Here is a 224,595-nt window from a genome sequence, read left to right as displayed (position 1 = left end):
AAGCTGGTGAATGTGAGTTCTGTCCCGGACGCTGAGTTGATTAAACGTGAGGGCGAGTGCAAGGGATTAGATGTGAGGGATGATGGGAAGCAAAGAATCAAGGTTGCGTCCAAGTTACTGGTTTAGTAAGAGAGTGGATTTGAGGGGCCATTTCCTGAAATGGAGGACACTGGACAAGGACGAGTCTGGAAAACTGGGTTATTAAGAGTTGTTGTTGTTGTTGTTGTTTGCAAGGGCTCACATTTTGGTGTTTTCCCCCTGCTGAGGTTGAGGAGGGAAAGAGAATCATACTCACTCAAACGGGATAATGTATGTGTTCCAGAAGCCAGTCCACCAGGGCAGTCTGAACTGCCTGGGGGGTTTTCAGTCACTAAAACATGGTGTGGACTGAAAATTAGGTTTGCATCTCCGGGTGGGGGGTGCGGAGGCGGGGGGCAGAGAGAGAGACACACACACAGACACACGAAGTCACACACAAGTGAATGTGAGGCTTGCCAAAGATTATTTGTCATGGACTAAGTTATCTCTGATAGAAGAACAAATTCTATTTAAAAGACAGGCAAGTATAAAAAAAAAATGAAATCTTACCATTTGCAAAGAGGTGGCTGGAACTAGAGGGTATTATGCTAAGCAAAATATGTCAATCAGAGAAAGACAATTATCATATGATTTCACTCTTATGTGGAATTTAAGAAACTAAACAGAGGATCATAGGGGAAGGGAAGGAAAAATAAGACGAAATCAGAGAAGGAGACAAACCATAAGAGACTTTTTTTTTTTAAGATTTTATTTGTTTGAGAGAGAGAGAGAGAGCATGAGCAGGGGGGAGCGGCAGGCAGAGGGAGAAGCAGGCTCCCCGCTGAACAGGGAGCCCGATGCTGGACTCCATCCCAGGACCCTGGGACCATGACCCGAGCCCAAGGCAGACGGTTTAACCTACTGAGCCGCCCAGGTGCCCAAACCCTAAGAGACTCTTAACTCCGGGAAACAAACTGAGGGTCCCTGGAAGGGAGGTGGGTGGGGGGATGGGGTAACTGGGTGACGGGCATTAAGGAGGGCACGTGATGTGATGAGCACTGGGTGTTCTATGCAACGAATCACTGAACTTTACCTCTGAAACTAATAATAATAAAAAATAAAGCAAAAACACCCCAGGCAAGTCTAAAACCAGTTGACTTACTGCAGTGTGCACAGTTGCAGTGTGCGTGCCCGATACACAACACACAGGTTTCAAAGTTTGCTTGCAGTTGTGATTTTCAGAAAGCAGCGGCTCTAATCCTGGCTGCACACGAGAATCTTCTGGAGATAAGTTTAAAAAGACCAATGTCCAAGGTTCACTCAAGACCAGTGATTCAGAATCTTTGGGGGTAGGGAACAGTTAGCAGTATACAGTTTAAAACTCTTCTCGGGTTATTCCAAGGTAGAGCTCTGGTGTGAAAACCATTGGTAAAACACAATTTAAACATGGCTCATGACATTTAAAAAATGGCCGTAAGCTGTTAGCCTTCAAGCAATGATTCTAAACTAAGCAATATCTTGCACCCAGATAAGGCACAAATCGTCTTGATTTTTCTGAGTGCTTGTTCATACCACGTGGTATTGTGTCCATCATTCCGCTGCAGCTTTTCAGAAGGAAATCTCCCTAAAGTAAAACAACCAGCCAATTTGTGTCCAGACTACCAGTTGATTTATGACTTTGTGTATTACTTTTCAGCTGATTGATTCCACTAGAGATGGAGCCATCACTAACCATGAAAAATGTACAAACTTTCCTCACGACTTTGTCAAATGGAAGCTTCTGGTCGCCCTGAGTTTGGACCGCTCAGAGGCTTGCAGAGCAAGCTGTTTTCATGGTCGAGTGTTTCACACAGCTTGGTTGAGGTCAGAGCCACATTCCTGGGAACCTTGCCCCTGCTGAACTATGAAATTTCCTGATTAAGGACATGAGAGGAAATAAGGCATTAACTAGCACCTACGCACAGCACACCAGCTCGGGGAGTTCTTTTTTTCTTTCTTCAGGAGAATTAAAAACAGAAGATGCTGCTGTTACAATTCTCTGAAATAAGATTACAAAAGCAAGGATGAACATTTAACAGCTGTTTTGGAACAGATTCTGGGAATAAACAAAAAGCTGCCTATGGTTTCGCCACAGTTAAAAAGCACAGATACGCTGTGATTCATACCGTCTATAGCTCGGAAGCTGAGCCAAGGAAATGATGCCAAGAAAAGACAATGACAAAGGGAGAGGCTTAATCATCATGACAGATGCAATTATAATTAAATGTAAACTTGAGAAGAGGATTGCTTCACTCTGGCAAGAAGGCCAAGGTTTGGGGGAAGTCTACAGCAAGTGGACCAAAGGCTGTTGTTACATTTCTCTCCCTACTCAAAGAACTTCCAACTTTTACTTGTTATTAATATTTATAAAGTACAAGAAAATAAAATAATATTATTTTAATAGCTGGTATGAGGTTTCCTCTTAGAAGGTTCCAGGTCCTCCCTCCCTCCTCCTCCCCACTCTCTTTTATTTTCTGCCTGCTTGCCTTCCTTAAATTTAAAAAAATCAGCCTGTTTAGAGTAGAAGCTGAGATGTCAGGGGGAGGAAGTGTGAGCAAAACTTTCTGGATGAGACAGGAAAGGAGTTTGTGTTTTGAACCAGAGAGGGAAAGGACAGAGCAAAGTAGAACGAGGGGAAAGTAAAATGAGCAAGATGGCCAAAGACTGGGGGTGCACTGTGTAACCCCCAAACCTCGAGCGAAGTTCCCAACACCCAAAGCGCTTGTGTCGGGGAGGTGGTTGGGGATCTCACACAGCTTCTGGCAAAGCATCTGACCTTTGGCAAGGAAAGGAGTCAAGAACTCACACAGGAACAACAAGTCAGAACCGTGAAGGAGGGAGTTGAGGATTTCCAGGACTCAAGGGGAGGGCTGGGGACTCTCATTGTGAAACTTGGGGTTTTGGCCAAGTTTACCTTCATCTCCCAAGGCCAGCCAGGCTTCATCTGGGATATATTTGCAAGAATTGGGAGTTTTTCATTGAAGCCATGTGGCTAGGAAGCCATGTGTGGTTTTTCAGTGAGTTCTCTGCACTGTATTTTAAAGGTCATACCTGGAAAGATTATCGAGTTTCTGTGGGATGCGTGAATCCCTGATGCACATCTCCCAATTCTGACCGCATTAGGTGGCCATCCAACAGGTGAGACAATATCCATCGTCTGACCACCCACCAGGCCACCCACCTGTGAACTCTACAAGCTTTCTGTGTTTAAGGCACAATGCTAGACACTTGGGTGGGTGTAAACAAATATGCACAAGACATAGATCCTGATCTTGAGGAGCTTAGTGTAGTAATGACAACTGTAGTGGGTTGAATTGTGCCCCCTGCCGCATTAGGATGGATCCTAAATCCAGGGACCGTGTCTATAAGGGACAGAAAAGGAGAAGACATAGAGAAAAGACGGCTATGTGAAGATGGAGGTGGAGAGAGACTGAACTCCTGCAGCTCCAAGCCAAGGAGTGCCGAGTGCCAAGTGCGGTCGGCGGCCACCAGAGGCTGAGACAGCAGCAGGGAACAGATTCTCCCTCCGAGACTTTAGGGGGAGCCAGCCCTGCCCACATCTTGATTTGGGACTTCTGGACTCCAGAACTACAAGAGAATACATTGCTGTTGTTTTAAGCCACTCGGGTTGTGGTTATTTGTTACAGCATCCCCAGGAAACGAATACAGCCACGCATACTGAAATAGCTAGGTGCCACGATGGACAGAACAAGGGAAAACAGCAGGTGTTGATGAGGATGCAGAGAAGTTGGAACCGTCCTGCACCGTGGGTGGGCATGCACACTGGTGCGGCCACTGTGGAGAACAGTATGCAGGGTCCTCAAATATTGAAAGTAAATCTACCCTATGATCCAGCAATCCCACTTCCGGGTTCCTCTCCAAAAGAATTCAAAGCAGGATCTCGAAGTGCTGTTTGCACACCCATTGTTCGTCACAACATTATTCACAGTAGCAAAGAGGGGGAAACCATCCACTCAAATGTCCATGGACAGATGAATGGATAAAGAAAATGTGGCCTATACATATAATGGGATATGAAAATTAATTAAAAAGAAGGAAATTCAGTCACATAGTACAACACGGATGAGCCTAGAGGACGTTATACTACGCGAAAGAAGCCAGTTGCAGGGGGACAAATACGGGACGATTCCACTTACATGAAGTATCTGAAGTGGTCAAAATCATAGAAACAGAAAGGAAAAAGGTGGTTACCAGGGGTGGGAAGAATTGGTGGTTAATGTCTATAAAGTTTCAGTATTGCAAGATGAAAAAGTTCTAGAGATCTATTGCACAATGATGTGAATATACTTAACACTACTGAACTACACTCTTAAAATGGTTATGATGGCAGATTTAATGTTAAGCGTTTTTTTTACCACAATAAAAAATATAGCTGACGACCAGGCAGAAAGGGGGAAATGCCACAATTCAAATATAGTAAGGTGCTTTGAAAATTTGGATGGAAAAGTGTTGGCCTAAGGGTATGGGAGTGCAGGAGAGGAAGCAGCTCAGAAAAGGTTTTATGGCAATGGGAACAATTGTGATGGATCTTCAGGGATGAAAATACGATTTTGATATTCAGAGATGGTGGCAGATGCGGACTAGAGAAAAGCGCCTCCATGCACATGGCCCAGCTGAGTACGAGAGACAAGTGACGGTGCCTCTGTGCGGAGTAGAAAAAGATGCTGCTTTCTCCTGAGGGCCTGACGCGGCAAGCACAGTGTGAGCAGGTTTCAGCCAGGTATCCCTTTGCCTTTCACATTCTGCAGAATAGAATTAGCTGTCGTAGGTCCACACACCGAGATAAGAAGCTCAATTTGGGAGAGAAGATGATGAGCTCCGTTTGGGGCACAGTGAGCAGGACATCCAGGTGGAAATAGGAAGCAGGAAGCGGAAAATGTAGAACCGGTGTTTGGAGGGAAGTTTAGGATTAGAAGTGTAGACTGGGGAGTCACTTCCATCGTGTTAAAACTTTACTGTAAGCTTTGCGCAGTGGCAGTATCGTAGCCAATGAGGTTTATCCGAGGCGCGATTATTGCTAATTGAAAACTTTACTGTAAAAAATTGGTCATATGGTACCAGTTAATTCCCCATCTCTTTCCTATAGAACGCTGCTGTGGCCACCAATGAGGCAGACAGCGCCCTCTGGTGGAAATATGAAAACACTCCTGATCGATACCACCCACCGTCACTAAATTATTTTGAGCAAATACAACTCAAGATCATTCTGTTTGAGCAGGTATCGCCTTGCTGCCTGGAGTCCCGCATGGGTCTGTTTGGTGCCAGATACTGGGGCTTCCTTCTCCACCCTGAAACTGTATTCCTGCTGAGTGTCTGGGTCCAGCAAGAAATCAGGCACACTGTTCACACTATTTCACACTAAGGTGCTGAGAGTGGCTGGACCAAGCAGAAATCCCCCAAAGCCCTGTTACTCTGCCCCTCACAGCCTAGAGACCAGCCAAGCTTGGGGAGGCATTGTCCTAGCTTTTTTTTTTTTTTTTTTTTTTTTAAGATTTTATTTATTTATTTGACAGAGAGAGAAAGCACAAGTAGGCAGAGTGGCAGGCGGAGGCAGAGGGAGAAGCAAGCTCCCGGCTGAGCAGGGAGCCCGATGCGGGGGCTCGATCCCAGGACTCTGGGATCACGACCGGAGCCGAAGGCAGCTGCTTAACCGACTGAGCCACCCAGGCGCCCCTGTCCTAGCTTTCTTCCCCTGGGGTCTCATCTGCTCCCTTGAAGGCAGATCCCCTCCCAAGAAGGAGTGAGAAGAGGGGGAGAGAATCCACTTACAGGACAAGGGAGAGAACTTTCACCACTCCACTCCCTGGCTAAATGTTCCCTCACATTCTACTCCCCGGGGAAAGAGGGTGAGTGAGGGAGTTCATTGTATCCCTTTGCCCTGAAGCCCGCCAGAGACCCTCCCTCACACTGAGGGCAGCGGGTAAGGGCAGAGGCCCTAAACACCAACAATTCTGTGTCAAGTATTATTTTTTTCCCACTTTGTAGTTGAGGAGACTGAAGTTCAGAGAGGTTACATAACTTTTCAAAGGTCACACCACTAGTAAGAAATGGACCCAAGCAGAAGTGTGTTTTTAGATTTGAGATATAATTCATATACCATACGATTTGTAAAATGTGGTGGTTTTTAGTATAGTCACAAAGTTGTGCAACCAGCATCACTATCTCATTCCAAAACCTTTTCCTCACCCTAAAAAGGAATTCTCTACCCCTTAACAGTCCCTCCCTGTTCCCCCCTCTGCCCAGCCACCCCCTCCCCCCAACCACCAATCTGCTTTCTGTCTGGATGGATTCAGCTATTCTGGACATTTCATGCCAATGAAATCATGCGATATGTGACTGGCTTCTTTCACTTAGTGTGGTGCCTTCAGGGGCCATCCATGTTGTAGCATGTGTCAATGCTTCCTTCTTTTTTATGGCTGGATATTCCATTGTATGGATAGACCACATTTTGTTTATCTGTTCATTGGTTGATGGACATTTGAATCGTGTTCACTTTTTGGCTATTCGGAATAATGCTGCTATGAACATTCATGTATAAATTTTTGTGTGAACACATGCTTTCAGTTCTCTGGGGTATGTACCTAGGAGTGGGACTGCTGGGTCCTACAGGAACTTTATGTTTAACTTTTTGAGGACCTGCCAGATTGTTTTCCAAAGTGGGTGCACCATTTTACAGTCTCACCGGTGATATGTGAGCGTGCCAGTTTCTTCCCATACTCCCAAGCAAAACTGATTTTCAAACTTATTTTCTTCTTCCTTCTCTTTCTTCCTTAAATATATATTTATTGCTTACTATGTAGCAGGTACCATGCCCAGCTCTGGGAGTTCAAAGGTAAATATGCCACTGCGTCCATACTCTAAAACTCCTCAGGCCAGGGGAGACACGGCATATTTATGCTTGCACAAGGGTCCCTGTCTCATGCACTTTGCATGGTTGTCCCAGCCTCAAGTGTCACTTCTTGCAAAATATAAAGATGAACTGTAAAATTCATGCTAATAATTTAAAATTTTTCTTTATTTAGAATGACATTAAATAGCAAATAACACCATGACATGTTGAGAGAGAAAGAAAGAAAGAAAGAAAGACATACTGTGGAAGAAAGGAAAAGGCTCTATATTTGAGCGGCTGTAATAGCCCTCATTTGCTGCCTTTCGAACACGGGGTCCCGCATTTTTGTTTTGCACCGGTCCCCACAAACCCAGGCTCCGTACCCGGCTGGGCTCTACAGCAGGAGGGCTCTACAGAATTACATGGCAAAGGGTATGGATCTGGGGAGGGGTGAAGAATTGGGCCCTTTGCGGAATTTACCACACCCTGCGTCTGATAGTCTGGGAAATTTTTTATTTTGTGAAGACAGCAGGGAGTGGAGGCTCTCACAATGCTCAGATCTTTAAAGTTTCTTCTTGAGAGTGGTAAAGGATGATATTCGGGTTCAGCAGGAACTGTTGACCAAATGTAGATTCAGTTTTACATTTATAAATGAAATCCAGTTTGGAGCCAATTGCTTATCTCTCAATTTCAAACACAGGAAAGTCTTAGCTGGTCTTGCTCACGGCTGACATCCTTGAGATGTTGTTTTGTTAAAGGAGACCATGAATTACTTTGGTTAGAGACTCGCTTGAGCAGTGGGGCGGACTGGCTAGAGGTGATGGTAGAGAAAATCAGAGAGAATGTCTGACTTCTTCCCCAGCCCATCACATTGATGGTCTCTTCTTTACATAAAACTTCCTTGCTATTGTCTTCTTTTGGGTTCATCATCCAATTTCAATCGTTTTTCTTATAAATGGACTCAGAAATTTGGTGGGAGATGCAGACCCGTGCCCAAGGTCACTTAGCTAGTAACCAGAAGACCCAAGGCTAGAATCCATATCTCCATAGCTTTCCTTTTATTTGGAAAGAGTTGCACTGTATTTTTGTCGACTGTTAATCAGCTTTGCAAATATCATTTTGGGGCAACATGTTGTTATTACTTTGGTCTTTTCCCCACTTCACTGGGCTATAAGCCTCTGTCTGGCCCCAAAAAGTTTAGTTTGCACAAAAACGTTATCATGAATTGTTTAAGACTTTGAAAAAGTTCTTCCTTGGCAATTCTATTAACCATTAGACAAGAAATTAGAGAAACAAATCTGCTGCCTGCTTAATTCAGCCCTTCACAAGCGTTTCACTTAGGAATATGTGTTTCCATCCCAGAAATGATTAGTAGATGGTTAAATTACAAGAGGAGGGAGAATTAACATTTTGAATGAAAGGGTATATAATGAGAGATTTTGAAGTGGAAGAAAATTGCTCGCAAAGAGATAGGATTTTGAATGAGACGAACTGGTCTAGCTCTTTATGTACATTACCAGTTTCAATCATTACATTTTGGGGTCCTTTTCAGTTCTGGCCAGTCTTAACAGGCTGAATGCTTACCCTTCAGTGCAGAGTTTTGCTGGAGTTATACCGCTAAAAATAGAGGCACGGGTATCCCCCGCTTTTCAAAAGTTCATCTTATGACACTTCATTTTTGTGAAAGACCTACATTAGTACCTGTTTTCCCTAACCGAAAGAAGTCTGAAGAGGATTTTTGCTTTTATGGATAAAAGGTGAAAAGTGAAAATAGGGTTCAGCATTTGCGCCGCAGCGAGCCCGAAAGAGGCAGCTCGCACCCCGGGCAGCAGGAGCGGCCCCGCCAAGCTCCTTCCCCGAAACTACACTCAGCAGGTCAGCATCTAGCCGCCAGAGGTTGGAACTGGGTCTGTGAGCTTCCGCACTTTATCTCGATTTATTTTGTGCATCCATCAACAAGATGTGTCTTGAGGTATCAGAAAAGCCTAAGAGGTTATTGTTGGGGTCTGAGACTGTTCAAAAAGATTTCCATATAAATTAATGATAATTGCTTCCTCGATTTATACCATTTCGGCTTACAAAAGGTTTCAGAGGAACGCTGGACTTTCTCGGATGGTGGGGGAAATTTTATGTTGTCCAGATAGTTTCCCAAGAAGGTGTGCAGCCAATGTGATGGTATGGGGCAGGATAGAGCTAATCTATCTTCCTTCTCTCTTTTATTCCTTTTCTCATTACTGGGCCCAGAGTGCATCTGGTCTGTAGGGACGTGCGCTTACTGAGGGCCTTCACCCACAAGTACAAAAGGTTCTGGGGCCTGGCAGAGCCAGGCAGAACTCTGGCTAATTACTCAAAGAAGCTCTAGGAGGCCATGGGCATCCTCTAGGTAAAGCTAGGCAACCTGGTTGGGTGTTAGGTTTCTCAACATATCAATATGAGACAGCCTCTTTGGGACTTGATCCTACTAATGTGGGAACCACAGAAATCTTTGAAAACTCTTAGGGGCAAAATGCTGGAATTTTTTTTTTTTCATTTATCCATTCATCTCCAGCATATCAAGCAAATGTTTCACATCTGCCAGGCAGGGACCCCGATGGGAGCCACCCAGTCACTCTGGAAGGGGGAGGGGCTCATGGGGGACCCTTGGCCATGAGGATGGGCTGGTGGGTCAAGACTCCCCTCTTCTGGATCTCAGGTGGACCATTCCGAGGTGGATCTTCTACAGGCCCTCCCTCAGGTGGGCCCCGATGCGCGGGAGCCACCCTTGCTGAAAGGGATGACTTTCCACAGTGAATTGCCTGTGTACGTGCTGTCACCAAGGGGTCTGCATTTGGAGGGAACTGAAGCTAAGACTCAGCATTTGCATCTGTTCAGAAAAACCGGAGGAGAGCGAGGGCATAACTGAAATGTGTGTGCCATCCAAAGACATTGGCAGCCCCAGAGCAGAAGCAGCCTGTCCCAAACATGTCTGAGTAGATCCCCAGGGTCTCCTGGTACGTCCGTGAATGACCAAAATTATTCCCTTGGTGATTGATCCTGCTGTTCAAGGGCAGAATGTCTGAACTTGTGTGGACCTGGACTCTAGAGATTAACATCCTGGAGGCTGACCTAGTCTGCCCTTGGCCAAAAGGAGGGACTGAGAGAGTGACAAACAGCCCTGATGGCGACTTGGCCATGATAGTCCCAAGTGAAGAAAAATAGCACTCACGGGAAGTAATGTCCAGGGAAGGTCGCTGTGAGCACTTTGGGAACTAGACAGAGACCAGGAAAATGATTAACAATCCCCCACTTCTGACTAATGAGACTCACTGCCGCTCCTTTCCCAGTGACAATTCTAGCCCTTTCTTAATTTTCCCACCTCTCGAATAAAAATGAGGTCGCCCAGTTATTGTATTGCTTCTGCCTCTTGACAACATGGAATTCGGAACATGTCCCCACTTCCTTAAACTCTCCTTAGAATCCCTTAACACTTGCCTAAATCCGGCAACAATCCTTCCTGCAGTGCCCCACGGGTCCTGGACTGGGTTCTTCCGAGGGGCAGCAGGAGACCTGAAGCGACTGGGTCTTGACCACAGGTGCGTTCCTCCTGGTCTTCCGTCAGTAGGCACCTCCTCTGGCCTCTCCGCTCCTTGCCAGCTGATCAGCCTGGGAAGCGATGCTAGGGGAAAGAAAGCAAACGTCACCATTTACAAATGTCTGCTTTTTTTTCTTCTCCCTCCTCTTTATCTGACATAAATCCCGTCTTTGCCTTTGTCAGATGGAATTTATCTGCTTAGTGGCTTCCTTTGTATGCACGCGCCCCGTGGTAGACCGTTACTGAGATGTGCCCGTAACAGCGGGGTCTCCACCATGGCTCCGTATAGTCGATACCTTCGGTTCCCAACATACATCTCCTTCCGATGCCCTTCCCCTGGGTCTGCCGACTTGGGCTCCAGCTTTTGCTGAACTCTCCTCTCCTCTTTGCAGCCCACCAGAAAGCAAACAAACAAAAAGAGTCCCCAAACTTCCAAACTCCAAAACGACATCAAAAAAGCCTCCGACTTGATTTGGCAACGTGGTTTCTGTCTCACTCAAGCCTCTACCTCAACACTTTGCTTCTTTGCAGACCTAAAGGCTCATTAATGAGTGAGCAATGAATACCCAATAATAGAACAGTTAAGTATAGTGCATTGGCCGAGTAGACTATCTTCCAGCTGTTAAAAGAGGCAATTAAGGCAACCTAGAAACAAGGAAAATTATTTATGAAACAATTATTTATGAAATTAAACATAATACAACAAATGGTGAACACTGTGATTACAACGAGGTAGCAATCATTTGTGTGTAGCTCAGGGGCTAAACGGGGTTGCCAGGTGGGATTTATACTAAGTATGACGTGATGGCATGAGCAGTAGGCCTGTCCAGGCTCTATTAAATGAGAGACAGAGGAGCCCAGTGGAGAGGATCAGGGGTTGGGACTATGGTGAGGCAAGCGAGACACTTGCACAAAATTTAACAGAGTGCCAGGCAAACACACTTCAGTAATCAAGACAAAAAAAATTTGTGTACTATTTTAAAAAATCAGAATTAAGGCAAAAAAATCCATGGTGAGCACAGTGTCAAAATTTTACCTGTTCTGGTATGGCCCAGAGAGGGAGTGCCTCACTGCCTTACCCTGGTCTCAGCCTTGCTAAGGACAATGACTAGCCATGTAGGGCCACTGGCCCTCTCCCACCTCTAGCACTGAGCTTCACTGAGAATCGGGGCCACTCCTTACTAACCCCCAAAGGAAGGAGAATCCAAATGCACACTTGGTTAGGGAATGGTTGATTGGAGGAAAAATGTTTCCATGTAGTGCAATGTCAAATCGATCTTTCAGGGGCTTGGGCTGGGACAAGAAGATCCAGCACGTCTAAGTGCCCCACCATGCAAATCTCCATAAAGGACCACTCTGTTAAAGTAACCTAGTTGAGTGACTCTTGGAGATTGTTCGAGTATGAAATGGAGGCATGTCTATGAGTCAGAAGCAGCAAAGGACATCACTATAGCAGCCTGGGTCTCTGGGGTTCCACTGTCCTTGTAGGAGCAGCGGCTGAAGGAGGTGCATTACGTTTGCGGGAAAATGTGTACAGGACAAACCAGAACGTCAGGAGCCGACAGTCAGGCATTTGGAGATGATGTTTCTGTATAGTCCGCAGGTTGGCGGTGGGGGCTGATCTAGAGAGATACAGTTTTATAATTGTTGTAAACCTATTGAACAGTCAGGCTGGGTGGCCTGTGAAAAATCAGATTCTGTAGGCAGATATGTAAGGATAGTGGGTAATGGCTCTAAACAGAACTAGTGTAATGGTTGTATGGAATCGTGTAAGGTTTTCTTAGTGCTTTTATGTGATCTTTTCAGTTAATAAAAGGGAAAATGAAGAAATATCACATCCACAAAGTTACCTATGTAGAACCTGGCACGGTAACCTGGGCTTGAGCAAACTTAAATGACAATATCTCACACGATCATCTGAGCAGGGTATCTGTGAGGTCTTATCAAGATCAAGGTCATCACTTTCCTAATGGTGTTCTTACTAGAAAATGCTAGGTCAGGTTCCTATGAAGATAAAATGCCTGTAGGATGAGGCCTAAAATAAGCATTCTGCATTTAACTTTAAAACAAACTACTAACAACAACAAACTATGGCCAGTGGTTCGAACGTGTAGCCAAGATTGAGAAAACATGTGAGGTCAGTGATGTCCAATAGAAATTTCTGCAAGGATGGAAATGTGACACCTGCACTGCTCAATAGAGTAGAGGGGCTCTTGAACACTGAAATACTGTGGCTCGTGTGACTGACTTTTTCATTCTGTTCAACTGTAAGTAATTACAATGTGACTGTCAAGAGCTGCATGTGGCTCATGGCTCAGGGCTACGGTATTAACAGTGCAGCCCGCTGTGCGCTCCTGTTCCAATTTTGGCTGGTGTTGGAGCCACCTGAGGAACTTGGTAAAAATACAAAGGTCCAGGCGACATCTCACTTCAACAAGCCTGAAACTCTGTGTTCTTTATTAGCTCACCAGGAGATTTTCTGTAGCAGCACTTGGCCAACTTACCGGGGATCTTGGCAAAATGCAGATTCTGATTCAGTAGATCTGGGGCCTGAGAGTCTGTGTTTCTAACCGGCTGTCATTGGGGCCAATGCTGCTGCTTGGGGGACCACACTTCGGGTAGCATGGCTCTAGATTTTGATTCTATTTGTTTCTTTTTAAGGTAAATTCCAGAATGGATGCTGTTACCCATTTTTGAACATTTTTTAAAAGTTGAGATATACTTGATATATAACATGTTAAGTTTAAGGCATACAGCGTGTTGATCTGATACATTTATATACTGCAGTATGATTACCACCGTAGCCTTAGCTAATACCTCTATCATGCCACCTAATCATTATTTTTCTTTTGTAGTGAGAATATTTAAGATCGAATCCCTTAGCAATTTTGAAGCCTATAACTACAGTCAGTATGCTGCGCATTCACTCCCCAGAACTTATTCATCTTCTGGTTGCAAGTTTGTCCGCTTTAATAATATCGCCCCAGTTCCCCTGATAAGGAAAATCTGTGTCCTAAGATGGCCGATGGAGCCAGCAAGAGAGGCCCAGTCCTTGCCCCGGGGCTCTTCCGGGTTCTTCTCCCGGCCCCACTTCGCGCACGCGCCCAAAGCGCCCAGTATGCGGAAGTAGAAGTGTATAAATTGCCCCCTTTGTGCTCAGGGCTCTGGCCTTTGGAGACCACTCTCCTCTGAGCCCGCCGGCATTAAATAAACCTCCTGTCCTCCAAGATCTCCGGGTGCCGCTTGGTTCTTCCATCAGGCGATCCAGTCCAGGTTCCGTAACATTTCGTTCCCTGACCGGGAAACCCAACCGCACTGGCCATTGTTGCCACCGGTTTCGGGGCAATGGCGGGGCGGTGATGGAAGGAGGGATCCTAACAGAGAAGGCGCGCTCTGCCTAATTTTCGGCAGTCTCCTGCCCCGGTCACCTTGGGCCGGCCCCGCTCTGCTGTTCCCGCCGGACTCGAGGAGACTTGGCAGGTGAGGACCCGGTCCCGACGTCGGATTCCGGTAAGGCCATGGGCCCCAGGACCCAGACAGGCCCACCCACTGGGATGGAAGGGGAGCCTGGTCACCTCCCAGAGACCTCTTAGAGGTCTCACAAGTAGGGATTCCCAGGGAGGGAATGTAATAACTTCTGGAGTGTGAATGTGTGAGTGAATGTGCAGTCCGACCCGGCTTGCTCAAGCGGACTGATTCTGTGACTCCATGGACGGGCACCCTTAAGGTCCCCAGAAGCCTATGGAGTCCGAGTGGGCCCGTCTGTGATTCCGTGGTGAACGGCATACGGTCTGTGGTGGCACTGGAATAGTTTCCGATCGTAAGTCACAACGCTGAGACCGCTATGGCTAAGCCTCACCTAAGCTCCTTCGGGACACGGCCAGACGGGCATCTGATTGGTCTCCTCACCTCAGGAGGCACCCCCACCCCCTTTGTCTGTCTCTGCACCACCACACACGGGGACATCACCATGGGGTCAGGGCAGAGTAAACCTATGGTTCTAGAGACCATGATCAAAAATTTCGAGGTCTGGCCAGATTGCCTAAGCCCAGTCGTGTGTGAAATGCTTCAGAACACTTGGTGGAGACAAAGCGGAGCAACCAAAATTGAGATCATGAGACAGGCCTGGGGGTCTGGAATTTGCGGAGGTCGGAGGACCTGGGAGTCAAGTCGGCCTTCTCTAACAAGGCAAGATCTCTAGCTATTTAGGTTCTTTAGCTTCACAGAGCAGCTTTCCCTGTCGTCTCTGGGTGGTGGGAGGTTGGGGCGAGCATCCCCCAGGGATGGGACAGGTCTCAGGTAGGGAGAGGCAGGGGACACTGGCTCTTCTGGAGAGGACTGGGGCAAAAGTCGGGGGGAGGAACCCTAGTAAAATGAAAACAGAGAAGAGGTCAGATCAAAAGCCAGGCTGCTACACTGTTGAAAGGCAGATTCCGGTTGTCTGTCCGGGGTAGGGCTGACACTGGCGATTTAGACAAGATAGCCCAGGCAATACAGATCCTGCTGGTCCACTGGCCACACTCTGAACAGCAAGGCTTAAACATTGTTTCCAAACCTCCTTTATAAGAGTCACCTGGGAGGACCTTGTTAAAAAGGCAACTATTTGGGGGATGGGGGAACCAGGTGATGGGTATTACGGAGGGCATGTGTTGTGATGAACACTGGGTGTAATACTATCAGGCCTATGCAAACCCACTGAATCAAAATGGGTGGGATGGGGGGAATATCCCAGAAACTGTGTGTTTAAAAAGCAACCCCCGGGGGCACCTAAGTGGCTCAGAAAAAAACTGTCAGACTTGGGATACGGAGCCTCATGGAAGAAGGCACAAATCTCCCAACAACAGGTCTGATACCTTGGTTTTCTCCTCACCCAAGGGAAAAGAGAACTAGGGCCAGAGAGGAAAAGGATCATCATTTCCCTGCCACAGCCCTAGACAGAAAGGGGCCTAGGAGAATTCCTGGGGACTGCAGGATTCTGCCACATCTGGATCCCTGGGTTCTCAGCAACAGCAAGACCCCTTTATGATCTCTTAGGGGGACCAGATCAAGAACCCCCTGCCTGGACTGAAAAGGGAAAAATAGCCCTCGGGTACTCACCCAGACTGTTGGACCCTGGCAACGGCCAGTTGCTTACCTGTCAAAGAAGCTGGACCCCGTGGCAGCAGTATGGCCACCATGCCTCAGGGTGCTGGCTGCCACAGTCCTACTCATCAAGGAGGTGGACAAACTTACCCTGGGGCAAGAACTTAACGTCAAGGTCCCTCATGCAGTTGTGTCCCTCATGAACACACAGGGACCCCGCTTCCTTTCCAGCTCTAGGCTAGCACAATACCAAGGGCTCCTCTGTGAAAACCCGCGGGTCACCCTCGGAACAGTAAGGACATTAAATCCAGCAACCTTTCTCCCCGTGGAAGAGGGGGAACCAGACCACGACTTCTCCGAGGTGACTGATGAAGTCTACGCGAGCCATCCAGATCTGCAGGATCAAGCCGTAAAGAATCCAGAGCTCACGCTGTTCAGCGATGGCAGCACTTACCTACAAGAGGGTGCCCGGAAAGCGGGTTGTGCAGTAACCACAACCACTGAAGTCCTAGAAGCTAAGGCATTACCAGCTGGATGGTCAGCTCAACGGGCTGAATTATATGCCTTAGTCCAAGCCCTCACCCTTGGTGAAGGCAAGCGAGTCAACATCCATACTGCCTGTCGGTACGCCTTTGCTACTGTACATATACATGGAGCCATCTACAAGGAAAGGGGCCTCCTAACTGCCGCAGGAAAAGCTATCAAGAACAAGGAGGAGATACTGAGACTCCTCGAAGCCATCTGGCTTCCAAGGGAAGTAGCAATCCTGCACTGTAAGGGACACCAGAAAGGAGACGACCCCATAGCGCGGGGAAATCGTCTGGCAGATTAGGCAGCCAAGACCGCAGCCAGTGAGGACATGTACAGAACCCCTTCCCTCACCATGGCCCTGACACCTACGGAAGAAAAAGGAATGGGCCATGGCTGAGGGGGCCACCCTGACTGAAAAGGGATGGTGGATGATGCCAGATGGGTGCATCTTTGTTCCAACAGCAACTGGAGGGCATCTAGTCAAGGAACACCACTGTCTCACTCCTCTGGGAAAAACTGCATTAGAGACCCTTCTCAAGAAGCACTACTACATCAGTCAGCTGCCAGCACTATGCCAAGCCATGAGTGAAGGATGCATAAAAATAATGCTTGGTCTGCACCACAGTCCCCACCAGGTGTCCAGAGGATGGGAGCAACCCCCTTCGAAGATCTAGAGGTAGACTTCACAGATGTGCAGCCAAGCAGAGGGTTCAAATATCTCCTAGTAAGAGTATGCACATACTCTGGGTGGGTCGAAGCCTTCCCGACCAGGACGGAGCAAAGCCGGGAAGTAGCTAAAGTCCTCTTGCAGGAGATCGTGCCCCAGTTCGGCCTGCCATTAACAATCCATAGTGACAATGGACCCACATTTGTGGCAGACATTGTATAGGTCTTGACCAAATCTCTCAACATCACCTGGAGACTCCACACTGCTTACTGGCCCCAAAGTTCAGGGAAAGGGGTTTTCGGGAGACTATGGAGTAAGGATGAACCCTGGCAAGTTGAGAACCCTATGTGAATTGGACTGGCCCACCTTTGTCAGGTGGCCTTCAGAAGGGACATTGGATGTCCCAACGATTCATCGAGTATGGCGAGTCATAACAGGAGACCGAGGATGCCCTGACCAGTTTCCGTACATTGACTCCCGGCTAGGAATTGCTCAGACCCTCCCCCCCCCCCCCCCCCCGGGGTGCGATTCGCTTGCAATAGGCAGGGACGGCCATGGTCTTAATCGCCTCATCCAGGCGACCCAAAGAAAATCAGCAAAAGCCCCAGTCTCCACAAATCCTAGCCGATGAGAGATGCAGGAACCCTAGAGGCGTGATGAAGATGGGATGGTCCAACCCGGCCATTCCATCATGTATTATCAGCCCTTCTCCACCACTGACCTCCTCAACTGGACACGTAACACCCTATCCTACTCTGAGAAACCACAGGCATGGTAGACCTTATAGAATCCCTCTTCCAGACTCACTGGCCAACCTGGGAAGACTGCCAACAGTTACTCCACACCCTGTTTAACACAGAGGAAAGGAGGAGAATAATGAAAGGTGCACGGCAGTACCTGGAAGAGCACGCACCAGCGGGAGTCATCGACCCCGCTGCCTGGGCTAACAGACACACCCGAAGAGCGCCCTGCATGGGACTTCACCACAACCGAGGGACAGGCCCACATCCACCGGTACCAGGAGGCCCTCCTCCGGGGAATCCGGGCAGGAGCTAAGAAACCCATGAACATGACTAAGGTATCCTCGGTCACTCAACAACCAGGGGAGTCCCCCAGGGACTACTACGAAAGACCATATGAAGCCTACAGGATATACACTCCATTTGACCCCGAGGCACAGGAAAGCCAACAGATGGTAAACACCTCCTTTGTGGCTCAGGCCGCCCCAGACATCAGAAAAAAACGTCAGAAACTAGAGGGTTTTGCCGGGATGAACATCACCCAGCTAACAGAGATTGCCAATAAGGTCTACATAAACAGGGAGGTCGCAGCCGAACAGGAAGCCAACAAAAAGATGAAAAAGAAAGTCAGCCTCCTTGCCGCCGCCCTGAAAGAAAAAGACAACACAAAGACGGGGAGACCCCAACCACCAAAAGGGCGGAAGCCCAGAACCCCCTTGGCAAGGAATCAGTGTGCCTACTGTAAAGAGAAAGGGCATTGGAAAAAACAAATGCCCAGTCACTATATGGAAGACCCCCGAGAGGAGGACCTCATAGGCCTTGCGGGAATGGACTCAGACTGAGGGGGACTGGGCTCTTAACTCCTTTGCCCCCATGAGCCTATGGTCAGAATGAAGGTGGGGGGCCAACCAGTGACTTTTATGGTTGATACTGGGGCCAAGCACTCTGTTGTCACCTCCCCAGTGGCCCCTTTCAGCAAAAGGACTGTGACCATCCTTGGGGCCACCGGGACACGGGCGATACAACAGCCCTTTTGCCAGTCTCTCCGGTGTGAACTCAGGGGCCACAAGGTCTGACATGAATTTCTTTATCTGCCTGATTGCCCCATCCCTCTCCTGGGCCAAGACATACTCTCCAAGCTTAGGGCTCAGATAACCTTTGAGCCTGCTGGACACACTAGCCTCTGATTCAACCCAAGGCAAGAGGAGACGGGGTCTCTGAACCGTAGAGCGAATGAATCGCACCATCAAGGGAACCTTAGCAAAGTTTTGTCAGGAGACTAACTTCCATGGCCGGATCTGCTACCCCTAGCTCTCCTGTGTGCTCACTGCACACCCAGGACATTAGGTTTCTCCCCATTCGAATTAATATATGGACAGCCTCCCCTGTGCTTGGGAAGCCTTCCAGGAAACTGGCATAAGGTTGGAGATAAAGGGATAAAGGAGCAGCTTCAGGCCCTGGAGCCACCCTAAATAAATTACAAAAGTACACCTTTGAGAGGGCCCCAATCTCCTTAGGGTCTCAGGTACACTCCTTCCAGACAGGGGACTCAGTTTGGGTCAAAGATTGGAAAGCTCATCATTCGGCCGAGGAGCCTTGCCAATGGAGAGTCCAGCCAGACTTCATGAACCCACTCCGGCTTCGGTGTGATTTCCCTCATCTTGGGAGTCGGACTCCACACTGTTACCCCTCCTGACTGGACTTTCCCCCAGAGGCTTCTACCTAAGGTCATAGATCCCACTTTTACTGGCCCTCTGCTGTCTACTCCTGAGCGCATTTCACCATGGTTTTCCTGGCCCCAGTCAGTCCTGGTCTTCTGCTACCTGGTGTGCTGTTAAGTTTATGATTAAGTCCGTGTTCGCCCCAAGCCTTGCAGTCAACCCTCAGAGTCAAACAGAATGATGCCCTCTAAACTAGGTGTTTAAAGGGGCATCAAAGGGGGGAATGATAAGGAAAATCTGTGTCCTAAAATGGCCGATGGAGCCAGCGAGAAAGGCCCAGTCCTTGCCCCGGGGCTCTTCCGGGTTCTTCTCCCGGCCCCACTTCGCGCACGCGCCCAAAGCGCCCAGTATGCGGAAGTAGAAGTGTATAAATTGCCCCCTTTGTGCTCAGGGCTCTGGCCTTTGGAGACCACTCTCCTCTGAGCCCGCCGGCATTAAATAAACCTCCTGTCCTCCAAGATCTCCGGGTGCCGCTTGGTTCTTCCATCAGGCGATCCAGTCCAGGTTCCGTAACATTTCGTTCCCTGACCGGGAAACCCAACCGCACTGGCCATTGTTGCCACCGGTTTCGGGGCAATGGCGGGGCGGTGATGGAAGGAGGGATCCTAACAGAGAAGGCGCGCTCTGCCTAATTTTCGGCAGTCTCCTGCCCCGGTCACCTTGGGCCGGCCCCGCTCTGCTGTTCCCGCCGGACTCGAGGAGACTTGGCAGGTGAGGACCCGGTCCCGACGTCGGATTCCGGTAAGGCCATGGGCCCCAGGACCCAGACAGGCCCACCCACTGGGATGGAAGGGGAGCCTGGTCACCTCCCAGAGACCTCTTAGAGGTCTCACAAGTAGGGATTCCCAGGGAGGGAATGTAATAACTTCTGGAGTGTGAATGTGTGAGTGAATGTGCAGTCCGACCCGGCTTGCTCAAGCGGACTGATTCTGTGACTCCATGGACGGGCACCCTTAAGGTCCCCAGAAGCCTATGGAGTCCGAGTGGGCCCGTCTGTGATTCCGTGGTGAACGGCATACGGTCTGTGGTGGCACTGGAATAGTTTCCGATCGTAAGTCACAACGCTGAGACCGCTATGGCTAAGCCTCACCTAAGCTCCTTCGGGACACGGCCAGACGGGCATCTGATTGGTCTCCTCACCTCAGGAGGCACCCCCACCCCCTTTGTCTGTCTCTGCACCACCACACACGGGGACATCACCATGGGGTCAGGGCAGAGTAAACCTATGGTTCTAGAGACCATGATCAAAAATTTCGAGGTCTGGCCAGATTGCCTAAGCCCAGTCGTGTGTGAAATGCTTCAGAACACTTGGTGGAGACAAAGCGGAGCAACCAAAATTGAGATCATGAGACAGGCCTGGGGGTCTGGAATTTGCGGAGGTCGGAGGACCTGGGAGTCAAGTCGGCCTTCTCTAACAAGGCAAGATCTCTAGCTATTTAGGTTCTTTAGCTTCACAGAGCAGCTTTCCCTGTCGTCTCTGGGTGGTGGGAGGTTGGGGCGAGCATCCCCCAGGGATGGGACAGGTCTCAGGTAGGGAGAGGCAGGGGACACTGGCTCTTCTGGAGAGGACTGGGGCAAAAGTCGGGGGGAGGAACCCTAGTAAAATGAAAACAGAGAAGAGGTCAGATCAAAAGCCAGGCTGCTACACTGTTGAAAGGCAGATTCCGGTTGTCTGTCCGGGGTAGGGCTGACACTGGCGATTTAGACAAGATAGCCCAGGCAATACAGATCCTGCTGGTCCACTGGCCACACTCTGAACAGCAAGGCTTAAACATTGTTTCCAAACCTCCTTTATAAGAGTCACCTGGGAGGACCTTGTTAAAAAGGCAACTATTTGGGGGATGGGGGAACCAGGTGATGGGTATTACGGAGGGCATGTGTTGTGATGAACACTGGGTGTAATACTATCAGGCCTATGCAAACCCACTGAATCAAAATGGGTGGGATGGGGGGAATATCCCAGAAACTGTGTGTTTAAAAAGCAACCCCCGGGGGCACCTAAGTGGCTCAGAAAAAAACTGTCAGACTTGGGATACGGAGCCTCATGGAAGAAGGCACAAATCTCCCAACAACAGGTCTGATACCTTGGTTTTCTCCTCACCCAAGGGAAAAGAGAACTAGGGCCAGAGAGGAAAAGGATCATCATTTCCCTGCCACAGCCCTAGACAGAAAGGGGCCTAGGAGAATTCCTGGGGACTGCAGGATTCTGCCACATCTGGATCCCTGGGTTCTCAGCAACAGCAAGACCCCTTTATGATCTCTTAGGGGGACCAGATCAAGAACCCCCTGCCTGGACTGAAAAGGGAAAAATAGCCCTCGGGTACTCACCCAGACTGTTGGACCCTGGCAACGGCCAGTTGCTTACCTGTCAAAGAAGCTGGACCCCGTGGCAGCAGTATGGCCACCATGCCTCAGGGTGCTGGCTGCCACAGTCCTACTCATCAAGGAGGTGGACAAACTTACCCTGGGGCAAGAACTTAACGTCAAGGTCCCTCATGCAGTTGTGTCCCTCATGAACACACAGGGACCCCGCTTCCTTTCCAGCTCTAGGCTAGCACAATACCAAGGGCTCCTCTGTGAAAACCCGCGGGTCACCCTCGGAACAGTAAGGACATTAAATCCAGCAACCTTTCTCCCCGTGGAAGAGGGGGAACCAGACCACGACTTCTCCGAGGTGACTGATGAAGTCTACGCGAGCCATCCAGATCTGCAGGATCAAGCCGTAAAGAATCCAGAGCTCACGCTGTTCAGCGATGGCAGCACTTACCTACAAGAGGGTGCCCGGAAAGCGGGTTGTGCAGTAACCACAACCACTGAAGTCCTAGAAGCTAAGGCATTACCAGCTGGATGGTCAGCTCAACGGGCTGAATTATATGCCTTAGTCCAAGCCCTCACCCTTGGTGAAGGCAAGCGAGTCAACATCCATACTGCCTGTCGGTACGCCTTTGCTACTGTACATATACATGGAGCCATCTACAAGGAAAGGGGCCTCCTAACTGCCGCAGGAAAAGCTATCAAGAACAAGGAGGAGATACTGAGACTCCTCGAAGCCATCTGGCTTCCAAGGGAAGTAGCAATCCTGCACTGTAAGGGACACCAGAAAGGAGACGACCCCATAGCGCGGGGAAATCGTCTGGCAGATTAGGCAGCCAAGACCGCAGCCAGTGAGGACATGTACAGAACCCCTTCCCTCACCATGGCCCTGACACCTACGGAAGAAAAAGGAATGGGCCATGGCTGAGGGGGCCACCCTGACTGAAAAGGGATGGTGGATGATGCCAGATGGGTGCATCTTTGTTCCAACAGCAACTGGAGGGCATCTAGTCAAGGAACACCACTGTCTCACTCCTCTGGGAAAAACTGCATTAGAGACCCTTCTCAAGAAGCACTACTACATCAGTCAGCTGCCAGCACTATGCCAAGCCATGAGTGAAGGATGCATAAAAATAATGCTTGGTCTGCACCACAGTCCCCACCAGGTGTCCAGAGGATGGGAGCAACCCCCTTCGAAGATCTAGAGGTAGACTTCACAGATGTGCAGCCAAGCAGAGGGTTCAAATATCTCCTAGTAAGAGTATGCACATACTCTGGGTGGGTCGAAGCCTTCCCGACCAGGACGGAGCAAAGCCGGGAAGTAGCTAAAGTCCTCTTGCAGGAGATCGTGCCCCAGTTCGGCCTGCCATTAACAATCCATAGTGACAATGGACCCACATTTGTGGCAGACATTGTATAGGTCTTGACCAAATCTCTCAACATCACCTGGAGACTCCACACTGCTTACTGGCCCCAAAGTTCAGGGAAAGGGGTTTTCGGGAGACTATGGAGTAAGGATGAACCCTGGCAAGTTGAGAACCCTATGTGAATTGGACTGGCCCACCTTTGTCAGGTGGCCTTCAGAAGGGACATTGGATGTCCCAACGATTCATCGAGTATGGCGAGTCATAACAGGAGACCGAGGATGCCCTGACCAGTTTCCGTACATTGACTCCCGGCTAGGAATTGCTCAGACCCTCCCCCCCCCCCCCCCCCCGGGGTGCGATTCGCTTGCAATAGGCAGGGACGGCCATGGTCTTAATCGCCTCATCCAGGCGACCCAAAGAAAATCAGCAAAAGCCCCAGTCTCCACAAATCCTAGCCGATGAGAGATGCAGGAACCCTAGAGGCGTGATGAAGATGGGATGGTCCAACCCGGCCATTCCATCATGTATTATCAGCCCTTCTCCACCACTGACCTCCTCAACTGGACACGTAACACCCTATCCTACTCTGAGAAACCACAGGCATGGTAGACCTTATAGAATCCCTCTTCCAGACTCACTGGCCAACCTGGGAAGACTGCCAACAGTTACTCCACACCCTGTTTAACACAGAGGAAAGGAGGAGAATAATGAAAGGTGCACGGCAGTACCTGGAAGAGCACGCACCAGCGGGAGTCATCGACCCCGCTGCCTGGGCTAACAGACACACCCGAAGAGCGCCCTGCATGGGACTTCACCACAACCGAGGGACAGGCCCACATCCACCGGTACCAGGAGGCCCTCCTCCGGGGAATCCGGGCAGGAGCTAAGAAACCCATGAACATGACTAAGGTATCCTCGGTCACTCAACAACCAGGGGAGTCCCCCAGGGACTACTACGAAAGACCATATGAAGCCTACAGGATATACACTCCATTTGACCCCGAGGCACAGGAAAGCCAACAGATGGTAAACACCTCCTTTGTGGCTCAGGCCGCCCCAGACATCAGAAAAAAACGTCAGAAACTAGAGGGTTTTGCCGGGATGAACATCACCCAGCTAACAGAGATTGCCAATAAGGTCTACATAAACAGGGAGGTCGCAGCCGAACAGGAAGCCAACAAAAAGATGAAAAAGAAAGTCAGCCTCCTTGCCGCCGCCCTGAAAGAAAAAGACAACACAAAGACGGGGAGACCCCAACCACCAAAAGGGCGGAAGCCCAGAACCCCCTTGGCAAGGAATCAGTGTGCCTACTGTAAAGAGAAAGGGCATTGGAAAAAACAAATGCCCAGTCACTATATGGAAGACCCCCGAGAGGAGGACCTCATAGGCCTTGCGGGAATGGACTCAGACTGAGGGGGACTGGGCTCTTAACTCCTTTGCCCCCATGAGCCTATGGTCAGAATGAAGGTGGGGGGCCAACCAGTGACTTTTATGGTTGATACTGGGGCCAAGCACTCTGTTGTCACCTCCCCAGTGGCCCCTTTCAGCAAAAGGACTGTGACCATCCTTGGGGCCACCGGGACACGGGCGATACAACAGCCCTTTTGCCAGTCTCTCCGGTGTGAACTCAGGGGCCACAAGGTCTGACATGAATTTCTTTATCTGCCTGATTGCCCCATCCCTCTCCTGGGCCAAGACATACTCTCCAAGCTTAGGGCTCAGATAACCTTTGAGCCTGCTGGACACACTAGCCTCTGATTCAACCCAAGGCAAGAGGAGACGGGGTCTCTGAACCGTAGAGCGAATGAATCGCACCATCAAGGGAACCTTAGCAAAGTTTTGTCAGGAGACTAACTTCCATGGCCGGATCTGCTACCCCTAGCTCTCCTGTGTGCTCACTGCACACCCAGGACATTAGGTTTCTCCCCATTCGAATTAATATATGGACAGCCTCCCCTGTGCTTGGGAAGCCTTCCAGGAAACTGGCATAAGGTTGGAGATAAAGGGATAAAGGAGCAGCTTCAGGCCCTGGAGCCACCCTAAATAAATTACAAAAGTACACCTTTGAGAGGGCCCCAATCTCCTTAGGGTCTCAGGTACACTCCTTCCAGACAGGGGACTCAGTTTGGGTCAAAGATTGGAAAGCTCATCATTCGGCCGAGGAGCCTTGCCAATGGAGAGTCCAGCCAGACTTCATGAACCCACTCCGGCTTCGGTGTGATTTCCCTCATCTTGGGAGTCGGACTCCACACTGTTACCCCTCCTGACTGGACTTTCCCCCAGAGGCTTCTACCTAAGGTCATAGATCCCACTTTTACTGGCCCTCTGCTGTCTACTCCTGAGCGCATTTCACCATGGTTTTCCTGGCCCCAGTCAGTCCTGGTCTTCTGCTACCTGGTGTGCTGTTAAGTTTATGATTAAGTCCGTGTTCGCCCCAAGCCTTGCAGTCAACCCTCAGAGTCAAACAGAATGATGCCCTCTAAACTAGGTGTTTAAAGGGGCATCAAAGGGGGGAATGATAAGGAAAATCTGTGTCCTAAAATGGCCGATGGAGCCAGCGAGAAAGGCCCAGTCCTTGCCCCGGGGCTCTTCCGGGTTCTTCTCCCTGCCCCACTTCGCGCATGCGCCCAAAGTGCCCAGTATGCGGAAGTAGAAGTGTATAAATTGCCCCCTTTATTTGTGCTCGGGGCTCTGGCCTTTGGAGACCACTCTCCTCTGAGCCCGCCGGCATTAAATAAACCTCCTGTCCTCCAAGATCTCCGGGTGCTGCTTGGTTCTTCCGTCGGGCGATCCAGTCCAGGTTCTGTAACACCCCCAGCAGGGGAAGAGGTGTCTGGGATGTCAGCTCCTCTTTGACTTCCCTCCTCCAGTTAGAATCAGGCCAGCTACATTTTACCCCCCCACCACAGGGCCCTACACAGTGAAAATGCCAGCAACACCTTGAAGATTATTAGGAGGAGGTAGGAATCCAAAGTAAGTGGCATCCAGATCATGTCTGTATTTTGTGCAGTGCATTTTTTTTCATAATTTACTGGCTATTCCGAAAAAAAGAAAGCCTCTCTCTCTCTGTTTCTTTGTCTGTCTGTCTCTGTGTGTGTATGTGTGTGTTGAGAGGGGCAGTCACTATGCTTAGTGAGAGTGCTGTTTCAAAAACTTACTTATTGCCACAGATGTCCATGTCTGAAAAGTCAAAGCTCTGCACAGTTTATGGCACAAAAATGAGATTTGACCTGCATTTGCCAATATTAAACAGTTGTATTTCCTATAGATTTTACTAAAAATGCCCTAAAGTTATTTCTAGGACTTGACAATAAGTGTAGATTCCCAATTAGTCAATAGAAGGGAAAGGGGGATTTTTAGTGGGTCAGAAACATGACATTATCTTTAAAAAAAAAAAAAAAAAAAAGATTTGTTTGACAGAGAGCACAAGCTGGGGAAGGGGCAGAGGAAGAGGGAGAAACAGGCTCCCCACCCAGCAGGGAGTCAGATCCTAGAACCATGGGATCATGACCTGAGCCGAACACAGATGCTGAACCGACTGAGCCACCCAGGCGCCCCAAAACATGACATTATCTTAACATGGACTGACTTTTTAAGTCTTGGAAAGTTAAATAGATCTTTTGATGTGCACATACTGGTGTGTTCTGCAGTGTCACTCAAATGCTGGACAGCTTTCTTCACACCACTCCGTTTAGATAAGAGAACCTAATTCTGCACTGCATCTCCATCACACTCTGCTACAAAGTGCGGCCACAGGAGAGCCAGGGTTGTGTGGAAAGGCCGTGGTCTCCCCTAGCCTCCCTGTGGGGAAGGGAGTGTTGGCGCCCAGGTCCTGTCTTCTCTGACCCTGGAGCCAGCCATGGGAGGAGTCTGCCCAACCACTGTTGCTGGGGTCACCTTTACCTGTATATTGGTTGAGACTTCCAGAAATTACCATTGCCCAGTTTCCTGTTCTTCCTCTACTTCCTTGGCCGCTCCTTCTCAGGCTCCCATTCCAACTTCATCTCTTCCCAAGCCAGAAATGTTGGCACCCTTCCAGACTCAATCCTAGGCTCTCTTTACATATTTAGCTGCTATGTTGCTCGAGACATACCAGTTTTTTTACACTTGTTTCTTGAGCTGTGTCCCTCTTCAGCCCCTTGGAAATGCTTTCATCTCCACTCCCTCCTTTCCTGATAATAATATTGCCATTTCTGTTTTTTATGGCGTTGGCTTGCTATCTCTCATTTCTTATAAGTGATCATATAGTTCGGTTTGTTTTTGTTTTAAGCTCATTTGGACATTTCTGGTCATTTGCATTTACCGAAATGACTGATATGTTTGATTTTATTGTTCCATATTGTATTCATGTTATATCATTTTATTTTTGATGGTTCTTTTCCTTTTCTTTTGCTTTTATGATGTTGCTATCCATTCCATTTTTTTGTCCTTGCTAATTTGGACATTCCTTTGTACTTTTCCATTCTTTTAATGGCAATTTATTCTCTGGCATTCTTTTTTTTTTTTTTTAAGCTCTTGTTAGCATTTAATGAACTCCCTCCCAAAACGTGGCTTCAAGCTACTAGAAGGCAGGCGTCCCCAACATCCTTAGTCTTCTCCTCTGCTCTTCTACTGAAGAATTTGGCCTTCATGATGACAGGCTGTTTTGGGAGTTTTCCCTTTCCCAAAACTTTGTAGTAGCCTGATTGCACCACATCAATGATAGGAGCAGCTCCAGTCTTGTTTTTGGCGGCATTTACCCATGTCTGCTCACCGACTAAGGTCCACAGTTTATCAAGGTTGACAGTTGGGCAGAAGCTCTGGTTCCTCTTTAAGTGGTAATGTCTCATACCAACTTTTCCAAAGTAACCTGGGTGATATTTGTCGAAGTTGATCCTGTGGTGATGCATGCCACCAGCATTACCTTGGCCTCCTGAGTGCTGCCGGTGCTTGCCGATGCGGCCGTGGCCGTGGCTTATGTGGCCCCGAAGTTTCCAGGCCTCAGTCTGGATGGCATGTCGGCAGCCCAGACGGAAAAAAGAAGTATTCTCTGGTATTCTTAATTGACTATTTTGTTAACATTATTTGAAAACAAGACCCCTCAACTCTTTTCTCACTAAGACAGTTTATTTTTCCTTGCATCCCCTACTCCAGTAAGATGCGATTGTTAGACTATTTTAACTTCCCTTCCCTCTCTGGCCCCAGTTGAGAAATTTCAAATGTTCTTTCTCCATTCTGCCTCCATGTTCACCACATCGATGCCTAGGTGACTCCAAAATAGTTTAGTTCTAGATTATTATTAAAATTACCATTCCAGCAGCTTCTTTTAAGAATACTTACCTAAAAAAAAAAATCCTTATCTAGTACTCATATTATGTATTCCAAGAGGTTTGTTTATGATTTTTTTTTTAAGATTTTATTTATTTATCTGACAGAGACAGCGAGAGAGGGAACACAAGCAGGGGGAGTGGGAGAGGGAGAAGCAGGCTTCCCGCTGAGCAGGGAGCCCAATGCGGGGCTCGATCCCAGGACCCTGGGATCATGACCTGAGCTGAAGGCAGACGCTTAACGACTGAGCCACCCAGGCACCCCTATGATTGATTTAGATGAAAACATATTATTACTTATTTGCAGACATCCAATCATTATCCATTTAAACTTTAGCACTTGAGGCCTCTGTTTCTGTTTATTCGTCATTTGGTTAGTATGATTTAAGTATTTTCCTCAAATAGGTCATGTGGTTGTTAACATTTTTTAATTCTTAAAAAATGAAAAAAAAATTTTGTTTACTGATGAATGAAATCCTGGCTGGATATGAGGTTCTGGGGTGATAGTCCTGTACTCTCAGAAGTCTCTAGATGTTATTTCAACATCCTCTGTCTTCTAGGACTTCGAATGTTGTATAAGAGAAGTTCAATACTTGTCTTATTTTCTATTTATAGAAAATTTACTCTTTCTGAGTGGAAACTTAAGATTTATCTTTCATTCTAGAGATTTAGAATTCCACCAAGGTATGTCTAAGTCTGTATATCAGCCATTGCCAGAATGATGCTCTGGAACAAACTACCACAAAAGTCTCATCGGCATTAAATTATAATTATTGGTTACTCACACATCTGTAAATCTAGGCTGGGCTTGACTCTAACATTCAGGTTGGTTCCAGGCCACTTGATGTATTTCTCATCCTTTTTAAAAAAAAAAAAAAAAAAGATTTTATTTATTTAATTGACAGAGAGAGAAAGACAGCGAGAGCAGGAACACAAGCAGGGGCAGTGGGAGAGGTAGAAGCAGGCTTCCCGCGGAGCAGGGAGCCCGATGCGGGGCTCGATCCCAGGACCCTGGGATCATGACCTGAGCCGAAGGCAGTAGCTTAACAAACTGAGTCACCCAGGCGCCCCTCTCATCCTCCTTGAGTCAGGAGCGTCCCAGAGCGTGCTCTCATGGCAGAAAGCAGAACAGGAGGATGTGAAAATAAGGGAAGCCTCGTTTAAAATGGCACTGGGAAGCCCTGAAGGGGGAGCTCTTGGTGCACCTGGCTGACATGTGACTCTTGATCTTGGCGTTGTGAGTTCAAGCCCCACGTTGGGTGTAGAGATCCCTTAAATAAATAAACTTAAGAAAAATTCCAACCACCATTAAAAAAAAAAAAAAACTAAGAAAAGCTGACCTTCCCTTCATCTCCTTGGACTTACCTAGGGTTCACCATCACTTGTATGTCCCAAAGTGCAATTGCTCTGTTATTCCTCAATAAACTCATTTGACTAGTAAAATAACTGGCTTTTTTATTTTTGAGGTTGACAACGGTGAGCCCCCTGTGCAGGGAAAATTCAGGCTTCTGCTTGTATTATGTCCATTGGCCCACATGAAGCACATAACCAACCCCAAGTCAGGAGCTTGGGAAGTACAATCTGCTCATCTGTGTTAGATGAAGGGGAGGGAATCGGTACTTGTTGCACCAGAACTTAATCAACTATAATTTGTTTCTAGATCACCTACTAAGATTCTCATGGAACCTACTGGGAACTTGGCATACTTCTTCAGCCTGCAAACTTGGGCCTTTGTTTTGTTCCAGGGAATTTTCATTTATTATTTGCTTCATTATGCTTCTCCTTCACCAGTTCCCTTTCCTTCTTCATGGCCTGCTTTTGCTTGTTATGTCTCCTAGATCTATCCTCCACCAAGACTCTTACCTTTTCCCTGTAAGTTCCACTTTTTTGTCTTTTTGAGATATTATGCTTTGAGGTATTTCTTCCCTTCACCCAGATTACTGACTCTGGCTGCCAGAGTAGCCATCCTCTCCTTTAATTCATCTGATCTATCTTTAAGTTTCAAACCACAGCATCTGGTTTCACAGAGTTTGTACGTGTGGGAAGAGGTGTGCGTGCACAGGATGACCAACTTAGCCTGGTTTGCCCAGCACTGTCCTGGTTTTAGCACTGAAAGTCTCACATCCCTGGAACTCCCTCAATCCCAGGCAAACTGGGACAATTGGTCACCCGAATGCTGTACTTGAATCTCTTTAAATCCTAGTTTTATTTTTTATTTGTTATCCGTCTTCTCTGACAATTCTGTTTTTGCTGGGCGCCTGCCCTGTTTGATCTTTCTCCTTCTGGCTGCTTGTAAATTCTAAGATGTCTGGTTATTTTTTTCTTTATCTACTGTACTGAGACCATTTGGGTCTCGCCTGTCCTATACCAGGGCTTGAAACAAATTCAGTCATTAGCTTTCTTGGGAGAGAGAAAAACTTACAACACCAGGGTAGCAAGAGAAGAGAAGGCATGGGTCCCTTTGCTCCTGTCATGCATTCGAGGAGACTACCTGTGCCCCCATACCTTCCTGGATACACGGTGTGGGGCCACATTCCAGTAGAGGGACCCGAGCCCTTATTGCTCTCCTTTTGAACAAACATGAGAAAACAACCTTGTCAAGGAAGGGACACACAAATTGCTTGGGTGCCACGCAGTCTGGAGCTGGACACGAGATATTTAAAGAAGTTGTCTGGGAATTCCAGCTCTGGCACCTGAGGTCTGTTGGGAGACACTTTTCCATGGGTTTCTCTTGTTTCTGCACATCTTGTGAGCAGAAACACTGATAGCTTTTATTCTGAGCTAACTTTCCAAGAAAGTTTGTAGAGTGAACAGCCTTAGGAGATAGAGAGCACGTCTCCATATGGAGCCAAAGAAAAATGTGTTTGTTGACGGTATAATAATGTCTCCCTTTAGGGCAAAAACTGGGCAGGTTTGCTTGCAGCCCTCTTTAAGAGACTGGTATTTCCTAAGCTTGGTTCCTCCCCTGCGACACACCTCCACTGAACGTGCAGCATCCACTTGGGCCCACCTCTGTGTTGCCCCAGTGGGACGTGGGGGGGTAAGAGAACCGACGCAAACAGGAAGCGTGTGCTGTGTGTTGTGCTACGGAGAATCACATCCTTTGCCTCTGACCCGATGTTATTGGGATTTCTGCCAGCATCCGTGAGCTTGAAGCAGCCTCACTTGTTAGCTTGCAGGCAGGGGAAGTCTCATACCCTTCCCAGTTCTCACCGGAGCCCGTTAGAGGTGTCCTGCTGCCCCGTCAGGAATCCTTCAGTGGAAGCTTCCTCCACTCCACTCCAGCCTCAGCTGATTCGTGGTCCCAGCAAGCCAGAATGAGGTCACTTTGGGATAATTCTGCTCATTTCAATTCAGCAGATAACTGGCAACTCCAGGGTGGTTGATCATCTTTGACCGCTATACGGAGGAAGTCCCACTCTATGAAAGGGTTGTCTTCTAAGTATGATTTGTAAGTTTTTTTTTAAAGATTTTATTTGGGGCGCCTGTGTGGCTCAGTTGGTTAAGCGACTGCCTTTGGTTCGGGTCATGGTCCCAGGGTCCTGGGATGGAGCCCTGTATTGGGCTCCCTGCTCAGCGGGAAGCCTGCTTCTCCCTCTCCCTCTGCCTGCCGCTCCCCCTGCTTGTGCGCGCGCTCTCTCTCTCTCTGTCAAATAAATAAATAAAATCTTAAAAAAAAAAAAGAAAGGTGCTCCTGAGGCCACACCCCATACCTAGAGAATCTTAAAAAAATAAAGATTTTATTTATTTATTTGACAGAGAGAGAGTGCACATGTGTGCGCACAAGCAGGGGGGAGGGGCAGAAGAAGAGGGAGAAGTGGACTCTCCGCTGAGCAGGGAGCCCGATGTGGGACTTGATCCCAGGACCCTGGGACCATGACCTGAGCCAAAGGCAGTCGCTTAACAGACTGAGCCACCCAGGCACCCTATAAGTATTTTTTTTTTTTTTTTTTTAGGATTTTATTTCAGAGACAACACAAGCAGGGGAGCGGGGTGGGCGGGAGGGCAGAGGGAGAGGGAGAAGCAGGCTCCCCGCTGAGCAGACATGGGGCTCGATCCCAGGACCTGGAGATCATGACCTGAGCCGAAGGCAGACACTTAACTGATTGAGCACCCAGGTGCCCCTGATAAGTATTTTTCTACGAAAATAACTTTATAAACAGCAGTTATACCTAGCCCTAGTTATTTTTTTAAAAAGATTTTATTTATTTGACAGAGAGAGAGCACAAGCAGGGGGAGGGGCAGGCAGAGGAAGAGAGAGAAGGAGGCTCCCCACGGAGTCAGGAGCCAGATGTGGGGCTCAATCCCAGGACCTTGGGATCATGACCTGAGCGGAAGGCAGAAGCTTAACTGACTGAGCCACCCACGCGCCCCAACATAGCCCTAGTTATTTCCAGACTGACCCAGTAAATTTATTACGCAGCTCCAGCTCAGTGGTTAAGATTATGGGTTCTGGAGGCAGGCTATCTAGATTCAAATCCTGGCCCCTCCATTAGCTAGATTAGTTACAGTATCCTCTCAGTTGTCTCGCTTGAAAATGGAGTTTACAACACTAACCACCAATAGGGTCATTTTGAGGATTAAATGAATAATGCATGTCTTGTGAGCAACTCCTTGCCAGGCTGCTGTGATAACCATTCAATAATCTGGCTGCTATGTACAGTTTAAGCAAGCTTGATCACCACCTGTCATCTTGCTGTTATTAGAGTAACATTAGCCTTGCTCTGCCCACTCAGTTCTCCCGGGTGAGAAGGCCAGACCTGTGGGGAGGGGTCTGCAGTTCTCTAGCCCTGCCGGGGAGTGGAAGGATGCCCCTACAACCAGGGAGCAGTATTATGAAACTTGCTTGGCCCACATCTGAATTACATCTTCTAACATATGAGCGTCCCATACAAAGAGAATATAATGATGTCCAACTCTTTGACTCTGAATCTCTCAGATGGTTCCAAACTCTGGCAGAGATGCCAGTTATTAGCCCCCCTCAAGCACCAACACATAGTTAAGTGACAGGCTGTAATCTGTCATTTCATCCATACGTCTTGGGGTCTCTCCAACCATATGCTGAGCCCACCGTGGATAGGTCTATGTCTTGCCCTCAGTGAGGCAGTGGAGAGGGCAGTGTGGGAAAGGACATGGTCTCTTACCCCAAGAAGCTTGGGTCCAAATCTGGGCTCTGATACTTTATAGGTAGGTGACCTTTAGCTCCCAAGGCCTTGTTTCCACATCCATAATTGTACCTTCCTTACACGGTCCTTGCAAGGACTGAGTGGGTTACAACATGTACAACAGAACAGTGCCTAGCATGTAGTGAGAAGAGCGCAAAGAAATCCTGTATTTTATAGCCTAGGTGTTTTCCAAGATGCGATGAAAGCAGTTAAGTACATTTTCCCTGTAGATGAAATACTGAAGTTCTGGAGATGAAGGATTATTTTATGAAAAAGATATTTACCTGAAACACTACTGAGACTGTCAAGGATGTCCTCATCCTTACCAGTGAGAAGAAACTCAGCTTCTGCTAATGAGCGGGTGGCCGTGGTGCTATTTCAGGAGGCAGCGCACAACAAAAACCAAAGACAAGATTGGTATCGGTTGGAAGGTGGGAGAAGTGGGAATAGGACCTGAAGACAGCCTATCCAGCAAGGAACCTAACATGTTTAGTTATTTGTAGAAAACAAAAGTTTCTTAGGAGAAGTAGATGTTTTTCCCAAGATTTTCTCAAAATAGAAATTGAAAATGGGATAATAGTTTTTTTTATCATTTATGAGTAAGTACACATTCTCTGTGCAGATACACATCCCTGGACTCTAGGGGCTGGGCAATACTTTTTCATCTGGAATCTTATCTCCATCATCTTCTGGTCTGTGTTCTGCCCTCTGACTTGTGATAGGGTGACAGGCCACCAAAATCTTGAACCTTCTGTTTCCCAATCTCTTTATTACATATTCATCTTTGCAAATGTAACATGCATTATTCTATCGAGACTTTATCATACTGGGAATGTAGCTTAAATTGCTAAAGGATGAAATTACATGAGTTGTGAATAAGATCTAGATTCTGAAGAGGGATTTTTCTTTTCTTTGGTGTCTGTATCTCCCCATCCCAGCTGGGGCCTAACACAGTATGAGGCACATAGGAAGTCCTCCCTAAACAGTTGTGTGAATAAATACACACTCTGAGATTTTACTTCAAGGGTGCTTACCTTTCTGTTCATCAGTGTGGCAGTTGCCTCAAATTACCAACCTTGATGGGGATGATTAGAAGGAAATAATCATAGATCACCAACAGTGATGTGACACAAACCTTAATTTATTGTCTGGGAAGGGAGCGCCGCATTACTCAAGGACAAGTTCACCTATGTCACAAAATAGATTTAAATTTCACAAATCTGTTATATGCATATTTTTTGAGAAATACTGTACAATACTGTACATGAATGGTCTCTTCCCAATAATTTCCATAATAGTTTCCTTTCTCTAGCTTACTTTATCATAAGAATACAGTATATAAACATATAACAGACAACAACATACCTGTTAGCTGACGGTTTAAGCGATCGATAAGACTTCCGGTCAGCAGTAAGCTATTAGGAGCTAAATTTTTGGCTAGGCAACAGACATACACAGATTGCTGACTTCATGGGGAGTCGGCGCCCCTAACCCCACATTGTTCAACGGTCACCAGTACCAAGAGGGCAAAAGGAAAGAAGTACATCAGATCAGGTGGGATTCTGGGTGCAGGTGTCTGGTTGGTTCCCAAGGCCAAGCGGAAACTCTTCTTAGCAGGTGGTCATCACGCTGGTTCACTTCTTAAAAGTGCAGGCACCATACACGGAGATGTCCAGGATGGGTGACCTAAAGCCCTACCGGGCTCCGCGTCACTCACATGGCATGTCTGACCCGTTGGCTGGAGGTTGGCCGAAATCTTCCCTTAGCAGGGCCGGGACAGCACGTTAGTACAGCGGGGTTGATCAAGTAGGAACCACCGGTTACCTGCCTCTTTGCTCATCTCTTAAAGTGGAACTGCCAGACCTCATTTCCCTTTCCTGTCAGGGCCAAAGGCAGGGAAGCATGCATGTGTACATAGAAAAACAAATTTTAGGGAGACAGGTTGCCCTTTAAAAATTGTAATGCAACAAAATATCAGAAGCTCTCAAAGAAATCCTTGCACAGCAACGTTCCTAGCAACAGCATTCACAATGGCCAAAAGGTGGAAGCAAGCTAAATGTCCATCGATGGATGACAGATAGACAAAACGAGGTATATGCACACCAGGGAATATTATTCAGCCGAACAAGAAGAACGAACAAAGCCCGATGCGTGTTACACCACACACGAACCTCGAACACATTATGCCAAGTGAGAGAGGCCAGACATGAAAGGTCACATGCTATCTGATCCCATCATCAGCAGATATCTAGAATAGGGAAGTCCACAGACCCAGAAAGCAAACTGGTGTTTCCGGGGCTGGGGGAGGGGAGGATGGGCAGCCAGTGCTTCCTGGCTACAGAGATCTGTTTGGGGTGAGGAAGCTGTTTTGGAAATAGAGCTGGTGGTGGCACAGCCATGTAAATGTAGTGAAGGCCACTCAGCGGTACCCCTGAAAATGGGTGATTGTCGCTTATGTGAATTACACCTCCATAAAAAGAAAGGGGAAACAGAAAGAACTTCAGGGCTATTTTGAGCGCCACCAATGCAAGAAAGCAGGAACGGACATGGGGGAGCCCGGATGCTGAACAATTGATGGGCACCAGGAGGGGAGAGGCAGAGACGGGGGGGGGGGGGGGGGGGGGGGAGGGGCGGTTTCCACTTCAGAATCTAACCAGAGGTCGCAAACACTTGAAATGCAAACAAATACAACACATTTTCAAATGTGTAGCTCTTTAATTTCTGCAAATAACCTGGCATTCTAAACCAAGTAAATGATTGTACAGGGAGAAAGCAAGACATCCCACAGGTGCCTTTTCAAGGCCAGTGATTGTACCTGGAGGAGAGGGGCTGGGCTCTGGGGTCGGGGGGGGGGGGGGGGGCAGGGTGGGCACTGAGTGCAGCCTGGGGACCGCCACCAAGCAGGGGCGCCCTTGAGCCGCTCTGCCCATTTGCGAAGTCTCCCACATCCTCCATATAAGCCTGGCAAGCACATCATCTTTTGGCAGATTTCACAGATCCTTTCAAAACAAATTTGTAAAAATTGCATTTAATACATGTGCACAAACCTTTTAAGCACATACCAAGTCCACTCTTCTAAAAGGTGTTTCGACAAGATCGGGCGCGTTCAGGGTGGTATGGCCGTGACTAAAAGGTGTTTCGAGTGTTTAATAGGTCACTTCAGTCCAGACTATGTACAGGGAAACCATTTGTAAAAAGCTACGCCCTTGGACAAACACTGCCTCAGGATTCCACTTACACAAAGTATCTGAAGCAGTCCAACTCGGGGAAACAGAAAAGAGAATGCTGGGGGAAACGGGGAGGATAGTGTTTCACTTTTGCAAGAGGAGAACACTTCCAGGGATCCCTTGTGCAACAACGTGAATCTACTGAGCATCACTGAACCGCACACTTTCAAAAATGGTGAAGGCGATCCATTTTAGGTCAGGATTTTTAGCTCATCTACAAATTTTTACAACCATCCTATTAAAGTAATACCCGTGCTAACTGTTTTGCTAGTGTAGTGTTACGGTTTTCGGGAAATTATAGGCTTTAGGGGTTTAGACAGAACCCAGTTTGGAGCTGGATCTACTTTAGAACGTTAACGTAAAGATGGCTCTGGCTACAAGTACAGCAACAAAGCAATGACTTCAAGCAAAAACAATCCCAGTTTCTTACATCGCTGCCTGGTTTCTACAAACCACTCAGGAGGTTGTGCTTCCGTAGAGTTGGGACATCTAACCGCAAAATACTGACACGTTACGGGAAAACAAAACAAAACGACAACAACGAAACCAAAACCAAAATGAAGTCAAAACTCGGGAGCTGGTTTGGGCCCATGCTCTGGTGTTTTTAAAAAGAGAGCAAATAATGCAAGCCTCAGGATTTGGGAGGGGAAGGCGCGCCTCTGTCCATTTTACCTCCGGACTGGCTCGCGGCCTGCTGGCTCTGAGGCGGCCCAGCTGTCTGCGCGGCCACTGTCGTGACAGCCACGGGGCCCTGCAAGGTTCTCAAGGGCTGTGCCTGCGGCGGGGCCGGCGGCTGCGAGGCAGGGGCCGGCAGCAGTGGGTGCGCAGGGCGAGGGCAGATCTGCCGGGCTCTTCCGTGGCTCTCCGCAGAGCCGAGCACAGCCAAGAGCGCCGCCCGGGGCTGCGGCAAACTCCCCTCTCCAGCCCGGCTGAGGACCACAGCCGGCTGAGCAGATGAGGCCGTTTTCGGACCGGCGGCCCCTCGTGCGCTTGAACCCTGTGGCACCGGCTGCGGAGGACCAGAAGTGGAGGCTTGCTGAAGTTGTTCTTGGGGAATCAACTGATAGAGCCGCTGCTCTGGCTGCTGCGGGGTGTTCAAAAGGAGCAAATCTTGGGGAAGCTCCAGTAGAGTTACTGGCGTGAGGCCGGAAGCGTGTTTAAAAAGAAACTGAACGCGGACCGGAGGACCCCGCGCTGCCGCGGGCACCGCACTGGGGGGCCGAGCTCCCGAGGGCAGGCCGCTGGACTCGACCCCCGCAGGAGCCGTGGCGCCAGCCGTGCAGCCCCGCCCGGGGCCGGAGCCCCGCTCCAAAGCCTGCGCTCCACAACCGGGGCCCGCAGAGCTGGCCGTGACCTGGGCGTGGGGGCTGCTTTGTGATGAGCCGGCGGGGGACGGGGTGGTCGCAGGTGGCCTGCTAACTCGAGTGCCCTGCTTCCCAGAGGATTCCGGGGACTTGGCCGTGACCGGGGTGGCCGGGGCTCTTGGTGAGGAGCTGCTGGTGGGCAAAGTGCCTGCAGGAAACACGCCAACTCGAATCACTTCCACAGAGGACTTCTGGGCCTTGGCCGTGACCGGGGTGGCCAGGGCTCCCAGCGGGGAGCTGGCGGTGGACAGGGTGGCTGCGGGAAGCGGGCTAACTCCAGTCACATTCACAGAGGACTGCTGGGAGCTGGCCGAGACCCGGCTCGCCGGGGTCCTCTGTGGTGCGCTGGCGGAGGACGGGGGCGCTGCAGGAAGCGGGCTAACTAGATTCACGTCCACGGAGGACTGCTGGGAAGGACTTGCTGCCTTAGAAGCAGGAGCCGGAGATGGAGATTTAAGAAAGCTGCTGGCCTCCCATGGAGTAAAACTGTTCCCCGACCAACTCTTCCCTGAGCTCCAGGGAAGTCTGAGGCGTAGAGCTGGCGGTCTGACGCCCTGGCCCTGGCCTGGAGACCGAACCGACACCATCTCAGGCTGTTCTGGGTCCTTCCCGGGAGGAAGCCCGCTGAGGCCGGCTGAGCCGCTGGAGCTGTGGGACGCGGGGACTGGACACTTGGCCTTCCGCGGAACCACCGCCTCTGGCCGAACGACTACCCCCACAGCAGCAGTCTTTGACTCGGGCGGGACACCGTCTGAATGGTCGTCTGTGGAGGGGTGCGGAGGAGACATCTGTCCCTCCCACCCGCCTTCCTTCCAGGGCCTTCTCGGTCCAGAGAAAGGTGGATTATTCGGCGGCAGCGGCGGCGGCTGCATGAAGGTCAGCTCCGTTGTCTGAGGCTCGTCGCCAGCCTCACATCCAAACGCACCCCCGTCTCTCACCTCGTGGGCTGGCCAGACTCCTGGAGGTGAGACATCCTGTCTGGCGGACCTCTTCCCTCTGGCATATTTCTGCACATCCACTTCAGAAGGGACGGCCAAGTCACAGGGTCTCTGTTTCCACGTATCTACACAACTGCCCGCTTTAGAAATTTTGAGGTCATACCGCCGCCCGGCTTGGCTCTCTCTGCCTTTTCGGCAAGAGGCCCATACTCCGAGCTCAGGAGGAGGTGGGCAACCGGACAGCTGCCGCTGCCGACTCAGAGAGGGTGCAGAATACCTCTTGAAGCTCCTTTTCATCGGGCGAGTGTTCATCTTTTGCTTGTTATAGAGCAGCCTGTTTGCCGTGCAGGCTACTGATATGGAAGGATCGAGACACAGGGGTTCCGCAGTAGCCAAGATCAGTTGGCTCTCAAGCAGCAGTTTGTCCTCCTGGGTCCATTCCTGGCCGTCGCTGCTTATGGACTGCACGTCGCAGGCTAACGTCTGCATGGTTGGGCGCAGGAGAACATGCCTGCTCTGGTAGCCGGGAGGTCCCCCCCCACTGCACTGCCTATAGTCCCGCACCTGTGCTATGACACACCCACAGTGGAAAATGTCAGCCTGAGATTCTTCCAGGAGGTCCAGCAGAGCAGGGGGTAATTCTTCAGCATCCAGGTATTCCAGCAATTCCCCTCCTTCATAAGGCAGCCGAATGGTCTCCGAACACGCCCCATGTTTCCCCTCGAGCATCAGCGAATATCCCCCCCCTCCCGGGTGTAGGTTGACCACCAAACAGGGCAACGACTCTCTCCTGACGAGCTTCTCTAGCAAGTTCACGTTGCTTCTTAGTTCCTCCGGAGCCTCAGGCTCTTTCCCACATTCTTCCACATACATGTCATAAAGTTTTTCATAGAGAGATGCTTCCCCACTCGACGAGCGTTTCCTTTTAGGAGGCCTCTGCTGGGCACTTGCGATGACATAGTCCGCACGGTCCAAAGCTCGTTCTACAGCCTGTTGCATCGCGGGACAAAGGGGGCCCTAAAGAGAAGACAAAACGCAAGTGCCTTGAGGGGCGGGGTGAAAACCCTGCCTTTCACGTCGAGGTAAGAGTCTCGCCAGCGCCGCAACTCCACCGTGGAGCCAGGAGCCTCACTTGCAAATGGACGGCCAGAAGCCCGCCCCACCGAAAGCACCACACAACATACCTGTGATTTGGGGAAAACACCCGCACATGTCGGAGCCGCCACCGCGCCGGGTCCGGACTCCCTGCGGGCTGGGCCGGAAGTGGATGGGAGCCCCCCGCCCTCCCCGCTCTCCCCCCGCCCCCGGGCTCCCCCCCCCCCCGACCCCGCGGGAGCATCCGCTTGTGCGCACGTGCGCTCTCTGCAGGCCACAGCGGCGGGCCTCAAGCCTCCTCCTGTTGTTGCCTCCGCCTCCGGGCCTTGAGGCCCGCAGCCCGCACTTTCACTGCAGGGCCGGACCTTTGTTTTCCACTCAAGGCCAAGAGCACGCCGCCACCGACGCGTAGGCAACGAGCCGAAGAATACGCACTTTCCGGTCCGGTCCCAGTCCACGCCAGTTTGCGCAGGAATGCGGCTGTCGCGCATTTCTTTTCTTGGCCAGCGCTTCACCCAGAATCATTGACTGTTTCTGAGTCTCCTGTCGTGAACGGCAGGGCTGCGCCTGGTGCCCATCACCGCTTGAACACACCCCACAGAGCCCACGTGTGTAGCAGCTCCCGCCTATGTGGAGGCTCGCTGTATTTGGTGCCGGCGTCGGAGTTGTTGCTTGAGTCTTCCGGTGATCTGCCTGATGGTTGGCGTGTAGATGTGCGCAGGACATGCCCTTCTGATAAACTTGACTTACTTCCCTTGTGCTGCGCTGTGTATCACAGTAAGGGCGCTTTACAAGGGATGCCGTGGGCCAGTCGTCTCGTCTGGGAATTACGGCTCAGGATTAAACTATCGGTTTGAAAAGGTGGCCTGCGTGTGACGGAGCTGAGAGCCCCTGTCCCCGGGCCATGGCAGCACATTCCAGCCGTCACTCGGTCTTGGAGACCACAGCCAGGATCCTAAGCATGGATCTGGAGGGAGGTGACGGGCTCCTAGAGGATTGAGGGGCCCTTGTTTTCCACTCCCTTTGTTGCCTTGAGATGTGCCGGCCCTTCGGGGCAGGTTTTTAAAAGAATCTCGAGGTTTACGCGAGACACGGCCATGATGGGATATTCATAGGAAAGGCTCACAAAGGAAAAGAAGCCAAGACAAATCGGGGGAACGCCCGAATTTCACACAGCTGGAAAACCGGGGTGGGTTTTAACCAATGGCAATGGTGACAGCTGCATGTATCGTAGATAGGACGGTCCACTGAGAGAGGATTCAACACTTTTTGACGGAGGGCTCCTGAGAGCTAGAGGACCCCGGTCCAGGGAGAGACAAGAATGCTTTTCTGCAGGCCCATCAGCTGTCTTTGGGCAAGTGGATTCTTGTGGAGCGCCTCAAGGGGGCTGGAAGTCCAGTTCAGTTTCTTCACTCTTTTACACATCCTCCCCTGTCTCTCTTTTTCCCCACCCCCACTTGCCCGAATTTAGGCTAAGTCTGACACTGGATGGCTAAAGCATATTTTTCTACGCCGTAATTCAGACATCCTCCTGGAAGAGAAAGAAGTGCGAGACTTCGCCGCCCCTGGCTAGGGGAGCAGACTCCTGGCTTCCGAGCAGGGCAGAGGAGGAGGGCCAGCCCGGGTGAGGCAAGCGAGGGGGCCTGGGGCGGCAGGTTGAGGGAGACACCCGCGCTCGGGCGGTGCCCTAGCTGCCTCACCCGCCTCGGCCCGGCCCGGCCCTGCCCTGCGATGGGCCCCTGGCCACGTGGCGCCTGCCTCCTTCCCAGCTCTTCTCTCCTCTCCTTCCCACGGGTCTGTGCTCGGCCCCAAGTCACCGGCCACGGACAGGCCACCCCGCCCAGGGCGCCCCGTCCTGGCAGACGCCTGCCGCTTCTGCTGAGAGGCCTGCCCGTCTCCACCTCCTCCCCCTCAGATATGCCGTCCTGACCTCCAAGAAGCGTGTCTCCCGCTCCCTGCTCTCCTGCCCCTGCACACGGACCGCATGCCTGAGGACAGCCGGCCTTCACCTTGGCAAGGAATGGAGCGTGCGCACCGTTTCTCCTCACCCGGCCTCCGGATGCTCTGAGGGCAGAGACCATGTCTTTGCCATCCCTGTTCGCTCACCGACGGGTGGTCACTCCTTGGCGCCACGTCGGCGCCGTCGAATGGAGGAACGATGGGCGGACGCCACGCTCTAGTTACCTCAACCCCAGGCTCCTCAGAATCTTGTCAAGTAAATATTTTATCCCCCTTTCGGAGACCACGAAGGCACCCGCAGCCAGGTCTTCTGGCTCTGGTGCCCTGGACGGTGCCAGGAGGGCCGAACCGGGGCGCTATTGACATGTGTTGTGCGGGGACGTCCGGCGCATCCCTGGCGCGGTCCTCTGCATGCCCGTGGCCCTCGCCCCCTCAGCTGCGACAACCGAACGTGGCTCCAGGTATTGCCAGCCAGCCCCCGGCTGGCGGGGGCAGGGGGCGGCAAGATCGTCCCCTGGTTGAGAACCCCTCCACTGTAGACCTGCTCTGGAAACCACGAGCGTGATCCAAATGCAGCCCCTGAGCCCCCGTCCCGGGGTACTTGTCACTGGCCAGAGAGAGAGGCGCATCTGCCCCGCTGCCACGGGATGGCCCAGATCTGCGGTGTTGCCCTGGCTGTGTCTTAGGTTGGGTTTCCCCAGAAGTGCACCCTGAGAAGAGGATCTGCGTGCAAGCGGTTGGCCTGGGAGCTCATCCCCAGAAGCACTGCGGGGGGGGGGGGGGAAGGGGATGACCTGGGAAAGAAGACAACAGCGGGCACGTGCATGAGCAGAAGACCGCGGTGGACAGCTGGGCCCTGCTGGGGAGCTCCCGGGGGGAGGGGGCGGCAGGGCGGGGGCGGCGGGGACAGTACCGAACACGCGTCGGGGTCTGCTACCTGAGAGGCAAGGAAGCTGGGGTGTGTATCCCTGCACTCGTCTCTCTCGTTGGCTGAGGACAGGCCCGGCACTGTTCCCTGTCCCTCCAGCTTGCCGCTTAGGGGAGCCACCCATGCTGACGTGGCCGGACGATACCCTCATACGGACAGTCACAAGTGCTCGCCGTCGTGCTCCGTGTGCGGGGACAGTGTTAGCCCCATGGGGGTTCGGGCAGGGCGCTGGCGGCCTCTGCTCCAGCCACGACTGAAGCTCAGGTGGAGAAGTGCAGTCGAGAAACGTGTGCTCTCTGATATATCTGGCTGTGTGGACAAGGGAAATGCTACTCCACGTCCAAGTGAAATGGACGGTGTCGTGTGAGGCGTGCGTGTGTGTGTGCGCGCGCGTGAGAGAGTGTCAGCTCTTAAAGCCACCACGGCGTCCAGTGGAGGTTGCGGCCTACTCCCTGGCCCCCGCCGGGTGAACCCCTAGGCCTTCTGGCCACGGGTGCACTGGACGAGGCTCTCACCCTGGCTGCGCGTGCATCCCAGCGTGCGTCAGTGGGCCTGACAGCGCTTAGCGTGCTTCAGCCGGCCCCTCCACTTGCACTCCCTAATTGCCTGGTCTTCCCACAAGACGAGGGGTTTAAAAAAAATGGCTCCGAGTGCACACCGTCCTTGGAGCCCTGCAAGCACGTTAATGAGCCCACTGGCTGATTATAAGGACTCCGATGGCTGCCCTCCCCTACAGCAGCCTGACCTAGATGCACATGCTGAGAAAACTCACGGCCAGGCTAAGATATGCTAGTGGGAGAAGAGAGTTCAGTTAATTGCAAGATAATTGAGCCAATTTACAATTAGCAAACTGGTTTGTGCCATACCCATTGAGGTCTAGGTCTCGATTTTGCCACCTCTCCCCTGCTGCAGCTAATTAGAGGGACCAGCCAGAGAACATGGACTACGGGGAGCAAGTGAAGGTGAAGATACGTTGCTTGTTGGCCTCATCTCTGGTTAACCCTCCATCACTTGCCCTGAGACTGACGTGTCTTTCCTGTGTTCAGGCCCCAAGACACATTATAGCAAATCCCTGGGTGGGGGGGATGCTATAGCTCTGGGAGATCATGTGACTGAAGGCCCCTCCCACAGTCCATTACGGAGATGGAAAGGCAGACCTTATCCAGAAGCATCATGATAGGGAGAGGGACCACGGCAATGGGATTTTCCAGTGGGGGGGTGGGGGGGGCGGAGAGATTGGGCTCGACTCGGAATGCGGCATGGGCACGTGGGCGTTTATAGCCAAGGAGCAGGATGGGAGTCGGTGGGTGGAAAATTACTAAGAGGAAACATCAGGAGTATGGGGGATTCTGGCTAAACAGAGCCAACAGGATCCTCTGCTGAAGACAGGCCGGGGTGATCAAGGCATCGCCTGGGGGATGGTGGAGGATGAGCAATGTGATTGGGTATGGAGGGTGGGGGGTTCTGGTTAACCTGACGGAGCAGGGTTCTTGCCAAAACTGGCTCCTACAAGGAAGTGCACAGATGGGCCTAGGAGTAGGTTCTGGAGCCTGACTAAAGTTTGGTCAAGAAGAGAATTTCTGTCACCATCAACTTTTAATTATGAAAATGTTCCTTATCACAGTGACAAAGGGTAAGATATACTAGAGGAAGAAGAGAATTGAATTAATTGCAAGATAAATACCCTAATTTGCAATAGTAAACCGGTTTGTTCCAAGCTCATTGAGGTCAAGCATGAATGTTTTTTATTAAGTATAATATACAGAGAGTAAAATTTTCCTTTTTAAGTGTACAGACCTGTGAGTTTGAAAAATGTTTTCAGTTGTGCAATCACCACTGCAATCAAGGTATAGAATTTTTCCATCATGCAAAAAAAAAAAAAATTCCCTCATGCATATTTGACGTGGATTCTTTCAGGATCCAGAGGCCATACCACCTTGTCTTGATTACTCTAGTTTTATAACGAGTTTTGAATCAAGTAGTGATAAAGCTCTCACTTTGTTCTTTTGCAAAGTAATTTTGGCTACCTTAGTCCTTCTGTCTTTTCGTGTACATTTTAGAATCGTTTTGTGAATTTCTACAAGTTGGGGGCCTAACCCCTAGTTCCACTAATTATCTCTGCCCTTGATCAAGTCACTTAACTCTTTTGTGCCCCTGTTTTTTCATTTATAAATTAGAATGATGATGCTAATGATATTTTGAAGTTTAAGTGGGACAGTGCATATAACCGTGGCCATAGGATGCCTAGCACATAGTGAGCACTCATTAAAGATCAGCCACGTTTTCCTTTACCACCAACCTTCTGAGTGCCTTAGCACTCTTTTCTTTTCTTTCCTTTCTTGCGGACAGTGGGGAAGTAATGAACAGTTTGAAGAGAAATAGTAACTTGTTTAGCACATTAAGTGGGGCCATGGATGAGGGCAATGGGCTAGCGTGGGGTGAGGCTGGGGACAGGAAACAGGTGACAGGTGACTACAGTGCCCTTGTGGCAGCTGATGAGGTCAGTGTTAGTCAAGCCGGCAAGGAAGTACTTGAGTTATTTCTCAGATAGGTTGAGTGAGACTTGAGAAGTAATTGGCTATAGGAGTTGAAAACAAGGAAAGAGTTGAATTTGGCTCGGAGTGGCTAGCTTGAAGAGATTGAGTGGCTTCTGGTGGCTTATATGGTCTCATATATAATTCACAATGTTTTTCGTGTGTCAAGATTGTCGGAAGCTGGGGAATAGTGCCATTCTTTAGACTGTAAACTGTCCTAACAGCAGGGACTGCTATTTTTGCCCACTATAGCTTACCCAGGGCATAGCACAATGCCTTACATATAACTAGGTACTTGTAGTAGACAGAATAATGGTCCCCCAAAGATGTCCACATCCTAATCTTTGGAACCAATAAGTATGTTACCTTTCCAGTGCAAAGGGGACTTTGCAGATAGGATTAAGCTATGGAGCTTGAGATGAGATTATCCTTGTTTTTCTGGGTGGGCCCAGTGTAACGACAGGGGTCCTCATAAGGGAAGGAGGAAAGCAGGAAAGTCAGAGAGAGAGAGAGGGAGATACCAGAAGTTGCCTCCCTGATGGCCTTGAAGATGGAGGAAAGGGCCATGAGCCAAGGAACACAGGCAACCTCTAGAAGCCGGAAAAGGCAAGGAAAGAGATTATCCCTAGAGTCTCCAAAAAGGAATGTGCCTTGTCAACACCTTAATTTTTGCATAGTGAAATCAGTTTCTGACGACTTCCAGAACATTAAGATTATAAATCTGTGTTGTTTTAAGCCACTGTTTGTGGTAATATGTTACAGCAATGCTAGAAAATGAGTACCTGTTTTATGTGATGGACGGTGCTGAGAATTTATGAAGACCTGTATTCCATGGCCGCAAGTTTGCTGAATCTAAGTTTGCAGCACTCCATACCTCGCTAACAAAACCTTGTTGTCTGGTAGCTGGGATTGAGGGGGAGGAAAGGTGCAGGCAAAACATGCTTGCAGCCTTTCCCAGAACATCTGATGTCATCCTTCTTTAATTCTATGAAATGTTTCGTTTCCAAAATCTCAAATCTCAGAAACAAATAAGAGATTTAGGGTCTTTGGGGAATGCAAACCAACCTCACAAGAACAATATGATGGTAAGAACTCAGGCTCTGAAACCAGACAGGCCTGTTCCATATTCCTGGGTTTGCTCCAGTTCTGCGCGTTTTGATGAGTTTTAAAACGTTTTAGAGTCTCTGTTTCCTCAACTATAAAATTGAGACTACATTAGACTTTGAGAGACTGAAGCATGCAAACACTCTATATACAGTGAGCACTCAGTAAATGTTAGTCATTGTCATTGTCATTCTCTGAAGCTAACTGGAACCGAAGAGCTGGTAATCTCAGTTTTCATTAAAAAGTTAATTTACACAATCTTGATTTACATTATGGGATTATCCCTGTGTCTAGTTACACCAGGGCAGGGAGCTGGAGTTGTTGAGGGTAAGCTGTGAACTGAGGCCGGGGGGGAATTGGCAGTGTATGTGCCGAGAAAGTGACCAGGCCAAACAGCCTACAGAAATGGAACATTCCGCATCCCCCCAGACCTTGGGGGGAAATGGGAAGCTAGTAGCCTCCACCTCCTCCAACCGGTCATCAGTGGCCTGGAAGAAGCACACCCTGAAAATATCATGAGCAAAATATGCCTTTTGATTTTGAAAGACAAGCCTTATCTTTCTCCTGAAACTAAAATGTGCTGCCTAGAAGCCTTTGGGCTTCCTAACATTTATATGAAAAATGGCAGATATTCAAGCAAGGACTTTTGGAATCACAGATTCAGCTTTTTTTTTTTTCCCTATTTCTTTTTTTTTTTTTTTAAGATTTTATTTATTTATTTGACAGAGAGAGATAGCGAGAGAGGGAACATAAGCAGGGGGAGTGGGAGAGGGAGAAGCAGGCTTCCCGCGGAGCAGGGAGCCCGATGCGGGGCTCAATCCCAGGACCCTGGGATCATGACCTGAGCCGAAGGCAGACGCTCAACAACTGAGCCACCCAGGCACCCCTTTTTTCCCCCTATTTCTAATTCTTCCCAAGGTGAAGCACTTATTCAGGTGTGACTTACAGTTCATTAGAACCTCAATTAGCAGATCCTCAAAACACTGGGAAGAGGAAAATGAGAAGAAAATGAATGGACCCAAAATGTATTCATATCCAGAAAACTTATAATGAAAACAACATTTAGGGTCAGGATCCAGAAGCAAAGCAAGATCAGCGTCATCGTTCAAAGATTCAGTTATGTCTATTGTACCATACCTGCTGAGGTAAAAAAGCAAACTCATGCTACCACTTAGAAAGGTTTCCAAGGATAAGGGCTAAAAACAAAACCTTTTTCATTATCCACAACACTCTAATACCTAAACCAGACCATAGATTGTGTGGGTTTACAAGAATTACCAAATGTAGCTCAGAAAATGAAAAATGTACTTGGTGCCCAGAAAAATAAAATTATATTCATATATATTTATGTGTGTATATATATATGTATATATATTACAATTTTATATATTAAATTCTAAAATTTTATATGTAAATATTATTTTGCTACTATATATAAATATATAAGGTATGTAAGCATACATGGTAAATATAAAGATATAAGGAAAAATAGTAGGCCTCAGTGCATATATAATTTTAATATTTATATCATTTTAATATTTATATAATATATTCCTATATTAAAATTACATGTCTATTCAAACTCACTATTTTACCTTACCTGAAGAAGTTCCTATAGACAAAGTACCTCTCCTTTAGTCATCCTACATTTTGAAAAGAGTAAAAACTTAAAATATTTTTTAAAAGAAAAAAATTGTGTCATCAGATCCATTTTAATAAGGCTGACTAATGTTACTAAGTATATAACACTGTCTAATACCAAATTACAGTCAAAATGCATTACTAAGAAAAGATGATAACCCCAACTATAATTTTAGTTTTGTCAGATATAAAAGCTGGATATGACTCCTGGCCTACATTTTTCTGGAAATATCGTTCATTATCTGTTCATCTGTCTCAGGGAGTCAATGCCTTGTGCCATTGCCATTTTGATAACAATCTGCTCCTTACAAGGCTGAGGTATGAAGGTGTCATCTCTTATAAAAACCTCTCACATCCGGTGTAACCCAAGCACTAGCTTCTCCCTACTCCCCTCAAAAGGGCCTTTTTTCTTTTATTTTTAAAGAAAGGGGGATTTGTCATCTGTCTGCTCCAGAGTCATCCACTTGGCACCTCCTTTTCTGCCTTGTGAGCTCCTGCTCTGGGTCACCACCTGCGACCATGTCTTCCTCCATGTGACAATGCAATCATGGAGCAGGGGAGGGTGATATGGGGTGGGCCACACTCCCTGTAGAGACCTGCCCTTGATTCCCCGACAACAGCAGGTGAGAATGTGTTTTAAGACTTTACTGACCAGCTGGGGATAACTTAATGGCATTACAAAGTAGGAAATACTCTTTAACTGGATGTTAAATACAACTCCTTTCATTGTCCAGAGGGCATTAAACACTTCATTGAGGAGGGTGGGGTCCTTTTGAGGGTACATCCCAGTTCTCAGCCCTACTCTCAAGCCCACTCTCCTCTGTCCCTTCCGGAGAGAACATGAGAGTCCCCTTCTTCAAAGATGGTCAGTTTTCATTCCACAGTAGGAAAACCCCACCACCCACCCTCAAGGTCAGTGCTGTGCTAGGATTTATCACCTTCTGTGGTGGACACTCTTTGAGCCCCACCCAGGTCTCCTGGGATCCTGTCTACAGTTCCTCCACCCTTCTCCCCTGGCTTCTGTGTGCTTTTGCTTCTAATGGCCTCTATCAGAGACTCTTTTTTTGGAAGATTACTCTTAGGTTATTGGAACAGCTTTGCAGAGCCAGAAAGAACCAGGGATAGACAAGGACAGGAGTGTGAAAGCCCAGCTCCCTGGCCTTAAATTGGGACAAACTCTGAGGCATAACTCACACCCCAGAGTTCCCCCCTCAGGTTAAGCTGAGGCTGGGTCGGCCTGAGGTCACGCCCTTGGCTTCTTCTCCTTCCCTGTTCTGCATCTGTCACCCTTTAAAGGTCTCCCTAGAAGCACTTACTTCAAAAAACCACTTGTATATGCATCCTTATTTCAGGGTCTTCTTCCAGGGTCTTCTTCTAGGGAACAGACCTAAAGTACCTCTCCACCCATTTTCAGGTATAGTCCAAGGCTCTAGGATTCTCGAGCAATACATTCCCAAAATCCAGCTGAATGGCCCAGGGGTTCTGGTGTGATATGTCAAATCCTTTTTCAGTTGTCTTTCCATCAGAGCAGGATGAAACTGTGCCCCTTTACTACTCCAGTCCCCAGTGGGTAAATTCTGGGCAAAATAAACATCTGTCCCAAGGACAAAAAAAATTCTTAGCAATAGTAGATTTAAATTGTATTATAGAGGACAAACTTTCCCAAAGCCAAAGCAACCTGCAAAGAGGTGCTCTACTCAAAATTAGATTATTTAATTAGGCCAAGCTGATTCTATTCCCCTCGTCTACCTCCTGCCCAGATACCGGTGGTACATAGGAAATGTATGGAGAAAATAAGCCCATTACATGCCCCATGGCAGAACAAGCCATCAACCCCGAGGACCATTTTTAGTAGTGCAAAGACTCAGGGGGCGCTTTGAAATGAACAATTCTCTTTTGTCTGGTCCAGTGGTTCTCAAAATGTGGTGCCAGGACCAGCAGCATCAGCAGCATCGGGGAACTGGTTAGAAATGCAGATGCTCTGGACCCCACCCCAGACCTAATGGAATCAGAAGCTCTAGGGTTGGAGGTGGGCCCAGCGATTTGTGTTTTACCAAGCTCTCCAGGGATTCTGATGCATGCTTCAAGTTGAGAACCACTGCTTTGGTCAAATCAAGCATTTTCTCTCTTCAATCTTTGTAAACATTTTTTCAAATTCTCAGGAGAGATAGCATGACTGGCTGTTACCAAGGGGTTTCAATCCTTGACACAATCATCTATGTCAAAGAGAAAGGGTGAGTAAAACCAGGGGAACTCTGTGAACTAGGAAGCCTCCACAGCGTGTGACTGTTGAATCTACCATTATTCCCTGGTCTGGGAGTCATGGACACAGTCATCTGTGATGTACTAGAATATGATGAATGAGGTCAGCCAAATATAGTGGTCTCCATGAGTGATTTCGAAAAATGGAAACTAAGCAAGTTGCTCTGCTTTAGATTGTTTGGTACATCCTAATATTGAGATGAGTGCTCATCCAGTGCATTCTTACAACGTGAGTCTGCTGATCCCGTCATTGTACATACTATTATAGTGGCCTATTTACTTTTGCTTTTGTCCCTATACTGGAAGCATCTCAAAGATGGAGACTGTTTCTTGTTCACTTTTGTATCTCTAATGATTGTTCCACAGTTAGATGACCAATGTTTTTGTTTTTCTTTAGAGTCTACATATAAGTGAGATCATATAGTATTTGTCTTTCTCTGTCTGAATTATTACACTTAGCATAATGCCTTCAAGTTCCATCCATGTTGTTGGATTTCCTCATTTTTTATGGCTGAATAATATTCCATTGTAGGTATGGGCTACAACCTTGTTATCCATTCATTCACTGATGCACAAGAAAGGTTTTTAATTGGAATAGTAAATTGATTGTGCCTCACAAAGGAGAAGTGTGTGGTAGCTTTTTCAGGCCTCAGAAAAAACATTTAATAATTAAAATCTATTATTTTACTGAAAGGAATTTATACTATTTCCTGGGCTCTCAAACCCTTTGTGAAGCTTTAGCTGGTGGGAGGACAGGGCAAGTTTTGAGGGGAGGTCTGTGAAGACTGAAGAGTGAGAGTGTAAAGGGGCTAGGAGAACAGAATAAACATGAAAAAGGTGGGCTTGTGCTGGGGGCAGGGCACTCTAGACCTCTGCCAAGCAAATACACTGGGGATGGGGAGACAGAGAATGCTTTATGTTTTTTTTTTAGAAAGGCAGTTTTAAGTTAAGGACCATTTATTTTAAGAGGCAGAAATGTAAAACTATCTAAATCACCTTCCAGGAGTGAAAGCATGCAACTAATTTATAAGCAGAAAAAAGTAAAACACATTGAAGGAAACCATAGTGTGCCACCCCAAAATATGCCACCTTGATATAAGGATTGTTTTGAGTTGAAGGCAGTTAAGAAACTGCAAAAGAATAAACAGTTCTCTGTCCTCCCCACGTCTACCTAAAATTAGGGCATAAATTTCCCTTTGTGAAAGTGTTTCTCTTCCCCTCCCCAATTCTATAGGAGGAAAAAAACCTTTACCACTGGAGACAGAAAGTTAGCCCTGGGATGGATCAGTGTAACAAACCTTACTAAATAACCCATATCTTTCACTTGTTGTCCCCATGTTTACCATCCCCCAATTTACTGCTCCTAGAAGCCCAAACTTCTTTTCTTTTGTCTTGTCCCCTTTCCACAAATACATTGGGTTTTTGTTGTTGTTGTTGTTGCTAAAATGCTGTATAGGGGATGCCTGGGTGGCTCAGTCGGTTAAGCGTCTGCCTTTGGCTCAGGTCATGATCCCAGGACCCTGGGATCGAGCCCCATGTCGGGCTCTCCACTCAGCGAGGAGTGTGCTTCTCCATCTCCCTTTTCCCCCCACCCCGCCCCGCTCATGCTCTCTCTCTCTCAAATAAATAAATATTAAAAAAAAAACTACACAAGAGAGAGCAGCCCACATGGAGACTCTCTCAGAAAAAAAGCAAGGGTGGGACTTATAAAATCAAAGCTGGAAAGTTTCATGAAGACTGACTGAACAAGACATAGCTTGTCAGTTCAAGATTGGTTCATTGTAATGAAGGTGGTCAAGGGTCATTTACTGAAGCCTAAGACTGGTTGTGGTTTTTAGGAACTGTGTTTACCCATCAAGTCTCTAGGGTGACCCCAGATAATGCACTTGAGTCATAGCCTGCAAAGAGTCAGTTTAATGATCAAGACATTTTCCCTGGACCAGTTTTCCATTAAGTAGTTGCTCAGTTCATTTTAGCTGGGCCCCGACCACATGCTCTGTGACAATTATTCATATTCTCCCAGCTCGGGAGTCTACAAACCTAATATATTGAAGGCCAGTTCTGTTACCTTGAACAGGAACATTTCCAAATTACAAGTTGATGGTGACAGAGACATATATATATATATATATATATAAGCTCTATGCCCAGTGAGGGGCTTGAACTCACCCCACCAAGATCAAAAGTCTCATGCTCTATTGACTGAGCCGGCCAGGCACTCCATGTGACAGAGATTCTCTTCTTCTTTTTTTTTTTTTTTTTAATTTTTTTATTGTTATGTTAATCCCCATACATTACATCATTAGTTTTAGATATAGTGTTCCATGATTCATTGTTTGTGCATAACACCCAGTGCTCCATGCAGAACGTGCCCTCCTCAATACCCATCACCAGGCTAACCCATCCTCCCAACCCCCTCCCCTCTAGAACCCTCAGTTTGTTTTTCAGAGTCCATCGTCTCTCATGGTTCTTCTCCCCCTCCGATTTCCCCCCCTTCATTCTTCCCCTCCTGCTACATTCTTCTTCTTCTTTTTTTCTTTCTTAACATATATTGCATTATTTGTTTCAGAGGTACAGATCTGAGATTCAACAGTCTTGCACAATTCACAGCGCTTACCAGAACACATACCCTCCCCAGTGTCCATCACCCAGTCACCCCATCCCTCCCACCCCACCCCCCACTCCAGCAACCCTCAGTTTGTTTCCTGAGATTAAGAATTCCTCATATCAGTGAGGCATATGATACATGTCTTTCTCTGTTTGACTTATTTCGCTCAGCATAATACCCTCCAGTTCCAAGAGATTCTCTTCTTGACCAAACTTTAGTCAGGCTCCAGAACCTACTCCTAGGCCCATCTGTGCACTTCCTTGTAGGAGCCAGTTTTGGCAAGAACCCTGCTCCGTCAGGTTAACCAGAACCCCCCACCCTCCATACCCAATCACATTGCTCATCCTCCACCATCCCCCAGGCGATGCCTTGATCACCCCGGCCTGTCTTCAGCAGAGGATCCTGTTGGCTCTGTTTAGCCAGAATCCCCCATACTCCTGATGTTTCCTCTTAGTAATTTTCCACCCACCGACTCCCATCCTGCTCCTTGGCTATAAACGCCCACGTGCCCATGCCGCATTCCAAGTCGAGCCCAATCTCTCCGCCCCCCCCACCCCCCCACTGGAAAATCCCATTGCCGTGGTCCCTCTCCCTATCATGATGCTTCTGGATAAGGTCTGCCTTTCCATCTCCGTAATGGACTGTGGGAGGGGCCTTCAGTCACATGATCTCCCAGAGCTATAGCATCCCCCCCACCCAGGGATTTGCTATAATGTGTCTTGGGGCCTGAACACAGGAAAGACACGTCAGTCTCAGGGCAAGTGATGGAGGGTTAACCAGAGATGAGGCCAACAAGCAACGTATCTTCACCTTCACTTGCTCCCCGTAGTCCATGTTCTCTGGCTGGTCCCTCTAATTAGCTGCAGCAGGGGAGAGGTGGCAAAATCGAGACCTAGACCTCAATGGGTATGGCACAAACCAGTTTGCTAATTGTAAATTGGCTCAATTATCTTGCAATTAACTGAACTCTCTTCTCCCACTAGCATATCTTAGCCTGGCCGTGAGTTTTCTCAGCATGTGCATCTAGGTCAGGCTGCTGTAGGGGAGGGCAGCCATCGGAGTCCTTATAATCAGCCAGTGGGCTCATTAACGTGCTTGCAGGGCTCCAAGGACGGTGTGCACTCGGAGCCATTTTTTTTAAACCCCTCGTCTTGTGGGAAGACCAGGCAATTAGGGAGTGCAAGTGGAGGGGCCGGCTGAAGCACGCTAAGCGCTGTCAGGCCCACTGACGCACGCTGGGATGCACGCGCAGCCAGGGTGAGAGCCTCGTCCAGTGCACCCGTGGCCAGAAGGCCTAGGGGTTCACCCGGCGGGGGCCAGGGAGTAGGCCGCAACCTCCACTGGACGCCGTGGTGGCTTTAAGAGCTGACACTCTCTCACGCGCGCGCACACACACACGCACGCCTCACACGACACCGTCCATTTCACTTGGACGTGGAGTAGCATTTCCCTTGTCCACACAGCCAGATATATCAGAGAGCACACGTTTCTCGACTGCACTTCTCCACCTGAGCTTCAGTCGTGGCTGGAGCAGAGGCCGCCAGCGCCCTGCCCGAACCCCCATGGGGCTAACACTGTCCCCGCACACGGAGCACGACGGCGAGCACTTGTGACTGTCCGTATGAGGGTATCGTCCGGCCACGTCAGCATGGGTGGCTCCCCTAAGCGGCAAGCTGGAGGGACAGGGAACAGTGCCGGGCCTGTCCTCAGCCAACGAGAGAGACGAGTGCAGGGATACACACCCCAGCTTCCTTGCCTCTCAGGTAGCAGACCCCGACGCGTGTTCGGTACTGTCCCCGCCGCCCCCGCCCTGCCGCCCCCTCCCCCCGGGAGCTCCCCAGCAGGGCCCAGCTGTCCACCGCGGTCTTCTGCTCATGCACGTGCCCGCTGTTGTCTTCTTTCCCAGGTCATCCCCTTCCCCCCCCCCCCCCGCAGTGCTTCTGGGGATGAGCTCCCAGGCCAACCGCTTGCACGCAGATCCTCTTCTCAGGGTGCACTTCTGGGGAAACCCAACCTAAGACACAGCCAGGGCAACACCGCAGATCTGGGCCATCCCGTGGCAGCGGGGCAGATGCGCCTCTCTCTCTGGCCAGTGACAAGTACCCCGGGACGGGGGCTCAGGGGCTGCATTTGGATCACGCTCGTGGTTTCCAGAGCAGGTCTACAGTGGAGGGGTTCTCAACCAGGGGACGATCTTGCCGCCCCCTGCCCCCGCCAGCCGGGGGCTGGCTGGCAATACCTGGAGCCACGTTCGGTTGTCGCAGCTGAGGGGGCGAGGGCCACGGGCATGCAGAGGACCGCGCCAGGGATGCGCCGGACGTCCCCGCACAACACATGTCAATAGCGCCCCGGTTCGGCCCTCCTGGCACCGTCCAGGGCACCAGAGCCAGAAGACCTGGCTGCGGGTGCCTTCGTGGTCTCCGAAAGGGGGATAAAATATTTACTTGACAAGATTCTGAGGAGCCTGGGGTTGAGGTAACTAGAGCGTGGCGTCCGCCCATCGTTCCTCCATTCGACGGCGCCGACGTGGCGCCAAGGAGTGACCACCCGTCGGTGAGCGAACAGGGATGGCAAAGACATGGTCTCTGCCCTCAGAGCATCCGGAGGCCGGGTGAGGAGAAACGGTGCGCACGCTCCATTCCTTGCCAAGGTGAAGGCCGGCTGTCCTCAGGCATGCGGTCCGTGTGCAGGGGCAGGAGAGCAGGGAGCGGGAGACACGCTTCTTGGAGGTCAGGACGGCATATCTGAGGGGGAGGAGGTGGAGACGGGCAGGCCTCTCAGCAGAAGCGGCAGGCGTCTGCCAGGACGGGGCGCCCTGGGCGGGGTGGCCTGTCCGTGGCCGGTGACTTGGGGCCGAGCACAGACCCGTGGGAAGGAGAGGAGAGAAGAGCTGGGAAGGAGGCAGGCGCCACGTGGCCAGGGGCCCATCGCAGGGCAGGGCCGGGCCGGGCCGAGGCGGGTGAGGCAGCTAGGGCACCGCCCGAGCGCGGGTGTCTCCCTCAACCTGCCGCCCCAGGCCCCCTCGCTTGCCTCACCCGGGCTGGCCCTCCTCCTCTGCCCTGCTCGGAAGCCAGGAGTCTGCTCCCCTAGCCAGGGGCGGCGAAGTCTCGCACTTCTTTCTCTTCCAGGAGGATGTCTGAATTACGGCGTAGAAAAATATGCTTTAGCCATCCAGTGTCAGACTTAGCCTAAATTCGGGCAAGTGGGGGTGGGGAAAAAGAGAGACAGGGGAGGATGTGTAAAAGAGTGAAGAAACTGAACTGGACTTCCAGCCCCCTTGAGGCGCTCCACAAGAATCCACTTGCCCAAAGACAGCTGATGGGCCTGCAGAAAAGCATTCTTGTCTCTCCCTGGACCGGGGTCCTCTAGCTCTCAGGAGCCCTCCGTCAAAAAGTGTTGAATCCTCTCTCAGTGGACCGTCCTATCTACGATACATGCAGCTGTCACCATTGCCATTGGTTAAAACCCACCCCGGTTTTCCAGCTGTGTGAAATTCGGGCGTTCCCCCGATTTGTCTTGGCTTCTTTTCCTTTGTGAGCCTTTCCTATGAATATCCCATCATGGCCGTGTCTCGCGTAAACCTCGAGATTCTTTTAAAAACCTGCCCCGAAGGGCCGGCACATCTCAAGGCAACAAAGGGAGTGGAAAACAAGGGCCCCTCAATCCTCTAGGAGCCCGTCACCTCCCTCCAGATCCATGCTTAGGATCCTGGCTGTGGTCTCCAAGACCGAGTGACGGCTGGAATGTGCTGCCATGGCCCGGGGACAGGGGCTCTCAGCTCCGTCACACGCAGGCCACCTTTTCAAACCGATAGTTTAATCCTGAGCCGTAATTCCCAGACGAGACGACTGGCCCACGGCATCCCTTGTAAAGCGCCCTTACTGTGATACACAGCGCAGCACAAGGGAAGTAAGTCAAGTTTATCAGAAGGGCATGTCCTGCGCACATCTACACGCCAACCATCAGGCAGATCACCGGAAGACTCAAGCAACAACTCCGACGCCGGCACCAAATACAGCGAGCCTCCACATAGGCGGGAGCTGCTACACACGTGGGCTCTGTGGGGTGTGTTCAAGCGGTGATGGGCACCAGGCGCAGCCCTGCCGTTCACGACAGGAGACTCAGAAACAGTCAATGATTCTGGGTGAAGCGCTGGCCAAGAAAAGAAATGCGCGACAGCCGCATTCCTGCGCAAACTGGCGTGGACTGGGACCGGACCGGAAAGTGCGTATTCTTCGGCTCGTTGCCTACGCGTCGGTGGCGGCGTGCTCTTGGCCTTGAGTGGAAAACAAAGGTCCGGCCCTGCAGTGAAAGTGCGGGCTGCGGGCCTCAAGGCCCGGAGGCGGAGGCAACAACAGGAGGAGGCTTGAGGCCCGCCGCTGTGGCCTGCAGAGAGCGCACGTGCGCACAAGCGGATGCTCCCGCGGGGTCGGGGGGGGGGGGAGCCCGGGGGCGGGGGGAGAGCGGGGAGGGCGGGGGGCTCCCATCCACTTCCGGCCCAGCCCGCAGGGAGTCCGGACCCGGCGCGGTGGCGGCTCCGACATGTGCGGGTGTTTTCCCCAAATCACAGGTATGTTGTGTGGTGCTTTCGGTGGGGCGGGCTTCTGGCCGTCCATTTGCAAGTGAGGCTCCTGGCTCCACGGTGGAGTTGCGGCGCTGGCGAGACTCTTACCTCGACGTGAAAGGCAGGGTTTTCACCCCGCCCCTCAAGGCACTTGCGTTTTGTCTTCTCTTTAGGGCCCCCTTTGTCCCGCGATGCAACAGGCTGTAGAACGAGCTTTGGACCGTGCGGACTATGTCATCGCAAGTGCCCAGCAGAGGCCTCCTAAAAGGAAACGCTCGTCGAGTGGGGAAGCATCTCTCTATGAAAAACTTTATGACATGTATGTGGAAGAATGTGGGAAAGAGCCTGAGGCTCCGGAGGAACTAAGAAGCAACGTGAACTTGCTAGAGAAGCTCGTCAGGAGAGAGTCGTTGCCCTGTTTGGTGGTCAACCTACACCCGGGAGGGGGGGGATATTCGCTGATGCTCGAGGGGAAACATGGGGCGTGTTCGGAGACCATTCGGCTGCCTTATGAAGGAGGGGAATTGCTGGAATACCTGGATGCTGAAGAATTACCCCCTGCTCTGCTGGACCTCCTGGAAGAATCTCAGGCTGACATTTTCCACTGTGGGTGTGTCATAGCACAGGTGCGGGACTATAGGCAGTGCAGTGGGGGGGGACCTCCCGGCTACCAGAGCAGGCATGTTCTCCTGCGCCCAACCATGCAGACGTTAGCCTGCGACGTGCAGTCCATAAGCAGCGACGGCCAGGAATGGACCCAGGAGGACAAACTGCTGCTTGAGAGCCAACTGATCTTGGCTACTGCGGAACCCCTGTGTCTCGATCCTTCCATATCAGTAGCCTGCACGGCAAACAGGCTGCTCTATAACAAGCAAAAGATGAACACTCGCCCGATGAAAAGGAGCTTCAAGAGGTATTCTGCACCCTCTCTGAGTCGGCAGCGGCAGCTGTCCGGTTGCCCACCTCCTCCTGAGCTCGGAGTATGGGCCTCTTGCCGAAAAGGCAGAGAGAGCCAAGCCGGGCGGCGGTATGACCTCAAAATTTCTAAAGCGGGCAGTTGTGTAGATACGTGGAAACAGAGACCCTGTGACTTGGCCGTCCCTTCTGAAGTGGATGTGCAGAAATATGCCAGAGGGAAGAGGTCCGCCAGACAGGATGTCTCACCTCCAGGAGTCTGGCCAGCCCACGAGGTGAGAGACGGGGGTGCGTTTGGATGTGAGGCTGGCGACGAGCCTCAGACAACGGAGCTGACCTTCATGCAGCCGCCGCCGCTGCCGCCGAATAATCCACCTTTCTCTGGACCGAGAAGGCCCTGGAAGGAAGGCGGGTGGGAGGGACAGATGTCTCCTCCGCACCCCTCCACAGACGACCATTCAGACGGTGTCCCGCCCGAGTCAAAGACTGCTGCTGTGGGGGTAGTCGTTCGGCCAGAGGCGGTGGTTCCGCGGAAGGCCAAGTGTCCAGTCCCCGCGTCCCACAGCTCCAGCGGCTCAGCCGGCCTCAGCGGGCTTCCTCCCGGGAAGGACCCAGAACAGCCTGAGATGGTGTCGGTTCGGTCTCCAGGCCAGGGCCAGGGCGTCAGACCGCCAGCTCTACGCCTCAGACTTCCCTGGAGCTCAGGGAAGAGTTGGTCGGGGAACAGTTTTACTCCATGGGAGGCCAGCAGCTTTCTTAAATCTCCATCTCCGGCTCCTGCTTCTAAGGCAGCAAGTCCTTCCCAGCAGTCCTCCGTGGACGTGAATCTAGTTAGCCCGCTTCCTGCAGCGCCCCCGTCCTCCGCCAGCGCACCACAGAGGACCCCGGCGAGCCGGGTCTCGGCCAGCTCCCAGCAGTCCTCTGTGAATGTGACTGGAGTTAGCCCGCTTCCCGCAGCCACCCTGTCCACCGCCAGCTCCCCGCTGGGAGCCCTGGCCACCCCGGTCACGGCCAAGGCCCAGAAGTCCTCTGTGGAAGTGATTCGAGTTGGCGTGTTTCCTGCAGGCACTTTGCCCACCAGCAGCTCCTCACCAAGAGCCCCGGCCACCCCGGTCACGGCCAAGTCCCCGGAATCCTCTGGGAAGCAGGGCACTCGAGTTAGCAGGCCACCTGCGACCACCCCGTCCCCCGCCGGCTCATCACAAAGCAGCCCCCACGCCCAGGTCACGGCCAGCTCTGCGGGCCCCGGTTGTGGAGCGCAGGCTTTGGAGCGGGGCTCCGGCCCCGGGCGGGGCTGCACGGCTGGCGCCACGGCTCCTGCGGGGGTCGAGTCCAGCGGCCTGCCCTCGGGAGCTCGGCCCCCCAGTGCGGTGCCCGCGGCAGCGCGGGGTCCTCCGGTCCGCGTTCAGTTTCTTTTTAAACACGCTTCCGGCCTCACGCCAGTAACTCTACTGGAGCTTCCCCAAGATTTGCTCCTTTTGAACACCCCGCAGCAGCCAGAGCAGCGGCTCTATCAGTTGATTCCCCAAGAACAACTTCAGCAAGCCTCCACTTCTGGTCCTCCGCAGCCGGTGCCACAGGGTTCAAGCGCACGAGGGGCCGCCGGTCCGAAAACGGCCTCATCTGCTCAGCCGGCTGTGGTCCTCAGCCGGGCTGGAGAGGGGAGTTTGCCGCAGCCCCGGGCGGCGCTCTTGGCTGTGCTCGGCTCTGCGGAGAGCCACGGAAGAGCCCGGCAGATCTGCCCTCGCCCTGCGCACCCACTGCTGCCGGCCCCTGCCTCGCAGCCGCCGGCCCCGCCGCAGGCACAGCCCTTGAGAACCTTGCAGGGCCCCGTGGCTGTCACGACAGTGGCCGCGCAGACAGCTGGGCCGCCTCAGAGCCAGCAGGCCGCGAGCCAGTCCGGAGGTAAAATGGACAGAGGCGCGCCTTCCCCTCCCAAATCCTGAGGCTTGCATTATTTGCTCTCTTTTTAAAAACACCAGAGCATGGGCCCAAACCAGCTCCCGAGTTTTGACTTCATTTTGGTTTTGGTTTCGTTGTTGTCGTTTTGTTTTGTTTTCCCGTAACGTGTCAGTATTTTGCGGTTAGATGTCCCAACTCTACGGAAGCACAACCTCCTGAGTGGTTTGTAGAAACCAGGCAGCGATGTAAGAAACTGGGATTGTTTTTGCTTGAAGTCATTGCTTTGTTGCTGTACTTGTAGCCAGAGCCATCTTTACGTTAACGTTCTAAAGTAGATCCAGCTCCAAACTGGGTTCTGTCTAAACCCCTAAAGCCTATAATTTCCCGAAAACCGTAACACTACACTAGCAAAACAGTTAGCACGGGTATTACTTTAATAGGATGGTTGTAAAAATTTGTAGATGAGCTAAAAATCCTGACCTAAAATGGATCGCCTTCACCATTTTTGAAAGTGTGCGGTTCAGTGATGCTCAGTAGATTCACGTTGTTGCACAAGGGATCCCTGGAAGTGTTCTCCTCTTGCAAAAGTGAAACACTATCCTCCCCGTTTCCCCCAGCATTCTCTTTTCTGTTTCCCCGAGTTGGACTGCTTCAGATACTTTGTGTAAGTGGAATCCTGAGGCAGTGTTTGTCCAAGGGCGTAGCTTTTTACAAATGGTTTCCCTGTACATAGTCTGGACTGAAGTGACCTATTAAACACTCGAAACACCTTTTAGTCACGGCCATACCACCCTGAACGCGCCCGATCTTGTCGAAACACCTTTTAGAAGAGTGGACTTGGTATGTGCTTAAAAGGTTTGTGCACATGTATTAAATGCAATTTTTACAAATTTGTTTTGAAAGGATCTGTGAAATCTGCCAAAAGATGATGTGCTTGCCAGGCTTATATGGAGGATGTGGGAGACTTCGCAAATGGGCAGAGCGGCTCAAGGGCGCCCCTGCTTGGTGGCGGTCCCCAGGCTGCACTCAGTGCCCACCCTGCCCCCCCCCCCCCCCCCGACCCCAGAGCCCAGCCCCTCTCCTCCAGGTACAATCACTGGCCTTGAAAAGGCACCTGTGGGATGTCTTGCTTTCTCCCTGTACAATCATTTACTTGGTTTAGAATGCCAGGTTATTTGCAGAAATTAAAGAGCTACACATTTGAAAATGTGTTGTATTTGTTTGCATTTCAAGTGTTTGCGACCTCTGGTTAGATTCTGAAGTGGAAACCGCCCCTCCCCACCCCCCCCCCCCCGTCTCTGCCTCTCCCCTCCTGGTGCCCATCAATTGTTCAGCATCCGGGCTCCCCCATGTCCGTTCCTGCTTTCTTGCATTGGTGGCGCTCAAAATAGCCCTGAAGTTCTTTCTGTTTCCCCTTTCTTTTTATGGAGGTGTAATTCACATAAGCGACAATCACCCATTTTCAGGGGTACCGCTGAGTGGCCTTCACTACATTTACATGGCTGTGCCACCACCAGCTCTATTTCCAAAACAGCTTCCTCACCCCAAACAGATCTCTGTAGCCAGGAAGCACTGGCTGCCCATCCTCCCCTCCCCCAGCCCCGGAAACACCAGTTTGCTTTCTGGGTCTGTGGACTTCCCTATTCTAGATATCTGCTGATGATGGGATCAGATAGCATGTGACCTTTCATGTCTGGCCTCTCTCACTTGGCATAATGTGTTCGAGGTTCGTGTGTGGTGTAACACGCATCGGGCTTTGTTCGTTCTTCTTGTTCGGCTGAATAATATTCCCTGGTGTGCATATACCTCGTTTTGTCTATCTGTCATCCATCGATGGACATTTAGCTTGCTTCCACCTTTTGGCCATTGTGAATGCTGTTGCTAGGAACGTTGCTGTGCAAGGATTTCTTTGAGAGCTTCTGATATTTTGTTGCATTACAATTTTTAAAGGGCAACCTGTCTCCCTAAAATTTGTTTTTCTATGTACACATGCATGCTTCCCTGCCTTTGGCCCTGACAGGAAAGGGAAATGAGGTCTGGCAGTTCCACTTTAAGAGATGAGCAAAGAGGCAGGTAACCGGTGGTTCCTACTTGATCAACCCCGCTGTACTAACGTGCTGTCCCGGCCCTGCTAAGGGAAGATTTCGGCCAACCTCCAGCCAACGGGTCAGACATGCCATGTGAGTGACGCGGAGCCCGGTAGGGCTTTAGGTCACCCATCCTGGACATCTCCGTGTATGGTGCCTGCACTTTTAAGAAGTGAACCAGCGTGATGACCACCTGCTAAGAAGAGTTTCCGCTTGGCCTTGGGAACCAACCAGACACCTGCACCCAGAATCCCACCTGATCTGATGTACTTCTTTCCTTTTGCCCTCTTGGTACTGGTGACCGTTGAACAATGTGGGGTTAGGGGCGCCGACTCCCCATGAAGTCAGCAATCTGTGTATGTCTGTTGCCTAGCCAAAAATTTAGCTCCTAATAGCTTACTGCTGACCGGAAGTCTTACCGATCGCTTAAACCGTCAGCTAACAGGTATGTTGTTGTCTGTTATATGTTTATATACTGTATTCTTATGATAAAGTAAGCTAGAGAAAGGAAAATATTATGGAAATTATTGGGAAGAGAAAATACATTTATAGTAGCGTGACATATATATCAAGTATAACCTGCATCTAAGTGGGCCCATGCAGCTCAAACTGGTGGGGGTCAAGGTTCAACTGTGCTGCGGGGAGACAGTGACTTAACTTGTGGTGGAGTAATGTGATGCTTCCCTCCTAGGCAAGCAAATTCAGCTTTGTGTCATATCACCATTTGGTGGTCTTTGTATATTTCCTTGTAATATCTGTACCAAAGTGCTTACTTCTTGGAAGGTTACTTTGGAGGATATCAACTGGCTATGTTTCGTGAATAAACTTTACTTTCATTTTAGTATCTTGAGAACCTGGAGGCTCTTCCCCACCGCAGGTCAGATTCATCATCTTAGTCTGAAATTAGATCCATTCAGTCTTTGTGTTCATGACTTAATGGCTGACCAACGTGCCGTGGTTGTGTGAAAGTAGGTGGCTCCAGAATGTTCTAACAGGGAGCAGAGAAGATGGTGCAGGAGATGATCATCTAGGAAAATTAGGTGGGGCCAGTATAGCAGGACTTATCTGGCAACTGGAGCCTCTGTTACAGGCAGGAGTTTGGCAACAGAATTGTATTTTTTTTAAGGGTACTTGGAAGTGCAGAGAGGAGTCTGGTTCTAGGTCACTGCTGTCCAACCGAAATATAATGTGGGCCTCATATATAATTTAAAATTTCTAGTAGTCACATTTTATTAAGTAAATAACAGGAGAAATTACCCTTAATAATTTTACCCAGTATATTCAAAAGATTATCATTTCTACATGTAATCAATATTTTCAAAAAAGATCTTATTTATTTTTTAAAGATTTTATTTGAGAGAGAGAGTGAGTAAGCATGAGTGGGAGAGAGGAAGAGGGAGAAGCCGACTCTCCGCTAACAGGGAGCTGGATGTGGGGCTTGATCCAGGGACTCTGGGATCATGACCTGAGCTGAAGGCAGATGCTTAACGGACTGAGGCACCCAGGCGCCCTAAGGATTTTATTTTTAAGTAATCTCTACACCTAATGTGGGCCTCAAACTCACAACCCCGAGATCAAGAGTCACATGCTCCACTGAGACAGCTAGGCACCCCTTATATCCTTACTGAGATATTTTACATTCTTTTATTTTTACTAAATCTTCAAAGTTCAGACAGTTACAGCCTGATTCAGATGCTAGATTTTCATCAGAAACACTTGATCCGTACTTAGGTTCTTATAAAATCTCTAGTTGAAAATATAGTTTTCCAATAACTGAATCGAGTACCAGTTTTTAAATTTAAGTTAGTTGAAAAAAATTAGTTCCTCAGTCTCACTAGCCATGTTTCAAGTGGTCAGTTGCTACATGTGGCTATGGTGTTGAACAGGGCAGTTCTAGAGGGACAAGCAGCAAAGGAGATCTTAGAGACAGAGCCTGAGGCATGAAGTGGGTAACCGTGCTTGAGAAAAGGCAGGGGCCAATCAGCGGAGCGCACAGTTGGGAGTGGGAGTGATCATGCTGATTCTGTGTGCTAAGCCAGAGCTCCCAGAAATCCTCGCTTCTGGTCACCTGGGCCTGCAGCTGCAGAGTCGAGAGCAAGGGGCCCCAGCCATGGGGTAGGGAGAGTAGTAGAGACTGGAAAACAAGGGTCAGCTCTTTCCCAGGCCCTGCCCTGCCACATTCAAAATGCTAATGAGGAGGGCGGAAACCATCCCAGTAGTTAATTTTCACTCACCTATCCCACCTCTGCCCCCAAGGAGCTTGGAACCTGTGGGAATTCGAGAGACCCACCTCCTGCTCTTTCACTCCTCTTCCCGGTCCATTTTCTTGGTCTCTTGGTCCTCAATCCACATGAAGCCAGAGCAACCCTGAGTTGGTAATTGTGGGAGCTGCGGTGTTGGGTACATGGAGGCTCACCGTATGATTGCATTTTGGCATATGTTTGTAATTGGCTATATATATCCATTTGAACAGTCAAGTTCCTGATGTTCCCACAGCCCTATTATATACCTTGTCCCATCCCAACCATCTTGTGCCAAAGTCCTGCCAGGCTGTCCCTCGGCTTGCCCTTCCTTCTTTCCTGCTGTACTCCCAGGGCTGCAGGCAGCAAAGGGTGTGCGAGTTAATTGTTAAATTCAGTTCAACAAGTTCCTCATTAGGGACAAATTACCTGAGTTTGAAATCTGCTAATTTTCCAATCAGAGTGAGTGTTTGCACTTGTGATTTGGAAATAATTACCATATGGTAAAAGCAAAGCCTATGTGGGGATTAAAGTAAAGGTGAGGGAGGACAGGAGCTTATTTTGGCATCTTCCTGGTAACTGGCGTTAGCATATGCAGATTAGTTGAGGTGCCTCTGGGGTTTGGGTGGGAAAGCTCCCCTGTCGTACTGTTTTGCAAAGGCTGTTTACTTCATGTGCTAATGGCCCTGAAAGGTGACCTTGGCCTTAAAGGGAGAGCTGTGTGGCCTTTATAGGCCTGAATTGCTTCTGGAAAGAGAAGTCTTTTGAATTTAGCTCTTTCATCTAAAAATACCTCTATGCTTTCGCTTTAATTTGTCATCAGCCTGAAGCTTCTGCCTGAGTTACAAATGAAAACATCTCCTTGCGGATGGAAGTGATGAGCCTAAATGTCCTTTGGGTGATCTTACAATGGACGTATTAAGGAAGAGCTCATCTGGAAGCATTTGAAGAAATGAAGGGTAAGATGTGAAGTGTAGAAATCTGAGTAGGTAACTTGCAGTAAATTTGTCCCAGTCCCAGTTACTATATTACTAGTTCGGGACACTTGGAAACCCACCGTAAAGAATAGTCAAAGTTTCGGGAAATTTACAAGCCAATGCAGAAAAACTCCTCCTGAGACTTTGCTTTTGAAATTTGGAGCCCAGAAGAGCTTGTCTTCCCTGAGAAGGCAGTGTCCCTCTTTCTTTCTGGTAACTGGAGTTGTACACGTTGTCAGGTTTCCCTTTACACCTCAGCTGACAGGAAACTCAAAACCAAATTTGAAACTGAAATCACCATATTTACATTTATGGTTAGCACTTCAGCATTCCTTGCTCTTTTTAAATTTTTAATTTCTTTTTAATTTTTTTTATTTTTATTATTTTTTAAAGATTTTATTTATTTTTTGACAGAGAGAGACACAGCGAGAGAGGGAACACAAGCAGGGGGAGTGGGAGAGGGAGAAGCAGGCTTCCCGACCCTGGGATCATGACCTGAGCCGAAGGCAGACGCTTAACGACTGAGCCACCCAGGCGCCCCTAAATTTTTAATTCCTATTTTAGTTCTTTTTACTTGTCTTTTGTCATAGACTACTTCAAATCTTTTGTCAAAAGAAGCTGGCAATGAACGCCTCCATATAATCATAAACAAATACATAAATAAATAGCAGCTTCTACTCGTTTATATACACTGCCTCTAATCTTAATAACCTTGCCCATTAGGTATTATGGTCTTCTTTGGACTGAAGAAACTGACGGTCAGATAGGACTGGCCTGAGGCAATAAAGGTATTAAGTGGCACAGTTGATATTTCTGTCTCCTTCCAAATCCATGACCGTGCCTGGGTACATGTAACTGATGTGTTGACAGGTCTCAACTCAGTGGTGGACTGTGTACATGAAACTTATTTTTTCCAGTCACCGCTTTCAACCACGTGGCACCAAGCCTCTTCCCATTCTTTCACGACACCTTGGGCATATCTCATAACTGTCAGGGTGACCTTGGTTGGTAAAGCTGACCAATCCCAAGTACAATTTCAATATTACATCCTCTGGGAGACAGAGGACTTCTGCGGATATGGTCCTCTTCCGACTCTAATGCTGTGATCTAGTGAGGTGCCCTGCAGGGCGGCGGGGGCGAGGGGGCTGTTCTGTTTTTCATCTGGGCTCCTCCTTCCCTGGGGCCTCCCTCAGCGAAGGGCAGCTATGCTTGCTGACTCCCGTGCCCTTCTCCCGGTTCTGTCTCCTATCTCCTGGACAGGCCCTCTAAGTAAGCCCTGTGCTCCTCCATATGGAGCCTTGGGAACTCCTAAGGTCCTTTTTCCAACTCCCACGGTTGCGATGATGTTGCCATTTTCTTTCCAGGCACATTAACGCCTTAGTACTTTTTGAGCTTCTCACGTTCAGATATCTCCTGGCCACAAGGGGGCACCAGACTCCAGGTTCACGCACAACACACCACTGAGCTATTTGTTAAGCCCGGGCAAGAATTTCCTCACCCACAGCTCCCAGGGCCGCAGGGTGGGCCTGCGGATCTGTGCAGCTCGCCGAGGGTCCAGGCAGGAAACTGGGTGCCAACTTTCCTGGCATGCAGACCTTCCCACTGTCCTCGAGCAGCTCTCTCCCTTCCATGTCTCTCGGTTTGGGGGAGCAGGAGGGCACCGGTGTATCTCCTCTTCCCGTTCCCATTCTGCCCCAGGAGAAAGCAGCCTCTCACCAGGAACACTCAGCTCCGCTCCCTCCCCTCTCCGGTCCTTTCGTGTGGACATAGCATGGTGGGTGGTGGCCCGAAGGGAACAGTCTGAGCTGTAATAGGGCCAGCGGTGCCATTTCTCAGTACTTTTCTCTGAGAGTATGCGTCTGCTGGGTTGGAAGGTTGGAGCCCTTCTTCAGGATGTGGGAGCCCCTGATGCTTTCTGTCTCCAGCTTTGGGCTTCAGCAGCTCTGGGACAACAGGAAGAGTCCTGTTGCACGCACGCGTGCACACGCACACAACCACACAGCTTCCCAGCCTTCTTTCATTGTCTCCATCTAAAATCTCTGGCTTCACCCTCCCAATTTCCAATGGGAAAGGGCAGAGGTCTACAGCTGGTGGGACAGTTTTTCGAAGGACTGTTTGGGGTGAGTTTTCTGAAGAGTTTAAGACTTGAGCAAGAAGTCAGTGGCGAAGGTGGGGGCAGCTCGGGAAGCTTTCGCCCTCCACCCCTATTATCGCTCTGGGGTGCATTCTTTGATAGGGAAAAGTGATGTTCCCTCAGAGTTGTGTTAAGTGGTAGCAAAAATAGCTTCAAAACAAAGCCCCTCATGCCCCTCCCCCACCCAGGAGGCTTACTCTTGGGCTGTAAACAGCTCTTTAGGGAAGTGTTGGAGATTCTGTGCCAGAGGTGGAGGGGGAAGGGGGTGATTTTTAAGAAGTGTTATCTGGGGCTATGCATCTTCCTGATACTCTGAGAAAACAGTTATTTTGAAATTATTATTATTTTTTTTTTTGGTGTTGTTTGGAGAGTGCGGCATTTGAAATTGAGATTCTGGAGGCTTGTGGTTCTCAGGAATGATGACGTCTAGGGTATAAAACCATGGGGGTGGTGAACACAATCACTGGAAGAGGAGGTCAAGGAGCCCAGGGGCCAGACTACTGGAAGGCTCATCTATCTGTAAGGATACTGAAATCACCTAGGATTCTTACGTTATAGTGATGAATCAGGCCCTAGAATCTTCAACGTATGCAGGGGAGTTGACTTCCCACTATGGGGAAGAAGAATGGTTGGTTTTAGGGGTCAGTTAGATCAAGATATCCCTTGATACTGGTCGTGGAAGACTTCTTCAATGTCATCTTTTAAATATTGAGAGCATGCTTACATTGCAAGGCCTTTTGCTTGATACTTGGGAGGAGGAGTGAGGCACACTCTCCGTCTTCAGTAAAATTAAAGCTTATTCAGGGAAAACAGGTGATAGAAGTTAACTAAATTTATTGCAGTAATCATGTCGCAATATATACATATGTCAAATTATTGTGTTGTACACCTAGAATGAATACAATGGTATATGTCGATTATATCTCAATAAAACTGGAAAAAAGTCTACTCAGAGAGAAGGGAAATACACAAATGACTATAAATCAAGGAGACTATGGCAAATATCGTTAAAGATGAAGTCTTTTCAGAAGGAACTGGGGAAGACCTCACAAACGAGATGATCTTTGAGTGGATCTTGGCTTGGATTTTGATAGGTTGAGATGGGTGAGGGAAGACGTGTTCTTAGCAGAGGAATGCTGGAGGATGATGTGTGCAGAGAGGGAGCTGTATATTTATAGCATGGTGTATGGGCAGAGGGGTAGTGAAAGATAAGGCTGGAATGATGGATTGGCTCCATATCCTGGATCTTCTTGGTAATTTAAATGAAACAAAGACTCCACTGTTTGAATAAGGAATCCAACAGAGGGCAGATTTATAACACTTTCTTGCCTGAAGGGAGAGAAAGAAATTCCAAAGCTCTTCTTCCACTTAACAAAAAAATCTGACAGATAAATTTGTCACTTTCTGGGAAACAGAATTGACAACTTAAGTATTATTATTAGCAGAGTGATACATTATTAAGTAAGACGACCATAGTTTCAGACCTTTAGGCGTTACAGGTTCTATTTTACAAGATATAGCAACAAATGTTGATATTCAGGTATCTTAAGAGATACGTCTCCTTACAAATAACACCTTAAAGGATCATTTTATACCAGAAAACAAAACAGGATCATGGCCTTTCACTCAAACCTCCATACCGGCCAGGAGAGTGGGACAGATACTTGAGTAAATGCTCCCAGTTATAATTTCATGACATGATACTGCTTCTCTGCACCTGTTGGAAGGGAACATTTTCTCTTTATCTTTCTGAGATTTTTCACCAGTGGTTGGGCTGGCAGTTTTAAGATTAAGCATTAAAATTCCAAGAAGCTTAAATCTTAAAATAGGAAAAAGAAAAAGGTTATTGAGTAGGTTAACAAAGTAAATATGAAATTGATAACATTAGAGTGAACCATATGAAATTGCTGATATGTGACCATTTTTGCCCAATTAAATTGGCAGTTTCATATGGTTCAATCTAATATCTCCAGTTTCAGTCTGAAATGCCAGGTGAGAAATGCGAAGTTAATTTGGTTAATACTGGGGAGCCACCATTGGAGGAAAAGTGCTGTGACCGGAGCTGTGGTTTAGCACAGTTGGTCTGGCAGGAATGTGAAGGAGGAATTGGAGGGGGAGAAACTGGATTAAACCTTACTTTAATACCCATCATACTTGAAATATACCCCTAGACCTGCATCCATAGTATAAATCGATTGAGAAGCTAAATTAGCAGTAACCTTCTAAGTTAAAGATTGAGAGTTTAAATGTCTCCCCAGTGATGGACTACAATGGGTGGCCTATAAAAATGGGTTTTTATGCTCCAGTAGATCCAAATCTTGGCAAACTGTTCTATCAACTTGATTAAAAAAAACCCCACTCATCTACCTACATCAAGGGGGAAAGGAGGCATCTTCAAATACATGGCTCTCCATGCTTGCCTTCCCATCACACAGATCCCACAAAGCCTGCTGAGACACCCTTCCTCGAATCCTCCCGAGAAACATAGGTTTATATCTACAGATAATACTGTGAATGACAGTTGCAATTTTTACTGCTTTTTTGAGGATAAGGCAGACTGACAAAGGAATAAAATCCCATGAGAATAAAATCAGAGGGCTTTTTGGGCAAGCCTCCAAGTCACAGAATAGGCTCAATAGCCGGGAATACTCTTACTTCATTGTTTCTCAAACTTTGGTGTGCACCCAGAATCACTGGGGGCCTTGTTAAAACACAGATGGCTGAGCCCCACCCTCTGAATTTCTGATTCGGTAGATCTGGGTGGATGGGGCCTGAGAATGGGTATCTCTAACAAGTTCCCAGCTGAGGCTGATGCTTCTTCTGGTCCTGAGACCACAGTTTGAGAACACTGCTGTACTCTGAGGAAAGGCCTGAATATGTCTGTGAGAAGGGAGTGCTCTTTCTGAAGAAAGAGAAGCATGAAAGATTAAAAAAGAAAAAAAGGATAGAGTAAGGATAGAATACTCAAGGTAACTGATGTCATCCAGGTCGGTCTGCATGAGTGAGCCCTGAGAATTAGCATTTCTAAAAAGTTCTCAGATGCGTGGCTGCTTCTGGGCCAGGGACCACCCACACTTTGAAAACCACAGTCTGTGTACTGATTACATGGCAGTCCTCCAGGATGAGTGCCCTATTTCCAAATTTAAATCTGAACTATTTTTGGAGGAGACCCTTCAAAAATGTGGGTTCTCTGGGCAGAATGCCAATTGTCTCCCAGTCTTAATACCTTTATCTTAGTGAAATGGGTAGTAAAGACAGAGAAGGACCCTGTGGGAGGGGGGAGGAAGCAGAGGAGAGCAGTTCATCAACTAATAATCTCTTGCTAGAGACGCACTGGGTCCCAAGTCTCCAGATCTCCAAAGCTAAATATATATCCACATGAGTATTTTAAGCAATAGAGAAAACAGGAAAATACCAAAAGTGATGGTGGAGATACAATGCTATTAAGATTCGTTTTTAAACCTGCTGGCTGTTTGTTACATTAAAACCTTCTGAAAGAGAAAAGCTATGATCATTACTCTTTGACCTGGACATTCTTGGAAACAGGAGGGCCTGGCTTCTACAAGAACCAACCTGCCTTCTGGAACACCATTTACTTCATAAAAATACCATGTGTGTTTTCTTTGCTATTCCTGGGGAGGGAGTGCCAGTTTTAAAATCCCTTCCTCTAGTTAAAAATGGTGTTATCAAATATCTCCTTAATCAGTAACTGTAAAATACTATGTTATTATATCAAGAATGAGCTTGGAGACCTCAAGATGCCAAAGATAGTTATGGCAGAGAGTGAGGGCCAGAGTGAATGGAGATATAAAGGCACCTCTATTTGTTCACATCTTGAAATTATAGGGTTGTGGGGAAAATATTATCCAGTCTTCCTGAGAACTGGCAGTATTCTAGTTGCTATATTTTTTTTGATGTGTTTTTGAAGCAAAGCTTAAGTATAGTCATAAGGACAGACTCTGGATCTTATGTTTTTCAATTCCCATGATGACTTTAATATGGTAGTCATTCATTGAGGCGATTAAGGGATTGAGTAATTAAAAAGGGGTAGGGTTGCCTTAAAATCAGTAGCATGACCCACAGACACCATTTCTCCCTGCTATGGTCCTAGTACCTGGAACCATGCCCCGAGTCCAGAATTGTCCTTGACTAAATTAGGCTCCCTGGACTACTGCTTCCCATTTCCCATCAGAAGCTGTCTATGGAAGATGGATTCAGTTGCAGAGAAATAAGTATGAGTGTATGTATGATAGTACAAGTTTGTCTTTTTAGTCATCAGTTATATTGATTTTCTCAGCCATTATTTCTCTGAAAATTGTCTTCAGAAAAAGAACATCGGCCAGGTGCCTTTTCTGGCCAGTATAAGGTCAAGTCTGTTTCCTCTGGTCATGGGTAGAGAACCTTTTAATCAAACTTTCCATTGGAGAAGTCAAGGTCAGTGCACTGAGAATCTGTAAAGTAGGGTTGCCAGATTTAGCAAATAAAAAGATGGGACACCCAATTAAATTTGAATTTCAGGTAAACAATAAATAATTTTTTAAACTATGTCTCATATGCAGCTATTCAAATTTAAATTAATTAAAATAAAAAGTAAAATGCAATTCCCCAGTTGCACTGGCCATGTTGTCGAATGCCACATGCGGCTAGCGGCTGCTGTATGGGACAGTGCAGGTTAGTGCACATTACAGAACCTCTCTGTCACCAGAGAAAGTTCTGTTGGACAGTGCTGCTCACGGTGAGCCGGGAAGATATTCCTGGAGCTAGGTCCCCAGGCAGTTGGGCTGGGTTAGCAGGCTCTTGACATCCTATCTCTTTCTCCTTTACAGACAAAAATGCAGGTGATCGCCAGAGACCACAGGGAAAGGGATAGTCCAACCCTGGGCCCATTCATGGGGCCGATCACTCAGTGTCTGGGCAGATCCAGTTAAATTGTCTGTCTAGCATTGCTCCCGAGAAAAACAGATCCTTCATATTTGTGTGGGGCTTTGCGGATAACTGAGCGCTTCCAAGTCCACATGGGATTTTATCCCCACAGTAACTCCATGGTAAACAGGCCCATGAAAGAAATGAGAACAGGAGAGTGAATCTGGTGCAAGAATTGCTTCATGCTATAGTGCAGGATTTCACACTTGAGCAGGCATCAGAATCCCCTGGAGGGCTTCTTAAGACGCAAATTGCTGGGCCCTGCACCCAAAGTTCCTGGTTCAGTAGGTCTGGGCTAGGGCCCAAGAGTTTGTATTTCTCACAAGTCCCCAGGTCCAAAATGCCGGTCCAGGGACCACACTTTGAAAACCACTGCTTTTGTGCTATGGTCCTACCCCGGCCGAGTGATACAATGAGTTAGAGCTTTTTGTTTTCTCTGACTTGGCCAACTCCTCAGCCTCTTAGGGCCCCTTTGACCAGCTGTGTCTGTTCACTGATTTCTATCATTATCACTTGTAGCCTTTGGGCAGCTTTTATCCATCTTCTGGTTTGATAGTAAATCAGAGTGGAAGCAACATCAGCGGAGTCCAAGTTGACCTTCTTCCCTGTCTCTGCATCAGACTGTGGTGTGCTCGGATTGTGGTCTGGCCAAGCTCACTGGGTAGATATTTGAAGTTTTCATTTACCTATACACAAACTAAACATCAGAAAGGGAAAAAGGAAATAACTTGCTCAGGGTCACAGAGTTAGTGAGAGGTGGAACCAGGATACGAATCTAAGATTTCCAACCTCAGTTTTGGTACTTAAGAATGCCCAGAGGTTTGTGATTTTTTTTCAAATGATAATGGAGTCTGTTATAATTTCAACTGTAAAGATCTTAGATGAGGATTAGGTGTTCCCCGCAGTTTGTGGAGATCAGCTGGACCTGTTTGGGACATCAACCCCTCGGTTGCTTTATCACCCAGCTGACTACTTCACCTTATGGTGGTGGTTTTCACCATTTTACAGCTCTCAACGATTTTTATTCACTTGTTTAACTTGTCCTCACAATGGATTATTGGTTAAAGAGAGGAGGCATCAAGAATATGAGTTAGAATAGAATGAGCTACTGAACAATACACTTAAAAATAGTTCAGATGGTAAAAAAATAGAATGATCTATTAATGAGGGACATAAAAGTGATAATTCTCAATTTTGAGCTCAGACCTATAAGGTATATTCATATTATCATTTCTTAATACATCAGGGTATCTCTAGTTCTTCTAAACAAAAGTGAAAAGGAGAAATTTTTATCCAATTTGGCTTTTCCTTTATTGGGAATAAAATTATCCAAGCCCACAGTGTGTTATTTCTGGAGAAGTACTTGCAAATAGCAGCCAGAAAGTTCTCGTGTCTCCTCTTTTAGAAACAAACCATGAAAATTATAATAATAAAGTAATTGATTTTTTTAAGTGCAAAATTCAAGAATTCCAAATACCAGGTCATAGAAGCTGTTCGGAGGGCGGTAACACATAGTTAAATTTCAGTCTAGATATTAATACACATTTGGGCCCAAACACAATATTGATGTGTCATTTTGAATTCGTAGCTAAGCCATGCTCTTTCTTGCATACTGAATTTAAAATAACTTAAGCAGCATGTACCATTTGTTAAATGGGGGAAGAGTCAAACTTTGGCCTTATATATTATGAATATTATTAAATAATATATTAAAATAGAAATTATAATACAATCTTTAATAGTGTGCTGATCTAGATTCATTTTTTAAAAGTTGCCTCTTCATATATATCATGCTAAAATAACACAATGATTTAGCATTTTCGTGGAGGCTGATGAGATGACAGATTTCTGTGAATGCATTTATAAGGATCGAGACCTGAAGTGAGGGGTGATTTCTGTGGAGAGAGTAGGGTAGGTTGGTGTGTCTCTGACTGTGTGTTTTCTGTTAGTCAGGGCTTTTATGCTAACATCAATTCTAGTGCAAGTAATAGAAATCTAAATCAAGCCAGTTTAAGCAAAAAGAGGGGTTTATTGGCTCCGCAAACTGATATGTTCTTGAGGGCTCTAAGACATCAACTATATCAGAAGGCTCTCTGCCATTCCCTCTCTCCTCTCAGCTCTGTGTCTCTCTTTGTGTTGGTCTCTTTATCTCCTAGATATTCTTCCATGTAGTTGGGGGAGAGGGCAAAGCTCACATCATCCCAGCTTCGTTGACTTCTACTATCCATAGATGGTAGACAAACAGATGATAGGTAGGAAGCAGACTAACAAAAGAAGGATACAATTCTGGGAAGAATCCCATTTAACTCTACTTGATTCATGTTCTCACCTCCAGTGGCTGGGGAGATGGGCTGTTATAACTGGCCAGGCCTTGATGACATGCCATCCATGTTGTGCGGTGGGGGAGAACCGCACAAAGTGGGAGAAAGGCAGTTCCACAGCGCAAAGGGGCCCGAAGAAGGAAGGCTGAGGTGCTAGACAAAGACAGGCTGCAGACAGTGGCTCTGGTATGTGTGTCACCCGGATGTCTTCAAGGTCTCCAGACACCTTGAATGTCCCTTGGAAAACAGCTTGAGCTCCTGAGCTGGACATTCCCCATTTGTCCCTCCGGATCTCATCTGGAGAATGGCTGCTTCTGGTTGGGTCCACTCAGTGCAGACACCAGCAAGAGATTGGAGGCAGGAAGCGGGAGGCATCGGGGCACCCCCCACCCCCCTGCTTGCTCCCTGCCAGACTGCCTTGGACAGCAGCTGTTTTCCTCTCGTGAAGGCCACCCCAGCAGCAGGCAGCCCTGTCCCAGAACTACAGCTTCTGCCAGTTTCGGTGACTTTCTCCGTCCCTTGCCCCTTTCAGGTCTAGGTGGAGGCGGCTTCCCCTGCAGCTGCCCCACGGTGTCTCACCACCTTGTCGATTGCTTTTAACCCTGCCCTCCTGCTGAACGCGGTCTCCCCATCAGATTCCCCCCAGTTCCACTTTTAAGTGCACCGTCTCTTTCCTGCAGGGCCCTGCCCTTCCTTTGCACCATTGCAATTCTAGTCCTCCTGGAGTCCTTCTTCCAAATATTTCTGAAAGACCCCCGCTGAAAGCTTATGTACTCACCCAGATGCACCCTGCTTGGGATTGGCACCTCAGCCGCCCTTTGGCTGCCAAGGTTCATGGTCTTTGGATTTTTGCTCCCTATGGCCTTGCTCCCAGCAACGGGCACAAGCTCCTGCTTTCCTTCTGCAAAGACAAACTCATAATATTTAACAAGCATTTACTGAGGATGTAGGGATAACCCAAAGAAATAAGGTAGAAGACGAAAAGAAAAGTGTGAAACTTGCCTTAGAGTGTTGTTTGGTGCCCTTAGGAAGCACTCTCTGGGGCTTGGGGCCCTGCATGAATCTCGGGGCCAGTTTGCCCCCTGGCTCTCAACTTCGTACCCCCCACCCCCGCAACCCCGGGAGTTAAGAGCTGACTGTAGTAGGGCCTGATCAGCATTAGCGAGTTCTTTTGAAGGTGCAGTTGGAGATGGTGTATTGACAGGAATGGACTACTCAAGTGTTGAGGACCTTAACTGATTTTAAGAGAAGGGTAGACCACACCGCTGCTGTTGAGTTTGCTGCCTAAAGTTGGAGAGAATCTAGACGCTTAAAGAATGTCAGCTGTGTAAGTCAGAGGAAAATGCATTTAAAATACGAAAAAAAAAAAAGGGGGGGTGCCTGGGTGGTGCAGTCAGTTAAGGTTAAATGTCTGACTCTTGGTTTTAGCTCAGGTCGTGATCTCAGGGTCCTGGGATTGAGCCCCATGTAGGGCTCCATGCTTAGCACAGAGTCTGCTTAAGACTCCCTCTCCCTCTCTTTCCCCACTGCACGATCTCTCTCTCTCTCTCTTTTTCTCTCAAATAAACAAATACATCTTTTAAAAAAATAAAGTAGGAAAAAAATTTTCTGCATCTGTTTGTAGCCCTGGAGCTGCGTGCCCACGAGGCCCGCTTTCTGTAATTAACTAGATATGTCAACAGGGAGAGGGGAAAAGTGTGTTGTATAGTTTTGTGTTAAAACTCTTCACATTCCCATGTCCTTCGAGGGCCAGGGACTCAGGGGCAGGTGGGTGCTGGCAAACAAGATGGGATGTGCTTGATACACGATAACGTTGCCCCACATGAAGAAGCAAGGCTGAAGCCCACAGAAGTCAAGCGCCGCGACATTCCCTGGGAGCCAGAGGGGTCAGGAAGGAGCTTACCCTCACCGCTTCCTCCAGCCCGCATCCCAGGCAGCATATTAGCGTTCCTGCAAATTAGGGTGGGCGTGAATGGGATATGAGTAGCAATGTGTGGGAGTCTATAGAAGCTGTCAAAAGAAATACTTTTATTTAGTATTCAAGACAAAAATCAGCTATGCTAGCCTCTGAAGGAGCGCTCACTCTCCAGTAGGACTTTCTGCAGCGAAGGGAATGTTCTCTATCCGTGCTGTCCCAGTCCGGTAGCCCCTAGCCACAAGTGACTGCTGAGCACTTGCAATGTGGCTAGTGGGACTGGAGAAACGAATTTTTGATTTAATCTAATTTTAATTAATTTAAATTTAAATAGCCACACGTGGCTATAAACTACCAACTTAGACAACACAGGGAAGTATGCAAAATATATCTTGATTTGGGGCAGAGGACTAGGGGACTTACATAGCCTTAGGTTTTGCTCATAGTCATGAGGTTAGGCCAGTCTGCACACAGCTTGGTTGTATAGGACGTAAGTGTTGGACAGCCTACTGGTGGTGGCCAGTGATGGTGATGGACCAGGAGGAAGAAGAGAAAGCCTGGGCCTGTAGCCTTAGCAGGTGGTTAAAGAAAGAGGACTCAAGACTGGGCAGGAGGAAGTTAGTGAATAACATGATCCATGAATATAAAAGTACATATAAGGGTCTACCCCAGCCTAGGGGGGAAGCTGAAAGTACGTGACAAATTGGTCCCACCCTCAAGGGGCTTACCACCTTCGGGGTTGAGACAAGATCTGTCCATATGAAGTGCATGGTGAGCAAGACAGTTCAAAGTTCTGCCAAACAAATACATACGTATATCAATGCAGTGTGATCAGCGAAGGGAGAGATCCAGGTCAGCCACAGATATTAGAACCAGACCGTCTGGAATGATGGCTAGTTCTGCCACTTGCTGGTTGTGTGACCTCGGGCAGGTCACTTACTATCTCTGTGCTCACTTTCCTCATCATGAAATGGAAATGAGAAAGGTGCCAATATCACAGGGTTGCCGTGAGGATGAAACGACGTAACCATCATGCAGTGCTTAGAACAATATTCTGGGATGCAGTAAGTGCTAATTAAGTCTTAGCTCATACCAGAGGGGAGAAGAAGTGGCAGAGGAGGGAGAAGGGCATCAGCTTCCATGACCTGTGTGCATGCAGGCGCCTTCTTTAAATATAACTGAAATGGCTTGTGAACAAGTTGATACTGAGCAGAAATGTTATTTGTGTTGTAATTAGCTATTTTCAAGTTCACTTGCATAGCAAAAGTCAGGGGAAAAAAATAAAATAGATTTGTAAGTAAATGTCCCCAGAAGTAGACCCTGGGAACACGATTCAGGTGTAAGTGGTTTCTTGAGAAGGAGCTCCCAGGGACACTGGGAAGGGGTGGCAGGAGCAGGTCAGGGAAGGACAGGAAGCCAAGCAACAGGTGGTCCTTTTTTAAAAAATTTAATTCCAGTATAGTTAACATACAGTGTTATATTAGTTTCAGGTATACAATATAGTGGTTCAACACTTCTATACATTACTCATTGCTCATCAAGATAAGTGTACTCTTAATCCCCATCACCTGTTTCCCCATCCCCCCCACCTCCCCTCTGACAACCATCAGTTTGTTTTGTATAGTTAAGAGTCTCTTTTTTGTCTCTTTTTTCTTTCTTTCTTTGTTTTGTTTCTTAAATTCCACATATGAATGAAATCATGGTATTTGTCTTTCTCTGACTGACTTGTTTCACTTAGCATTTTACTCTCTAGCTCCATCTATGTTGTTGCAAATGGCAGGATTTTATTCTTTTTTATGGCTGAGTAATATTCCATTGTATATATACACCACATCTTTGTCTGTTCTTCTATTGATGGACACTTGGGCTGTTTCCAGAATTTGTCTATTGTAGTAATGCTGCAATAAACATAGGAGTGCATATTTCTTTTCGAATTAGTAGTTTTATATTCTTTGGGTAAATACCCAGTAGTGGAATTACTGGATCATAGGGTAAGTCCATTTTTATTTTCTGAGGAACTGCCATACTGTTTTCCACAGTGGCTGTACCAGTTTGCATTCCCACCAAGAGTGCAAGAGGGTTCCTTTTTCTCCACATCCTCGCCAACACCTGTTGTTTCTTGTGTTCTTGATTTTAGGTGTGAGGTGATATCTCATTGTGGTTGTGATTTGCATTTCCCTGATGATGAGTGATGTTGAGCATCTTTTCATGTGTCTATTGGCCATTTGTATGTCTTCTTTGGAGAAATGTCTGTTCATGTCTTCTGCCCATTTTTTAATTGGATTATTGTTTTTCTGTTGAGTTATATAAGTTCTTTATATAGTTTGGATATTAACCCTTTATTGGATATGCCATTTGCAAATATCTTCTCCCATTCTGTAGGTTGTTGTTTGTTTAGTTTTGTTGGTTGTTTCCTTTGCTGTGCAGAAGCTTCTTATTTTGATGTAGTTCCGATAGTTTATTTTTGCCTTTATTTTCCTTGCCTCAGGAGACATATCTAGAAAAATGTTGCTGTGGCTGATGTCAGAGAGATTAATGTCTGTGCTCCCTTCTAGGATTTTTATGGTTTCAGATCTCCCATTTAGGTCTTTCATCCATTTTGAATTTATTTTTGTGTTTGGTATGAGAAAGTGTTCCAGTTTCAGTCTTTTGCATGTTGCTGTCCAGTTTTCCCAACACCATTTGTTGAAGAGACTTTTTCCCATTGTGTATTCTTGCCTCCCTTGTCGAAGATGAATTGACCATATAATCATGGTTTTATTTCTGGGCTCCCTGTCCTGTTCCATTGGTCTGTGTGTCTCTTTTTGTGCCAGTACCATACCGTTTTGATTACTATAGCTTTGTAGTTTAGCTTGATATCTGGGATTGTGATACCTCCAGTTTTGTTCTTCTTTTTCAAGATAAGCAAAAGATGATCTTGAGTGAAGTCCCAGCCTCAGGGGAGCTCTTGAGGGTAGGTTACACCCCAGAGTTTGTCCCAGATCCAAGCAACACAGCTGGGCTTTCAGATGCCCACACCTGGCAGTCACTGGCTAAGCTCCACTCCGGGGAACCAAAAATCCCAGGCACATCTGCCCTCTGCACAATGGGCGAAGCAATGTTAGAAGCTGGGAGGGCAGGAAAGGCACACAGAACCATGGGGAGGGCACACGGGGACAGTGAAAGGGGCAGACCATTATAGGAAGCACTTGACGTTATCCACTAAGTGCTATGGGTTTTGCTGAACAAGGGTGAGCTTTTAAGTGCGGGTAAATTGATGATGCTGATTGCTTGCTGCTTGCACATCTGAGCAGTAGATCTCAAACTTCAGACTGTAAAAGATCCTTTGAGAATTGTTTAAAATGTAGATTCTTGGGCCTCATCTGCAGACCTCTGATTGGGCTGGTAGTGCCCAGGGAAGTTCATTGTCAACATGCTCCCCAGGCAGTTCAGATGAGGGGATCCTTGGGAACCACTGCTTAGTGGCTGGCGGAGGCTGGCAAGACAGCAGTGAGGTGGGCCATCAGGCTGGGTTGTAGGCAGGGTCCCCAGGAGCGCTTCATCAGTGCAATCAGGTGTCCACTTGTGAAGAGGTGTGGAAAAGCATGGAAACCACTTCCTGAGACCCCCCTTCCTGAGGAGGCTCAAAGTGAGATGATGAGTCAGGGATTGGAGAGGCTGCAGAACAGTTGTCTCAACTGGTCATTCCTGAGAGAAGGGGTGCTGTGATTTGCACAAGTACAATTAGGAGGTGTTTTAAGTTGAGTCGCCCTGGGAGCCCCGAGTCTAGGATTCAGGTGCAAGCGGTTTACGTGGGAGGTGATGCCAGGAAGCATCAGCAGGGAAGTGGGGAAAAGATGAGAAGGGAAGGCAGTCAATACAGGCTAAGTGATCGGTGTCGGTGAGCAGGTTGCCACTATGGGCCACCGGGTACAGTCCTGCTGGGGACATCTGGGAGACTGTGTTACACGTATCTCTGAATTGTCCCACTTGGCAGTGAGAGGCTGGGGTATTTTGCCATTAAATCCCTTTTATCAATGGTTGAGGGCTGCTCCTTGGAACTTTTGGCCTACGCTGGATTTGTGGGGAGTACCCTCTGTAGCTGGAGAAGCCCCAGGCAGAGTTGCAGACACTGGCAATAAAACGCTGTCAGTTGCAGCACCTGGGTGGCTCAGTCGGTGAAGCATCTGCCTTCAGCTCAGGTCATGATCTCCGGGTCCTGGGATCGAGCCCCGTGTTGGGCTCCATGCTCAGCAGGGAGTCTGTCTCTCCCTCGGCCCTTCCCTTGCTCATGCTTGCTCTCCCTCTCTCTCGCTCTCTCAAATAAATAAATACAATCTTTAAAAAGATAAAAAAAAAAAAAAAAAAGCTGTCTACATGTGTGGGACTGGTGAGGGCTGAGTCAATCGGGCAGGACACCAAATGTGTCTGCCAGGGGGCGCTGGGAATTGTTCATAAGGACAATCTCTCACACTCAATTGCAGAGCTGGTGTGAGATGGGTCCGCTTGTGTGCAGCTGGGGGGCAAGCTTTGTCCGTGGCGGCGCTCAGTTCCTCAGCTGCAGGCCCGGATGCCTTCAGTCGGCCTACTCAACCTGGCGGGATTTCCAGGATAATCTCAGCCAAAGAATTGTAAGAGGTCCCGTCCTCCAGTCTGTGAGATTCCAGAAGACTTGTGCTGCTGGTGCCCAGGAATTAGTGTCCCCAAGGTAAGAAGGAGGCCAGAGCTTCCACCCCCCGCCCTCGCCTTGTACATTTTCTGTTCACTCCGTTGATGGATCTTGGAGCCACGCCCGGTTCTCTGAGGATGCATCCCTGCCCCCATTGCGCCAGGCTGAGCCCAAGAGGAAAGCTGTGCGATGCGGCCAGCATTCGTAGAGTTCCTTCTGGAACCGCCTTTTCTATCCACTTCTTCCTAGTTTCATCTCTGGTCTTGATCATTCATCGCTGTCTCTTTGGTTTACCTTTCATTACCTTGTGGTGCCGACGAAGGCGTGAGAACTGACCCACCAATCCTAGTTGTCGTCAGGGAAGTGACAGTGAGAGTGATGGGAAACAGGAGAAAAGGACAGGGACAATTTGGCCTAGTTAAGAAAATGATCCCCAGGCTTGTCCCCAGAGTTTAGGAAAGAAGATTTGTAAAAACTTAAAAAAGTATGGGCATGAGCTCACGGCCAGAAGGTCCAAAAGGTAGAGCTGAGCAAGAGAAGATGGTTGCTAAAACAACCATTCAGGATGCCGAGCCGCACAGGAAGCTGCAGAAGAGAGAAAACGGGCAGATCTAAGGCAAGCCATCCAGGCTGCAGAGAGGGCTCTCCAGGAGCTTTGATTTTAAAGGGATACATCTAAAAGCCGAAACCTGGCATCCTTGAAGGAGAAACACAAAGCATACCATAAATTTATCAGAAATCAAAAGACCAGACTAAGCTTAGATATGAGAATGATACTAATGTAGCCGTAAAAAAGCTTTTATGCTCTATTTGAGCCAGAAAGAAAATGAGGACAGGATGGGTCTGCTTAGGACGAGTGAAATGATGAAAACAAATGGCAGAGAGGAAAGGACCACACAACTCCTGGTTTGTTCCCCCCCCCTTTTTATTATTGTTTACTAAGGGAGTGCTCTTTAAACTGGAAACGGTAAAAGACTCTTGGTTAAACCAGAGGAAGGGGAAGAAATAGGAGAGTCACTGCCGTGTGTGGAACAATTTCAAGTTCATGGGGGGTGGTACATTCAGTTTTGTAGGTCAAATTTTCAAAGAAGCACTGTCGTGAACCAGGGGAAAGAGTACCCGAGAAATGGAGGATCTGAAAACCATGGCGCATGAATGAAAGCTGTCGGAGCGGGGTGAGTTTAGCCGGGAAACGGGGCGGCTGGGAGGAAGCATATCCATGCTAGCACCACGTGTGTGAATGGACGCCATTTAGAAAAAGACTAGACTGTGCTCTGGTAGGGTAGAGAGTGGAACTGAGCCCATTGGGTTGACATTCTAGGGAAGCACAGTCCAGTTCCATATTAAAACTTCCAAATGTTTAGAAGCAATTACCATTGAACATCTGCCTCAAAGCTACGATGTCTGCACAACAGTAAAGTCCAAAGGGAGAGTAACTGAATTTGTCAAGGCTGTTGTAGACAGAATTTTCGTACACGGTGTGAGGATTAGGTTACAGTCTCAAGCATTAATTCTTAGCCTTTTATAAACCGTGGAACCCCTTGAGAATCTCATAAAAAATAGGGATCCACTTTATATGAACATGCTCATATGTGCCAACACACCACTTCTTATGTTCAGTTTCAAGGAGTTCCCTGTCCCTAAAGCAGGATCATTGTCCCCAGGTTAAGAAGCCCACAGCTCAAGGGATTCTTCTGTTTCTAAAATGCAGTGATTCTAAGTCCTTTCCCTAGAAGTTACATTTTTCACAGCTCTCTCGCCAGTAGACTTTTGTAAACATTTTCATGGCTTCATACCAAAAAAAAAAAAAAAGGTGCTGTTTTCATGAAACCAGCTGAGACTTCAGGACAATCCAAGATTTTTTTGTTTCCTAATGTATGATTTCCACCTTGTGGCAGCACTGTTTCTCAACACCTGTGTGTTCAACACTTAATATATACGAGCCGGTGCCAAGTGCCAAAGGTTCAACTCTTTAAATAGGAAAGGACTGGTTCCAAGTTGTGTGCTTCTTGCTTCCAGCAGTGTGTACATCAGGTCAAAGCAGTGCTGTAATACATAAACCACCACCAGATGGCACCCATGGGAAAGTCTTGCCTTGCAGTTGGTTTCTTAGCTCTGACGTCTTTTCTAAACATAGCCTGGTAAAATGCTTGGGGAAGAGGGGAGAGAATCTGTTAGGGAGGAGGAAAAACACCAATGACAGGACAGCCCTTGCACTTTCCTGGGTTTTGATACACAGAGACAAGCCTTGATTACCGTCTTTTTTTTAAGTAGAGATTTTATTTATTTATTTTGACAGAGAGACAGAGAGAGAGGGAACACAAGCACCGAAGGAGTGGGAGAGGGAGAAGCGGGCTTCCTGCCGAGCAGGGAGCCCGATGCGGGGCTCGATCCCAGGACCCTGGGGTCATGACCTGAGATGAAAGCAGATGCTTAACGACTGAGCCACCCAGGTGCCCCCGATTACTTTTTTCTACTTCTTAATGATGAGCTTTTGGAGGCTGATGCATAGATTTATGTACTATATAAGCATTTCTTTCATACACATACATACATTTTCTGCCTCTGCTGATGCCCCATGTGATTTAAAAGCTGCTCATAATTTGGAGGAAGAGCCTGTTCTCCTTTTGGATTATAAACTTGCACATTCATTCTTTTATTGCGTCTGTCCCCTACTTCAATTCCAGTAAGAATATTGAGTTTGCACGGAAACATCACAGAAGGCCTTTCTGGGAAGGGAAAAGCTCGGTTAGATCAGCTGTCTGCTGTGAACACTAGACCAACTGGAAAGAAGATCAAAGGGAAAGGAGAGGGCAGAAGTGGGTTTGGGTGGAAAGCAAGATTATCTCTGAAATTGACATATCTGTTCAATCTTCTCTCTTGCTCCTTCCAAATTCTTCTTAAAAGAGTTTTTAAAAACCCCACATTCCTGCTACATGAAGCCTCATGTTTCCATTTTTACTTTACTGCTTGGCGTGGTGCTTGCTGCCAGTTGGTAAACTTACTTAAGAGAGGGAACAATGTTGATTAGAATATAGTTATCTTTGTTGAGAAAGAAACTTCCATTGGTTCGTACTCTTTAGCAGGCAGCTAGCAGAAATAAGAAAGCTCAGAATAGAAGCCATATTTCTTTGGGGCACGGCTTTGGCCAGCCCTCTTTTCATTTTTGTAACTGCAAGTGGAAAATCACCACTTTAATGAGCCACGTACCCTGTGGAAAAAAATGTTTGAAATTACCCAGTAGAGGAAAGCCTTCTTTCCAAGTGTGAGAGGTAGTGCAGAACCCCACCAAATTCAAAATGGGGGATTCTTTTCTTCTTACATTTTATTTCAAAGATAGTTCTGCTAGAAACCTGCCTTTCTGAGCAAAGAGGCATGAACAGAATTCTAAAGTGGTAGAGCCGGGAGGAAGCGGCATATTGCCATTTAGAGGGCATCTTTCCTGGCCTGGCTCTGCCGGGTGTTACAGGGAATGCAGAGATTAAAGAGACACTGTTCCTCTCCTCTAGGAGCTTCCAACCTGGCGGGAAAGACAAACATACAGAGACCCTATGTTATGCCTGGAATTAGACTTGAGTGCCAAAAGCAAAATAAAAATAAAGTACAGCTCTGCTTGGCTGCGCAGGGCTGCAGCAATTGAAAATCTACTAAAATGCAGACTGTTAGTAAAGTCAAATTATCCTTTGTCCTTGCAACGTAAGTAACTGGCTGGATGTGGGCTATTTTTCTTCTTTTTTATACTTTTCTGTTCTTTGTAAAATTTCTAAAATTTCAGCGGCAGGGTGAGGTCCAGAGTACGTTTCTCTGAGCATGTTTAGTCCCCCCCCATCATAAAAGCAAGTGGGAGTCTGAAGAGGAAAATGTATACTTTTTTTGGCAATACTCATACTATGTTGACAAAAGCAAACACTTATTTGGTGGTTACTCTGGTGCCAGGTACTGTTCTAAGTGCTTTTATATATTAACTCATTTAATCGTCTCAGCCACCTTATTAGAGAGGTACTCTTATTAAACCCATTTTATAGAGGAAGTAATGGAGGCACAGGGAAGTTCAGTGGCTTGCCCGGATTACACCAGGATTTAAGTGGCTGAGCAGGCTGACTCCAGAGTTTGCACTGCCGAGTTTAGCGAACATTATGGAGCAAGAGTTTTTCCTCCTAAGTTAATTTCCCAGGTGACTGAAGCTTTTCATTTCTGTCTCAGGATTGGGCTGGAGAATGACCCATTCCTGGAGCAGGATGACACAGGAAGGGAGATGCTGGGATTGGAAAGTCAGACCCACCTGGCTCAGTTACTTGGAGGAATGTCCAAGTGGAGACCAAAGGGTTTCCAGCCAGTCGGCTTTGCCTGGCCAAAGGAGTTCCGGGCACAGTAATTCCCTCTCTAGAAAAGCTGCTGCCCTGGGAGGGCACATGAGGGAGGAGGCACTGGGGTTGGGGTTGGGATCAGAGTCATGTAACAGGGTTTCGGGTTAGTGTTAGAGGTTTGGATGAGGGTTAGCTGTTAGGAGTTAGAGTAAGGTTTAGGGTTAGAGGTTAGAGATTAGGTTTCAGAGTTATGGTTAGTGTTAGGGTCAGGAAAGGCAGTCAACATCCAGCTCTTCAGAGGGCTGGTGAAAGCTTTTGCCACTTGCTGGGTTTGGGAGAAGACATGAGCATCGGGGGGGGGGGTGATTTTCCAGAGCAAAGCAAGACCCCAGACCAAGGAGGACCTCAGGATTACAGCCCACCATGTCAGGTCTCCTAGACAGGCAGAGCTTGGGCACAAGGACCAGTCCAGGAACCCTAACCAGGATGCACCCACAGTCAGGTGGCCTATTGCAAATGGCCACCTCACAGGATGGGCCCTGGGAACTGAGGGCAGGGTTCAGCTGCAGGGTGAGGTCCAGAGTAAGTTTCTCTAATTTAATTTTTAACAGTGACTGTGCTTAACAACTGGCCTACCAAATTTCTGAAAATTTATTTAACAATCGGCTCTTGCAAGCTGGTACAAGTCAGCTATAGCACCACTGGTCTGACCCCATATCTGATTCTTTTCATACTCACCATAGCCATCTCTACATCATGGAAGCTTCTAGTCACTCCAGGAGCAAATTGGGTTCTTAGATGTCACCCATTTAGAAGTCAAGCTGTTAGAAGCATGTCAGTCACAACATTCTAGTTATGGGCATTGTAGAAACAGGTATCCTATAATTTAGTAAAAGAAGGGGGGGGGAGCTCCCGGGTGGCGCAGTCAGTTAGGTGTCTGCCTCTTGGTTTTGGCTTGGGTCATGATCTCAGCATCGTAGGGTCGAGCCCTTCATCAGGCTCCATGCTCAGTGGGGAGTCTGCTTCTCTCTGTCTCTGTCTCTCTCTCTCTCTGTCTCTCTCCCTCCCCCGTGGCACTCTCCCTGCTCTTACCCATGCTCTCTCTCTAAAATAAATAAATAAATAAAACAAAAGGAAGCAGATGGGTAAACAAGAAGTGGTATATACGTAACAATGGAATATTACTCAACCATAAAAAAGAACAAAATCTTGCCATTTGCAACGACGTGGGTGGAACTAGAGAGTATTATGCTAAGAGAAGTAAGTCACCCAGAGAAAGACAAATATCATATGATTTCACACATATGTAGAATTTAAGAAACAAAAGAGATGAACATGGGGAAAAAAGAGAGGCAAACCATAAAACAGGCTCTTAACAATAGAGAACAAACTGAGGGTTGCTGGAGGGGAGGTGGGTGGGGGATGGGCTACACGGGTGATGGGCATTAAGGAGGGCACTTGTTGTGAGGAGCACTGGATGTTGTAAGTGATGAATCACTATATTCGGTGCCTGAAACTAATACTCACTGTATGTCAACTAATTGGAATTTAAATAAAAACTTGAAAAAAAAATTTTAATTATAAAAAGAAAGCAGAGAAATTCCCTTAATATTGATATGTATGTAAATGCATGGGTCTTTTGGCTGTGAGGATGATACTCTGGAATGAGTACTGCATCCCATCATGGTGGAGGACGCATGCTGAAACCTCCTTCCGCATGCAATGACACATGCACCGCTAGATACTTATGCTGCCCATGCCTGTATATCCAGGCTAGCCTTGACTGGGCTTGAATTTAAGAAGCAGGTTGAGTCTAGGTGTATCTGAGGTGTTTCTCACCCTCTTTGAACTAGCATGTAGACCTGGGGCACATTCTGCTCACAACAGTGGCAGAAACACAAGAGAACAAGCCCAACCACAAAGGTGCATTTCAGCCTTGTTTGCATTACATTTGCAGACATCCCATTGGTCAAAGCAAGCCACATGGCCAAGTCCAGTATCAGTGGGGTGGGGAAATATACTCTGCTTCCAGTGAGAGGAATTACAAAGCCTCAAGACAAAGAGTATGATGTAGGAAAGGGTGAAGAACTGAGGACATGTTTACCATGTTTACCACATGTTTACCAAACGGAATCACCCAGGGATCAGCTTTTGACCCTAAACTCATTATTCAAATCTGTTGAACTAACAAGCCTTGACCTATATAGACAGAGAATGAAGATAATTGCTATTCTAATGTACAACACTACAGAAGATAGAACTCCTCACATCTGGTATCTTCAACCAAACCTTTTCCAGCTTTTTAAGGCTGTACCATACATATCTGGGAATGTGTGGCAGTTGGCCCTTCTTCACATCTCCATCATTGGTCAGCTATTCACTGGTCTGGCCAGTTTTTCTCCCCATTTCCCTTACTATAGGCCTGTCATCCATCTTTCTCCCCCAACGATGGCCACCCCCACCTCCATCCCAAGGACTGGCAAAGACTCTCTCCTTGACCAAACTTGAGTCAGTTTCCTCCGAGTTCTCTTTTTGACTAGGCCTTGGCCTTAGGCTCAGTTCTCGGCCTGGTTAGTCCAATTTTAGCAAGAATCCTGCTGAGTCAGTTTACTGAAAACCTCCATCCTTGGTATCTGATCATCTTTGATCTCTGATCAAATTTCTCCATCTCTACCCTTAATATCTCTCATAGCCTGGCCTGTCTTCAGCAAGAATCCTGTTGAGTTGGATTTGGCAGTGAGGAGTCACCCTAAGCCTTAAAGGTCATCACCTCCCAGAATTCCTTGCCTGGATCTTAGTAGAGAATGTGCTCCATTTTGGAGAAGATCCTGCTAGCCTTGATGTTTCCTGTTAGTAATTTTCCATCCACTGACCTCACCCTGCTCCTTGGCTATAAATCTCCAATTGTCCTTATTGTGTTTGGAGTTGAGCCCAATCTGTCTCCTCTCCTGCAAAACCCCCATTGCAATAGGCCCCTTCTTGAACAGCCTTCCTTACCATCTTTAACAAGTGTCCAAATAATTTGTTCTTTAACAGGGGTGAAGGCAGAAAGCAGGAAATTCTAGGTGCTGTGGTGTCATGGTATTGTGGGCACACAAAGGCTTGGAGGACCTGGGTTTGAAATCCATACCTTTTGCTAACCAGTCATGCGAATTTGGGGAAACTTCTCTGAATTTCAGTTCCCTCATTAATGAAATAGAGATAATTCTACATATCTCACAGGATGTTTTGTGGTTTAAATGGTCAAAGTTGTTAAAACCTAAAATGTTGCCTAGCACACAGAAAGCACTTGATAAATGTTTTTAGTTGGAAGACAACATCACCATCATGTCACATATCACCATGTCACAACATATGTTGGACACATTTTCAAATCCATATTGTAACTTCAAAACCTGTGGGGGTGCATTAGACGGTAAGCTGTTTTTCAGGAAAATGTCTGCTGTCTTCCATGAAGGTCTAAGGTATAAGCCAGTGTCAAGCTGTCCTTGACCTGCCCTGTGAAGATCTCAGAACTGGTTCTTCTGCACCTGGAGGCCACCCAAGGTCATTCCATCCCTATCCTGGTTCTCAGCCTCTACATTTTCCTTCCTGCCCACAGCAGAGTTATGTGACTCCACCCACAAGACACACACACACACACACACACACACACACGCACGCACACACACACCTTTTCTGGTTATGGCTACGTCTTCTCCAAAATGGAGCACATTCTCTACTAAGATCCAGGCAAGGAATTCTGGGAGGTGATGACCTTTAAGGCTTAGGGTGACTCCTCACTGCCAAAGCTGGAATGAACCCATCTTCCACTGCCTTGAGGGGTAATTGTGCCTTATTAAAATACATTGACAGTTGATCTGAAGCTGAGGAAGTTGGAAATAACCCTTGTCTCTCCAACCTTACCTGCAATTCAACCCAGTGAACACTTACAGGATATCTTCAAAGACAGAACTAGAGGGCGCCTGGGTGGCTCAGTTGGTTAAGCGACTGCCTTCGGCTCAGGTCATGATCCTGGAGTCCCGGGATCGAGTCCCGCATCGGGCTCCCTGCTCGGCAGGGGGTCTGCTTCTCCCTCTGCCCCTCCCCCCTCTCATGTGCTCTCTCTCTCTCATTCTCTCTGTCTCAAATAAATAAATAAAATCTTTAAAAAAAAAAAAAAAAAAAAAAAAAAAGACAGAACTAGAGATCCAGAAAGAAACATAGGGATGAGAAAGATTGGAGTACTGAAGGAAGATCATTGGGCTTTTCAGAGTCGGTAAACCAGCTAGCTGGGAATAAAACTGTGGTGAGGAATATTCTGTGAAGGGACACCTGGGTGGCTCAGTCGTTAAGCATCTGCCTTCGGCTCGGGTCGTGATCCCAGGGTGCTGGGATCGAGCCCCGCATCGGGCTCCCTGCTCAGCCGGGAGCCTGCTTCTCCCTCTCCACTCTGCCTGCTTGTGCACACTCTCTCTCTCTTTGTGTCAAATAAATAAATAAAATCTTTAAAAAAAAAGACAAAATATTCTGTGAATATTCCCACCTTGATATTTCTACCTGACCCTACTTCCATCCCACCCCTTCCACAAAACAGACAGATCAGTTTTCCTTCTTACTTCTTCACCAAACTCATGATATACCGAGTTTGAAGGTTGCTGGCAGAGGGGTGGGAAAATTAGCATAAGAAAGCCAAAGTACTGTCAGCACCAAGCCTTCCTGAGATTCGGAGTTAAAACCTATTGAAGTGGACCTAGGCGACACAGAGTACCCACTGGAGGTGGAGAATGGCAACAAGGATCCTACAAAGCGGTTAGTGTGCAATGGTGGGCAAGACTAGAGCAGGGCTGGTTGCAGCTTTGAATCAGAAGTGGTCTTCCATACAACATTTTTATACTACCATTGACTGTGCTCCCTGTGCTGTACTTTTCATCCTCATGACTTACTCATTCCAGAACTGGAAGCCTGTACCTCCCACTCCCCTTTGCCCATTTTATCCGTCCCTCCACCACCTTCCCCATTGTGTGGTGACCGATGGTAGGTACACTTGTGGTGGACATAGCATAACGTATGGAGTTGTGGACCACTATGTTGTACACCTGAAACTAATGTAACAACGTGTGTCAACTATACATCAATAAATTTTTTTTAAAGAACTGGTATTCCCAGGTCTAGAGTATGGGGCACCAATGAACTTGTCTCAGTGCAGTCCTCCTGAGGACAGGCTTAGCCTGGTAAAGTGGCCATGTGGATGGGTCCAAAGAACCTGGCCACTGGGTTTGTTCTTTTTCATATCATGTGACTTAGTCTACACCCCTTCTTTGGCAGCTGTAGTGGGGACAAGTGGTCCCATCAACTGCACTGTTCTCCTGGCTTGGTGGTCTAGTGGCAAACCGGGGGTGATTGCAGTGTTCTCCAATGTCAAGAGGGTTCTGACTCCCACAAAGAGAGGCAGGAATTTCCAGGGTGAACACTGAAAATCCCAAGGGATTTTTTTTAAGATTTTATTTATTTATAGCTTTGCACAGTGGCAGTATCGTAGCCAAAGAGGTTTACCCGAGGCGCGATTATTGCTAATTGAAAAGATTTTATTTATTTATTTGACAGAGAGACACTGCGAGAGAGAGAACACAAGCAGGGGGAGTGGGAGAGGGAGAAGCGGGCTTCCCGCAGAGCAGGGAGCCCGATGCGGGGCTCGATCCCAGGACCCCGGGATCATGACCTGAGCCGAAGGCAGACGCTTAACGACTGAGCCACCCAGGCGCCCCGCCAAAGGATTTTTTTAAAAAGATTTTATTTATTTATTTGAGAGAGAGAGCAAGAGAGAGCACAAGTGGAGGGGAGCGGCAGAGGGAGAGGGAGAAGCCCCAATCCCAGGACCTTGAGATCATGAGCCAAAGGCAGACGCTTAACTGACTGAGCCACCCAGATGCTCCAGAAATCCCAAGGGATTCTTATCATGTGAGGGGATGACAGGAGGGCAGGAATAGATGGACTTCTATGGTAAGGGCTTAAGTATTACATTCCAGACAATACTGAGGGGATTTCTGATTTCAATCCTTTTGGATATATACCCAGAAATGGGATGGCTGGATAATATGGTAGCAGTATTTTAAACTTTGTGAGGAATCTCTATTGTTTTCCACAGGAGTTAAATCATTTAACAATGCTACCGACAGTGTACAAGGGTTTCAGTTTCTCCCCATCCTCACCAACACTTGTTATTTTCTGTTTTTTTTTAAATAATGGTCATCCTAGTGGGTGTGAGATGATATCTCATTGTAGTTTCAGTTTGTATTTCTCTGATAGCTCGTGATGTTGAACATCTTTTAATATGCTTATTGGCCATTTTTGTATCACTTTTGGAAAAGTGTCTATTTAAGTCCATTGCCCATTTTTAAATCAGGTTATCTAATTTTTTTTTTGTTGCTGAGTAACAGGAGTTTTTTATATATTCTGGATATTAACTCCTTATCAGATAGATGATTTGTAAATATGTTCTCCCATTCATTAGGTTGCCTTTTCACTCTGTCGATTGTGTCCTTTGATTCAGAAAGGCTTTTAAGTTTGATGTAGTCCCATTTGTCTATTTTTTTGCTTTTGTTGCCTGTTTTTCTGTGTGTATGTATGTCATGTTCAAGAAATTATTGCCAAATGCAATGTCAGGAAGCTTTTCCCCTGTGTTTTCTTCTAAAAGTCTTATAGTTTTGGGTTTTACCTTTAAATCTTTAATCCATTTTGAGTTTATTTTTTATATAGTATAAAGGTATAACTTCATTCTTTTGCACGTGGGTATCCAGTTTTCCTAACACTGTTTGTTGAAGAGTCTGTCCTTTCTCCATTGAGTGGTCTTGGCGCTCTTGTCAAAGATCATTTGACCATAGAAGTTAGGGTTTATTTCTGGGCTCTCTATTCCAGTAATATATCTGTCTTTATGCCAGACCTCACTGTTTTCATTACTGTGGTTTTGTAATATGTTTTGAAATCAGGAAATGTGAGTCTGTCACACTTTTTTCAAGATTTGTCCTTTTTGAGGGGCACCTGGGTGGCTCAGTGGTTAATAGTCTGCCTTCGGCTCAGGTCATGATCCTGGAGTCCTGGGATCCAGTCCCACATCGGGCTCCCTGCTCATCAGGAAGCCTGCTTCTCCCTCTCTCACTCCCCCTGCTTGTGTTCCCTCTCTCACTGTGTCTTTCTCTGTCAAATAAATAAATAAAATCTTAAAAAAAAAAAAAGATTTGTCCTTTTTGAAAATTGTTTTGGCTATTTAAGTTTCCTTGGGCTTCCATATGAATTATAGCACTTTTTTTCCATTCTTGCAAAAAATGCTGTTGGGATTTTGGTAGGAATTGCATTGAATCTGTAAATTACTTAAGGGAATATTGACATCTTAACAATATTAATTCTTCCTATCCATGAACACAGAATGTCTTTATATTTATTTGTGTCTTCTTTCATTTCTTTCAGCAATGTTTTGTAGTTTTCAGTGTACAGGTCTTTCACGTCTTTGGCTGGGTTTATTCCTAAGTATTTTATGCTTTTTGGTATTGTTGTAAATGGAATTGTTTTCTTACTTTCCTTTTCAAACTGTTAGTGTATAGAAATACAGCAGTTTTTTGCATGTTCATTTTGTATCCTGCTGCAACTTTGGTGACTTTATTAGTTTTAACAGGTTTTTTTGTATGTCAAATCTTTAGGGTTTTGAAGTACAGATTTTTGTTTAAAGATTTATTTATTTATTCGAGAGAGAGAGAGAGAGAGTGCAAGTGGGAGAGGCAGGGAGAGAGAGAGAATCTCAAGCAGACTCCACACTGAGCATGGAGCCCGATGCGAGGCCCGATCTCATGACCCTGAGATCCTGACCTGAGCTGAAACCAGGAGTTGGATGCTTAACTGACTGTGCCACCTGAAGTACATATTTAAAAAAAAAACAAAACAGCCTCATTGTAAGATAAAATATTAACATATGACTGAAATTATGAGTTTCTAAATAGTTCTTGTGTAAGTAAGTTGAAACTTCACTAGAGAGGGACTTTGTCCAGATTTCAATAAACCTGAAATTCATGGCACCATCTCTAATTGTATAATACTTACCATTGTCTGTAATATAATGGAAGGAAGTGGGCAGACTTTTTTACTTACGTCTGATAAAATATTCATGCATGTGACATTTTTGTTTTCAATGACATTTCTATTCCTTTACCCTTCTAGGGAGATTTCTGATAACCCCAAGTAGTTTTCATCATGCCAGTGCAGATTATAAAACACTGTGTTGGGTTTCTGGAGATTTCTGATTACAGTGAGTGTATTGTATATGAGGCTGGTGTTTCAGCCTCACGATTACAAAATTCACAGTAAGAATTGATGGGGCTAGTGAAGGAAAAGGTCTGACTTTGAGGTTCTTCTTATAGGTCAGTGCCCAGCATCTTCTGATGATGCTCTCAGACATGCCGTGGAAGAAACAGCCAGAAATGTACTTTCAAAATCTCATTGCAAAGTAGGAATCTCTCTTTCAACAGATTCCTTGCCTACAAACATTCTTCAGGGTAGAGATTGTTGGCATTCTCAGAGGTAAATGCACATGTGCAAGAAACAAAAACATTCTTTGAACTCTCCACTCTGAGATCGAGACCTGAGCCAAGATCTAGAGTCAGATGCTTGATTGACTGAGCCACCCAGGCGCTCCTAAAAACATTCTTACTTTGCTAAAGTTTGAAAGAGTTCCTTTTAACTTTGAAAAATATATTCTGAGACATTGATTCTGAACCGTTTGGGAATTGTGGCAACATCATTGGGTTAATTTTAAACATATCCTACTCTGACTCCATCAAAGTTTTTAGTTGTCAGCATTAGAATCCACTCTCTCTAGCTTAAGGGGTTTATTCAAAATATTAAATAGCTTTCAGAGTCTGGGAGGTCAGAGAGTCAGGCTTGGAGGCTGCACACGTAGAGAGACAGGCAAAGCTCATAACTGCTTCATGCACCTGTCCCACAGGAACCTCCCTGCCAATGTATCTATGACCTTAGATACACCATACAGCTCTGAGTCCATGGCACCCAGCTAAAATTTTGAAAGCCTTACAACAGTCTTTAATATATAACGGACTATGAAATTTCCTTGCTGATTGAGTCTGAGTCAGGCCAAACGCTCATTTTCAAGAGGAGGAATGACATGGTTTGCACAAGGTCTTGACTTTCGGGCCAGTATAGAGGGTGAGGGTGGGAGGGGATGGGTCTGCTCCAGTGTGTCAAGAGTTGAATTAAAGACGTTGTTGGTGGGCCCAGATACCATCACTGGATTCTTTTCGCTATTTTGTCCTTGGAAAGATGAGGCTTAGATTCTCTCCCCTTCCTGTCCCTAACCTGTCCCTAATTAACTCTGGGACCTTGGGCAAACCATGCAATCTCTCTGGCTTCAGTATCCCTATCTGTAAAACCCTTGGAGAATCAGGCATGAGCCTAACAATAAGCTATTATTAGCTTATTTTAATAATGATAACATCACTAATTATTATTATTAAGTGTTCCACTAGGGCGCCTGGGTGGCTCAGTTGGTTAAGCGACTGCCTTCGGCTCAGGTCATGATCCTGGAGTCCCAGGATCGAGTCCCGCATCAGGCTCCCTGCTCAGCGAGGAGTCTGCTTCTCCCTCTGACCCTCCCCCCCTCATGCTCTCTCTCTCTCTCATTCTCTCTCTCAAATAAATAAATAAAATCTTAAAAAAAAAAAAAAAAAGTGTTCCACTAATCGCCACATGTATGCTATCTCATTTAATTCTCATAACCACCCTGTGAAGTGGATACTTTCGTTCAGTTCATTTTATGGATGAAGAATCTGGGCCTAAAGGGGTTCAGAACCTTGCCCAAGGGGGTAAAAAAATCAGAGCTCCCATTTTAGTAGAGAACTGGCTCACCGCAGGGCACCTGCTCTTAAACCCTGCCTCTCCATCTTTAGGGGAAATTCCAGCTTTAAAACTATTGTTCTCTGATTCAACCTTGATACCTCAGTAGGAATTAAATACCCTCTTTGTTTCTGTAAGACCTATAATTGCCCACCAAACTACACTCTTTCTGGTGTTGGCCCAGCATGATGTAATGACACTTGGCCCTTTCTAACAGGGAAGAGTGTGAGGATTAACGAGGTGATGACTGGTAAGGGCTTTGAGCCTGTTTAATAAAAGCTTGATCTTGTGGGCTTCCATATGGGAAAAGAATTATTTTTAATAGGAGTGAGAAACTGATGAGCATTCAATAGCAAGCGGCATTTTGTTTTTAGACGGCGGTCTCTTAAACCGCGAGCTATCATTTTGTTTAATGATTTCCAACCCGAATAAGCAGTATAACAAGTGAGCCTAAAATCAGTTAGTCAACCAAAAGGCAAACATTTTTGTAACCAGGAGATAGGGGAGCTTTACAGCCTTTAAACAATATAATCGGAGAGCACCCCCTGCCATCTTACCAACTGGCAACATAAAATACGTGGGTTTTAATCGTTACACTGAGATAGCTTGAGCAACCAGCTGATAGGAAGCTTAAATCTACTTGATTCTCAGGGAAAAAAAATAAGCTTAAAAACCATGTGGTGTGTTTATTTTATTTGTGTGTTTTCAAATCTACTGCAAGGGATTAAGAATTCAAACATTATAAACATTGCAGTCAACTTACACCCTCTCCTCAAAATGATATGCTAAGCCCGCTGGAAGATACACATAGGGACCGTGCAAGGGAAGTTAAGTACAGGGGCCTGGCTTCCAGCTCTTGGCGTGTCCGAGGGAGCCAACAACACCCACCTTGGCCCCCCTTGCTCTGCTAACACCAATGCTATTCTTCCCTGGGGCATTCATTGCTTTGGACATTTTCACGTTCCCCATGCATGCCCCGGTCTCCATTAGGTCTTTCCTGCTTTCTGTGTCAAGGCACTTTGAACTTACCCTCATAACCTTATCCATCATTTTTCATCATTACTTGTTAATGTCTGCCTCTCCCACCGTACCGTAAATTCCCCGTAGGTCTAGCCAAGCCCTGATGCGGAGTCTGGCACAGAGTAAGGGCTCGATAAATATTTGTAAATTTGTATGTTCTTGTGGGGGAATGGGAGAAGAATGGGAAAGAATAAAAAGAAAACTTTAATAGGATTTAAGATCTTTCATCTTTCCGATGTCTTCATAAAAACGCATGTTATGGGGCACCTGGGAGGCTCAGTCGTTAAGCGTCTGCCTTCAGCTCAGGTCATGGTCTCAGGGTCCTGGGATCGAGCCCCGCATCGGGCTCCCTGCTCCGCGGGAGGCCTGCTTCTCCCTCTCCCACCCCCCCCCGCTTGTGTTCCCTCTCTCGCTGTCTCTCTCTCTCTATTAAATAAATAAATCAAATCTTAAAAAAAAAAGAAAGAGAGAGCAGGAGCGGGAGGGGCAGATGGAGAGGGAGAGAGAATCTCAAGTAGACTCTATGATGAGTGCAGAGCCCGATGTGGGGCTTGATCTCACGACCATGAGCCGAAACCAAGAGTCAGATGTTTAACTGACTGTGCCACCCAGGCGCCCTGTCCCGTGGCTCTTTTATCACCACTGCACTCCTTGGCATGGGAGGAGCCTTCAGCAGAATTGGGATGTCTGTGACATTTGTCCTCAGTCCTTCTTTTTTTTTTTTTTTTTAAAGTAGGCTCCATGCCCAGTGTGGAGCCCAACATGAGGTTTGAACTCATGAGCCCGAGATTAAGACCGAGTTGAGATCAAGAGTTGGACGTTCAACCAGCTGAGCCACCCAGGCGCCCCGTCTTCAGTCCTCTGATGCCACTTAGTTCAGACCCAAGACCATATGCATTGAGTACAGTGGCAGAGCAGTGCGCTGTGGTGTCAGAAAGGTCCCAGTGCAAATCCTAGCCCCACTGTTTACTGGCTGTATGGTTTTAGGCTTTCATGGCAGCCACAAAAGTGTTCCACTTGGGCCTCTTGCTTTGTGAGCCTAGTTGACTGAGGTCGCAGCTCCTGCCCCTTCTAGATCCCCTGCTGCATAGCACCCAGGCTGTGCTTCCCTGCTAATGACTGAGCATGGTCAGGGTACCAGTGCAGGTCATTCCTGAGATGTGCGGGACTCTTCCACTGGGCCACCTTGGCTTGAGGACTCCCCGTTGGCCTGGATGAGACTTTCCTAGACCCATGCCACAGCCCAACACTCTTCCTTTGAACTTCTGCTCCCTTCTGTATTTCCTCTAGGAGGGCCAGGCTAGCATCACCATCTGAAGGCTCTCCCTGCATTCTCCTGCTCCTTCCCCATGAGCCTTTCCCAGGTGCCACCCGCCCCCCCCCATGCATCTCTTGCACATCCAATCCCATCTTGGCATCTGCTTTTCAAGGGACCCAGTGAATTAACAGAACTAGTCACCTAACCTCTCTGTGACTCAGTTTCCTCATCTATTAATTGGAGATAACATAATTTTCTATTAGGTTTGCAGTGAAGTTCAGTGTAAATAAGTCTGGCATCCTGTCACACAGAAACTATCATTAATTCCCATCATTTTGCCTTCTATGGTACCCCTTCCTCCTTCCCATTGACATTGTCCCTCTTGAAGTATCATGTATCTCTTCCTTCAGGTCCCAAGGTATTAATTAGCTGACAACCCCTCTCCACCTGTGTTAATATACTAATGATAGTAGTACTTTAACAGGTGTCCTCTGTGGCATAATCGGTAAGTCATCCTAAGAATGGAACAGCATGAAGAAATCATGAAATGGTCACATGTCTTTGGCACCCTTCTAAATCCCCTTTCTGCCACTCTTTCTGTTTCTACCCTCTCAGTGGTGGGAGGAATAGCCTTGGGCTGTGTCTTCTCTGCCCCTAATAAAGCCTGTTGTCAGGGAGGACATGCCAGTAGGGGCCCCTGGTGTCTACTCTGTATTTAGCTGCCTATTCCTCCTGTCCATAGGCTGGGCCTGCCCTGGGCAGCTGGGAATAGGAGCAATGAGGTTCTCAGTCTCACTGGCTCTAACTGCCTTTCCATGCTGCTCTGGAACTTCTTCTTAGCACTCCATTCTCAAAAGGCAGTCTCTCCCTTCTAGACTGGGCCTGAAGTTCTACTTGCACCAAAGTGGTTGACCAAATAGAATAGCGCTTGCTTATCCCTCTAAGCATACATGTTTCAAGCATAGCATGTAGAAGGATCTGTTTGGTAGACAGGATGGCCTTAGTGGAGACAAGTGGTGGGCAAAGTCCACCCTCTTTTCTGGTGCTGGAGACCCTCAAAATGTCTCCTTTGCTGCCCACACCTCTCTGGGCTGACCCACAGCAATTCATAAATGGCCTGATCTTCTAGGACGGACCTGACGTTAATTCATCATGACTTCTGAACTAGGGCTACAATAAGTGTCTTAGCTTCTTCATTCCTAGCTGATTTGAACTTTCTGAACCTTCTGGAACCTCCCTGAGAATGGCCATCCCAACCCTTCCTTTCAGGATCTCCTGTTGCAGTTAGACTTGTTGCAGTCCAGTTACATGTTTGACTTGTAGGTGATGTTTTCCAAATGTCACACCTTCCTCTGTGTAGCCCAACAGCTCCCAAGCTCCTTTATGACGGGCTGAGAGTACCATGCGATGCCCTTGAGGTGTATAGAAGATACTGCCTGCACCGTCTCTTTCCCATGGTAGCACACTCTTTTCCAAAGCCTTCAGGACCCACATGCACAGGCTCCTTTGACAAGTTAAGAGTTTAAAAACAAAGAATGAGACAGAGAGTAAATGCTGTTTATTGTAAAAAGTCAACCCATAAACAAGCCTACCTAGCAGACGTTGTGGGTGCCCCACCCTCATCTCCTGGACCTCACCATTTCCATGTATGCCAGTGACTTCCTCCCCTAAGCTCCTGTGACTATGAGCCCAAGGCTTACCTGGGTGGGGAGTAAATGCTGCAGGAGTGGTTCTCAACCAAGGGTGGCAGAAATTGGTGTAGAACTACTCCATCTTCCTTTCCCCTAGGGTGGGACAGCAATAAAGCAGGTTTTCCACCAATGTCCATTTGCCCACAGTGATAACCTGCTCACTAACATAGACTGTATTGGTGTTCTTCCCTATCTCACGTCCCCACCACCCTCCCAGTACTTCTTGGGTCCATGGGTCGAGCTACTTGTCACTCAAGTAGCTTCTGCTACTCCACTTCTGCTTCTGGGGGGACCCAACCTAGAACAGTCCATATCCTAAACAATATTCTCTGGAAAAAGCCTTTCACCTTGCTTACAGCAATGAACTCCAAATTTTTTGCTTGTGTACTTTCATTAGTACACACCCCTAGTATGTCCATACTTGTTTATATGTGACAGACTATCATTAACCAGTATATTAAGTCATAGCCTATAACTTGGGTAAGCTTTAGATCCATATTTCCAGTAGGTACCTGGATAATTTTGACTTCTTTGAAAAACCACTTCTTTCTAAAAAGATTTTATTTATTCATTTGAGAGAGAGAGAAAGAGAGAGAGCACGAGCAGGGGGAGGGGCAGAGGGAGAGGGAGAAGCAGACTCCCTGCTGAGCAGGGAGCCCGATGTGGGGCTCCATCCCAGAACCCCAGGATCATGACCTAAGCCGAAGGCAGATGCTTAACCATCTGATCCACCCAGGCACCCCCTGAGCAACCTCTTTTCAGTTATAAATAGGTGGTATTGTTTTTATGTCAAATATGGTAGACAAAGAAGGTTCTAGAAGGAGGAGAAATGCAACATTCGTTACATTGTCAGAAGGAGAAATCTAATGTTTTCTGGTTGTTTGATTCTTCTTGCTTTATTAATATTATTTCCAACCAGGGTTTCCTTTGTGGGACTCCTCAAAATTACCTGTTTATTGTGTGAGGGTTGGTTTCATTATAACTAGAGCCTAGAATCTGTAAACACATTCTAACCAGCCAGGAAAAAACTTTGAGATGTTGCAAAATGTTGAAAGCAAATGACAAGGCTTATCATCTTATCATCCCTTCAAATGAGAAACTCCCACTCTGTCTTCAAAATAACTTGAGCATTGTTCTTGTCTTGTGACTGTCTGACCCACAGACGGGGGGAGGGTGGCAGCACCAATCCATATCTTATCCCCTAGTTGAGTTTATTTTCTTATTCTTTGAATCAAAAAGAAATGCAATAGAAGTTATCTCTACTTCCCCCACCCCAGTGGATCATCCTGACCACCCCTTGTAGTGTGTACCCCTCCTTTGGAGGCCATTGATATGCTTGCATCCAGTCCCCATGTCTCCCCCTATCGATAGCTTCAAGAGCCTCCTTGCCCTGAACCCATCTTCCCATACCTGCCCAACCTCTCCAGAACACTCTGCTCCAGTCAGCCTGGCCTCTTCCGTCCTCTAGCCCTTCATTTTTTCTCAGTCGTGGTGTGTGACCTCTCTCTTGCCCTGTGTGCATCCACGTTTTGTTCATCTTTCCCATGGGCTTCTGCCCAGCTCTTCCAGCCCGGAATGATCTCACTCTGCTCCTAATCCCTGGAACACATCTAGACTTCACTGCACATTTTTTTTTTTGCAACTTTCCACCTACTTACTTGTCTCTGTAGCTGAGCTCTAACAGCTGCCCACAGTCCAGAGCCACCTGAGCCTCTAATAAGCCACAGAGGAGACGGAGAGTTTATTAGAGGTAACATGGTTTTTATTAGGTGGTGCCAGGTCCTACATCCCCAAAGCAGCCCACAGGCCTGAGGATCCTCCTGGGCTCTCAGCACAGACCTTGCTTTTTGGCTCTCCCAGTGTCTGTCTCCTCTGGTGACTGGCTGGGGAGTATAAACATGAATGAGTCTGTGGCACAGAGGCAATAAGGAAGCCATGGAGAAATTACTTGGACTTCTCCCTGAGAGGGCAGAACGGTGCCAGGCTTAGGGTGAGTTAACCCACATTTCTCATGGATTACAGCTTTTGTTCTGCCTTTCCAGGCTGAGCCAAGCACATTCATAATTACTTTTCTTTAAAAGAAGCCCACATTTATTTTTTAAATTTGATCTCCCAAAGCACAGAGTTAACCCCCCCTTTTTTTTACAGCTTTATGAAGACATATTTCACATGCCACATAATTTACCCATTTAACATGTACAGCGGTTTTTAGTATACTCACAGCATTGTGCAATCTAACCCTGTGATGGTCATTTTTATGTGTCAGCCTGGCCTTAAGAATCTAGTTAGTCCCCAGTTATTCAACTGAACACTAATCTAGGTGCTGCTGTGAAGGTATTTTGTAGATGTGGTTAAACTCCATAATCACTTGACTTTAAGGGAGATTATTTTAGATAATCTGGGTGACCCTGATTCATTCAGGTGAAAGGCCTTAAGAGCAGAGCTGAGGTCGCCCAGAAGAAGGAATTCTGCCTGCAGACTGCAGCTTTGGCTCATGCCTGAGTTCCAGCCTGCTCTTCCTGTCAGCCTGCCCCAAGGGTTTCAGAATTACCTGGCCACCCCCACAAGTGTACAAGGTGTTTCCTTGCACTAAATCTCTTAATATATATCTCTGGTTGGTTATATGTTTCTGGTTGAAACCTGACGGACACAAACCCACTTTTAGAATATAAAAACAAATCTCCATTTTCTATAGGAGTCCGCTTCTCTTCCTTAGGATACCTCACAATCTTCTGTCCTTTTGTTGTGTGTTCTTATTTATTTATTATTTTAATTATTGTTATTATTTTTTCAAATGGTAAGAACATTTATTGTAAAGAGGGTCTAGGGTTTCCATAGGAAGATCAGAATATGTGAATACTTACAATTATTTTAGTCTTTTAAAAAAATTTCAGTATACTTAACATACAGTGTTACATTAGTTTCAGATGTGCAATATAGTGATTCACCAACTCTGTACATTGCTCAGTGCTCATCATGATACGTGTACTCTTAATCCCCTTCACCTCTTTCCCCCATCCCCCCACCCACCTTTACTCTGGTAACCATCTGATTGTTCTCTATAGTTTAGAGTGTTTTTTGGTTTGCCTCTCTTTTTTCCTTTGCTCATTGTTTCATTTCTTAAATTTCACACATGAGTGAAATCATATGGTTTTGTCTTTCCCTGATTGGCTTAGTCTGCTTAGCATAATACTCTCTAGCTCCACCCATATTGCTGCAAATGGCAAGATTTCTTTCTTTTTGATGGCTGAGTGATATTCTAGTATATATATACACCACGTCTTCTTTATCCATGCATCTATTGATGGACACTTGGGCTGCTTCTGTAATTTGGCTATTGTGAATAATGCTGCAATAAACATGGGGGTGCCTGTATCCCTTTGAATTAGTGTTTCTGTATTTCTTTGCACGAGGGTTCTTTTTTCTCCACATTCTCACCAACACTTACTGTTTCTCGTGTTGATAATTTTAGCCATTCTGAAGGGCGTGAGGTGATATCTCATTGTGGTTTTCATTTGCATTTCCCTGACGATGAATGATGTTGAGCATCTTTTCATGTGTCTGTTGGCCATCTGTGTGTCTTCTTTGAAGAAATATCTGTTCATGTCTTCTGCCCATTTTTAAATTGGATTATTTAAAGTTTTTTTTTGTGTTGAGTTGTGTAAGTTCTTTATATAGTTTGGATACTAACCCTTTATCAGATATGTCATTTGCAAATATCTCCTCCCATTCAGTAGGTTGTTGTTTAGTTTTGTTGGTTGTTTCCTTTACTGTGCAGAAGCTTTTTATTTTGATGTAGTCCCAATAGTATAATTTTTGCTTTTATTTCTCTTGCCTCAGGAAACATATCTAGAAAGATGTTGCCATAGCCAGTGTCAGAGAAATTACTGCCTGTCCTCTCTTCTAGGATTTTTATGGTTTCAGGTCTCACATTTAGATCCTTAATTCATTTTGAGTTTATTTTTGTGTATAGTGTAAGGAAGTAGTCCAATTTCATTATTTGCACGTAACTCTCCAGTTTTCCCAACACCATTTGTTGAAGAGACTGTCTTTTTCCCACTGTATATTATTGCCTCCTTTGTTGAAGATTAATTGACCATATAATTGTGAGCTTATTTCTGGACTTTCCATTCTGTTCCATTGATCTGTGTGTCTGTTTTTGTGCCAGTACCATACTGTTTGGATCACTACAACTTTGTAATATAACTTGAAGTCTGGAATTTTGATACCTCCAGTTTTGGTTTTCTTTTTCAAGATTGCTCTGGCTATTCAGGGTCTTTTGTGGTTCCATACAAATTGTAGGATTGTTTGTTATAATTCTGTGAAAAATGCTGTTGGTATTTTGATAGGGATTGCATTAAATGTGAAGATTGGTTTGGGTAGTATAGCCATTTTAACAATATTTGTTCTTCCAATCCATGATGATGGTATTTCTTTATGTCATCTTCAGTTTCTTTCAACAGTGTTTTATAGTTTTCAGAGTACAGGTTTTTCACCTCTTTGGTTAAATTTATGCCTGTGTGTTTTGTTATATTTGGTGCAATTGTAAATGGGATTGTTTTATTAATTTCTCTTTCTGCTGCTTTATTATTAGTGTATAGAAATACAACTGATTTGTGTACATTGATTTTGTATCCTGCAGCTTTACTGAATTCATTTATCAGTTCTAGTAGTTTTTTGGGGGAGTCTTTGTGGTTTTCTATATGTAGTATTATGTCATCTGCAAATAGTGAAAGTTTTACTTCTTCCTTACCAATATGGATGCCTTTTATTTCTTTTGGTAGTCTGATTGCTGTGATTAGGACTTCCAGTGCTATTTTGGGTGGAAGTGGAGAGAGTGGACATCCTTGTCTTGTTCCTGACCTTAGAGGAAAAGCTCTCAGTTTTTCCCATTGAGTATGATGTTAACTGTGGGATTTTCATATAAGGCCTTTATTATGTTGAGGTCTCTTCCCTCTAAACCTACTTTGTTGAGGGTTTTTATCATGAATGGAGGCTGTAGTTTGTGAAATACTTTTCCTGTATCTATTGAAAGGATCATATGGTTTTTATCCTTTCTCTTGTTGGTGTGATGTATCACATTGATTGATTTGTGAATATTGAACCACCCTTGCATCCTAGGAATAAACCTGATTGTGGCGACTTTTTAAATGTATTGTTGGATTCAGTTTGCTGACATTTTGTTGAGGATTTTTGCATCTATGTTCATCAGAGGTATCAGCCTCTAGTTCTCTAATTTTGTGGTGTCTTTATCTGGTTTTGGTATCAGGGTAAGTTGGCCTCATAGAATGAATTTGGATGTTTTCCTTCCTCTTCTGTTTTTGAAAAAATTTGAGAACAGGTATTAACTCTTCTTTAAATGTTTGCTAGAGGGGCCCTGGGTGGCTCAGTTGTTAAGCATCTGCCTTCGGCTTAGGTCATGATCCCAGGGTCCTGGAATCAAGCCTCACATTGGACTCCCTGCTCCACGGGAAGCCTGCTTCTCCCTCTCCCACTCCCCCTGCTTGTGTTCCCTCTCTCGCTGTGTCTCTCTCTGTCAAATAAATAAATAAAATCTTAAAAAAAAAAAGTTTGCTAGAATTCATCTCTGAAGGTATCTGGTCCTGGACTTTTGTTTGTTGGGAATTTTTTGATTACTGATTCAATTTCATTGCTAGTAACTGGTGTATTCAAATTTTCTATTTCTGGGCACCTGGGTGGCTCAGTCGGTTAAGCGTCTGCCTTCAGCTCAGGTCACGATCCCAGAATCCTGGGATCGAGTCCCGCATGGGGCAGGGAGCCTGCTTCTCTCTCTCCCTCTGCCTGCCGCTCCTGCTTGTTGTGTTCTCTCTCTCTCTGTCAAATAAATAAAATCTTAAAAACAAAACAAAACAAAAAGCAAATTTTCTATTTCTTCATGCTTCAATTTTGGTAGGTTATATGTTTCTAGGAATTTATTTCTTCTAGGTTGTCCAATTTGTTGGCATGTAATTTTTCATAATATTTCCTTACAATTCTTTGTATTTCTGTGATGTCAGTTGTTATTTCTCCTCTTTCATTTATGATTTTGTTTATTTGAGACCCCCCCCTTTTTGATGAGTCTGGCTAGAGGTTGATCAATTTTGTTGATCTTTTCAAAGAACCAGCTCCTAGTTTCATTGATCTGTTCTATTTTTTTTTTTTTTTTAGTTTCTATATCATTTATTTCTGCTCTCATCTTTATTATTTCCTTCCTTCTGCTAGTTTTGGGTTTTGTTTGGTCTTCTTTTGTTGAGTGTTCTTAAGGGTGCTTCTACATTCCTCCTGCTCCCAGGACTAAATCTTGGATTTAATGTTGATTGTATATAGGTGCAATCAAAGAAATATTCACCTCCACCAGAAGAATTTGTTGGGACTCTATTTGCAGTTTTTCCTATTGTAATTTCTACTAGAATATAAATTCTGCAGAGGAAAGGATTGCAGTTTGTTCTGCTTATTGAGGTATCTCAAGAGCCCACAACTCTGTCTGACATCACATAATAGATAGTCCATACATATCTGTTGAATGATCAAAGGCCCTGACATTGTAAGCTCCTTGGAAGGAAGAGAGGGCCTCCGTTTCCATCCTCCATAAGAGCCTAACAGTGCTAGGAAAATAGAAGGTATTTGTGGTAGGTTGCAAAAATGGCCACAAATTCTTCCTTTCTCAGAAGAGCTGGAATCTCCATCTCTTAAATCTTGGCTTGGCTGTGTGAATTTCTTTGGTCAATAGGACATGAGCAAATGTGATACAAGCAGAAATTTAAAAAATGCTTGGGTATTAAAACTTGGAATTAGAACCCTAACATGACCATAAGCTAGCCTGCTTGTGCGTAAAAGGCTACATGGAGGAGAACCAAGCATCCCAGCTGACAGGCTACCAACTACCAGACATGTGACAAGGCCTTTCTAGATCATCCACCCACCTGCCATCCTATAAGCTGAACAAAGACACATGGGCCAGCCTGGATCTGAAGGACTGCTCAACTAACCCATTGAATCGTGAGCAAAATGAAATGTTTGTGGTTTTAAGCCACTAAATTGAGGTCATGTGTTATACAGCAAAAGATAATTGATCCAGTGCTCAATAAATTCCTAAGTTTAGTTAAAGAAAGATATGTCATCTCAATTCTCAAATATTGTGCACCTGCTATATGCCAGCTTCTGTTCTTGGCACCAAGAATATGAGGATTAAAACTTGTGGTTCCTGAAAGCCTCCTTAAATATGACACCAAAAGCACAGATGACAAAAGGAAAAAAGATATATTGGATTTCATCAAAATTTAAAACTTATGTGCTTCAAAGGATACCATCAAGAAAGTGAAAAGACAACCATGGAGTTGGAGAAAAAATTTACAAATCAAATATGTGATAAGGGACTTATATGTAGAATATATAAAGAACTTGTACAACTCAATAATAAAAAGTTAAATAATCCATTTTAAAAATGAGCAAAGGATCCGAACAGACATTTCTCCAAACAAGATATACAAATGGCTGATAAACATATGAAAAGATGCTCAGCATCATTAGTTATTAGAGAAATACAAATCAAAACCACAATGAGGTATCACTTCATTCCTACTAAAATGGCTATAATAAAAACAGAGAATAGCAAGTGTTGGCAAGGATATAGAGAAATTGCAACCTTCATACTCTGCTGGGGGAAATGTAGAATGGTATAGCTGCTTTGGAAAACAGTTTGTCTATTTTCCCAAAGTTAAATAAATGCAGAGTCACCATATGACCCAATCTGGAGAGTACTCTGACACCCATCAACCAATTCTCCAATTCTCTGGACACCAATTGGATGTCCAACAATTCAATTCTGACACTAACTATATGGAGTTACTGTCAGATTCCACGTATTTAAGGGTTTAGTTCCGCAAGACTGCCCCCACTTCAGATGCCAGTTGCGAGTCTCAGGTCACTCATACTTCTGAGTGACTGGCTATAAAGCAGAGGTTTCCATGACCCCCTCATCAGATTCAGTAGTTTGCTAGAATGGCTCACAGAACTGAGAGAAATATTTTATTTATGTTTACTGCTTTCTTACAAAGCATACAACTCAGGAACAGCCAGGTGGAAGGGATGCGTAGGGCAAGGTATGGAGAGGGGAGGGAGTGTGGAGCATCCTCCCAGCAAATTCATGTGTTCAGCAACCTGGAAACTCTCCAAATATCATATTTCGAGTTTTTGTAGAGCTCCAGCACCACCTCCCCTTCCCATAGGTCAGTGGGTGGGACTGAAATTTCCAACTCTGATCACTTAACCTTTCTGATGACCAACCCTATCTTATGACCATCTAGGGGTACCTTCTTAAGTCACCTCATTAGCATAAGCTCAGGTGTGATTGAAAGGGGCTTGTTATGAATAACAACAAAAACACCCACCTATTACTCAGAAAATTCCAAGGTTTTAGGAGCTCTATACCAGAAACTGTGGGCAAAGGCCAAGTATGTTTTTGTATTATACCGCATCTAGCAGTTCCACTCTAGATGTATACCCAGGAGAAATGAAAACATGCATCCACACAAAAACTTCTATGTGAACGTTTAGAGCAGCATTCTTTATAATATCCAAAAAGTAGAAATAACCCAAATGTCCACCAACTGATGAATGGATAAGCAAAGCATGATATATCCGTACAATGGGATATCATTTGGCAACGAAGAGGAATGACGTTCTGATAAGTGCTATAATGTGGATGACCCTTGAAAAGATTATGGCAAGGAAAAGAAGTCAGACACACAAAAAACACATATCCTATGATTCTATTTATATGAAATGTCCCGAATAGGCAACTGTATAGAGACAGAAGGTAGATGAGTGGTAGCCAGGGGCTGGGACAATTGGGGGGAATGGAGGGTGACTGCTAATCGGTACAGCGTTTCTCCTTGGAGTGATAAAGTGTTCTAAAATCATATTGTGGTGATAGTTGCTCTGTGAATATACTAAAAAACAGTGATTTGTATACTTTAAATAGGTGAACTGTATAGAGTGTGAATTATATCTCAATAAACCTGTTTTTACAAACTCCAGCAACTTGGCCAAGGGCAAAGAATTACTAATAAATAGCTGAGTTGGGACTTGAATCCAGGTCCAATCTACACACTCCCTTTTTGTCTAACTTTCTATCTCGCATAAGTCTGGTGTATTTATGTATCTTAAAAAATTGTGTGCATAGAAAAATAGTAATATGTATTACATATATAAAAACATTTTATCATCCACCCTTTTAAAAAAAGATTTATTTACTTATTTATTTGAGAGAGAAAGAGAGAGAGGGAGAGCACACAAGTTGGGGGAGGGGCAGAGGGAGAGAATCTTCAAGCCAACTCCCTGCTGAGTGTGGAGCTGGGCTCGATCCCACAACCCATGAGATTATGACCTAAGCTGGAGCCAAGAGTCAGACGCTTAAGCAACTGAACCACCCAGGCACCCCTATCATCCACCTTTATAAAAGTAGTTTTTTATTTTAATTCCAGTAGGGTTAACATATAGTGTTGTATTAGTTTCAGGTGTAAAATATTGTGATTCAACACTTCTGTATGTTATTCAGTGCTTATCATGACAAGTGTACTCTAATTCCCTTCACCTATTTCCCCCATCCCCTCACCCACCTCCCCTCTGGTAACCATCAGTTTGTTCTCTATACTTAAGAGTCTGTTTCTTGTCTCTCTCTTTTTTCCCTTTGCTCATTTGCTTTGTTTCTTAAATTCCACATATGAGTGAAATCATAGGGTATTTGTCTTTCTCTGACTTATTTCACTTAGCATAGTACTCTCTAGCTCCATTCATGTTGTTGCATATGGCAAGATCTCATTCTTTTTTATGGAAGAGTAATATTCCATTGTGTGTATCTATATATCGCATCTTCTTTATCCATTCATCTGTGGATGGACATTTGGGCTGCTTCCATATCTTGGCTATTGTAAATAATGCTGCCATAAACATAGGGGTGCATATATTTTTTGAATTAGTGTTTTCATATTCTTTGGGTAAATACCCTATAGTGGAATTACTGGATCCTATGGTAATTCTATTTTTAATTTTTGAAGAACCTCCATACTGTTTTCCATAGTGGCTGCACGAGTTTACATTCCCACCAACAGTGCAAGAGGGTTCCTTTTTCTCCACATCCTCGCCAATACTTGTTTCTTGTGTTATTGATTTTAGCTATTCTAACAGGTGTGAGGTGAAATCCCACTGTGGTTTTGATTTGCATTTCCCTGATGACGAGTGACGTCGAGCATCTTATCATGTGTCTGTTGGCCATCCCTATGTCTTCTTTGGAGAAATGTCTGGGCCCATCCACAGTTTGTGTTTTTTTTTTAATTTAAAATGGATTGTGAGCATTTTTCCATGTCATGACATAGTCTCCTACAACATAAAATTTTAATAGCTACATAGTATCCCATTGTATGGCTGACCCTTAATTTATTCAACTGAGTCTTTATCATTTGGATGGTTTCTAATATAGAGAGAGCTCTTATCAAACTGCTGTAAATAGGCTGGTGGGCTTTTTATTTTTGATAGCATCCATGGCCTTTTATCAATGATCAGAGTAGGGTCTCTCTCTCGCTTGCTCTTTCTTTTTTTTTTCTTTTCATAAATTAGGTACTTTAATGATAATTCATAGGCCACCCATATTTTTGTGCTACAGACTATTAAAATGTCTTCCCCAATCTTTTTTTTTTTAATTAACACATAATGTATTATTTGTTTCAGGGGTATAGGTCTGTGATTCATCAATCTTACACAACACCCAGCGCTCACCATAGCACATACCCTCCCCAATGTCCATCACCCAGCCACCCCATCCCCCTCCCCCCTCCCCTCCAGCAACCCTCAGTTTGTTTCCTAAGATTAAGAGTCTCTTTTGCTTTGTCTCCCTCTCTGGTTTTGTCTTGTTTCATTTTTTCCTCTCTTCCCCTGTGATCCTCTGCCTTGTTTCTTAAATTCTGCGTATCAGTGAGATCATATGATAATTGTCTTTCTCTGATTGACTTATTTCACTTAGCATAATACCCTCTAGTTCTATCCACGTCATTGCAAATGGCGAGATTTCATTTTTGATGGCTGTGTAACATTCCATTATACACACACACACACACACACACACACACACACACACCACATTTATCCACTCATCTGTCAATAGACATCTAGGCTCTTTCCATAGTTTGGCTATTGTGGACATTGCTGCTATAAACACTGGGGTGCAGGTGCCCCTTCAGATCACTACATTTGTATCTTCGGGGTAAATCCAGTAGTGCAATTGCTGGGTCGTAGGGTAGCTCTATTTTCAACTTTTTGAGGAACCTCCATACTGTTTTCCAGAGTGGCTGCACCAGCTTGCATTCCCACCAACAGTGTAGGAGGGTTCCCCTTTCTCCACATCCCTGCCAACATCTGTCATTTCCTGACTTGTTAATTTTAGCCATTCTGACTGGTGTGAGGTGGTATCTCATTGATGTTTTGATTTGTATTTCCCTGATGCCAAGTCATGTTGAGCACTTTTTCATGTGTCTGTTGGCCATTTGGATGTCTTCTTTGCAAAAATGTCTGTTCATGTCTTCTGCCCATTTCTTGATTTCCCCAATCTTGACACCGGTTCTTAACTATTGCTTCTTCAAAGCCCATAATCATCTTCCTTTGCCTCCAGCTGTCACCATTGTTTGAGTTTATTGATTCTTCTTCAGTTGTTCATACAAAGTGCTGTTTTGGCATAATGCCTAATGATCAAATTGCCATATTAACTCCTCAAATTCCCTCTCTTAGTTTTTCTTCTTAACACATTCACCCCAAGTCCTGGAAGAGGAAGAATGCTTCAGTGGTTCCCCAATGGCTTCCCATGGTTCGGAGATCCCTGAAAAGCAGCCCAAGTCCCTTCACCTGTGTCTAGCAGCAGTACTGAGATTTCAGCAGCCTTCTTCCCACCTCATCCCTAAAACTTTCAAGTGAAAACTAAATAATTTAGTAATGAGTTTGACCTCCTTCATCCAAAGGAAAACAACCCATGGGCTGGGGGAATGCGGTGCCTCACATGCCAACATGTAGGCTTCCAACTCCGCCCTCTCGCTCTTTCTTTTAAACTTTTTACTAAAGCACAACGTACATACATAATATATACATGTCATAAATGTAAAGGTGGACATATTTCACAAACTAAACATACCTGTGTAACCAGTATCCAACTTAAGAAACAGAATGTGACCAGCACTTCAGAAGCTCCCTTCATGCCCTTTGCACCCCCCCCCCCCCGCCAGGACTTTTTCTTTTTCAATTGAATATCAGCTGGCAATATGTCCAAGTGGCAAATCCAACATGCCCCTTTGGGGCAGGGCCAATAAAGACATCACAGATTGCCACTGAATATACACTCATGGCTCTTCTGCTTGTGCCTTGGCTCTCCCACTTTCAGTGCTCTGGTATCTACCAACCTTAACCCTCACCTGAGTGTCACCTCTACCCAGAGTCTCCCCCTTTTAGGTAGCTTCCGTAGCTGAGTGGGCAGCTGGCAAGTTGAGCTGGCATGGGTGAGTGGCATGACCAGGCATGTGGTGCCCTCTCCCCTGCCCTACACACTTGATAAAGCTGAAAAGGAGGGCCTGGGTAGTTCTGAGCAAGGGCCAGATGTTCTAAACCAGTGACTTTGCAACTTGGCTGCATATTAGTGGGGGAGCTTTAAATGTAATAATGCCTGGCTCCTACCCCCAAAGATTCTGATTTAACTGCCATGGGGTGTGGCCCAGACATGGGGATTTTAAAAAAATATCCAAGTGATTCCAGTGCGCAGCAAAGGCTGAGAACGCATGCTCTAAACTCAGATTCTTTTTTTTCCCTTTTCAAATTTTTATTTAAATTCTAGTTAGTTAACATATAGTGTAATATTGGGTTCAGGAGTAGAATTTAGTGATTCATCACTTACAAAAAAACACCCAGTGCTCATCATAACAAGTGCCCTTCTTAATGCCCATCACCCATTTAGCCCATCCTCTGCCAATCTCCCCTCCAGAAACTCTCAGTTTGTTCTCTATCCTTAAGAGTCTCTTGTGGTTTTTCCCTCTCTCTTTTTCCCCCCTTCCCATATGTTCATCTGTTTCGTTTCTTAAATTCCACATATGAATGAGATCATATGATATGTGTCTTTCTCTGACTTATTTCACTTAACATAATACACTTTAGCTCCATCTACATCATTGCAAATGGCAAGATTTCATTCTTTTTGTTGGCTGCGTAATATTCCATTACACACACACACACACACACACACACACCACACATCTTCCTTATCCATTATACACACACACACACACACACACACCACACATCTTCCTTATCCATCCAAGCCCACATGACTTCAAAGCAGTGGTGGGTTCTGTCTTGTATTTATACAAGCAATACAAAGAATCTATCCATGTCAATGGATATTTGAGCTCTCTTCATAGTTTGGCTATTGTTGATAATGGTGCTGTACACATCGGGGTGCATGTACCCCTTTGAATCTGTATTTTTGTATCCTTTGGGTAAGTACCTAGTAGTACAATTGTTGGATTGTAGGGTAGTTCTATTTTTAACTTTTTGAGGAACCTCCATACTGTCCTCCAGTGGCTGCATCAGTTTAAGATGTAAGAGGGTTCCCCTTTCTCTGCATCCTTGCCAACATCTGTTGTTTCCTGTGTTGTTAATTTTAGCCATTCTGACAGGTGTGAGGTGGTATCTCATCATGTTTTTGATGTGTATTTCCCTGATGATAAATGATGTTGAGCATCTTTTCATGTGCCTGTTGGCCATCTCTATGCCTTCTTTGGAAAAATGTCTATTCATGTCTTCTTCCCATTTCTTAACTGGATTATTTATTTTTGGGGTGTTGAGTTTGATAAGTTCTTTACCTTTATCAGATATGTCATTTGCAAATATCTTCTCCCATTCCATAGGCTGCCTTTTAGTTGTGTTGATGGTTTCCTTCGCTGTGCAGAAGCTTTTTATCTTGATGAAGTCCCAATAGTGCATCTTTGCTTTTGTTTCCCTTGCCTCTGGAGATGTGTCTAGTAAGAAGTTGCTATGCCAAGGTCAAAAAGGTTGCTGCCGGTGTTCTCCTCTAAGAATTTGATGGTTTCTTGCCTCATATTTAGGTCTTTCATCCATTTTGAATTTATTTTTGTATATGGTGTAAGAAAGTGGTCCAGTTTCATTCTTCTGCATGTGGCTGTCCGATTTTCCCAGCACCATTTGTTGAAGAGACAGTTTTTTTTTCATTGGATATTCTTTCCTGCTTTGTCGAAGATTAGTTGACCATATTAAACTCAGATTCTTCTTGGCTTTTGTCAGTGTGCTGCTCAGTGTCAACATCAGCTGAGGATTAAACGCCACGTCTCATTGACTCTGTAATATTTGTGTAATTCACATTAGTGCTTTTTTTTGTTTTTGGCTTTCCTTAGAGGGTTTGTGCAACACTATTTTGACAACATGCCACTCTCTCTATAGATTGAACTGACAGTCTCTAAGATGGTTATGGATATACTGGGTCATTTAGCCTGAATAGGAATTAAGATGTCTTAAAACAATAATGAGTTACAAAAGTCACCCCTTAAGCATATTTGATGTGCTTTCTTATGTCTCCTGCACATGATGTGCCTTGGTAAAATAGTGTGCCTACTGGGAGCAATGTCGGTTTCGGATATGTAAATCACATGGGAGGAGATTTGCAAAGCCGTGATGCCTGATCCATCTGACAGGTTGCCTGGCTGTCTCCTGAAGAGGACACAAGCCTCAGTCAGGGAGGGCTTCCCCATATAGGTGCCTCAACAGCATATTTGAAAGATGACTAAAGAAAGCTTCTTTATAAGTTACCTTAAGAGGGAAAAGGAAATGCCTGGTTTATGAAGCATAACGAATGGGGTGAGTAGAAATCAGACAAAGAAGAAAAGGAAGAGAAAGGAGTTCGAGCAAGAAGAGAGATGGGTCTGGGGTAAGCTGGCACTTCCAGGGTATGAAAGGTGTATGGCTGCCCAGTAGAGGGAATGACCTGCTAGCTTACTTTGGACTTAACAGCAGGACCATTGGCTAGTATAAGCCGAGCCTCCCAGGTATTAATGCGCAGAGTTGTGGGCAGGTGTCTCAGTGTTAGACAGACAGGGTAATAAACAGTAAAAGCAAAAAGAGATATAGAAACACCTTCTGATTCTCGGGGAAGTGTCAAGCTCACCTCACTTTCACTCTTAAATGTCTGCATGAGAATGCTGTTCCCAGGCTGGGGTTCCCAGGAGTCCCGTCCTTTCCTGAGGAGTGCTTGTTGGATCCTGGCCGGGAGGTCTGCGCCAGCAGAGCTCAGAGCTGCTGATGCATTTGCCCACATGACTTCAAAGCAGTGGTGGGTTCTGTCTTGTATTTATACAAGCAATACAAGGAATCTCTTTTAGAGACAACATGCAAAGAAGAGAGCGGAGGGTAGCAATTTCATAGTCTGCTCTGTAATTTAGTATGGTGTTCTGTGCTGAAGGAGAAAATAATCCCTGTATTAACAGACAATGGAGGACGAGAGAAGGAAGGATCAAGCAATTTGGACCCCGGTCCTGTGAATTTTGAATGTGTTGGGAAAGGAGGAAAAACTTTTGACTTTTTCTTGTTCCATTTTAACATCATAGAGAGACATTGGTTATTTGTGAAGTCAGATGCATGGATTAAGATGTAGATGGATAGACAGATAAATAGCAGGGTGGGCAGTGTAATAATAGATAGGATAAGAGTTGCTGAGAGTATTGACCAAGGACATGGGCTCTGAAGTCAGACTGCTGCCTGGGATTGAGTCACAGCCACATGTCACCTTGGGCAGGTTATGTAAACTCTCTGTGCCCCAGTGTCCTCATCTGTAAAATGGGATAATAAAACTACATACCTCATGGAGCCTGGCACAAAGTAAGCCAATAAAAGTTTGGTTTTATTTTGTTATCGTTAGTATAACTCACCAGGATATTAAGAGAGAACAGATGAGAATCATCTACCCTAGCCTGAGGAGGTCAGAGAGAATCACCTGCCAGGGCAGTGGAGGTGGTGGGCTGGGCTGAGTCTCGGATGATCAATAGGAATTGGCAAGAGAGGAGGGAGATAATATCCCCATTCCAGGTAGAGTGGGGTCTGTGGCTGAGGAACAGAGCATCTGTAAGGAAGGTTTTTATGTGATTTATATTTTTTGAATCACTATTGCTGCCATATTTGACTAATAGGTGAACACATGTATGGAAGCCAAAATGGTTTTCTCCAGTCCACGGAAAATGACCGGAGTGCAAGGGGGTTCAAGAACCTCTTGTGACGTCTCCACGTCTCCCCAGGTTCCGTGGTCTACAGTTTGGAAATCATTGCTGGAGACTGTTGTATCTGGGACCCAGGCCCTGCTTTCCTTCAACAGTGCTGTCCAGATGGAGAGCCACTGAAAGTTTTCAAACAGGAGAACCGTGATGGAAATGGTTATTCCACGTCTATTTCAGTGAGCCTCCTTTCAGTGTGCCTTTATGTGTAGCTGACTCTAATAAATCAAAAAACTACATTTCCCAGACTCCCTGGAAGCTGTGCAATTTCAGTTCCACCAATCAGATGGTGGTCATGTGAGACAAATCCAGACTGCCTTTAAGTGGGGAAGGAGGCATGGTGGGAAGCTTCAGTGTTGCAGGTGTATCTTTCAAGAGGTCTGGTGTGCCTCTGAAGCCAGTGGTTCCAATAGTGGCTTCCAGAATCCCTAGATTATATCTGAGGTTGGCAACCCTGGGGCCAACTGTTGAAAGGGCAGCCTGCCGATTTCCTCATACAAGTCCCTCCTGAGGGTGGTGGTTTGGTGTCAGGAGAACCCGGTCAGCACATGTCTGGTGTTGGCTGTATCCTGGACCCAGATCCTGCTTTCTTCCTGCCTTTAGCCAGTCCAGGGTCAACCCCCACTCTCTGTGTCTCCTTTCCCCCACCTATAGCCCTTCATTCAAGTCATAAAGTCATGGTCTCTACCACAGGTTTGGAAAGGAATCTCTGCCCTGGGTCTAGGTTACTTTCCTCCCAAAAGGCACCTGGGCTTCTTAGGCAAATTTCCCCCATAACCCCCTTTATGCAAATTTGACCATTTCCTTCCTTCACCTTCCCAGATACCTTGCCACAAAGTAATGCCACTTTGTGGGGGGAAGAGTGAAATAGCCTTGGGGGGGTCATGCTGATACAAGAGGCTCAAAGATCTAGGTAAGCTAACTGAAATGGAGAGGCAGGAGTTCCCAGGTAATTTATAAAGGAAGCAAGTTGAGACAGAAGTAAGGAGCTGTCCTCCAAAGTGGAAAGAATGACCTTTCAGGATCTTGAAGCAAGTGCTTAAAGAGAAGTGCGATGAGTAAACTGTATGAGTAACCTGGGGCGGGGTGACCTCCACCAGGCCCAGCAAGGTTTCCACCAGTCCTAGAGACAGTCCCCAGACACCTGGCCAAGGGCACTGAGCAGGAACTGAAATCTGGCCCATCCCCCACTTGCCCAGTGGAGGGCCCCAGCATGGGGCTGTGCGCTGCAGGAGGAAGGGGGAGGTGCCTTAAAATCCACACTGAGGTGTCCTGGAGGCAGCCCTAGTTCCAGGGGGTGGGATAGGGAGGAGAGGCCCAGACACTGTCCACGTGAAAGGCTTCTGACACCTGGAAGGGTGTCCTCTCCCTGCGCCAAGGCACCGACGCCCCGTGGGCAGAGCTGTCTTCCCAGCCCTCCTCCAGCTCTGAGACAGCAGTTTGCCCTTTTGTGACATAAGCACATGCAGGGGGCAAGGTGGCGTTGACTGTTACTGTTTCCTCTGCCAAGTGTTTTCGTGCTATAAAACTGCAGAGTACAAACTCTACAATTATTCTTTGGACTTTAAAAATTGCTTAGGAAAGAAGAGGGTGTGGGGAGGAAGGGGAGGAGGAAGACAGGGAGAGACAAAGTCCTCTTGGATCGCAAACTGCCAGTTTCCCTTCTAGAGTGACTGCATTTGGTCTTTCGTTCCTTGCCTGGGGAACATGTTCAACAAGTATAAAACCAAATCAGGTGGTTTTGGGCAAGGCTTTGAAGATTCCGGGCTTTCTGCCGTAATAGCAGTGCGGGCTGTGTCTTCTGCTGCCTGGCACCGCATCCACCAAAAACAGACAACAGGTCCGACCAGAATGAGCTGCTTGGGCAGCAAGGCCCCCGGCCTGCTCTTCACTGGGCAGAACCTGCGGAGAGAGCGGGCGGAGCGGGCGGGGAAGAGGGATGTGGCAGCAACAGCAGTGCTGGGGCAAGAGAAAGGAAAGGGCAGAGAATGTGGTGGGGAGAAAGTCCGCTTTAAGGGCTTTCAACCAGAAATGTCAGTCACCAAAACCACTTTTTTAAAGGCCCCAAAGCGAAGGAAAATGCTGTGCGCACGTCTGTTTACTCCATCCACAGCAGATGCCCCGCTCCCTGACTTGCAGTCCCCAGCACTGAGCATTTTCATGCGCTCTTGCCCAGCTTCCGGCAGTCAGCAGTGGCTGCTCACGCCTGGCACTCTCTCCGGACACAGTGCCCTCACTTCTCAGGCAGGGGGACTCAGATGTGTGCCTCCGGCCACCCAGGGTTCCCCAGCAGGTTCATGCTCCAGTGGCCCACAGCGGCAAATTGCTTGCCAACACACCCTGAAGTGGCTCCCTTTCCTTCCCTTCCTTGCCTAACTTCCCCACTGCCCTAGTGATGTTTCCTGAAACCTCCCAAATCACCTACTCGCACTGGGATCCTATCAGCGCCCAGTTCTGGGGGAACCCAAGCTAAAACATCCTCCTACCCTTACCCATTTTGATAAAATCTGCTCTCTTCCCTTGTTAAGTAGGCTTAACTTTGCTCTAAACTTCTCATCCTCGGACTTACCACCAGGTTGGAGTGACTCTTCTATCCACACAACTTGTTGGATGCAAGGGGTATCCAAGTTTTGAAAGTCCTTTTGTGATTTTTTAAAAAAGATTTTATTTATTTATTTGAGAGAACAGAGTGACAGAGCACGAACAGGGGCGGGGGTGGGCAAAGGGAGAAGCAGGCTCCCCGCTGAGCTGGGAGCCCGAAGTGGGGCTCGATCCCAAGACCCTGAGATCATGACCTGAGCTGAAGGCAGAAGCCTAACGACTGAGCCACCCAGGCGCCCCTCCTTTTGTGATTCTTAAGGAACTTTGCCAATTCTTTGATAGACTGTAATTTGTTGTATTAGACATTTGCTCTGGTACCTGAGTCAATGACGAGCTTTCTCTTGGTAAATGTATTTTCTGATAGATGGTGTGAGTAGGGTCATATTTTAAATATATTAGGGGAATTTAGAACTCAAACTAATTGTCTTGTGAGTCCCTTGATGAAACAAACCCAAATTTATGAACTTTCATGTATTTTCTTTCCTTAAACTGAACTATACCCACTTTGCTTTAAGTGGGACTTCACCTATAGTCTCCCCCATTTTTAAAAACTTTTAAGTAATCTCTACACCCAACATGGGGCTGGAACTTAAAACCCTGAGATCAAGAGTCACATGCTCTACTGACTGAGCTGGCCACGTGCCCCTAGCCTCCGCTATTTTAATGCTACTTCTGCTAGTGTCATTTAGCCTGTTTCTAAGGATCTAATACAGAACTATCTGAAATACAATATCGATGGCACAGAGCCTACAGGAAATTAATTTTGTTCTCCAGCATCACTTTAGGACTACCGTAGTATGTCTTTTTCTGTCATTAATTTGTGGAGAGATGCTGGATAAATCCCTGACTCTGCATTCTTCCATTTCTCCAGCATATTAATCAATGAATTAATATTTGAAGTTGTATGAACTAAAGAAAGAACGGGACTATAGCCCTTCCTTAGAAACAAAATATTAGGGCTCATTTCAGTATAGAAGTTTTATATATATATATATATACATACACACACATATACACACACATACATACAGAGAAAACTAGAATTCAGAAAAGGGGAAGAAAAGCATCTATATTTCTTCTGCATAAAGAAACTCAGCATCACATTTTAGTTTATTTTCTTCCTGCCTTTCTATGTACAGTTTTCGTGTTCTTATTATCATCGTGGCATCAGACATCATCTTAATAGCAACATCAAATTTCAGGGAGTACATACACTGTAGTCTACTTATCCAGTTCCCTATGTTCAGGTGCTTTCGCCCTATTTTTACCATTATAAACGGTGCCCAGCATGACTTAGTTTGTGTAACAGTATGTTCTCCCGGATCTTCTCCCAGCACTTGTTAATCCTTGTTAGTGCTAAGTCATGATGGGTAGAGCCCATGCTACACAGATAATGAGGTCATGAGTTTCTGTACCTCTCCTCTGCACATCCTGAGTGCCTGCTCTGTGTGGGGCACCTTGAAGGAACCAATGATGACTAAGACACAACATCTGTCTGCAAGGAGCTTGGCCTCTGGACGAGGAACACAGACCTGTAATCCATTAATAATAGCAACTAGGTAAGAAAGTTCTACACCGGGTATTAGGAGAGCACAGAGGAGCAAGTCTCTGACTCTTGCTAGTGAAGGGTTTTAGAAGCGTAAGATTTTCTAGACAGTGCAGATAAAGAAAATAAAAAAATAAATCAGGGAAGTGTGATAGCAATGGGAGGAGGGCAGCCCCAGTAGACAGAGCAGATGGGAGAGGCCTCTCTGAAGAGGTGACATTTAAACTGAGACCTAAATGACAAGAAGGTTTCAGCCACTCAAGGACCTGGTAGAAGAGTGTTTAAGGCGAAGGATCAGCAAGCACCAAAAAGACGGGAGTGATCTTGGCTTGTTCAAGGAAGAGCATGGTGGGAGTGACGTGAGCGAAAGGGAGGGGAGTAGAGTGGATCTCAGGGAATGGGAGAGTAAAGTGAGGTGGGGTCAAATGAAAGGATAGCAGGGCAGCTTTGAGAGCTCAGCTGCTGTTGGAGAACATGCATCAGGAGCGGTTCCAACGCTTAAGGTTGCATGACTTTGTCAACATTTCTTAGTAGCACCGGAAGTAGAGAAGGCAGATGGCCTGACTGATACATGGTTGGAGGTTGCAGAACAAGTGTAGAAAATAGACAGTGGAGTAATGGGGTGGAATGTACTGGGAGTGGAGAGTTTGTAGTGTTGTGCTCTAAAGGCCAGGCTGTATAAGAAAAGAATGGAAAATAAGAAGGTTGGAAGATAAGGGTGTGACAAACAGGGAGAAAACAGAAAGCTGGGGGATTGGAGGTCTCAGAGAGTTTGTAGAGCCTATGAGATGGAAACAAGGTAGAGAGAAAGCTAGAAGGATGAAGGGTTTTACTCTGAGAATAGAATACTGGGGTTTAAGAAAGCAGATAGAGTTCAGACAGCTGTGGATGACGTCAAGGTCCATTGCTGAAGTAAAATGGAGGTGATGGTTGAAGCCGTGATCTTCCCTGATACTTCCCTGTATGGTGCAAGCTAGGGTGTTACTTGATTTCATCAAATCAAAACTTTCGTGCATCAAAGGACACCATCGAGAAAGTCAAAAGACATGGGGCGCCTGGCTGGCTCAGTTGGGGAAGCATGTGACTCTTCATCTTGAGGTCATGAGTTCAAGCCCCACATTGGGTGTAGAGATTACTTAAAAATAAAATCTTTAAAAAAAAGAGCAAGTGAAAAGACAACCGACAGAAAGGGAGAAAATATTTGCTAATTACTTATGTGATAAGGGTCTGGTATCAAAAATGTGTATAAATATGGGGCGCCTGGGTGGCTCAGTCAGTTAAGCGTCTGCCTTCGGCTCAGGTCATGATCCCAGGGTCCTGGGATCGAGCCCCACATGGGGCTCCCTGCTCCGCGGGGAGCCTGCTTCTCCCTCTCCCACTCCCCCTGCTTGTGTTTCCTCTCTCGCTGTGTCTCTCTCTGTCAAATAAATAAAATCTTAAAAAAAAAAAATGTGTATAAATAACTCTTACTACTCAGTGATAAAAAGATAAGTAACCCATTTAAAAATAGGTAAAGGATCTGAATAGATATTTCTCCAAAGGCGACATACAGTCAATAAGCACATGAAGACACTCAACATCATTAGCCATCAAGGAAATGCAAACCAAAACTCCAATAAGATACTGCTTCATACCTAGTACCAGAATGGTTATAATCAAGTAATCAGATAATAAACAAGTGTTGGCAAGGAAATGGAGAAATGGGAACCCTCATACACTGCTAGTGGGAATGTAAAATGGTGCAGCTGCTTTAGAAAATATTTTGGCAGTTTCTTAAAATGTTAAAATTAGAGTTACCATATGACCCAGCAATTTTACTCCTAGGTATATACCCAAGAGAAATGAAAGCATATGCCCATACAAAAACTCCTACCCAAAAGTTCATAGCAGCATTCCTCAATAGCCAAAAGTGGCAACGACCCAAATGTCCATCAACTCACAAATAAATAAGCAAAATATGGTATGTCCATACAATGCAGCAACTCAAGGGCGCCTGGGTGGCTCAGTCGGTGAAGCGTCTGCCTTTGGCTCAGGTCATGACCCCAGGGTCCTGGGATCTAGCCCTGTGTCGGGCTCCCTGCTCAGTGGGGAGTCTGCTCCTCCCTCCCTCTTGTGCGTGCGCTCTCTCTCTCTCTCTCTCTCTCACTATCTCAAATAAATAAATAAAATCTTAAAAAAAAAAAAAAACAATGCAGCAACTCAGATGACCCTTGAAAATGTTATGCTAAGTGAATGGAGACAGTTACTACTTTTAAGTCGTTGCTCAAAGTAGATTAGGGGATGGAGATAAGCATTTTCTTAATGAAATAGAATAGGCTAGATTAGATTAGACTAGATCAGATCTTTATATCCCAGCTCAAGTGCCATTTCCTCAAGAATTCTTCCCTAACTAGGTCGAATCCCCTCTCTCTTGGAACCTGTCCTTGATAGCACTAAGCACAGTTGGAAGTTTGTGTTTATCTGCATGATGATTAGCTGGACGTTGGGATCCCAGGATGTGACTATAAATGCACTGCATCTCCAACACTTAGCATGCAGTTGATGGCACATAGCAGGGTATTTGTAAGTATCTGCTCAAGGAAGGAAGGAAAGAAACTGGTAAGTGGGGGGTCAAAGTTGTAGATGCAAAGAACAGAGTATCCTAGAAGGAAAGGAATAAAATGCGGGATGTAGATGAAGTCTCTAAAATAAAGGTCTCTAAGGCATTGTTTTTCAAACCGGGGGTCACAACACATTAGTGAATTGAGAAAATGATATACTAAGTTGTGGCCAGAGTTTTTTAATGAAATGGAACAGGGTCGGATAGAAAATATCAGAGGGGTGCCTGGGTCACTCAGTCTGACTCTTGATTTCAGCTCCTTTCATGATCTCAGGGTCGTGCTGGGCATGGAGCCTGCTTAAGATTCTCTCTCCGCCTCTCCCTCTGCCCCTCCTCCCACTCCCCACCCCCACCCTCTCTCTCTAAAAGAAAAAGAAGAAAAAAGAAAATATCAGAGAATATAGCACATATCAAAATTTTCATGAAACTTTTGTTTCAACTATATATAGTTGTGTGATATATATATATATATTCACATACATACATGTACACATGTGTGTTTTATGTCATGATTCTCCTGCGTTTCAATTTTTAAAAATTGAGACACTCCTATACCGTACCCTCTGGTTCAAACATTCATGACTGTAATTCTTTTCTGAAGCACTGATCATTCTAGTAGATTGAGAATCACAGACTGTGAATATAAGACCTTTGGTGGTTTGTACTAGTAATAGCATAGCATTTTTAAAAAGTCATTTGTTAAGTACAAATTAAGCATTAATTTTTCAAGTATAAATTGAACATTAATGGAATTTCTCAAGTATAAACATTAATTTGAGTTTTTAAGAACAAGCTAAACAATGGTTTCAATCTCTATTAAGATGTTTTTCAGTCTCTAAAATGTATCAACAGTTATGATTATTTCTAATCATTTATGATTAAGAAACCCAGGAAGCCAGTGTTTAGTTATGTGGCAAAATGCATGTCCTTAATTTAATTTCTTTTACCATGAGTTATTTCAAAATGGTTTAATTGTAAGATTTCTTTGAATGTGTGTAACACATCACGTGCCTAACAGTTCTTTCATTTGTGGGAACTGTGTGTGGTGGGAAGCCCAGGGCCTTTGGAGCCATTCTAGTCTGCAAGGAATCCTGGCTTTGTCACTTACTGGCTGTTTGACATTTGACAAGTTGGTATATTGGGATCTTGGCTTCCTTGTCTATAAAACAGGGAAAATAATTTAGGTGGAAATTGCCTTTTGTGGAGGTCAAAATTGGTCAACTACCAGCAATTTCCTGTGGCTCAACCTAATGATTATCTTACAGGGTGGTTGTGAGGATCAAACAAGGTAATATTTGTTTAATACCTGGCACAATGCCTATTAAATGTTAGTATTCCCTTTGATAAAGGTGAAAAATACTAGTGTCATTGTTTAATTATCTCTTTTAAATTGGCAGCATACACATTGGTCCATTGCACATTATATACTTATTTAATTTGTGTCTTGTTGCAGAAAGAATTGAAGTAGACTGACACATAGTTGGTACTAGATAAATATTTGGATACCAGTGAATTAATGTTTCTGTTGAGTTTTGTTTTCATGGTCATTTTTGAGCCATCATTTGGTACTTAACTAGAATTTGATGAAACATTAAAGAGCCCAGTTTGGACTGTTCTTTTCCAAGAGTTTGTAACAAAGTCTTGTTTTGTGCTTCTATGACAGGTTGTTCTTTCCTGGGAGCCAGCCCCATGCGATGGTGTCTGGTGAATGTTTAACAACAGACTCTCCGGAAGCAAGGGTGTGTGGGTGGTGGTGGACCTAAATGTAGTGTTGGCCAATTTCCACGCAAATACTTCCGTCACCCGTCACTGCTGATTTCAGGCTAGCAACTTGACATCACTGAATGCACAGTTGGGAAGAGGTAAGTGCAGTGAGCTCTTCTGAACTAGAACCAAGATGCTCCAGCCCCATCGCTGGCCCCAAGACACATGAAACCCAACCTGAGGGCAGTGCTCTGTAGACTGGAAGTGAGCATGCGTGTAGGATTTTTCATTTATATTTATGCTGCTAACAAAGAATTTTCACAATTACTGAGTATTTTTGAAAAACACAACTAAAGAGAATAACTGCAAAAGCCGAACAAAACAATAATTACAATATTTATTGTTATCCTACATCTGTATGACACCTTCTCATTAAATTGTTTTTCTTGACGAGACAACATGCAGGGTTTTGCTCTTCTTTTTTCCTTTGGTCAACCTATTATTTTAATGACCAAAATACTAAGTAAGTATTCCCCCCAAAAAGTGCTGTGTAATTTTATTTATTGACTCTCTCTCTCTCTCTCTCTTTTTTTTATTTATTGACTCTCTTGATGATCTAACTGGCTCAGATCTTGGGAAACTCCTTTTTGGTGGGATTGTAAAATTCAACATCAATTTTTTTTTTTTAATGTGAAGGAATGTGAATCATAGTTGGGGAAATTGTTGAGGCTATGGATCATTTTATGAGTGATGTGTTTTAAGATTTAAAAAAAATGCTTCTGCAAATAAAAGATGTTACTCCAAATCAGGGATACTAAATGGGGGGTGGTATTGTCCTGGGGTAGGGGTGGATTTAAGAAATTGATGGTGGCATTTTTGTTGTTGTTGTCACAATGACTGGGGAGCACTGTTGACATTTAAAGGGTGGGGCCAGAGAAGCTAGAACTGGAAATCATCCCATGTTCTGAATGACTTTCAAATATCCTGCGGAACTGTCATGTAGGTGAAAATAAACACCTAACTTTCCAAGATAGCAAGCATAGTATAAATTGAAGGATGCTTGCCTTTAGTTTTGCTTAGAATTTCCCCAAAGTTGTTCACCATGTTGGGAAGTCGCAGCACCATGGGCAGTACTGAGTTCGCCGTTTGAGTTGCTGCTAAAGCCCACCTGTGTCTGTCTTGGCCTTGAGCCGTCCCTCACACTGATGCTATGATAGTGTAAGCATTTGGCTACTTTATTTTGTCTTCTAGGATTGCCATGCCTGAGAGTTTACATTTTGAGGTGCATGTTATTTTATTATACATTACTTTCTTTTTATTTGTCCTTTCTGCCACGGTGTTATGTCGATTTTTTTTTTTTTTTACAATTATGCAATTTTTTTTTACAATTTTTTTTATACAAATATTTTTTACAAATATTTTTTTTTTTTTACAATTACACCATGTGGTGTCCCCTGTGGGTTTCATTTCAGGTTAGTACAGGAGGGCTACTGAATATATGTTATTAAAGGAATCATTGGGTCTGAGACCCAGTAACTAATCCAAATAACCAATCCTTAGCGTGATATGACAATACCAGTTCTGTTTCCAAGGTCCCCAGCATATCTGCCTGAAGTCTGACATCAAAGAGTGGCACATCATATTCCCTTGGCTTCAAGACTACAAGCAGATTGTTGAACTCTGCCCCAGTCACTACCATTTGTGGCCCCAAATAACAATTTTATCCATTTTCTTTTTTTTCCTCCCTTTTTCCTTCTTGGCATCCGCTGAGCCGTTGGCATTCCTACCGCTGCCCACAGCGGCATCCGCAGCCCATCATGAGGAAAAGCCATCATCTGCTGAATTGTATCCCTTTTCTTGATCAGTGCTTACAGTACAGTTATTTTGTTCATCAGAACATCTGGTGCCCTCTTGGAAAAGGACGTACTCAAAAAGTCCGGTGGATCAAATATTATGGCAGTTGTAAGATGAGATGAACCTCCGTTTCCTTGAGTTTAGAATTTGCCCCTGAGGAATGTGGAGGCAGGCATGAGCAAGCACATCCGTTTTGTCTCATGCAGTGCATAGTGGCAATAAACACCCTGGTAAGAAAATAAGCATTTAGTGCTGTGCACACAGCAACAAAAAAATAAATATATACTTTGAGCTGGATTCAAATACGAACCTACAGGTCATGTTGTCAACACAGTGAAAAAGGAAAAAAAAAAGCATCATCAGTGAATAAAGCTGTAATGAGTATGCAGGGCTAACCTTTGGCAAGATTGCAGAGCACCTGGCATTTGTTTCCAGCACTTGTATCTTCTTTCTCAGGTGCCCTTTCCTTCCCTCCCCTCAGCACCTCTCGCGCCGGCAAGCCTAAGGCTCTCAGCGCACGTGGAATCAGCAAGTGTTTTTGAGCTACCTTTTTAAAAAGAGATTTTATTTATTTATTTGACAGAGAGAGTACACGCACGAATGGGGGAGCGACAGGCAGAGGGAGAGGGAGAAGCAGGCTCCCCCCTGAGCAGGGAGCCCGATGCGGGGCTCGATCCCACGACCCCGGGATCATGACCTGAGCCGAAGGCAGACGCTTAACCGACTGAGCCACCCAGGCGCCCCTTGAGCTACTTCTGCCATATCCCAGGCAATGTGGGAGGCCCGATCAAATCCATGTGTGATTTGAAGGAGTCTCCCCGTCAGAAGGAAAGGGGGCTGATACACTTTTCTTCTAACTAACTCCAGGGGTCTTTTTTTTAGAGCAGATGGGCTTTTTCTGGCGATCAGAATAGTGGTTATCCTGGACAGGCAGAAGTGACTGGGAAGGGGCATGAGGGTTTCTGGGGAGCTGGTAATATTGTGTTTCTTTCTTTTTTTTTATTATGGTGAAAAATACATATCATAAAATTTACCACCTTAACTGTTTCTAAGTGTGCAGTTCAGTAGTGTTAAGTGTATTCCCATTGTTGTAAAATAGGTCTCCAGAACTTTTTCATCTTGTAAAACTGAAACTCTGTACCCATTAAGCAATAACTCGTTTTTCCTGTCCCCAGCCCCTGGTAACCACCATTTCTATTTCTATAAATTTGACTACTCTAGATACTTTATACAGGTGGAATCATACAGTATTTACCCTTTGGTGACTGGTTTATTTCACACACTTTTGATGTCCTTCAAAATTCATCCATATTGTAGCATGTGACAGGATTTCCCTCCTAATGTTGTATTTCTTGATCTGGATGCTAGTTACCTGAGTACGTTCACTTTGGGAAAATTCATCCAGCTGTGCATTTATTAACTGGACACACTTCTGTATGCATGTTCTACTTCCAAAGAGGACTTTACTTTAAAAAATAGATGGAGATAAAATTTAAAAATCATTACTACCATTTCTACTAAGCTATTAGTAACTTGTGTTAATGTTTCCCAGAGGTGTTTTAGAAGTACCAGTTAGAGAAGGCAATGCTTAACTCAGAGGGGTACTTGCTGAAGGCAGAACTTCAGACGAGGTGGCTTGGGGCGCCTGGGTGGCTCAGTCGGTGAAGCATCTACCTTCTGCTCAGGTCATGATCCCAGGGTCCTGGGATCGAGAGCCCTGTGTCAGGCTCCCCGCTCAGTGGGAAGTCTGCTTCTCCCTCTGCCCCCACCACCCTCCCCCACTCCCCCACTGGTGCTCTCTCTCTCTTTCTCTCAAATAAATAAATAAAATCCTTTTTAAAAAAAAAAAAAAAAAGAAGAAGAAGAGAAAGGGCGCCTGGGTGGCTCAGTCGTTAAGTGTCTGCCTTCGGCTCAGGTCATGATCCCAGGGTCCTGGGATCGAGCCCCACATCGGGCTCCCTGCTCCGTGGGAAGCCTGCTTCTCCCTCTCCCACTACCCCTGCTTGTGCACTCTCTCTCTCTGTCTCTCTCTCTGTCAAATAAATAAATAAAATCTTAAAAAAAAAAAATAAAAAATAAAAAAAGAAGAGATGGCTTCACACAGGCCCTATTCAAATTTTACCTGATGTGTGGCTCTGAGCCCCTTTATATGTATAGAAGCCTGGTACTGCCCATCACAATCCAAAATCACTAAAAATTAATACCCTGCCACCACCAAACAAGAGCAGAAGGTAAAGGGGGGGAAAAACTGTCCTTAAAGAGGGGAAGGAAATTGGGAAGAAAGGCCATTGAAGAAAATTTTAGGAGAAAGAACAAAACTGTTGGAAGAGGACAATCAGGTAGGGTTGCCAGATTTAGAAAAACAAAGAGCTAAACAGACAAACAATCAACGCAGGACACCCAGTGATCCTTGAATTTCAGATAATCAACAAATAGGTTTTTAAAGTAGAAATACGTTCCGAATAGTGCATAGGACATACTTGTACTAAAAACCTACTTGTTGTTTATCTGAAATTCAACTTCCGCTGGGCGCCCTGTATTTTACCTGGCAAGCCTAGATGCAAGGGAAGGAAGGAGGGAGACAAAATCATAGGGAACACAAAAATGTTTTTTCAATGCAGGGAACCAGCTCAAAGCCAGATTCTGACAAGTACCTAGCACTGGATAATATTCCCTGTCCTAAATGAGGGAAGGAGCTTTCCACTAAGAATTGGTTTGATTTTGCAATTAAGAAAAAAATTAGACTTTTCTTGAATGTCTTGCTTAGGGGTCCAGAGTTTAATCCAAATCTTGTCACATTGGCTATTTCCCAGAGAGCTGAGTGACAGAATAGGATAACCTACGAGAATGGTGTGTGGGGCTGCAGGGAGGAAGGGCAAGGGACTTCCTCCGAAGACCTAGTGCCTGGTAGTGACTTATCTTGTCAGTTTTCATCTGAAGAAATTTTGATGTATAAAATAGGGGTTGCCATTAAAAGTAGTGCATCCGTACTGGTGGGGAAAAACAAATTCCTGAATGCTCCACCCTCCCTATTCATCAAAGCAAAAGCATCCAAGATTCACTTAAGGTGAATGAAGGCATTTGTTCTGGAAGAGTTGGCCTTGTCACACAATTTCTGATTCACTTTGAAGCCCTGCAGTTAAACCCTTCTAATTCTGAGTCAATAGAAGGGATAATCAGGCTTGATCAATGAAAGTTCTCAGGCTCATTGTTTAAAAGAAATAATTTTTTAAATTGCGAGTATACAATGGGGATTAAATAATTAACAAGATGACTCTAGGCTGAAGTTTTGCAAGGCCCATTTTAACGATTGGTTTTTAAATCAGAAGTATAGTTGCATGCAGCTAGAAGCAAGTGTCCTCTAAGTAGTTTGTTAGTAGACCTAGGTAAACTCTATGTTCTATGATCTTTTTATACCATTAATTGCTTAGTAAGCTTTTCTTTCATAGAGCGTTTGAAGTAAACTTTGGCCTAGCTCAGTTCGAACGATCACAAAACTTTAAAACCGTGAAGACTGGATTTATTACATGGAAGCTGTATCTGTGATCGTTATCAACTGAATATGTAGAATCTTGGTTGATACTTTTTATGGCTTTATGAAACTGTCAATAGCCCTGACCTGTATGTCCTTGGACAGTTTCCTTAGGTGTCTATACCTTAACTTCCTCATCTGCAAAATGAGGGAGGGGGTGGACGATGATCTCTAGCCTCCAAGCTCTAAAACATCATGACGAGATCACACTAAGAGTATGTTCATCTCGGGGAGCGGTAACTTAGCACAACTTACCTAGAGGTTTCCTTGTAGGGATGGTTATTATTTTAATGAATAAAGGTAAGAAGAGTATAGAAAAAGTGTTTTCAGTTGCTTCTTGTCCCTTGGAAATCTTTCATGGGTGAAGAATCAGAACTTGGGGAAAAACCAGAACACCCATTAAGCAATAATGTCTAGAAGAGACCAAGGATTGAAGAACTGAGAAGCGGTTACTACAGGGAGAATAGATGCCATGAGAGAAAAACACGCCCGTCTTTGCTTCCTCAAAAAACCAGATTGTGCCTGCTGGGAACAAGAGATTGACTCCTCGTTAGGACGTCGAGTGCCGCCAGAAGCAATATCTTCCATTTGATTCCCGTGACAGTCAGGAAGAGCATGTAATGGCAACTGTAACACACGACAAGAGACTATGCCCAGGACTGAGTGTTTCCACCCACCCCAGCTCTGAGGTGAACAGTCTGTACATGCAGGACCTTGAGGATCAGGCTCTCTCATCTCCAGAATCTTCATACCCATTAAGTCAAGTGTTTAAGATGCAAATTATTTGGATCGTGAAACTCTTTGCTTCCACACTCACTGCCAAATATTTGTGCACTTTCTGAACATTGTTGTACAAATTATAAATGTATCTAAAAATGTTCAGCCACAGCTTCTTGCTGAGACTCTTCCACGTGAGACAGCTTGTGACCATCCCCTCAGCCAGCTTCTCGAGAAAGGGACAGCTTGGAAGGGAGACTTGCAGCTGGGAGGGTAGACTCTGGCGTCAAACAAGGCAAGGTCACTTCAACTGCTTCACCAGCTTCATTCCTTCCCCATGCCATGGCTCTGCCTTCCTCACCAAGGGGACAGAAATCTGGAAGGATATTTTAAGCACCCCTGAGGACTGTGTATACGTGGACACTATGGAGTATATGAGCATACGCGAGGACTGACTAATCAAAGCTAATTTACAAGGGGGTCTAGGAGAAAGAGAGTTGTAATGTGGTCAGGATCGGGATGTGTACGGAGTGTGTATGGTGTGTGATATTTTGAAGCAAAGTTCAGGATTTGTTCCAGAAAACTTCGCAAAAATTTTACCCTCTGGGGCATAGGAGGTGTGGTAGGCAGAAGAATGCCCCTACCCAAAGATGTCCACCTGTTTATCCCTAGAACCTGTGACTATGTTATTTCACATGGCTAAAGGGACTTTGCAGATATGATTAAGCTAAGGGTCTTGAGTCAGGGAGATGATTCTGGATTATCTGGATGGGCCCAGTGTCATTACAAAGGTTCTCATAGGAGGGAAGCCTCTAGAAAGCAGAAAAGGCACAGGCATAGATTTTCCTTTAGAGCTTTCAGAAAGAATGCAGCCCTGCTGATCCCTTGATTTTAGGACTTCTGACCTCTAGAATTGTAAGAGAATACATTTTTGCTCTTTGAGACCTCAGTGGTGGACAAACAGACGTGGGCTCTGCCAATATGGAACTTCGAGCCACAGGAGGAAGACTGGCATTAAAACAAAAATTGCTATTAATTAACTCAGGTATGCAGTGTGCTGTGAAGTACTTCATGGCTCTCTGAGAATGATTAAAAGGAGATCTACTCCTTCTGGATGGTCAGGGCAGGTTTCCCTGAGGATGTGATGTTTAGGGCAGACTCTAAGGATGAGCAGGAGTTAGCTGTCTCAGGTCAGTGGGGGTGGAAGGAGCCTTGAAGAAAGATGGAAGAGCTTTTCCAAAAGCTGTAGGCAAGCAAAGTGTTGTGTTTTAAGGAGTTAAACTAAGTCCAGTGTTGTTGGAGCCAACGGAATAAGGGTTAGTGCTGTACAAGAGGAGATGGAGGGGTGACTAGGGCCTGGGCTAGGCAGGGCCTTCTAGGCCAATGAAGGACAGTGGTATATCCATATTTACACTTTTAAAGATCACTTAGGCTATAGTGGATGAAAGAATGGATTGAGGGGCAAGAGAAGATACCAAGAGACCAGTTATTGAGGACACTGCAACAGCCTGGGTAAGAAGTAAGGTAGCCCTGGTCAGGATGGTGGCAGTCGGGATGGAGAGAAGCAGAAGGGTTCAAGAGATAGATATATAGGACAGAGAATCAAAAGATTTGATGATTGATGGAGTGTGAGAGGTGACAGAGAAGGAGGTGTTAAGGATGATGCCTAGGTTCGTAGATGAAGCAACCCTGTCAGCAGAATTTCCATTTTCTAAGGAAGGGAACAATGCTGGAAGAGAAGAATTTTGGTGGGAAGATCGGAAGTATGACTTTGGACCTGGATAACTTGAAGGGGCCACTGAGACATTCAGGTGGAAATGTCAAGTAGGCATTTGCCTACACAGGGGCAGGAGACATAAACTTAGGAGTCAGAATTTCAATGGTAAGTGAAGGCCTGGGGATAGTGGAGGCTGGCGAGGAAGGGAGAAGCTGGTAAGAGGAGGGCCTAGGAATCTCAAAGGAAGCAGAGGTCAGAGAAAAGACCGGGAAGTGACTAGAAAGCCAGGAGAAAAACAAGGAGGGTGTGGAGCCACTGAAAGGAAAAGAGAGTTTTGCAAAAAGGAGGGAGTGGCCATGAGATCAAGAAAAATAAGAACTAAGAAGTATTCCTGGGACATGAAGATCTTTGGTGACCTCAGCATGAATTTGGTGTGGTGGAGGAAAGGGGACGGCACCTAGGAACTGTCATCTCTTCTAAGTGTTTCTGGCAGACACTTGTCAGAACAGGGTCTTCAGGAAAAGCTAGGAACCAGTGAGAAGGCTGGAGGGAAACTGCGGCTCGCGAGCGGCTGGATGACGTGCCCCGCTGCCACCGCCACCGCGCATGCGCAGCGGTACTTCGCCCGCCCAGAAAGACAGAGGTAGGTGGTGGACGGGGCTGCAGACTGCCGGGGCCTTAACCGGCTCTCCTTGTTCACTTGTCACCTTTGGCCAGAGTCACTCCATCACTCCTTCTTTCTCTTAGCTCTCTGGGCCTTGCTAGCAGCCATCCCCGTCTCCAATTCTTGCTTATTCTGAGACTGGACCCATGAAGTCACCCTCTCATTCTCTTTCTTCCTTTTGGTCTCCTGGTGTTGGAGAGATTTTGTGTCTCCAGGGAGTCTGAGTGAATTGACATTTCAGAGCAATTGTTTCTTATCCAGTGTGTATGCAGTGGTTCTTCATGGAACATGGCCAGTCCTGTGAGCAGACAAACAAAAATAGCGTATTCGGTGAGTGACTTCATGGAGAAGTGTGAGGGGAGGGTACAAGTCTCCTCCCTTGTGAGAAGCCAGGAAGGCTATTGGAAGAGCCAAAGAATTGCTCCGGGTTGAAGGTTCAAATAATGGTTAAGACAAAATGTTCCTCTATTTTTTATTGTCTACTGAAATCCAGCTTACATATAATTCAGATGGAATTCCCTGACCATGACTATGAGGTTCATATAGGAGTCCAACCTCCTCCACTTTTATGAGGCAACAGAGCATAAGAATGGGAACAGGTGTTCCTCGGACTATGCTGCCAAATAAAACTTACTCAAGACCAAAGTGACTTTTCTCACTGAAACCAGAGCAACAACAGGAATCCTGACAAGGAAAACACACGCATGCGTGCGTGCGCGCACTCGCATTCACACACACACACACACACACACACACACACAGCCACAGTGAAAGAATGAAGCCATTTTGAGGGAGAGGAATAAAAGAAGAAAAGGGTTATACAAGGAGAAACAAAATACAGCTCTGACTCATGCAATAAGCTTGTGTGGTGAAAAAATAATTGGAGAATAATATCAGAGTTCTGAACTTGGCTTTGAACATTAAACATAGCTTTTACTTGTACATTTGGGGGTAGTTATTCCCCGCCTTCACTATTTCCTTCACCCTTCAGGTTAGGAAATTATTCCCTCGAGTAAAACAACATTATTTTCTCTTGTTTTCTGAGAAAGTGCTTGTGCTAACTCTTCCCTCAGGATCTGTTGAATAAGTTAGTAGCTGATGAAAGTTAGCAGCAGGTGACTACATTGGCATTGATAAATAATTGAGTATTGTAGTTAGAGTTCTTCTCAGAGACTCATGATCTTTTTTCTAGAGATCAGCTGAAGTCCAACCCTCTCACTTTACATATGAGGACCTGGGCATGGAAAGATAAAGCAATTTTCCCAAATCCACAGAGCTACTTAGTGGCAGATCTAGCCCTGGGACTTCAGGGTCAGGGGTCTACTAGGCTATGCTGTCCTGCTCAAATGTATCAAACAGCCGCAGTGCCCATGATTGAAAGCTTCCTCGGGCCAGGAGGGTACCATCTCCACTTCTCACAACAAATCTTTAAAGGAGGCTTTATCACTCCCATTTCCCAGGTGAGAAAACCAAAGCTCAGAGAGGTTAGCTAACTCACTTAAGACCACACAGTCAGTACATAGTAGAACTGCCTAATCTTGCGGGATGACCAAGTAGGGATTACCAGTATCTAAGGCTGATCCTCCACCTCTGTGGGGACAGGTGTTGGCTTCCCTGGGATCACAAGGAATGCCCAAAGGGCCATACAACCAAAAGTATTGATCTAGCTCCTTGGCTATGGTGCCTAAAGGTTGAACTTGGAGTCACTGCTAGGAAAGAGCAGAGTCTTGAGGGAATGGGATGCTGAGAGTTATGTTTTCTTGGGAAGGGAAACTATGTGGAGCAAAGGGGAACTTTTCAGGCTGAGGAGGATGATACTTGTCAGGTGGAGACAGGGTGAGGGGAAGGGTTCTCTGGAGAGAGAACAGATCCTGTCCAGCTCCGAATGGTATCTGGACTGAGGCTGGATCTTTGAGTCCCTAACTGAGCTGAGGTGTTTATGGAATTCGATAGCAGGCATTTATCGGTATGCTGTGACTGTACTATTTTCAAAGGGGGTCCATCGTTACATAGAACTGAATTAATTGTAATCCTGGGCTCAAGATACACAGGTTCATGCATGGCTCCCTCTTTAAATAAATAAATACACAAACAAATGTGAACACTCATGAATCCAACATCCAAACCAAAACCTAGGGCAGTCATTGAAGCTGTCTGACAATACCAAGTTTTGAAGAGGAGGATATGGATTGACCAAACCTCTCATTCATCCCTAGGAGTATAAATTAGTTTAATCAATTTGTATTATTTTGTAGTGTTAAACATTCTCATGGAATCTATAAACCCATCCGAAAAATAACATTCACAGCAGCATGTTTATTTGTAAATCACGGGGCTAAGTAGCAAATTTTTCTTCCCTCTACATTGAAAAGTATCGACAAATACAGGAATCTTTCTTTTCTGAGTGGGGAAAGTCTAGCTCTTCAACAGCACCCACTCACAACCCCTTTCCAAGCTACGGTGTTAGGTGAAAAGGAAGGCACTACTGTGTCACATGTCACCAGTCACGTGTTTGTCGAACTGGCACCGAGGACTAGGGAGGTGTAGTCCTATTTTTTAATGAGGCTTGTCTGTGCAAAGTGATTTGAGTTTTAGAGAACTCATCTGCTTGCATTTCTTTGGCATCGCTTCTTCTTTTCATATAGGTCTTCAAGTCATGGCAGAGACAAAAGCCTTGGCAACTGGATCACACCCCAAACAGTAATCCAGTGTTGGATTTCCCGGCTCTACCATACATCAGTGGACAGCCGTGGGCAAATTCCTGAACTTGTCTGAGCCTCAGATTTCTCATCTGTAAGTGGGTAAATTCACGTGTGCCTTGCGGGGCTGCTCTAAGGATTAAAAGAGGGGACTGCTCCTAACCAGCTACGGAACAAAGAAGCCCAGCAGCAAATGTTAGTTACCTTCTCTAGGGAAACAGGAGTGTGAGGGACACCCTGCAGTGTATCTGGCACAGCACTTATCTCATTGAAATTTAGCGTGATCCCCAAATGCGAGGCACAGATGTAATTTTACATTTCCTAGAAGCCACACTTAAAACCGAACAAAAAAAAATGAAATTAATTTTAATAATATATCTGATCTAACCTATTTAACTGATGTATCTAACATGTTACCATTTCAACATGTAATCAGTATAAAAATTATTGATGAGATAGTTTGTGTTCATTTATTTATTTATGTGGCATACTGAATCTTCGAAATCCCATGTGAATTTTACACTTAACAACACGTCTCAGTTGGATTGGCACATTTCGAGGGCTCAAGAGCCCCACTTGGCTAGTGGAGCTGAGTTGGGCAGCGCAGCTTTAGCACTTCTAAGGAGATTGAATCTCTTTAGATTTTGAAATCTGGCCTCTTCAATTCTATTCTAGTGCACAATTCAAACAGTGGGAGGTGATTGACCCCGTTCCTTTTCCTTTACTATCACTAATTTATAGTTGCCTCATAGACGGGACGCGGGTCAGATTATCCTAGAGCAGAGTTCCCCAGTCTCCTTGGGAGAAACGACTGTTTTTCTTTTCCTCAAAGCTTTCAAACCTCCAGAAAATTAGGATAATTGGAGGGAGGGGAAGGTGAAAAGAGTTGGGGCTGACAATAAAGCTCCAGCACCCTGGAGAAGAGTCCTTCCTGGACGCTACGCAAGCCTCCTTGATGGAAGGAAGTCTTAGTAACTTCGGGACGGACTCAAGTCTGCTGTGGGGTTCCCATTCAGTGGTCGTGATGGCTGGGACTGGGGGAGAGGCTGCACTCGGCCCACAGCTTGGACGGATGAGGGCTGTGCTCAGCTTGCTCATGTGAGAAACGCCAAGTTTTCCAGATACTAGGTGGCACCTTGGATGTCAGAGTCCACTGCAAACAATGGTTCGTGCTCAGTTCATTATGGGCACTAAGTAAATATTAATAGAAACTGATAAGACTACGATTTGTATAAAAAGAGCGGTAGATTCTGCAAGTTGCTATATAATTAACTTTCATCTTTTGGGGTAAAGAAGAACTGAATAAGGCCTTTCATGTTACCTATTCTGGGTTCATATTTTTGGATTGTGTTCCCACCCAGAGACTCCAAGGATTTCCTAAATGTCAACCTAACCATGGTATCACTCAAAACACTCTTTGGTGGTTCTTGTATTATTGGCATTTTGCTCTGTTTCCTTCCAGAATTTTTCCATGAAGTTTTTGTGATCTCTTCGTAGCAGAATTCAAATTTAATACATCCTTTTGTATCTTGCTTTTACCCACTTATAATATTTGCATTTTGCATGTTCTCATATAGACTTCCTACAACACATTTGTAACGACAGTCTAGTGGTCCACTGAGTGCTTGTGCCATGATTGACTTAACCATTTTCCATTATTGTCTTTTCCTTCTGGATATTATAGGATGTAATTTTGTTTCATAACTTGTGCACAGGAAACAGTACCTTTCTTTATTTTTAAAAATAAGATGAAATCTTATTTCCCATGTGCAGGGCTGGCAAGACACCCAACAACAGCCATCAGTGGGGAGCTAGTCCCATGTGTATGTGCAAGGCATCTGGAGAACTGCTGAGTGTGACGGCTCTGATACTTTTCCCCCTAAACAGCACAGATCTCCCCAGCCTGGCCCAAACTGGACAGGAGATGTCCTGGCCTATATCACTGGTGGTTCAGAGGAAGCTTCAGGGTTGGTTTGATTTAGTCACCTGACAACATCATCAAGGACCCTGTCTCTTCTCATTTCTGCTCTGCTCTCTACAAAGTCGGCTTCACCCTGGTCACAAGACGGTTGTCAGCTGATGCTACATGCTTAGTTGCATGCACTCAGAGATGGGGAGAAGGTAGAAAGAGGAGAGAGATTCTTCCAGAAGCTCCGTCTCAATAGCAAGCAAGTTTCTTTCACAGAAGCCTCCAGGAAATGTCTTCTCCTTTCTCATTGACCTAAATTGGGTTATGTACCCATCCCCGAACCACTAATTTTTATTTTTTATTTTTTTTTTTTAAAGATTTTATTTATTTATTTATTTGAGAGAGAGAGAGAGAGAGAAACAGCATGAGAGGGGAGAGGGTCAGAGGGAGAAGCAGGCTCCCCGCTGAGCCGGGAGCCCGATGTGGGACTCGATCCCAGGACTCCGGGACCATGACCTGAGCCGAAGGCAGTCGCTTAACCAACTGAGCCACCCAGGCGCCCCCCGAACCACTAATTTTTAGATTGAGCCATATATTTCATTACTACAGGGGCGCCTGGGTGGCTCAGTTGGTTAAGTGTTTGCCTTCGGCTCAGGTCATGATCCTGGGGTCCTGGGTTCGAGCCCCGCGTCAGGCTCCTTGCTCAGTGGGGAGCCTGCTTCTCCCTCTCCCTCTGCCTCTCCCCCTGCTTGTGCTTGCTCACACTCTCTGTCAAATAAATAAATAAAATCTTAAGAAAAACATTACTACAAACAAAGGAGGCTCTTCCCTCTCCCCCCAGCCCCCAGCACAAATCCACTGCATGGGCAATAAACAAAAGTGGAGGTAGTTACCAAGAGAAGAGGGAATTAATTTACAGAGATTACCAAAATATCTCATATCTTCCAACTTCTGTTTTCAGTCCTGCTATACAAAAACAGCACAGCAGCGCAAAGCTCAGACGTGAAGTCTCCATTGTCTGATAGGTCAGGGGAGATCAACTACCTCTTTCTCTTGCTCCTCCAAGAGGTACAAGAACAAAACACAGATTTAATTTCTTCATAAATTATCCTGCCACACCATTCCTGGGCTTAAAATCTTTTCTGGGGGGAAAAGGGGGAAGAGAAAGACTACAGTAGTAGAATGAAAACCCTCCTTTGTTAGAAACAAAAGGACAGGATAAATGGACTTGAAGAGGATTTGTACCATCCAAAGTAGTTTGTCAAAAAAATCATGAATCTGGGCACTTGGAAAAATAGAGTTACTGCTTCAAATCACACTCATCTTCGCACTCTTAACTTTCCACTCTTCAAATCAAAAGGTGGGCTGGTGAGTGTTGGACATAATGAAAATTTCCTTCAATAGGTTAAGGACTAAATAAATTGTGCTCCGTCCAAACAATGGAATATTATTCACACCTAAAAAGAAATGAGCTATCAGGCCACAAAAAGACATGGTTGAACTTTAAGTGCATATCACTAAGTGAGAGAAACCAACCTGAAAAGGCTGTATGATTCCAACTGTATGACATTCTGGGAAAGGTAAAATTATGGAGACAGTAAAAAGATCAACGCTAGCCAGGGGTTAGCAGGGAGGGATGTGTAGGCGGAGTACAGAGAATTTTTAGGGCACTACATTTGTCCAAAGCTACAGAATGTATAGCACCAGGAGTGAATAGTAAAATGCGGACTTTGGTTCATAATGGTTCATAATGATGTGTCGATGCGGGTTCACTGATTGTAGCAAATATGCCAGTCTTGTGCGGGATGGTGATGGTGGGGGAGGCTGTGTGTGTGTGCGTGGTGGGGGGAGACAGGGGGTGTGTGGGAACTCCCTGTAGTTTCCACTCCATCTTGCTGTGAACCTAAAAATGCTTTAAAAACCATAAAGTCTATTTTGGGGCACCTGGGGGGCTCAGTCGGTTAAGCGTCTGACTCTTGGTTTTGGCTCAGGTCATGATCCCAGGGTCGTGGGGGCTTGTGCCATGTCTGGCTCGATGCTCAGCAAGGAGTCTGCTTGAGATTCTCTTCTTCTCCCTTTCCTTCTGCCCCTCCCCACCACTCATGCAAGTGTGCACTCTCTCCTCTCTAAAATAAATCTTTAAAAAATATTTTAAAATATTAAAAATAAATGAATAAATAAAGTCTATTTTTAAAACGCAGGCTGGTATCAAAGAACATGGAATTGAGAGTCAGGATACCTGGATTCAAATTTGGACTGTCATATACAAGCTGTGTAAGCTTAAATTATTTTAACCTTTCTATGTCTTAGTTCACTCACCTGTAAAATGAGGATATGATTCCTTCATCAGACTTACGTGAATAGACAAACATAGGCCCTTTCACAGAGCACATGGTAGGTGCTTTTAAAATATGTCAGTTGAGAGTAAAGAGAGAAGGAGGGAAACACAGGGAGACCAGGAGTTCATAGCCAAGTCAAATGCCAGTAGAGGCGTTTTATAACAAGATCCGCCCACTAGTGATTGATGATGAGATAATCAGGGGTTATTTTTTCCCCTCATCTATTGCACTTCATTTCGGCTTTTGGCTTTTGGCTTTATGAAATTATGATTTGATGAAATGCCCATTATTGCTTGAATTACTCAGAATACTACCCTTGCCTTTGTTCCCCCTTGAGAGCTGACAGGAAGGAATGTGATTTGGGGTGGTTTTACTGTTCCTGTTGTTGGTTTTCATTTATTTAAAAAATATTTATTGTGGACCTAGGGAGCGGTCCTGAGGCCGGACATAGTAGCGAAGCAGCGGGAGAAGCTAGACTTGGGCTCAGCCATCACAGGTGTTGTGTCTAGGGTGGAAGACAGACATTTCTGAAATTCGAATGGTTTTGAGTGTTACAGTGAGAAGCACAGAGAATCAAGAAACAGTGTAGCAAGGGGAACAAATTGCCTTCCTGGTCGGGGAAGGCCTCCCTTGTTTTCTCAGTGATGCCGCTGCTGAGGTCTGAGGCATTAGCCAGAAGGAACAGGGAGCTGGGTGAGAGTGCCTGGGGTAGGAAGGCAGTTCTCGCACTTGAGCGTGAGTCAGAATCACCTGCGAGGCATGCAGATGAGTTGACTATTACTGCCGGACAAAGTATCTAAAAACTGAATAGCTGGAAACAACAAACATTTATTACACCAAGCCATGAGAGTTTCTGTGGGTCAGAAGTCCAGGAGCCACTTAGCTGAGTGGTTGTGGCTCAGAACCTCTCACAAGGCTCCAGTCCAGGTGCCAGGGGAAAAATCTGCTTTCGGGCTCACTCCTATGGGCTTGTCCACAGGGCTGCCTCACGGTGTGGCGGGTGGCTTCTGAGAGAGAGAAAGACAGAGAGCAAGGGAGAGAGAGAAAATCCCCAAGAGAGAAGTCAATTTTTAATTTTTTTTTAATTTTCATGTTATTATTATTTTTTTTGTAATACACGTTCTTTAAATGTTCAGTAGTTATTCTATGGTTATAAAATATTTTTATTAATATCTTAATTTTGGGGCACCTGGGTGGCTCAGTCGTTAAGCGTCTGCCTTCATCTCAGGTCATGATCCCAGGGTCCTGGGATCGAGCCCCGCATCGGGCTCCCTGCTCAGAGGGAGGCCTGCTTCTCCCTCTCCCTCTGCTGCTTGTGTTCCCTTTCTCGCTGTCTCTCTCTCTGTCAAATAAATAAATAAAATCTTTTTAAAAAAATCGTATATTTTTTCTTTGAATATGCCTTATTTTACATTTTGTAACCAAAAGATACTGCTTTCTCCCCCGTTTTCTTGAGATATAATTGACATATAACATTATATAAGTTTAAGGTGTACAACATAATGATTTGCTATATGTATATATGGCCAGACAATTACCACAATATATTTAGTTCACACCCATCAACTCACATAGTTACAGTTTTTTCCCCTTTCGATAAGAACTTTTAACAACTCTTAACTTTCAAAAATCCTAGTTATAAGTTAAAATAAGTTCTGCGGATATAACGTACAACATGATGACCATAGTTAATAGTGTATTGTATAATTGGCTTTATTTTTTTCAAAGAGTTTCAGATTTACAGCAAAATTGAGAAGATAGTACACAATGTTCTCATATGTCCTATGCTCCATTTCCCCTACTATTAATAGCTTGCATTATATGTTACATTCATTAAATTTGTGAACAAACGTTGATATATTATTATTAAACACATTTGGTCCAAAGTTTATCTTTTATTAAGAATTCTGTAGTTTTGGGGCACCTGGGTGGCTCAGTCGGTTAAGCGTCTGCCTTCAGCTCAGATTATGATCCCAGGGTCCTGGGATCGAACCCCGTGTCGGGCTCCTTGCTCAGCAGGAAGCCTGCTTCTCCCTCTGACACTCCCCCTGCTCTTGCTCTCTCTCGCTCTTGCTCTCTGTGTCAAATAAATAAAAAAATCTTTAAAAAAAAATTCTGTAGTTTTTATTTAGTGTCCTTTTATCTGTTCCAGAATCCCATCCAGGGTAGCACATTATATTTAGTTGTCATGCCTCCTTAGGTTCCTCTTGATTGTCATGGTTTCTCAGATGTTCCTTGTTTTTAATGACCTTGATAGTTTTGAGGAGCACTGGTCAGGTATTTGTAAGAGTGAAGTCGTTTTATAACCTAATCTTTGAAGTGAGATCTTATCACTTCTGGCCATCCTCTATTTGTTGGAAGTGAGTACTAAATCAAGCCCACACTCAAAGGGAGAAGAATTAAACTCCATCTCTTGGGGGGAGGAATATCAAAGAATTTCTGGCCATGTCTTTAAAACCCTCAAAGCTTGTTAAACCACAGATTGCCAGGCCCCACCCCCAGAGTTTATCATTCAGTAGGTTTGGGCTGGGGTCCAAGAGTTTGTATTTCTAACAAGTTCCCAGGTGATGTTCATGCTGGTGGTCCAGGGATCTTGCTTTGAGAGTCACTGGGAGTGGGCCCAGGCAAACCTTGGTGTGTACAAGGAATTGAAAAAAGTTCATCAAGACCTACTTATTTCTTTCAAGATCCTTCTCTTATAACTGTAACCAGTACTGAAATCAACTCACTGGTTTAACTTCTGGATTTTGCCAATTAACATGAGACTATTAGCTTAAAAAATGTATTGCTGTGTGAAAGAGGTAGAACAATGTTTTATGTTTATATTAGATATGATTTATTTCATTTGATTGTCACAGATGCCAGGGAGAGAAATCAGGTATCTCCATCTGACATAAGAAGTAACTGGGACAGAGAAAGGCTAAGTGACTTGTCTAAGGCCACACAGCCAGTTGATGATAGAACCAAGCTTAGGACTCGGTCATTTGAGCCCTGGACTAGCACAATTTATATTACCCCAGACTCTCTCATATTTTGTCCAACTTCTAGGACTTTGCCAGCTTTTGGAGAAGCATAAGTAAAACTAGTCACATGACAGTTGAAGTAATCAAATCAACAGAATACACGGATTGTGTTCACTGGAAAAGGAAATAGTGACACAAGTGATGTGCCAGCTCAGAAAGATCAGCAGCAATCTTCTGCTGCTTAGGTTGGGAGAACCTTCCTCCTTACTGACTACCGCAGCCATCACCAAGTACACTCTGACATCCGGGTAGCACCTGCAAAAGTCACTGGAAGAATCACAGGCTACAGGTCTTCTTTTTGTCTGCCCGTGCACACTAACGGGATTGCTTAGCTCGGCTGGCAAAGTACCCAGCTACAGAGGTTATCAGGACATCTCTTCTAGGTTGTGGTTTGAATGGAGAGGACATGGTAATCTAGGTACCATACCACCACCATGATGACCAAGACGTATTTGAAAATCTAGAAGCATGGGCAGACCACTGGATGCCTTTGAGGGTATGTATTACTTTTCTTTAAATTCAGAATAAAGATGCAACTGGTAAATAAAGAATTGGGTGCATAAATACCCAACGAAGTCACAAAAGTTAAATAGCTACACACCAATAATTTTATTCAATGAGAAAACCAGCCTGATCAGATCAAAAGAGTGGTCTCCAGTTACAGTACTTCATACGCCATTAGGAAATCATGATTTCATATACTGAGCCCCGAGTTCAAGTTCCAGGGAAAGCCTCCCGGAAGAGGTGTCTGCGGCTGAGAGGGGCCTTGAACAAGGCGTAGGGCTGGCTTCCGGGTGTGGACGCCGGGCCTCCTTGCAGTCCCACGGCACCTTCGCTACCTCTGGGTCGCGAAGGACTTAGCCGGGGGCGGGACGCGGGGCTGCTGCACTTGCCGGGCGGGGCTCAGCCCCAGGAGCAACGGAGGGAGACGCCGGCATCTGGGTGAACTCAAGCCAAAGAAAGCGAGGGCGGCGGCAGCGAATCAGCAGCCGGCGCGTGCGACCGCGCGCCCCCCGTGCCCCCGGCGCCCTCCGTGCGCCGCGTACGTGCGGCGGCCGGCTCCGCCCCCGTGGGCGGGGCCTGGGGAAGCCGCGGGCGGCCGGCGGCGGCCCGGGAGCTGCTGCTGCTGCGGCGGCTGCACCCGCGGCGCCAAGGCCGAGGCGGAGGCCGGGGTGCGAGCTCGGCTGACGTGCCGGATCCGCGCGGCTCGGCTGCATCGGCTCCTGCGGCTGCCTGAGCGTCTCGGCTGGTCTGTGCACGGCCTCGGCGAGGATGCGGCTTTTCCGGTGGCTGCTGAAGCAGCCGGTGCCTAAGCAGATCGAACGCTACTCGCGTTTCTCGCCATCGCCACTCTCCATCAAGCAGTTCCTAGACTTCGGTGAGTGCGGGGCCGCAGGCCCCCACGGTCGCTACGGTCCCCACAGACCCGGGACGCGGGGCCGCTACCTTCCGGGCCCGCCGCCGCCGCGGGTCTCTGCAGCTCGGGGCAAAGTCCGTGGGAACCCGCGGGCGGGGCTCCGGGATGCCCGGGGGCTCTCCTGGGGAGTCGAATTTCGGGGCGCGGAGGGGGCAGGGCCTGGCACCCGCACACCAGCCAGGGCTTTACCTGGAAACACAGAAACCGCGTCGGAGGACCCTCCTCCAGGCGGGACTCCCCAGACCTGCTTCGGTAGCTTCAAATCTACCTGACACAGACCTCACCCGTCCTTAAAACTTAGTAGCGGAATGTGGGTAGATTTTCATGTTTTTACTTGTAGATTCTTTTGTTGTTGTTGTTGTTGTTGTTGTTGTTGTTGGGTAAGAGCTGTTTAGAAACACCTTGAGGTCGAATAAATTATGCAATAGCATTTTGTTCCTTTTTTGCCCTAAGGTGCTCTCATGTGCCTGGAGTGGCAGGACTCGAACTGTTGTCCTTTCTGTGTAATGTTAAAGCAGGCAGAGGCCTAGACTGCGAACGCCTTAAATGCTGGGGAGGAGAGGACGCGTGGGCCCCTAGCGTCAGAGCAGGGTCTGATACACCCCCGGTCTCGGTGCCGACACCTTTCGTCGCGCCGCTCCTTTTGTGTCCCACCACCTTCTCCGGGGCCGAGTGGGCTGGTGGGCGCTGACGCGGATTGAGGTGGGAGCGCCGAAGACCCGGCCGGCCCTCACCTTGCCCCAGAGGCCTAGCTGAGATGGGAATAGATTCCACCACCTTATGCTCACCGGATCGTGTTTCCCCAGAGTGGTGCCTTTTCAACCACGGAGCGAATACTTGCAATTGCTGAAGGCGAGGGAGCTGGTTGTGAACCACCTGAGAGTAAAACAAAAATGCGCACCCAGGTATCCGAATGGAGTTCAGCATCCTTGAAGGGGAATAAAATGGAGCAGCAAAGATGTTCTGAGCTCTCAAGGGAACATAATGGGGCATCTCTTCATGTAATGAATTTTATGTACATGTAAAGGGACGGTATCAGGTGGGAATAAAAATAAAAGTGCAGAGGAGGTAGAACATCCAGGGAAGATTAGATACGCAAAATGTGATGTTGCCTATACTGAAAAAGTTGGGATAGGAAGAGAGGACCAAGTTAAAGTCGAGGCCATATTAAATTTTAAGCACCCACTTTGCCAGAGAATGATGAGAGTCAAAGTTCAATGAGATGTTGATCTTGGCATCTTAAACTTCACTCCTGAAAGCCTTTCAGTAGTTAACAAATCTCTGGCCACTTTTGAAATTTTAGAGGTTTGATGCAGCTCCTGACTTCAGGGTTTAGAAACAAAAGGTCACCATTGCTATAAATAGCATGTTTTCCATCTCTAATTTATGGTTTAGAGAAGATTCTGAAGGTATCAGCTTCACTGGGGTAAACTGAGTTAAGTTAATTCACAGTAAAAGGAGCAAAAGGAATCCAGAAATTCCCAATTTCTTCCACCCTCAAACTTGACATGATAGCTCTGATAGCTTGGCGAAATTTCAGTTGATTTAGTTCTACAGCAAGCTAGTATCTACCCATGTTAATAGGTGTCTTGGCAAGAATGTTACTTGAGTAGGAAAGCCACAGTGGGGGATAGTGTTATCGTGGAAAACCCGTGGGACCAGTATCTGGAAATAAGTGTTCTAATTTTTGCTCTGCCACTAACTCAAGAGTGTGGCCTTGGCTGAGTGAACCTCACTGGGGTTCATTTTCCTCATTAATAAAACGTGTGGATTGTATCAGGCAATCTCTCAAACACGACTCCTGAACTGTGTGATTGTAGTTTCAAAGGAAAAGGGATGAGCTTCTGAAAAGAAAATTACCAAATCTCCTGATAGGTATTTCCCATAAAAGGCTTCTGACCTATTTTGGGAGAGGTAGAGGGATACACTAATCTAGGATAATGGAAGAAGCCTAATAATTGAAGTCTTTTCCTTATAAGGACGCTCGCAGAAGAGCTATATATAATTGTAGTGGAATTTGCTAGAAACTACAAGCCTAGTTTGTAATATCCAGAGACAGGTGGCGGGCAGCCTATGTTTAATGACAACAACTAGAAGAAGAGTGTTGTCACACAAAGGCCATCTCGACTTCTACCTTTCTTTTAGTTCTTCTAGCTCTTGATAGTTCTTTTGTGGCAAGTAATGTAGGAGTTTGAGAATTTAGAATGGATGTGGGGATATTTTTAAGGTAAGGAGGAAGAAGAAGAGTAAAGAGGCTTTATGCCCCTTCATGATTGTTGAAAACTGCAGATGAAGGCCACCTCATATGCTTAAAGGACCTGCTGGGGAGCAGCAGATGACTGCATGAAGCCAGCCAGGTGTGGGCCGTGGCAGGCTCCAGAAGGTATGTGCTGGCTCCAGAAGGGGCAGGTGATTGGCTCCAATTCAGTATATTTTAAAAGACCTGAGGCTCAAACAAAGTAGATATGTGGACTGTATTGACCTCCAGGCTGCCACTTTGTGACCTTTAGGATTTTCTCCCTCACTGTTTTACAAACAGGACATAAATTTTTGACAGAGTAACCGGACAGGGACCAAAGAAAGGATGTACATGGAATTCAGTGTTTCAGTATTCATTATAAGCACATCAACAAATAAATTGTAGTTTCTTTGGCCACTGAAATAGCTTTATTATACTAATCTATCCACACTAGTAAAATGAGATTATCTTCCTTGTTTAAGAACAAAGATGAAAACTGGTTGTTACTTCAGAAGCAGTGATTTGAAAGTTTTCTCATTCTCAACACTCTTGACATTTTGGGACAGGTCATGGTTGGGAGTGTGCCCTGGACGTTGTTGGAGGTTTACTAAATAAAGCAGCTTCTCTGGCCCCTACCCACTAGATGCCTGCACGTACTAGACGGCACCAGTTGTGACAACCCAATGTCTCCAGACAGCCCCATGTCCTCTGGCGGAGCAAAATCACCCTTTGTGGAGGACGACTGCTGTAAAGCATTTAGATCCGTGCTTTTCATGCCTGGGTCCCATCCCCCAAACTTATGTAAATAGTCTGGGGGTGGGGTGCAGGGCACTGGTATTTTTGGAAGATTCCCAGGTTGTTCTTAAGCATAACCAGCATTGAAAACCACTAATGAGATGATCTTCTGATCTAGAGTACTGTTGCCCTTTCCTATGTGTACCATATTTTTCTATGCCCTTTAAAATAGTAAGAGTTTCTTGAACTCCATCTTTACTTAATATGGCCTTCCACCCAGTTAGCAAGTGTAGCAGGAATAGCAAGTGTTCTAAATGGATTATGAGTTCATAATGGCAATAGTGCATTCTAAAGGGTGGGTTTTTTTTTTTTTTTAAATGAGCTTTTCTTTTTGGTCTGAGATGGGAGTTACATGGTTTCAAATTCAAAAAGTGCCAAAGGACATAGAAATGTCATCTTCCTACTTTTGTCCACTAGCCTCCCCATTTTTTGTATAAATGGCAGCTTCTTATAGTTCTGTCTGTACCTTGCTTTTTAAAATTTATACCTTAGGGAGATTTCTGTATCTCTATCTACAGTACTTCCTTTTCCTTTTTTAGGGCTTCTGAGAGTTTGTTTGTATGAGTGTTCTATAATTCATTAGCCAGCTCCCTCTTTATGGCTGGTGGGTTGTTTCTAGTCTTTGCTATGGCAACCAGTGCTAGCATGAATTGTCCTCTACATGCCTCATCCCATGCGTGTATGAGTGTATATATAGGGCGTACTCCTGAACATGGCATAACTGCCTCAGAGGGTGTGTGCATTTGAACCTTTCATAAACATTGTCACATTGCTTTCCCTAGAGGCTGTCTGTTTATCCTCTCACTAGAAGTTTCTGAGAGCGCGTGTTTTCCTATGCTTTTACCAAACTGTCATCCAACTTTTGATAAGTAAAAAGTGTTATCTAGTTAGAATTTTTTCTCCTTGAGTAAATGATTTTTTATTTTGGTTTTTTATTATGGAAACTTTTGACCTTTACAGAACTAGCAAGAATCCTGTTTTGAATTCCTGGGTTCATTATATTGATATCCGTGTACTGTTTGTAGATCTTGTGTGTATGTGCAGTCTGTCAGATTTTCTTATCAATGCCATGCTTGTTTCAGAAAACTTTTTTTTCTGTATTAAGACCAATTTATCTTTCAAATAATCTGTTCTTTAAAGATTTGGTAGTGGGGTGCCTGGGTGGCTCAGTTGGTTGAGGGTCGGATTCTTGATTTTGGCTCAGGTCATGGTCTCAGGGTCGTGAGATCGAGCCCATGTCAGGCTCTGTGCTGGGCATGGAACTGCTTAAGATTCTCTCTCTCCCTCTTCCTCTGCCCTTCCCTCCTAAAAATTTTAAATAAATAAATAATAAAAATCTTTACAAAAATGAAGATTTGGTAGACTCCCCCTGTGAAACCTTTTAAACCTAGTGTGTTTGGGGACTATTACTCTTTGACAACTTTCTGTATTCTGTGGTATTGATCTGTATAGATTTTCTTCTAGAGCACATTTTGTCATATTTCTTTAGAAAATTGTCCTAGTCATTGAGGCTTTAAGTCAACTTGCATAGCTGAGGTCTCTTATCAGTCTTAATTTTCTCTGTGGCTATTCCTCTATTTTATATTTGTTCTCCCCTCCCCTTTCTTGATTAGATTATATGGTAGTTTATGATTGGATTCCTTTGTTAGTTTTATGACTTTTGTTTTCTAGTTCATTAATGTCCACTTTGACTTTGTTAATTCCCTCTGATCGCCTCAATCGCGTGTTTCTTATTTTTCTTCTGAGTTGGACACTTGGTTTCTTTTCTGTTTTGCTCTTTGAGTACTTAAAGGCTACAGTTACTCCTCTGTTACTGCTTTAGCAGCTAAGGTGTAAGTATTTGACTGATCCCTCTCCTCCCAGCTCTTCTGTATCTTCAGATTCTTGTTCTGTGAATAGGAGTTGTTTGAGTTTTTAAATTTTCAGGGCAGGTACATCCTGCATTTTAATTTTCTTTATGTTTAGTTTTGTGGCATTGTGATCACAGAATGTTATCTGGATTATTATTTCTTTAATTTGTGGATGTTCACTTTGTAGCCCAATGTATGGTCATTTCCTGTGACTGTTCCTTCGGCAGCAAAAAGAAGATGATGTTCTCTTCTCGGGTTACAGAGTTTGATATACCATATTAATTATGTTATTTACTTTTCCTATACCTTTACTTTTTTTATCTACTTGATCCATCATGACCTGAGAGAAGTTCAAGTCTCCTAATATAATTCTCTTTCTCCGTATCTCTCTGACAGTATTTCCTTCATACCTGTTTGCTGCTGAGACATTCTTAACTGTCATGTCCTCAGTGCGAGATGTACCCTTTAGCGATATAGAGTGCTGCCCTCTTGCCCTCTAATATTGCTTTTTAGCTGGATTCAAGGTTATTTGACATTGAGATCCAGATCCTTATTTTCCTCTTGTTTACATTTTTCTGGTGGAGCATTGTTGTTTTATTTTGTGTTTTTTTTCCTTTTTTTAAAAATTAACACAATGTATTATTTGTTTCAGGGGTACAGGTCTGTGATTCATCAGACTTACACAATTCACAGCGCTCACCATAGCATGTGCCCTCCCCAATGTCCATCACCCAGCCTCCCCATGCCCCAAGCCCCTCCACTCCTATATTGTGTGTGTTTTTTTTTTTAATTTTCAGTCATTCTGAATTACTTTGCCTTAATTGTTGTCTTTAAATGTAGTATAGGGGCGCCCGGGTGGTTTAGTCATTAAGCGTCTGCCTTCGGCTCAGGTCATGGTCCCAGGGTCCTGGGATCGAGCCCCGCATCAGGCTCCCTGCTCCGCGAAAAGCCTGCTTCTCCCTCTCCCACTCCCCCTGCTTGTGTTCCCTCTCTCGCTGTGTCTCTGTCTGTCAAATAAATAAATAAAATCTTAAAAAAAAAAGAAATGTAGTATAAAGTTGGGTTTTGCTTTGTGAATCAAACTTTCTCTTTTATGTGGTTAAGTTTAACCAATACATATATTTGTTGATAGGAAAGATCTGTCATCTATAGTGATAAATCTGTAATTTTCTCTTGCTTTCTATTTTTAATACCTTAATTTTTCTACTGTATTATATACCTCATTTGTTTTGTTTTATTATAGTTCTTTTAACAATTAGGTTTGAATTTTTGGTTCCTGTGCTTATCTTAGGCCTTCTTTGTCCAGTAAGGTCACCACCAGCCACTTGAGCTTATTTAGCATTTGAAATGTGGCTAGTGTGACTGAGAAACTGATTTGATTTTAAAGCTGATACTTGATTCAGTTAACTGGAAAACTTCTGTTTAGAGCAGTTTGGATATGTGACTCTCCCTTAACTGTAAATTTGATGAAATCTAATTATAGGTCAGTTACTTTTGATAGAAATTTAGGTTTTGAATTGAGTTGTACTATAAGATGCACAGTGGATTTCAAAGACAATATAAGAAATGGTAAAATATCTCAATCTATTTTTATATTGATTGCTTGTAGACATAATATTTTTGGATATGTTAGATTAAATGAAATGTCAAAACTTTCACCTGTTTCTTTTTGAGTTAATGTGGCTGCTAGGCAGTTTTAAATTACACATGTGTCTCATATTATTTTTCTATTGGACAGAGGCTTCAGATAGTATATATTAATTCCTCACTAGGAGTAAGAGAAGTATCACATTTTCATGTTCAGAGTAAGGATTTTATTGATTTTATTTCTCAGTATAACTTATGGTTTTTTTCCCTATGAACCTGTTACTCTCAGGATTTTGGGACTAATTTATTGTCGTTGAAGGGCAGTTCATGCTAATGGTGGCTCTTTGTTATATTTGCAAAAGTTTGAGTTCTGTCTTTCCATTAAGTAATTGTTATGAATGAAAACTTCTCTTGGTGGTATAAGGAAAGGAGAACTTGGACTGTTAAGACGTAAATTAAAGACAGAACCTTCTGAATCTTGAATGAGTTCATAGGAAATGATTCACATTTTCATTTGGACCTGCTGTTCATCCTTCAGTCTCACTCTGGCCACTTCTGGTTCCTTCACTCCTCACTTTGATTCCCTCCCTGCAGACTTACTTCCCATTTGCTTTATTTCCCAGTTCCTTTGCTCTTGTCTTTTGCACAGCTGCACTGGTTTTAAAGGTGTTTGTTCCTGCCCTCCTTTTATTTTATTTTATTCAAAACCGTCTCTTCACAGAGGGCAGCGCTCGCCCCTGATTTGGAACCTCTCACAGCTTCTTCAGCTGTTTGCTGTCTGCAGAGTGGGCTCTCCGTAATGATGATTCCTGGCTCCATGTAAAGGTTATTAAACACCTTAGTGGTTATATAAGTTTAAACTTCCATAATGTCCGCACATTTAAATATAGCATCTCCCAGATAAAACCACCAGAAGGCAGTTGTCTGACAGCTCAGCTTTCTTTTCACAGAAAAGATTTCTGCCACCATCACACTGCTTCTGTGAACCTGGGAGCCTTTAGCTTTTAGAAGACAACAGCCGATTTCCTTATTTTTACTGTTCTTGAGGTTTAAGGGCCCAGCCGTCTTCTGTTTTCCTTTAGAAAGTATTTTAAGATTCTGATACCCACTCAAAAGTTGACTTTGGTTTCAAATGACTGCTCTTCGAAAAGTCTTGGTTTTTAAAGTCATTTTGCTCCTCAAAGCCTGATTACCACTGTAGAGAACAGTGATTTTGTTTCCAGGGGAGATGAAAAGATTTTTCTTTTTTTAAATTATCATGTTAGGAAAGAGGAAAAACAATTGCATTTTGTTTCCGAGTGTGTTTATTTTGTTCCTATACATATATGTACACGATACACCTTTTCTCTAAGCAGGAGGGTTTTTCTCCTGTGAAGAGTTGCCAAGAATTAGACTAACCTGTTGGGAGACAGACACCTACTATTCAGAATTAAAAGGGGAAGAGAACGATTTCATTTAGGATAAAGATGTCTAACTTGGCTTCATGCATCTTGATCAGTATTTAAAGTCCGAATTGGCCCTTTGGGGCCTTCATGATCAGATAGGGTTGGATTTCAACATAATCTGGTTTATCAGGCTCTGGGCACTTAAGTTGTGACTCTGGCTTAACTGTATGCAGTTTTGTGTGGGAGTCTGTAGTCTTGAAGGGGAGACATGGCCACACTTGCTGACCTCCCGATGGGTGGTTTCCTCCCACTGAGCTTTAGGAAATTTATTAGGCTGTTGGCAAGCTTTGAGAAACCTTGGATTTATTACTGAATGGAATCAGAAAATATCACTGCTTTTCCTTTTCCTTTATATCATACGGGCATTTAATTATTCGACTTCCGTGATAAGCTGAAGTCAAGAGTAGGGCAAATGCTTTTGTTTTAGGAGTACCATAGTGGAAGATAGGTTGTCAAACTATATAGCCCAAGAGCCAGCCCCCTTTTTTGTTTTGTTTTTTTTTAATTAGTAGACCTTGTTTTTAATAGTTTTAGGTTCACCACAAAATTGAGCAGAAAGTACAGGGAGCTCCCACATACAGCCCCTCCCCAAATACAGCCTCCTCCATGAACCAACACTGGCCCAGCATTATTATCCAAAGTCCATAGTTTATGTTAGGCATCCACTCTTTTGTGTTGTATGCCCTGTGGGTTTTGATGACACCTGTTTTTGTAAATAAAGTTTTATTGGAACATGCCCATTTATTACATACTGTCTGTGGCTTCTGTCCCTTCACAGCAGCAGAGTTCACTGTTTGGCCCACAGAGCAAACAAGTTTACCGTCTGGCCCTTTACAGAAAGTTTTCCACCTCTAGTCTAAGATAATTGTATCCTGTTAAAGTAGCTTGCAGAGATTGATCTTAATTTGCATTTAAATGATGAAGATCTGTTTCTCCCACTTGCTAGTGAAAGTAAATCTTGGCCATCTGGAGCCTAATGTGGAGTTAGCTAAGCCTTTTCCAGGTAATCCGTGGTTTACCTATAGGGGATGTGCCCCGGAGTGGGATTACCATGTGGAAGGCCAAGTTTAAGTGTACTGGTTTCTCCACAGCCCTGCCACAGTGAGGTTTTATGATTTTTTTTTGTTTTGAGGTTTTATGATTTTAATTGTATAGTAGGTAACATAAAAGCTAAACATTTTCCCTTTTTTCCTGTGTGGGTTTATTGTATGCATTTTGTGTGTAAAGTGTCCTTGACCATTTACTAACTGGAATCTGGAGTTTTAATCATTTGGATGAATTCCCTGTATCTATTTGGCATAGTAACCTGTTGTGCTGTGTAAATATTGTTTCCCACTGTGTTCCCTTTTGTGGTAATTATCAAAGTATACAATTAAAGGCATCTGGAAACAGTATCACCTCTAATTCTTCCATCCATTTTTTTTTTTTTTGTGATAGCCTTCCAGCTTTTGCCCATATATTTATGTAAGTTCATGCTGAATGTTGGTTTCCTTTTTATTTAGTGCACAGTCTGAGTTTTTTTTTTTTTTAATAAATGTTCTTTTTTTTTTTTTTAAGATTTTATTTATTTGTGAGAGAGACAATGAGAGACAGAGAGCATGAGAGGGAGGAGGGTCAGAGGGAGAAGCAGACTCCCTGCTGAGCAGGGAGCCTGATGTGGGACTCGATCCCGGGACTCCAGGATCATGACCTGAGCCGAAGGCAGTCGCTTAACCAACTGAGCCACCCAGGCGCCCAACACAGTCTGAGTTTTTATATACTCAGTCATTTACAGTGCTTTTATCATGGTCAGATTTATCACCTGTAGCATTTTGCAAATTGTTACTAAACCCCTCTGGAATTTATTGCCCTTCTGAGGGGACTTTTGTAGCTAACTCACTTTTGCTCTGTTCTGTTGTCTAGTTGCATAGCAACAATTATTAAGACCTCAAATCTTTCTTTGTTGTTTTTGTTTTGTCACATGCTGCTCAGTTCACAGAGTAGTTTATATTTGTGGATTCTATTCAGTCGGACACCTTTTCTGATTTTAACTAAATATATGTTGACTTTTGCCTTGTAATTTGTGTTGAAATTTGGTAAGGGCAGTTCTTATTTATTACCATAAATTTTTAGAAATTCTTGCTGTTCTTGCCCACCTGTTCTTGGTGAATTAGTTAACTTACAGGAAAGTGTGCTAAGGGGACTGTGGGTGGCTTGCCTGGCATTAATAGAAACTAACCTGGAAGCATTCATCTAGCCCATTTCACTTTTATGGGGGGGGGGGTCAGTCAGTTTACCTCCATACTTCCCCTGGGGGCAGAGCTGGGTTTGATTGAGACGCCTAGTGGTATCCTTCATATCCCTCAAGGAGAACCCTAGTCCTGGTCAGTGTCTCATCTTTACTGAGATGATACTTTCTGCGGTAATGAACGGCACAAAAATTACAGCAAACTATTATGTTTACAAAGGTCTATATTTATATTCCCTCTAATTGAATAGTTGGGGTTCTAACTGAATCATGGATTATTTCCTGAAGCATCACACAAGCAGTCATGATTTTATTTTCATTCTCAGGCTTGATACATGATTCCAGTCAACCATTTGAGTTGTACCAGTGTTGCTTGCTTTCTTACTAGGGCATGGAGGTCAGTATATAATAGTTTCACTGTTGGGAGTAAATTACTAAGTATCTAACATTTTCCTGGAGCAGAAAGTTAAATATTTCCCAATGTCTCCTTGGCCAGAAAACAGTAGGGTCCTTTGAGGTTTGTAACATACCTATCTTTCCCCAACAAATTGTTACGTTTTCACAGACCAGGGCATACTCCAGGTTTTATCTGAACCTTTCCTTGGCTCTGTTCTAGTAGAGTACAATGTTTCCTTAAACTTGGTAGCAGATATTCCTTGTATAAATTTGGTTAATTCCTCCCACTCCTGATGTTAAATAGAAAGCAAAATGGTAATTGGCATTTTGCTCTTCCTGTACTGGTCAGGTAATGTGCTCAAGTGAGCACTTTATTTCTAATCATCCCTTCAGCTACTTGATCACAGTGAGGTTCCCTTTCTCTAGAAACTGCCCGTTGTATAGAGGAAGACCACTTCTTTGGTTAGCCTTCTTTCCAGATTTTCTGCCATGTCCTCTCAGGCCTACATACTCATATCCTGCCTCCTTAACCTCAGCTTGGCTTCAGTAAAGCTGTTCAAGAAGGAAATGAAAATGGACTCTTTGGAAACTGAAAAAGATTGAGTAGATTCAGCTAGCATTTTCTGAATACTTAGCAACATTGGTATAAAATACAGTATCATGGACTTCTCACAACAGTCGTGTCCATGTTACAAATTGGGAAACTGAGGTTCAGGGCAGATCAGAAAAGTACCCACACATACAGTAGAGCCAGGGGATCCAGGACCTGCTCATCTCACCACCCCTCTGTAGCCGAGGAAGTAGCTAAGGATCAGGTGCAGTGTGGGAACAAAACACACTAGAGGGGAAGGAGCGACAAGTGCCCTGTCGCCGCTTGTTGAGAGTCACGGCATCCTCAAGTACAGCCATTTCCTTCGTGAATGTATTCAGCAGTTATCTTTCCCATGTAGGATCATCTAGAGAAGGAGAAAAAGGATAGTTGGTAACGCTGGAAAGTCTCTTAAGACTATGAGGACGTTCTCCGTCAGTTTCCTAAGAGGCTGAAACAAATCTCAGACATGAAAATAGAGACTAAAAATAGATGGGTAAATAGCCCGTGTCCAAACCTGAGGAGGTTTTGATTTGTTTTCCCTGGTTGGATTTTTTGTGACTCACATTAGTCAGTGGTCTTTAGTCCTGCTGCTCATGAGAATAATCTGGGGGTGGGTGGGGTGGGGTAGGGTGGGGTGGTGTGTGTGTGTGTGTGTGTGTGTGTGTGTGTGTGTGTGTGTCTAAAACTGGTGCTCCCTGCCCCTCGTTGAGGCCAGCTCTGTCAGTCTCTGGAGGTGGGGGCTCTGGTGCCAGTATGCTGGAGGTACCCAGGTGATGGTCATGGGTTAAGAACTGCGTTAGATCCAGTAGACTCTTTGGCTAAGCCTAAGGGCTGTGAACCAGGTCAGGGGATGGAGTGTGTGAGATGCTGAAGGTTGACACTTAAGTTGTTTAGGAGTCCATCAGCATTACTTGAACACCTGGATTTAGAGTGAAGTAGAAATTGAGCTTTGGGAAATTGTCAAGGCACAGTCCCTACCTTTGAGAAACTTACAGATAAATGAGAAGCAGGGGAAAATACATAAATTTATATTTGCTAGCCAAAATTTATGAACCCTGTAGCTTTGTGGCATGCTTTCCTGCTGTCCCTACCTCTCCCTCGAAGGTTTGTGTAATAGGGGTGGTTTCTGGGACTCTGTGACATGTTTACCCTCTTGTCCTTCATCCAAAGTGTCCTTGGAGGCTTTCTGGGTGGAGAACACAATTAGAAGAACACATAGAAAAGTGTGTACTATTTTTCTTGATTTCTGGCTCCTTTCCTTGACTGCCTACTTGTAGCAATACTCTCTTCAGACTTGTTCCAGAATTGAAGTTATTAGGCAAGGCTGGTGTAGGATACATAACTATATAGAGATACAAACCAAAATCTAACCCTCTCAGATTCACCCAATGGGAGCTTGAGCTTAGAGATCATCTCTCCAACCTCCCCAATTTTATATGTGGGAAAGTAGAAGTCCCAAGTAAGGAAGAGCCTGCCCGAATCATCAAGTAGTTGTTGACATGACATCTTTGCTACCTCATCCAAGGTGAACCGGAAATTATTCTCTCTAGGAGGTGAAGAGAACTTATATTTGTGTACCACTCCCTGCCAGGAATAATAGTAGGCAGATGGAGCTATATTTCTCCCAACATCCAGGTGGAGTAGATACTTCCATTTCTTGGATGGAGATGCCAAAGCTTAGATGATTTAAATATCCTGCCTAAGCAAAGTTAGGGGCAAAACCACACTTAGAATTCAGGTAGATGGAGTCTTTCTTTCTTTCTTTCTTTCTTTCTTTCTTTCTTTCTTTCTTTCTTTCTTTCTTCCTTCCTTCCTTCCTTCCTTCCTTCCTTCCTTCCTTCCTTCCTTCTTTCCTTCTTTCCTTTCCTTTCCTTTCCTTTCCTTTCCTTTCTTTCTTTTTCTTTCTTTCTTTCTTTCCTTTCTTTAGAGGGGGAGAAAGAGGGGGGTGTAGGGGCAGGGAGAGAGAGAGAGAGAATCTTAAACAGGCTCCACACCTAGCATGGGGCTGGACGTGGGGCTCGATCTCACAACCCTGAGATCAGAACCTGAACCGAAATCAAGAGTCAGATGCTTAACTGACTGAGCCACCCAGGCGCCCCTCAAGTAGATGGAGCTTTTAAACCTATGCTTTTTTCAGTTCAACATGGTATACCATTTCATTTAACATAGTATGCCACTATCCCAATGCACTTCTTTGCAACAAACATAATCTCTGTTAGTAATGCCAAGGTTTTGTCTAAATTTGTTCTGCTAGACAATCAGGAAATTGCATACTCTACTGCTCATCTAGTCTTACCATTTCCAAACTCTCAGATTGATACCTACTTCATTTACTTACACTGAAACAGTTCTTATTCTCAGGACCACCACCACTTGTTAGCCTGCTTATCATCTCTGGGAATATGAGCAGCAGTCTATGTGGACTTGTACTCAAATCTTAATTTCTGGTGCCTACCAGTAGCCTGAGTGTGGACAAATCACTTAATCCCACTACACTTCAGTGTCTTTAGCTACAAAATAGAAATGATAGCATCTAATCATAGGCTTGTCGTCCTGGTGAAATCGAGAACATGCAGCACAATGCATGGCACATGGTAGGTGCTCGGTAGATGTTAGCTGTGCTTTTATTATGGGAAGTCAGTGACACAGCATTTCCTGGATGAAATCAGCTTCCTGCTAAGAATAAAAGCTGCATAGGGAGCTCTTAACCTTGAATGTTAATTATCTTAAAGTTTGTTGGCTGAAGGTCCCAGCTCTAAAAACTGATCATTTTCCAAGAAACATAGCACTTTCAGTTCATTTGTGCTTTGAGCATTCCTGGCTTTGGATCCTCTTCATTCACTGTAACGGTTAACTTAACATTTTGCTTCAGTTCACCTCGAAGATGAGTACATGGTGACCTTTACTTAAATGTTCCTGCTTCCATGACACCAAGGCGTCCTGTAACTTTTCAACCTACCGTTAGGACTATATCCTAAAGCCCCTTCTGGAATTAGGTTGATAGGAGTCTTTGTGGTGGCTTTGGCTACAGTTGTTACTTGCATGCTCTCGCTGGTCAAAGCTCTGTTTGTGATATCAGTTCTGAACACATCCATGCCTTTTTCCTCCACTCCCTGGCCTGACACACCATACCGACAGTTACTGCCACTTTATTATCACCTTCCTTCCTACCTTTGGTTCCTCTTCCCCTAACTTGAAGGATTTGATACCTCTGACCAAATATATAGAATGGAGTGGTCTATCTATAAGAGGAATTTACCATTACCAGCAAATAATGACCTTGCATCCCTGAATTTTATTTGCTCTAGTAAGTTTATACAGAAACTTACTAGGTATTTTGATTTTCAGTTCTAATAAGGAAATATTTATTAAATACGTATGGTATGTTGCATATTGTGCTGGTAGACTCTTCAGTGTTCTGAGGATCCTGGGACCCACAGGACATAGAACTCAGTGAACAGGGGGAATGGCAGAGAGGTTGTCCAGGCAGAGGACACAGATTGTGGACTCACAGTGAAATCTATTTACACCTGGCATGCAGAAGGGCAGGTTCTTACTAATCTGTTTATGGACACATATCTACCTTCAAAGAGTAAACAGGATTCTAAAGAGAGAGGATGAGGGCACTAGTGGACGTTACTCACTTTCCCTCAGTACAGAGGTAGATGCCCCTCAGGGAAGGGTCCAGTAACCCTTGCCTGCCTTAATTAAGAACTCTGTCATGATCACCCTCTATCCCTTTTTCCTATAAGAACCAACAAAAATCGGGGTGCCTGGGTGGCTCAGTTGGTTAAGCATCTGCCTTCAGCTCAGGTCATGATCTCAGGGTTCTGGGATTGAGCCCCATGTCAGGCTCCCTGCTCAGCGGGGAGCCTGCTTCTCCCTCTCTACCCACCCCCCTGCTTGTGCTCTCTCTCTCTCTCTCTCGCTCTCTCGAATAAATAAAATTCTTAAAAAGAAAAGAACCACAAAAATTACATGAGCATGAGCTTCCCATGTCCATTACATATGGTAGCACATCCTATATGAGATTTTTGTATTCTTTTTAGAAAATAAAATGGCTCTAGTTATTGAAAGACCTTTTTTAAAGAAGAAGAAGAATGTAGCAGGAGGGGAAGAATGAAGGGGGGGAAATCGGAGGGGGAGAAGAACCATGAGAGATGATGGACTCTGAAAAACAAACTGGGGGTTCTAGAGGGGAGGGGGTTGGGAGGATGGGTTAGCCTGGTGATGGGTATTGAGGAGGGCACGTTCTGCATGGAGCACTGGGTGTTATGCACAAACAATGAATCATGGAACACTATATCTAAAACTAATGATGTAATGTATGGGGATTAACATAACAATAAAAAAATTTTAAAAAAAAGAAAGACCTTTTTTAGAAGACTACTTTTAAGGGACACCTGGGTGGCTCAGTCCGTTGAGCGTCTGACTCTTGGTTTTGGCTTAGGTCATGATCTCAGGGTCGTGTGATTTAGGTTGTTTACAGTGTCCCTCCCAAATCTTTATTTGAAAAAAATTTAGACCTTAAGAAAAGTTGTAAGAATAATACAGTTAACACCCCTGTCCAGCACCTAGGTCCACCAGTTACTTTCCCATATTTGCTTTTTATCTTTCCCCTGCCCACCATTCTTCTTCCTGTCTCCTTTCCTTCCCCTTTCTCTACACATGCTTTTTGGGCTGAACCATTTGAGAGTAAGCTGTAGATGTCATGACAACCCCTAGATACATACATATGTATATCCTAAGCATAAGAGTATTCTGCTGATAACTGTTAATCACCATGATACACTTATCACACTTGGGGAGTTTCTCATTGATATCATAATAAAACTGCATATTCAAATTTCCCCTCATGGCTGTTGCCTCCAGTATTGGACAGGTCAGGTCTAGAACATACTCAAAAGGTACCGTGGCCAAGGAGGCTGCTGAGTTAGATGCAGCAGAGCCCCTGCCTCAGTAAGATACCATAGATAGAGGGTGGGAGTGACAGGTAGGGCTGGCTGGCTGAAAACCACACAATGACCTAGAAGTCTGCAAACAGTAGGGTCACCCTGCACCCTGACCATCAGAACATTAGTAGGCAGGTAGTTATCCATAGGTAAAGTAAAGGGCAAAAGGGGGCTCTTCTCTAATGACGCTGAACTACTCAAGGAGAATTAGGGGTCCTGGTGTGGTGTTAGGACCCCACCAAAAAGCCCTATGTAACCAGATATTTGGGGTCCTCACTTAGTTGGTCTTTGAAGGCTGCTTCACTCTGAAGCATTACTGAACAAGTATAGATCACCAGACGTCTGAGGGAAGCCCACAGTGAGAAAGAGAAACAAAAATAAATGGCCCCCCAAAAATGACCCCAGAAGAAACAAGTTCAGGCAATAAAAGAGTGCTTTAAAATGTAACTTGAGAAATAAATCATCTCCACCTCCTCATGAACATCTTAGGGCAGGTCGCACTTTGTAAAGATGGCCACAAGGATGCTTTTCTACCATGTGTCCTTGCCAGCCCTCCCTCAAGAGGAGGGGGAGTCTGTCCCCTTCCCCTGGAATCTGGACAGGTTTTGTGACTAGCTATGTGACTTCCGATCCTGAGTCATAAAAGGCCATGCAGCTTTGCCTTGTTTACTGAACCCATGCAAGAATCCAGCTAACCCAAGGCCGCCATGCTGTGAGGAAGCCTATGGAGAGGCCACCAGTTAGTGCTCTGGTAGGCAATCCTAGTTGGCAAGTAATCGGCCCAAGGTTCAGACTTGTAAATGAGGAGCCTTCAGAAGCTTCCAGCTCCCCACTGTCTATTCACTGCCCCCCCCCCACCCTAGCCTTTGAGTTTTCCAGGTGAGGTCCCAGACAAGCTATCCCTCCTGCGTCCTGTCTAAATTTTTAACCCACAGCGTCGGTTATGATAATAAAATAGACATTGGACTGAAAGAAGTAGTGTGATGTTTGGATGTTGTTGGGGCATTGAATTTGATAGGGAATGAGGTGTGTGTGAAATCCGCAGTCTTTGGCTCTTTGGTTCTGAAGTTTCTGGCTCACCATTAGTAATAATAACCAAAACACAGTCTGGCCTAGAGTGGAGACAGCCTCAAGTTTGGTAGACCCAAGCTACCTCTATTGATCTCTGTTTATATTCAGGAATAAATTTTTCTAAATAAAGGAAAACTGAAACTTCTCAAACAGCGAAGTAGTATTTCTAGACATAGAGTAAACATTTTAAAAATATGCAAAGCTTTTCTTTTGAAGGACAGTTCAATTAATCATTGCTTAGCCAAAATTTAATTACTTATGATTCTAAAATTCAGTGTTTTCAAAAGATTGAAATCTTATGAAAGATGTAACTGGAGAAAAATCAGAGCTGTCCCTAAAGTATTTTCTCAGTTATATTTTACCCATTTTAGCATGGTTAATGGTAAAAATACATTGCAGACTCAAACATTTAATTGGCAGTATTTAGAAAAAAAAAACAGCATAACTAGATTGAGCTGATCGTTCTGTTGGTTTTTGATGCCTTGCTGTAATTTTTTCTTTCCTTGCTCTCCTTTTTCACTCCCTGATTCCCTTATTACCTCTTCCAAACCATCCCCAGCAAGTGTTAAAACTGAAAGATGTGGACAAGGAGAGCCCTCAAGTAATCTAGACAGGAGACTCTCCATTTTGGGGGGCATGTGCTCAACCCTCTGCTTTAATTGTAAGATACATTATCAGGTCACTTTATTAACTGGAGAAATATTCTGCTTCCTGTAAATTAATCAGAAAGAGGATTAAAGATTTACCAGACATACAGGCCTCTCTGGAAACCAGGTATAAAGAGTAAGTCTGAACTCTTGCTCTCAGAAGGCTGGTCAAACGCTCATTTCTAACCGTAACTGTCACCGAGACGGCTCCCTGCACTTGCTTGAAAGTCCCCCCCCCCCCAGATAAATAAATACATCTTTAAACAAAAAAGAAAAACAGAGAACAGAAGAGAATTGAAGGGTCATCAAATGAGCATGAAAACCTGAAGAAATACAAATGAATGCAGTTAAACCAATGACTTCTTTGCATTCACCAAATCAGAGAATGTTCCCTGCCCCTCACCCACTCTTTCATCATCCTCTGAACTGATGCTAGGAAAAAATTTAATTGGTAAAATTGAATAAGGTGAAGCATACAGAGAAATGCAGAATAAAAATAGAAAATCAAAATTAAGGAATGTAGAGAAGGCAAGTGGGGAAAAAATGAAGCTGAATAACTGGAAAGAATCACTGGAAAATACTCAGTATGCCAGAAGACTTATAAAACCTGAAGCCTCATAGAGGACATTCAATTAAAACCAAATTAAATTAAGTTAAAACCAAAAAACTTTTTTAAGTTGAGTAAAAAACAAACAAACAAACAAAAAACCAAAAAAAGATTGTTGGAACTCTTTGATTTAAACTGAGTATCCAGCATTAGTACATAGGACAAAATACTTTCAACTTCCATGAAAACCACAGAAAGGTTAAAAAAATGTTGGACCTTTCATATTTATTTTTAGGTTCACTAATTAACTAAAAAAGGCTTACCCCCTTGTTTAAACTGATGTGTAATTAAGGTATCTGAGTACAAAGAATTCATCTCTAAAGCTAAGGAAGAATGTAGGAGGCAAAACCTGAGATTTTTCAGATATTCTTTTTTTAAAAAGTATTAAAAGTATTCTCTATCTTCCCAGTAAATCATTGAGAAACTACCATAGGTCAAGTCCTCTCATTGCTGCCATGGGGGATACAGAGACAAAACACGGTTCTTTCTCTGCTCGTTCATAACAAGCTGATAATCCAAGAGGGCTAGAATAAATGCCTCCTGGTATTTGGTTATCTTAGACCATACCTAGTCGTTGAATTTTCTAGTTAGCTCAGAGGTGACCAAAGGCCTTTTATTTTAAAATAAATAAAAGTGGATGGTAGGGACACAACATACTTTAATCCCTTTTAATCCCTTTTTAATTATGTAGAATCATCAAATGAGCAGAGGCAACCGCACTGGACCAGAATGTAGCAGAGCTCTCGGGGCTTAGCAAGTATCAGGTTATTTGCTCTGGCACCCCATGGCCTCAGGCTGTTCTGCTTTATCATGCTTTGCAATCATTAGTGCTGGCTCTTTAATGAGCCCCCTCTTCTAAATTTTAAGAGGTTGTGGTGTTATATATTAAGCACTTTTTAACTCTTACTACACCTCTATGAAGTAGGTAGTGTTCCTGTAGCCGACTATACCGAGGCTTAGAAGTGTAATGACACTTGCCACGTCCATAAAGCTCGGGAGGCTCAAGTCAGCGTTCAAACCCAAGTCTAACTCTGGCACATGATCTTGGCCTAATATATTGTTCTGGAGGTCTCCTGTCTTTTATCTGAATTCTGAAGTTCAAAAAGCTCTAAAACTTGGGACGCCTGGGTGGCTCAGTTGGTTAAGTGGCTGCCTTCAGCTCAGGTCATGATCCCAGGGTCCTGGGATCGAGTCCTGCATCGGGCTCCTTGCTCAGCGGGAGCCTGCTTCCCTCTCTGCCTGCCGCTCCCCCTGCTTGTGCGCGTGCGCGCTCGCTCGCGCGCTCTCTCTCTGACAAAATCTTTAAAAAAAAAAAAAGCTCTAAAACTTGTAGTTGTTTTTTCATACCTTTGGTGGCAAAACATGACCTGAACTTACTTCAGGCCATGGTCTTTTTTCTGCTCCATTTAAATGATTTCACCGCAGCTGTATCGTGTCTATATCATAGACAGTGGATGTACATACTCCTTTTACCTTCCGAAAGTCGGAAAACCTTGACATTCTGCAACAGTCTAGCCCTGTGCGTTTCCAGCACAAATGTGGCCTGACGGCCCCTTGCACCTGCCAGCCAGCTCCCACTTCTCCCCGTCTCTCCCCGCCCCCCCCCCCCCCCCCCGCCCTAGGCTTCCAGTTTGCGGCTCCTAATATGCTGTGGACGTGGCAGTTGAAACACGTAAACTTTAATGTCCAAAAAACAGATAATTTTTTCAAATCCTGAGTTCATACTGCTACTCACAGTTACAGTTCAACCCCCGTGGGCCCCTTCCTCTCCTCCTGCATTCCCTCACTTGCTTCTCCTACAGGGAGAACGGAGACATTTCTTCTATGCTTGAAAAAAAAGGTGTCCTTTCTATTTAACCACGATGCAAAGTGTTTGTCCTGGCATGTGAAAAGTTAGATGTACATTTTACCTTAGATAATAACAGGTCCTTCATTTTGTGGTACGATTCACCGTGATTTAAGTATCAGCACTTTTAGTGCACTTAAAATGATTCGTCTATAAGAATCCTACAGAGCGTTTTAGGAATGATACATATTATCTGAAGCAAAACAGCCAGAGTCCTTTTAAATGTTAATCATCTGGAGCCAAATAAATGTGTATAGAGTAGATGATGGAAGGTCATTGCTGGGATATCACACCCCTTTTTCCTCACTCGGGAAAAGTGGAAGACAGAATCATTGATGAGTTAAAGACGCACCGAAGGCCTTCAGTATATTCACCTAGAATGAGGGAAGTAAGGGATGGATTGTGTAAGACTAATCTTTTATTCTAACTTTTTTAACATGGAGAAGGGGGTTCAGGGGTCAGTGGGGGGAAAGAGTGGTTCTGCAGATGACTTTCATGAGTGGGTTCTTTTATTTCTAGTCTTATTCAGTGGGGAGAGGAAAGGAATAAACCAGAACTTGGCTGCAAGTGTTAGCAAATCAGATTTATTTCTGGATTTCTGGTTTGCGGCCTGTATCATATTTTGGAAGAATGAGGAGAGTTTGGAGGAGAAAAGTGTTCCCCGAGCCTTACTTGTTTGTCTCTGGGCCTGGCCCCAAGGTTGCCCATCTCCAAACAGCCTCCCGGCAGTATGGAGCATCAGGAAGGCCTATGGAGTGTGAGGGAGTTGGGATGGACCCGTAAGTATCACAGAGGACAGAACACTAATGTTTATTGATCACCTGCTTTGTGTCAGGCTCCATACCTGTTACCACATTTAGTCTTTACAAAAACTGAAACTTCATCCCCATTCTACAGGTTAGGGCAGCTGCAATTTAGAGCAATTAAGAAGCTTACCAAAGGTTTCTTACCCCCGAAATGGAGGAGTTGGGGCTGAAGCACATTTCTGTCCCCAAAGCTCATGTCCTTTCTCTCATGTCCCCTGTCCCCCAGCCATCATCAGGTTTACAGCAGGACTTGGGGGCCATGCTACTCTGGTCAAAGCAGCTGGGGAAGAGGCTCGGGTTTCCTCATTCAGGTGGCTGTGTCCCTTTTCTCTCACTGTGTCCTAGTTATATAAATTTTATGCACAACCAGCTCAGGGCAACCAACAGAAGACTCTGTGACCTCTGTCTTTATGGTCAACACCGGGTCTTACCTCTTGGACATATCAGAGTAGATCGCTCTGCTTCTGAGCGCACCTGTGAGCTGCTTTCTCTGGCACATCCTGAGCCCCGTGTCTTAATCAGAGCAGGTCTGTGGCTGCTTCCCAGGGTGACAAAGCTCTGATTCCTGGAGAAACACATTTGAAGAAAACCTTAGGAAGAAGCAGTCGACACACAGGTAGTGAATATTTGTGGAATGAATGGGTCTGTTGCCTTCTGGAAACCCTGTGAACAGGAGTGGATTTACATGTTTTCCTACTTTTGTACTTGGCAGTTTTCCCACAGTGTTTATTTGAAAACAAATTCAGATTATATCCCAGGTCATTTTTATATCACTAACGGTAACACTAGAAATGTATTTGTGTTAAAAAAAAAAAACTGCTTTCAAGGTTGCCTCTTGTAATAAATGTTCTTTTTCTATTCTAATTAAATTATTTTCTTAAACTTGCAATTTCAGAGGATAAAAATTTCACTAGAGACTGCAGGATTGTTTAATTTTCTCCTCCTAACCAGTAACCATGCTATCATGAGAGCACTTTATTATTCCATCTGTTAGATTATAAAATCATGGAACACTTATTGTCTCTTAACAGGGAGAGATAATGCATGTGAGAAAACTTCATATATGTTTCTACGAAAGGAGCTTCCTGTAAGACTGGCCAACACAATGAGAGAAGTTAATCTTCTGCCGGATAACTTGCTTAACCGCCCTTCGGTGGGGTTGGTTCAGAGTTGGTAAGTAAATAATGTGGCTTAAGATCGGTCTTCCCATAATGCTCTGAACACCTGGCATGGATCCCATTTTCCCTAAAAGTACGTGTATGGCATGTGTGGGAATGAGTCATTCGGGATAGCTGCAATTTTCCAAGCAGTTAAAAGTTTTTTGTTTTTTTTTTTAACCTGACAATTTCACACTGTCTTAATGAAAAGACTTCTAAACTGTACAAGATAGCTTTCTTGACTTTTCAAATTTTATTTTTCTGGTTATAAATGTAATTGTTCACTGAAACAAAGATTAGAAAGTACAGAAAAATTTAAAGGAGCCCACACGGACTGGTCTGCAATCCGTTGGATAAGGGGATGTTGCCACTTTTTGATCAAGTCTCAGTCTTGCTCCTTTTGTTTTCCTGTTAAAGGAGTTTCTTGGTGGCAGTATTTCTGTTAGAGAAAATTAAGTCATTTAAAGGGGAACCTCAGATTGTAAAAATGCCAGTATGTAATGTGCTTCATTTGCCGTATGAAAAATAAAAAAAAAAATCTCAACAGAGAATGACATAAAGTTCGATGACGTACAGCTCGGATGCAGCAAACGTGTTATTTAATTGAGGAAGTTGAATTTGTGACTCAACTACCCACTAGGTAAGCAGGGTGAGGTCGGTGAATGGTAGGATGTAAGAGCAGGTGGTGTATTTTCAGAAAGGGATTTGCATATATTCGAGAAACACTTGGCTCTCCTCCTCCGTTGCTTCCTACCCCAGATGCAGAGTTTGTTCCAGCAGGAGCAGCAAGTGCTTGTTTGCCTGAAATTTCTTTATTGCTTCAAGAGCATCATCCGAAATTTTCCCGCAGAAAGTGTACAGTCACTATTGGGGTCATTGTGGTGGGGATTGGAGGTTGACTAGCTGGCCTTCAAGTTCCCTGGGCCTGGTGGCAGTGACTGACAGTCACGCTGTCTATCGCTTATGTAGAAGTTACTTCGGGGGCTTCAAAGTGATTCAGCTGGCGAAGTATAGACTTAAATGCTGGGGTCAGCTCTTTTTTTTTGTCTCACATTTCTCTTCTGTAGCCATCCCAAACACATGCATGTCACTTCTTCCTTTTTTTAAAAAAAAATCAATTTTGAAATAATTTCCTATATAACAGAAAGATGTGCAAGACTAGTAGCAAGAATTGCCATATACCTTCATCCAGATTCACTAATTGTTAACATCCGGTGCCATTTGTCCTGCTGTTCTCATTCATACTCGCGCTCTCTCTCTCTGGATGTGTGTGTGTGTGTGTACACTTAGGGTATATCAAGCGTGGTACACACATAACATATATGATACACATTATTTTTTTTCCTAAACCATTTGGATTAATGGCAGACATGCCCCTCTACCCCTAACGACTTTGGTATGTATCTCCTTAGAACAACTCTTAGAAAACCACAGTATGATTATCAGATTTGGGAATTTAACATGGATTTAGTAATATTTTCTAATGTGGGAGAACTTGTTCTCGTTTCATTAATTGCCCTAATAGTGCTCTTTTTTAAAAAAGATTTTATTTATTTATTTGAGAGAGAGTGAGAGAGAGCACGAGGGGGGTAGTGGCAGGGAGAGGGAGAGGCAGATTCCCTGCTGAGCAGGGAGCCCAATGTGGGGCTGGACCCCAGGACCCTGGGATCATGACCTGAGCCAAAGGCAGACGCTTAACTGCCTGAGCCACCCAGGTGCCCCAGTAGTGCTCTTCCCCCCCCCCCCCAGCAATCCCCGCCTCCCCAATGCAGGAATCCAGTTTAGGATCACACGTTGTGCTTAGCTGTCATTTCCTTTTCCTCTTAAAAGTGACTCTTACTCATAATAGGCCGTGAAGCCCACCTCAGCTAGAGTGTGTTCTCCTTGTTCTCTTGACTTTCAGGCTGGGAAGCTCAGCAGCATCTTTGGCTCCTCTCCACTCATGACTCTGCTCTTTAAGTGAACTGCTTATCTCCCTAGAATCCTGCTGGCGTGTGACAGGATAGAGGGCCTTGTTGCCTCTGGCTGACTTTGCCCTCTGCGGGAGGTTTGACCTGATGATTTCAACAGTGCCTAATCCATAGACTGATTTGCCCAGAAGCTTTTAAAAAGGATATCCAGAGATGAACATACTTTAGTATCACTCATCGTTACAAAGTTCAAGTGAGGCTGATTAATAAAACATTATTCCTGTTCATGTATTTATATGCTTTGCAGTCATTTTTTGTTACTGGAGTACCCTCATCCTCCCTCCAAAGCTGGATAGGAGGATTAGTGGTAATTAATTGTTAGAAATAATTATATCAAGGGATAATTCTTTTGGGGCATGTTCAGATCCAAAGCAGAGATGACACACCTCTGAGTAATTGGCATCTCTGAATCCCCTCCAGATCTAGCAGGTTCTGTCCGGATATAGCTGCCTCAGTAATGTGCCTCTCTGGATCCCATTTTTCTGTGTTCTCCAGATATTTATTTTGCACACATTATTTCCTGTACTGGCCCTGATTGAGATATGTAGCTATTTTTAATCCAGAAGCTGTTTCTGAGGACCTAAGAGGCATTCCTTCTCCTCCTCTGCAGTGTTGATGAGATTAGTTTAACTCTGAGAAGGAACGTTTATTTCTAGTTTCGAAGTTCTCAGCATGCACTTTAGTGTCACACCTGTGTTCCTGACAATTCATATGCACATCTTGGCTAATCAAACTGTAGATTTGGTGTACCAGTTAGAATATGTTCGTGAGTAGCAGAAAATCCAACTAAACCATACATTGGCTCGTGTAGCTATAGGATGAGCTTTTGGTGTTGGTTGATTTAGAGAATTCATGAGATTATCAAGGCCTTGCTTTCCATGGTGTCGGCTTTATTTTCAGGCTGGATTTCCTCCTGGTGGCAGAACAGCTGCAACCTTTCCAGGGTTTACATCTACATAGCCCACTGTACAAAAAGCAGAGCAAGTTAATTTCTCTCCCAAAGACCCCCACCACGCCTTCCCTTTTATTTTACTGGCCTGAATTGGGGTAGTGTGCCCATTCCTGAGCCAGTCCCTTTGTTCAGGGGAGTGCAATGCAATGACAGGCTTAGGCCTAGACTACTGGACTAGTTAGTAATCAGTGACGAGAAAAATACTATCACCCAAAGAAAAATCAGGCCACCCAGGAGCTTTGCATGGCATCGGCTTCCCCTGCAGCACTTGGGCTGCAATTGGTGGTGGTGGGGAATGGGGTAGATACCTGAGTGAAGATTTAGGGTACTCTCAGGAAGAGGGAAAGGAGGAATGGATGTTGGGTAGGCAATTAACAGAGTAACTCATCTTTTTTTAGGTATATGCAGAGCTTTCTTGAACTTTTAGAATACGAGAATAAGAGCCCTGAAGATCCACAGGTCTTGGATAAGTAAGTATGGTACCAAACTTACCTGACAGTAAAAACATCCAGGTTAAAAAATGTTTTGGTAAATGGAACTCATGTCATTAAGAACCAAGAAGTGTAATTTGGATGAAAGCATTAAGTTTGTTAATGGGTAACAACTCAATATCACATTTTTAAATAATTTACGTTAATTTAACATAGCACAAAAGGAATAATGACCCTTTAAATTATGTTTCATGATCTAGATCTTAATAAATTTTCACTCCTGGTGAACTGGTGCCGGCCACTCACTATAAATATTGCAGTAAATGTACCACCTAGTGGTAGTTTTAAGAATGCAGTGGCCTCTGGATAGACCTGAATTTATCTACTCAGTCCTTTATAAATTTTTTTTTTTCAATTTTTAAAAAAAATTTTCAGTGCAGCATAATAGTTGAGCTCAGGAAACCTGTAATGCTTTTATTTTGGAGCAGCATAAAAGAGTGTGCTTTTAATATAACGACCTGAATTCTCTGCTCCTGTTCCGCACAAAGGCTGCTAACTTCTCAAGCTTATGGAAAATGTTTCTGTTTTTTCATCTTCATTTAACTGAAAAAACACTCACCCTAGCTCCGAGTGTTGTCTTTTTTTTTTTTTTTTACCCCAAGAGAAATTAAGTATCCCCTTCACATTACTTTCCTCCTGTTTCACGTACACACGAGGGACTGCACATGGAAGGCCTGTTGTGCTGAAGAAGTTTTTTCTATGGAGAATCCTGGTCCACAGAGTTGTGACACCAAACACCTTACATATAGGCATTCCAGAAAAAGAACTAAGAAACACTGTTAGAAAAGCACTCCATAGCTCGAGGCATTCAACCCAACCCTTCCAGTTCACAGATAAGGAAACTGAGGTCAGAGAAGAGCAATGACTTGTCCAAAGTTGTAACATGAGTTGGTAGCAGAGCTGGATCTGTAAATCCTTGTTCCAGTTCCATCATGCATTGTTGTGCACAACTTACCAACTGCGAGAACCGCCAGTGTGCGCCCTGAGTAGCGAGCTCCAGTTTAGTTGTAAATTAAAATACAAGGGGGAAGAATCCCCACCTGTTGTATACTTTGCTAGGTGTTTTGCAAATGGATTTGTGATTTGTGAAAGGGAGGCGTTGAATTAGAGCCCCAGATGCAATGTTCTTGCTAGAGGCCATTGCTCTCATTTAACGTACTGAAATTAAAGGAATCGAATCCAGAAGCTTTGTTTGCTCACAAGTCATTAGCTAGTAACAGTTTGTTTTGCTGACATCCTAGAAATTAGGACTGACTTCTCTAGCTTCAAATTTTAGGGTATAGATTTGTGGAAGTAAATAATATTAAATTGCTGCCGTATGTTTCCCAGAATCCTGTCTCAGTTTCTGGAACAGGTTATTGGTCAGATGCAATTTATGGACATGAGCCCACTTTGGAAACTGCCAAGTGCTGGATCCAGTGCGTGTGAGATCATAATGATAATCGCTCTCCCTCAGTGAGTTTTGGTGACTTGCCCAGGTTCACACAGCTAGTCGGGATAGCTGGGGTTTCAGAAGCCCGCTGCCCCTGGCAAAGGAAGGAAAGGAAGGTGAGCTAGTCGCTTTACTCATAGTGGTAGCCTTTTCCAGTCCGGGAGAAGCTGTACAGGAGTCCCAGGCACAGAGCTCATTTAAGTGAGGTGAAAGCAGCTTAGAGAACAGGCTTGTTTCTCTTAATGATAAAGTTAAGAAGACCCCAGAAGACCGGGGAAAGCATTCTGAGAATCGAGCCCTTGAGGCAAGTCTCCTCCCTTCTGCTAAGTTGAGGTGCTTCTCTACTGTAATGAAATCTTTCACTTGAGTGATATTGAATTTATAAATACATTAGAAAGAACATTATGTAGAGGACAGATTGTCCATTATCAAATTTCTTGTGAATAATTATGACCTTCCAGTTTCAGAGTTGATTTATTCATCTCTGCTGTCTTTGTGTGTGTGTATTTGTTACAGGAGTATTTCATCACTGAGAAACGTTAAGACTATTCAGATAAGTGAAAAGAAAGTCACTCCAAATTTCCATTACCAGGGGACAACCACCGTTAACATTTTCCTTCCATTCCGTACTTTTTCCTAGGCACCCATATTTTTATATGTGCACAATATGTTTTACAAAAATAACTGTGGACATTATAGATCTCTATACCATTACTAATGGTTTCAAAATGGTCCGTCTACAGGTAAGTCATGTGATTTGACCTCCTGTCATTGAGTTGTAGAATGGTTTGTATTTTTCTTGCTACTCTAAACAGGGCTCTTAAGAATCCTGTCGTTTTCCTAGGATCAATTCCTGGGAGTGGAATGAATCTCTTTGGTCTTTGATGTATGTTGCTCGATTGCCCCTAGAAATGTATCAGTTATGCTTTCACACTCTAGAGGACACTGGTTATTCTCTGCCAGTGTGATGAGTGGAGACTAATTCTGCATTGTTTTGCTTTTCTATTACTCTTTTTGAAGGGGGAAGTTATTGGCATTTGCATTGCCTCTGTGGTAAATTTCCCATTGATACCGGATCCCTTGCCTCGTTTCCTGTTAGGGTGCTCATCTTTTCCTTCATTAAAGACAGTAGCTCTTGCAAATGTATTTTCCCCAGTTTTCACTTTGTTTTTTTGACTTTAATAACCTGTATCCCTGTAGAATTATGCCGAAATTCTGCATAGTCCTATCGTTTGTTTCTTCAGGGTTCTACCTGTGGTATTAAGCTTAGGACAGCCTTCCTTACCCCAAGGCATACTGTACTATCTACTTATTCACCTGATTTTCTTTTATTTTTTTTCTGTGATTTTATTCTTTTACATTTAAACCTTTTAACTAAGTTATTAGCTTAAGGCTTGAAATTGGGACGTGACTTAAATTGGTAGCCAGCTGTCCCAACTAATTTGATGGTTTCCCTACTGACTTGAAATGTCACTTTATCAATATACTAAATTTTTATGCACACATACTTACTTGCCCTTGGGCCTTGTTCCAAGCTTTTTATTTGGTTCCATCGACTTGTCTCTCTGTTCTTAGTTACCATTCTTAGTATATTTTTCCCTCTGTATCTTTATAGTAATATACCATAATTCTTGACTCGGTTTGTTTTAATTGCCTTTGTTCTGTCTACATTTCATCACTGTATTTTACTGCTATGAGAAATTCATTTCAAAATTTTACTCTTAAAAAGTTTCACATTACTTATTCATGGAAGCTGTTGCTTTGAGACTTTCTAATAAATCCCTGGAAATTTGGGGGGATTGTCCTCATGTTGTCAGAAGAAATGTTAGTGTGTTCTACAATTATTCAGCAAACATTTATGGAACCTGTATTATATGTGATCACTTTTCCATAAAGTCAGTGGATTCCTAAGAAGGTATTTAAACATTTTTTCTTTACTAGAACCTTTTACTTTTTGTGTCTGTGAAAGAATTTGGATAGAAAGTTCCAAGCAAAACCTTGGGTAATACTTTAGTTTCTCCTGTAGCCCATAATGGTAATATCTCTACTTATAAAAATACCAGCACCTAAATAGTCCAGAGACAGCGCTGGGAAGTTTATGCATCAGTGCGTGAGGTATAAAGACTGACCACTTTTTATTTCCCTCCCACACAGCTTTCTGCAAGTTCTCATTAAAGTCAGAAATAGACACAACGATGTGGTTCCTACAATGGCACAAGGAGTGATTGAATACAAGGAGAAATTTGGGTTTGATCCATTCATTAGCAGTAACATCCAGTATTTTCTGGATCGGTTCTATACCAACCGCATCTCTTTCCGCATGCTTATTAACCAGCACAGTAAGTTGGGTTTTTGATCCACTTTCGAAAGGGCACCCAGAGTGATTTCTCCCAAATGTTTTCCTGTTGCTTCACTTAGAATTTACTGATCTGAAGTTTGGTCTGTAGAAATTTCATTTCTAGGGGCGCCTGGGTGGCTCAGTCGTTAAGTGTCTGCCTTCGGCTCAGGTCATGATCCCAGGGTCCTGGGATCGAACCCCGCATCGGGCTCCCTGCTCCACAGAAAGCCTGCTTCTCCCTCTCCCACTCCCCCTGCTTGTGTTCCCTCTCTCGCTGCGTCTCTCTCTGTCAAATAAATAAATAAAATCTTAAAAAAAAAAAAGAAAGAAATTTCATTTCTAGTTTAGTTTTTCCTAAGTAAATCCTATCTATTAAAAAGCTCTTCATGGGCGCCTGGGTGGCTCAGTCGGTTAAGCGTCTGCCTTCGGCTCAGGTCATGATCCCAGGATCCTGGGATCGAGCCCCACATCGGGCTCCCTGCTCCGCGGGAAGCCTGCTTCTCCCTCTCCCACTCCCCCTGCTTCTGTTCCTGCTCTCGCTAACTCTCTCTCTGTCAAATAAATAAATAAAATCTTTAAAAAAAAAAAAAAAGCTCTTCGTTAGTGTTCTTTGTTAATGGAAATCCTTGAAATTTTGATGTTCATATTAGAGGCAGGAACTCTGCCTGCCTTTTAAGCCTCTGCTGTTACATTCCTGGTGAGGGTGAGAGAGTACTTTGATGTGTCTCTGAGAGTGGGTTCTCGTCTTTATCCAGGATGTTATATGTTTTTCTTTTTGGTTTTGAAAACACTGATACTGGGAATATTGAATTGGCATTTTGACATCTGAGCGATTGATCTTTAATTTCACGGTGATCATTGAAATCAGATTAAGCAGATTGTCAAACCATAGTCTCATATGGAGAGTTTTAGTCCACTCACCAGGATGTTAAGCAGATTAAAAAAAACAACTAAAATTCTTGCCACAAAAAACTTTTTGGCTCATTTTCAGCATTGTCTCTTTGCCTGATTTCATAATTCTTATGAAAAAGCATCTACATGTCTAGAGTCTAAATCATCCTCTTTGCTGAAGCAGAAAATGGGCAGAGCATCTCTATTAATTTGATTTATTTGGATTAGTGAGTGTTATACAATTATTACGTGTGGGTTGGTCCCAAATGTATATCTTTTAAAAATAGAAATGTCTGACAGTTTATAGGAAATTTAAATGAAAAAAAGAACCTAATTACTATTCAATTAAGCTACTTACATAACTACAATTTCTTTTTGACCTAAATGTGTCTGTCTACGTATATATGTACATGTTTTTAGATCACTGATAAGCTTGTACACCTCTGTTTTTCTTCCATTTAATCATTTGGAAGTTTATGTATTGGCCTAATGCCTTATTTGTCATTTTTCATAATTTAAAATCTCCCCTATTTTTTTTAAAGATTTTATTTATTTATTTATTTGTCAGAGAGAGAAAGAGAGAGAGAGCACAAGCAGGGGGAGCGGCAGGCAGAGGGAGAAGCAGGCTCCCTGCGGAGCAAGGAGCCCGATGTAGGGCTCGATCCCAGGACTCTGGGATCATGACCTGAGCCGAAGGCAGACGCTTAAACAACTGAGCCACCCAGGTGTCCCAAAATCTTCCCTATTTTACCCCCTAATTTAAATTCTCCTTTTGTGGAATCTAAGTTATCCCCAATTTTTGTTTGATTTGAAAATAAGTACACCTATAAACATTTGGATTCAGATTACTTTTTTCTTTGGGGCTCCTTTTGGCTTTTATTCAGAAGCAATATTTTGTAAATCTTGTGTATTGTGGAAGTATTTGAATGTAGTTTTTTTTTTTTTAAAGATTTTATTTATTTATTTGAAAGAGTGAGAAAGAGAGAGAGAGAGCACATGACAGCGGGGAGGGTCAGAGGGAGAAGCAGACTCCCCGCTGAGCAGGGAGCCTGATGCGGGACTCGATCCCGGGACTCCAGGATCATGACCTGAGCCGAAGGCAGTCGCTTAACCAACTGAGCCACCCAGGCGCCCCTTGAATGTAGTTTGAAAGATACTTGAACAAAAAAAAAATATTTGAAAACTACTCCCCGTGATGGAGGCATTTAAAATGTTCACAGTGAAGTCACTTCGCAGGCCTGCACTAACAGTACAGGCTGCATTTTATAAATAAGTAGTGAATGTTGGAATCACTGTCTGGAGTAGTACCGAGAAGGTGAGTAAACTTGGCTGAGGAGGAAAATAACTTTTTCATCCAAGTCACGTGGGGTCAGGGAGAAAAGGGCTGGACCCCTGGCACGTGTTACTGCTTTCAGACCTGCTAACTGCAACCAGCAGATCTTAGAGCATGTCCTTCCTCCTTTGCCGTCCAGTAGAGCTGATCACCCCTCATTGTATGTGTTCTCTAGCTTTAAGTCACTCACTCTAGATGCTAAAATGATTCTTACAAATAAGACAATCCTTTCAAAACTTGTAAGGCTACCTTGCCTGCTTTGTTTTTAATCTCTCCCTTCCCTTCTGTGTTTGTTTAGCACTTCTGTTTGGTGGTGACACTAACCCTGCTCATCCTAAACACATTGGAAGTATTGATCCCACCTGCAATGTGGCTGATGTCGTGAAAGGTAAGGAGACCACTATAATGTTAGTGATTGTAGCCCAAGTAGGACTGTGGTTTAAATGAGGCAACTCGGCCATAATGTTATGGTGCTGAGTTCTGTGCTGATTCATCAGGCCACTCTGGGCCCAAGCCACTTGTGCCAAATAGATGTTCTTTCTGGGCAGTTCAGGAAAAGATGCATAATTAGCCGTGTTTGAAATGGGAGTTTCTACCTCATTGACTAGTTTTGTCTTAAACACTAAATGGTTGTTAGCTTAAGAAACATTCTAAGTTTTGATTACTCCCATTATCTGAAACTTCCAGAAAATGCAAATCCATGTTCTAAAGTTCGGCTAAATTCACATGTTTGTAAAATTCCAGCATCTTTTTGGTGTGCACCCCAGGTTTGGGAATCTATGTGGCATGTGAGCTTCACGGGTTCACTGGCCATCGGGCTGGTTGGACACTGTTCTAGTAGCCTTAGGGTAGAACAGAGCCCCACAGCCATACATCCTTGGTACCCAGGCACTTTGAATTTGAACAGCAGTTTCCTCATTATTCATTTAAGGTAAGTGTTACCTCCGGAAAGCCTTCCTGGTTGTAAGTGACCCACCAGGTGCCTGGACCTTTTCAGGGTTTTTTTTTTCAGTGTTACAGTTACTCTGTGCAGCTTCAGATCCCCAAAATACCCTTCCCAAGATTGGATCTCCTACTGTGGCCTTCCTCTCTCTCCTCTAAACACCCACAAGTTTTCATGACCACAGCTTTCCCGGTTTTCATCACAGATCTTAGATGCTCCTACTTTTTCGGAACTGTGTAGCTCAGTAGGAAGCAGACGAGGGCCTTGTCTTCTTGGTGAAGCTCTCAAGCCCACCTCAAGCAGAGTGACCTTTGCTGTTTGAGCTTAGAGGGCCAAGGGAGGTGGCCTAGTAGGTGCAGCCTCCCCATTGGGGGAAAAGACCAGACCTTCAGTGGCTATTGGTAAGGAAAACCTGTACTGTTTACTCTGGGCATTGCTAAACCCAAGGAGAAGGACCCAGGCATGGTGGCCTTAGCTCACCCAAGGATCTTTGAGCTGTTCCGGCCTTGGTTTAGGTAAGATACATCTACTCAAATTATTTCAATTATAAGGTGAATAGGCCCAGCCTCAGCTCTCTAAGAATCCTATAGATTGCTCACTCACAAGGTAACCCTGTGGTTGATCATGACCTCTGCAGATCCCAGGGTGGAAGGGGAGCAGGATCAGTCTTTTTCTAGCGTGTGTTCATCAGACCCTAGCCCAATAGCTTTTATGAATCAGAAAGCCTGGTTCAGGTAGTTGACTGCCCTTAGAGAAAAAGGCACAAATTCGGAAAGCAAAAGGGCATTATTATGTACTGCATATATGCCTTTTCTTTTTTTTTTTTTTTTTTTTTTTTTGATTTTATTTAATTTTTTATTGTTATGTTAATCCCCATACATTACATCAATAGTTTTAGATATAGTGTTCCATGATTCATTGTTTGTGCATAACACCCAGTGCTCCATGCAGAACGTGCCCTCCTCAATACCCATCACCAGGCTAACCCATCCTCCCAACCCCCTCCCCTCTAGAACCCCCAGTTTGTTTTTCAGAGTCCATCGTCTCTCATGGTTCTTCTCCCCCTCCGATTTCCCCCCCCTTCATTCTTCCCCTCCTGCTACATTCTTCTTCTTCTTTTTTTCTTTCTTAACATATATTGCATTATTTGTTTCAGAGGTACAGATCTGAGATTCAACAGTCCTGCACAATTCACAGCGCTTACCAGAACACATACCCTCCCCAGTGTCCATCACCCAGTCACCCCCTTTTCTTTTGAACTATAAGCAATTTGAGGTCTGCTTTTATGTTTTACATATGTTTTATAACTCATATAGAATGTAGTATATACCTTTAAGATGGTCCATGAATATTCCTTGGTTTGATAAATGTTAAACCTTTTGATAATTTACTTTTTTAAAAACAGCCTTACCGAGATTGAATTCTCATATCCATACAAGTCACCCATTTTAAAGTGTACGCACAATTCAGTGGTTTTCAGTGGTTCAGCACAGGTGCACAGCCGTGTATCCATCACCACCATCAACTTCACACCGTCCTCATCAGGGAAAGAGACTCCATGACCGCTGGCCAGCATTTCCCCCCACCCAGCCCTCGGCAACCACGGGTCTACTCTCTCTAGATTTGCTATTCTGGACACATTACATAAGTGGAATCACACAATACGTGGCCTTCTGTGTCTGGCTTCTTTCACTTAGCAGAGTGTCTTCAAGGGTCCTCCGCATCACAACATGGGTTAGTACTTCATTCCTCACCACTGAGTAACGTTCCATTGTATGGATATACTGCATTTTGTTGATTCATCAGCTGATGGACACTTGGGTTAGCTGGGCAACCTTGAACATGTTATGTTAACTTCTTTGGGCCTCAGTTTCTTCACCTATAAAAGGGTGCTTTCGGTAAGTCATCTTTATCATAGGGTTAAATGAGTTAATATAGAGAGAGCTCCTGAAGCAGGGCTCGCACCCAGTAAGGACTGCAGGCAAGTTTACTAACGGTGGTCCTGGATCATCGTCGTTTGGCTTCTCCTTTTTTAAGTGTGATACCAGTATTGTGATTATGTTTTTTAAGGGCATCCTAGCTTCTAGAATGCTATTTTTGACATGTTAACACATGATGTAGAATGACATGTGGGATTTGCCTCAAAATGACACAAACAGAAAAGACTGGACACGTGTTGAAAACTGTTGAGGTTGGTAATGGGTACGTGAGGAGTCCTTATATACAGACCCGTGTTTATCATCTCATTGTTTCTTCAGTCTTTCATTCCCTTTCAGAGAGATTTAAACCATGAATCAGTGCAACTAGATAAGTAAGGGCGTTCTGGGCACCTGGTAGCCCTTCCGTGGCGCAGAGAGATGAAGTGGCGCTAACGTGGGTCAGGAAGTCAGGTCGGAGGAGAGGAGGAGGAGGAGCCTGCTGCCCTTGACTCTTCAGGTGCAAAGATTCTGCTGTTTTGCGGCACTTCCTGTCTGCGCTGCTCTTCCCCGCCCTGTTCTGTACTTCTGGTCGTGGCCTTACCTGTACTTCCGTTGGGCTCTCTGACTGCGCCGTAAATTTCTCAAGGGCCGGAATTGCTCTTAACCACTTCTGCATCCCTCCTAGGGACAGCAGTTTTGTAGTGAAAACTAGCTGAAGGTGCAAAGCAGTTGGACTGAAAGTGGGAAGTTTAGGCCTCCGGGCTACCTCACAGCCTCCTGATTTCTTCGTCCTTCAGAGTCAGGGTCTGACCACGGGCCACATCGTCCCCTTCCTCCTCCTGTGCTTATTCATAGCTCTGACTCCTCTCTTTCTCCGGCCGTTTTCCACTTTTTACCCAGGGGCACCACTGTTGTGCTGTGAATGAAGCTTCGGCAGTGTCCTCATGTAATCATTCCTGCCACTTGTCCACATAATGTAGAGCCTGGATTCCTGGCGATGCCGGGGCCTGTCACAGTCACCCCCTGTGCTCTTCGGCCACTCAGATCACCACTTCCCCAACACCCATGCTTGCACACACACTCCTGCCCCACACTCATGTGGTAAAGAGGAAGGGCTCGCGTGCTCCCTGCTCCCCCCACTGCATCTTTCAAACCAGGTTGTTCGTCTTTCGACAGCTCCTTTCCGTAAGGAACTGAGCAGCGGAGGGTGGTTTCAGTTTCTGAAAGTGCATAAACACATCAAGCTACGTTCACACAATCAACTCTTCTGCCACCCTTCATTCCCTTCACAAATCGTGCCTACTCATACCCACAGCACACTCAGTATGCTTGTGCATACTTTCTAGAATGCTCTTGTGCTTTTTCCACCTGGTGAGGTGGATGCTTACTAAGGGCCATTTACTTGTCCTCAGACCATTGGTATAAGTTTTCCACCTGTTGTGACTCCATAATTTATTTCAGTATTATGTAAACTGAAGAAATGGGAGTACAGAAAAGAGACTTATCTCCATTAAAATCAAGTTGAATGCTTTGGAAAGACTTGATAAAGAAGAGTCTCTAAAAATGTAAGGAATGACAGTGAACAAATAGCTCTTAGGTTGCAGGGCAGCGCTGAGTAAAAATCTCAGGAAGAACCTGAGCTCATGTTGCTTCACAAGTATCTTTAAGTTTATTACTTTTTAAAGGGATAGGGATAGGAATTCACAGATATATGTGGCATAGTTTATCTAAGAAAGGTGACCTAGAACCCCAAACCGATCCATATTGAAGGAAAAGGCTTTGGCCACATCTGAAAACGTTGGCAGAGGATAATTATATATTCAAATGTGCATTTTGAAGTTAGTATTTACAATAATAGTCATACTTCGGGGTGTCCTACTTTATCCAGCATTTTTGTCAGTGATCCAACTCCTGTCCCCAGTTGGGTCAGTTGAGAGGACTAATATACCATGGTACCAAAATACTAAAAAATGCTAATTGAAGAAAGTTTAGGAAATATTGGGGAAAAAGAAAAGAGAATAAAAATACCTGTTTTTATAACTCAGTGAGAATGTTGTTTTATACATTTGAGTTCATACCACATTGACAGATGAGTATGCAACAGCAAATAACGTGAGTAATCCTTGTCTCTACAGAATCCATAGTGTTTGTCTGTTCCCCTTCTCCAGCACTAACGCCCATCACACACGACCTTCCCGGATGAATTCAGCACCTGACAGTGTAGCCTCTTTTCCATCCTCTGTATCATTATAGTTGGAGTCCTTCCTGTATCTCATCTGCTATACTCATAATCTCTGTATGCGAATGGGTTTTCCAGCCGGGTGTGTAGAATCTTTATTCCTCAATGGAGTATTGGCCTTAAATCAGGTCCCTTTCCTACCATGGCAAAATGGGCTGGGCAACCTAGCAGGAAACCGGAAGGTCTCTTCTCCCTGTAGACTAAAGCACATTTGAGCAGTCAGCAGTCAGTTTCATTGCCTCTGGGCCCACTCTTAATTCTCTGAGTGTCACGGTACCTGAGCAGATGCTCTTTCTGGCTCAAGATAAGACTGAGAGAATGAACAAAGTGGAGAGCACCAATGGTCAAAAGGCCTGCAAATTCTTGCATGTGTTCTGGCAAAAAGGCACTGGAATCTCTACCCCCAGATGCCTCGGGAGCAATGATCAGAAGGTCTCAAAGGGCCCACGCCTCACAGTTATTCCCAGTACTCCTGAGTGCTGTCAAGAAGATGACAGTATCTTTTCACTTTTAGTGAAGTCTTACTGCTCCCTTCCTCTTTTTTGAGCAGTTGGTATTTTTTTGTTGGCTTTTTATCTTTTCATATCCTAGTAGATTTCTCAGTTACTTTACTTGGTGTATCTCTCTCTCAGATACTGTTTTCCTTTCATTCTGTTTCTGGAAGCTTGATGTGGAGGGAGTAGGGGTTCTGGGTTTCACTGACAGCTCTACTACTGATTTTTGCAGCTGTGAAGATCCTGCATGAGTTAAGCACAGTCACATCTCTAGCCCACACGCCTTGTGTGCACACACAGAGGCCTATGTATGCGCATGTGTGTGTCTTACAGCCTTACGGAGCCTTCATGAATGAACAACGATGCATACTTAGATCTCTTGAGACAGACTACAGAACACCTTTATGTAGAAGGGTAGGGACAATATTTTTATTTTTGACTAGGCAGTTGTATAAATGTGTAAAAGTGGGGTGCATCTTGCATAACACTAATTAAATGTGCAGAACACTGAAGCATGACTCCTTGCTGCTTACTTAGCACGTTAATATCTACCTTTACACATCTGCAAATTATAGACTCATGGTAGTGAATGCTAGAATTAGTGTTATAAAGCTGTTCCTATTATCCTCTGGGAGGTACCTTCCATTGTGACCCTTTTCTCTCCTGTGTTTGTAAGAAACCAGGAAATAAAACGGAAAATCCTGTGGTAAGATCATTTTAAAGGTACAAACTTAAATGCTTGGTACAGAAGTCGGCTCTCACAGTGATGTTAGCTTGCCTGTGTTGTTCCTACATGCTATTATTGCTCAGCATAACAGCATACAAATGGTATCCTGAGAGCAATGTCATTATTCTGGTTCAGAAATAATGTCTTGTGCTCTTACTTAGGGTTCTTCAGGTTGCAAGGTACAGAGATCCACTTGTGTTAGCACAAGAAACAGACTTATTAAAAGAATCTAGTAGGTTCCATGGTAGTCCAAAGGCAGGAAGCACATCACAGTTGGAGCTATAGACATTGGAACTGGGAAACAGAAAACAAAGTTGTTTTCTGTGTATCTTTGCAACTGGGGTTGCCAAGTCATGGTCCCTCCATCTTTCTCTTGTCTGTAGGGTGACCGACTTGTTTAGGGCAGCTCGTTTAGGGCAATGGTGGGCACTCCAGGCCCTCTAGATTATAACAACTCCCAGTGTGTCCTTTTTGTCTTCTGCGCTGCCTGAGTGTCTCGATCCTAAATTCTCAACAAATGAATTTAGTTGGCTCAGCCCATCTTTTTGCTCATGACCACAGGTTTTAGGATTCTGGTCGAACTGTAGATTGGTTGCCCTACATTAGATGTTCTGTCCCCACTTGTCTAGTTGGCTGTGCTTTGGAGAGTAGAAGGTCCAGTTCTTAAAAAAACTCTGGTTCCCACTTGGGATGGGTTCTGGGTAGAAGGATGATAAACATACCTTACCAGAATTGCTTTGTAGCTTAGAAGGGTTTCTAAAGCAGCATATTCTCTGACCTTGTGATGCTTCGTGGTCATTTATGTCACCTCTTCTGCCAGTGGCTTTTTACACTTGAGCTTGACAGTTTTTTATATCCTGTTAGACCCAAGTTAGGGACCTAGGCACCCTCATGTTTGCTTTTTTCAGCACTCACTCAGATTTATCCTTGTCTAGCCTCTTATATTTGTAAACAGATGATTATGTGTCTTCATGATAGGGGCTAATATTTGATAGAATTCTGTGGTGAATTTTGAATAGGAAAATCTTCTAATAAAAAAGTCTAATAAAATAAATAATTTCCATAATCTATTAAACATTCCTGTGTGCTTTTTTTTTTTTTTTTTTTTTTTAAAGCTAATTCCTGGGGCACCTGGGTGGCTCAGTCAATTGAGCGTCTGACTCTTGATTTTGGCTCATGTCATGATCTCAGGGTCCTGGGACAGAGCCCTGTATTGGGCTCCATGTTCAGTGGGGAGTCTGCTTTGAGAATCTTTCCCTCTCCCTCTGCCCCTTCCCACCTCGCACTCTCTCTCTTTGTCTCTCAGGTTAATAAATAAAAAAATAAATCTTAAAAAAAAAACACCCTAATTCCTGGCTAAGTTGAATCTTTTGGGCTACTTGCTGTGTGAACCTTCACCCTAACCCTTAAATAAAATATGTTTACAGTTTGAGTAGCCTGGGGAAGTATATATGTGTGCCACACTGACAGTTTTGTTACTTTATGATCATTATTTTTCTTGAAAACAGATTTTTAAAATAATAGCATTTATATTCAGTGACAATAATAGTCATTTCCTGATACTTGCTTTTAAAGATTGGTGGTAAATACTGGCCCAAATATATTGCAGACAAAAATAATTTGGTAAATTATCATATTCTACAATTTTGGCTTCTAATTAAAAAAAGAAGTGTTACTAGAATGCTTATTGTAAGTAGAACTTGCATTTTACTCTAGAATAAAGGAAATGAATTAGTAAGCCAGTAGTTGAATTTTGGGGATATCGTTCTAAAGCTTTTTCATGTTTATGTTATTCAACTTAAACAGAAATTGTTTTGTTTGAGTATACATGTGCTGTCATACGCCCCAGTACCCCATGACCATTCATGTCCTGGGAGAGGCAGTGACAGAATTAGCATGACCTAGCCTTGGCTTTCTAGGCAAGTGGGCCCCAAATCTAGCTTCTCTTCAGAATTACTTGCTAAGTTTTTTTTTTTTTAAAGATTTATTTATTCATTTTAGAGAGAGAGTTCGCAAGCAGGGGTAAGGGCAGAGGGAGAGAGGGAGAGAGAAAATCTTAAGCAGACTCTGTGCTGAGCATGGAATGCAGGGCTCAGTCTCACAGCCCTGAGATCAAAACCTGAGCCAAAACCAAGAGTTGGACGCCTAACCGACAGAGCCACCCAGGCGCCCCTTAGTTTTTTAAAAGATGGATTCCTAGGCCTCAATACAGACCTACTGTATCATAATTTCCAGGGGTTCATTTTATAATTTTTTTTTTAAGATTTTATTTATTTATTTGACAGAGAGATTGACAGCGAGAGAGGGAACACAAGCAGGGGGCAGTGGGAGAGGGAGAAGCAGGCTTCCCGCTGAGTGGGGAGCCCGATGCGGGGCTCGATCCCAGGATCCTGGGATCATGACCTGAGCTGAAGGCAGACACTTAACGACCGAGCCACCCAGGCGCCCGTCTTTTTTTTTTTTTTTTAACTTGGTAATTAATTCTACATACAGCCAGCTTTGAAAAACACTCTAGGCCTTAGTTCCCAGTCTGACCAAAAAGAAGATCTGTCATCAGTATAACTGACTGCACCTTGAAAACTTTCTCATGGATAGAAGGATTATTCCATTTCACAATGCCCCAACATTGGCTCCAGCCATCCAGTGCTCTACAGACTGAGCCAGCCTGGCGCCCCCATAATGCAGTTCTTAATTACAGCATTGATACACTATAATTAGGAGTATGGTTTAAAAATTCTTATTCACATGTGGTTTTAGGACCCATACTGTGTCTTTGTGTTTCGAGTTGCTTGCTTCTTTCTGGACTCTGTCATCTTGCACATGTTATACTGACGTAATACTTTTTCTGTATAATGCTCTTATAATCTCGCGCTCCTGGCCAAGCCAGTGCCATGAGGAACTAGCACATTTAGCGGGACTGGGTTCTTTTCCTTTTGTAGTGAATGGAAGAATGATGTTTAAACGTCTTTAAAGGTGTTATATACTTGTGGCAGTCGTTTTGTGGAGGTGTGTTGGCTTTGTATGTGGTTAACAAAGCGTCATTTTCAGATGTCAGTATTTGTTGGTTGAAGGAAAGTGGCTTTGGAGGTTCTCAGTCGGCTTTGTGCTACCGTGTCACTAAGTGGAGATGTAGCATTGTTTAGTGGTGTAGCCAAAGCAAAGAGAGAGTCTTGATTTCTTGTCTCTTTACAAGATGATTTTGCACATATTTGATGAGGTTTCTTCTACTCCAGGGAAAAACTTGTAAATTTAGTATAATTCTAAGTTTCATTTTCTTTTATTAGAGTTTAAAATCAATCCTACTTTAATGTCTGTTTTCACACCGATCAACTCTGTTTTAAAAAATATTTTTTTCCTCTTAATAACATGTCCTTTGTCCCTCGTTGTTTCATCTTGTCATAGTTATTCTAATGTCTCTGTGATTCTTTATAGTGGTTTAATAAAAGTCTAATAAAATAATCAGAATTTTTACTTCGAGGTCAAATATTATGTAAAATTTTAATTCGGCAGCAATATGGAGTACATGAACCAAAATTTATAGTCTGAACATACCTGAATCTTATCTTTATATTATTTTAGGTTGACAGTGTCAAATTTTAATATATTTGAATTCTGTAGGGGTTACTTTTTCCCTCTTTCTTTTTTCTGTTCCTCTTGAATCTTTTTTTTTAAAAGATTTTATTTATTTATTTGACAGAGAGAGACACAGTGAGAGAGGGAACACAAGCAGGGGGAGTGGGAGAGGGAGAAGCAGGCTTCCCGCTGAGCAGGGAGCCTGACGCGGGGCTCGATCCTAGGACCCTGGGATCATGACCTGAGCCGAAGGCAGCCGCTTAATGACTGAGCCACCCAGGCGCCCCTGTTCCTCTTGAATCTTAAGTATCTATGCACAGTATTGATGTGGAGGATTTTAAAAAAGTACAAGCCAGTCTCCAAAGACCTGGCGTCAGTTGAGAACATTGCAAACGAACCTATGAAGCATTTTAAAGTAATCTGAATATCTGATCTTTAGAAACTGTGAATGTGGAACTTTAAAAGAAAAATCTCACTTTGGAAAAGATTCTGGCTCTTCCTCAAATGTTTAAACATTGTGATACCTTATGATCAAGCAATTTTCCTCTCCTAGGGATATATCCAAGGGAAATGAAAACATATGTTCACCAAAAAAACTTGGACATGAATCTTCATAGCAGCATTATTCATAATAGCCACAAAGTGGAAACAACCCAAATGTCCCTCACCAGATGAATGGATAAACAAAATATGCGTGTGTGCAGTGTCATACTATTCAGCTGTAAGGAGGAATGAAGTACTTACCCACGTTGAGACACGAATGACCCTTGAAGACACTCTGCTAAGTGAAAGAAGCCAGACACAGAAGGCCACGTATTGTGTGATTCCACTTAACGTAAAGTGTCCAGAATAGCAAATCTAGAGAGAGAGAGTAGACCCGTGGTTGCCGAGGGCTGGGTGGGGGGAAACGCTGACCAGCGGTCACAGAGTCTCTTTCCCCGGTGAGGACGGTGTGAAGTTGATGGTGGTGATGGACGAATGGCTGTGCACCTGTGCTGAACCACTGAATTGTGTGTACACTTTAAATGGGTGATTGGTATGGGTATGAGAATTCGATCTCAGTAAGGTTGGTTTAAAAATAACTATCAAGAGGGTTAACATTTATCCAAGGAAGGAATGTGTATTGACCATCTAATACTAAGTTCTGTATGAGTTACAAACCCAGTGTAAGACAAACCCTGACCACAGATTGCTTACAGTACAAGAGAAAGGGCACCCGTGCAGTCTATAATAATGCACCTTTGCTTTCTGAATGTTTCCCGGCTTTTGGGATGTAACTGCCTGAATTCTCTTCCAGCTATTTCTTTAAAATCCTGATCTTCTTACCCTATGTCTTTTTTTTTTTTCCTTTCAAAAGCAAACTGTTGCTCCTCAGACTTCGATAAATATCAGCCCGAACCTATTACCTTTAGCTAACTTAAAGGACATTTTTAAGCTACAGTAGTGTCCCCAGTAACTTAGAGTGTGTGGCTCATGGAAACCCATTCATTCAGCAAATACTTATTGATATTTCATTACAAATAATTGACAAATCTTGAAACTTTTGGCATTATTATTTTTTAAAAAGATATTTTAAAATTCTTTTCATTTCAATTGATGAACCAACATTGATATATTACTATTTTTTAAAGATTTATTTATTTTAGAGAGAGAGCACAAGCGGGAGGGGCAGAAGGAGAGGGAGAGAGAATCTGAAGCAGACTCCCCGCTGAGTGCAGAGCCCGACTCGGGGCTTACTCTCACGACCCTGAGATCACGACCCGAGCTGAAACCAAGAGTTGGCCACTTAACCGACTGTGCCACCCAGGCACCCCAACATTGATATATTATTATTAACTAAAGTCTCTAGATTACATTAAGGCTCACTCTTTGTGTTGTATAGTTCTCCTGGCTTTAACAAGTGCGTAATGACATGTATCCACCATTGCAGTATCCTACAGAATAGTTTTACTGCCCTGAAAATGCCCCATGCTCTACCTATTCATCCCTGCCCCTCTTACCTCCCCCTGAACCCTTGGAAACCACTGATCGTTTTACTGTCTCTATGGTTTTGCCTTTTCTAGAATGTCACATAGTTTTTTAATTAAGAAAGATTTTTTTATTATTGAAGTATAGTTGACATACAATGTTACTTTCAGGTGTACAACATAGTAATTCAACAATTCTGTACGTTACTCTGTGTTTACCATAGTAAGTATAGTCACCATCTGTCACCATGCAAATCATACCCACAAAAAAAATAGCACCTCACAGCAGTCGGAATGGCTAGTATCAGAATGACAAGAAATAGCAAGTGTTGGTGCGGATGCGGAGAAAAGGGAACCCTCGTGCACTCTTTGGGGGAGTGTATTTGGTCCAGCTACTATGAAAAACAGTATGGAGGGTCCTCGAAAAACTGAAAATAGCAGTACCATATGATCCAGTAATTCCACTTCTGGGTATTTACCCAAGGAAAACAAAGACACTGATTCGAAGATATATGCACCCCTACATTTATTGCAGCATTATTCACAATAGCAGCCCAAGTGTCCATTGATAGATGAATGAATAAAGGAGTGGTATATACATACAATGGACTATTACTCAGCCATAAAAAAAGAGAATGAAGTCTTGCCATTCACGGCAGCATGGATGGTCCTAAAGGGTACTATGCTAAGTGGGATAAGTCAGACAGAGAAAGACAAATACCATATGATTTCACTTATATATGAAATCTAAAAAACAAAACAAATAAACAGACTCATAAATACAGGGAAACAACTGGTGGTTGCCAGAGGGGCAGGTGGGGGAGGGGTGAAATTGGTGAAGGGGATTAAGAGATACAACCTTCCAGTTATAAAATCATTAAGTCACAGAGATATACAGCATAGGGAATATAGTCAATAATATTGTAACAACAAATATCTTTTTGCTGCAGTTTAGTCAGGTTGCATGGTGTTCAGAAGTATAGTCTTGAGTTTATAGATTTTCATGGAAAATGCCTTTTAGGAATATTTAAAAGCTAAACAAATGTACGCTTAGTATAGAACTGGCCATATTGTCATTAGTGTGGTATTTTGATGTTGTTGTGGTCATTAAATCTTGAAAGGAGGAGAAATTCTGGTTCAGTCATAATAATTCTATTATAGCCAAAAAAGACTAGTTTTTAAAAAGCAGTAATTAATTGTGAATCCCTCAGGTTAGTAACTGTCCTGGTTTTGTTTATTTTATTTGTCTGTCTGTCTGCTTATGTCTAAAGCTAAACTTTTTTCTTTCTTTGCAGATGCCTATGAAACCGCCAAGATGCTGTGTGAACAGTATTACCTGGTAGCTCCAGAGCTGGAAGTCGAAGAATTCAATGGTAAAAGAAAAATCAATTTAACGTTACATACAAATAAGTTGACTAAAAATCTGATGATACCTGAGCTATATTTCAGTGAGAGCCTCAAATTATGCTGCTTTTTCATCTTTCATTTCTTTTTAAAGCCTTTCTATCTCTTTGGTCACCCAGGTGTATTGTCGTAAGGAGTTTTTGTACAGGAGTATGTACAAAATTTGCACTCAGAGTTCTTGGAACAGAAGTCATCAAGGTAGAAAGTGCACAAGCATATGAATAGGCAGTTCTCAAAACAACAAATGCCAAGCAGCAGTAAACATATGGAAACGTGTTTAATTAATCAGAGAAGTACAAACAAAAATGGAGAAATGCCAGTTTTGACTTTGAAAATGGCCGTGATTATAATGTTGTCATGCTTTGAATTGGTGCCTAGAAAAATACTGTCTCGACAACACTTACACATTTCTGGTATAAGTTTAAATTAGTACAGCCTTTCTCAAAAAATGCTAGCAATGTCCTTTCTCTTGGCCCAGTAAATTAAAATTCAGTAATGGTCATATTCTTTGGTCTGGTAAATTAAACTTCAGAAAATTTATTATGAGAAAATAAAAGTATATACAGATGTATGTACAAGAATAACAATCACAGTGGTTTTCTTAAACAGAAAAATTAGAAAACAACCCACGTTTTCCACAATAGAAGATTATTTAAATAAATTGTGGTACGTCCATAGGATAGAATACTAAGCAGCCATTCAAAATAATGCTTTAAAAGAATATTGAATGTATGGAAAAAGTTGAGTTTTTTTAAACACAGGCTATCAAAGTTTGTAGTGGCACAAGTTCAGTGGAAAATATCTTGAAGCAGATTGATAGCACCAAAATACAAACAACAGCTTTCTGGATCACAGGGTTATAGCTGATTGCTATCTTAGTCATATGATTCTATATTTATTTGCATGTTACCTTTATTTATTTGTAAGTTATAAGAGAGACATGCTCGTTGGAAAAATACGAACAATACAGAATGTAGAGTAAGAAGTGAAAGTCCCCTTTCCTTTCGGCGCTGCGGCCGCAGCCGTGAGTACGCTCAGGCTTCAGAAGAGGCTTGCCTCCAGTGCCCTCCGCTGTGGCAAAAAGAAGGTCTGGTTGGACCCCAGCGAGACCAATGAAATCACCAGTGCCAACTCCCGTCAGCAGATCCGAAAACTGATCAAAGATGGGCTGATCATCCGGAAGCCTGTGACTGTCCATTCCCGGGCTCGGTGCCGTAAAAACACTTTGGCCCGCTGGGGGGGTAGACATATGGGCACTGGGGTAAGAGAAAAGGTACTGCTAATGCTCGAATGCCTGAGAAGGTAACCCAGATGAGAATTCTGCGCCGGCTGCTCAGAGGATACCGTGAATCTAAGAAGATCGACGGCCACATGTATCACAGCGTGTACCTGAAAGTGAAGGGTAACGTGTTCAAGAACAAGCGGGTTCTCATGGAACACATCCACAAGCTGAAGGCCGACAAGGCTCGCAAGAAGCTTCTGGCTGACCAGGCTGAGGCCCGCAGATCTAAGACCAAGGAGGCTCACAAGCGCCATGAAGAGCAGCTCCAGGCCAAGAAGGAGGAAATCATCAAGACTCTGTCCAAGGAGGAAGAGACGAAGAAATAAAACTCCCTCTCTTTTGTCTGTGCATAGTGGCCTCGGCAGTAACACAGATCAGTTATTCAATAAAACCAACCTTTATCTGCCAAAAAAAAAAAAAAGAAGAAGAAGTGAAAGTCCCCTTACTCTCTCAGGACCATATAGAGCTTTGTTTTTTTACGTAAATGGGGTTGAAACTATACATGTTCTATAACTGGTATTCTTGACTCCGCCTTGAAGATCTTTGCGTGTATTAATGTCACGTAGAGATCATCCACAGTGTAGATTGCCATTATTTAGTCATTTACCGTTGAGCGGACATTTAGGATTTCTAATTTTCCCATATTCTTTGTAATGAACAGTGAAGGGTGTGTCTGTGTCTGGAGGGTGGGAAAATTGTGAACACGTGGAAGCATTTCTGTAGGTTGGGTCCCTAGAAGTGGAATGACTGAATCTTACATACGGTGTGGGCATTTACAATTAAAGATAAACCAAATTCCCTCTCAAAAATATGCCAAAAATGTATTTTGCTTATAATGAGATCAACATGTGAAAAGACGTGAGACTGTTGTTGTAGGACAGTTGCCCCTACATTCTACTAGAAGGTATGGAATCAGAGCTGCTTTCTAAATCTGTTGGGTTCTCTGAGAAGAGTTGTGCCCATATTTTGGATCAGTACACTGCCAGAAGTGAATGCACTTCGCTTGAGTATTCCTGAGTAGAAGCGTCTCAGTCTTCTCTCTTCTTCATACCGGCTAAGCGAGGCCTGACCTCACCGTGCACATTTCTCTTTGTCAAACGCGGAACTTAAATTCGCAGGTAGTAACCAATTGCTCTTTTGCGTGAATGGCAGCCTGAGTCACCGTAAAGGCCAGAGCAGCTCGCCTGCTCTTGCTGACTCCCAGCAGTCAGCTGTGTCACACAGTTCAGTGAGGCTGTCACACTGGGCAGCGCACCTCACCAGGAGAGGAGATTAACGACTATTTTTGGCACTGTCTCATGCATGATTTTTGAAGCCCCCTTTCCCATCACTAAGATAAATGAATGCTGCTGGTTATAGGCAGCCTCTAGTTTCCTGTTGCTTTGGGCAATGTGTTTATGATTTCTCGTTATGATTTTCTGAATGTCAGATCTCTTTGGGGACATGGCTAAGGGCTGTGCTTCAGCTCTAACAAGTTCCGTGGGAGAGATGCAGGTCAGAGGTTGGTCCTGAACACCTTAAGTAGATGTCACTTTATAGAGAGTGGGTGTTTCCCACAGCGTGTCGCCTATCTCAGCTTCCCTGGAAGGAAATCCATTAGATCCAGATTCCCATGGACTCATTTTCAGAGCCCGTGTGAACTAGCAGAGCTGCTGCTTTCACGTTGCTTCCATTACCCAATGGGCGCCTTGAACAGGCGTGAGTAACACTGCCCTCTGCTCTGCACTTGAGAGCAGTGAGGCTGCCGCTAGCTGGAGAGAACCTGTGGTGCTTCCCCTGAATCGTTCCATTAGTTTGACATATCATCTTGCGTTCTGAATCTTTGGGAGTTTTTTTCTTTGCCATTGTAGACCCCTGAGATAGTAGGGAATACGACTATGGAGAGCATACTACATGAACACCGTCAGTATTTACCAGTCATCACTAGAATTCTGGATATTGGGAGCCAGCTCAAATGAACTTCCTTTATTAGCCATTTGATAGCACTTAACAGGAGCATTAGAAATAACAGGTGTTTATCTTCTATCAGGTTTCAGATTTTTCCGACTCGCCCCCGGTGGCAACCCACGTTGGTTTCTCCAGAGATAAGCATCCATTTTGTCACACTTGTTCTCATTTTAGCTTTCTGATTCTCCTGAGAAATCACTTGCCAAAACATTAAGCAAAGATACCTCTCTTTTTTTTTTTTTTTAACCTGTTTTGGATCCTTGTGGTGAAGGTGATGCAGCATGGCTCAGAGGAATGGTGTGAGCTTTATAGCCAGCCAGGCGGTGGGAGGGAACACGACTAGCAACTTCCTTGTCTGTAAGATCACCTCATGTGGTGATAAAAGGATACTGTTTCTAGGGCCTTAAATACCGTACCAGACACAAACTGGGTATTTTTAAAAGGGTGGCTACTGGAAGTCAGGGTTGACTTGGGAATGATAAGACTTATGGTTACTACTTGCATTTCTTCACCATTTCTAGATTAGTCTTTCCTGTCAAGAGGTTCATTCATACCTCTGGGTTTGGTAGGCAACATGAAAACTTCAAGTCGGGGCGCCTGGGTGGCTCAGTCATTTAAGCGTCTGCCTTCAGCTCAGGTCATGGTCTCAGGATCCTGGGATCGAGCCCCGCATCGGGCTCCCTGCTCGGCGGGGAGTCGGCTTCTCCCTCTCCCACTCCCCCTGCTTGTGTTCCCTCTCTCGCTTTATCTCTCTCTGTCAAATAAATAAATAAAATATTTTTTAAAAAAAGAAAGAGGGTTCACAGAAAAGGTGTGTATCTATCCTGGGATCTTTGATTTCTAGTTTCCCTATATTGGATACTTTTGTGGGTATTTTCAGTTAAGGGGTTCTATACAACAGTTGAAAAGCCATTGCTGGTAGTCCTGTTAACACCATAAAGTTAATCTTTTAGTAATGATACTAGCCAACATTTATTGACTACTTACGTTGTGGCGGGCTCTTTGTAAACTAGTTTATCACTATTATCCCATTTAATCTTTATATTAACCCAGTGGGATATGTATTGTGCCCATTTCGGATATGGAACACTGAGGCTCAGATGTTTTAAATACCTATTAGTGTGTCTATTAAATGCCAGAATCAGGAATTAATCCCAATATAACTTTGAACCATACTGTGTACTGTTTCTAATAGCCTTATCCATTGACTTTGGGACTCGATTAATCATCTCAAAGTGCCCAGCTACCTTTTCTCTTAAAAGCATTTCTTTTCTGCTTAGCCTATAGTTTTTTCATTCTTATAGGAGAACTGTCCTATAAGATTCCAAATAAAATTCTTTGTATCCCATGTGGAGTTTTGTTGGTATTTATTAAATGTTGTTTCAGCTAATGGTTTTTGAAGCAATGACTGTAAAATAGAGACTTGATTATTTCTTGAGTCTTGAGCATGAAAAACCTGGGCCATTTTTTTCCATTTACTTTTAAAAATATACCCTTAGATGGAAAATTCATATTGCATTTGTGCTCTATTTTAGAAAGTTAATAAACATCTATTAAGGGTCCACTACATAAAAGGCGTTGGACCCAGGATTAGGTTAAGAGTCATGGACAAAAGCATTGGACTTGGTTTTAAAAGGAAGGAAAGACATCTAACCTGTAATGTTCCCAAAGAAAATAAAAGTACAAGTAATTGAGTAAGCCTATAGATGACTCCTAGAGAATGTTGGTTCAAGTGAAAAGAAAAAATCAAAGATTAGATCTGGAAAAAGATTTGGAGTGAAAGGTTGAATTCAGAAGGCTGTTTATATAACTAATCATGCCTTTTGGTACAAGATAGCCTGAGTGTTCAACTTGTTCCTGGGGATCCATTAAAATGACAATAAAGGAATACAAAGAAAAACAGCAAAGAAACCAGGGGCAGTCATCAGTGGACCACTGATCCTACCTCCTGCCAGAGGGTAAACCGATGGAAGTCTGCTGATTATGGACTGAGCAGAAGAAGCCACAAAGGAGAGGCTGCAGCAAAGATGGGGGGACCCTGGGAGAAGAGCCAGTAGGTGCAAAGCATTGGAAAGGGAAGCCAAAAGGTAGGGGTCAGTTGAAAGCTGGTCTAAGGCAGAGCACCGGTGGGCTTGGGCTGTGTTCTGCCTACAGTCAGTCGCAAGCATTTTTCCTGGGGCAGAAATTAAAATCAGAGTACTTTCTTCAAGAATAACCTTGGAAAAAGTGGGGCTGTTCACGTACCTGTTGTTAGCCCAAAGTAAAGCCCTCTTCATTGAGAATTTGGGGCACCCTCCGGTCAGAAGCCAGCTTTCTGTCTGCCCATCCTAAAGTCACTTGAGAAGTCTTGACCAGATACACAGGGCTCCAGGTCAGCCTTCTCCTTTAGTTGAGGGCCCCAGGAGGAAATGAACACCAGCTCCCTCAAATGATTCATCCAGTTCCTCATTCTTCAACAAGAATATTACTACCAAGGTCTGTCAGACCTCGGGCAACACCCAGCAGCGTGAGGAAAACCTGACTAGCATTAAACTTACCAGCTGCACTGCAATGGCCAGGAGACTATCTCTCCCCGCCCCGCCGCCCCCGCTTTCTAAATTCTGAGAGAAAATGATTTTGAATGCAGAATTTTGTGCTAAGCCAAACCTTCAAGTGAGTCAGAGGTATAAGGATTGAGAAATGTATTTCCCAAGGGCACCTTTCTGAGGTAGGCTACTTGACTGACTTGATGGTGTATATAATATGGACATAAGAAATAGTGAAGAACATACTAGAACTTCATTCAAAAACAGTTTGAAAATGATGGCTATGCAGCATGTTTGGAAGGCAATTCTAATTTGAAAAATCTTAAAGAATGAAATGGATACCATGCACTAGAATAGAAGCTGGAAGATCTTAGTGATACAGTGCGGAGAGCATGTTTCTTGTCCAGTTACCCAAGAGGAAGGGTAGTTAGAAGATCCAGGAAACAAAACTGTAAGAAGGACACAGTCCAAATATTCAGTAACCTAAAAAAAGGATAGCATGATTTTGAGATTTGGGTGGAGGATTAAGAGAATCCATTTCACCTTAAGGCCGAGAACATTCTTCTTCATGTCACCCATGAAACGTCATTGGAATCACAGGGAAGGAAATATTGTTCAACTACACTGTCCTGGCTGCTCTGCAGTGATCCATATTTACCTAGTTATGATGTTCCCAACACTGTCAATTTTCAGCCTTTTTAAAAAAAGATTTTATTTATTTGAGCAGGAGAGAGCATGAGTGGGGGGGGAGGGGCGGAGGGATAAGCAGACTCCCCACTGAGCGCAGAGCCTGATGCGGGGCTCCATCCCAGGACCCTGAGATCAGGACCTGAGCCGAAGGCAGATGCTTAACCGACTGAGCCACCCAGGCGCCCCTCAATTTTCAGCTTTTGAAAAAAAAAAAAAACAACCTACAGACAGAGTACAGAAGAGTTCATTAGGCTTGCAGACCAGAATGGAAATACTATCAGCCAAAAGACTAAAGCAGAAATAGTAGCAAGTGGCTGCCTCCGAGTGCAGACTGGGGGATGAGATGGGAAATGGTAGAAGGACTTTTACTTTTTTTCTTTTTTAGAAATTTCATTTCTTTATTTATTTTACTGAATAATTTCAAAAGTAATCATCAAGGAGTTCAGGATTCAGAGTCAGAAACTCTTGGTTCAGTTGTCCCATTTCAGGCCTTCTGTTTAAGCAGGCAAGTCACATAACCTTTGCACAGCCCGTGTCCTCGCCTATAACCCACCTTCCCTGTGAGCCACACTGTAGTGTCATGAGGATTCACTTGGATAATGCATATGTAAGCTTTTCATCAACTGCTAAGAGCCTAACAAATGTTTACTCTACTTTATATCCCTGTTACTTACTTTATTGGAGGAAGTAGTTAGGTCAGGTCGAAAATTATAACATGGGTGACTATGTCTCTGTTCTACTGGAGAATGTTCACGTAGTTTCAGTCTTTTAAGTGATTTTGGGTCATGAGGAGGAAGGACCAAATTTTCCACCATCTACTCTATAGCCCACGCTGTTCTTAGTGCCTGACATGGGATTCAGTGTTTCTCGTATTTTCCTCCGGAGATCCCTGATGCAAGGAGAAAGGGCTATGGGTCTCTGGAGGGCATGGTTGCGGGTGGGGGGTGGGGGGGTTGTCTGCTAGCTACTAGTAGAAAAGTTATGTGAACCTTAAATTCTACTCTATAATACGTCTTGTTTGTTGAAATTGGACAGAAGTTAATATTGCTCCTTAGTCTAGTCTGCCAAAGAGATGCGCCCCTTTCCCTCTGTGGCTTCACATTCCCCATGATGACCACTGGGGTCACCACTGGGGGTGGTGTCCCCGAATTTGAAAAACACTGAGCGATATTTAGATGACTTATATAATGCTCAGAATATTACGACATACGTGATAATATTCCAATTTTGCTCAGCCAAGGTTCAGAGAGATTGAGCAACCTGCCCAAGGTCACATGGCTGGTAAGTGAAGGAGCCACATTTCTCCCTGGGTTTGTTGGACTTCCAAGCATTTGCTTTTGCTCAGCCCTGCCTTTAGAGGTGGAAACCTAAATTAGCCTTTCGTGTAGAGTTCTTTTTTATGTACTTGGAAAATAGAATGCCAGCCACATTCTTGACTTTCTTATAGTTTTGGTCCTTATTCATTGATGGTCTTTGTGTCTGTTTTCAGCCAAAGCTCCAGACAAACCTATTCAGGTAGTTTATGTGCCCTCACACCTGTTTCACATGCTATTTGAGTTGTTCAAGGTAAGTGGAATTTAAAAACACGGAAAGAAGTCTTCATTTTAAATTACTTTGATTCAGGGCATAATGGATTCATTAGATTAGCATAAGAAAAAGGTTTTGCATAACCATTTTAAAACTTCTATTTCTGATACCCTGTGGGTTTTATAATTTGTACACTATGAGATGAAAAATTGCTGTGTATGGTATAGTTTTCGTGAATATTAGTACATATTGATTTTGAAGCTTAATTGTACTGTAGTGATTTTATGTAAAAATCCATACTGTTTTTTCTTCAGTTATGAGATTAGAGATGCTTTTTAGTTTCCAAACCTGGCAAAGGCTTTATTGATGGTAGCCAGATCAAAATAAAATACGTGTGTTTGCATATTTATGTTTGCGAACATTAAGCACGTTGGTGCGTCAACAGTTGTTTTCCTACCGAGAGACCCCATAACCCTTTTACGTATTTGAGTCCATTCAGAAGCTCTGATGGAAGCAGAGGGGAAAGATGGTGAGGGGCTGGACCAAAAAGAGGGACCCCCCCAAAAAAAGAACAAAACCTCTTTAGACTCTCTACAGCTTAGCTGTTGCTTTTGTTAATCAGTAGCTCATGGCATTTCTAAGAGCAGTATTATAGGCACAAGGTGTTTAAGCTACAATTTCATTTCTTCCGATGTGTAAAACCCTAAATTGAACACCTGAAAAATCAGTTATGCTGATTTGCTTCCCAAAATTATAATGTCACTGATGTAACACTTTAAGGTTGAGATGGGCATTCAATTGTGAACTTTCTCTTCAACAGCTGTGGCTTTTTCAGAATTTCTTTTTAACTGACATTGCTTCTGCGTTTTTGTTTTTTTTTTTTCAGCCAAATGATTAATTTCTGTGGGAAGCATGAATACTCTCAGGTTTTCCGCCTTCTTTAGAGGAAAGGTGCTCTGTAAATGCAGACTGATAAGGATTTAAAGTGCATCAATGAACCTCTGCAGCCTCGTTACATGTGATAAAAACATTCCTCTTAGTTAAGAGTTGAATAACTTAAATACCCTAAGGCAAAAACAAAAAGAGAAAAGAAAGAAAAAAAATACTTAGTGTGATAGATGGAAATAAAACTAGATGAAATCAAAATAAAGCATCGGGCAATTTTTCCTTGATCCAAACACACATTTAGCTAAGTTCTTTAGAGGAAAAAAATGGTGTATAAATCCAACTAATATTTGCTCCACAAAAGCGTTATTGTGTAATAAGTAATCCTGTGCTAGTTTCTTTTTTTAAATTGTGGTTTGTGAGTCAATGGTATGCTACAAAAAAAGTCTTATTATTTCAGAACTCAATGAGAGCGACAGTTGAACTATATGAAGACAGAAAAGAAGCCTACCCGTCTGTTAAAACCCTTGTTACTCTGGGTAAAGAAGACTTGTCCATTAAGGTAACGGCTTTATTTGCACATATACTTTATCAGTTAATTTAATAGTAACCCAGACCTTGAGGAATCTGAGGGAAGAGAAGAAAATGGACCCTGAATGTCTTATTTGTATGTACCACGTTAGATCTTTAGCTTGTTACCTCATTTAAACTTATCAGAGCCCCATTTTTCAGGGAGTTGAACAAGACCTCGGCCCAAGTCTGTCGGATTCTAGTGCCCTTCCCTGCCTCCTTTGTTTTAGGTTGTTCACAGTGGAACCATATTTCCCTGGGGGTTCAAAGCCCTTGTACATTTTAGAGTTACCTGGTATGTACTTTAATGAACTTCCTGCTTCGTACTAAGTATACATTGACTTTTTAAAAAAACCATTTTGTACATTACAGATAAGTGACCTAGGTGGTGGTGTCCCACTTCGAAAAATAGACCGTCTTTTTAACTACATGTATTCAACTGCTCCTAGACCTAGCCTGGAGCCTACAAGAGCCGCCCCTCTGGTAAGCATCTTAAAGTGCTGCTTAAGGAAAGACCATTAACACAAGAAGGGCCTCCAGCAGAGTGGCCTTTCTCCCTGGCTCCTTGCCCTAATGTTTCCTGCATGATTTGGAGGACTGCTACTTTCTTTGTGAATCCTTTGGACTTAGATTTTCTAATTTTGTCTAAGAAACACTCAGAGCTGAGTACCTCACTTCCTAATGTAGAGAAAAAGCACTTCCCTTTGGTTCCGACTGCTGCGGGAGCACCATTCCCCGCCTGGTGCTACCCTCAGAGGGTGTAGAAGGTTAATAGCCGGCGAGCAAAGTTGCCGCAGAACGCTTACGGCTGCCACATGGTCCTGGGCACTTGGGCACTGCGTACTGTGGAGACCCAGATCACCCCGGGGCCTTTGAACTTCCCCCACCACATCTGTTTATGTAATTAGAATGTTAGATTATGAACACATTAAATTTTGTATAGTAAACAGCATAAGGAGGGAACATATAGGTGGCGTATGCATTTTCTGAGCCCTTTCTGTCTGGGCTCTATTAGGCAGTGAGAAAAGCCTCAGGTTACCATGGCAGCATTTAGATCCTGCTAGGGCCACACTTTGTTCCCCTGCTGAGTGTTTCTAATTGACAAACAACAATTGAACCCTTTGTCATTAAACACAGCAACATATCTTATCAGTCTGCAAAATGGTTGAGGGTGCAAATTAAGTTTCATTTTCAAGTCCTACCTGACTGATAAGCACGTGAGATTATATTTTATTTGTATGAATAAAATCCAGCACTTTGCATCATTTATTTGAGACAGAGTTTGTTAACTCAACATGTTGAAAATGGAGAAGTCATTTTTATAGGAGTCAAGAAAATTCTTGAAAGATCAGTTTTGAAAGGCATTGCCTTCACCAGGCTCTGGTACCTACTTAAGTAAATGTAGAGAAAGAAAAAAAGAAAGAAAAAAAAAACCCTGCAAGCAAATCTGGAGCCTTCCCCAGTTGTTTGAAGGACTGTGGATCCTCTATTCCAGGTCTCAAGAGAGCAATTTGCAGACAGCTGTTCTGTCATCTTTTTTTAAAAAATGAAACAATTGATGTAAGAGACCTTAAAATATTATGTATCTAACCTCCCATTTTATAGATGAGAAAATAAGGTTAGCGCCTTGCCCAAGGTCGTTGCACAGCCGGCACCGGTCGTGTCCGCGTTCCTTCCCATGTCCCATACGGCCTCTCCTTCTGAAGAAAGGCTTCCACTAGCATCTGTCCCAGTTATCACCTGTATATATCCCCAACTCCTGTCAGATCCTTTGGTACCCTGGGAAAACCTGGATGAACCTCACCCAATCCAAGTTAGAGACCCCTCTTCTGTGTTCTCACAGCTTACCTGGCTCCTCACTCCCACGATGGTATTGGGCTCAGGCGTTCTCGGCTGTTCCCTGGTAGACCTGAGGGCAGGCTCTGGGCCTTGCTGGAATATAAGAGGCAGATTTCCTTGGCCTCTCCCTAGAGTATTCTGGTTTCTTTGCTGTGGTGACCGCATTCATCATCATGGATATCTTGTCTCCACCACCGGCCATATTGTGCCAGTACTAAAGCCCTGGAATGACAGTGCGCTCGGTCATACCCAACCCTTTGAGTGAGGCCCTGCCCTGAGGAAGGAATCTAGCAAAGATGTTTGCAAATGGTAGAAATCCATGTAACCTGGTAAGATTGTTGCCCTGTAGTAGCCATAATAGCAGCTTCCGTTTATTGACTTTTACTAGGTCTTAGGCACTGTGTCAAGACTTGACACTTGTTATATTATTTAATCCTCAGAGCAACTCTGAGGGAAGCTTTTTATTAAATCTTCAGATGACAAAACAGTCTGAGAGAGGTTGAGTAAACTGCTCAGAGTGGATTTCTACTCAGGTCTCTGTGAGCCTAAAGCCTGCGCAGCCTCTGCTCCACGAGCGCATTACCCCACTGCCTCCTCATTAACCTTGTCAGGGAATTCCATCAGAGGGGCCAAAGCTTGAGGCACTGAATCTGCCCCTCCACTCCAGACTTACTGAGATTATCTCAGTAAGTTCTTACTGTTCTTGTCAATATCTGAGACCTTTTCTTTTTTCAACAACCTGTTACATTCAGGGTTCTAGGACATGAAGATATAGGAGGGTTACTGGACTTGTTTTCTCGTCTCTAAACATATGTGATCTACCATATATCAAAATATTTCAGCATTCCCAGAACCTTAGGAAGTAGACTCTCAGGAAATGTTCTTTTCACTGTAGCAGCCTGGGTACTGGTAGATTTGAACTCTTGTGCTACTCAATTTAATTTTCACTTCAGAGAGCAAGAAAATCTGATAATGGAACTTTGGGATGATGTGGTTTAGTTTTGGTACCAGTTCAAATTCCACTTGATTTGGAATCTGCTTTAAAAATGCCAACAGCAGGGGCGCCTGGGTGGCTCAGTCGTTAAGCATCTGCCTTTGGCTCAGGTCATGATCCCAGGCTCCTGGGATCGAGCCCCGCATCGGGCTCCCTGCTCCGCGGGAAGCCTGCTTCTCCCTCTCACACTCCCCTTGCTTGTGTTCCCTCTCTCGCTGCCTCTCTCTCTGTCAAATAAATAAATAAAATCTTTTTTTAAAAAAAAATGCCAACAGTTTACTTTAAAATGCTAAAAAAGCATTAGTCAAAATTTGGAGTATTTCTAATATTTTCCAAACATAAAAGAAGTGTTTTTGCGAAAACAGATTGTTTGCCCTAAATGAGTATACACATCATTGTAAAGGGTGGATCAATAATTTATTTGCTTTAAACCTGAATTAAGAATTCCTTTTAATTGGGGTGCCTGGGTGGCTCTGGCAGTTGGGCATCCAACTCTTGATTTTGGCTCATGATCTCAGGTCACGATCTCAGGGTCCTGGGATCGGCCCTGCGTCGGGCTCCCCACTCAGGGGAGTCTGCTGAAGGATTCTCTCTCTTCCTTTCCTGCTCATGCTCTCCCTTGCCCTCGCTCTCTAAATAAATAAATTTTTAAAAGAGAATTTTACTTTTCCTGAATAGTCCTCATACCAAGTACATTAGCATTTGTGCATGTCTCATTGTATTAATTGTCTTTTCTCGATAGGCTGGATTTGGTTATGGCTTGCCAATTTCTCGTCTGTATGCTAGATATTTCCAAGGAGATCTAAAACTCTATTCCATGGAAGGAGTCGGTACTGATGCTGTCATTTATTTAAAGGTACTGTACTTTATTAGTTATATGAAGACATCTTTACTTTTGAAAGCTTTAAGTTCTAATAACTAATGGAGAATAGCCCTACATCATCTCTTAGATGCCATTTCAGATTTACTTCAGTTTTATGGGAAAACCAGGGTCTGTCCTGCCCTTGATTTTATGCTCAGATATAGCAAAATACGAAACATGGAGATGTAAAAACTAAAATGCTGATTTTTAAAGCCGTGATTCTTACTTGTGATTTCTTTTAAATTGCATAAGCATTGACAGGACTAATCTAAAAGGAGACAGATTTTCATAAACTGAAGTGTTTGAGTCTTTTACTTTAAAACTCGCTGGCTTTCCAAGAATTCAGTAATCATAGTACAGTGATATAAATAGGCTGTTTTAATAACAAAGCTCCTGTAACACAGGTTTTCTCATGCATTGGTGGCATCAGACTTTTATTTATTTCTAAAGTCTGGAATATTTGGAGGATTTCTTAAATAGGTAATACAGGCACATAGTACAAAATTGAGAAGCTACAAAAGGGAAAACTTAAGTCTTTCCCACCACTGTCTCTAAGGTACCCGCTTCTCTTTCCCAGAGGTTACCATGGTATCAGGTTCTCATGGAGCCTCCTGGAGTTGATTCTGTATTGATAAACATATGGGGGGAGATAATTTTTTCCCACACAATGATTATTTCAGCATTTTTCTTTTCTTTTTTTTTTTTTTTTTTAGCTTTCCCGTGTAGCTTGGAGATCTCGCTATATCCATTCATACAGAGCTGGTCATTCTTTTTAACAGCTGTGTAGTGTGTTACGTGTTGTATGTCATGTGTTATACCATTACTTAACCAGTTACTTGGAGTGTTTATCTTAGATGCCAGTGCATCAAAATGATGTGATATTTGATATCACCTTATGGGCTTATGTTTATAAACTTAGTATATACGAAACTTTATTTCTGTATGGGCCCTCTGGGAGAGCAGTTGGCCAGTGATAGTGATAGTGCTTGGCCTAAGACCATATAGTCAAGATGACTGAGTATCTCAAAGCAGTATTAACTGAATTAAAATGCTTTTTCTTCTGCTTACTTTATGTACTTTAGTACTGGTTTTGAATGAGTGAATGTTTTTATTCCTTTAAAAGAGCTTTAATTTCATCCTGGCCAGTCTAAGTTAACTATGAAAATTTAATTTTAATATTCCAAAAATATGCATTAAGGTTTCTAATGTTTTAAATAGTAAAATTTGGGTTAGTATTTCATGTGAGAAAAATGACACTGTGGTTCTTTGGTGTATATTTTTGTCTCTTAGGCACTTTCAAGTGAATCATTTGAGAGACTTCCGGTTTTTAATAAGTCTGCGTGGCGTCATTACAAGACCACACCCGAAGCTGATGACTGGAGCAATCCCAGCAGAGAACCTAGAGATGCCTCAAAATACAAGGCGAAACAGTAATTTCCCACTTTGCTTTCTATTATAAAGTATCTGATTTTTCTCTAGAATGTACCAGCCAGATGATACCTTTAGCCAAATCTTTGTGGGTTTTTTTTCCCCCCCCCGGAAGAGCAAAGTGATCTCTAAAGAAAGGTTGGAGCAGCTTTTTCACTCCGGACAGGAAGGACAGCAAGAACCAGGTAGCCAGAGTAGCCCTTCCACTAGAGGTGCTGATGTTCTAGGGGTCCTTACACTGTGGAGGCATTAACAACAGTGAGCAAGGTTTATCCTGCCATAGATTTGATTTTAAAAGTAAGTCTTGCAATTTATCATCACCTATAGAGATTGACAGGAGAATGTTTAGAGAAAGTCTGTGCATGGATTGAATCTGAAAAAAATAAAGAAGTTAAAATTATCAGTCAAGATAAACAAGATGTGGTTTATCCATACAACGGAAAAGGACACGGACTCTATGAGTCCACTTAAGTGAGGTATCGAGCAAAGTCAAACTCATAGAGACAGAAGGTAGAATGGTTGCCAAGGGCACGGGGAATGAGGAGTTAGTGTTTAATGGGTATAGAGTTTCCGCTGGGAAGATGACAAGGTTCTGGAGGTGGATGGTGGTGATGGTTGCACAACACTGTGAATGTACTTAACGCCACTGAATTGTGCACTAAAAAACAGCCATTTCTTACCATCTTACCGGATAGCAAATGTTATGTATAGTTTACCACAATAAATAAATGAAAACAGAAAAAATAAAACTAATCACAGAACAACAGGTTTCACTACTTTATGGTAATAAGGGCAACAATCCAATCTTTGATTTCCAATTATTTTTTCTTCTTTGAGAAAGAGAGAGAGCTCATGCATGCACACGCATGAGCGTGGGGGAAGGGCAGAGGGAGAGAAAGAATCCCAAGCAGACGCTGCGCTGAGTGGGGAGCCCGACATAGGGCTCAACCCCAGGACCCTGAGATCATCACCTGAGCCAAAATCAAGAGTCGGATGCTTACCCGACTGAGCCACCCAGGCACCCCCCATTTAGGTACCTTTTGAAGTACAGTGTCTCCTGACAAGGCAGGATAAGAATTTAAATCTTTCCCTTTAATTACCAATTTTCAAGGTTAGAAGTTGAGGTAAAATCCACCTTAAACGGTAACAAATGAGTTTCTGGCTTTCTCTTTTTCGAGGATTATTATGGATAGTGTAGACTTTCCTTCAGTATGTTTCAATTAGAACTTAACACACACACACACACACACACGTATATAAAGGGCACAAGTCTTAAGTTTATAGCCTGACACATTTTTGCATCTATATTTCTAGCACCTGGAAAGCCTCCCCTTTCTAATCAGACTCTTCCCCCTTTAGCATCCCCACCATGTAGCCATTATTCTGACTCTGTCACCCATTCTTATAACTGACTCTATCACTTCTTAAACTTAAAAGTAACGTGTAGTATGTACTCTTTTTGTGTCTAGATTTCTGTGAGGTTCATCCATGTTATTGCATGTAGCAGCTATCTTTTTGATGATTAAATTGGCACACCTTTGGCCATTGGTAATTATTTCGAGTCAGATCCTCGGCGTTCCTTTGCTAAAACCCCACTGATCTTTGAAAGCTTTTTCTGGCCCAAGATGGTATCTCGGTCTCATCTTATACCTTCCCTACCTCCATCCTAGAATCAGCCATTTCCCTCAAGGAGTCCTATTTGCCTCTAACGGGTATTAGAGACCCTTATCTGGAAGTTGGGGGTGTATATTATACCTTGTCTAGTCCCCTTTTCTGGACAGAACTATACAATACATATTTTAAAATCAAGTTCATATCGATATTTTCAATTTGATTTTAACATTGCAATATTTCACCCAAATGTAATTTAATTGTGCATATTTCTTCTTATCCTGAAAACCTTGATTCTTAACATAATGCAACAGAAAGGTATTTGTATGCAAATATAGTTGACATAGCTTTGTGATTTTGCCCCATTATAGTAGTGTTGGTCTTTTCTGATGAATGATATAAAGGGTATCTCTATTGATTTTTTTCTCTATGGAAGCATTGTGATGGACCTCTGTACAGTATTGCCGGACCAGTCATTCATCTCCGTAGAGGAGTTTGGTTTGTGCACGTGAGAGCAAACGTACACATGGCTGTGCATACAGACATACACATACCATCCCTGGCCAAGATTAAGCTAAATCAGCTTGAAACAATTGGATCCATTTCCCTTGATTTCATTTTCAGTCTCTGTGTCAGTCAGGTGACATGTTGGGCATCACTGTGACCGATTAATGCAAGCTATTGCTCTGCTGGAGGGAGTTATTTGGGTAGTACAGAAGCAGTCTTTATAAATAATATGGTCCATTTGGACTGTAAAAAGATGGCTTTAATTGAATCTTGTTTTAAATGCCATTTTAAAACTAAATAGTTTAGCAGGTTGTATACTAATTATGAGTCTTGATTTCTAATATATTATTAGGTAAACAAGTTTTAGCAGAAAGCAATATTTAAAATTGGAAAATGGTTAGCCTGATGATTAAAATTATTAAATTATACAAATAGGATAATTGGTGGTGATCTTGGGAAAGTATTTAGTGTAGCTATGGTAAATTCACTAGGTGAATGAGAAATGCTATAAAAATGTATTTTCTAATCAGATTTTTCTTTTTCTTTTTTTTTGGCTTTATAAGTTTTTATTTTAATTCCATTCAGTTAACGTGCTGTGTAATATTAGTTTCAACTGTACAATATAGTTATTCAGCACTTCCACATATCACCCGGTGCTCATCACAACCTACTTGGATTTTTAATAACAGTTTTTTTGAGATATAATTCACATACCCCATGAAATTCACCCCCTTAAAGTGTACAGTTTTAGTGTATTCACAGAGTGTGCGACCCTCACTACTGTCTAATTTGAGAACATTTGTACCATCTCAGAAAGAAACCCTGTACCCATTAGCACTCATTCCTCATTTCTAATCAGGTTTTTAACTGAGAGTAAAGAACTGTTTTGAAGTATGTATAAAGGGACGCCTGAGTGGCTCAGTCGGTTAAGTATCTGCCTTCAGCTCAGGTCATGATCCTGGGGTCTTGGGATCAAGTCCCACGTTGGGCTTCCTGCTTAGCGGGGAGCCCGATTCTCCCTCTCCCTCTGCTTCTCCCCCCTACTCGTGTTCTCTCTTGCTATATCTCTCTCTCAAATAAGTAAAATCTTTTTAAAAAGGATGTGTAAGTAATAAATAGTAATTCTTTTTTTTTTTAATTTTTTTAAAGATTTTATTTATTTATTTGTCAGAGAGAGAGACCACGTGCACAAACAGGGGAAGGGGCAGGCAGAACAGGCAGAGGTAGAAGCAGGCTCCCCGCTGAGCAGGGAGCCCAACTCGGGGCTCGATCCCAGGACCCTGGGATCATGACCTGAGCTGAAAGCAGACGCTCAACCAACCGAGCCACCCAGGCGTCCCAGTAATTCTCTTTCTGTAGTAACCATAGAGAATAATTCTGAGATAAATCAAAGCTTTTTGAATTATCACTGTAACTAAATGCTCTGAGTACATCTTGGTTAAATAGAGAAGGTTGTACTCAAACTCACTATGGATATCCCTGTTATTTTCTTTGTAGGGACAAGGTCAAGACTAATAGAACTTTCTAGAGAACTGAATGCTCATGTCCTCTCTGAGAAGAAAGATTGTCTTCCACAAGTCAACCGGAGAGAACTCCTTTCCTCCACCAACTCTGAGCAAGGCACCATAGTACTCCAGTGCTTGAATGTGTAATTTCTCTATATGAGCTGGACCTTCTCCACAAAAACCTTCCTATAGCTGCTCCAGATCTTCACTAAAGTAGTAACCCGAGCAGTTTTTCCTAGTATGTTGCTGTGGTTTGGTTGGCGCCTGTCGTAAAACGGCACAGAGCCTCGTTAGTGCTCTGGTGCCCTCATACCTCCCTCCTCCTCGTCATAGAGTCGAGTGTCTACATTCTCCCCAGGAGTCTAAGCTCCTTCCTCATTCCAGATACAGCCAGTTTCTGCGGTTGCTCTTTGTGACCAAACACCATGGTTTTCCAAACCACCGACTAAGGCCTGGGTGATCTGGAAGTTGAAGACACCAGCAGAGTGTGTCTTGAATAATTCAGTCCCGGGGCCCTTCCTCTCTCATATGCGTCCTTCCTCACTCTGTGATTTCAACTTTTGCCTTCTTCCATCTGATCGGAGTGAGGTGTGGCAAGTTTCACATTAGCTCTTACTCTCTGATGCATTGATTTTATTTTAAAATTCATTTGTGTACTTCCATTCTGTCAATTAAAGCATTCCAAAAGTTGTCTTGGGATTTTTCACTTAACCCCTTGGTTTCAAAGATCTTAAGTGAAAAACTATCTTTCGGTCATTGTCGAGTTTGTGAAAAGTGGGAAGAGGCGTTTTATGCTATGTAGAAATTTTGCCAGTCTACTTACCATATTCTGTTCCTTTGTAGTTTTCTGAGGAATTGGAAGTCCCTGTGTGATGCACTTTACTAGTTGTAAAATCGGCTATTGAAGGGAAAAGGTCTTTCTAGTTTATTTTGAAAAATTCCCTTGGTTTTCATAATTTTCATTTTCGTGACTTTTTGGCCAGTTTTAGAATCGTCGATCTGATTTTCATACTCCTTTACTTTTTTGCTGAAAGCCCGACTGGGCAGAGGCCTTGGGGTGAGGAAAGAGAAGCGGGGTTGTGTTGACCCCTCAACAACGGAAGGCTTCCAAGAGCCCGGATTAAAGGCCCAATTTATACTGCTCCACAGGATGTGGTTCTCTTCACTGTAATTTTTCATATCATCTACTCTGCCTTCTCTTGACGCCCATATAAATGCTTCCATCCAATAGTTAAGTATTGAGTGCACTGGTGGAAAAGTCCTTTGTAAAGTATCCCCCTCCTTGAGTGCCATGGCCGTGGCGGCGGGCTTCCCCGCTGGGGCCCCTGGGCGGGGGCCTCCCTGGGATGAGCTGTGCTCTGACCAGCTGCACATGGGTCAGTGGCGGCCCTCTCTCTTCGTTCCTCTGAGTCTGATTTTGTTTCATTTCATTATGTTACCTGAGCTCGTGGTCATTCCCTTCATCTTTAGAAAGGTCTCATCTCTTCTTCCATCCTTAGAAGGATTCCATCAGAGAAGAGAAAGACAGATGGACTTCTGAGAGATGGGGGACGGGGTGGTCCATATGGAAGCCTGCAGGCTTGAGGACGGAGTCTGTGTCTTGGGGATGGGGCTGTGCCATAGGATTGTTTCCTTATGTAAGAGATGTGAAAATAATGACCCTTTCCATTTGAAGTCCCTGGCTTTCTTACCAACATTAGATAGTATATCATTGTCTTACTGGGCCTCCATTTCTAAACATACACCTTTATACTTTCAAGTATGAAATACCATAGTGGGAAGGAGGCCACAAATTCAGGGCTGGTCCCCTCCTGCCTTGTTCTGGCAATGTTCTACTGTGTGGTTGAGGAGATTGTGGGCCCTCCCCACAAGCTGCATATAAGGGTTGAAGAAGGAAAATAACAGGTGGGAAAATCCTATCCCATTCTTCCCTTTACAGGTCTTTTTCAAAAGTAAAGGTTTCTTACAGTGTTTTAATGACTTCATTGGTAGTCCTTCTACTAATGGACTTTCTGGCTCACTCCTCTCCATCTGACCCCAGTAGTCTTGGCTCTCCTGTCTGTTTTCTGCATTAAGAGTTGAACTTTGCTCCCAGAGCAACCGTAAGAAGAGTTGCGGGAACATGTTGGGTTCTCAGAGCTTAGTGGCCCACGCATTCGTTTCTGCTGCTGGTCGCCTGTACATGCTTCTCTGAACCCAGTGCGTCCCTCTGGCTGTTTGCTCAGGTTGTCAAAGCACGTGGTCAAATTGCTACATAGAGGTTGTAAAATAAATAGACATTGACCCTTTTTCAGCTAAATCCAATTAGTTCTCCCATTTCCTCTGTGTTTCCCTCTCATTTACTCGATTTTTAGTATTGGGGGACTACATCTACTGTTTGGAATAGTTCCTGGCACATCGTAGGGGCTTAATAAGTACTAGATGAATCAAGAAATGAAAATTGACATTTACCTTGGGTAGTGGGGCAACATCTTTCTACGTTCTTCAAGTATTTTTCTTTCCAAAGTAGAAACATTTCAGGTCAGGAGCTGTGGAAATACCGAATCTCCTGTTTATAGTGTTGAGAAATGACTTCGAAATGTAGAGAAATGAAAGGAAAGAAGTAGGGATGGATCCACAGGAACCGTCTGTTCCTTTTTTTTTTTTGTCTCTGAGTATCTGATTTTGGCTCTTTAATATAGTGGGTTCTTTCCATCCAATCAAGTGAGACGATTTTATAGCCTTGCTTATAGATTCGAAAGAACCTTCACATAAAGCATCCCGTTTGATCCTCAGAGTGCCGTGAGGTGGGCCGTGCAAGTGTGACCTCTGCTCTTCATATGCGTTCAGAGGCAGTTCTTTGGTTTGCCGAGGTGAATGGAAGAACCCAAGTGAGGAGTTGGGTCGTCTTGTTCCTGGGCCTGTGCTCTCTGCGGTGCACCAGGTAACCAGCATCATCACTTTTGAGGAATTTCTTAGGTATATTAACCCTCAAGGGTAAGATATAAACCAAAATGTGTCTATAGTGCAAGAGAATTGCATTCAGGAGAGGTTTTCTTTTGTGTGTTTTCATTTTGGCATAGTTAGTTAGAGGAGATAATCGAATGGATTTGACAGCTTTTACCTAGAAAGACAGGCAACTTAGAGGGTATAGCTGTAGGTAATTACTAGAGTTATTTAGACTTAATTCTGTGTTTCATTTAACTCCGTGTTCACTGCCAGCCCTTTTGTACAAAGCCTCCACATTCGGTCCTTGCTTTTAGCCTTTGGTGGCCTGGGTTTCAGCTCTGGTTGGATTTTCTTGCATATTTACAAATACGCCACTGTTGCCGTTCCTGATGAACAGTAACTTGGCTGCCTATCAGATTCTTGGATCACATCCTTTTTCCCTCGATTCTGTGGATGCATCACTTTATTGTCTTCTAGCGTCTGGTGGTCCTGAGAGGCCTGAGTCCAGACGGATTGTTCTTCACCTTTTGTAGATGACCTGCTTATTTGGACTGAGTGCTTGGGGCTTCTTGTTTATCCTTGAAATTCATGACTTCGTTCGAGTCTGTGTCAGAACTGACAGTTGTCTGTTGGCTTTTTCTGGTCCATGATGAGCATTACACATTGACATCCGGGCCCCATGCCTTCTCAGTTTGTTCTCTTCTTCAGTACTTTGTCCCTGTGTCCTTTCTGTGTCAGCTGGCCTTCGCATTATCTTTCCTTTGATTACTTTCATCCCCTTGTCTTTCTTGATGCTGTGAATTTTCTCCCTCAGGTCTGATCCTCCTGTGTCACTAACTCAGTGTTGATAGTAGGCCTAGATGCTCACCGTGTGAGTTTCACTTCTGTTACAGTTTTATTTTTGATCTCTTTCTTTTCTTAGCTCTGCCAGCTTTTTTCTTTCATTATGTTGTCCTCTCTGACTTCTTGTTTCATTTCTTGGAAGGCTGAACTGTGTTGTCTACAATTTTTGTGGTTTCTGAAATCATTCTGTTTCCAGAGCATACTTAGTTGTCTTAGGCTTCTTTCCTTCCTTTTCTCTGGGTGGTTTTGCTCTTTTATTGTTGCACAAGTATCATGATGGGTTTTTCTGCTTATTATTTGTCTTTGCATGGGACCAGTTCTAGCTGCCCAAGAAGAGTGCGGAGAAATCCTCCTCGACTCCTCTTTTCTCGAGTGGAAAGTGTTTGAATGGTCACCTTAGCACTTAAACTGTAAAGCTAGATACTGCTGGTTTGTAACGGTGGAGGTTGTTTTTGTGTTTCAGTCGGCTAGCCGGATATAGGGGAATGAGGAGTGAAGCGAAGCTCCTTGGGACATTTTGTCTTCCGAGTGCCTTCCGCAGGTGCTGCGGGATCCTCTGCCCTGGGGTGGCCGGGTCTCACTGGGGGAAAGGGATCCGCCTGAGCTTCCCCACTTCCACTAGGTGTCGCCCTAGCAGGAGTGTGGAGTCTTTGTACTTGCACTCTGCGGCAGTACATGTGGTCAGCGTTTGTGTTTCTGTTACTGTTTCTCTCCTGAGCTCTCACCCTCCCCTCCCAGGTTTGGTTGTGAAAATGTACCCGCACAGCGTGCACTGGGCTTCTCCGGACTGCCGCCGGTCCTTGTTTCTCCAGGTTAACAAATGATGGGTCCACTCCTTTGACAACCTCTCCCAGACTGCCCAGCAACTGTGGTCTGTTTGGCAAATGCGAGAATGCTCCTCTGATTAGTCTCCCACTTCGTTCTATCTGTCAGACACTCCCCCTGGAGTCCTTGGTATGGGGTGGTGGCTTTTATTAGTTTCATAATGGACAGCTTCTTTTTCAGTTTTTGGATGTGTGTGTTGAAGGGCAGGAGCACTTATATAAACATGCGTTTATTCTGCCATCTTTCCCCATGGTCCAGGTGCATAAACATTGACTTTGAAGATAATGTCCTTCATGGTCATAATCTGTATGAAAGTAAACAGAAGAGACCAATGTCGCTAGCAGGAAAGAACCATTAATAATTTAATCAATACAGGATTTTTGTTTGTTGTTCTGTGTGGAAAGATAACTTTTAACTCAGGTTCCTGTTCCATTGATTAGAGGTATCAGTACCTTCTGGTTTGAAAATAGAGGACATTGTAATGAACTTAAGAAGTTATCAGCCACCGACAATTATTAATTAGTTAATTAAATATGATAGAGTATTTCAAATTAGCACATAATCAGAGTTATTAACAGAAGTAGAAGCTATTTTCAATTAACAGGTTGCTAGTCCAGCTGTCTTACTGAGGGCATTGACCCTGGTGAGAGCTTGATTGTGATGCAGGTTTTCTTTCCTGTCTTTTCATTTCAGCCCATTTTAAAATTTGGTTCATTGAGAGAGAGGAGTGCAGTCCTCATCAGGATTATTTTTGTTATTCATGAATATGCTGAGATGGTGCGTAGGTCTGGGGCCTACTCTAGAGGCACACGAGTTAATGTTTCCAGGGTGCATTTACAGGTGGATGACAGGGTGGGGGTTTATTGGGGCCGTTTGTTAGGGCTGAAGTGTCCTTTCCTCGGTGGCCAGCATATTCCACCAGGCAGACTTTCCTCACCTTCAGAGCCCAGCCTAATGATCAAGGAGCATGAGTGACAGCCTTGCTCTAGGTACCAAACTGCACCATGCAGTGCCTTCCCCGAAAGTCAGGGTGTTTGCCCTGTTTCTGTCCTGGTGCGGAATGGAGAACTGAATGTGTGCCGACGTGTCAGGGACGAATGAAATGAAAGTGGTAGACGGAGGAGTCGTGGAAAGGAAAGCTGTGTTCATTCCTCCGTTTAAATAATGAGTGTCTGTGGTGCGCTAGCAACTGTGCGAAGTGCTGGGCACGTGGCAGGGATCAAGCGAACGGAAATCCCTGCCTCACGCCCCGTTCTTGTACGGGAAACCGACAAGAGACACAAAACGAGGAACCTTTCCGGTACAGTGGAGAGAGAAATAAAGTGGAGCAGATCAGTACAGTGGAGAAAAATAAAGCCAGGAAGGGGATGCATGGGGCTAGTTGGGGGGCCCCAAGCCCTGTAAATGTTGTTTTCGTCGTGGACAGATGTGTTCCTTAGATGAGGAAGTGTTCGTGATTCCGGAGTTCTTTTCACTTGTGCATGTGTTCCTGGGCATTGGGAGAGTCCGTCTTGTGTGCCTGGCTCTGTATGCGGCTCTGCCGGGGACCCTGCCGAGGGCCGAGCGCGCCTCTAGGGGTAGCCGGAGCCCCAGAGCCTGTTGCTTCTCCCCACGGGGCCGGCGGGGGTGGGGGGACCCTGATCAGGTGAGAGGAGCCAGCTTTTACTGTCCACGTTCATTGAATGGTGTGCACTGGTGTTTCCTCATAACCAAAATGCAATGACAGCAGGTTCCACGTGTCTTTTTAGGACCTCAGAAATCATTATTTAAATACACTTACAACAGGGGGATGCTGCTGCTGGAGTTAAAATAGCAGCCTGTCGAGAGGAGAGACCCTCTGTACCACTTCCACACTGGTTTTCGAGGAGGAGGAAGGGGTTGCCCGAGAAGGCTTCCCTCTCAATCCTTGGGTTGGCATTAGCCGTGGTCACCCCTAAAAATGAAGAAAATAAAATGGCAGCAGTATCGTGGTCACAGACGCCTTGAGAAACCTATTTTTCCGCCTTCTCGTCAGGCTCTACAGCAGGGACCTGAATTGCCCCTGATCCTGGCGATGGGGTCAGGGTGGCGTCCGTGTGGCCGGGACAAGGGCTGCTCTTTGTGTCGTGACACAGTGGCCCTCTGCAGTAAGCAAGAGCCCACCCCATCACACACATGGGTGTCCTCACAGCACTTCTTAAGCCCGAAGCCCCGTGCCGCGGGGTGACTCCCTGGCTCTGCACCCTCTTCCCTCCAGCGCTGTCACCTCTTCAGGGCAGTACGCCTCCCACCTCCCGGCTGCAAGCGACTTCAGCTGTTGGGAGCACCAGAGCTTGATGCCTGGGGTCCCGTGGCCCAGTTTAGACTCTTAGACATATTTTTTGTGGGGTGTTGGGAAATGTTAGAGAACTATGGAGTAGATTGGTGGTGATACTGGGTCCAGGAAGCTCACAGTGAAAAGAGTATGAACTTAACCTGCAAAATATTTCTCTGTTCTATAAATCTCTCAGTGACATTTGGATTAATCAAGCATAATTAAATGTAGTTAGATTTTTGTCAGATTGTAGTTCAAAATAATACTCATCTATGGAGAGGGTAATATATTCTGTAAAAATTTTATTAAGCACTTTAGTTAAGCAAACACTAAGGAGAACAAAATCAGCCTCAGGAAGGTTAATTACTAAAAAAACAGAAAGTATAGTAGATTATGTAAATCATTTTAATTTTGAATACCATGGCTTGAGCTTTAATTTACATGGAGAGGTATTTTGGATTTTTCATATTTTTCAAAAGTACAGAATTGCAATTGCATTCTTTAGAAGTTCTAATCACTTTAGGTTTCCTTTAAGTTTGCTTAACTTTTTCGTGTTACAGTTTCCAAAAGGGAAGAATTAGAACCGCATTCTTTAAAATGCAGTTAATGATTTCAGTATTCCACTAAGTTTGTTTCAGCTGTAAGAACTGTATTTTTATTTCTGTACCTTTAAAGAAGTGATCTTTTGAAGGGAAGTCTGAGGAGAGAGAATGGTTGTGAAAGCGTCCTGCTGTGCCTGGCCTTTCAATAAATGAAAAGAAATTTTTTTTAAAAAGGTAAAACATAAAGAGCTTAGACTATTAAGATAAATCTTTTTATTTTAATAATTTCTTTAAAGGGAGAAGTAGAGAAACCAAAATGATTTTAAATGTTATATTTTTTTGTACTCTGAGAATTAACATTTTCACTATGCTTGCATGTCTCAGGGAATAGCCTTTGATAAGAATCCCCATGCAAATCTCTGAAACTGTATCACAGTGTATTCTGACTTCATGGTTCTTGTCTAAATTTCTAGAAATAGAGTTTCAAAAGTATTGTCATCTCAGGAACACAAGATTACCCAAGAAACTTGAACTTCACCCTTATCACCACTCAGATTCTGTGTGCTTTAGGCCTTTTCAGAGTAAGTGACGCCTAAATGTCCTTTGTTTAGTAGGTATACAGAGGCGTCCCTCATACTTATCTGAGATGTTCACAGAGAGAAAAATCCTGCAATTTGATTTTGTTTGCTAAGTTCGCTTCTTGGCTTTCCAGTTTTCTACTGGATTCTGTTTACTATTGGAATTGAATCCTTTGGGGATCATAAGCTTTTATTTAAAAGAACATTCCACTAAATACTTCTAACTTTTGCCAGCCTAAAAGTGGCCTGCTAATGTGAATTCTGTACATAACTTTTCCGAATGGGCCAGAATAGAACAAATGTCAAAGAGTATATATACTGTAAGCAGTGTGTTGCCCCACAGTTAGCAAAGTATTAAGAAACGTCCAGCTCCGGCGCTTGGGGCTGTTTTCCCAGCTCTTCAGTTCCTCTTTGCCTTCCAATCTTATCAAAAATGGCAAGCTAAGAATGGAATGCATATTACTGACAGAACTACTTAATGTTTTAAGATATTCTTACCTTGAGATTCTTCTGGAGAGAAAGGAAAAAGAATCCTAACATTCAATTCTGACTCTGTTTTGGCTCTTCATATATGCCAGACATTAAAAAGACAATTACAAACGTTCAACCTGATTGGAAGTCAAAGGCATTCACCATTTAGCCGTGGTAACGTAGTGTCACCAGAAGAGTTTGCAAAAACAGGTAGGATGAGTATAAGATTTCATACTGTTGTTTGTAATACATCCTGGTACCCCCTTTCTTCTAAATTCCATTTTATTTTTGTCCTTTGAACTCTTAAAACCATGGGAAACCTCAATGAGTATTTTAAAAGGCACTCTATTTATATGAAGAACTGGCGTATGCCTTTATCTCAAAAACTGCTGAGGTTACTCTCCGATGTGTTTAATTAGAACAAATGCTTTACAATAATTACAGCTAAAGCCTGTGACTGTGGGGATCTGAAAACTCTGGAGACAGCCTGCCACTGAAGAGGGCTAAGGCTGAACCGCGGGCCCCAGCGCCTCGCTTGCTGAGCGCCGTCAGGAGGCAGAGTTGGCCTGGCTGGCTGGCGTAGCCGGGATAAAACGGAAAATGGAAGGGGTGGGCCGAGATGGATTCTCAGCTCCCTCTTACCTAGCCACCCCTAGAACTCTTCCTGCGGAGAGCATCGCCTAAAGTCCCTTGGTATCTTGCCTTTCACTTTTAAAAGTTCCTCTTAGTGCTACCATGTAAATCTGACCAAGTAATTGTGCATATGCTTAAAATGATTCCTTAGAATAAACCAAACTAAATGTATCTTGACTCTGAGTAGACAGCCAAGGCAAGGTCGACCTAGAAAATAGAAAGTGCTGGGGCGCCTGGGTGGCTCAGTCGTTAAGCGTCTGCCTTCGGCTCAGGTCATGATCCCAGGGTCCTGGGGTCGAGCCCTGCATCGGGCTCCCTGCTCGGCGGGGAGTCTGCTTCTCCCTCTCCCTCTCCCCCTGCTTGTGTTCCCTCTTTCGCTGTGTCTCTCTCTGTCAAATAAATAAATAAAAATCTTTAAATAAAAAAAAAAAAAAAAAAAATAGAAAGTGCTGAGTATTTAAAAAATTGAAATTGACTAAAGGGTTGGAGGAGTCGAGTTCCAGTGCCCCCTCCTCCGCTTCCACGATGCTCCTCGTTAGAGCGGTCACTCTCTTACGCTGCCCTGCGCCAGAACCCAGTGCTGCCCTCGCATCCAAAACCAGGCTTGCGCTTGAGCCCGTCCCGGGCCACACGAGCCACGTCTTAGCAGAATGCAGCCTACTGAGCGTTCTGGCTAACCCTCATCCCTGCCGGCTTCCTTGGTGGTCAGGTCATTGGAGGTTGTAACGGCCGCTTCCGGTCTATGTACACACCGCACCATCTGTTGCTCGAAGTTCTCGTCCTCACAAAAGTTCACAAGCGCTTGCAACTTAAATATTTTCCAGATTTAGAACCCAAGTTGTGAATACTTAAGAAACGCTTGAGCCAAATAAGAGAAGTCATTGCAGGGTCAAATATACCATCGTGAACATACCTAATGCTGCATTTAAATGTAAAATTACTTGCTCAGCCAGCTTTCCGTCATAACTCTGTGACGCACAAAAGCAGCGTCTACACTGCGAACCATAGCTGATAACGACACGAGAAGACTAGTAAATGAAATAAAAGTTCATTACAATTTTTGTACCTGTAAGTCCAGATCTGACCTGGTTCACTCTGCGCATCTGTCACCTTAGTTACGGGGGTAAGTGTGCGCATGTGGCCAGTGTTCACGAGCTGCCTTGTGATTCAGAGAGTGAAGTCCAGCCCCTCGTGTTCTGTGCTGTTCTGTGGCCTGGCCGGTACGCCCTGTCATGAGTGAGGGGTGACTTTGGTTTGAGGTAATTTGCAGCCTCATGTTCTGTGGAGAAACGTTGTTCTGTTGTTGTGATTGTTGGAAAACCACAACCAGAGAAGTGCGTGGCTCGGGTAATGTTCCCATGAGTCGCAGAGCCATCTGTGGTGTGTGTCATAGCCACCCTAGTCCTGGAGCACGTGGACAATTCTGTACCAACGCCATCGGACAATAAAACGGTAGCTGTGATTCACTGTGCGTCAGCGTGGTCTTTTCCTGCGCCCTGGTCTGTAGTCCGATCCCTGCCATGCCGGAGGCTCGTCTTCTCACTTTCTGAAATTCAGTAAGTGAGCAGCTCCAAGCACCTTTGTAAGTTGCTGGGAACGGACAAGGATACTTAAGATCTTATGATCCACTGGAGTTATAGGTTGTTTGGATTCTCGGTAGTGGGGAACATCCTGTTGGCAAAATAAAGGAATTGTTTGACAGTAAATAGTTTTAACGATATTTTTCAAAATACAATCCATGGATCAGAGAGAGGGTGCCATATATTGTCCACGCCAGGACCATTTTGACAGTGAAAAGAGCACTGTTAATAATTATACCGTAAAGCATGTAAACAGGTGTAAACCAGGGCTGTGCTAGGCAAATTGGGCCTCACTGGCCATGGACCGCCTACACCAGAATGACCCGAAGTGCTGGTTAAATGCAGATTCCTGGGCTCTCCCTCCACTCCATTCAGATGCTCTGGGTTGGGGGCTTTGGAATCTATATTTTAACAAATGCCATGGGAGAATTCTTTAAAAAGTGTAAGTTGGGGACTGTTGCCATATGGAATACGCAGAAGATAAACAACTTGAAATTTGCAATTAAAGGGCTGATTCCATGGTGTCTTTTGAGGGACTGGGGTAGCACCGATACCAGAACCCAGGGCCTCCGAAGACACATGGCTGCGCTTCTGGACTTGCTGAAGAACTAAGAGGTGTGGTCTTCATGTTATTTGCCAGTGTGCCATTCTTTTACGCAACGTTCAATGGTGAATGGTCTTTTTAAAATTTGAGAGCCACATACCTGCTCTCTTGTATATTTATCACTAAAAAACAGACCTAGAAAATTCGGTGCAAGAAACTTGGGTTTGAATGATTTTTGGGGCATGCTGATAATGGGGAAATCAGCACATCTGCCTTGATTCTACTGTGCCTTGGTTTCCTTGTCTATAAAATTAGGGAGTTGGACTCCATGGTTCCAAAGTTCTTTCCAGGTCGACTGTTTTATGGCACTCTTTAAAACCTAAAATAGGAAGCAGGTACTAATCAACTGCTCTCATGTTGCGATCTGTTTTGCCCAAAGCATACAGAAGCAGTGGCTCTTGAAAGTGACCCTGGCTTTCGTTCGTAGTTTTCAAGTATCTGTCTGGTTTTACCAAAAGTCAGCCACTGTGCTAACAAATCCTTCACGACTAGGGAATAGTGTTCTTGTTGCAGCCACTCCGGCCTGGTTTGGAAATCATACGGGATGTATGGTTGAGGCTCACCAAGAGACCCTCCAACTCAAATGTCTGTAGTTCTGGGAAGCTGCTGCAGGGCACTGCCCCTCCGTGTACGTTTTGACTTCCTTCTCGGTCTTTTCAAGGTTTTCCAATGACTTAAGGCATGTTTGCAAATGATTATCTGCTGATATTTTCAGATGTTCACATCGTACTAACACATAAATGTACCCTTTGATAACACAAATAAATCCTAAGGCATCGTGTAGGAGGGGTTGCCTCTGGGAAGGGTTCCCGTAGACCACTGTCCACCACGAGAACGTGGCGATGGCAATGTTCTTTACCTGAGCTGTCCAATATGGTCGCCACTGGCCGCCTGAACACTTAAAATGTGGTTGGTTCAACTGAGGAACTGAATTTTCAATTGAAGTTGTATTCATCTAAATTTATTTTTATATTCTTAAAGATTTTTATTTATTTAGAGAGAGCATGCACGAGCTGGGGGAGGGGCAGAGGGAGAGGGAGAGAAAGAATCTCCAGCCGACTCCCGTGTTGAGCGCAGAGCCCGACGTAGGGCTGGATCCCAGGACCCTGAGATCATGACCTGAGCCGAAATCAAGAGTCAGACGCTTAACCGACTGAGCCACCCAGGTGCCCTGTATTAATCCAAATTTAAAAAGCCACACGTGGCTGGTGGCTACTATGTTGGACAGTGCAGCTATAAATAGCCATTACATGCTGTTGAATTTTTTTGTTAACATTGGGCACCCATTTTCAATAGTGATAGGGCTGGATGCTTAACAGTACCTTGGGCATTTCTAAATGTTGGTCTTAAAATGAATCCTTTGCCCACTGCCTGTTTCTGACACTTTTATCACCTTAATAGTCTCTCTTTGAATAAGCAAATGATACCTAGACCTTTTCCTGTCATAGCTGTATGGCGGATCAGTTCTCGTCTTTGTCATATAAGCCATTGATCATCAACCTCTGAATCCAGTTACTCTCCAAGGCTCGCTTTGTCACCTGAGTTGAAGTATTAAGTATAGCCCAGAGGGTCTCAACCTGGTCTCATTGGAACCTCTGAGTCCTGGACCCCACTTGGGATCCATTCCATCCGATGGTCTCTGGGAAATACTTCCTAGGAGATTCTAACATGTGGCCAGGTTGAAAACCACTGAAGAAGTCCCAGCTACAGACCTGCCTTTGAGAACAGTAGAATGCTGGCAGCAGCAAATCCTGTCTCCCTCACACAGAGTGGGTCCCAGGGTCCTTGCAACTTTATTGATGTTCTGTTTCACAGGTAACTGGAAGATACTTAGAAGAGATCAAAGGCCTTGTTGATTTGAATTTGGGGCAACTGAGCAGCCTTGCTGTTTCTTACTGTACAAGATACTCTAAGCTAATGATACTCTTGCTGTCCTCTGGCAGTCTTGTCCAAACAGAATTTGCCAGTCCTCAAACAAAATAAACAAGGTAATGATTTTTAATAACAGTGATGGATGCAGAAGCTTCCACAGTTCCTTAGTAACAGTTTCATATAGTGTAACTGTTTCTAAAGTTAGAGATAATTATTGTCACCTTGCACTGTAATTGGAACAGAACTTCCTATATGAAAACTGCTCTCTTCCTAGGGCTTCAACTGGTAACAAAATAGCAAGTTTATGAGGGCAAATACTGCCCCATTATCCAGGTGAGAGAGGCCCGTCAGTCACAGGGCAATCGAGGAATTTGGGGTGAGACCTCAAATGGCCACGTCATTCATCAAACAGCTCTGTCCACATAGGAGGGTTCTGGCCCAGGCTCCGCACGTGTTGTGAAGGCCTTGAAGGAAAGTGTGTGCTGATGCCTTGGGACTTTGGTAGCTCACCTAGAGCCTCACTGTTGATGGGTCTAGCTAAGGGATGGACATCATCAGCCTCCTCCATTCAGCATCCTCAAAGAGTGGTTTCTAATAAACTGAAAATCTATTTAAAATCTACTTATTTTCGGGGTGCCTGGGTGGCTCAGTCATTAAGCGTCTGCCTTTGGCTCGGGTCATGGTCCCAGGGTCCTGGGATTGAGCCCTACATCGGGCTCCCTGCTCAGTGGGAAGCCTGCTTCTCCCTCTCCCGCTCCCCCTGCTTGTGTTCCCTCTCTCACTGTCAAATAAATAAATAAATAAATCTTAAAAAAAAAATCTACTTCTTTTCCCCCACTCTGAGTAAGAGTTAGCAGTCCTTGCACTCAGAGAACGTTACAGCACCCACACCCAAAGAGATGAGTAAAATAATGCAAAATTAGTTGTCAGTAAAATCATTGTAAAACTCTATTTGGCAGAATCAGAACTTGGACTGTTCATCAAGAGCTCAGGAAAATCAAAGGTAGGGCCAGTCAGGAGAGGCCAGGGTTGAGAGTCTAGCTACTGAGCTGAAATTGGTGTGAGGGCAGGATTGTGTCCTCTTTCATCTTTGCATCCCCAGGACCTAACAGCTCATTCAAATGTTTATTGAATGCTCCAGACAGGAATGTATGATAGGCCTTAAGTTAAAATGCTAATAAAAGGCCACAATGGGAAAATAAGTTACTCTAGAAAGGAGCATGGAGTACTTTGATACTGGATGGCTGGAAGGGAGTTCTAGCTTCAAGTGGCTGTGGTCAACACCCAAGAACCAGAACAACCAAAAACCAAAACCAGGTGGAGAATAGGCAGGAAACAGATTCTGCCTGATAGTCAAAAACTGTATTCCTGGGCTTGTTTCAGCAGGAACATAACCAATGATCAAAGGCTTTGGTTAACTGCCCTTTGCTTCTTGTCTTCTTGAGATAGCCAAGTATGAATTGGAGGATATGTACAGAGAATGGGGCAGGGGGACTCTTAAACTTCCTTCTCTACCAGCCATGGCTCTGTGTTCGTAAGTTGAAGACCCAACACATCTCTCCTCATGGGCCGATTAACATGTTCATTTGGGTCAGACATCTTCCATTATACCTATTCTGTGCTTCTCTTGTGGACGTCAAGACTTGGGAGAAACATTTTAAGCAGGTTCATCATGAGTAAACACAGGAATGTTAAAAAGAGGAATATGAAACTGCATGAGGGTTACTGTTTCTCAACTTAGGAACTGGAAAAAGTTTCAAGGGTTTATGGTGATTATCAGTCACCTTGTGGTAGACAGCATAATGGCTCCCCAAAGATGTCCGCATCGTAATCCCCGGAATTTGGGAATATGTTATATTACATGGCAAGAAGGAATTAAAGTTGCTGATGAACTTAAGGTAGAGAGATTTTCTTGCATTATCCTCGTGGGGCAAATGTAAACACAAGAGCCCTTATAAGTAGAAGAGAAAGGCAGAAGGCATGTTGGAGTAGTATTATGTGAGAAAGACTGCACTGGCCATTGCTGGCTTTGAAGATGGAAGGGGGCCACGAGCCAAGGAATGCAGGCAGCTTCTACAAGCTGGAAAATGCAAGAAAACATTCTCCCCTAGAGCATCCAGCCCCGCCGACACCTTAATTTTAGCCCAGTAAGACCCATTTTGGACTTCTGACCTCCACAGCTGAAAAATAATAAACCTGTGTTGTGTTAAGCCACTGAGCTGGTGACAGAAGTAGGAAACTAATATACGCCTCTTCAACTTCTTTCTATTATTGTTAATTCCTGGGTATCAGATATGGAAAAAAATAAAGAATCACTGACTCAGTTGTGTTCCTGCTGTTGTGTGGGCAGACTAGTGAATGGCATCTTGTCAACGTCCGTCTAGTGGAACGTGACGACCAGACAAGAAAGACTGGTTTCTTCCTCAAGCTATGTGCATGGCAGAAGATGACAGATTTTTCTTTGAACTTGGAAATTTTCGAGTGACAAGTTCATTTGCAAGTATAATTAGCTGAAAAGGTCCCTGTGGAAGGGGTAAAGTATCCCAACTCTTTCAGGTATAGATTCATTAATTCTTTTAAAATGGAAGGTTACGTATCAAATATTTTAGTTATGTCTAATCCCTCCATCAGAACTCTGCTTTTGTGAATACAAGTACAGTAACCTGGCACATCAGTTCCTTTCCCTGCCACCCAAGAGAGAGAATGAAGGTAAGGAGAGCAAAAATTGCTTGTAGGAGACAAGTCAACCCTGCACTAAGGCTTTCTCCTCAAGTTTCCCACATTCGGTCAGCAGCTGCTGAGATTCAGCTAATAAGGTTTTTTTTTTTTTTTTAAGACTGTAAGTTATGGCAGTGCAGCTGGGCCTAACAAAGATCAATTAGTACTGACAGGTATTTATGCTCTTAATGATATTTTCAGGTTTTACTGGTGGTTTATTGGTTTTTACTTGATGATTTCTTAAAGGATTCGATCACTGGGTATGTATTTCGGGGCTGATGAACTGTCATGCTTTATCCGAATGGCATCTCGGTGGGAGTCTTTCTGTCTAAGGGCTCCTGCGGAATACCTGAAGAAGTTGCTTAAACAGTCAACTCCAATATCCAATGAGGACTCCAGTACCAGAGGACCGTGTGTGTGTGTGTAAACATTTTTGATAGTGTACTTCTTTTATCCCAGGGGTTCTGTTTATTAACAAAAGCTAATTCTCTTCAGGGCAAATATCAGAGTTCTTCAATATGAATTTTATTTTTTTTAAATTTTATTATGTTAGTCACCATACAATACATCATTGGTTTTTGATGTGGGGATCCATGATCCATTGTTTTCGTATAACACCCAGTGCTCCATGCAGTACGTGCCCTCAATATGAATTTTATTATGCCTTAGAACGGATTTTTCCGTTGAGAACATTTCCGAGGTATCACGAAGTCCAGAAGAAACCTGTAGCTGTTACCGTAATCACGACCTGTCAAGAATGTGTTTCATCTGAGTGGCAAAGCCAAGTAATATGGCCTATGAATAATAGGTATTGTGTTTTTAAATGGCTTCCCTGGCTGGATACAGGCGTGGCTGTTTCTTCTAGAGCTAATGTTAGAACTGTTGTCGTTCCGCGGCTAAAGCTCGCCAGGTGGAGTTAATAGAAACTCCCCGGTTGGGCCGGTGGAGGGCTGCTCGCACTTCCCGGCACGGTAACCTGGGCCCTCACTGCTGGCATTTGGGATCGTGATTTAGCGCCTCCACTCCCATCGATCGGCTTCCCTCTCGTCAAAGGCGCTTCCCGCCCCGACGTTCAAGTGGCGGGAAGGGCCCCGCCCCCCGTTCCGGGACAGGTGCGAAGCAGCCGGCAGGTGGCTTCATCAGGAAGGTGGGTGGAGCCCGCGCGCCTGTGGAGGCTGAGGCGGGGGCGCGGCCGCGCAAGGCG

General features: G+C 44.7%; 1 protein-coding gene, 1 long non-coding RNA gene, 1 other non-coding gene and 6 pseudogenes across 7 annotated transcripts; 5 read left to right on the top strand and 4 right to left on the bottom strand.

The window, feature by feature from the left end:
• Positions 1 to 5,038: 5,038 nt before the first annotated feature.
• Positions 5,039 to 5,121, top strand: LOC118520378 (U4 spliceosomal RNA; annotated as a pseudogene).
• Positions 5,122 to 7,075: 1,954 nt separating this feature from the next.
• LOC118533319 (uncharacterized) lies at positions 7,076 to 35,601 on the bottom strand. Of its 3 annotated transcripts, none has more exons than XR_013444723.1 (6): positions 34,736 to 35,601; positions 34,405 to 34,557; positions 33,655 to 33,743; positions 31,419 to 31,625; positions 28,991 to 29,063; positions 7,076 to 10,562 (listed from the first exon to the last, which is right to left on the bottom strand). It is a non-coding gene; the product is annotated as an uncharacterized LOC118533319 (long non-coding RNA). The 3 variants fall into 3 exon arrangements; XR_013444724.1 differs by having other exon boundaries at positions 31,419 to 31,604; XR_013444725.1 differs by lacking the exon at positions 7,076 to 10,562 and adding an exon at positions 10,569 to 11,123.
• Positions 27,348 to 27,950, bottom strand: LOC118533317 (large ribosomal subunit protein uL15 pseudogene; annotated as a pseudogene).
• Positions 35,602 to 37,228: 1,627 nt separating the features above from the next.
• On the bottom strand, positions 37,229 to 39,898 carry LOC118533320 (transcription factor SPT20 homolog pseudogene; annotated as a pseudogene).
• Positions 39,899 to 57,785: 17,887 nt separating this feature from the next.
• Positions 57,786 to 144,262, top strand: LOC118532101 (transcription factor SPT20 homolog pseudogene; annotated as a pseudogene).
• Positions 91,459 to 91,539, top strand: LOC118532102 (U4 spliceosomal RNA; annotated as a pseudogene).
• LOC118544516 (small nucleolar RNA SNORD35) lies at positions 126,325 to 126,411 on the bottom strand. The gene has a single exon (XR_004921628.1). It is a non-coding gene; the product is annotated as a small nucleolar RNA SNORD35 (small nucleolar RNA).
• Positions 129,708 to 208,194, top strand: PDK3 (pyruvate dehydrogenase kinase 3). Of its 3 annotated transcripts, XM_078064365.1 has the most exons (14): positions 129,708 to 133,034; positions 133,317 to 133,385; positions 135,701 to 135,848; positions 166,534 to 166,675; positions 169,980 to 170,051; positions 173,659 to 173,843; positions 176,365 to 176,454; positions 189,224 to 189,301; positions 197,266 to 197,342; positions 198,649 to 198,750; positions 199,131 to 199,241; positions 202,334 to 202,447; positions 203,744 to 203,883; positions 207,497 to 208,194. In XM_078064365.1, the coding sequence occupies exons 4-14, from the start codon at positions 166,566 to 166,568 to the stop codon at positions 207,525 to 207,527; spliced, it is 1,110 nt and encodes a 369-aa protein (XP_077920491.1). In that variant the 5' UTR covers positions 129,708 to 133,034; positions 133,317 to 133,385; positions 135,701 to 135,848; positions 166,534 to 166,565; the 3' UTR covers positions 207,528 to 208,194. The 3 variants fall into 3 exon arrangements, with proteins under 3 accessions (XP_077920491.1, XP_077920490.1, XP_035952410.1); XM_078064364.1 differs by having other exon boundaries at positions 129,708 to 133,385; XM_036096517.2 differs by lacking the exons at positions 129,708 to 133,034; positions 133,317 to 133,385; positions 135,701 to 135,848 and adding an exon at positions 144,096 to 144,403.
• On the top strand, positions 189,667 to 191,059 carry LOC118538510 (large ribosomal subunit protein eL19 pseudogene; annotated as a pseudogene).
• Positions 208,195 to 224,595: the final 16,401 nt, after the last annotated feature.

Source organism: Halichoerus grypus, chromosome X, assembly GCF_964656455.1.
Source record: "Halichoerus grypus chromosome X, mHalGry1.hap1.1, whole genome shotgun sequence".
Classification (NCBI taxonomy): Eukaryota; Metazoa; Chordata; class Mammalia; order Carnivora; family Phocidae; genus Halichoerus; species Halichoerus grypus.
Note: the sequence above shows the minus strand (reverse complement) of the source record. Positions and strands in the feature narration are given on the sequence as shown.

What these genes read in the sequence shown, in the direction of transcription:
- PDK3 (XM_036096517.2), top strand. Translation starts at nt 144,298, where the DNA reads ATGCGGCTTTTCCGGTGGCTGCTGAAGCAGCCGGTGCCTAAGCAGATC. An exon ending in TGTGGCTGATGTCGTGAAAG is followed by an intron (nt 176,455 to 189,223) that starts GTAAGGAGACCA and finishes CTTTCTTTGCAG; the next exon opens with ATGCCTATGAAACCGCCAAG. An exon ending in AAGAAGACTTGTCCATTAAG is followed by an intron (nt 198,751 to 199,130) that starts GTAACGGCTTTA and finishes TGTACATTACAG; the next exon opens with ATAAGTGACCTAGGTGGTGG.